At 45.9% G+C, this 288,358-nt stretch overlaps 2 protein-coding genes and 1 long non-coding RNA gene across 4 annotated transcripts; 2 read left to right on the forward strand and 1 right to left on the reverse strand.

Annotated features, from left to right (window-relative positions):
* Window positions 1-59,027: 59,027 nt before the first annotated feature.
* LOC119173691 (venom metalloproteinase antarease TserMP_A-like) lies at window positions 59,028-207,363 on the forward strand. 2 transcript variants are annotated; one of them, XM_075894424.1, is made up of 14 exons: window positions 59,032-59,225; window positions 93,354-93,523; window positions 95,017-95,109; window positions 99,620-99,740; window positions 104,443-104,508; window positions 113,801-113,931; window positions 125,186-125,257; window positions 154,432-154,556; window positions 164,057-164,109; window positions 170,217-170,325; window positions 170,401-170,532; window positions 185,134-185,284; window positions 205,421-205,519; window positions 207,251-207,363. In XM_075894424.1, exons 1-14 carry the CDS (start codon window positions 59,147-59,149, stop codon window positions 207,281-207,283), a joined length of 1,434 nt encoding a protein of 477 aa, XP_075750539.1. In that variant the 5' UTR covers window positions 59,032-59,146; the 3' UTR covers window positions 207,284-207,363. The 2 variants fall into 2 exon arrangements, with proteins under 2 accessions (XP_075750540.1, XP_075750539.1); XM_075894425.1 differs by lacking the exon at window positions 104,443-104,508 and having other exon boundaries at window positions 59,028-59,225.
* Window positions 62,784-65,687, reverse strand: LOC142817403 (uncharacterized). The gene is made up of 3 exons (XR_012895216.1): window positions 65,623-65,687; window positions 64,600-64,800; window positions 62,784-62,863 (listed from the first exon to the last, which is right to left on the reverse strand). It is a non-coding gene; the product is annotated as an uncharacterized LOC142817403 (long non-coding RNA).
* Window positions 207,364-270,613: 63,250 nt separating the features above from the next.
* On the forward strand, window positions 270,614-273,321 carry LOC119174191 (uncharacterized). Its single transcript, XM_037425017.2, has 3 exons — window positions 270,614-270,695; window positions 271,898-271,959; window positions 272,916-273,321. Exons 2-3 carry the CDS (start codon window positions 271,908-271,910, stop codon window positions 273,272-273,274), a joined length of 411 nt encoding a protein of 136 aa, XP_037280914.2. The 5' UTR covers window positions 270,614-270,695; window positions 271,898-271,907; the 3' UTR covers window positions 273,275-273,321.
* Window positions 273,322-288,358: the final 15,037 nt, after the last annotated feature.

Below are 288,358 nucleotides of genomic sequence, written 5' to 3' on the forward strand. Positions count from 1 at the left end.
AAAATTGGTGAGGAGAAATCCACTGATGCTCGAGAGATATCAGGTGGTTTTAATCGTTACTTTCAAAGTGTTTTTTCCAGAGACGATAATTATGCACCTGAGAGCATTGATTCAAGTTTAGATGATGATTCAAAAGTGTCGCATGAAGGCGTGGTTTCTACGATACCTAATGTTAAACAAAAAAAAAATACCGTCTAGGTCGAATGGTGTCCCCAACGCTTTCTGACATCGGTACGCATAGCAGGTATCTCATTTTTTGATTGATTTGTTTTTTTTGGTCAACTGCCAAAGGTTAAATTCTTTACGACTGGCGTTTAGCACGCATCACTCCCATTCACAAAAATTGTTGATCGTTTATCTCTGAATAACTATCATCTGATATCTATTACCAATAGATGTTTTAAGTTGTTGGAGTATGTACTTTCAAAGCACCTTATCATTTTTTTAGAAAATCACAATATCTTATCGCCATTTCAGCAAGGTTTTAGAAAGAGCTTGTCAACGGTTACACAGCTTGTGACAGCAGTACATGGCTCCTCACACATCCTTGATATGGCTGGACAGCTGAATGCCTTGTTTCTAGGCTTTTCGAAGGCATTCAATAAAGTGCCTCATGAGAAGTTATTACGGAAGCTAAATATTTGGGAGTTTCGTCAAATACTATTAAATGTATTGGTGCCTACCTTCCGGGCCGGTAGCAGTTTGTAGAAGTTTCGGGTCAAATCTCTAAACTGTTGTGTGTGACTTCTGGAACGGCACAGGGCAAGATTCTGCGACCTTTGTTATTTTAGTTTATAATAATGATTCAGTAGACCTGAATACTAATGGTGCGTGCATTGGACTGTTTGCAGATGACTGCGTTGTATTTAAAAAATTGTTCTCTGAATAATCATGCACTGTCACAACAAAAGCTACAGGCTATTGGGGCCATGTGCATCCGCTGGGGCATGAAGTTAAACACAAAAAAAGTGGACTATGCGTATTACAATAAAGATAATGCTATAGTAACTTCACTTAGCCTAACTTCACTTAGCACTTAGCCTTCACTTAGCCTTCACTTAGCCTTCACTTAGAAGTTGCGGCCAACAAGGTCGTCCCAGACAAGTGTGATCCTACGCGTGCAAGCTGTACCACCTTAATGAGAACCTTTTCCAGCTGCTCTGTGAGAACAGCTGTGTGCGGACTCCGACAAACGCAACCGTAATGCAGCGAAGAAATGTAAAACACAGCTGCTCTTTCACTTTTTTCTGTAACTGACTAAAAGTACCGCGCATAATTCACAGCGATCATATTACCTGGTTCATAGTGCGCAAATTTTGTACATTTCAACCAAAGTCAGATGTCGTAAAAATACCTAGATGATTATATTCTTCATCCTTCTTTAGACCTAATCTAATTCAGTGCGTACGGTGACGCCAGGTGACAGTAGCTTAAGCAAACCCCATATTTTGCTCGCGGGCAAACTGATTCATTATCTCAAAGATTTCATAAAAAGCTATTGTTTTTTAGTTTTTGTTAGCATTATTCTGATTTTTGATCAATTCGTTAAAATGATTATAATGATACGTTGAGTTTCACGCCCCGACACCGCGATTTATTAATGAGAGGTGTCTAGCGTAGGGCTGTGGAAATTTCGACCTTCTGGTGCTTTTTAACGTGCACTGACACGCACAATACACAGAACTTTATATGCTCACAATGTTTCTTATCGCTGTCAGAGAGCCAACCCCTCGAAAAATGATTGTTGATTGTTTCTTGTTTTTTTTTTCGCCTGTTTCTTGTCAATTCATTTTAAGATGCTAATATATTTCTTGCTTAATCATCTTGTAGATTTGTTTTAGTGGCATGGCTTATAAAAGTGTAGGTCTTTATGTATGAACGAGAAAGAAATAGTACCGCATCATTTTAATTGTATTGCGATAGGAAATCTTTGGGCACTCTAGGCTGAATTTCACTACCGGCGTCGGCGTTGGCATCAACGTGGGCATCAATGCCATGCACCGTATATGTACGCGTATCTATGTATATGAAAACCCAGGAAAGGAAAAAAATGAGAAAAGATTCCGATGCTGGGAATCAAACGTGGGAGCTCCACGTCGCGATTGTGAGGTGCTAACCACTGAACCACAGAGGGGTACCTCTTTGAACATTCAAACGGCATGCTATTTATATCTGCCCCTTACCACTGTTGGCTGGCGTCTCGCGGGGGGACTATCGAGTTTTCAGAATTATCCACAAGATGTTGCAAGGAGTGCTCGGCGGCTCTCATCTCTCACGCGTACTTTGGTCCGTGGAGAGGAGTGGAGTGGACGATATCTCGCGCGCACTTATTTCTCGGTGGGGAGGATTATAGACCTTGGCTGGCGTTGGGCCTGACTGGAACGATTCTTTTGCAGTTTCGGGGCGCACAAGGTCACTTTAATCGTTGCACAGCCTCCGTTTGCAAAAAGGCGCGCTTTTCAGACACAGCGAAGTAACAATTGAGGCGCTTATTTGCGTTCATCTGTACTTGTGAGCCCGTTACTGGCGTCAATGATGCGTCAGAAATGCGATACGCGGTACACGTTTCAATCTGCTTGCCATTCTGCACATGACCTTCCAATGTGTTGCTATGACGTTCATTGTTTCGCCTTTGCGGCAAAGCTGTGACTTTTTTTGGCAGTATGATTGTGTGGTGCAGGTAGAGACCACTGAAGCGAAATTGAGACCATGGTTAACATTGTAGTCTTACTGCATATTTTCTGAGAGGTGTACTGACAAAGATGTAAAATTTTCATGTTCAATTTTTCTTACTTCAGACATATAAACAGTTCGCAGTACAAAATATGTCAAGTATATAAGGGCCTATAATATGACACTGTTTTAACAGTACCTGAACGATATAAATTATTGGCAATGACCGTAAAAGGTTTGCTCCGAGGATTGACAAAGATATACTATCTAGCTTGCGACTTTGACAAATTGACAAAAAGCACATCCGCTTCAGACCATTTTACTGGTTCTTGCAATATGTTATTCACCTCAGTTATAACGTCATCAGCAATCTCACTTGAAATAAGTCTACCTGCCTCATCTGCGCATATTTTAAATGGGGAAGCTTTAATGGTGTTGTTGTCAATCATGTAGATGATGAAAAGTAGTTGCCCAAACTTCCTTGAGGCACAATAGAAACAACTTGGTGTTAACCAGACTTAATTTCATCAGTTTGAATGCACTGAGTTGACTCCAACAAATATGATTCAACGATAAGCAAGACATGAATCCTTATTTTGTATAATTCAAACTTTTGAAAAATAACTTGTAATTTGTAATGTGTGAATGCCTTGGTGTAATCCGCAAATATTTGTAAGAGGTACTGGGATAAATACTCAGCACCTCCACCACTATGAAAGGGTTTTGCAGGAGGCCTATGGACGCAGAGAGCGTTTGGCAACAACTGATACACGAATAACGGCGTGGATCACGACACTTCGCGCCCGGTTCTTCAACCTAAGGTGGTGCCCCACTACGGCATATCGGCGTCTTCTTCCTTGCGCTTCGACGATTTGCTTTTGTTAAAACCTTCCAGTGTGTATCATTTTGAGAAGTTAGGGCCCATTCGGGTGAACGACTCAGTTGGGTCTCATATTGTTACGGGGAATATTCGTCGTCTGCTGACTGCTTCGCCTTCTGCGTTCTGCTCTGCAAATAAGCCCCGTTACAAGTGGTGGAGTCTGCTGGGTTTCCATCACCCTGGAGCTTCGGAATCGCATTTTACCGTCCATTATGCCTACCGACGCAAGCGCCGCTGCAACTCCTTCACCGGCACCGCATATTGTCCTCTGCGCCAGTTCTCTGAGTCTGCGAGATCCCCGTGTTTTCTCAGGCACAGAAGGCAAGGACCTTGATGACTGGATTTCTTTACGAGTGAGCGAGTGCTCACAACAAATGGGATGACGCCGCCAAGTTGGCCTACGTCTCCTTCTACCTGTGAACGTGGCCAAGCTGTGGTTCATAAACCACGAAGCGGAACTTCCTACGTGGTCCACCTTCAAAAAAAGCCTCACGCAAGCGTTCGGGCAGCCTGAGGTACGCACACGCCTTGCCGAACAACAGTTGCATACTCGGTTCCAGGAGCTTGATGAGCATTTCACGAGCTCTATTGAGGACGTCCTGGGCATTTGCAAGCGAGTCAACGGGTTGATTTACGAAGAGCTCAAGATCAAGCACGTCATGAAGGGCGTTGAGAGCGACACTTTCCAAATGTTGCTTTCTAAGAGTCCTCGCACTGTCGCAAACCTGACTGAGTTATGCCAGAGTTTCGACGAGTTGCGTAGGCAACGTCTTTCCACCCATCGTCCCTCGGAGCCCAATGACTCTTGGTCCAGCCTGTCCACCCTTGGCATAGGAGGCGACCATGCCCCTCTTCTCTCAAAGATCCAAGAGTTCATCCGCGCTTAGGGGAATCGTCAACTCTCTTTGATGTCCTGTGTACCCGATCAACCCCGAAGATTGACGTTTACACTCAGCGAACTCATTCAAGACCAGGTTGCACAAGCTCTTCCTCCCGCCCGTGAACCGTCGTCAGTCGCCGCACCTATCAAGTACGCCTAGGCCGTTGCTCGACCTCGACAGCCTGCGTTCCAGCCAGTGCCTATATATTCGCCGCCACCCTTTTCGCCGCTGACCTATTCACCGCCGCCTATGCCGATACCACCTTGGCCGCAGTTTTCTGCCCCCAGCCGCAACTCGGCGTCTACTTCGAACAATGGCGGACCTACGACAACCATCCGATATGTTTTGATGATGATGATGACGATCCTTGATACTCTGGCGCACACCCACAAAGGGGAATCGGTCAAAAACCGGGCGGCAAGATCTTAACTAAAAGGCTTATGGTTTTCAAACACAACGTATTTTGGGCTGAAAAAAATACATAAAAAGAAAAGCCGAAAATCGGAAAAGGAGTATATCTGAGCAGGGAGCGATGCAGGCTTTCAGATGCGATTTGAGACAGAGGTAATGGTGCGTCTAAAAGGATATATATATATATATATATATATATATATATATATATATATATATATATATATATATATATATATATAGGCAGATTAACATGGCCATCGCTGTGTTTCAATTATGTATTCAAATACCGCAGAGCAGACGTCCCTGTGGCTATAACCGAATTTAATGCTGCCAAACGACAAAATCGCTGCCACATTTAATTCTAATCCCAATTTTTCAAGTAGAGCTACCAGGTATCTTTTCCGCTGATGAGAATATTGGCGACAGAACAAAAAGAAGTGATCTATCGTTTCCATTTCTTCGAAAGTCTGACATAAAGGTGACGCCTTTAGACCAACTTCATGCAAATAATTATTCAGTTGCGGAATTCTGCAACGCAATCTTGTAAAAGTAACTTCCAAGTGGCGTGTTGCACACCACTGTCCATTCCAGCGGCATCTTAGATGTGCGAAATGTCGATATTTATCCAATGAGTAGCAGTCGTATTCATGCAAACAGAGGTTTCTAAACCTTATTGCTGTCGCGTAAGCCCTATCAGGCAAAATCGGGATAAGGGGACCGCTAAGAGATACTGTGGCTAGTGCATCCGCCATCTTACTGAGATATATGCCACGATGGCCTGGTACCCATAGGAGCTGCAGTTTTTTCAAGTTTGTCGGTATGAGTTGTCGAAACATGTGCATAAGTGTTAAGTTGGCTCTTGAAGACAGAGCAGCACATACTGAAGAAGAATCTGTAATTACGACTGCTTCCGATTCGCCCAAAGGAAGTTTCCGTAGTGCCAGTACAATAGCAAATAATTCTGCTATGAATATTGGTGTGTAATCTCGGAGTCTAACCGAAAAGGACCAGTCAAGGGAACGTGAGAAGATACCTGCCCCAGCCTTTTCATTTGATACGGATGCATCAGTCGCAATTATGTTGTTCATGTTCACGTGTGCCAAGTAATCCTGCAGCCGATCATTTAAATATTGAAATGGCATTTGCTTTGCGTTAGAGGGATAAATATTTTCAAATTCTATCTTAAGATCTAAATTAACGTTTATTGTTGACAAACTATGTTTGATTTTGACGTTCAGTGGTTCTAGCAGCGCTTGAACGAACAAGTTCTGTGGGCAGTGGAATTGCGACCACCAAGTTTGAAAAAATAAGCTTGGTTCTTTAATAAAAGCATAAAACGATGCTCTCTGGGGCACAGTGTATAGTTTTAAAAATGTTTGGATAGCAAGCATTTTAATCTATTCAACAATGACGGTAGACGCGCTTCCATGTATAGCACTTTGTTAGCAACAAACTTGGGCAGTCCAAGGCACAGTCGTAAAGCCTCCCTTTCTAATGGTATTAGCAGTCTCATTTTATATGTCGCACTGCCCGAAAATAAGACACAGCCAAATTCCGTGATAGGACGAATGTACATTTTATAGACCATTACCAATGTATTTCTTCGCAACCCCCTTTTTATGTTGCTGAGCTTGCGTAACCACCCCATGGCTCATGTTGCTTTGGACGCAATGTGATCGATGTGGCTTTTCCAATTTAACGAGCTGTTATATATGATGCCTAATTATTTGAGTGAATCCACCTGGGGAATCTGCTCTGTGCCATACATCAAGGAGATGTTGACAGGATCCCTGAACGAGAACGCTAGAAGCGCGCTTTTGTTTACGTTTAGAGACATTCCAATTTTTTCAAGCCATTCCTCCAGCATGTTTAGGTAATTTTGTAATATCTGATAAAGTAATTGCAGGTCACTGCTTGTCGCAAAGAAAGCAATGTCATCTGCATACACATATAAATGAATATCGCTATGTGTTGGAATCGAACTGAGGAAGATGATAAACAACTCCAGTGAGAGCACTACCCCCTGTGGTACGCCACGGTATTGTCGATATCTGTTAGAAAAACAACCCCTTTGAAAGCAATAAAACTCTCTCTCCCTTAAAAACTCTGCTATCCATGCTGTCATGTAGTTTGGTGAGTGTGACATTTCCATCTGCTCTATTAGTAGCTTATGCTCCACTTTGTCATACGCCTTGGCCAAATCCAGAGTAACTAATGCACAATACTCTCTTCTACGCCTAGCCAACTGTATACGACTCTCCGAATCCGCGTGCGCACACCATATCGAGCATCTCGATTTAAAGCCAATTTGACTGGGGTTCAGTATTGATTTCTCCTCAATGTGTTTTATTACACCTGAATTCAAAACTCTTTCAGTTAGTTTAACCAAATTAGATGTAAGAGAAATTGGCCTCACATTATCAAGTGTATACCCAAGTCCCTGTTTTTTAAGTATCGGAATTATTTTGGAAAGTTCTCATTTTGCCGGTATCCAAGAATTTTTCAAAGAGTAATCAACCATATTACAGAGTTCATGTGTGAAAATTTTATATAGTGCTTTTATCATTGCTGAGGTTACTATATCTGGTCCAGGAGCTATAGAAGGTAAGTGCCTCCCTACACCCGCTAGTTCCGCTGATGTCAACTCATCGAACTCCTCCCCTGCAGTTGGCTTTACTTTGTGTCTTGGCATTGTTGATCTGAATTTTTCTTCTAATCCTTTAGCAACGTTTTCTAATATTTCATTGAGTTCGCTAGGCGATAGAATTGAAGAATCAATATTGTCTGATGGTGGTGTCATTTTTCTGGAACGCAAAAATCTAAAAAGCGCTTTTCTGTTGTTTGGTTTTGAAAGATAGCTGAATTTGTTAGTTTCATAGTCATCTTTTGCTTTGCGTACTGTACGTTTAAAATCTGCTGTCACGTATTTATAGTCACACCAGTTTTTTGGACATTGGTTGTGAATAATTTGCTTCCACGCCTCTTTTCGTTTTCTATACCCCCTCATACAATCAGCGTTCCACCATAGGCTAAACGACCCGCCTGTGCATGAAGTTATTGAAAAAGTGGACTTTTTTATTGCTCTTCTCAATACCGCACACAGACTCACAGCCCAAATGTCTTCCTGCATGTCCTTGCGAATAACCAAAGTAGACTAAGTCTTTTTGTAAATGCTCATGATTTAGAAACGAGCCAATTTTATCAGTTAAAAATATCCCGGGAAAGTTAATATCGAAGCTAATAGGAAGGTGGTCACTGTTTGTTGCGCAATCTAATGTTTTCCACGACGAAATGTTTAGTGAGGAGCTGGAAAAGGTCACATCTATCGCCGACTTTGATTGTCTCCTAATAAACGTAACAGTGGGGAAATTTACACAAGATAAGTTATTATCCACAGTCCATTCCCACAAGCGCCTTTCATTTACTTCAGTCTTGAAACCCCAAGACACGTGGTGTGAATTAAAGTCACCAGTTAATATAAGATCCTTGCTGCAGAAAGCTAACATTGCATCTAAGCATCTTGTGCCATGTACTCTTACCGGAAAGTATGCGTTAACAAAAGAAAAAGGGGAACAGCCTGGCAGAGTGATGTCTAATACCATAATTTCATGGTTAGAATCAATGCACAGGTAGTTAATCTTCGCTCTATGACTAAATTTTTTTGACATAAAAATGGCAAGTCCACCACCTCTGCTAGGTCTGTCTAAACAAAATAAGCGATAATTTTTAGGTAAAATTTTTGTCCATTCGTAAGGCAAGTTTCTTGTAAAGTAATAGTATCTGAAGAAATTTGCGAAGAAATACACAATAAATCTGTGGTAGCCGACCCTATTGATCGACAATTCCACTGTAATACTTTTAAAGAGCCTATTTTGACACTATAAACCCACCGCAGAGACTGCTTGATCCAAAAGATCTTTCTTCAAAAAGTTTTTTTAGAGAGGTTCTCCAAAAAGTCTTTCTTTGACAGGCACTTTTTAGATTTTGATTTCTGTGAAGACTTTTTCGATAGGGGAGATCTGGCACGCTTCAAGAAATTATGTGATTCCACATCCATATCTGTGAATTCATCAGAGTCATCTGATACAGGTTCTGGATCTGCCCGCAGTACCTTGTTGGAGAGTCCTGCTTGAGAAGATGCGCATCGTGTAGGAGCTATCGGACTTTCTGTCCCTGCACACTTTGAAACCTCCAAATCCTGTGAAGTCTGATATTTCATAGACACTGAAGCAATGATTTGGGTCAACTGAGATGTTAACAATTCAGCCACGACTCCAATAATACTGCTGACAAGACGCTCCATCGCCTTTTCCGTTGCCTTCTCTATAGTCTCTGCCATATATTTTGCTAACGATGCATCCGTAGCAGTGGTATGTCGTGCTGTTACGCTTGCGTAACCTTTCGAGCGTTGTTGTAATTCAGTCACAGCTTCCCTCCGGGAGCAACGCCTGTGTTCCACAATTTCCAGCAGCTTAACTTCTCGTTCTTTCGCCTCACAAACTAAACAGTCTGCAGGATGCGCTTCATGACATAAACAGCACTTCTCTTTCGTCGAGTTGCACTTACGGCTGTCGTGATTTTCTCCGCATAGTCGACATCTGGCAGTTGATCTGCACCCTTTCGCGCCGTGGCCATATCTCCAACAATTCAAGCACTGCAGTGGCTGAGGGAATAGAGGCTCTACCTTACAGATAAGAGGCCAAGCTTTAATTTCAGATGGTCTTATCGTTCCCGCAAAGGTTGCTATCACTGATTCGGTAGGTGATTTTTTTATTGTCAATCAGACGCGTGCACCTGTATACTGACACTGCACCTGCTACCGAAAATAGCTCAAGAATTTCTGCAGGGGTCAGGCTCGTATCTACACCATGGACTATGCCTTTCGAACATGCAAGATGCACTGGAATAAACGGGCTCACCGGCTGCGTTGCAAATTCGGAACAATTGAGAAGCTCTCGGACGCACTCCTGATCGGCAGAGCAGAGCAAATACCACCGCGACCAAAATGCCGGACCTCAGTGATCTTTTGAAAGTGTGATGTGGCTTTCCGAAGCTCCATTTGAATCATCTTCGGATTCTTCATAGGTATCGTACCTCCATTGGTCGGTACCAGAGCCACGGGGACGTTAATAACCCAATTGCAAAGAAGACAATCAATCGGCCAATCCTTGGCCGGTATAGATGCTAGCCAAGAAGAAGGCCCTTGGCCAGGCAAAGAAACCGACATCTAAATAGCCTGAGTCGCTTGAATTCAGAAATTCATAAGGCACAAACCACACACAACTGCCACAAAATCACTAAAACCACAAAGAAGCAAACGTTAAACTCGACTGCAACCCCGCCGCCCGTCGTTCAAGCCGTTCCAACCCGTGAGCAGCAGCGCAGAACAGGATCAGAAAAACACAACAGGAAAGTGGCCGTTTGCTCAGGCAGCCTCGCAAGCTTGTGGCAGCGTTGGCCACGTGGCGCGTTATTGTCGTCGTCACCAGGCTGCTCCGAACATTCGCTGAATGCCTTCTTTTGACCCTCAGTTTTCTTCTGCATCTTCAAGCCCTCCTTCCTCTTCCTTTCCCCCTGATCGTCTACTCAGCCCGTTAAAAGCCAAGTTACAGTAACCTTTATATTAACTGTCGGCTTTATGGTCAATCCCCTGCGGTGGGTGGCAACCATATATCAAAGAACAAGCAAACAAGCTTCTCCCGCCATCTATTTGTTTCCAGTGTCAACGCCCGAACTGAGGTTTCTCGAACAATCTGAGCTGAATGGTTTGATTAAAAGCATTGGAAATGTACTTTTCCCCACCATCACCGGTATCGTCGATGTCGACTGGCGGCAAAGAAAGAAACGCCCGACAAATGCTGTCGAAAAGGCCGCTTGTAGTTCGAATTTTGTTATGCCACCACGTGTTGTATGAACACGTGCTGAACAGCTTCAACGGAATGCTAGTCACGTGGAAACAAGGTGGCCTCGCTTACGTGCCTAGGCACAATGTAAATGTGCTGCTGCGCGTGCACGAAAACGCTGCAGCTTAACGCATATTCTACCGTGTTCACTACATTTTGTAAAGCTCCTAAATTGCTTAGCCCTAATTCGTATAACAATTCGATTGGTTGCTATCGCATTCATGGCTTCGGCCTTGTGCCGAAACTAAAGTTTCAGGCGGAAGTTCTTTAAAAATTAAAGGCGACGTTGATTGTATAAATGGCGGTGCAGAAACCTTGTAGTGTTACTTTTGTGCCAAGGAAGGGCCCATTTAAAAAAAATCATGTTTTAGTTGTCCGCATTGGGTTAGCGGACTTCAAATTACCCGCTTCTAGAAGCGTACCGACCGGACCGGCTCACCTCATTGTGGCCGTGCACAGCGTTGCCCGGCTTTACTGCGCTACTAGCAGCAGACAGAAAGCAGCGGCAGCAACAGCAGCAACAAGGGCCATTGATTAATTTGCCGTTATTGAGTTCGAGATAACAGACGTTTTCCTTTCAACTGCGCCCCGCTAGATAGCACGGCCTGTCCGGGGTCATGACGAAAAAACTTGACTTTCAGACAACTCGCGCCATTTCCCATAGTAACGTCCCGGCGGTTCTTTTTTCCAAGAATGAAACGGAAACGAAGAAGCAGCGTTTTATTGCGTCTCTTGATGCACAGAAATTTCTTTTATCAGCGAAGTTAGATCGATTACTAGAGATTAATTGTATGCGGATGTCTGATGTCATCCGGATCGTTTTTAAATTGTGCATTTACCTTAATTTCTCGGTAAGCAGGGTGCTGTTGTTGACAATGGTGTCATTTTAGATGTTGTCATACATTAAAATATTGCTTTATTATAAGTTTTTATTTGAACTTAGTGTCTCTTTAGTCCGTGGGTCGTGCGTCGTCGATGTATGTAGTTAAAGGTAGCAGCTTTTCGTTAAGTTCTTGCAATGTCCGCTAGATGGTGGAACTTGTATATGGTAAACATATGACTTTTAGATGCGAGATGGTGGTACTTGGATTGCTCACTCGACAGACGGATGGAGAGATAAACGGAAGGACAGACGGACGTAGAAAGAAACAGAGAGACAGAGAGACAGGCAGGCAGGCAGGCAGGCAAGCAGACAGACAGACAGACAGACAGACAGACAGACAGACAGACCGACCGACAGACATTCGAATGAAAAGACGGACTGACGGATGGGCGGACGCGGCCAGTGGACGGACGATTCACGATTTACCGCTAACACACTCCGAACCTTCGCTCCACTAATCATCAATAGCTCAGTAGTTAAGATTTGCTTTCTTTGCATACAGAACAAAATTTTTCTAGGAATATCTGATATGCGGTTGACAGTCGGGACGCGCGAGTTTCACACGAAAAACGACACACGGAAGGCACAGGTAGGACACACACGAGTGCAAACTAACAAGTGTTTATTCCTTGAAAACATGACAAATATACGTAGGTCTTGTTGAGCGCAGTGCGCAGGTTTACGCTTTCTTTTAGGAGCGAAGCTCCTAACGCAGTGGTTCGTGTGCCATTTTTTTTTGTGGTAGTAGCCACCTCTCGTTTAGTCCTTGGAATGTCCGCTGGATGGCAGTACTTGTATGTGATGAATATATAATGAAAATATGCGAGATGGCGGTACATAGAGTGTTCAATTAAAGGACGGACGGATGGACGCATGGATAGGTACACAGACGGTCGAACGGATGCACGGATGCATGAATGAACGGATGGCCGCATGGACGGGTGGACTTACGCACGGAAGGAGGGACGGACGCAGGGACAGTCACATGGAAGGAGGGAAGTTAGAACGAGCGGACGGACGGACGCTTCACCCAACTCATCATCATTCACTCTGTGGATATGGCGTGGTATTTCCCCTTTCACCCTATATATATTGTTCATGTTTCTATCGAATAAAATGTTGTTCATTCAGGCTCGTGTGTGTCCTACGTTTGGCTTCTATCTGTGTGTTTTATGTGCAAGTCAGCACGTCGCTAGTGTCAACCATGAACAACTGACTAGTGCCTACGCTGGCCATTCTAACTGATATGCAATGTTCGTATGATGCTGATTGTGTAAATCGCTTCTAGTTTAATAAGTCGCCGGATAATATACGCCGGCCCACAACACTGCAGCCTGGCATTCAGGTCTCTTGTGAGGGACTGGAGAGAACGACCCACAGTTCGAAGGCTTCGCCACAACTACCACGGGTACGAATAGGGAGCTGCCTGGCGACCTAACAGCTGGTTACTATGAGCGGGTCGTGGTAGGCCTTGACGCGCTCCACGTTGACAATGTCGCGCCCTCGACGGCACATGTCCGAAGATGGTTCGATGGGTTCGATCAAGTAATTTACAGGAAAAGTGCGTTCGATAACATGGTAGGGGCCTTCGTATTTGGGCAATAATTTTGAAGATAGGCCAGTTGCAGAGGTAGGAATCGAGAGCCAGACGAGCACTCCAGGGAGGAACGTGGGCGCAGTAGAGCTGGTGTCGGCGCGAATGCCTTTTCGCCGCCTTGATCATGCGCAGTAAAGGTCTTTGCACGGTGTCGACACTCTTCAGCAAGCTTGGATGTATCATAAATAGGCGCCCCCTCGGACGGATCTGGCTTGTACGTAAGTATCGTGTCGATGGTGTGCGACGGGTGCCTTCCATATAATTAAAAGAAAGGTGAAAAGGCAGTGGTGCCCTGAAGGGCGGTATTATATGCTAAGGTCATGAAGGGCAGAATGGCATTCCAATTTGTGTGATCGGCAGCGACGTACTTGGAGAGCATGTCGGCGAGCGTACGGTTGGAGCGTTCGGTAAGGCCATTCGTCTGCGGTTGGTAAGCAGCAGTTTTGCGGTGAACAACGTTGCACTCTTCGAGAATGGCTTCAACGACTTCAGACAGCAAGACGCGGCCTCGATCTCTGAGCAGTTCCTGAGGTGAACCGTCTTGCAGCGTGAATCGTTAGAGCAGGAAGGAGCCCACATCACTCGCTGTAGCCGCGGGGAGAGCGGCAGGTTCGGCGTATCGCGTGAGGTGGGTGGTGCAAAGCGACAATGGCCCAGCGGTTACCAGCCGACGTTAGTGGAAGTGGCCCAAATTAATTGATGCAAACGCGACCAAACGGCCTGGCAGGGCAAGGTAGAGGTTGCAGACCTACCGGTGACAGGTGCGTTGAAGTTTTACGGCGCGGACAATCTATGCAGGAGCGAACGAATTTCTGCACGTAGCGGTACATACCGCGCCAAAAGTACCGTTGGTAAATGCAGTGATAAGTCTTCAATATCCCGGAGTGCACACATTGCGGATCAGAATGAAAGAATTGGCATATATCAGAGCGCAGACTGCGGCGTATGACTAGTAGCCACTGGTGGCCGTCACCATTGTAATTGCATCGGTGGAAGAGGTCATCGCGAATAGCGAAATGATGGGTTTGACGACGCAACGCGTGAGTGGATGGAGTGGACGGATAAGTCAGCTAGTCTATCAGTGAGGCGATTCATTCTTCCTTGCGCTGTTCAGTAGCAATGGCATGAATGCTAATGGAAGAAATGACAAGGGGAGACGCTGAGTTGTGGGCATTGTCGTCAGGCAAGGGAGAGTGCGACAAGGCGTCGGCGTCTGCATGTTGCCTTCCGTTGCGGTACAGCATGCGGATGTCGTAGTCTTGCAGGCGAAGTGACCACCGGGTGAGACGGCCTGAGGGATCTTTGAATGACGACAATCAGCATAGTTTGTTATGGTCGGTGACGACATCAAATGGGCGTTCATACAAATAAGGTCGCAACTTTGTAAGAACCCAGACAATTGCCAGACGTTCTTTCTCGGTGGCGGTGTAGTCTCTGCTATTGTAAGCGTACGGCTTGCATACGCCACGACATATTCCGGGAACCCTGGTTTGCGCTTCGCAAGGAAAGAGCCGAGGCCGACACCACTGGCGTCCGTGTGTACCTCTGTAGGGGCCGTAGGGTCGTAGTGGCGGAGTATAGGAGGCGACAAAGGACAGAGCGTTCTGAATGCGTCATCACACTTTGATGACCACGAATGAAGAGGCTCATTACTTCCTAGGAGCTTCGTCAGCGGCGATATGATAGTAGCGAAGTTTCAAATGAAGCGCAGAAAGTTGGAGCCCAGTCCTCCGAAACTGCGCTGTTTCTTGACGGATTTCGGCTTGGGGAACTCGGTCACGGCCCGAAGCTTGGCTGGATCGGGGAGAATCCCGTCTTTGGACATGCCGTAGCCGAGTATTGTCAGCTGCCAAGCTGATAATCGGCACTTCTTTAGCTACAGTTTCAGACTGGCGTCACTCAGACGCGTTAAAACATGTCGCGGGCGTTGAAAATGCGTGGAGAAGTCCAGAGCGAAAATGACGACGTCATCGAGGTAGCACAGGCACGTGTGCCATTTCAGGTCACGCAGAACGGTATCCATCATGCGCTCAAAGGTGGCGGGCGCATTGCACAGCCCCAACGGCATGACGGTGAATTCGTACAAGCCGTCAGGGGTGACAAAAGCGGTGTTTGGTCGAGCGTCCTCAGCCATAGGTACTTGCCAGTACCATAGGTACTTGCGAGTACCATCGAGGGATGAAAAGAATTCGGCTCCTTGCAGGCTGTCAATCGCGTCATCTACCCGTGGTAGTGGGTCCTTACGAGTGATCTTGTTGAGGCGTCGGTAGTCCAAACATAACCGCAAAGAACCGTTCTTTTTCGTGACGAGAACGACAGTAGACGCATAGGGGCTGTTATAGGGTCGAATAACGTCGCCGCAAAGCATGTCGTCGACTTGCTCGTTGATTACACGGCGTTCGGGATTACACACGATATGAACGTTGCCGTAGTGGTGGTTGTGCGCCTGTGTCGTTGCGATGCGTAACGGTGGATGTGCGACCGAGAGAAGGTTGAGCGACATCGAAAGAAGAGCGGAATTCTTCCAACGGGCCCAGAAGCTGGGAACGCTGGAGCGGCGTAAAGTTGTCGGGATTGGAGGGACCGAATACATCAGGGGATGATGAAGCAGACGTAGAAACAGCACTAAGCGTACTGGAACTACGGCAGTGCGTGTCATCGGGTTGATCCATGACTTGTGCGTCTTCGATGGTTTCCACGCTGCCGAGACATTCGCCTCACACCAACGTAACACTGTACGGAAGTGTGTTCAGAACAAAAAATAGTGGTGCTGCCGTGAGTGACTTGCACGGCAGCACCACTATTTTTGTATATTTTTTGTGCGAGTTAAGGAACTCCCTTCTGAATTGGAACTGTGGTGCATTTTGACATTTTTCGCTCGCAATAATACCCGTTTTTGTTGTTTTGTTAAGTGTCTGGCGCGACTTCTTCCGGGGGAGGGGGAATCCTGTAACGTAAGAAAGTATTGATGGCTAGGAGTTACAAGTAGAAGCCGAGAAGGAAGAAGTGAGAATGGAATAAGCATTGCGTGTGAGCCAGGCCACGCGTCCCATTCATAAGAGCGTCACACACACACACACACGCACACATACACACACACACACACATATATATATATATATATATATATTAGGAAAAGAAGTGTATACCTAAGGGCTCGTTTTTCTGTATTTTACACAATAATAATGAGAACTAACAGAGAATAATGCCAAAGAAAGTATAGGGGAAGATATTAGACCAAATTGTAATGTATATATGAAGAAAAGTGGGTGAAAAGATGACTTGGCGTGGACAAGATCCAAACCTGCGACCTCCGAATGACGCGTTCGATACTCTCCACTGAGCTACCACGACAGCTATCCCCCCCAGTCACTTTATCGAGTTTATAGGTGAATTAAACGTGGGAGTGTCAGTCAGCGCCACCAGTACCCATGGCGGCGAGCGTGGCACACTCTTTTTGAGCCTGTTTGGCGTCACGTAGCACGTGAACTTGTTACGAGCGTGCAGCTGACCAATAGTCCCTCGTATACAACCTAAAGGCACTAAGTCTGCCAGTACGAGACCCTCGTTAATGAATTAAGGTAAGAAGTATATACTTAAGGGCTCGTTTTTCTCCGTTTTACACATTATTATTAAGATCTAACAGACAATAATGCCAAGAAAAGTATAGGGGAAGATATTAGACCAAATTGTAATGTAAATATGAAGAAAAGTGGGTGAAAAGATAACTTGCCGTGCGCAGGATTCAAACCTGTGACCTTCGAACGACGCGTTCGATGCTGTCTCTCTTTCTCTCTCTCTCTCTCTCTCTCTCTCTATATATATATATATATATATATATATATATATATATATATATATATATATAGTCCAGTAGATCCTCCGTTAATCCTGATGAAGGCCAGACTCTAGGCCAAAACGTCGAAATAAACCACGTTGTGACCACTCACGGAGGATCTACTGGACTATATTGCCACGTTCCATTTCCCAAGCATTTGTTATCGTACCAAAACACCATACGATTCTCAGCGCAAACCGCGCCTGCAGTTTTCGAGAGGGTTCCGGACTGTAGTAGATCATTTCGATAAGATCACGCCCACTGTGCGAATGGTACAGATTGTTCTGGAACGTACGCCGCCGCCAGCGGTAGCGCTAGAACATTCGACGGCGGGAGTATAAATGCCGACGCGCTTCGCCGCTTGTCAGTTGTTGATCGAAGGCCGACGCTCCGTTCGCCGCTATCAGTCCGAGACTGCTATCTGTGCGAGACTGCTGCTGTAATTGGACTTTCCGTTTACCGGGCACAGGTTCGCCCAAATAAACAGTTAAATCCCAACACGAAGTCTCCTGTCTTCGGCCACGTCACGACCCCGTGACATATGGTGGAGGTGCTGCTTCGTTCATGTACCACACGCCCCCGTCAAGCCGTGAACCCAGCCCACGTCGTGGAGAAGACACCGACGCCAACCAGGAGCAGCGAACAAGCCGCCGACAGCAAGGGCTACCACCGGAGTACGGGATTCTAGAAGACAAGGCGCGGAAGACCAAGGCCATGACCGCGACTGCAGCGACAATGACAACCGCCGCATCCCTGCCCACGATGGTCATGCATCAACCCAGGGAACCACCAATTTTCCATGGGTCATCGTTCGAAGACCCGGAGTCTTGGTTAGAAACATACGACCGTGTGGCCGCCCTCAACCACTGGGACAACGAAGAAAAGCTCCGGCGTGTGTACTTCTACCTGGAAGACACCGCAAGGACCTGGCTAGAGAATCGTGAGTCCGCGCTCCGAACGTGGGATGTCTTCTGCGGCGCATTTCTGCAAACGTTCGCGAGCGTCGCTCGCAAAGAAAGGGCCGCTGCTCAACTAGAGACCCGGGTTCAGCTACCGAATGAGAAGGTTGGAATTTTCACAGAGGAGATGACCCGCCTATTTCGTCACGCTGACCCAGACATGCCTGAGGAGAAGAAAGTTCGTTTCCTTATGCGGGGGATCAAACAGGAGCTCTTCGCGGGACTAATGAGGAATCCACCGAACACCGTCCAAGAATTTGTATCCGAGGCGACCACCATCGAAAAAACCCTTGACATGCGCACCAGACAGTATAATCGTCGCCTGACTCCAGAATGCGCTGCTGCTCAAACCAGTGACTCCGAAAACCTGCGTGAAACGATCCGAGCAATCGTGCGGGAAGAGCTGCGCAAACTGTTGCCTTCGGCGCAACCTCAAGTGGATTCGATCGCCGACATTGTGCGAGAAGAAGTTCCGCAATCACTTCGAATTCCACATACACCGCTGCCCGAGCCAGAAACTATGAGCTACGCCGCTGCAGTGCGCCACAACGCTCCTCCCCGTCCACGCCAAAACGCCGCCCTGTCGCACTTCCGTCGCAAGACACCACCGCCGCCACCACCCCCACCGACGACCTACCGTTCACCAGCGGGCCAGCGCAGTGCGCCGAGGAAAACCGACGTTTGGCGCACCCCTGACCACCGCCCACTGTGCTACCACTGCGGCGAGGCCGGGCACACTTACCGCCGTTGCCAGTACCGACAGATGGGACTGCGTGGCTTCGCCGTCGATGCACCACGTCCGCAGCCAGGAGAACGACCACGTGACATCGCCGACTACCTGACAGGAACTCGGTGGACACCACAAAGCCCTTCGCGTTCGCCGTCGCCCAGCCGCCGCACGTCACCGCACCACCGACAGTACTCTGGCCCAACGCGGGGCCGGTCTCCTAGCCCGTATCCGGGAAACTAAGGGCAGCAACCGGTGGAGGTGCGGTTGCTGTGCGACGAACTACCGAAGATCCTCCGATGACGACGACGCCGCGACGGAGCTTTCCGAACACAACGCCAACCAGGCAAAGCCCTGACGGCGAAAGCTCACTTACTGAAGGTGGCCTGACGACGCAACATGGAAGCAGCGGAACAAGCCGACGCAGCCGTGACCCAACGCCACGCCCTAACTGTAATGCGAGACGGCGAACTAGCGACCTCGACGTTCTTATCGACGGCCACAGTGTGACCGCTCTCGTCGATACTGGAGCCGACTATTCTGTCATCAGTGGGTCGTTCGCCGCGAAGTTAAAGAAAGTTAGGGCAGCTTGGAAAGGCCCTGAAATCCGCACAGCCGGAGGTCATCTCGTAACGCCTGCAGGAATCTGCACAGCGAGAGTCACCATTAACGGCCGTATTTATCCTACAGACTTCATAGTCCTACAGCGTTGCTCGAGAGATGTCATCCTTGGCATGGACTTCTTATGCCTCCATGGTGCTGTCATCAACCTAAAAACAAAGTCGATAACGTTATCCACAGAAGAAGCACTACCGCCGCGCACGCCGTCTGGACACCATGCCTTGAATGTGCTGGAAGAACAAGTCACCATTCCGCCTCGCTCAAGCGTCATTATTTCAGTCGGCGCTCCTGAATCACCTGACTTCAAAGGCGTCGTTGAAGGCAGTCAGCATCTGTTGGTCACCCGAAATATTTGCGTCGCAAGAGGAATTGCGGAGCTGCGGGGGGGCAAAGCAACGGTTATGCTCACGAATTTCAGCAATGAGTACAAACATGTGAACAAAGGAACAACGGTCGCATACATCGAAGAAATTGTCGAAGCCACCAGTGCTTTCGCCCTCGCCGATTCTGCGGAACCTGCTCAGAGGAACCAAGCCCCTCCCATAGCTTTCGACGTCAATCCCAGACTTCCGAACGATAAGCAAGAACAGCTCAAGGCCCTGCTCCTGCAATACGAAGATTGCTTTTCGTCGTCATCGAAAATTCGGCAGACCCCAATCACGAAACATCGCATCATAACCGAAGAAAATGCCAGACCACTCCGTCAGAGTCCGTACAGGGTTTCGACGCGAGAACGTGAGGCCATGAAGAGACAAGTTGATGAAATGCTGCGGGATGACATTATCCAGCCGTCCAAGAGCCCATGGGCATCCCCCGTGGTGTTAGTGAAGAAAAAGGATGGGACCCTACGTTTCTGCGTCGATTATCGCCGCCTGAACAAAATCACAAGAAAGGACGTGTCTCCTCTCCCACGAATAGACGACGCACTTGATCGGCTCCATAACGCCAAGTACTTTTCGTCAATAGACCTCAAGACTGGCTATTGGCAAATCGAAGTCGACGAAAGAGACCGAGAGAAGACGGCGTTTATAACACCGGACGGCCTCTTCGAGTTTAAGGTGATGCCCTTCGGCCTTTGCTCAGCGCCTGCAACTTTTCAACGCGTTATGGATACAGTACTGGCAGGATTGAAGTGACAGACTTGCCTTGTGTACTTGGACGACGTCGTCGTGTTTTCCTCGAGTTTCGACGAGCATCTTCGGCGCCTTTACGCTGTACTTCAAGCAATCAAGACTTCCGGACTCACACTGAAGCCAGAAAAGTGCAGATTTGCGTATGAAGAGCTCTTGTTTCTGGGGCACGTTATCAGCAAGTCTGGAGTTCGTCCCGATCCACGGAAAACAGCCGCCATCGCCGACTTCCCGCCGCCCACTGACAAGAAGGCCGTGCGCCGATTTCTCGGCCTGTGCGCCTATTATAGGCGGTTCGTGAAAAACTTCGCCCGCATCGCCGATCCTCTCACTAACCTTACCAAGGCCGACTCGGAGTTCAAGTGGGACACGCCACAGGAACACGCTTTCCAGGAGCTTAAACATCGCCTCCAGACGCCTCCGTTACTTGCCCATTTCGACGAATTCGCCGAGACAGAGATACATACTGACGCAAGCAGCGTAGGTCTTGGCGCCGTTCTTGTGCAGAGGGCTGATGGACTTGAAAGGGTTATTAGTTACGCCAGCCGATCGCTATCCAAAGCAGAAGCAAATTTTTCCACAACAGAAAAGGAGTGCCTCGCCATCATCTAGGCTACGTCGAAATTTCGCCCCTACCTCTACGGCAGGCCGTTCAAAGTTGTGAGCGACCACCACGCCTTGTGTTGGCTAGCCACCTTGAAGGACCCTTCAGGTCGCCTCGCACGATGGAGCCTGAGACTTCAAGAATATGACATTACTGTCATTTACAAGTCCGGCAAAAAACACTCTGACGCTGACTGTCTCTCTCGTGCGCCTGTCGACCAACCGCTACCCGACGACTCGGATGACGACTACTTCTTGGGAACGATAACTACCGACGACTTCGCTGAACGACAGCGGGCCGACCCGGAACTTAAAGCCCTTATAGAATACCTCGAAGGCAGGACCGCCGAAGTCCCGAAGGTATTCAAGCGCGCACTTGCGTCGTTCTTTCTACGAAACGGTCTTCTACAAAAGAAAAACTTTTCCCCGCTTCGGGCTAAGTACCTCCTTGTGGTGCCTTCAGCTCTGCGACCAGAACTCCTGCAGGCCCTGCACGACGATCCGACGGCAAGGCACCTCGGTGTTTCTCGCACGCTCGCGAGGATACAAGAAAGGTACTACTGGCCGCGTCTTACCACCGACGTCACTCGTTATGTGAGGACTTGCCGGGACTGTCAGCGACGCAAGACACCGCCGACAAGGCCAGCGGGACTTCTGCAGCCAATAGATCCACCTTGCCGACCTTTCCAGCAGATTGGTATGGACCTACTGGGGCCGTTCCCGACGTCGGTTTTCGGAAACAAGTGGATCGTGGTAGCTACCGACTACCTCACCCGCTACGCCGAGACAAAAGCCCTGCCAAAAGGCAGTGCATCCGAGGTAGCTAAGTTCTTCGTCGAAAATATCGTCCTACGTCACGGCGCCCCGGAGGTCCTTATCACCGACAGAGGAACGGCATTCATTGCCGACTTAACTCAAGCGATCTTGGCATACAGCCAAACAAACCACCGCCGGATGACAGCGTACCACCCACAGACCAACGGCCTCACCGAGCGGCTTAACAAGATGATCGCCGACATGCTGTCAATGTACGTCGATGTCGAACACAAGACGTGGGACGCCATTCTTCCGTATGTGACCTTCGCATACAACACGGCGGTGCAGGAGACGACGCAGATATCTCCATACAAATTGGTCTACGGAAGGAGCCCGACAACGACGCTCGATGCCATGTTACCCAACGTCACCGACGAAGAAAACCTCGATGTGAGCGAGTACCTTCATCGCGCCGAAGAAGCCCGACAACTTGCGCGGCTCTGATCAAGAATCAACAGACGACCGACAGCCACCGTTACAACCTTCGACGACGCTTCGTGGAATACCAGCCCGGTGAACGTGTTTGGGTGTGGACGCCGATACGCCGACGTGGACTAAGTGAAAAGCTTCTGCGACGGTACTTCGGACCGTACAGGGTGGTTCGACGTCTCGGCCCACTTGATTACGAGGTTGTCCCTGACGGCATCACGAACTCTCAACGACGCCGATCGCGACCTGAAGTCGTCAATGTCGCACGCCTAAAGCCGTTTCATGCGCGTTAACAAACTGAAACAGTGTTTTTTTAGTAATATTGTTCTATTGTAATTTATTCATTGTACTTTCTTGCATTATTATTGTACCTTCATCTTTAGTTAAAGCATCGAGACGATGCCTTTTTCAGAGGGGGGCAATGCCACGTTCCATTTCCCAAGCTTTTGTTATCGTCCCAAAACACAACACGATTCTCAGCGCAAACCGCGCCTGCAGTTTTCGAGAGGGTTCCGGACTGTAGTAGATCATTTCGATAAGATCACGCCCACTGTGCGAATGGTACAGATTATTCTGGAACGTACGCCGCCGCCAGCGGTAGCGCTAGAACATTCGACGGCGGGAGTATAAATGCCGACGCGCTTCGCCGCTTGTCAGTTGTTGATCGAAGGCCGACGCTCCGTTCGCCGCTATCAGTCCGAGACTGCTATCTGTGCGAGACTGCTGCTGTAATTGGACTTTCCGTTTACCGGGCACAGGTTCGCCCAAATAAACAGTTAAATCCCAACACGAAGTCTCCTGTCTTCGGCCACGTCACGACCCCGTGACAATATGCAACGCTACGGCCACTCAACCACCATGCCTGCTTATATATTTATATCAAGAGAAGAACTTCATGAACGAGCTTGCGTTTTGATATGAATTTTCATACAGAGAGCACTGCACTTGATCGATAGTGTATAAAAAATCCGTCAACCGTCAGTATAAGCAGCTTACACTGGAACAACACATGCGCGTCATCGATGTAATAGTGTAGCATGCAACGCTTCTTAGTTATTACCTCACGACTTCCTGCATGAATACAATTATGTTTATTGATGGAGGCCTCCGGAACCGTATATGTTTGTATCATTCAATGATTTTTTTTAGTCGCTATAACCAGTTCCCCAAGAATGGGGTTTTTAGTAGACACGTTTCTGTCTACTTATCTACCTGTCTGGCCAGCTATACGTCTTGGTGCTTTAGCAGTTTCCTGATCGCTTGATCGCTTCAGTATGGACCAAACTCGCCCCAGGGAGGTGGGGGAGGGGGCATGAGGGTTTGTGAACGTGTGTCTTGTCAAGACATAATAACGCTAAAATCTTGTCGTGCACGTTAGGAAGCTCTCTCTTTCAGTCATATGCATGTGTCGCACACCAGTATACCACAGACTGCGTTATGAGGGTATGCGCCTTAAAGTTCTTATCAGAGCGGTGACAACAGACATCGGCAATTTAAAATCAGAACCTAAAAAAATTCGGCATCAACAGCGTCGATGAGATGGCCGCAAAAATAAAAATCAGGATTTTAGTAGGAATCGTACCAAAGCATTTCCATATATTCTACAATAGAACCAGGAAAGGTCTTGAATCTAAAGGTACATTGCAGACATCAAGTCTGTGCAAAGTTATTATGGTTACATTACACGGCTAGCTACCTTAATTTCTAAACAGTAGAACAGTAGAGGAATTCGTATATGTACTAGTACTACTGAAGCACACGTCATGCTGGGTTATCATAAATCGTAGCGTCAGTGTCAGCTAAGCTTTTGTAACACTGTCATAAGCATTAAATACCCACTCATATGACTCAGCAAGCTAAAATCAAGTGTTTCTCGGCAATGACGGAATGCGCTAACGAATGATATTCACATCATCTCACCGTCGCGTGCACTACGTTTTCATGAAAACGACATCCGTGCCATAATGTGAGTGCTAAAGTTAAGTCAGGTCATAAATTTTCTTTGAAACAATAGTGTAGTGACTGCAAATACTTCATTTACAAAAACACGTCGATTTACCCCGTAAAGCCTGTCCATAAGAAAATAGTAAATGTGGCATAGATGGTACTCTCTGACTGCTTCGAATGAAACCAATTCCAAAAGAAAAAGGTTCGTTAGGGAACCCGTTACCTTCAATCCGCCGCCACAAGAGCCGCGCACGCTATCCACTGCGCAACAGCTACAGATTCTAAATGCTATACAAACGCGTCTTATATATTTTACACTTTTCTTTTGGTGTGTTCTTCGTCATCGGGATAGTGTCGCCCTTTTGGAGCGGTAAAGTAGTGCATCATTAGATTGGCCTGCGCTAATAGCACCTGCAACGCATACTCTTGCGCATCGGCTCAATTCGGCGCGTTTTCAGTACAGTTGCAATTTGGTTATTGCCTTAACGCACCGCGAAGTGACAACCTTAGTCCATGCGGTGGTCCTTCTCACAGCGTCCATCAAAATCAAAAAATAGCCATGCGACACAAGGCTGCCTCATTTGCATGTAATAGCGCGTTCCTCGCTTACTCGTGCCCCGAGAAACACAGCGGCCTGGTTACAGAGGTGACACGACGCGCTTTCTTAGATACAACGAAGTCCAATCACACTTTAGTAGGCAGAGGAATGGTGCCCTGAGCCTGATTTCTGTGTCGAATAAGCTACGCTCATCTTGCTATCACGCCTCTTTCTGTGAATATGTTTTGGCGGTTAACATCTACAGATACAACAATAGTTTGTTCAATAAATTTATCATGGATGTTGGTCATCGGTATGCAGATGTACCAAGCGTCAATGAGAATAGATGTGCATTAAACGGGGCTACAGCTGCCAAACACCAAAACGTACATTAGGGGAGCTCTCCTTTATCAATGTACAGTAAAAATTTAATTAGCCTTGTAAAGGCGCGTTTTACTTTCGTGCTGAATGCCGATTTCTACGACAGAGGATCACCCATGTTTATTCATGAATGATTGCTGTTATATTTTTCATAATAAGTTTTACGCTTTCTTGCATATATATTCAGGCTTGTTAGTACTATTATTTTCCTGTTTGCTAAAAGTCCCAGCACTGTTTCTGGAGCATAGCATATTAAGATTGCTGCTAATATTACATTGCTGTATTATGAATTTCTCAACACTTTTTCTAGAAAAATGTATAATTTGTGGTGTTAGGGGCGTAGTAAATTGTTTACACTCATTGTATTAGTATTGTAACGCACGGTTCACTGAACACTTTTGATAAGCTAACGTAGGCAGGCTGAACTTGTGCCCGAGAATAATAACACAGCTAGAACGAACTCTCCTAGTTGTCTCGAGGATCATCTTTTGCCTCTTCCTCCACGTTCTTCTTTTTCCCAACACGGGTCGCGCGCAGTTGGCCCCGCAGGCTCGTGCGTCGCAAACCATCTGGAGGGCACAAGTATCGGCTAGCGCGCGTAACTTGTAGTCACATTGTGTCATTGCCCCACCTTTCCAGAGTGCATCGTCCCGATGCTTGTGTCGAACTGATTGCTGGTGGTCATTCACAACACCTCGTCGTGGATGTCGTTAACGTCAAACAACGTTGTGTCCTCGGCGTTTAATTGCCTTCGTGATACGGTTTGATTCTGACAACATGCACAGTTTCCGTGCGATGCCGCCGTCGCGATGAAATATCCTGTCCCTCTGGCATAACTTCGTAGTTAAGCGAGCCGACGTGATAGAGCACTCTGTACGGAGCGAAATAACGGGGAAGCAGTTTTTATGACAGGCCACGTATTCGTACTGGAATCCACAGCCATATTCTGTCTCCTGGTGCGTACTGGACGTCCCTTCTTTGCAGATTGTATCGGTGCGTGTCAGTTTTCTGCTGTTGGAGAATGCGATATCGTGCCAGCTGTCTGGCATCTTCTGCACTTTGTATGTAGTCGTGAACGTCATAGTCATTCTCGGGCGTCTCGTCAATAGGTAACATTGCATCTAAAAGTGTCGTTACCGTCCGGCCAAAAACAAGTTGGAATGGCGTCTTCCGTGTTGTCTCCTGCATCGCAGTGTTATAGGCGAATAATGCATTGGGTAATATTTTATCCCAAGTACGGTGTTCTATATCAACGTACATTTGCAACATATCAGCCAGCGTTCTGTTCAGTCGTTCGGTAAGACAATTTGCTCGTGGATGATATGCCGTCGTTTTTCTATGACTGGTGTGCGTCAATTTCATAGTAAATTTCATCAAGTCGGCCATAAATGCAGTTCCTCGGTCCGTGATCAACACTCTTGGAACTCCGTACCGCAGTACGATGTTGAAGACGAAGAATTCGGCTACTTCAATGGCTGATCCTTTAACAAGAGTCGCTGTCTCGGCTTATCAGGGTAAATAGTCGGTCGCAACTATTATCCACCGTTTTCTTGATAACGACGTAGGAAATTGGCCCGGTATGTCCATTCCCACTTGTTTGAATGGCGACTTTGGTGGTTCTATCAGTTGAAGGAGATCTGCTGATTTTAGTGGTGAGGTTTTTCGTCTTTGCAGTCCCGGCAGGTTCTGACATAGTGTCGTAGAGAGCTAAGACTTCGGCCAGTAGAATTTAGTGCGGATGCGTGCTAACGTTCTGCTTACTCCTAAATGTCGAGCTGATGGATCGTCGTGGCAAGCCTCCAAAATCTGTGGTCGCAGAAGTAAAGAAACAACAAGCAGAAATAGCGCTGTATTGTTATCAAGATTCCTTTTATACAGGATGTTGTTTCGTAGGGCAAACGCTGACAAGCCACGGGCATAAGGTCATGGAACATTGACAGACTGTCCTTTTAGGTACTTGAACAAGAGGAGTATCTCAGGGTCGGATCGATGAGATGTGCCGTCTCTGATAATGTGACAGCTCCCAAGAAAACTAAATTTTTTACCGTCCTTGGTGGAAGCACAAGCAGCAGGTTGAATCGTAGCACGTGACAAGCAGTCCGCATCACTGTAATTGCAACCTGACTTGTACACAAGCATGATACCGTACTCCTGTAATCGCAGACGCCATCGTGCAAGCCGTCCACATAGGCCCTTGAGATTAGCCAGCCAGCATAGCAAATGATGGTCGCTTATAGCTCGAAAAGGCCTACCATATAAATAAGGTCGAAACTTGCTGATAGCCCACACCACGGCAAGGCATTCTTTCCCGGTCGCTGAGTTGTTCGCCTCAGCTTTCGAAAGAGTGCGACTGGCATACGCGATTACTCATTCTCGTCCGTTTTGCCATTGGATGAGCACGGCCCCAAGACCTAAATTGCTTGAATCCGCGTGGATATCGGTTTCCGCTTCCTTGTCAAAAGGCGCCAGAATAGGATGGCTTTGAAGACACATTAGTAGTTCATTGAAAGCATCCTCTTCTTCGGAAAGCCATGCGAAAGGCATTTCTTCTTTTGTCAGCCGCGTCAGTGGTTCAACAATTCGTGAAAAACTTTTAACGAACCGTCGATAATAGGCGCAGAAACTTAAAATCGACTAACAGCCTTTTTGTCTGTTGGCTTCAAAAATTTCGCTATGGCCTCAGGTTTTGCAGGGTCAGGGCGGACACCGTCTGCACTGATGACATGGCCGAGAAAAAGGAGCTCACGCAAACTGAAATGACAACTCTGCTGTTATATTGTCAAGTCGGCCGCTTTGGTCACAATGAGCACGGCTCGGAGCATTTCCAAATGTTGCTCGAAGGTAGCAGAGAAGACTACAACATCGTCGAGATAAACCAGGCATAACTGCCATTTCAGACCACAAAGCACTGTGTCCATGATCGGTTGGAATGTGACGGGTGCTGAACAAATGCCAAAAGGGAGTACCTTGAACTCGTATAAACTGTCCGGTGTTACAAACGTTGTCATTTCGCGATCTCTCGTCAACTTCTATCTGCCAATATCCACATTAAGGGTCTAATGAGGAAAAGTACCTGGCATTTCGCAGCCTATCCAAAGTGTCGTCGGTTCTTGGAAGGGGATAAACATCCCTTTTGGGGACGGTGTTCAGCTTCTGTTAATCTATGAAGAAACGAAGGGTTTGGTCTTTTAAATGCGAAGTACTTCTTAGCGAACTTCGGCAATTTTGGACGTGTCTACCTATCTATCTAGCCACCTACGACTTTCAGCTGTCCTGGCCTCTTCGATAACAGTATTTATACCAAACTTGGTAAGGCTTAACATGACTGTATGAAGAATATATCTGACTAGTTATAAGATAAAAATCTTGAAATGGATGTCATGAATGTCATGAATTACATTTCATGGTCCTGCAGCTCTTGCGGTGGTTTCGTTCACATGACATGTTGTAAAACTGGTATGGAAGACATGATTGCATGCCGACCACAAGCGACAGACCCTAACATGAAAATCATGACATGCGTGTCATGTAACAACATGACTTCATGCCAAGCTCATGATGTGCTCACAGGCGTTTCGCTAGCGTCACTTACACCAAACTTGGTATTACATAACGCGAACGAATGACGGAGGTATGTGACTAGTGCAGACATGATAATCATGAGATGCGTGTCATGTAACAACGTGTCTACATCTCACGATGGCGGCCGTTTTGCTAGCATCACTTATACCAAATTTGGTATTACGGGACGTGAATAGATGACGAAGGTATGATTTTGGTGCGAACATGATAAACATGAGATGCGTGTCATGTAACAGCATGACTACATGCCACACTTATGATGCGCTCGCGGCCGTTTCGCTAGCTTTACATATGCCGAATTTCCCATTAGCAGCCATTGGCATGTATATTGAGCACTATCTGACAGGAAGAGGTTGCTACGTTATACTCGCTGGGCGTAACTTGCTGTGTTTTAGAAAGCTTTAGCAAGCATTGGGCCGCAGTGCCATGAATACAGTGAACTAGTATATACCGTGAACACGAGGTGGTTAGAGGTGGGAAGTAGACCCGAAGCGCAAACCGTAAGAAAGTGTGCGTGTGCCAACTCTCGTTTAGTCCTTGGAATGTCCGCTGGATGGCGGTGCTTCTATATGGGGAATATATGATGAAAAGATGCGAGAGGGTGGTACTTGGAGTGTTGAATAGATGCACGAACGGACACACAGACAGATGCATGGATGGACGCATAAACGGACGCAAGGGCGGATGCATGGACGAAAGTAGGGACGAACGCACGAACAGACGCACGCACGGACGGGCGGATGGACGCATGAACGGTCACAGAGACAAACGCATGGACGGACGGAAGCAAGAACGAATGAACAGACGAATGCTTCGCCCCACTCTCCATCATTCACTACGTGGATATGCTGCCAATTTTTTTCTTGGTCCCTCTCGTCGACTTCAATCTGCCAATAGCCACTTCGAAGTGTGGCAGTTTCGGCAATTTGGTATGACATGACGAGTTAAAGAGCGAGAACAAAAAAAACAACAAAGAGTCCTTCTTGTCTCTTCGTCGTTTTGTTCTCGCTCTATAACTATCGCCATGCCAATAGCCAGTCTTGAGGTCCATCGAAGAAATATACCTTGCATTGTGAAGTCGATCCAGGGAATCTTCCAGCCGGGGAAGAGGATGCATGTCCTTTGTTATCTTCTTTAGGCGGCGATAGTAGACGCAGAAGCGTAGGGTTCCGTCCTTCTTCTTGACTAACACAACGGGTGACGCCCATGGACTTTTCATACGCAGGACAATGTCGTCATGTAGCATTTCGTCGACTTGCTTCTTGAGAGCATCGCGTTCTCGCGTCGACACTGTACGGGCTCTGTGGGAGTGGCCTGGCACTCTTCTCTTCTAGGACGCGATGTTTTGCGACCGGGGTTTGTCGAACGTTCGTCGAAGATGAAAAACACTCCTTGTATTGTGGAAGCCAAGTTTTGAACTGTTCTTGTTTATGCGTTGGAAGGCTTGCGCTAACGTCAAAAGCTAGCTGACAAATTTGGTTCGTAGTAGGAGCTTCGGTAGACTCCACGAGGGCGAAAGGGTTGCTGATTTCCACTATGTCTTCGATACAGGCACCTGTGGCTCCTTTGCTCACGTGCTTGTATCCATTGCTGAAATTCGAAAGCATCACTACAGCTTTTCCTCGTCGCAGCTCGGCTATTCCTTTGTCGACACAAATATCGCAGTTCATCAACATGTACTGGTCACCTTCAACAACGCCTTGCTTATTTGTTGATATCTGTGTGCCGACAGAAATGCTGATGATAGAGCGAGGGGAAACAGTGACTTGTTTTTCCAGCATATTTAAGGCGCGCTTTCTTGAAGGCGTGTACGGCGGCAAAGCTTTTTCAGTCGATAAAGTTATCGACTTTGATCTGAGAATGATAACTGCATCGTGAAGTCCAGACCAAGAATGATGTATCTGGAGCAATGGTGATGGTGATGATTAGTGGGGTTTAACGTTCCAAAACCCCGATATGATTATGAGAGGCACCGTACTGGAGGGCTCCGGAATGTTCGATCACCAGGGGGTTCTTTAACGTGCACCCAAATCTGAGCACACGGGCCTACAACATTTCCGCCTCCATCGGAAATGCAGCCGCCGCAGCCGGGTTTTGATCCCGCGACCTGCGGGCCAGCAGCCGAGTACCTTAGCCACTAGACCACTGCGGCGGGGCGCTCTGGAGCAATGTTGTACGACTACAAAGTTTGTGGGGTAAATCCCTTTGTTAAGGGAGACTCTCGTTATGTATATTCCTGCTGGCGTTACTAAGTTACCTCCAGCTGTCCGGTATCTCAGGGCCTTCCCCCACGGCCTTTGCTTTCTTCAACCTCGTGGGGAACGCCCCGCTGATATCAGACGGAATAGTCGGCTCCGGTGTCGAATAGAGCTGTCACATTGTGACCGTCGGTAAGAACGTTGAGGCCACTAGTTCGTCGTCTGTAGTTGCAGTTAGGCAGTGGCATCGAGTCACGACTGCGTCGGCTTATTCTGACGCTTTCATGTTGCGTCATTAGGTCGACTTCGGTATATGAAGTTTCGATGTCAGGGTTCACTCGGAATACCGTCGAGGTTTTAAGGTTTTGCCGTGATGTTGTCGTCGGTGGCGGAATATCTTCAGTAGTTCGTCGTACAGCAACCGCCCCTCCATCGTTTCTCTCCTCAGTTTTCTGAAATATGCGGGCTAGGTGACCGATCACGGATTGGGTCAGAGTACGGGCAGTGGCGCGGCGAGCTGAAGCGGCTGGGCGACGGGGAAGGGTATGGTCATCGTGCTTCCCACTGTGTTCCGGGAAGGTATTCAGCATTGTCGCGAGGCCTTTCACCCAGCTGCGGACACGGCGTGTTGACGACACATCCCCGGATCCCCATCTGACGCTACTGGCAGCGGTGGTATGTCGCTACTGGAAGCGGCGCTACTGGCAGGCGGCATCAGCAAACGGACACTCTTCTCGCTCATGTCGGAGTCGGTGAGCCGGAACAGACGAATCATCTCTTCTGCGCAGATTGTGACACTTTCGTTCAGAAGCTGAGCCCGTCTTTCCAGCAAACAAGCGGCCCTCTCTTTTGGGGTGACGCTCGAGAACGTTTTAAGGAATGCGCCAAGGAGAGGTCCCCGGTTCGAAGTGACGATTCGTGGTTCTCGAGCCAGGTCCGCGCCTCGTCTTCCGCGTAAAAGTGGACGGGACGTAGATCTTCTTCCGAGTCTCTCTGGTTCAAGGCAGCCACTTGGTCATACACCTATAGCTAGGCCTCCGCTTCTTAACATGATGATCCGTGGAAGGCCGGTGGCTCTCTCGGCGTGTGCTTTACCACCGCAGTGGGCGTTGGCACAGGGGTGGTCATGGTGCTCGCTGTAGAGGTGGCGGGCTTGGGCTTGCCAATGTTATCGGGTAGTGTCCTGCACTCTGGAAGTATCCCTTGCTGCCTGCGGCTAGCTCTCTTATCAAGGCAAGCTTCAACGTCCTCTTCACGCTGTTGGCTTGGCACACGGCTGGAGGGGGGAGTTCGGTACATGGGCCGGTAAGCACCTCCACCAGATGTCACGGGGTCGTGATGCCAGCGAAGGGGAGCAGAGAGAACGTTGAAGAATAATCTATTTATTCGGCGGAACCTGCGGCCACTCTAAAGAAAGTAAGATTGCAACGAGACACTATCACTGAGAGCGGCGAACAGAGCGTCGACCGTTAGTCAACTGAAAAGCAGCGAAGCATGTCGGCATTTATACCCTTTCCATTGAATATTCTAGCGTTATCGCTAGCGGTGACGTAGTTTCCAGAAAAATGTGTAATGTTCACGAAGTGGGCGTGGTCTTAAAAAAACGATTTGCTACAGTCTTGAAGCTCCTCAAACACCGCATGCGCGGTTTGTGCCGAACGTAGTGTGACAGAGCGACAACAAATCTTGAAAAACGAACGTGGCATTATCATCTGTGAAACATTGAGCCTATGGTAGTGTTTCAAGTATTTTAGTTGTTAAGACTTAGCATACAATACTATGGCTTACTTTTTCAGTTCTGCATTTTTACGATTCCTATTAGGTTCAACAAAACGCCATCTTTACATAATTTGTTTGAGTAAGTTAGTCAATTAGGAACAATCATCCTATATAGATCGTCACAATTAAAGCAAACTGACTTCATGAACCACACCCAAGTGTTTCTTCAAATAAAAACAGAAATTTATTTGTTTTATCTCTAGGGTATTTTCGCGCATAGGCTGATCGTAGATTTCTTTTTCGTAAACACAATTCAGTATAGCTAGTATCTTTATTTACACTGTGCCTGTATTTCTTCAAATAACTTTGTGACAGTTAAGCATTTTTTGTGCTTCAAAGACTATGATCTTGAATTCTTCAACAAGTTCTCTTTTCTAGGCGGCACGTTTCCGAAACTCCCCGAAGCCTTAATTTGTCTGTGAGATGTACAATACATTCTAAGTCAAGGCTGCTTGATTTTGCTTGCAGCAATCGAGCCGCGTAGTGTACTTTGTAGAAAAGGATAGCACAATCTGGTTCCGAAGATATGAAATATATCCTTCAGAGGGCCAGCTCAAAGCAATCAAATCTGACATTTTTTCGTGACGTGCACATACTGAAAAGGCAGAGTACAATTGGTCTGACTGAGTAAACAGCAGAAAAGTGCCATACCCGTGCAGGTAAAGTCATCGATCATTCAAGAAATGATATTTGGCCTTTTTTATTCAACAACAAGACAATTCTATTTTTTGAAGATCTCAACAAACGTAAGGACATACACATGGGATATGGAGCTGGCAGAACCTTTTAGTGTCATGCGGCGAAATTTAACAACTCTTTCAAATAACAAATTTGTCATTAAACGAACAAGAAGGTTTTATAGGGGAGTGGAAGCAAAAATTACTCACGTGTTGCAATTTAATGCATTATAAATATAAATATTTCTCCAAAAAAAGCACTGCAACTAATTTGCAGACCAGCATTTGCCAATTGTTATGAGCTTCCTATACTTTTTGAGCCCACGTAGGTGATTCTATTTGTGCCTATCAAAATATCGTGAATTCCACCATACCGCGTTCACCTCTTTCAAGTATGAGTCAATATTTCGATATGTATACAAAGTGGTAGACCTAAGAAAACCAGGAAATTGCCAGCTTGACCAATGAAGCTTCGTCCCTGAGCAAGCAAAGCAAATGAATGCGGGGCCTTTCGCTGCCTAATGTCAAGTAAGATATAAAAGAGTGACAGACGGCTTTATTCAGGTGCAATCGAACTTGATGGGGCTTACGCGGACCCGCATAGCATGATCAATTTACTAACATTTCCATGAGGCGTTCTTAAGGTCGGGCCTTTTTTTAAAATTCGTCACAGTTCATGTGCGTCTTTAAGAAGAACATGACAGCATATGACCGGAGAGAATGATGTTGAGTGGCGCGAAGCTTCGAAGGGTTTTACCGGAAAACCTTGAATTATCTGCTGGCTGCGTCTATACGTCAATCCGCATGTCTGTCTGTCTGTCTGTCTGTCTGTCTGTCTGTCTGTCTGCCCGTCCGTCCGTCCGTCCGTCCATCCGTCCGTCCGTTCTTCCGTCCGTCTGTCTGTCTGTCTGTCTGTCGGTCTGTCTGTCTGTCCGTCTGTCCTTCCGTCCGCCCGTCAGTCAGTCAGTCAGTCAGTCAGGGAGTCCGTCCATCCGTCCATTTGTCCGTACGTCTGCCCGCCCACCCGCCCGCCCGCCCGTTTATCCCTCCGTCCGTCCGTCCGTCCGTTCGTCTGTCTGTCTGTCTGTCTCTCTGTCTGTCTGTCTGTCTGTCTGTCTGTCTGTCTGTCTGTCTGTCTGTCAATCCATCCATCCATCCATCCGTTCATCAGCGTGTCCGTCCTGCTTTCTGCATGTCCGTTGCCTCGCCACAGCGGTCTAGTGGCTAAGGTACTCGGCTGCTGACCCGAAGGTCACGAGATCAAATCCCGGCTGTGGCGGCTGCATTTCTGATGGAGGCGGAAATGTTGTAGTCCCGTGTACTCAGATTTGGTTGCACGTTAAAGAACCCCAGGTGGTCAAAACGTCCGGAGCCCTCCACTACGGCGTCTCTCATAATCATATGGTGGTGTTGGGACGTTAAACCCCACAAATCAATCAATCTTCATGTCCGTTTGTCTGTACGTGTGTGTGACCGCCAGTCCATCCATCTGGTGATCACTCCAAGTACAGTCATCTCGCAAATTTTTGTCACATATATTCATCGGATACAAGATGCAGGACAGATTGTTTTAGAATCTGTCCACGAGGTGTCTTCTGACGGGAAGAGTACCAGAGTCCTGGAAGAACGCTAACATCATCTTAATAGATAAGAAAGGAGATGACAAGGACTTGAAGAATTACAGGCTGATCAGCATTCTCTCTGTAATATACAAGCTATTTACAAAGGTAATTGCTAACAGAGTAAAGAAAACATTGGAATTCAATTAACCAAAGGAACAAGCAGGATTTCAAACAGGCTACTCAACAATTGACCTCATTCATACTATCAATCAGGTAATAGAGAAATGCTCAGAGTATAACCAACCACTATACATAGCCTTAATAGATTACGAGAAGGCGTTTGATTCAGTAGAAATATCAGCCGTCATGCAGACACTGCAGAATCAGGGCATAGATGAAGTATATATAAACATTCTTGAAGAAATATACAGGGGATCAACTGCTACCTTAGTGCTTCATGAAGAAAGCAACAAAATACCAATCAAGAAGGGTTTAAGGCAGGGGGACACAATCTCCCCAATGTTATTTACCGCGTGCTTACAGGTACAGGAGGTTTTCAGAAGCCTAGAACGGGAACAGTTAGGGATAAGAGTTAATGAAGAATACCTTAGTAACCTGCACTTCACCGATGACATTTAATTGCTGAGTAACTCACGGGGCGAATTGCAACTCATGATTACGGAGATAGACAAGAAGAGCAGAAAGGTGGGTCTTAAAATAATCTGCAGAAAACGAAAGTAATGTACAACAACCTCAGAAAGGAGCAGCGCTTCGAGATAGGTAATAGTGCACTTGAAGTTGTAAAAGACTATGTCTACTTAGGGCAGGTAATAACCGCAGAGCCGAACCACGAGATTGAAGTAACTAGAAGAATAAGAATGGGGTGGGGCACATTCGGCAAGCACTCTCAAATAATGACAGGTAGATTGCCACTATCCCTCAAGAGGAAGGTATATAACAGCGGTATCTTGCCGGTACTTAGCTACGGAGCAGAAACCTGGAGACTTACAAAAAGGGTTTAGCTTAAATTGAGGACGATGCAGCGAGCAATGGAAAGAAAAATGGTAGGTGTAACCTTGAGAGACAAGAAGAGAGCAGAGTGGATTAGGGGACAAACGGGGGTTTAGGATATCATAGTTGAAATAAAGAAGAGGAAATGGACATGGGCCGGGCAATTAGCGCGCAGACAGGATAATCGCTGATCATTAAGGGTAACTAACTGAATTCCCAGAGAAAGGAAGCGGGTTAGGGGGAGACAGAAGGTTAGGTGGGCAGATGAGATTAAGAAGTTTGCGGGTATAAATTGGCAGTAGCAAGCACAGGACCGGGTTAACTGGCGGAACATGGGAGAGGCCTTTGTCCTGCACTGTACGTAGTCAGGCTGCTACTGAAGATGATGACACAAGTACCGCCATCCAGTGGCCATTCCAACGACTAAACGAGAGGTGTCTGCTACATACACGAGACGCATCACCCACGCCTTAAGGAGCATCGTCCCTAAAATATTGCTCTTGAAGTAATGTTCCCACGACAAACCTATTCTTCCAACAGATTATAACATATTTATTGTCAAGCAAGGACCACAGTATATATGCGGGTATGGTTTGCGAAATAACCGTTGATGCATTCAGCTACTATTTTTGGCGCGCTGATACAGTATGTTGGCATGCTACATTGAATATTTTGCGTATCAATATCTCAAAGTAATTTTCACTAAAATTAACCATTTTGTTAGGCGACAAATGTCGGACGTAACTTACCGACTGACCCGCGAAATGTCTCAAAAACAGTATGCGATCGCTATGAAGTGAATGATGAAATAGGTTGGTCGAAACTGATCGGGAGAACTCATGCATGCTCTTATAGAGACATGTTCGTTAGCATGTATGCTAGTTTTTTAGGCGATTATGATGATATTTGGTGTTTTTTGCCGCAAGGGCCATTTGATGGCCTAGGAACGCCAGCTCATTGGACTAGAGTTGTGGACAATGATTTTGAATGGCGGCTGTATAAGGGCCTTAAAATTTCTCGCGCTAAGGCGGGTAAAAACATAGAAAAACAAAATTATTACCGTGTCGTGAAATGTGTGTTGTGTCAATGAATGACGAAAGTTTGTGACATTATACACCGTGGTGGACATGTATGGCATTAGCACAAGTGCCTCGATCGTTCACACCCTTGCGTCGAAGGGCCGTGATGCAAGTGCTTTGTTCAGTGTAGCCACCGCAGCGGAGACCTTTCTAGAAAGATCGTGCTACGGAAAGACCGGGTATATCACATGAAAGGTGCGTAGTTTTCTAAAAAAGCCAACAATGATTAATGTTTGAAAAGTGGTTTTCTACCGACGAACATTGCTGGATGAAGTGGTATCTGTTGTCCGTAGGGTAATGGACAGTGTTGTCTCGTCAGCGTGTCTAACTGTTTACACTGGACTAAAATGTGAAGTACAGTGAGTGCTTCTCCTCATCTATCACACAAATGTGAATCACTACCAGACAAAGAAATGAATACGTGGTGTATGTATGTCCTGTTATTAAGCTTGTAAGTATTACTTCTGTGTGGCGTGATTTTGATACTGGCGGCCAAATACCAAGGCTTGATGACATGCAATTCATTACATGTTGGTGTGTGCCCCATGTGCTCTTCGAATAACCCCTGAGCTTTTGTTTTATAAAAATATTTCTAGTCGAGTGCAGGAATTGGTATCGATGTATTGGTAGCGTTTTTTTGGCAGATCCAGCTAGCTGGTCCACCAGAACGTCGCATTGTACTTCGCGGTGACCTGACACACAGCAGACTACAGCATACTATTTATTGTAAACATTAGACGGAAGTCTGGTTGGGTATGAAACTGGGAGATGATTTAGACTCCAACGAAAAATTTTCGAAGAAACCCTACGTTTCAAAACCAACTTGGTTCCTTCCTCAGGGGTGACTGTGGAGCTACGTAGCAGCGGCGTCTCCAAAGCACTGGCGGGGCGAATAATGATCCCCCCCTCTCCCTTGTTTTGCCGTGGAGCGCAGCCCATGTGTATACACTGGCCGAAGGGTTCCGAGAGAGCGGTTGATGTTATGGGCTGTCCTCTGTATGTGCCACCACTCGACAAGTAACCTTCTCCTAATTTTCGAATTGCTCTCAAGGATGGCCGTGGCTTCGAAATTCATTCGGTGATCCAACGTCGCCGAACACGCTGAGACGTTCGATCACCGAATTCAGTGATGTTTGGAGGTAAGTGATATTTGGAGCTCAGCTAAGCTGAAAGCTTGATTGTATGCTTCGTGTTTTGTGCATTTGTGTTCTAGTTTCTGCTTTTCAATTCGTGTTTTGTATATATGAAACGGTGCACTATAGTATGACGACCTCGACACTTGTTTGAAGTGTGTGCCGAGGAAGTATGCTTGATCTTTCAAGCTGCCCCCTTGTGTGCTTACGAGAAAGAGTGAATGTACGTGTCTGCCTGCTATCCCCTTGACCACGTTCCAGGCTTTAGCCTCCTGTGTGTATGAAGTGATGCCTGAAATAAAGTTGTGCCAACTTTCTCTTCTGACCTGTCGGCGCGTTCTCCTGCATTGAGAGTTTATGTTTATAAAATTTGTAAGATTCACTGCTGTCGGCGAGTCTCGAAGCAGCTTCTATGCTTTCTTTTTATTTCTAAGTGCATTCCGACACTCAGTGTTCCACCAAGGGACGTGTCACCTGGTGGACCATCTAGCTTGTGGGCTACACTTTGTTGCAGCATCAATAAGAAGTGCTGTCAGAAAGTCTACAGCTGCATCCATACTTAATTGGCATATGTCCGACCAACTTAAGCGGGTAGTTTCTCTGAAATTTTCCCAGTCCGCTCTGTCTGTCTGCCATCTAGGAACATGTGAACGACCCTTGCCCATTGGTGTACTTAGAATGATTGGAAAGTGGTCACTTTCAAAAGAATTGTTGATCACTTTCCATTAAAGCAGGGGTACAAGCGATAGGGACACAATGCTGGGATCTATGCATGAGTACGTTTTGTTGGTGAGGTTAAAAGTATGTTTTGTTCATTCCTATTCAACAGACACGCACCCGAAGAAAGGAGGAACTGTTCAATTAGGCGACCTCGTGCATCACAATCAGAGTCGCCCCGTAGACCAATGTGTGCATTCAAGTCCCCAAAGACCACAAAAGGTTCCGGTACTTCATCCCCAAAGACCTCAAAAGGTTCCGGTTCTTCATCTATCAGTGACTGGAATTCGTGTTTTTAGAGATGGTAATGTGCAGGTATGTAACAAGAGCAGATCGTGACAAGTTTGTTCAAATGAACTGCTCTCCCTCAGGGGGATGTTTGTAGTGGTAGATGTGTACACGATACGCCCTAATCAACTCTAATACCCACACCTCTAGATGACGCTTCAGCGTCATTGCGGTATTTCCTGACCATTTCATACTGACGTAGAAAATTGGTGTTCCTTGAAATTAAATTCGTCTCTTGTACACACAACACTTTTGGGAAATGTTTGTGTAAGAGTTCCTGCATATCGTCGAGGTTTCTAAGCAGTGCTCTGACGTAACATTGTAATATATATGTACCCATTATGAGTGTAAATGAGTGGTGTGTGCTAAAGAAGTATTGCGTTAAGTCAGGAGCCCTTGTCAGGCCCCGTTACGATGGTTTTTTTTTACTTTCTGGCGCACTCCAAAGAGCTGCGCCTGTTCTTCGGCGCCGCAAACACCATTGGACTTGCTGTTTTGTCCATCACCTCGGACGAGGTGCTGCATGCCCGCTCGCGGTTCACACGTGGGGGCACAAATGTCTTAGGGCTATCTGTCAAAACAGAGGCCTTGGGGATTCAGGTCCGCAGGCCTGCAAGCCTTTCGGTAAAGGAATAGCGTGTGCTACTTCTGCTGAGGGGGTAAATGGAGATGCCGCCCATCCACGTTGTGTGGTATGTGCGGGTGCCGCAGATTTGAGTAGCACTGCCCCTTTTCGTGCGACCTTTGCAAACGAAAGATTTTGCAAAGGGAGACGCTTGCGCGCCTCCCGAAAGTAGATGTTTCCATTTGCTTTGAGTGTAAGTATTTCTCTTTCGTGTTGCCATGGAGGAAATGTGCGAGAGTATGCGGATTGTCCACCATTGCAGTTTGCGCAGTGGGGAGTTTCTTCTTCCGAATTGTCTGTAGCGTGTTCATGCGAACTACACTTTCCACAGGTTTGACGGCCGCGGCAGCTCCCAGAGTCATGGCCGAAACGCTGGCACTTAAAACAACGTCGGGGGTTGAAGATGTAGGGTCAGACCTTAAACTTCAAGTATCCTGTTTCGATGTATTCTGGAACTGTGCTTGCGCAGAGCGTAAAGATGAGGCGCTTTGTCGGCGTTTCCTTGATGTCACGCCTGGTCTTAATTCTCTGAACATGCGTTACGTGCTGTTCGTTAAAGCCCTCAAAGAGCTCACTCTCTGTCAGGTCGATTAGGTCTTGATCGGGCACTACGCCTCGGGAAATGTCCAGGAAAGCGTACGGTGTGACTGATACGGGTCTGGTTCCGAAAGAGGTGAGGGTTGAAATATTTTCGTACTAGGCCTTGCTTTGAACTTCGAGAAGATGGTCACCCCTAGCCATGCGTGTAGCCTTATAATCTGTACCAAGGGCATTGGTGAGGCATTTTGATACGACAAATGGGGAGATTGTTCTCGCATTCTTTTGTGTTTCAGAGTGAATCACTCGGATGCGCAGGAAGAAATCTTTGGGTTTAGGGAAACATTCAGCATTCTTTCGGCGCGCCCCCTCTTAGAGAGAGGACGATGAGAAAGTTTGGCGAATAGAAAAGAGGCCATAAAGTAAACAATAAATCGGCAGCCATGCCAGCTACACACCACGGAGCCTAACATGGGGATGCAGCAGCGCAATTATAAAAACAAACGCAAGGCCTGCGTGGTAGGTGCAGTGACAGCGAAAGCTAGAAGGGCGGCATTTCAGACACTTTTCAAAACACTCATTGAGTACCTACTGGAACCACACTTGATTGGTACCCACTTGGGTATTACTAATAAACTTTTCGGTGGTAGGCCAGCATTCGCTAGGCTATTTTTCGTCATTCTTCTGTGAAGCTTAGTACCCGCTAAACACTTCCTAGGAATTTTGCGCCATTTGTCCATGCAGTAGCTGATGGCGATGAGGAATTATCGCTGAAGTGGGTAGGTGCCACAGTTAACAGGGAAACAAGAACAAGCTTTTGTAATGGGTCATTGAACGTTCCACTCGTTATGCTAGTCGCATTGTGCGACTACTGGTTGTTCTTTCTCTGTTGCGAAAAAAATTACAAGTCGTAGTAACGCGATTGTTTTCCCGACATCAAGCCTGCCTAAGGCAAGTTTGACAACCAGTCACAAGCACCGTAGTGGCACAGTGGTAGAATACTGGGCTGGCACCTAGCAGACCTGGGTTAGACCTCACTGTACCATCGGTGCTAGGTCATGCCTGCCTCAGGCAAGTTTGGCAAGAAGTTACAAGCACCGACGTAACTCAGTGGTAGAATATTCGGCTGGCACCCTGCGGACCCGGATTCAAACCCCGCTGTGTCATTGGGGCATGGTTTTTTCTGATTTTGCGCGATGTGGTTACGGACACTGGCGGCGGCGGCGGTGGCGGATAACATGTAGCTGCACGTGATCCGAGTTGTGATCTCATAACAGGTTTCGCTCTAAAAAGGCGTGCCAGCACCAGCTGTACAAAGCCACTATAACCCAATGTTATGTGACCAAGAGAGGGCACATACACAAGGTTAATCCTTGCCGCCTGCAAGATGGAAGTAAACAAAAGGAGGAGATGACAGGAAAGATTGAAACAGAGAAAAGACGAGCATGTAGAAAGGGAGAGATAGGAAAAGGCGACTGCCGGTTTCCCCTGGGTGGATCAGCCTAGGGGTGCCGTCTACGTGAAGCTGGGGTCAAAGGGGTGTGTTGCCTCTGCAGAGGGGCCTTAAACATCCCATCACTTGGCGTCGGCTCAACCCCTAGGATTCCCTTTTCCTCTAACATGGCAAAGCCACGCATGGCTAGGCTTGGGAGAGGTCAAAACCGTCTGTTAGCTCTGGTCCTTAGTGTCGCTACACACCAAACGCCTGCTTGCACAGACGCCCCTGCGGGGGTTTTCCGGGTGAGAGCAAGTGCGAGTGCTTTTGGATCTCTTGCTTTCTTTTCGCCGGGAACTCAGTGAGTGCTCATCTCCACGCAGCTCTTAAACATGAGCACCATAGAAGCGAAAGCAGGGGCGTGGAGAGCTAGCAACGTAGGCTGGCCGCCAAGTAGCGGTGAGAGCAGGGGGTCCGAAGAAAGACGACAGCGTCGGCAGCAATCGCATGCCAGCACCAGCATTGAATAGGGGGTGGTGGCAGCGGCAAATGCTCGTGCAGCTGAAACGAAGCGGGCTCGTTGACAAAAAGATACCCAAGTGAGAACCTGCGAAGCAGAATGGCATGCAAGTGGCGGCAAGAGAATCTCAAATCTGAGCGCGTGCGGGAAGCAGCAGTGAAGCGCTGAAGGAAGTCGCAAACGAAGGTTGGTGGCGCTAACGCAGCATGCATTGCGCGATCACTCATTCGGTCACGGCTGTAAGTTACGCAACGACCTGTGGTTTGACGAACCCCTCACCACCATCGCCTCTATCCGCAAAGACAAGTGTCATGACAAAGCCATCGCTGTGCTTCAACGAGAGTTTTCTCTCGGGAAGTGCCAGCAGAGAGACGTGCCCGACTACGCGGCCTTCGATGTAGCAAACACCTCAAATGCCCGCTTGTCAACTAGCCATAGTACAAAGGTCTCGCCAAGAGGATTGGCGGCTTCTCCTGATTAGTTCCGAGCCAGTTACTTTATAATCATTCACTTCAAGGAGATGACCTACATTTTTGTAGTTGTTTTTATGCAAGTCAGGCACGTGGTCTGCAGAGTAAAACTTTGAATACGGAAATTCACCAATTTCTTCAGAAACACATTTCTGTTGTTGACAAATAATATAAATTGTCTGTAAAGTCAGATACTTCTTTCTGTAAACGTTTTTGTACTGTTACACATAACTTACAGACTTCTGCTAGAAATCTACACTTGCCCAATTGCAGGCTCCACGGGTTTCACGCAGCGAAAACATACTTTCGGATTCCGGAACCAAAGACTTTCCTACAAGTTTCATGTCTGATGGTAATTTAGATAGGCCACCAAGCACGTGGGTCATACACCTAGTCTACGAAAGCCACTGTCACTGTGGAATCACTTGGAGCATGTCTCCACAACAATCAGGGCTTTGAGATTCCCCTTTTTGCACTAGTTCGTTACTCAATTGTATGCAATGAGCGTTCGTTTTGTTCACAATTGTGGTCTTTCAGTGCCATGCCTGGCACACGGACTGTACATTCGCCTAAATTATTCATTATGCCTCTTATTGTACTTGTTTTGTATCAATTTCTGCCCTTCTAGTCTTCTGCTGACGTCAGAAGGCGTTCAGCGAAACCTCGCTCATATAAGAAAAAGATCGTTAACATACCCCTCAAACTGTTGCGAGGGCTGTATGCTACCTTGACCCGTGCCAAATAAAATTATGGCAGAAATGACCGATCGAAAAAGACAAAGCTCTACGGATTCATTACTGACCTCCAATTAAACTTAAAATCTCTTGTACAAAATGACGTCCTATAGGTAGATTTTTTAAATATGTGCGTCTATTACCAACGACTTATAAGCAAACAATGTCGTCTTAACATGAACTCTTTAATACCTCTGTCACACGAGAAAGGTAATGCCATTATAGTGTAATGACATTCGACACATCGATTGATATTAGGGGAAGTGGGCTGCTACACGAAAAGATGTAATGTCATTTGTAAATGATGACAATCGCAATGTCGCTAAGAGCGGACTTAAAAGAAAACTCACAGCGTGTGTAGGAAATGATTTATGTATACTGAGTGTTATTAAAAATGTTTCCACATGGATGAAATTGAGGATAAAAGGTTAATATGCAGTTTTCAAAATATCAAATGTAACGCTCGCAGCTAATACGAAGTCAAGGGGAAACTGGAGCCGCTATCGCTTTTGTGTTCACGTGGTAAACGTTCAATGTGGCTCAGATGGCGGAGTGCGAGGAAGCCGCTGCCACTCCTCGCGCCGATCGGATAAGAAGCGTGCCAGGCATGTTAACCAAGAAAGGCCGCTTGACATCGAAATTGAAGAACAGGCTAGTCAGTCACGAGATATTGAAGAGCGGCTGTAATCGACCTTCTTTACAGTTTCCGCGGTAATGGCAGTGGCATCCACCATTCACAGAAAACGTTGGAGCTTCCAACGCAATGAACGTTGGTTTGAGGCCACTCTGCCACATCTAGGAGACGACAACTTCCGGCAAGACTTCCGTGTTTCGTTGACGACGTTCCAATACCTGATAGAGTCATGCAGGTCATCGCATGAGTGCCAAGAAACAAACTTTAGGGAGACTATTTCCGTGGAGAAGAGGGTGGCCATGGGGTTGTATCATCTTTGCTCCTCTGTCGAAGATAGGACTATTGCCCACCTGTTTGGCTTTGGCAGGTTCACCATTAATACTCTTTTCAGAGTATTCTGTAAAACAGTGGTAGACCAACTCGAAGATGAATGAATAAGGATGGTGACACTAAGGCAGTTGGAAAAGCACATCAAGGAGTGTTTCTCCGTGAACGGTTTCCCACAAGCTGTGGGTGCCATCTACAGCTGTCATTTCACCACATTTCCGCCAAAGGAGCATGCAGATGATTACGATAACTACAAAGGATGGTGGTTGCTGTCTTCTTATAAAATTCAACAATAAAGTTGTTATTCGCTGTTGTTGTGCCTGTGATTAGAAATGTTGTGCATAACACTTTATGCTGCTCTGACAATATCTCCCTTTATTGACGTCACGCGTTCTATATCCTATTCTTGTTTATGCAGCTGAGTAACGTTTCGCAGAGTAGTTTGACAGAACAGCCCCAGTCTAGCCGTTGAGGTGATGTGTGAAGCATCCTTAATTACAGGTACAATATAATAACTGCACAGTATAGTTTGTTATCACAAGTGTCGTCACATTACCCTGATAAGCAGATATTATAATGTGTGTTTGGACTTTGTTTCTCACAGGTACAGAATAATACTCCTTGCAGTTGTTGACCACCGCTACTGCTTCAAGTACACCAATGAGAGCGCTCACGTAATTTTTGTGACGCCTATGTATACGGACGGTCATGACTTTGTGAAGAAAATAGAGTGTAGCATTCTGGCATCTCCTGTGGCCATCATTGAAAGCTGCCTGGTGAAACATCTCATACTATGCGACTAAGCCTCTCCTTCACACAAAAATAACTTAAGTCAATCCAATCTGCTTCACCTAAATTCATTGAGTCTATCTTCAATTACAATTTGTTCAAAACAAGGCGTAGTGTGAAAAATGCCTTCGGTAGGCTCAAGGCACGCTTCCATTTCATAGTGAAGAGAACGGAATGTAAACTGGCCAATGCTCCGCCCACTCTTAAGCAAAAAAGCGGTAAAAAGGTGTGTGATTCGTCCTTTTGGGGACTAATTGGGCTGTCACAACCATTATTCTTTTTAAGGACTAACGGCGCTGGGTCTAACAGTTAGTCCACACAGACGAACTCAAGGAAATAACATTTAGTCCTCACACTTTCACCTTAATGAGTAACCGTTAGTCCCACAGTTCACCTCAAAGGACTAACATTCAGTCCTAACATTTGCACCTTATAGAGTAACTGTTATTCCCCACATTTACACGCTACCAGGCAACCGTTAGTCCTCACAGTTGCACCTTGCCGAACGAACGGTTAATCCACTCAAATACTCCAGTCGGATGGACTTTTTGTCCGCAGTTCACACATTGCTTTTTGTTTATTTTCCGCCAGACCTAATACTTTTTCGCCTGTTTTTCTGCACAGTGAGCAACGAGTTGCACAGAAAAGAACACGCGAAAAAGTAGTTAGCCACCTACGTGTAACTGCTTTCGCAGTCACGGCAACAACGAAAGACAAAAGTGAGACATCGAAATCTTTTTTTTTTCTACATACACATGAAGTTCCTTCATTCTTAGTGAAGTGTACAAGTCCAGTCTCGTAAAATCTTCTTCACTCCTTGGAGCTCCTCCGACGGAAGCGATAAATGACTGGCATTGCAGACGCCAGCGCACGCAGCCTTCTGCATATTGTGTTCCCGTGGCTGTGCGTAGAATAATATAGTAAAAATAGTTACACAGACGTGACAGAAGATGAAGATGCACGCTTATGACAAGCCCATGCACGTTAATATAAAAACAAGCGCTAAAATATGACACACAAATAACTTTACCTTCACATCTCACACAGTCCTTCTAAAGCTGCTCTGACGAAAGAGATGGATGACAGGCATCGCAGACGCCAGCGCACACAGTCTTCAGCACGGTGTGTGCCCATGTCTGCACAAGAAGTATGTAAAATAGTGAGTAGACGTGACAGAGGATGAAAAAAAGGTAATGTTCCGTTTGCGTTGCATAAGTCAGTTGCCACACTTTGGGGTGTTTGTTGCCTGACTGCCACCAAATTTGGTGGATAAATTTGCCCCTGTAGTTGTGGCTTCTCCATGAGGATTTGGTGTCGTCCGTCTTGAATTTTGCGAGTGCGTGAGCTACGTTGGCCGTTTTAAGCAACAAAATGATCTTAAAATGAGTTTCCTAGAAGTCGGTGTGCGTTCTCTTGCTGTGTGCGCAGCTGTACAATTAAGAGATGGCGGTTCAGTATTAGACACGATGGGGAAAACTTATTAGAGTCGCAGCAGGCGGTGCGCTGCCCCCCTCCCTTCTTTTTTTTCACAGCTGATCGTGCCGCGTCGACCGCGTGCCACGACGGGGACGCCACGCTTCCCCTAGCTGTGTCAGCACAAGACATATCGTTTGGACTCATGTACATGGGACGAATAAACGTCCCAAAGCTGGCTAATCTGGGTACTTCGGTTATGCTACAGCTATATAAGTCTGGAAGGCTGCTTGATCGACGCAGTTAGAGCGAGTTAAGCGTGACTCGCGCGTACCTGAAATAGGACCCCACATAAGCATTCATTATTTGGAATTTTGGTCGCTTCTGCTTATTGCGGGTGGGGATCTGCAAGCGACGGTGGCTGGTCGGCAGGGTCCTATTTACAGGTAAGCGCGAGTCGCGCTTAATTCGCTCCAACTGCGTCGATAAAGTAGCCTTCTAGGCATTAGAGCTGTAGCATATCCGATGTACCCCAATTAGCCAGCCTTGGGACGTTTATTCGTCACATGTACACGAGTCCGAACGAGATGTCTTGTGCTGACACAGCTAGGGGAAGCGTGGAGTCCCCGTCGTGGCACGTGGCATAATTAGCTGTGAAAAAAAGAAGGGGGGGGCAGCGCACCGCCTGCTGCGACTCTATTCACTTTTTTCCGTCGTCCCTAATACTGAGACGCGATCTCTTAATTGCAAAGCTGCGCACACAGTAAGAGAACGCGCGGTTCATTGCGTTAATTACATCGCACACACACGTGCGGACTAATTCATTGCACTGGCGAAATGCACGGCACATGACGTGGCGTTCATTCACTAACTCTGAAACACGATCTCCTAATTGTACAGCAGCGCACACAGCAATAGAATGCGCCCCAACGTCTGCAAGTCACGGTTCATTCCGTTATATAAAATGGTCTCTTATATGCACAGCAGCAACAGCAAGAGAACGCGTTCCAATGTCTGCAAGGTGCGGTTCATTCCGTTAATTAAAACGGCGAGCGTCGCTCATGCCCTCCCAAAATGCATCGCGGACGACAGCAAACCCTCACGGAGAAGCAACAACTACAGGAGCAAATTTCTCTGCCAAATTTGGTGGCAGTCTAGCAACAACCTATGCAACGCCAAACAGAACCTTGCCGAATACAAAGCGTATGGAAATACGTGCAAGGTGAAATGAAAACATACGTGAGATACGACAGGCTAATAATTTCACCGTGATGTCACACATCGTCAAAGACTCATTTCGTGCCCCCTAGCGACACAACGTAGTAGCGGCGGCCGCAGCCACAACTCCGAGAACCACCGTGCTCCCAATAAGTCGGCGAGTCCTAAGCCAGCGACGTCGTTCAGCTCAAGCAAGCGAACGCGAGACCACGCACGGCGCTGCATGCGAAGTGTCTGCCGCCAGCGAACTTCAAACAGCAGAGTGAGCGTACACTTGGCAGCCGCCACAAAACAGCGCCGAGCTGGTTTGGAGCTAGCGCCGAAGAAATCGACGGTAAGGCGGCCCTTTTCCGCAAACTCGAGCGAATGCAGCGCGCAAACGCGAGTCCGCCGCCACGGCCAACGGTTGGCGCGAAGCTGCTTGCGACCGACTGACTAGAAAGCCAACTGTAATGGCGACCAATTTTCAGTGAGTTCCGATGCTAGCGAAAACCCCGCCAGCCCGTGCTGGTGCACTGACAGCGTGCGACATACTACAACTAAGCTCTTTACGAGAACCCGCAACGCGTTTTCGATGACTCCCAACACAGCGACGAGGTCTCAGCCCAATATTATCAGCCCGGAGCTCATCGCGGCGGCGAAGACAGGCGAGCACTCGACGAGCGAGTGTACGACAGGCCAACGGCAATGGCGACCAATTTCCAGGCGCTCGCAAAGCACAGGCGAACTGCTGAAGCCGAAGCTGACCTTCGCGATGCATATCGTGCGTGCGATATACCACACGACCAAGCCCATTGCTGGCAAGCGCGGTCCGTATCGCACACGCGACAAGTAGAGTAGAATAAAGAATGATAACCTACTCGCCTTAAAATCCAGTGCTGTTTTCTGCCCTGAGTCGGACTGAAGTATATATCCGATAGGCCTGTTGTTTTCCCGGCCGTCATATTGGCCTTCCCGACTGTTGCTGTCGTGTGTTGGTCGTGACTATATTGAGCCAGAGGTATAGAGCGCGGCGTGGTGACATGTTGAGACTTGCTCCAGACTTCATGGGTGCAGCGAAACGTAAAAGCAGCAGCCCACGCTCGTCCCAGCGTACACACAAGCACCGTGTCGTAAGTCTTAGATCGTCGAATCCAGGCCGCCGTGGTCGAGAACTCCGAGCGCGTGCAACCCGAACCGTCGCCGGCAAAATACGGGGAAAACTGAGCCAGCAGAGGAGGAGAGGGAGGCCTGGTCACATTGGCAATGCTTTTCGCGCTGCCTGCGATGCCCGGACGGTTCATCCCTTGGTTTCACGTGCTACGCTGCCCTCTGTGGTTGCTCCCTCTATCCGTTATTCGCGTGCGCCTATTGCTCTCCCTTACTCTTTTTTCGGGTAATTTTGCCTTAGAGTGCAAGCCATCAAAACAGTCTGTATCCTGCATAACATCTGCGAATCTTTCAGGAATGCTGTGGAACAACGCTGGGAACAGGATTCGCAGGACTTTCAGGCATTGTACATGCAGCCCTGCCATACCACTACGGTTTCAACAGGACAAGGTAAAGAAGTACAAGCATCTGCCAAGTATCTTTAAAGCGGCACTCAGCAAAACATTCAGCCATCGTGATTGGCATTTTGTGTACAGTACTGTGACCCCATGTGTTACAATATTCATGCAGGCAAGGTTGGATGTATATACCAAAGCATGAAAACATTCTGAATTCTTGTGATTCTCTAAGTGAGGGCGATTCAATACCGCTCATTTGGTACAAGGAAATCACACCAAAAGTCAAATACATATTTGTTACGAGCTGTGTAAATACTAAAAAGTTGAAGCTTAAACGTGAGATCTCGCAGCAATGAGATGAGCTCTTGCTCGCGCTTCCCGGCTTCCACTTGGAGCTTCATCCACAGCTGATTCTCCCGGTCTCTCGAGCGTTCTAGCACGTAGCGTAGGTTTCGGTGCTCCTGAATAAAATCCTTGAGCAGGCCAGCATGGCCAAATTGCACTTTCATCTTTTTTAGCCCACTTTGAGGTTGCTTAGAATTCACTTACTCTTTGCTGGCTGCTGCTCGTGCTGGGGTGTCACCCGAGGCTAGAGCGTCAGCTGAGTCTGGGGCGTCAGTTGGTGCTGGGGTGTCAGCTTGGGCGTCAGGTTGGCTGGCTGGCAAATTAGGCATTTCAATGCTGGAGACCACCTCTACAATAGATAGCTCCACCTCGTCCTCTTGTGTTGGGCTGCCCACCTCCACTCCATGGATAATATGTAATGAATTAAACAGGCAACCCAAGAGCTTCTAGAGGTTGCACTATTAACTTCAAGCTTGAAAAGCAATCACGCGTGCACTAAATGTGGTTTTGTATTGTTTGTAACGAGTGTGTTGTCTAAAGCGAGCCCGTGCTATGCGCAAATGGTGCTCCACGCAGGCTGTCACCCTCGCCCCTCACATGTATATAAGCACACCCGACTAAAGGCAGCGTTGGTTTTCCACCAACCCGAGGCTGTCCTCTTGCTTTATCGTATCGTGCGATACATGGTACCAGAAGTGGCGAGTCACCGGTTTTGATGGGCGTCCCGGGGCACCTGGAAATAAACAGCGATGGAATTCGTGAAGCCACCAGACCCGCTACGTTTTACATAGGACATCAGTAGGAACTGGGAGTTGTTCATACAGAAATTCTACCTGTTCTTGGCCTCGTCCGAAACCACTGACAAGAAGCCTCACCCGGAGACTGCGAAAGGTGCCCTTCTTTTAAGTATCACAGGCGAAGAAGCCATCGAGGTCTACAACACCTTCACTTTTGCCGAGGGCGAAAGCATCCTTGACTACGCTACGGTGGTCTAAAAATTCGAAGATTACTGCGACGCCCAACAAAACAAAGTATACGATTGGTACGTCTTCCGGAAGAGGGTCCAGGAGCCGGGCGAGCCTTTCCAACATTTTCTGAGCGATTTGAAGACTCAAGCCCGAGCGTGCAACTCTGGTGCATTGATTGATTCAATGGTCCGGGACCAAATCTTCGGAACTAGGGATACTAAAGTAAGAGAGAAGCTGCTAGCAGACAACAAGTTTTAACTTGGAAAATGCCGAGAAGGCATGCAAGGCGAGAGAAATGCAAGGCGGCAGAAATATCCGCAGCAAACCAAGAAGCTTGGGGTCAAGACACGAAGCAGGTTGACCAGGTGTGCAAACAAAAACACGTGGCACGTACTGACAGGTGCAGAAACTGCAAGTGCCGGAAATACGGGCGAACACACGAGCCATGTAATTGCCCTGTGCTTGGAAAGGTATGCACAAAGTGCAAAAAAAAGAACCACTTGGCAATTTGCTGTAGGGTGAGTGCTAATGTCGACGAAGTCGAAGTGTCTGAACACGACTTTGACATCCTCGAGATTTCGGTTAACAAAATCAAAAGGGGACGCGACTGGACTGTAGTAGCGCACGTGAACAATCTGTCAGTGCAACTCAAAGTGGACACGAGATCTGAAGCTAACTTGCTGCCCTTCGGACCTTGCAACAAAATGCACCCGAAGCCACTACTTCAACCGAGTAGTACAGTATTGCGTTCGTACGGTGAGGGTCTGATTTAACACTTGAGTGTTATCAGGGAAGAAGTGGAAATTGACTGTCGCAAAACCATAATAAACTTCTTCATCGTGCGCAACGAATGTCAAGCGATACTTGGCCAGCAAGCATGTGAACAAGCAGGACTCATGTCCTGACGAGTTTACAAGGTATCTGAAAATAGCTCAGAAAAAGTGGGTAAAGACTTTCCACACTTGTTTTCTAAAACAGGCTGCGTTCAGCGATGCCACCGGATGGTGCTCCATGAGGGAGCAAAACCAGTCGTCCAAACAACTCGCCGGGTGCCCCTGGCCCTACAGAAACCACTCAAGGAAGAACTACAGCGCATAGAGCGAGCCAGAATAGCCGTCAAAGTCAAGAAACCTACAGATTGGGTGAGCCTACTTCTTCTTGTACAGAAGAAGGACGGCAAGCTTCGTGTTTGCATTGACCCTCGAAAGTTTAACGAACATCTAAAGCGGGAGCACTACGAATCGCCTCGACGCGAAGATATGGAAGCAGAACTCGCACACGCCATAGTCTTTTCACAATAAGATGCGAACTCTGGGTTTCATCAAATCCCGTCAGGTGACGAAACTTCAGGGATTTGCACATTCTCAACACCGTTTGGATGTTATCGGTTTTTGAGGCTGCCATTTGGCATTTCGTCGGTGCCAGAGGTCTTTCAGCAGACGCTCAATGAAATTTTCGAAGCAGTCCCTGGTGTAAAAGTGTATGTTGACGACTTAGTAATTTGGGGTACATCAAGGAGAGAGCACGACGAGCGCCTGCGACTTGTATTACAGGCTGCAGAACGGGTGGGCCTGACGTTCAATCGAGCAAAATGCACAGTCGGCGTCGAACAGATCGAATTCCTGGGCGACGTTATTGGTGCTGAAGGCATCAGGCCCAGCCCTTCCCTAATAAAGGTCATGATAGAAATGCCGCCCCCAGCGAATAAGGTCGCCGTCCAATGAATTCTGGGTGTTGTAAACTATTTTGCCAAGTTCGTGCCGTCGCTCACTTGAAAAACAACGCTGCTCAGAAGCTTGATCAAGAACGAAGTGGTTTTTGAATGGTCAGAAAACCACACGCACGAATGGAAACAACTATGTGATACTTTGAGCAAGCACCCACTGCTAGCAGTATCCCAGCCCAAAAAAAGAAGCTAAAGTGTCCTCTGACGCGTCGCAAACTGAAATGGGCGCCGAGCTTCTTCAACGTCGTGGCAGTCATTCGAAACGCGTGGCTTATGGTCAAAGGTATTATTGAATACGGCGCAGTGGTAGCCTGAAATAGAAAAAGAGACAATGGCCATTCTGTACGCCTGTGAACAATTTGACCACTTCGTATACGGACGCAAAGTAATAGTCGAAACTGATAATCACCCCTTGATTGCCATCTATAAAAAGCAATAGACGATATCCCAGCCAGGTCTCGCGGTTTTTTCTACGGTTATTGCGTTACGACATCGAGCTATGATTTGTTGCAGGGAAGCAGCTGGTGCCCACCGACATGTTATCCAGGGCTTCAATCAAAGACGACGGGGCTGACATCACGGGTGACGACGCAGACGTGCACGCTGTAAGTTTAGTGTCGTCATTGTCAGTGACTACACGTGGAACAGGCTTATAACGGAAACCAGCAAAGACCCGTATCTAAGGTCTGTTCGTAACAGCATTGTTGCCGGCCTGCCTATCAAAGGACAGCTCTAGCCATTCGCTGGCTAGCTATCTGAAGTCAAAGGCGACTTTCATAAAGGCTGCAAGATTATAATACCAGCAAACATGCTGAAGGAAATCCTGGAAAAGATCCACCATGGACACGTTGGCTTGAATAAGAGCAAATTAAGATTGCGACGTTCAGTATTTTGGTCCGTAATGAATCCTGATATTGAGAAATTTGTTCAGACCTGCGCAGTTTGCAAGAGGTATGCGTGCTGCCAGCCACGATAACCACTTCAAATGTGTCCTGTGCCAGACCAAGTCTGGTATAGGGTTATTATAAACCTCTCTCACTACGGCGGAAAATCGTACCTCTGTGCCTACGACGCCTATTCAAACTTCCCCGAAGTAGATATGCTCACAGAAACGTCGGCGAGAGCGGTCATCAAGTCAATCAGGGCTATCTTTGCCCGATTTGGTATCCACATAAAGGTCTGTACAGACAATGGGCTACAATTTGCAAGCAAAAAATTTGCTGCATTTTCACGAGCGCACGAGTTCTGACATTTTACCTCCAGTCCAGAATTCCCGCAGTCCAATGGGCTAGAGGAAAAAGAGGTACAAATAGTGAAGAGGATTTTAAAAAAGCATGGAAACAAAACAAGATGTTTGGCTGGGGCTTCTCTCGTACAGGACTACACCGCTGGAAGCCGACGGCCGATCGCCTGCGGAGCTGCTCCAGGGTCGGACCCTGCACTCGATGTTGCCGTGCATTCCAAGGAAGCCCAAAACCGCGGTCTTCAAGCGCCGCCAAATGGAGACCAACAAGCGCCCACTGGCTCCTCTAAGGAAGGCAGATGTCGTAAGAGTGAAGAACGAGACGTGGACTACAAAAGAAAAGGTCGTAGAGCCGTTGGCTCAACCCCGGTCCTACAACGTCCTCACAGAGGGAGGTAGGCTACTGTGACGTAATCGGCAACACATTTTACCCACTCAAGAAGCGTTTCATAAAGATTCTCCAGAGCTTGTCGAATGCGATGACGAATGTGCTTCAACACAAGGGACACCAGCGCCAATGCCCACAGCGTCTACTGTGCCTATAGAGCTCCAACCTCGCCGTCACCTGTTCCGGCTCTGCGGAGGTCACTACGGCAGCGTAAATCCCCTCGCCATCTAACTTACAACAGAAACTTTGTGCAAGTGCCATCAAGCAGATTTGCAACCTGTGTTAACAACGAGACTGTCGTACAGATGAACCAGAGACGTAATCTACGCAAAGTGCACATTCTTGTGTTCCTTTTCAGTTCCGTGTTGTCCTTTCTCAAACAGAGGGGGATGTATCGAGTGTGTTGTCTGAAGCGAGCCCGCCCTATGCGCAGACGGTGCTCCGCGCAGGCTGTCACCCTTACCCCTCACATATATATAAGCACACTCGATTAAAGTCAGTGTTGTTTCTCCAGCAACCCGAGGCTGGCGTCTTGCTTTAGCGTATCGCGCGATACACTGTTGTTCACGCTTGAACAGACATTTTCAGCCAGAGTTGTGTCCTCTAGTTCAATAATAAAAAAAATCTACCGACACTTGCATGCAGCGCTCTCACCTTCTCGACAGCCTCTTCGCTGTTGTATCTGCTTTCCTGCATAATTGAGAGATCATTTATCGGCAGTGTTCCCAGAAACTTGAGAATGGCCCAATAAAACGTCTGACGAAGGCATCCAGAGCCAGTTTTTTTTGTTTTTTGTTAAAGTCTCTGAAAGCAAAATAAGAATTGCAGTGAACTCATTACAAGCTTACAAAGTCAAATTACACAAGGTACACAAATCTGCAAATGCGACATGTGGTTGAGACATGGCAGAGAGCTGTGTGATTTCTAGCGAGATGCTCCAAAGTTGGAGTGCTCAATTTGTGATACCAAAACACACGCACGTCGCTAGCATGGTTATATCTTGTGACACAAATGCAATATCTTTGACGTGTTTTACGGGAGACAAGCTAAACACAGCTTTCATTTCAATACAGAATACACAGCACTACAGCTGATTGCATATCGGCCACACCGTGCACGTTAATCAATAGAGACAGTTTGTTTACTGTGTTGCACAAAATCGCTGAAACGTGGATGCGCGTTTTGGCGAATTCTGCCGTAAGGCAGGCATGCATGATCTCCGTCGTCTTTCTTACAGTAAATATGCTGCATCGTTCGTAAGTATCGTAGCGAGCTGGCAGAAACCACGGAGAAGAAAACATTACAATGGTCGGTTAGCTTTTGCGTCACACGAATGCCTATCTACTTTGAACATGAATTATACTCACCTCTGCTTGTTGGCGATGCTTTTAATCTTGCTTTTTGTTTCCTTAATTGTGTGGTTGATGCCGGCCGCACGGAGTTGTTGTACTATTGCTGCGTAAACCTTCGCGTTGCGTTTGACGCGTCTCAGCTCTCCTAAGTGGTCCTCCCATAACCTTATCAGAGTGATAGTTTCGGCTACTCTTCAACGGACCCTTTCTTTCGACGCAGACTGATTGCCGCTATCCACCTCCGTAATGACATGGGAGAAACGGGTTCTGCGAGTCAGCTGTGGGCTACCTGACAGCTCCGAGGCTATCGTAAACACTGAGCAAATGAGTGACATGGCCATCGACGGTCTTGAGAGTATCGCTGTGAACGAAAATAATCAAATCTTTTTTCTGGCATCTCAGTTGAATTGCATGTAAATTGTTGTTGACTTGTATGTTGAATTGTATGCAAAACAATGCTTAAATAAGACCATATCTATCTATGTTATGACTTATAACCCTCTCATACAAAAATAACTTAAACAATACCTAAAAATGAGACCATATTAATGCTTGATATGATTTGTAACCCTGTCATATATAATTTGTTCACGGCCCTCTTTCTGCGAGAGTACATCTTCGCGATTATACCTCATTTGAATGAGTTCAGCTAGCTTATTCGTTTTCTAAAGTCTTCTGCTTTTATTGATATTATACGTCCCGTGTGACAGCCAAGTAATGTGTTTAGAAAAAATGTTTAGCGATTTCGAGTACTTCGTACTCTACAATGAGAGAGCACTGAACCATCCCGCTAAAAGCCTCAATGTGAATAGGTGTAAGCGTCATTGTGTGCAAATGACATTAAACCTTCTTGTGTGTCATAGATTACCTTCTTAGTTGCTAGAAAACATCACAGTTCACTACAACTGCCAGTCATCCTTCCACACCAGCCTCCATCAAAAGAAGAGTCATTGAGGGGTTTGTGCGCGGCGCCTAATTCTTTATGAATGTATGAAGAATGTATTCTGAGGCGGTTCATCATCCATTTGATTATTCGCGGACAATTTCTTTCAGCATCACACATTACCGAGCACTGAACATCGTGAAATGGTGTAAAATGACTGGTCCACAGTTGAGAACTGGTGTTCAGTCTGTATGATGTGAAGTAACGTTACCACACGCGAAATCATTCACCTATTCTGAACGCAGCCTTACCCGCAATACACCTACTTTTTGATGTCAACCAACATAGAATGTGTTCACAAACACTTATGCCTTTTCCTATTCATTTTTGACACTCTCCAGTTGTCATATCGGATAAAAATAAGGAGCTGCACTCCTAAAGAGTTGGCGCCTGCGTCATAGAAGGCTGGCTACATTAAAAGAACGGTATTCTTATGCCGCACCACACCCATACAGTCCACATAACAGCCAATGTAACCGCCGTTTCTAGGAAACTTGATTAAGTGTCGTCTATTCAGGACCCATCAGCAAGCTTGCCTAATTAATCTGCTGGAAATAGTTCAAAATCTAGCTGCCCGTTTCACTACGTCTTTGTCAAATCAATCGTGAAACATAACTTTATATATTGTTACATCAAACTTGCAGAACCTATCTGACAGACACAAACTTTTTCTACTCTACTTGTTTTATATAACGTACTATTGCTTTCAGAACCCAAATGGACTCTACTACTTCTACCCACCCGCTATTCTCGTCGCCTATCTATTTCCGAAAGCCACCGACAATCATTTAGGGGCGAAGATCCTTATAGTCGAAGCTTCTCCGTTAGCTTTGGCGTTTTGTGCCGTAGCACCCGATGACGATGACAATGATGCCGATGACAATGAAGAAGTGAGTGATTTCTTCTAAGCATGTTATAATTCATGATTTATAAATGTACTATATGATTCACTATAAATAGTTACTCTTTTCTTGGCCAATGCTCAAGAGTTCGTGTGAGTCGCGCATTTAGGCCATCAATCATCATCTTCGAGACCACATGTTCTCTTCCTGCCCTTACGGCTCAGCACGTGTTGGGTGCCCACTATACACATGACAGTGACGCTGATCATGACTAAATTAGTAAAATTGATGATCACGAGCAACGACCAGCTTGTGCAGTATATAACGTCTCAATGCCCTTTACGATGCATTTTGTGTGACGGCACACAGCCATCAACCACAAGGAGAACGGGCGAAGACCTCGTTTCAATACCATAAAACAGTAATAATGTAGACAAAATAAAGGTCTCAAACTAAACAAACCATACAATTTATGGCCAATAAGTACTGTACATAACGGTACAGCACATTTTCGCTCATTTACATGCGTGAGGGGTCAATGCCACGTGTAATTTATGGTAACGGCGAGTGATACCACTGCTTCGCCCAACCGTCATCCTTCACTTCGAGGATAGGATGTGACGTTCTTACGTTTTTGGTATTGTAGAACGTGTTCTTGGGCTAGTTACTTTACGTCGAAAGTAGTTGCAAAAGACGCTCTATCATTTCCTAATCTTTTTTTCGTCCACGTGGGTAGTGCCTTTATACTTTGTGCAACTTTTTTTAATACCACTGCGTTTAACAAACCACTTCTTCCGGCCGTTATCCAGAATGGAACAACTTAAAGACATCCACCTGCACGCAGCATCACACATGCATGATAAAGAAACATCCAAAAGCTCATTTACAAATGAATACGCTTCAACACTACATTTACGTAGCTGCATTTTCGGCTCCCTGTTGTAAGTAAAATGTTTGCTCGCATAGTTTCAGTTGCCTCAAAATATTGTTAACATATTTTTACTACTTAGTTTATTTTTCTTGTAACAATTAATAATGTTCGACCGTCTGTTCTCTCTATTATTTTATGCCCATATTGAGTACTGAAGGGTTGCACGAATGATCATAATAACTGTAAGCATCTGTCATGAGCTTTACTGTACAAAATTGTTCGCTTTCACAACATAGAATGGCCACCAATACCACTAATTGCAGCAACCTTAAAGCAAAATGACGCAGTTACCGCGATTATATTTTAAGCACAGAGGCACCATTATACTGCAAAATGCAACAGGTGTACGTTAGCTTCAAGACGCTAAATATCATTGCAGTCAGCCTTGTCGACGCAGCATTTTTGTGCGTATTTTTACTGCTTACTTTTGTTTCTTTTGTGTATCTAGTAATATTGTTTGACTGCCTGTTTTTCTCCATGTCACTCCCCTATTGGGTAATAAAAGGTTACATGAATAATCATAACAATTGTAAGCGCCTGTCATGAGCTTTACTATACATAATTCCTCGCTTTTACCACTGAGAATCGCCACCAATATAGCAAAACGCAGGAACCTTAAAGCAAAATGATGTCGTTACCCTGATTATATTTCAAGCACACAAGCATCATTATACTAAAAAAAACACCAGGTGTACACGGCTTGAAGACCCCAAATGTTACGCCTGTCAACTTGGTCGACACTGCACTTAATCGGCGCAAAACGCAATGCCTTACCGCAAGGTTTCCTATGGGATGACCTTCCTATTGTAACAGTGAGCGAAGAGAAGTCACAATGTATGGTACAATTTTAACTATTGCTCTGTGACAAAGGGCTAGTTCACTAAAACCATAAGTATCCACTTAAGTGTTCCTTTCTGTTTCGTATATAAGAAGGAGCGTTTGTGCATCTTCCAGCACTCCTTCCAAGGCCCAAATGTGCTCGATATACAAAACAGAGAAGACAATGATTATACTTGTTGTCACTTTCAGCTTCATGTTGTGCTGCGACGCAGGTGAGTTATCACATGTGCATTTCAGTTTCTGTTGATCCACCTTTCAAATAGAACCATGCACAGCTTACACTCACACTAATGAAGCATTACTATGAATTTGATTGATGCCTCTTAGTAATGCACATTACCTGAAAAAAAATCACATCATGTCCACGGAGTGACTGATGATGAATGGGCGAAGCTCCGGAGGAGAATGAAGATGGAAGGAGGAAGGACAGGGAGGTTAGCCAGTGAAGCTCCCGAGAGAATCATCGGTAAACCTTGAATCTTCCGTACAATTCGCCAAATCGATCATCATTTAAAGACGTGAGAAAGTCTGTGTGTGTACACCGTGCGCTTGGTCCTCCCGCTCTCGTACGGTGAGATCTTGGTGGCTGCGTCACGCAGCTTCATGGTGTGCTTCTTCCTCGCGGGCTCGCACATCCGGATTCTGTCTGCGAGCGCGTGCTGCCGCCGCCTTGCGCGCTCGCTGCTCTGCAGCCTTGTCCATCCAGCGACTCCGAGCGCACGCGAACAGCGAACGAATTTGAGGGAACCTTCATGTGCGTGCATCTCAGTGTTCTGGGGCGGTGCCAACTTCGATCATGGTTGCTAACAATTGCCTAAAACGGACGCCGTACTTTACGGGCACCCACGTTCGTTCTCGGCAGTCGCTCATTTACATGGAAGGTGGCATGGGTTTTAATGAGAAGGGGGTGGTTTTTTTTATATATCAACTCTGAAAGCTGAAGGTTTGTTTTCTGGAGTTAGTCACTGTTTTGTAGAACATAGAAACGTGTTCATTGACTCGGCTTTGTATGAAATACCGTTAAAACTGTTCGTTTCTCTCAGCTGGGCGACCCCCCACATTGGTGGCGTGAGGATATTTAGGAAGCCTATATTTTTGAGGGGGAGAACCTCAACGTGCCTGTGAACAGATTTCAATGTCTGCACAGCATTCTTGAATCAAATTCATCATATCACTGCAAACACCTCAAAAGCCTTCTAGTGGAAAACTTGAGACTTTGCTGTATTATATGAGGGTATTCATAACGACAAGGAAGGCAGATCAAACAACCAGGTATTTTGCGATGTTCTCTGTACACTGCATAACTTGCTAGCCTGTTTCTTGTACCTTGAATATTGCTTTGTCGATAATATGATTTTCTGCAGCAAGTTTATCTCCTGTGAACAAATCAGTACGATTAACTGCTTAAAAAGCTTTCAAGCTGTAAACAGTGAAGAAATGGTAGATCACTCAATGATACTACACCAACCCCCCCCCCCCTAAAGCCTGTATATTAGGCTAGAAGAATAGCAAAGGGGAGCACCAAATGGACCAACCAAGCTATCCCAGGCTAGATTTTATTGGAAAAGTATTCAAACAGCATCTGGCCTAAATTTATTCAAGCCGTCCGGCCTTGTTTGCTGGAAGCTCGTGTCTTCACGGTTGGCCTACAATGAAACAATAAGGCGATAAGTCATACACAGCGCCGACCACATAAATGTAGTCTATACCCACTTCCTTTACAAGCACTGAATAAAAACTGAGTTCATGATATCAAATCATCTTTGCAGCTGGTTGTCAGTCCATTAGTTTTGAACTCATTGATTGATACAAAAGGCCGACAATATTAACGATAAAGCACCAATCTCCCATTGAGCACATTTGAGTTATGGGCCAGCAACCGACTTTTTAGTGCACATGTACTACACTGTTGAGGACCATTAGACAGACAGAAGAACGAATGAACACGAACAGGCAATATGTTGCATCCTATATTAATAAAGAGAAAGGTTTTTTTGCCATTGTTGAGTGAGTTTCGGTGTTTTTTCGCGTGTCATTAAAGAGAAGGATGATAACTTAATGGCAAGCCACACAAAGTTTAGCTTTCTTGCAACTGTTCCAGACTACAAGAGTTAACAGAGGACGGGTTCGTTGTCTCGACTACCTACCTCTCCAAATTCTCTTCTTCAGGGACCGAGGTGAAAGTGCAGAAACGCGAACATCGGCCAGCAAAGGAAGGCGTGAACGCGAGCGTCTGTTGGTAGTTTACGGGCCTGGCGTTTCCCGCGACGACTGAGGCGACCGATTCAGAAACCGAAGAAACGCATATAATGAATCCATGCAGGAGCACATGTTCGACACGTCATATCATTCGATTGGTGAACTGGGATTCGACTGCGAGAATAAACAAGCATACACTCAAGTTAATCAGCTTTCGCTTGCTTAACCCAGCGTATCTAAACAAAGCCTAGTCAATTTTTTTCGCTGTGCAAGTTGTCGTGTTTACTTTGCCCAAACTGCTTTTCATCACATGACTAGGTCTCTAATTTCGCAAAATATGTGGCGATACACTCAATCCACTCGCGATACAACAGCGTTCCGCGACTGTCTTGTCATCCCTTCTGTTGTGTATAATATTGTTTATGGCGCCCTATATTGAAGTTAGGACTACGTGCGAAACCGGTAATAAAGAAAACAATCGGGTATTTAACTCATGAACACGGGGAGAAGTAGTCGGCTCCAAGCGATTTCGCTTCACTTGTGTAATCCAGTGTTTCGGCCGGCTATAGCAAGTGGGGAAGCGTAACAGCCTCCAGATGGTTTCGCATTGCGCCATGCAGCACCCTGACATTTTCCCTCTAAAGATCTTGTCGGTGCGCTTAGCACGAGGATGATTTCGTAGCGGAAGCTAAGTCTACGTTGTAGTCAAATGCAGCTCATACCGCAGCTTGCACAGCCGCGGCAACATGTAGGGGGTGCAGTGCGGCGGAGTGGGAACGCCTGGCCGCGAGAACCAACATGGCGCTTGTTGCCATGAAAACAGAGACTGTCAACATTGAGTGTTAGCGGGCGTGGCCAGTAGTGGGTCAAAGTCTGACACCAGCCTGAAACACGGAGACGCGCGCACATGAACGCTCGCTAACGAATTTTATTACAACGCTCCCCCTAGAGGACGTCACCGAACGATTGCCCTCCACCAATTACACGTGCCATATGTAACATTCGAATTATAACATCTCACATCTTTCATTATCAACTACAAGTACCGCCATCTAGTTTTACAAATATCAATTACACGCATGATCAACTACAAGTATCGCCATCTATTTTTAAATTTATCAACTGCAAGCATCATCAACTACAGAAACCGTCATCTATTTTCACATTTCATCAACTACAAGTACCATCATCTAGTGAACACTGAAAGAACTAAACCAGAGGTGGCTACTTACTACTAGTACTACTGCTACATACATAAGAGGTTGTACAGGCCCACACTTTAAGCAGCTTCACCCTAAAATATTTCAACGTAATTATGAGGGAAAGGTACACAAAGCGAGAGTCGATAAAAAATTAGCACCAATGCGTTTTATGATGGGGTATTTAAGAACATCAATGATGTATAACCATGACGAAATGACGCGGTGAAATGTAGATAAGAGAAAAAAAACTAGAACAGATGTAGCATTTGTTGCGTGTACGGATACAACCAATGAGCGAATATCTTTAGAAATGAAACGCGAACGACTGTGTAGGTTTCGGAACTCTTTAATAAGTACATTTTATTCGTAGAGTTCTGCTTTTTGCTTTGTCTTGAAGAAGATGGACATGTGCTTGCGCAGGGTATCTCGAAGGACTTGATTATAATGACCTGCCACAAAATTCGACATGAGGTTCAAAGCTGTTTCATGTCGTACACGTCAACAACGTTTCACAGATTACGCGGCAAGTCTCTGTACATCTTTGAAACATCCAACGGCACGTTCACGCACTTTAACACCGCGGCCAGACAAAAAATGTACATAGTGTGAATTCGAAGTAACAATTGTTTTTCGATGAGATTCAGGCCTGACCAGTGATGCCGTATTGACGGGTAGCGGATGCCGTTCATTACGCGAAACAATTACATGTTGTCCCGCACAGCGAGACGTTGTACACACCGAACAATTCAAACTCTGTGTGCACGTCCACGCTGGGAATGCTTTTTTTTGAGCACTCAGTCTTCTAGTACACGTTTTGCATCTTTCTGAAAGCTACTGATGCGATACACATTGTTCTTCAACCAAAGGCTATAGCGAAAGCCGCAACTATGTCTGAAAGTGCACTTGGTAACTTCCGTCTGAACAACTGTCGGCACCAATGTTGAGGCGGGGTAGCCCACTTCGTCGTTTTGCACCCGCTTCACGTACACGGTCCACTTTCAAGCCTCTGACAACGGTCTTCTTCACAGAAAACACGGAGTGCCGCATCCTGCGTTAGAACGCCCCTCTTTCGGGCAGGCCTTTCGCTCACAATTCTAGCAAACATTCTCATAAAAAACTGATAGGCTATCAGTTTACTGCCAGCTGTATCAGTCTACAGGTGTATCAGTCTATGAGTGTATTTACATATGAATGTATGTAAATACACTGGTGTATCAGTCTATATGGTGTATCAGTCTATAAGTGTATCAGTCTATGAGTGTATCAGCCTATCAGGGTACCAGTATGGGTGTACCAGCCTATAAGTGGAGCATTCTACTCTGTATAGGCCCACAAGCGAATCGGTGCTTAGCCCACTGGCAGATGCACCACTACATCAGAGCAAGCAGGACACAAATATGAACGCAAAAATCAAACAAAAATTTTTATTTGATGGGCCATTCTTTTCTTAATCTTTTAGTTTTATTAGGTGATTATTTTGTTTGCTAATGCTTTACTGAGGAGCTTCTTGTTTTTCCCAACCTCACCAATCGAAACGGTGTGCTTAAAAAAATGGTTAAAGAAATCTGCATGATCATAAACAAATCAAATTATGGACCCTTGTTAAGTGACAATTAGGTGTACTCTAAAAAGAGTGGTTAATATGACAATGAAATAAATTGGAGTGATACCAGTCTATCCCTCTTATTTTTAAAAATTATTTTGTGATTTCTTGCTTAAAAGTAACTAGCTCCACCAGGCGAAAACTAGACTTGAAGCTTTATTAAGTAAATATAGCACAAGTTGGCAGTGTAACTTCGGCTTATGTGGAAAAAGGAAGCCAACAACTTATATAAAGTTTGGTCAGATTAAAAAAATTTACCTAAATGAAAGGACCACATATATTTCTTTGTCCGAGGGAGGTTTTGCCTCCTCTTTAGTCCGATTATAGGCGGCGCCAGTAACACTTCGCCCGACTAGGCCTACTTTAGAGAAAATGGCGTGGTCACCTCACAAAAGAAACGGGTCTCACTTTTCTAGCCCATAAGACGACTGTACAGCCTTTGGTAACGGTAATTCCTTTGCCCCGATGCACCTATATAACAAGTCAAAGATGATGTGCACCTATCAGTTTGTCAATGCACATTTGCTCAACAAAGCAAAGCAAGGTACCTTGAAGACAAAACATTCTAGAGTTTTACAATACCTCTCTGTCAATGGGCACATAATTGATAAGTGGTCCAGCCTCCTTCACACTAGAGTGGGCTACATCAGGGCTGTCTGTGGTTGCTGTGGTGGCTCCAACGTGGTGGCTACAACGTGGCAGTGCATAGTGATGGCAAAGGTGCAAGTCGTCTCTGTTCTTCAGGCTTACGGCTGCAACACCCGCAAAGGACGAGGTTCTTTTCTACAATAAAAAGTACAGTATTCAGAAAGAAAGTATATTGCACCCTTAATTGTCATGGTAGCATCCTAGGTGTACACGGTCGAATAACATATATGATCAACATAGCATGCAGTTGAGATATGCAAGAAACGATACGTTGAGTGTCACGTTTCAAAAGCATGGTGTGATTATATGTGATGCCGTAGTGGAGGGCTTAAGTAATATTGACCATCTGGTGTTCTCTTTAGTATACACCATGCGGTGAAAGTTTGAAAAGTACACTTACAAGTAATTAGAAAAACATGCATGCATCACAGCCACATATGAGCTTACATTGCATTCCGCTTTTCGGCAAAATTGCGCGCTTAAGAATAGGGCAACTTCCTTATCTATACAACTCTAGCAGCAGTGCATCACAACAGCTTATAAAGCAATGATAATCAAATCTGTTCAGAAAATATTACTGCGAGGGCATTTTGCAGTAGGCTCATTCTTTTCAATAGCCTTGTATTTTGAGCCCTCAGCATATTCACTTCTTTCAGAAGCTCTTTCTTTGTTTTTTTTACCATCAGCAAACAGCAGGTCTCGTTGCTGCTTCCTAAAATGGTTGTTGACGCACTTTGTTTTCTCCTTAGGAGAAGCTTGGCGTCGTGTTTCCTACAAGTCCAGACACCCCAACACACAAATTCTACTGTCAGTTAGCAAGCACAAACAGGGTGTATATTTGCACAACCAAAATCATTCTAAACCAGTCAATTGTACAAAACAGTGACTAAGCTGCACTCATACCACGATAGAAAAAAATAAAAATAGCTCTGCAGCATACTGCAACTTTACTATCACCTTCAAGCTGATGTTCTGGCACCCGTGCAGTAGTGAAGCAGTGATGCTCCGATTTACTCGCTAAGGGTAGGGGGGTGAAGGGGGGTATATGAGAGGATTGATGCTTTATGTGTGACACAGCACCGCGTGCAGAGCGAAATTGGTTTTCAATAATAACTACGCCGCAGTAGCGCATCAGCCGCAATGTCAACGATTGCCAAATTCGGCTGTGGGTAATAAATACGCTCCAAAAAAAGCATATCAGCTGCAATGTGAGCACTCGCAACTTACTTTTTTAAACGACTCATTGTCCGCTTCATTTGAGCTGCAGCTATTGGAGGAGTCGCCATCGGGTCTGTGGAATGAATGTTCGTTTTTCTGTTGCATTCCTTGCATCGTCCTTGGTACCTAAGAAAATATGACCAGTGAAAGACTGCTTCCTTTTTTTCTTATTGAGAAAACGAGAGATGCACACTTAACGTGCAGCTTAATCACTTGAGCGTGGTAGTGGCTGTAAAGTGTTATCCTTTCCGAACACCCGGTACCATTTGCGCAAAATATTATTGCCCGCTTCTTTCGGATTGAGGTGCCTGCATACACTTACCAGGATTATTCATTTTCGCTTATCAACGCAGAAACAAACATCTCGGATAAATGCGAATGTACAGGCACGATACTGAGCAATTAAGAGACGCAATGAAAGTTCACATGCACCATACACGCACCAACGCCACCAAAACTTGTCATTAATGACAATGGCAGTGCAATTTGTGGGTTTCCCGAGTGGTTTATGCAAACACGACCTCCACATCAGCATAATGAAGTTCTTGAAAAAAGATTCATCTGCAATACATTTACTTCACGTTTTTACAAGTCTTTAGTGTAGTTTCTTGGAGCTCACAGCCAATATTATATAAACAATGAACGCAGTTACTGTAACGTTGTGTTGCTGTGCATGGCCTTCGAGATGGCATGCGCTCGCTTGCAATCTCAGAGGTCATGCGCTGTGTCGCCATACTCTCGTTGGTTAGGCTAGGTGGCGTTAGCCATCGCCCGATCTAAAGGGTACAGCCATATCACCCATTCATCCATTCATCACATCGTCATGGCTATATTCATCTAGCCATAATGGCAGTCAGCGACTGCAGTACATTTAGTACAGTATACCATGAGCACGTGGGTGACTACCTCGCGCCGTGATCTCGCGGTGCGTTTTATAGTAAAAAAAATACGCGTCGTGTGCACAGTCTCTTAAGGCTCGGCAAGCAGGTTGTGAATTTAAAGCCTTGGCCAATTTATGCATTCTTTACCCGGCCACATATGCTCAGTCCTGCGGCGTCATTTTGTGTGGACACCATGAAATGCACTATTAGAAGTTCGTGTCAAGTTCGACGAGAGATTGTATTCAACTGAATCCTAGCCCTGATCAAAAAGAAGGCAGCGCTATTAGAAGCCTGGATCTGAATATGTAGTATTTCGGAAAGCGAGCCTACATCATAAAGCGGTGGAGGCACAGCCTGCCAATGAGCAACACTCAGCAAGAGCATTCCTTAGTTTTTAGTTGGCAACGGATGTTCTGGAGTAGCGGCGTTCGACACGCGAAGTCTGAGTGATGCACATGGTGACAGCGATAAAAATCGTGATCCCGATGACACCTACGGGTTCGAGGAAAAGTCGCTCGAGCGATTCCAACCGCACTGCAGATGCGGTTCGCGACATTGCAGGCATGAGCGACACTTTTTATGTTTAATTCCAATGGCGGAGTCGGAGCAAGTTTTTCTGTTCCTTTCAGAGCAGGTGTGTTCCAATGACAGAGTGAGAGCGAGAGTCAAAAGTTCCAATGAGAGAGCCGGAGGGGATTCAGAGCGGGAGTCCCTCCGTGGAGCACGAAAAACTGCTCCGCTGAAATCGGTGGAGTGGACCGGAACTCAGCGTGACGCATTTCCTTTAACACGTTTGCCTGCTTGGGGGCGCGGCTTGCGCGGCGCGAGTTGTGTTGATAATGGCGGACGGCATGGACGGCTCGGCTACCTCGGCAAAGCGTGCGGTAATGCTTCTGCTACTCGATAGCGACAGCTCCGAGTCGGAAAGCTCAAGTACCGACACGAGTGATTCGTCGGACAGTGACAGCGACGCTAAAGCTTGCACTTACGAGCGGGAATTCAAGAAGTTGTTCCGCATTCCCGCGAAGAGGCCCAAAGTCGTCGGTTTCATCGAGGACGTCGTTCGGCAGTACTCGCACCACGAGGTAAAGAAATAGAAAAAAAGAAGAAAGCATTATGCTCAAGATTTAACACGTTGTGGTGTTTTCGTTTGTTTCTTTTCTTGAGCAGTTCCGTAGGCACTTTAGGCTGGCTCGACCTGTGGCCGAAAAGTTGGTCGCTGAGTTTGCTGTCTCGTCAATGTGCCCTTGAAGCACACACGAAGGAGTTCAAGCGAAATCCACGGAAACGCATGTCTTGACATTTATCTGGTTAGTTACACCTCCCCACCTTCACCCCCTTTTTTTCTTTTTACGATGCCTGCACAAGAACGCATTTGACTATGAGCCTGTTGCTTACAGTGCAGAGTGATCTGAAGCTGTTTTTTTTCTTTCGGGTACCTGTAATCGCCCTGCGCAGGTACGCGGCCAACAAAACCTGCATGCGAGACGTGGCAAGCCGTTTCCACATGTCAGAAACCACCATGTACAGAGTTCTTCAGAGAGTAGCGCAGTTCCTGATGACGCTGGGACCATCGGTGATCAAGTTTCCCGCAGACCTGGAGAACCTCGCTAGCAGTTTTGAGAAGGTTTGTTTTGATTTTATTTATCGTGAGGACCAATAATATTGGCCGACCAAGCTATATTGATCATATCACAAACACGAGTGCACATTTTTTGTGGGTTACTTCAAGGTCAATTTTACGCTGAGGTGGGACTTTAAGAAAAATGTGATAGGTCGTGATGATAATACCGAGCTTCATCCAGTTGTGTTTGAAACATTCAACTTGTGTCTCTCCTGCAGTCACAGTCGATTCCTTGCATGCGGATGATGCTGCATGCTTTGTCATTTCTGTACAGATGTACGATACAATATGGACGAGGTTTGGTTTTAAATTTAAGAATTAAATTCCAATTACGTACTTCAACTCCCTTTAGGAAAAAAACATACGCAGGTTTTGTTTTTTCTCTCCCAATTTACCATTTTAAAAAGAGAGGTGGATAGCAAGAAAACGTGTAGTATATGGCGTGGACAGCAATGTATGTTATCTTAACTAGTTCTAAAAGTTGAATTTGGTTTGCATTTTGCATCCTTAACATAAAAATATATATTGTGCTGAGTCATGAAGCGTATGCTGTGATTGTGAGGTAATGGGTTTGAGCACCAGTATTTCCTGTTAAAACTCCTCGCAAATGCTCATTTCTTGCTCAGGCATGAATGATATAACTTATTAGAAGAGTACAACTTGCTTGCAGGTGTCTGGAATGCCTGCTGTTATTGGCTGTATAGATGGATCGTATGTCAAGATACAGTGTACAGCCAACAAGGTTGCCTCCACTTGCTGCAACAGGCACCATTACCTTTCACTAACGCTGCAAGCCCTCTGTGACCACAAGAGGCGCTTCCTTGTGACCACAAGAGGCGCTTCCACAAGAGATGATTCTCATGTGTTTAGCTTATCGCCTCTTTCAAAGAACATAGCTTCAGTATGTCAGGGCCATTATCATACATTAGAAGACGCAGCACATCCGCTGCGGGAGTACCTGTTGACACAATACAGGGATTACGGCGCAATGAATAAGCAACAAAAAGGCTTCAATTTTAAGTTTTCAGACACACGAGTGCTCATTGAAAATGCATTCAGCACACTCAAGACGCGCTTCAGGCAGCTCATGTACCTGGAGTTGCACACTATCCACTGGCTCAATAAGTTTATCATAAGCTGCTGTATCCTTCCTAACTTATGCATCGATTACGGAGATGAAGAGTCATATTATGATAATGATGATGATGGAGCACCCAATGCTATTCAGTAGGAGAACTGCATTGATAACCACAGTGATAAAACTGATGAGGAGAGATCTTTGCACAAGCTTGGCGAAACTAAGCGTGCAAAGGCCTTGACTAAGCTCATGCGAAGTGATTGTGGGAAATAACACCATAATTCTCTGTTTTCTCTGAACTAGCCCTTTAGTTCCCCACAGTAGTTGGGAGGCTGTGTGTGTGCACCAATGCGCAGCCCCCTTTATATACACAAGCACATGTTTTGCACTGTACATTTTATTTCAACATGCTAATTGTATTTTAGGCCACTGGAATCATTTATTGTCTGAGCCAAGAAAGCGGCTCAAAACCTTCATTTTTTCTTCATGCTGTTTTGCTTTTTCTTGCCGAATGCGCTCCTTCTGCTCTTGGCTCTCTTCATGACGCTTCCTTCTTTCATTCTTGCGTTCAGTTCGTTTTTTTCTTTTTCTTCCTGAATTTAGCTCATTTCGTCAAAGAAGTGAATAATTTCCAGCATTATAGAGGCCGAGAGTTTCGGCTTTTTGGGCCCAGGTGCCTTCGTTGTGCTGGTCAACTCCTGGCTAGTTGAACCTTGGCTTGTCAGCTCCTGGCTACTTGATGTTTGGCTTGTCGACGATTGGCTCGTCGACGCTTGTCTGGGCGGTCTTTTAATAGAAACTATTCTAGAGCTCTCCCTGAGCTCTTTTGGCTCAAGGCTATCATCTAGCCAACGTATTTTCGCTATGTCGTCTTCAAAGGAAACGTCGCAAGGAGCATTCCCCAATTTGTTGTTATGTGCTGCAGCGCTTCTTTTTCGTCGCATGACTGTTTTGTAGCGGCTGCAGCACTGGTCCCCTGCTTTAGGGACCCCGACAGCCTCTGTGATGTTGGCCGCTCTTTTGGCAAATATTGCCTTTTTATTTTTAAATTTTTTCATTGGCCCTATTTGGAAAAAATACTGCTGGTAGTAGTCGAGCAACAGCTTTGTTTCTCCTGCCGTCCACTCACAGCCTGTACCTGGAAAGAAAAAGTGCTTGAGACATTTGTACAGACGTTACCAGTTGCACGTCACCCGACACAGGTGTTAGAGAGTTGTGGTATTCTGCTGTGTTGGTATTGATTGTAGAGCTTATAGGGATATATAAGCACCAACCTGTTTTAGTTTGTCTTGATATCAATTTTTCTACTGTGAGTTTTGTCGTTACAGTGCTTGGTGTTCTTTGCACTGATCTAACTGTATATATCATGTATAATTCATTACTTGAATGCATTTGTATCCTCTCCTGCTAAGGCCTTTAAATGGGCCTGCAGTATTCTCTAAATAAATAAATAAATGAACTCACTGCGTTGCTCGCTCTTTTGGCTGTGTTCCGGCACTGTGAAGGGAAAAACAAAATGCATTGGTATTCATGCAGCTGGCATACATGAAGCGACATAACGACCAACGATTTGTGTTCTGTGACACAAATTGCTGTATATTGAAGCACCATGTGAATTTCATGCAATTATGTATTATGCAATTAAGCTAAGCCATGTGAGGCCTCCTAACACAGCTTCACAAAACAGTAACTCTATGTTTGCTATGCTATCTCATCACGACACAAAATTTTGAATAACAATTTCGCGTAAGCATACATGGTGGCATGCAAGTTCTTCAACAGTAGCTCAACACATTGTGCACATTCTTGATTGAATTACACACTCTCATCATGATGCACAGAGTTTGTGATCAGCTGACTGTTAATCAAAATGAAGCACGATCTTTCAGGCCTGAAACAGGCAGTGACACTCCAGGAAAAGCAACTTAATTTCTGTGGACTTAGACCGATTCCTAATTTAGATTTGCTCAATGTCCTGATCTTGGTAACATTGCTAACCCATTAGATAGCAGAACATGCACTTACGCGGCTACCTCTGCAGCTAAAATTTTCTGGGAGTCAAATTGTCGGGTGCGTAACACTGGCTTATAGTTTGTTCGAGGCATATAAAGGCAGACAACTGCTTCTGCGCCGCTTCCACTGAAAGGCGAATGCACTGGAACTTGCCACATAATAGTGCAATACTGAAACGCTCTCGCCGCGTTGTGCTTGTACGGTAAAAGCGTTACTTTGGAGGTATCTCGCCGCAAATGTGTACCTGCCAACCTAGGGACTTCTAAAATCGGGAGACTCGCCGCTGGAGCGGAGTAGGGGGCAGAAAAAAATAGTTTTGGACGATCGGTCGAATTGCCCTTATACCAAACACGCTTGTCACCAACGCAGTTCGTTTCCATTCGTGTGGCTACATTCTAAAGTGATAGGAAGTCGCTTCTTACTAATCACGCCGTTCCGTGCAAGAACAGCGGTGTCGCGCGCACGTTTACTTTTGGCTGTATATTTACAGCGGTGTTGGTGCACTCAATGCGGCGAAGGTTTTCGTTCTCAACGGACACAGGCAAACGAACAACGGTATGACGCATGCGATGCGTTTCAGTGACACGATCGTATCAGCAGTAAAACAACGTTGCAACATGAACATAGCGCGTGCAGACAATCACTCCACGTAACACGTGTGTTGCATTCAACTTACAATTACAGCACAGTGTTGAAATTGAGGAGACACTTACCATTTTGCTCCGCATACTGTGTGGTCACCATCGCAGACATCGTGGACAATAGCTGTTGCACGCTTGGCGTGATATCCATTGCACACAGGTGAACAGCGCTGAACAAGCAAACGAACGATGCAGCGATGCTGGTAAACCACCAGGGAAACAGACAGCGGAAGAGACCACGCGCATGGTATCCTGGGTGACGCGGCAGCTTCCGCCTTGCTCCAGCAAGGCGGGTTGTGTTCCGATGGCGGATTTGGAGGATTTGCTCTACGCCAGAGTCGAGTGCTCGCTCGCGAAGTCGGTCGGCTGCACCGACTCCGCCATTGGAATTCAACACTAAATGCAACAATGACATTTATTCACCTTGCTGCGAGGCTACAAACTACCAGACTCCGTTTGTGTGCTCATGTGTGTGAGGCTTGCATATCAACAATAAAAAGAACACACCTCACATTAGTTTTTGCTCTGAAACAAAGAAAAACGTTGTGCTTCTGCTGAAGGATGTGGACAGAGTGTGCGTGCACATTAAAGTTGGGCGTGTTTGCTGTGTTGCTGATGTGCCAAACTCGTTTGAAAGAGACTGATTATAGGGTGTCAGTGACACGTATAGCCAGTCCAATATGAGTTTATCAAGGTAGGACAAAGAAAAGTTGTCCTGATCTTTTCTATTGTTGTTCTCTTCACAACTGAACTTTTCCTATGGTAGGCAATTTCTTGTGTGTGCTTGTGTGTTTTTGCAGTCAAATGCTTCGGCCTTTATTAGTACATGATTTTGTTCATAAATCTTTGAGGATTACTGGCAAGTATTAAGCAGGTCTGTGCTACCATTTTCGCTTCATCAAAAGACACACCTGTGGATAACAGATGCTGCAATTAACATATTAGCCAAATCTTGCAGCTGCAATCGACCTGTTTTATATAGATGACTGTGCTCACTTCAGATTTTCGGGTGCCTGTATGTGGTGTAAAAAAAGTGAGAGCATAATACTGGCCTATAGCCAAAATAAACCAAGAGCAGTGTTTCAACTGAATGTACTTCTTGCCACAGGGTGCTGCCACATTCTGGCACTGCTGTATAAAGTCTTCTAGCATTGCATAGTCACACTCGCACATGGGAACCGCAGCACAAAAAAGCTACTTTGTTTCTTCAAGCACGCTCTAGCTCGTAATGTGTGCGGACATAACGCATTTGTTTACCGCCATTTCTCTCTGTAATTTTCAGCGCAGCTTGTAGGGAACGACGAGAAAAAAAAAGCGGTCGAAGGGCACAATAAACCCTTCAACTTGCTTTGAAATTTTTGTGGCTGTGGATTTGCGAGGCATTAAATTTACACAATGAGGTCAATTATATTGCTTGGAGAAGCGTTTCAATCTTTCTTTAACGAATTTTATCCAGTATGTATTATCACACTAGTGTAGTGGCTCGTCATTAAAGGCAAAGCACTATGTGGGAGAGAAAGCTGGGGAGGCTTGCGTTGATATAGAAACTGCACTATCACCTGAGGCTTTCAATTCCACGCACTTTGAAAAAAAGATTGTATCGGCATGCTCATTTCAGAGTAGTGCACTGATTATGAAGTACTATGTCTTGGGATGTTGACTGGCCCTTCAAGCTAAAAATATAGAAATTATGATAGTGTTGCGGTATGATGAGGAGTTCTGTTTGTATTATTTCAAGTCATGTTAATTCTGCTATCAGATATGTTTTGAATAGTAGTATTTTGAAATTTCTAGATGTCTTCTATGATTGCGAGCATAAACTGAGTTGCGATCCACACCTGCACCCCATTTGTACATGGAATAAGGCGTTCATCTTGGCTGTAACCTGCTTTGCATGATTAAAGGTCAGTTTGTCAAATATGCACCACAATGAAGCATTGTACAATTTATTCTACGCATTTAAAAGCTGCCAGTCGCATTCATTGAATGACCATAATATTTCATTCAATGGTAGCCAAGTGTTCAATAGAAAACTCTGATACACTAAAACACAGAAATTATCAATCACATTTATGTGGGCATTGCACAAAGAAAGAACTACTGGTAAAATGGCAGCAATTACTTTATGAAAATTCCTTATATTAACAAAACGCTATAGTATCTATAGACTAACATACGTATAAATGGCCAATAAAATTGTTTCAAAAGCTGGTAGCACTGATAAAACTGTGTATCAGTCTGATACGAGACTGGTAGCATTGGTAAGAAACTGTATCAAACTGATACGAATGTCTATAACAACTGATATACTTTGTACAAGTCTGATACAACTGATACGAAACTGTATCAGACTGATTCAGACCTCTATCAGAATTTTTGCGAAGGAAGTGCTTTCTGTATGTGAATCCTGAAGTAGCTTGCGGAGGCATGCTTCCTTTGTGGGTTCGGAAACAATTACCCGCTTGACCTCGTTGCTGGCTTTCGCGAAAGCGGGACTCCGCGAAACCGTCCGTCCAAGCCGTCCGTCCATTCAAGCCAAACGTCTGTCCAAGCCACTGATCTCTAATGGAGGTCAGTGGTCTAAGCAATGGGCCAGGCACTCAGGGCACAACAGGACTACAAGGCGGGCAAAGTGATAGAATGGCGTGTCGAGGTGGAGCCCTCACTATCTGCCGCCGCGCCTGCACTTGCCAGGAGCGCGTACCTGTTGTTTTGCTCAGCATGCTTGCCCGCTGTCGGAAGCTCCGCCCGAGGGTGACAGCAGAAGGCCATGCTAAGTATCTCATCTTCTAAGAAGTTCCGTCAGCGGCAATTAAACACGCCAAGCCTCATTCTGCAGCGCTTCACGCTAAATGACTCGGCCACGGGAGGTAAGTTATTCAGCTTAATTATGGTTAGCTATTTATATATATCATTTACCACTAGCGGTACGCATAACTTGGAAGCCGTCAAACGTGTTCTTAAAACTCCCAGCGAGATGGCGTTATGTGCGTTAAGGGTGCGCATTAAAGTTCTTTGGCTACCCTTTGCGACACGACTGAGCCTGAATTTAGCTCTACAGGGTTCGGTCGACCATGCACGTCTGCTTTTATCGTGCTGGGGTAGTTTGTACCCCTTGTAGTGTGGCTGCAAAGTTTGTGTGAAGAGAGAGCACCAAAGTCATTTGACTCACTGCAGCGGCCGGGATCACGAAAGGAGCGCGCTGCTCAAACACAAAGAAGTAACAATTGGGAATGCTCTTGCTTCGCTCTCGGGCAGCACCTACTTCCTACACTGTTTAGTTGTCTTTATATACGGTAGCTCAAGAGTAGAGCTTTAGGGCTTTGGTACACCACAAAGAAGCGACAAAGTCACGACTGTCTTCGTGGTTGTCCATTGCAATTGGCAGAATTGCGTGGAACGTCGTTGTCGGGCATCTTCCGTAGACGAGTTTGAATGGTGCCGCGCAAATTCGTTTTCGTACAGCCGTGTTGTACGTGATTGTTACAACAAAAAAATTGACGCCCCATGTCTTGGGTTTGACATACACCTACATTGCCCGCATCTAGTGACGGTTCTCACACACTCTTGGTGAAGCCACTCACCTACGGCTGATAGGCATATCTTTTGGTTAGCTGACCAAATTTGCAAATCGCTTGCGTTTGGTGAAGGACAAAAGCTTTACCTAAGGAGAGGATAATTTATGATGTACCATCACGAGTTTGATGCCCTCAACGAAGCCCTCGATGGTGGCACCACCTCAACGCAGGACCCCCATTTTGACTTGGTTTGTGATGTAGTTAATGGTTACAGCCGTTCGCTAGTCATAATACGCTTACGTTGGAAGTAACCCCGGCTAGTTCATCTTGATCTGCTAGAACATTTAGTCTATTCGTTAACGAGTTGTCTGAAGAAATACCACAGGCCTGTTTAGTGCGCCGTCTGTAGCTGAATATTGCGGCATGCCCTCGCCAGGGTTTCCAGTCACTTAGTCTAATTGGGCAAAGTACTAGTGAAAAGCAAGTAGGCAAAACTCTCCTTTAACTTTCACCAAAAATTCGCCACTGTAAATATTTGTGGCACGCCTAGTAATAAAAATTGCTATATATTTATAGCTACATGAAGTACAGTACCAGTAGTAACTCCTAAATTATATTGACGTCTTTCAAAAGGCCGTAACATCCCCTACTACACCTTGGGAGGAGCACTGAAAAAGGGCATGTGTACATCAGCATGATCTGTGCATGCTAGCTGGCGTTTGTGATTATTTCAGTTGTAGCGAATGCAAGGCGAAGTAATCGTTACAACTATAGAAAGATGGTGTGCGTAGACTTCCTTCATATTTAGAGAATTTCAATCCAGTGGAATCATGTGTCCCTTAAGTGAACAACTTAAATACGAAAAATTAACAGAATTGACAGATCCCACCTACAGTGGGAAACGATGATATGCGAAGCACGAAAAAAACATGTTGATATGTCATTTTACAATCAGCGCAACGTTACGAGGTGGAGGTAAATGATGCCGTACATCACTTCCGTGCCATGCTTATAACGTTTAGATGTGTCATTTACCTTAATCTATACACATCACGTGATACCAAAATTTAGCATATGTGCAGCTAGCGAAACGGCCGCGAACACGATATGAGCGTGGTATGTTGTCTTGTTTTTACGTGACAAGCGTGTCAGGATTATCATGTTTGCACCAGTCCTGTATTTTGTCATCCATTGACGTCACGTAACACCAAGTTTGGTTTATGTGGAGCTAGAAAAACGGCAGTGAGCGCCTCAGGAAGGGCCCAATATACTCTAATGTAGCGTTGACGCGCGCGCACGCTGGGCGCAGCGACGCTACGTTAGCGAAACGCGATCACTCTTTAGTCGGACGCAAGGCGCGACCACCGTTCGTTGGCGCGGCCCGACGGCAACCAGCGCAAAAAGTGACATGCGGAAATGCGCACCGATGCGTTACCCAGACAACACTGCGTCTCCCTCTTTTCGGAACGGAGAGATGCTGGACGCGCCGAAACGCGCATGCGTCATAGTAACGCAGCGCGGCGCGCACCTGCGAGTATATGGCAGGACCAGTGACTGGCATGGCAACACCGGCGGGACGCAACGAAATGAACGCCGGCAAGCATGCGCACCGCGTCACGTCGAAATGTATTGGGGCCTTCACTGTGGCATGTGATCTTGTTCTCACATGACACGTATCTCATGATTATCAAGTTTGCACCAGTCACATACATTCGTCATTCGTTGCCGTCACGTATACCAAATTTGGCATCTGTGAAGCTAGCGAAACGGTGGCGAGCACATCATCTGTGTAGCATACAGTGATGTTATTACAAGACACGCATGTCGTGATTATGTTTGGATGTGTCAAGTACCTATGCCATCCATTCGTGTCACGTAATACCGAGTTTGATACACGTAAAGCTAACGAAATGGCCGTAAGCGCATCATGAGCGAAGCATATAGTTATCTTGTTACTTGGCATGCATCTCAAGTTTATCATGTTTGCACCAATATCTTACCTTGGTCATTCATTCACATCCCGTGAAGCCAAATTTGGCATAAGTGAAGCTAGAGAAAGAGCCACCAGCGCATCATAAGTGTGGCATGTAGTCATGTTCTTACATGACACGCATATCGTGATTTTCATGTTCGTACCTTCGTCATCCATTAACGTACTGTAATACCAAATTTTATATATTTGAGGCTATCGAAACGGCCGCGAGTGCATCATGAGCGTGGCATGTAGTCATGTTGATACCTAACACGCAAGGTATGATTTTCATGTTAGAGTCTGCCACCTGTGTTCGCCATGCAATCATGCCCTACCATACCAGTTTTGCAACATTCTATGTGCACGAAACCACCGCAAGAGCTGTAGGATTATGAAGTGTGAATCATGATATTTACACATACATGTGATGATTTTCATGTTATGACTAGTCAAATTCGGTCGATAGTAGCAAGATTTGTTCTGGGAAAATATGACTGGACTGAAAGCTCTCAAGGTATGGAAAGATAACCTAATTGGCAATACTTGCAAGATCGAAGACGTAATCTGAGATTGAAAATATTTTATTCATTCTATAACAAGAAAGCAAGCATTATTCCTTCAGAATACTTAGTACCAGCGCATTATCATTCCTTTCGTCATGGCCACAAATTTAAAGTGCGGCCATACAACCTCAGAACGAATTTTTTAGGTATTGTTTTTTTGTTTTTTTTCCGCAAGCCACTGTCGAATGAAATACGTTACCAGGTGAATTAGTTGGCCGCAAGACTGCGGATTTATTCTGTGAGGCACTGTGCCCCCGCAAAAATGCCTAAGATGGCACTGCGAGTAATCTTGAAAATATAAAATAAAAAAATTGTGAGCGCAGTCACCGGCTCTTCTTTATCAATTGAACGTGTCATCATCATTTGTATAATTTTCTCATCTGTAGATATCATCATGCCAGTTTGATATGTGCCAGTTCAAGCTCATCTCGAATAAAGCTCTTCCTCATAAGTGGTGGACGGTGCTTCTCGATCCCCAAGTCCTCTCGCACGTTACCACTGGAGCTCCGCTCGGGTCATCGTCTACTACCACCTGCCATGGCAGTGCAAGACAATCCTGGCCCATCCAAAACTACCAGCCCAATGCAGCCTCCGCCGTCAACCCTGGCGTTCTACAGTCACCAGCGTGATCCACCAGTGTTCTTAGGTCTCAAAGGGGAAGACGTGGCAGAATAGCTACACACCTACGATCTCGTAAGCGAGTTGAAGAGGTGGGGTGCCCTACACAAATTACTTACGGTCTCTTTCTAAGTGACTAATGTTGCCAAAACCTGGTTTTGGAACCACCTTCATGATCTTCCCGCCAGGGAAGCGTTCGCACGGCAGCTCCGTCCGATTTTCGGTTCCCCCAGTGTTCGCGCTAAAGCAGCAACGAAGAAGCTTGCTGAACACATTCAACTGACGGGTGAATCACACACCTCGTACATTGAGGATGTTCTTGCCTTGTGCAAGCGTGTAAACTCATCTATGCCTCAAAGCGACCAAATACGCCATGTCATCAAAGGCATAATTATCGTCGCATTCAACGCCCTTGTGTCGCAAAACCCTACCACGACTCAAGATGTCATCATCATTTGCCAGAGACAATAAGAACTTCAGTCTCTTCGTCTCTGCCAGGACGCTTCGGACATTCGTCTTCTTGCGCCCCTCGACATTCGTGCACTGGAACGCGACATCGTTCGTCGTGAGCTTCATGGGCGCTGCTCTTCCTGCGCTCCACCATCTACTTTAGCCTCAGCTCAAACCAACTTGAGGGACATCATTAGGAAAGAGACTGCATCTGCGTCACATCCACCTTGTTCCGCCGAATCCAGACCTCGTCAGGTACCAACGGACGCAGAAGTTGTGGCGCTCTCAGCATGCACCACTTTCCCAGCGTCTTCACCTAGTGGCCATGTACCTGTGTCGTAACTGTCATCACCGATGCGCTCACAGCCGTAATGCACGATGCCGCGTCCTCCACGCCCAATCTGTTATTATTGCGGCTATAGGGGTCATATATCTCACTTTGGGCGACGGCGCCAAATGAATGAGCAACGTGGCTACGTTCCAGAGGAAAGCAGACGCTTCAGTGCACTCACGAACTGCCAGCGCACGCCTTACCGGTCTTCTTCTCAGCGTTCGCCCTCTCCACCTTACAGTATGGGTCTACCTGTGAACTCCCGTGAGTCTCGCCGCCACTCACCATCTCCCAGTCGCCGTTCCGTGTCGCCTCTGCGACCCGCCTCCAACGTTCTGTATGCCCACTCGGAAAACTCCCCAATGCAGTTTCAAGAGGGAAAACTGCATCCAACGGACAGCCAGCGATTCCACCAGACAGACCATCGAACTTGTTAACAGTGTTAGTAGAAGGTATACGCGTCGAAGCTCTAGTAGATAGTAGCGCTGCTATTTCGATTATTCGCCCTGACCTTTGCTCCCGTCTCCGCAAAGTCACAACACCTTACTCGGGCCCGTCTCTCCATGCTGCGACGAATTCGATTACTCGCCCACTCGCCCGGTGTGCAGTTCATGTTTTCATAGACGGTATTCGTCATGATATTGCTGTTGGAGTTCTCCGTGAGTGCACCCACGAACTCATTTTGGGGTGGTATTTTCTGTCGTCTGCACGCACTTCTATATCTTGTCGGCAGTGCCTCATCAACCTCAATTCCACCGACTCTTCTGTGTCGGAACACGAAGAGCGCATTCGTCTCGTCACCACTTCAGATTATGTTCTTTGGCCATTTCGAGAAGAAGTAATTAGCGTTAATTGCATCAACATTGTGGATGGCGACGTGCTTCTACTACCTTATGGCCACACGGTACATTGAGGCGTTCTGATCATTGCAGGCCTTGTTAGTTTTTCTGAAGGGTCTGCTTTTATTACTGCGTTAAATAAGACCCCCGAACCCTTATTGTTGCCCTGTGGATCAACAGTCACATGCGCTATTGACCTTCATCCCGTTTCAATTGTTGCCCTTCCAAGACAAGAATACCTACCAGAGCCAAGCGCGCCGACACTCAACTTTCCCACTCCTCTATCGGTGACGATAAGCCCTGATCTGACAGCAGCTCAGAGTGAAGATTTGCTGAATTTTTTGGACAGACATCTGTCTTTATTTGACGTTCATTCTGCTGCCCTTGGTATGACAACACCCGCGACTCACCGAATTCAGACTGGCGGATCCCGAATTATTCACCAGCGACCATAACGCGGTTCTCTTGCAGAAAGTAAGATAATCGAGGAAAACGTCTAAGATACTTCGACGGAATATCATACGTCCTTCGTCGAGTCCATGGTCTTCGCCAGTTGTTTTGGTGCAAAAGAAAGACGGGACAGTACGCTTTTGCGTTGATTACCGGGCACTGAACAAAATAACGCTCAAAAATGTTTACCCTCGCCCACGAATCGATGACGCACTAGATTTGTTGCATGGCGCAGGCTATTTTTCCAGCCTTGACCTGTAATCGGGCTACTGGCAAGTACAAGTGTCCGAATCTGACAAAGAGAAGACGGCTTTTACCATCCCAGATGGGCTAAATGAATTTATAGTAATGCCTTTCGGGCTTAGTAACACGCCTGTTACCTTAGAACGTATCATAGAATGTGTACTGCGAGGCCTGAAGTGGAGAACCTGCTTATGCTACCTCGGCGATATCATAGTGTTTTTGTCTATCTTTCCCTAACATCTGCAACGTCTCGAAGAAGTCCTAGGTTGCCTTGCAAAAGCTGGTTTACAGCTGAATACAAAAAAATGTACCTTCGCAAGCAAGACGATTAAGGTTCTAAAGCACTTAGTCAGCAAAGATGGTATTCGACCGGAACCTGAAAAGCTTGCCGCCGTCCTCGAGTTTCCCCGTCCGTTGCGTCGAAAGGACCTGCGCGGTTTTCTCGGCTTGGCATCTTACTTTCGGCACTTCATACGTGATTTCGCAAGGCTTGCCTCTCCGCTCCGTCAACTGCTCGCAAGCGACACGGCATTCATCTGGTCCGAAGACTGTGAAAAGGATTTCCTGGTGTTAAAGCAAGCCCTGACATCCGACCGACTACTATGTCACTTCGATCCAGGTGCACCCACCATTCTTCACACTGACGCCAGTGGTCACGGTCTCGGTGCCGTTCTACTGCAGCGTGCCAACACGGCACGCGAACTTGTCATCGCTTACGCCAGGGGTGCTTTTACTGCTGCCGAGAAAAATTACACAATAACTGAACAAGATTGGCTTGCTGTTGTATGGGTGGTACAAAAATTTTGTCCATGCCTTCACGGCCGCCACTTCACAGTCGTCACGAAACCACAGCGCATTCTGCTGGCTTTTGTCGCTAAAGTACTTATCGGGTCGTCTTGGCCGCTGGGTGCTTCGTTTACAAGAGCACAACTTTGATGTCATCTACAGGTCTGGTAAGAAGCAGCAAGATGCTGATGCTCTCTCTCGCTGCCCTCTACTCAAGCGTAATAGCCCACAGTCACAAATTTCCACTGCAGCAATACCTATCGCAGGTCTCAGTTGGCTAAGATCCGACCACCCTTCTACCCCTGTGTCGGATCAACGCGTTGACCCTTACTGCTGCTCCATAATAGCACGCTTAGAAGGCACACCCACTTCTCCGAACGCTTGACTTCGCCGACATCTGAAACAATTCAAGCTTCGCGATGGTGTTTTACATCGCTATATTTACCACGTTGAAGGAAACAAACGGTTCCCCGTTACACCGCGTTGTCTACAACGTCAGGTTTTTAAGACATTCCACGATGGCCATGCTGCTGGGCATCTCGGCTATCACAAAACGTACGACAAAATACGCAGTCCGTTCACCTGGCCTGGCCTTTCATCCACCATTGCCAAATATGTTTCTTCGTGTATCTTATGTCAACGGCGGAAACGACCCACTAGTGCTCCTTCTGGCTTTCTCTAACCTCTTCCTTGTCCCGCTTTGCCATTCGAAGTCGTCGGGATAGACTTGGACGGCCCCCTTCCCGTGAGCTCCAGTTGAAATCGTTGGATTGTAACGGCTGTTGACCACCTCACTCATTACGCGGAAACAGCCTCACTGCACGCTGGTACAGCCACTAAAGCAGCCGATTTTTTTCTGCGTGACATATTTTTGCGCCATGGAGTTCCATATGTTCTGCTCAGCGACCACGGCAAGGTGTTTCTTTTCTCTAGTGTTGCTGAGGTCCTACGCGCTGCCTACACCATCAACACGACAACTTCTACTTATCATCCACAAACAAATGGTTTGATGGAACGCTTTCATCGTACCCTCTCAGACATGATTGCCATGTACGTTAACCCTGACCACACAAACTGGGACGCCATTTTGCCATTCGTAACGTTCGCCTACAATACGGCTATGCAACGCACCATCGGCTTTTCTCCTTATTTTCTGGTCCATGGCCCCTCTTCAGGTGTAACTCTGGACGTCTACTTCCTTTCGGCTGCTGCCACCTCAGCAGGCCCTTTATCCGCACAATTTTTGTCTCGCCTTGAGCACTGCCGTCATCTGGCCTGAATCAACACGGGCATTTCTCAAGAAGCTTGCAAGTCTCGCTACGACTCAACTCACTGTGCTGTCACCTTTTCCCCTGGAGACGAACTTCTCTGGACTCCCATGCGTGTGCCCGGCTTATGTGAAAAATTCCTTAGTCGTTTTATAGAACCTTATACGGTGATTGAACATACGTCTCCCGTTAATTACCGTATCTCACATATTAACGCTCCCTCCGACCACCGTTGCTGTGGGAAAGAAATTGTGCACGTTTCTCGACTGAAGCTGTATACCCAACGCCATTCCTAATATTGGCTCTCGCACGGCCGGGAGGCCGCTTCCAGCGTGACGGGGAATTAGTGTGAGCGCAGTCACCGACTCTTCTTTATCAAATGGACGTGTCATCATCATTTGTATAATTTCCTCATCTGTAGATATCATCATTAGTGTATGTGAGCTCGAGCTCGTCTCGAATAAAGCTCTTCCTCATAAGATGTTCTTCATACAGTCATGTTATGCCATGCCAAGTTTGTATCGGTAGCAGAGATGAAAGTAGTAGGCAGCTACATAGATAGATAGATAGATAGATAGATAGATAGATAGATAGATAGATAGATAGATAGATAGATAGATAGATAGATAGATAGATAGATAGATAGATAGATAGATAGATAGATAGAGCGAGAGTCTCTATTGACAACCAGATTTCGTACAGCGTACAGCGTTGCTCCAGAGACATCATTCTTGGTATGGAATTCTTAGCCCTTCACAGGGCAGTCATCAACTTCAGATCAAAGTCGATAACCTTATCGACAGAAAGAGCACTGTCGACGCACACGCCATTAGAAAAGCGCGCCCTAAATGTGCTTAAAGAACAAATCACCATTCCCTCTCGCTCTAGTGTCAGCATTTCTGTCGTATCACAGGTATCAACAAATATGCAAGGCGTCATTAAAGGCGGCCAGTGCCTGTGGATTAGCCGCTAGATTTGTGTCGCTAGAGAAATAGCCGAGCTGCAAGGAGGAAAACTATAGTGATGCTTTCAAAGTTCTGCGAGGAATACAAGCGCTCTTATTTAAATTCCTGGGTTCGTGGACGCTGATCTCGTTGGTGGTTATGGTGGAAAGAATAGTGTATATGGTGGAAATAGTAGTGTATATGGTGGAAAGAATAGTTGATATGGTTGAAATATTAGTGGATATGCTGGAAACTAGTGGGCATAATGGCTGATGACAACGAGAGTGGAAAAAATGATCGCAGGAGGGAGAAGTGATGGCGAGCCAATAGTGGTGACAGTAGAAAATGCCGGCTAATGACGGCTAGATGGGAAAAATTGGTGGCAGATGGTGGTGGTGGTGGCGAGCCAATGGTGGTGACAGTGTAAAATGCCGGCTGATGGCGGCAAGGAAAATGTGTTTGGTGGAAGTCTTGCTGAGCAAGGTGGGTGACGGGGGCGTGATGGAAGCTTGGTGGATAATAGTAGCATGATGAAAAATCACATGGCCGTTTGTGAAATCAGTTATTTGTAGTGTTTCATTCTTGAAAGCGCAAAGATATACATTTACGGTTGAAAGAAACCAACGCTGCTCAATGCGCTTTCTAGCATGTTTATTTTTTTATTCCTGTGGTGTAAACAACGTTTCAATTTTTGTGGGGTGTAGAATATGCCATCGTAAATATGTTTACACTTCTCACACGCACTTACATCAGTTTGACATCCACGATGTGTTTCTTTGTTGTGGTGTTAGAACACAAGAGGTGTCCAACTAGAAAGTCTTTATTGGGCGTGCAAGACACCATTGCAAATTAAGCACGGATGTGAGCACTGGTATGACTGAGACATAATTGTAGGGGAGGTGGGCGCTGACGAGCTTGTCACGCACCCCTCCCGCTATACGAAACTACCGAGTGTTGCTGGAATGGTGCGGCGCTTCGCTGCCGCATGCACACCTGATCAGCGTGTAGGGCCTGACGGTGTACTCACTGCTCTTAAGGATGCTTCTACGAAGCGACGTTTAGTGAGAAAGCTGACGGGTCTCGAGTGTGAGAACGGCTACCGACGGAGGTCAGTCAAAGGAGGTTAGCACGGCCTAACATGGGAGAGAATGTGACACGCTGAGAAGCTGTTCCCTGTCGTGTTGTTTGTGGTAACATGGTTTTTACCAATGCAGTGCCTGGTACGAAAATGTTTCTGCGATTGGTTGTGGCGTGCGAGCCCAAACGTGTAATTGGCTTGTGTGGAGATCCTTTGTTCAACGGAGGGTTTAAAATAGGGTGTTTGAATGTGAAATGAGAGAGCGGAGGCTCGGGCTTGGACCTGAACAGATGCGTGAGGGCGGCAATAAAGCGTCCCTTCACCGGACAACGGCTATTTCTTTGCGCTGCCACCAAGCACTCAAGTCATCGAGGGGCACCCATTCCGAACCTCAACACCTTCCCTCCTTAGCTAGTCTAGATGATAGTCGAGGGGTGAGGAAAACAACAATCCGTTGTGGTTTGGACGCATTTTTCAATGGCCTGAATAAAAAGCTGTTCAACTCTTTCATAAATGGACTTCTCTATTCGATTTAGACGCTGTTCTAGTCACCGCTCGAGTTCTTCAAGTGTCGTTGGGCGGAAGGACGTGAACGATCGCTGGTAAGCAGAAGCGCCGTTGGTGGAACTACGGCCGCTCGAGGACGCTTCGCCCCTCCACTCAGGCAGGCTGTGGCAGACAGGATGCCAGTTTTGAGCTTCGTAGATGTGGTATGCTATTACTAGAACCAGTTAGTAGCACGTTCACTCGTCGAATAACATCCACGAAGGTGGCACCCCCAGCGCCTTTTGACTGCGCATCTGCTGGTGCTGGCAGCCCGGTGTAAAAAAACCTGGCGTGTTGGTTTGAGCGTGTGTTTCGAAAAATCTAGTGTCGTAGAGGAGCAGCGCTGATGTTTCAGCGTCTTCTCTTTCTTGCATCGCCTTTTGGCAGCCGGCTTGCAGTTGTGTTCAATCTTTTGTTTACTTCTCCTTTTTCGCACGGTGGCCAGGATGTGGCGTTTTCGCACGGTGGTCGAGATCTGGCCAGATGAGGACCACCATAGCCGCGGCACTTCTGTGTTCGGGCGTTGCGTGCCCTTTTCGTGTTCCCGCAGACCGCATCTAGCTGTCAAAATATTGGGGCATTGCTCCTTTCGATGCTCTATTTTTTGGCATAAGTCACAATGTCACAAACAGCCATTCGTGCACTGCATATATATATATATATATATATATATATATATATATATATATATATATATATATATATATATATATATATATTCCGACCCTCAACCAGTCCTTGGTCGTCTCCAGTGGTTCTGGTGCGTAAAAAAGACGGTTCCGTACGATTTTGCGTCGATTACCGAGCACTCAATAAGATCACTAGAAAAGACGTATACCCCATGCGACCTATCGATGACGCCCTCGATTCCTTAAAAAGTGCTGAATTCTTTTCAAGCCTCGACTTGCGTTCCGGCTATTGGCAAATCCCCATGCACGAAGATGACAAAGAAAAAACTGCGTTTGCAACCCCGGACGGCCTATACGAATTCAATGTTATGCCGTTTGGTCTATGCAATGCACCGGCAACCTTTGAACGCTTGATTGACACCGTGCTGCGTGGCCTGAAATGGAAGACTTGCCTATGTTACCTCGATGACATTGTTGTCTTTTCATCGACGTTTCCTCAACATCTGCAACGCTTGGACGAGGTCTTGACTTGCCTTGCGGGCGCTGGTCTTCAAATTGACACCAAGAAGTGCCATTTCGCCACAAGATCTATCAAGGTCCTCGGTCATGTTCTGAGCAAGGACAGAATTCGTCCAGACCCTGAGAAAACTGCTGCGGTGCTTCGCTTCCCTCGCCCTGACAAGCCGAAAGATTTGTGAAGTTTCCTTGGTCTCGCCTTTTACTTTCGGCGATTCATACAAAATTTTGCCTCCATAGCCACACCACTCCATAAGCTACTTGCTTCTGGTACGCCCTTTCAGTGGTCTCAGGAATGTGAATCCGCTTTCGACAGGTTGAAGAGTGCCCTCACGACCAATCCTGTACTTTCTCATTTTCACGATGGTGCACCGACCTTCCTCCATACAGACGCTAGCGGCCATGGTTTAGGAGCCGTCCTCCTCCAGCGCGACAACTCTTCGCGAGAGCGAGTCGTTGCATAAGCCAGCCGCGTCCTCTCCGCAGCCGAGAGGAACTACACAATCACCGAGAAGGAGTGCCTCGCCATCGTTTGGTCAGTGCAGAATGTTCGTCCCTATCTTCACGGCCGCCATTTCACCAATGCGACCAACCACCACGCTTTATGTTGGCTTTCGACACTGAAGAACTTGTCGGAACGCCTCGGCCGCTGGATTCTACGCCTACAAGAGTATGATTTTGCCATAGTATACAACTGTGGCAGAAAGCATAGCGACGCCGATGCTCTTTCTCGCTGCCCACTACCAGCGACTCCCCTCAGCGTTTCCGCAATCACTTTGCACAACACACCCTCGGAGTCCACGTCTACGGCGGTTTCCTCTCTCGCCTCTATGGACCAGCTGCCTTCGGACGACCCGCACGATTTTTCTTCTCGACAGCTGGCTGACCCATACTGTCGACGTATTAGAGGCTACCTCACTGGCAGTTCCCGTCCACCTAATGTGAGGCTCCGTCGCCAACTCTCACAGTTTAAGCTGGACAACTCGGTGCTGTACCACAAAATTTACCATCCTGACGGTCAGCGCTGGGTTCCCGTTCTACCCCGATCGCTTCAGTCCGAAGTCCTCAGAGCACTTCATGACCATCCGACGGCTGGTCACCTTGGTTACCACAAAACCTACGATCGCCTTCGAAGTCGGTTTTATTGGCGAGGTATTACCACTAGTGTAGCTCCGTACATTGGGTCCTGCACTACCTGCCAATGTAGAAAACTACCCACATTTGCTCCAGTCGGTGCACTACAGCCTCTTCCGTGCCCAGCCACACCAATCAAAGTTATAGGCATCGATCTTTATGGCCCCTTCCAGTCAGTGCTGCTGGAAACCGATGGATAGTAACAGCCGTTGACCATTTGACGCGCTACGTCGAGACGGCATCCGTCACTACCGGTTCAGCTTCTGAAATTGCCGACTTCATCCTCTGAGCCATTATACTGCGTCATGGTGCTCCACGTGTATTGCTCAGCGACCGTAGAACGGCCTTCCTTTCACAACTAGTGAACGAACTTCTTCGCGCCTCTGGCACAACTCACAAGACGGCCTCTAGTTATCATCGCCAAACTAACGGCCTCACTGAGCGATTCCACCGCATTCTTGCTGACATGATCGCCACCTACATTCAACCAGACCACAAGAACTTGGATGTAGTTCTACCATTCGTCACTTTCACCTACAATACGGCTATTCAGCGGACAACCGGCTACTCACCATTTTACCTAGTTTATGAACGCTCCCCTACTTCTTTCCTGGACGTCTCTTTCTTTACCTGCCATGCGGATTCATCTCCATCCTCTTCAGAGGAATACGTTTTACGGCTCGCAGAGAGCCGCCAACGTGCTCGTATAAACACTGAAGCCCGACAGCAAGATAGAAAGCTGGTTTATGATGAATCGCATTGTGCTGTACCCTTTCAGCCTGGAGACGAAGTGCTCCATTTGACGCCTATTCGCACACCTGGTTTGTGCGACAAATTCCAGCAACGATTTATCGGGCAGTACACAGTTCTTGAAGACACTTCACCAGTGAATTATCGCGTGACGCCACTTGTAGCCCCAGCAGATCGCCGTTATCGAACTACTGACGTCGTCTCGTCCATGTCTCCCGTATGAAGCCCTTCCTGTGACGTTCTTTGTCCCCTTGACTTGCCGCGGCCAGGGTAGCCGCTTTCACGTGGCGGGAATCAGTGTGGACATTTAGTATACCAATCCTCTTCATCTGTACATTATCATCATTATCATGTGTTGCTCATGCATCCTCATCGTTGTCACGTAGCATCATCATCTTGGTTCGTTCGTCTCATCTGTCGGCTGCCGGTTCCTCGGGCCTAATAAAAGTCTTCCAAACCAAGACTTCAATATATATATATATATATATAGAAAAACACGGATCGTAATAGACCGCAAATCGAACCTATAGGGCAAGCTTCTACGTTCAAATGGGATCAGAACATTGTCTTTGTCGCCAAGTGAGCGTGCCTGCAGAATTTCGCACTTGCGGCAGTGCAATTAGTTCACTAGTTCCTCACTAGTCATGTCTCCCACATTGCGAATAACGCCTCTCATTTGATTACGACTAACCATTTCGTGTGCTTGAAAGAGTACTTCCTTTCCTCCGAATGGCACAGACACTATAGAGAGAAGGGCGTTCCACATCTCTGGTTCAGCCGCGTCAATTGCGAGCTGGTTTATATTTCCTAAATAGCGAACCCCGAACTCCAGTAGTGGGTCTTCGCCAGAGAAGTTGAGATGATCTGAAATGCGGCGAGTTATTACTCTATGTAGTCGTACGAAATGCTCAGCCATGATGCGGCATGGTTGCTTGGGCCAAAGTCTGACGCCGTGCCCATAAAATTGCGGGGCACCTGAACTCCACGTCACCGCGACCACCACACGGTTCTGCGGCTTTCAGCAATTGCTGACTGCTTTCCGAACATCTTGTTCGTTTTCGTAATAAGCCGAAGCAAGGAACGTGTGGCGTGCACTTCCCGTGTGGGAGTGACCCATGGACATGCTAGTTTGCTGTCACTTGGGCGTCGGTAAAAGCGAGCCTCGCGCCCGTTTCTTTCCATTCGATGTGTTAGGAATTTCGCTAGGTGGATGAAAATCATTGTCAGACTTGCCTTGTTCCTCGAACTCCCAGAGAGGGCGAATGGGTTAGTGCCTGGCAGAAGCAGCACTCTTGATTGAATGGTAATGGCAGCCGAACCATTTGTTAAAGTTGGCGGTGTTACCGAGGCAGTCAGGTATTTTGAAGCCGGCAAGTACATATCCTCAGGTATAGTGCCACGTCGGTTGGTAGCAGGCAGGGCTCAGGAGAGGCCATAAAGCTCGAAACCTGGATGGGGCTGATACTAGCAGTATTCACCGCCTGCAGCTATCCGGGCGGTGGTGCCTCCAATGAACTCAGAAAACAGCCTTCCCGTATCCGCTGCAGCCGGTAGATAAAAAGCGAACAAGCACCTAACACAGCAAGAGCTGCGGCAGTGGCTTGACAATGAAGCGTCGGTCAAGTGTTGTTATCGTCGGAGCGCGTTCGAAACACGTCTGTGAAGTACGGACGCTGGCCAGAGCATCCGACGACACATATATAAATGCCAACGCGCTTCACGACTTGCCATTTGATTGACAGCCGATGCTCTGGTTGTCACAATCAGTGCCCGTGTATTGCTATATATGAGCGTCAGTTTCTTGGCCACAAGTTCAGCCGAATAAACAGTATCATTTTACCATCGAGCCTGCTGTCTTCGTTTACATCACGGCCCTGTTTCTGTTAAGATATGTACGAGCAAAAAAAATGACAGCATATCGATGGGGTGAATGATGAAGAGTGGGGCGAAGCTGCGTCCGCAGGCCGCTGCCATGCCGCTTTGTCTTCCCGTTCTCGTACGCCGAGATTTTGTCAGCACCAGCGCGCAGCCTCACAGCACGCTTGTCCCTTGCGCGCTCGAACATCAGGATTTCGTCTCCAAGCGCGAGCCGCCGCCGCCCTGCGCATATAATGCTTTTTATTGGCAAACCGTGCATCATCCGCTGGAGGCGTCTATCGATCGTCTGTCTGTCTGTTTGACGCACGGACGCTTGAACGAACGCAGAGACAGACGCACGGACAGATAATTGGATGGGCGGACGAACGCATCGACAAACGTAAGGACTGACACAAGAATGGACGCAGGAGAAGATGGACGGACGCATGGATGCATGGGCGGATGCACGAATAAATGGACGCGCGGATGTACGGTTTGATGCACAGATGAATGCGCAGACGGATGGACGGACTTATGAACGAACGCATGGATGGACGCATGAAAAGACGGGCGGATGGACGATTGCATGGACAGATGCACGAATGGACGGATGCACAGATGTGCGGGCGGACGCATGAAGAGATGTACGCACGGATGGGCGAAAACAAGAATGGATGGACGGAAGCGCTGAGGGATTCTTCGCCCCACTCATAACCATTCAATTCATGAATATTTCGTGGTTTCTATTATTAGGTTACATTATTACAAGTAATGACCTCTTGTATACTGTGTCTCTCATATTCACATAGTGGTTTTGGGACGTTAAACCTCGCATATTAATCGCACTTTAGTATCGTACCATTTGCATTTTTCAGCCTATACGCATTTTGTTATACGTACAAGTACTGCCCTCTATGACCAGTTCAAGAACTAACGAGAGGTATCTACATACAATTACGACGAGACACTCAGCCCACGCTTTTAGGAGGTTCACTTTTAAAAACTTGACTTTGACAACTTATCACAACAAAATGATGATTTAGATGAACAAATGGGAGAAACACAACCGACATTGTAGAAATGATCATGATAGCCTTCGCATTCGCTGACCAGTGCTATTCTTTTTTCAATGTGCGTCAAACTCATAATTATACAACCGTGTCCCCACCAAGCTATTCTGTTTGTATGCCGTCATTGCTTGTGTTAATTGCCATTTTTATTACAGCGAAAGCCTTATGAGACAACTAAAAAGGTGGCGTGCGTCGAAGTTTTTAGCCGCCGTGGTCAGTCTCTGCTATAGCGCAAAAAATGAATGAAACTGAGTGAAAGAAACACCAACGACACAATGAGATTTTAACCCGGGTCACCACCTTGCCAGCAAGTATTCTACCGCCGAACCACACAGGCGCTTGAAACATTCGTCCTAATTGGCTTCAGGCAGGTTTGATGTCGGAAAAGAAATTGCGTTTATATGAGTAATAAAGCGTTTTAGGAGAACAAAGGAACAATAAGGCGTCGCACATGCTGAAGTGCGTTACGAGTAGGTCGTCAATTGTTCCAACCTAATACAAAAACGTCAAGCACAATTCTTCAACGTTGTCAGCCACAGCTTTAGAAAATGTTCACAAAATACCTTCGATGTGCGCAGCGCGTACAACGCTTCTACAAGCGACGAAGAACATATATGTCAGAGTCTACACGCCACAAACAAGCAAACAATCAACGATACCCTACTACACAAGAATGATGGTGTTAAATTTGCGTAACGGGTACCCAGCAAGTGTAGTTGAAAGGCCTGAAAGTCTCTGCCATTCTTCCAGCTTTCGCTTTGACTGTGTTGCATGCACGTTTCGCGTAGGCCTGCTGTTGTTTTATGTCACAGTCAGGCTTTCCCCATGTATGTAGCCTTGTGCTGGAGCATAAATTGATTGATATGTCAGGTTTAAAATCCCAAAACCACCATATGAATATGAGGGACGCCGTAATAGAGCTATTCGGAAATTTCAACCATTCGGGGTTCTTTAACAGCCCTAAAATCTGTACTCCAGGGCGTGCAGTGTTTTCCCCTTCATCAAAAATGCAGTCGCCACAGCTGGTATTCGATTCCTCGACTTGCGGTTTAGTAGTCAAGTACATTAGCCACTAGATCATCGTGGCGAGGCTGTGTTTTAGTAATAAGCCTCAGTTCTAAGTTGGCGCCTGTCGTTTGTCTGCCTTCGTTATCTTCGTCCCTTTTGCACTTCACCCTTTTGGAACCATGCTGCCCCTATAAGCCGGAACCCGCGAAAGGTCGAATACTGTACTACCAAATAGAATGCAAGGGTGCTGTTCCTGTTCAAGCATCATTTTTTGCGCATTGTGCCCGAAAGCTGCTTCTTGGAGCAGCGGTGACGCATAATGTTTTCCGTAATGGGTTGATACTATGAGTCAATAGGTCATACGCCCTAGCGAAGCGCAGCAACAACGGTGAATGTTATCCACTGTAAATATTCTGGCTAAATTCTGTTCCAGAAACTCCTCCGATAACCCCGTAGTGCACGCCCTCTTATTGAAAAGTATCGTTGTGCATCATAACAGATTCCAGGTATTGAAAAATAGAGATGCATGAAATGACCACTGAGATATTCTCTTAGGCGCTACTTCAAAGAAAAACGCGGCGCAAATAATCGGAAGAGCAATGTTCGCATTACTGTATATTTGTGACTTTATTTGTATCTTATTCGTTCCCTTTTCTCCCTTAGAGTTCAAAGAACAGCGAATATATCCTCGTATACTGCAAGAGCGCTCGACAGCAGGAAAGTTGGTTCTCATGCTCAGCAAAATGATAACGCTAAATCTAGAAAAGAGCACAGTCTTGGTTGACAAACTCCTTTTTGTTACAAGCGCCAAAGAAGAAGAAAAGTTGGAATGGGTATGTTGAAATCTTCCCTAGGTTCAAGACGAATAAATATATCTTGCTCGCATACAATCTTACGACCTCAAGTAAAACAAAAAGACAGCCTAGTTGGTTTTGGTTAATGCTGAAGCTTAAGCGCACACACCCGAGAACAAATACGATACACTGGGCTTGTCCCTGTGTCCCTATCACTGTTACCTGTGTCCTTATCGCTGTTCTCTGTGTCTCTATCGTAGGTACTTGTGCATGTGCAGTTAAGCTTCAGTATGCGACAAAACCAAGTACTACGTTTTTTTGTATTACTGCAGTTTATATATAGTTTTGGGGGCTTTTCTTGCTGTATTCTTATTTTAAAAAGAAGAAAAAAACACTGTGCTGGTCCCTGTGTCCCTATGGCATATGTCCGATTATTCCATCATGTGTGTGCGCTTAAGCTTCAGTTTAAGAACTCTTTTTTGGACTTCGAGTACCTCAGGCTCTTCAAACACTGTATGTATCGCCGCTTCCATGTAAGTACTAACAACTTAACAATATGCATTTATGAGGGATTTCTGTTGCAAGATGTACTTTGCACTGTGTCAAACTGTAACATTCATCGAAAAAGTTTGAAACAGTTCGTGCATTGTTTTCACATTAGGAGGATACATCCAATAGAAGGGTATTTTTACAAACGCCCGCGCTACATAGGAATACATCTCTCATGTTGATGCTTGTGGTTCAACTCCCCGTAAAATTTTACAAGTGATTTCTTACACCACACAATTGCATTTCAATCAATATAAATTAGTATATTTACTCGTTAAAGAGCTTTAGGAATAAAAAATGCATATTTGGGATTTGTGAGTTTTGTAGGAAGGATTACGAAATTGTAAGGGGCCAATGATCTGTTTGCACGACAAAGCACAAAAAAAGTCCTACAAGTTTCGCTGAAAGCAACGTTTCGTAGCTGAAGCAATGTAACTTGTGCTCCTCGTACCAAACTAGGAAAATCGAGATTCGCATTCCCATGTGCTTGCTCCGAACAGCGGTAGCGTGAAAACATGGTATCTCCAAGCATAATTGAACCCATAAGGTACTCCGTTTTATAAATAAAACATACACGAAGCAGCACTTCAAAGGAAGCGTGATCACAGGAGTTATTGAGTCACAACCTTTAGCATACTTGAGTAAACCTTTATACGTGCAGTAGAGTACAACACAATAACTAGCATTAGAATTTTAGCCTGTTTTACGCAAGTGATTACGCATTTTCTTATGCACATATATCGTACTGCCTATACACAAAATTCAAGTCTACAATTGTTACACGCTACATTCTACGGAGAGGTAGGGGAGTATAAATAATAGCAAATTAAGCATATGAAATGCTACCATAATATTCATTGCAATTGTAGTTTTTATGTTAGTTCAGTAGGCCAACAATATACATAATTAGGTCGATGTATGTTCAAAATGTCGTCTTAATATCTACAAGCCTTGTTCGCCTTTGAATTTTCTTTGTGCCACAGGTAGACACGTCTGATATTCAACGAAGCATATACCATGACACACATTACCAGTCATCTGTGATGGTGCGGCAGGAAGGCGGCAATGTGGAAGTCGTAAGTTACGTCACGCGTACAGTGGTGTTGAAAAAGAAATATAAAAAGGCTCGACACATCACACGCCTCGTGCGTCAAAAAAGAATCAATCTAGGTGCAATTTTTCTGGCTTTATGAAGGGAGTACTCGCGGTACTGATGACATCAATACAGTCACACACGCGGGCTCTGTCACCCGCATCACACTGCCCTCGCACACACGTACTGATGCATGTGCACTAACACAACACGCCTTCTTTATCTGAGAGTACACGGGATGCCCGAGGGCGTAGCGATGTACTGGTCGTCCTTCGTGATTGCTTCAACACAAGGGTTGGGTAGACAAGCCTTGTGGAAAGGTGGAAAGGCAGCTCCAGCTTCCTCCAGTTGTTACTAGATCAGCGAAGTGGGTTCGGGCTGTTGGATAGAGTATCGCTGCATCGTGTCTAACACTAGCACCGACTGGAAGACCCCTGCACAGGCGTCCATCGCTTCTGAAACCCGAGTGGCTGCGTCTGGCTAGTTGTAGGACACCATAAGCCAAATATCAGGTGTCGATTCTTCAGGTAGATTTTGACGTAATAGGTTGTCTGCATGAACATATCAACGTGCACTTCTAATATGGATCAAGTAGGTCGAAATACTCGAACGCCTAAGTAACAATGCAGCCAGTCATTTTTCGTGACCTGGCCTCAAGGTATTGACAAAATCAGGATATGCTTGCTCTCATTCTCGCCGTCTTGCTTGGAGTTTTTCGTATCGTTATCTTGCCTAACATCTGCTGCATTCGTTGTTCAAGATTGGGCTGCAGAAGACTGAGCAGCGTCTGAGGTGTCAGTGATAGAAACAGCCTAGCTGGTGTTTCTCTTGTGGTGCTGGTTGGCATTTTCCTGTACGTGAAAAGAAATAGGTCATTATGACACTAAAGTTACCATGGTCCGCCGTTATGTTTCTCCTTTAATACTCGTTTAAAAAGATTTACCGTTTGAAAAACCATTCATTGTGTCATTTGAGGCAGGATGGTCACTAATGGTATCTGTATAGTGCATGCAAATACGTTTCAGAAAAGTCTCAAATGTTGCTGAAGTGAACTGCGAACTACTAGTGGCTAAGGTACTCGGCTGCTGACCCGCAGGTCGCTGGTTCAAATCCCGGCTGCGGCAGCTGCATTTCCGATGGAGGAGGAAATGTTGTAGGCCCGTGTGCTCAGATTTGGGTGCACGTTAAAGAACCCCAGGTGGTCGAAATTTCCGGAGCCCTCCACTACGGCGTCTCTCATAATCATATAGTGGTTTTGGGACGTTAAACTCCACATATCGATTGATCGAACTGCGAACTATTCTAGGTTATCATTTAAACAGCTAAACGACAGGCAAATGACACACTTTGCAGCTGACCACCCTCTTTTTAGTTTTTGTTGTAAAAACCAAGTTAGTAGTAAAAACTTTCAACCACTGCGAAGCAGCACCCACCAACACAAAAAGCATCTGTTTATTATGATGGGAAAATTCATAGTAGTTCTCGTGGCCACCTACCTGCTTATCATACACAATGAACAGTGGAACTCTAGATATTAATTTCGGGTCACCAGACACATGACGCAGGCAACGTGTTTCTGTCGGCTGACATAAAATAAAACGCGTGTTCGAGACAGACTTCGCAGTTCAGGAGTTTCTCAAATCTCCGAATTATCGGCCTAACGTTGCGAAATACCGATCTAGACTTCCACTTGCCAAAACTAACATGTAGGAATGAGGCACGACGTTGTAATGTCTTGGGAAATTCTGCTATCTGTTGGTAATAAAACACCCAGCGCAAGCAAGGATGAGGACCATCATGACAATAACTGTGCGTTTTGCCTTCCTGTGCCTTCGTTGTTACATGCGGAATTTTTATTCGAGCTAGTTGATCCGAGTTCATAAGTTATCAGACCTTTGGTTTAAATTGAATGAGTACACAGTGCACGCTGATTAGAAGACAGTAGTAATAGATGAGCAACACGTGAGGCAAACATGTAAAGCCAGCATTAACACGGCTTGGCTATTATTTCAAGATTAGTTTTGTGAGCCGCACATTGCGGTTATTTGGTCGTTAACAAAGGCTACCATGCGCACACATCATCTTGTGGTTTGCCTGCTCTATGAATCTTTTTTTCGCTGTGAAATAAAATTAGTCACCATGCATCCTATAGTTGTGTTGTGTATCCTACTTCACTGTGCGCCAGAAGCTTTCTCAGTTTGAGTTCATGTTTCCGCAGTGACGGCATTTGCATAAGTGAATTCAGCGTACTGTTAAATGAGGTAGCAGCCGAGTACAACAGCCTAGTAGCATTGCCACTATCGCACTGTGGCGCACAATATAGCATCTATGTTGCCTTCAAAGGACTTGAATTGCATCACATTTGCAATTAAAATGTTTGCTTGGCGTTGGCGGTACAGCGCATTCGTTTACTTCACGTACATTTGTTTTCAGGCGTCGTTGCTCATGTTTGCGAGCAAGATGTGCTGCTTCGGGCGGTCTGCCTAAATTAGGAAACTGACAGAAGCAGTTACTTTAAACTGCACTCGTTTATTTGTTGGAATTGCGATAAATATTACACCTTAGAGCTAAAATATACATACTGTGGCAGCGTGAACAGAAATCTCTGTCTGTGGTGCCTGGTGGAAACCATTCGCTGTCGAGGAAATAGCATCAACGGAGTAGTTGTTCAGAATGTTATTCTGATGGCATTCTCTAGGGTTACGCTTTGGAAGCGTAACGCCACTGGACAGCGCCGAAGACAAAAGTATACGATTGGCAATCGTCAGTATACTTCTGCAAAGGTTCTTGAGACGGAAAAGTAAAAGAGAAACGCGTGGAGCTGTTATTGTCTTTCATTACGAACTCACCGACACGGCTCCACGCGGGGTATGGGGGAGGAGGAGGGAAACAAAGAGGAGGTAGGGACGATAGCAGAAAGGACGCATCAACTCTGTCACGCACGCGCGGGCACACGCTGCCGCCGGGACAGGGTAAGCCACGGAGGAAGGAAAGCTGGGTAAACAGCCAGGCAAGCCGGCACGAGGCCAACGAGGCGCAGACTGGGAGCACCACGTGACGAGCGTCAGAGGAAGTGGGCGGAGCCACAGATGTAAATAAACACCACGTGAGTACGGGCCTCGCAAGAGCCACGTGATGAGATCGGCGTCACCGAAGAAGTAAAGCAGGGCCTCGAAGCCTCAAAGGCCTGAACAAGCTTTGAGTGGTGGGCCTGGGGAAACCGGGGGGGTCAAGGCTAACGTTTGGAAGTCCCAGACAACCGTGGGCGTCCAAGAGCTGCAGGCGTTGTTTCGTGTAGCCAGGGGACTGCAACAGGATGTGCTCGGTCGTCTGCACTTCCGGGCATTTGGCACACGATGGGCTCCCGCTGTTGATGAAGCGAAAGTTCCTCTCAGCGGTGCGGGAACAGTCAGTGCGAAGCCGAAATGGGAAGGCACGGGCACGCCTGGCAGTGCTGGTCCTCGGAAGTGGTCGTGGTGGGTTTCCGGTAACTACACGTGGGTCTGGGTGCAATGCTGGCACATGGCGCGCAGTGCGGAGATGCACAACATCGCCTGCGCGGATGAATGCTGAGACAGGTGTGCTGGGGTCGTGAGCCTTCTTGGCGAGGGCGTCCGCTGTCTCGTTGCCAAGTGGTTCCACGTGAGACGGCACCCACTGGAAAACAACGTCTCAACCACCCCGCACAATCGCTGCGAACTTCCGCGCGAGCCGTCGCTCGAAGGGGGCGCCGCGCTCTCCCCGCGCAAAAGTCAAGAGGACGGCACGCGAGTGACATCACGGGCGTGCACATTTTAGGACAGAAGAATCTTCTTATATGACCTTGGCAAACAAGCAACTGACCCTCTGCCACGTCCACAAAGGCGGTGTGGTGGGAGGGACCCAAAAACATGAGCCTTTGCCTATTGTGACCTTCATACTCTTTTAATTTATTAGAGCCTAATCGCTCTAGGGTCTTATGGCCTTGAAAAAGATAAATGTCAGCATTTAATGCCCCAACATCATCATATGACTGATAGACGCCGTAGTGAAAGCCTGTCGAAGTTTGGACCCCTTAGGGCTTTTCAACGTGCGCCTAAATGTAGGCAAATTTTAGAGCATTTGCGCTTCTTTTGAAAATGAGACTGGTGCGGCAGGAACTGGATTCCACTACCTGCGAGTCCCCAGCCGAGCGCCATGGATACTCGAGCACCGTTGCAGGTCGTCTTACACCGTTCGTGGGGAAACGGGTATCTCACTGCAAACAAATAATTCGCATTCGTCTGACTAAGCACCATTCTGAGTGAGCAAATGATGATCCCAGTCTTCTTTGTTGAGCTTGAAGATACAATCATTCAACATACGTGTGTATTTTCTTATTTGTTATATACTATGTCGTTTTTAATTAACCACTGTGCTGGTCATGTTGTATTAACGCTTTTGTATGTGCACGTTTAACCGAAAAGCAATGGTCATACGTTGGGTATTTTGGTAACTCGCTGTCATTTTTGCAGGAAGGAATTGTCAGTCATAATTTGCGAGTTAAGCCTCTCCTCGAAGGCGAACGGTCACAGCAAGGTCAGATACTCCACTCCTTATTTGAAGTACCAGTCACAGAAGAGTTCAGCCAAATGGGTGAGCGTTGCGTTGTTGTTTGCATTTCGTTTTCTCTTGAAGGGTCATGGTTGCTCTCCAGAACTTCATAGCCAGTAACTAACAAACTTGCTCATTAACGGGTCGGAATGGTTGCAAGTCCGGCGAAATTTAGTACAGGACGTCGTAAACTGTCGTGGTAGCTTGGCGTAACTCAGGCGAAACGAGATATAGCATACCCATCTCTAGCATAAAACGCATGTGCTCGCGCCAAAAAAAAGTGTTCTTCCATTTGTTCTGCGTACAGAAGGCTGCCACAGGACTCCGTGAGCATCAATCATTAAAGGCCTCAGAAGAACCGAATGTTGGGCAAGTTATTATTGTATATTGGATTGCATTTTGTGAAAAAATACTCTGACAAGAAAGAAGAAGGCACAGACAGGCGCTGCTGTCTTCGCTTTTTTCGTTTTTTCCGGGTTTTTTGCGCAAAATGCTATCCCCAATTTAAAGGCCTTCTCCTTAATAATGTGACAAACCCGTAGCGCACATCGTCAAACCTTTACCACCAGACGTGTGTGGCACTTACCTGTACACCACGGGTGGGCATGTGCCACAGGTGAACGACAGGTAATAGCTACTCAGGAATTGAATTCATCTATAAATAGGCATTTGTAACGAGGTGATGAAAAAAGCCACAGCATATCGTCGAAGTGAATGCTGATGAGTGGGGCGAAGCATCCGTTCATTCGTTCGTTCTTGCTTCCGTCTGTGCGTGCATCCATCTGTGTGACCGTCCATGCATCCATCCGTCCACCCATGCATGCTTTCGTGCGTCCGTCTTTCTGTGCGTCCGTTCGTTTGTCCGTACATCCGTCCGTTCGTCTGTGAATTCACCTATGCGTTCGTTTCTGCGTTCGTCCATGTGTCCGTCCTTCCATGGGACCTTGCAACCATCTATCCAATTGTGCATTCGTCCATGCATCTACCTGTCAGTCCATCCGTCCATCCATCCGTCCATCTTGTGAACGCTCCAAATTCACCATCATTTCGCATCTTTTTATCATATATTCAGCATATATGATATATGATACAGAAGTACTGCCATCCAGTAGACATTCCAAGGACTAAACAAGGGGTGGCACTCGCACACTTTCTTGCAACCTGCGCTTCGTGTCCCCTTCCCACCTTTCACCTCTCTAGTTCCAGGCTATATAACAGTCCACCATATTTATGGCACTGCGGCCCAACCCTTGCTATACTTTGCTAAAACCAAAGAGTTAAGCCCAGCGAGATTAACGTGGCAACCCTTCTTGGTCAGATAGTGATCAAAGTTTGTCTTTGTGATACTAGTTTTTTTATTAGGTATCACATCCAAGGTAAATTTTATTAGACATAAAGTCACCAGTACTCGTCTCTGTAAAATGTTCCATCAGAAACAGCCATCTTTTTATTTATAATTAACGTGCGCGAGTTTGCTTCTTCATTGAAAAGAATGCGCGGATGCCACTCCGCTAGTACGGCCGTGGAGGTGGCTACCTACTCCTACTAATACCACTACTACTACTACTACTAGTACTACTACTACATACACCGCGGACGCACGACCCACGGCTTAGAAACCTTCACTCCCAATAAGCTTTGTTTGGTCCCGGAGAACCACAACCAGACACCCTCGAGGGTACGCCGCAGTAGCCAGTGCAACTTTGTGGTACATAACGTCAGGCAATTAACTGCCACACAGCTCAGCCATCCTGGGTGTATGCCTTTAGCGAATTGACTGAACGTGCAACAACAAGGGAGGGAACCTGCCTAGAACATCTGAAGAGCCCACTACTGTGGTCTAGTGTGTTTGTAATTCGTCAGGCTGAAGCTCCTTCGTGACATTTAATGTTGAAAGTGTATCCGTAAAAAGTTGCAAGCCGATCTCTCTGCAAACCACCTTCCTGCCTGCCCGGGCCACTGCGAGTTCTGATTTTCGTACATTGTTATGTACCAGTTTACTAACATTCGGGGCAGGTCGGGAACAAGGCAAGTGTTTGAAACCTGCTACATATCTTGACACGAGAATAGAGCACACTCACTGAAAATCACTCCTGAGTCAAACGCACAGATGGCAGCCAGTAAATATCCCTGTGCTTGGTAGTTTTCGTCAAGGTAATCACTACCTGCTCTGCTACGGAGGCAGGCACCTTCTTAACAGAAGCAGAGTTGAGTGAGCGACGATGATGAGCAGCCACAATAGCCACAAAGCTATAAGTGTGGCCACACTGTGGCGCATCGACGAAAGACCCTTTTCTGGGAGTTTAGCTACAACATGACGCTGAATCTTCACCCATTCCTTTGGCTGGCTGACATTGTACTACGAATGAACGTTACGAACGAAAGATAAAAATATCTGTGTCACACTGCCCTATGTTGGTACCCCTGCGTCTGTAGGAGACACTGCCGAATTTTCTTGGAAGACATTAGTGCGACGTGAGCTAGTGACTGTGACTCAAGTTTCCTTGGAGAAGTTGTTAAACATGCTCAGGCTGATAAGCCTGACTGAGCCGGTGCTCACGGGAATTCCTAGTATACTTTTTGTAGTTTTACGCGTTAAAGTACTGAGTTTATTTTCTTCGCGTTTATAAAAATTTAGCAATGATACCACCTTATTGTAGCTCAAGAGAAAGGGGGTGCTCCCGAAGGTGATTGCTTTCCTTCAGCTCTCTCCAAAAGTTTGGCAACCTCGAGATCAGTCTAGGCATGTTACTCACCTTAGACGTGATATGGTCCAAAAGCTGTGAGTATCTGCCATTAGATTCAAGATGCAAGCCTAGCACATCAATAGATTTAAATCTGAGAATAAACTGCTCATTCCTCGTTATTAGCGCAATCTACCTGATCACGCGGTGATTGGTACCTCCACCCGGGCCAAGTAAGTCTATAGAGAAGCAACTCAGGGTCGGAGGAGAGTCGTAACTCCTAACCCTCCAGAACACTTTCTGTTATAGCCAATGCCGACTGCAGCGCTTTCTCCTCCTCAGCATCCAAACATCCGACAGTAGTGTCTTCGGCATATAGGACGTCGTTGGTATTGGCGACTACGGAAAGAAACTGCGAGAACCTTTTATAACTATGCAAGAGAAGAGAGGTGAAAGACTGCTGCTCCCTTAGACTTGCCTCTCGCACCCAATGTGGGGCTTCCTACATGTTGATTCCACAGCCTTTGAAATTGCTTTGCAGTCTCCGAGAAAGCCTCGTACTTTGGTGTTGAACTCTGGCTCTAACTCCATGTCTTCGGCCGCCTCCAGGACGAACCTATGGTAAATGAGTTGGCGAGATCAAGGGTCGATAATTCCTGCACATCTCCGGTTATTGGGTTCATAATGCGCCTCTGAGTCAGGTGCATCGTATTATGCATATGAAGGTCCAGCTGGTACAAATATTTACTTTGGCGAATGCCTTGCCCACCTTTGGAAGGATTTCCAGCCACAGAGGTGGCCCTTCAGGTCTCCGGCACGCGGCCTTCTGTGCACACTAGTTTTAGTTCTCCAGTTAACTTAGCATTGTCACATATATCTCAGAGCCTCGGCTACTGATACAGAGTTGTAACTTTCCTCAGCCTATAAAATTTCTTGGTCGCATTCTTCTTGTTTTGGCTTCGAATGAACTATGAAAACAATATAAAAATCTGGCGAGTCTGCGCAGATACTGCACCACCGTAGTTCTTTTTCGCAGGCAGCTTTGTCTCAGTGGCACCGGCGGCATTCACGCAAAAGCGAAAAACTACATTACACTGGTCCCAAAAATGGGCCCAGGTGCATTAATCAAGATTGTTCCACTAAACAATTGTCTTATGAGAAGTTAGTTTACCTGAACGATTCTTGCGTAAAGTGCAAAAAAAACCACCAGCAATTTTTCAAAGTTCGTAATCCTCAAACATTCGTTAAATCGACTTTCATACAAGTGAGTTCATATTATGCCTAATGAGAGGCTGCGTCGCAACTAGCTAATACTTAATGCTCTGTGTGCTTTCCTGTCCCCGTATTTGATCTCGCAATGGTTTCACCAGTCTTAAAATGTGCGTGTGCACTTGTGTATTTGAAAATGAAGAAAAAGCAACCCCTTGTAAGTTATCTCCCGTTTCAAGGGTTGAAAAATATTTGGTTGGAAGAGGTGTACGACACATTGCGCGCAGAAACACCAGTGTATAGTCAGGAATACTTATGTGCATGAATATTTTTTGAAATGTAAACACGTCTAACAGAATTTTGCATGGCTAGTAGAATCATTCAAGTAAGACTCCAGCCAGGTATAGTTCATGGTAATATTTTTAAAGCTCACCTAATGTTTTAAGAAACATTGTCTCGTTCAGGTGGCGGCTTTTTGGTCAGCTGGGAAGCTAGAAATTTTAGTGGCTATCTCTCTCTGAACCACCGTTTCTCCATTACCGTTATTATTGTGTGATCTGCGGTACCAGCGGAGCCAACACCGCAGTTCAAGTGCGGCAGGGAGAACGCAGGTAGGGCGGTAGGCCACCGCTAAAAAGTGCTAATATCAAAGCTGGCCACACAGTCAACCCCTCAGAAAGATACTGAACCAACTTCAAAACTTACGGCCAGTTCTACATAGTAAACACCAAAAACTAAACTATGAAGGCAGAATCAATTTATTCCTACTGCTATCTGCTCATCAATTTTGTCAGTGGGCCGCAGCCTTCACGAAAATTACAGCTTTGCTTATCCTTCATGTCCTTTTTTAGAAGAGGAGATTCCGCGTCTGCGCGAGCGGAGCAACCACAACACAAGCAGTATCAACTGGGCCAACGGTAAGTCACATCATAATTGCGCATTGGCAGTGCGAGTTACCATAATCAATGATAGGCAATTTGAATAAACGTCCTTGAGGTGCCACAATACTAGCAAATACGTTTTCAAACATTCTACGAGGCGTTCTTCCTGCCATCTACAAATTTCTTTTTTCATGATGTTATTCATCGCATGAGGAATCACAATATGCTGCAAATATCTTTCACAGCAATATATAATAAAGCTTCTCAATTTTTGAAATCGAAAAGCGAGATCCCCTCAATATTAACAGGCTTCACTAAGGCAAGTTTTTGACGAGCACGATCAATATTTTTTTTCCACACACAGAGCAGTTCCGTTTCATAATATGGATGCTCCATATTGTTGATAGCATATGTTTATTGAGGTTTTTTAACTTTCGAATGAGCCCAAATGTCATTTTGTGTTTTACGTCATGCCCATGTGGCAGTATGTGTCTACTGTTACGGATATTTCTTGCTTCAGTATTGGCTTTCCAAAGCTTGAACAACAGTCGCGGCTTTTGGTCCAATAAATATATCGTTAATTTCTTTAAATAGAGAGTATTTATGCAAAAATATATTTACGTAATATCTATCTATCTGTCTATCTATCTATCTATCTATCTATCTATCTATCTATCTATTTGTTTGTCTATCTATCTATCTATCTATCTGTCTATCTATTTATCTCTATCTATCTATCTATATATCTATCTATCTATCTATCTATCTATCTATTATCGTCTTTCCATCTACGGCCTGCGAATATTTCTTGAGGTCGTTTCGTTAACCTGGTATTAACGTTTTTATGAGATCACCTCAATATATCACGAACAGTATCAAGATGGGTCGGCATGAAGTTTATCACATGGATGGATTCTACGTCATTTTGCAAGAAGTGGTCTTGGCATTTTCAAGGGCATTTGGTTAGCTTCACACATACGAAATAGGTATGGCGTGTTAGCCTACAATCACCTTGAAGACTTGTCGTAACAGGGCAAACACCACAAGTATGTCTAGTACATCTTTCTCTACAAGAAGCAGCCTTGGTGTCTTTAGGTCATTGTGTTAACTTCATTACCAATAAAAAAATTATAGCATTAAACCTGCGAACAATTAGCCCACAGAGCAGGTTGTAACGTGAAAATCAAGACGCGCATGTTAAGATCATGCACTGAAGATTCGCATCGTCTTCACGCTCTTGCTACCATTTTCTTACTCTATTATACTACCATGCACACTTGTTCACTTATGTTGAGGTATTCAGGTTTCATCAGGAAAGATTGTTAGCAGCGCTCGGTGCAGACCTTGTCTCAATGCTAGAGAAGCTTCTAAATCATTTTAAATTATGATGTTTAGGCTATATGAAAGCCGTGAATCGTACTCACGCTGCCTTAAGTACCAGTGATAACGCGTGAAAGCTGGATGGCTACTCTATAAAAGACGACGCGCTCCACCCACAATTGGCTTATTGATGGCCGACGCTTTTTTCGCTACTATCAGTACACAATGTACATTGCTTGCAGTATGACTTCACATTTTCCAAGAGCCAGTTTGACTAAATAAAAAGTTTCTCCTTGAACTAGGGTACTGCCGTTTTCAAGCGCGTCTCGACCCTGTGATATGTGTTATAAGGGCTTGAAAAAGACGACGCTAACAACCTGCATCGTCCATCTGTCCACCAGCAGAAGTTACTACAGACAGTCTATGTGCTGCTTCCCAAAATCCCCAGGCAGTCGTCAATCCTGACGTGGGCTATAGAAATAATAGCTGCCTCTGTAGTGCCTACGTCAATCTTTTTTATGGCAGCCTAGAGAGTCATAAACTTTTCGCTGTTCCTCATTCGAAGACCTGCGCAGTTTCCTTAAAGCATACAACCACGAAACTGTGTTGAACTCCTGGAGTACCTAATACATGTCATCTTTTATATGGGGTGTTCAACGTCCTAAAACCACCATTAGATTATGAGAGACGCCGTAGTAGTGAAAGGCTCCGGGAATCGCCACCACCTGGGGTTCCTTAACGTGCACCTAAATATGATTACATGGGCATGCAGTGTTTCCGCGTCCATCAAAAATGCAGCCGCTGCAGCCGAGATTCAATCCCGTGACCTTGCCGGTTAGCAGCCGAGCACCCTAGCAACAAGACCACCGTGGTGGGGCCACCAAATACATGTTAAGAAGCGTATTCTTTGTTTGGAAGATACCGCTACGACATGTTTTAAAACGAATATTTATTGACCAATTAGAACATCAAATACTGAATGAGAGATCAAATAAGACATTAAAAGAAACTTTTTGTGCCACTTTCCTACCAACGTACACTAGCATCGGGTAGAAAAAGAGGGCTGAGTCTCTCTTTACAACCATGTGGAAACTATAAGTGGAAAAGAGATAACTGGGATGTTTCTCCACGCAAACTCTACCATGCTCTTCTTCTCATTCTAGAAGTCCAGCAAGAGCTCTTCACTAACCTGACACCAAAACCTATTTCAAACCGTCCAAGAATTTTCATTAGAGGCAAACATTATCGAGAAGATGCTTCAAATGCATGCTGGGCAGCACAGTTCAATCTCATTTCAAAAGAAAGCTGTTGATTTCCACAACTTCAACAATTTTTGCGTTGTGATCTGAGCTATCCAGCGAGAGGAGCTACGCAAAATAGCCCGTTTTTTAAGCTTGAGGTGATGTCCATTGCGCACGTTACGCGTTAGAATATTCATTTAAAGGTGAGTGTTCCACAACCAGCAACATCATGGCTATGAGCTATGGGATGCGCTGCTGCAGTATACCATGCCATTCTCACTCCCCACCCAAGTCAGGACGCAAAAGCAACGCCGTTTTCTCAACAGAAATCAAAGTCGACACCATTGATGTCATACCAGTGGCCAGCCTACAAGTGATACCAGACGGGTAAGTACGACGTCTGGCATATCCCTTCTTCCTCTCTGCTGCCGCTGCGCAGAAGCCGCATACACCAACCACCGTATCCGCGAACGCCAAATTGACCTGCAGGGTGTTGCTATCAACAAGCTACGTCCAGAGTGAGTTTAACTGCCGAGTGACGTAACCGACGATATCATCGCTTCCCAGTGGAAACCTCGACGGCGGGCGCAATCACCTTAACCAGACTTTACATCACCCCGCAGCGCCTGCAGTCTGCCCATCTTACTGGAACATGATCCCACTTGTTCATATCTCGAAAACTAAAGGCAGCAACCGAATGGAGTTCCATTGGTCTACAGGGAAACTGATGATTCTCCGCTACTTACAATAATGCCACGGTGAGTACATTAGAACACACCGTAAGCCGAACGAAGCCCTGAAGCGGACAATATGCCGCGTAAGGAAGGCCTCCAGACACCGCGTAGAAGCAGCAAAAGATTCAACAGGTGTAGCCGTAATCCAATGCATTGACCGAACACCAACAGCAGACGACAAGCTAGGGACTTGGACGTTTTCTTTTTCCGATGGGCAAGATGCTACAGCTCTCATGAATACGTTGAAACTAGAACGGCCTATTCCATGTCACTGCACCAGTTGCACTAAGCCGGTGAAAATTAGGACTGTTTCGGAATACCCCGAAGTACCAACCACCGCAGCCCATCTAATAATGCCGTCTGGAACCAGCACAGGAAGAAAGTAACACGCACGAGGCTGCAGTATATCACACTTAGAATGCTCCAAACAAAACCGTGCGGATCTCCACTTATATTTAGCAAATTAGCCTCAACTGCATAATACGATAATGTACGCTCCCACGCATGCTTTAGAAATGTTTTGCACTGCATCACATCTCATTCAACCTTTCTAAAGCCTGGCAATCAGTGCTCTAAGCGCGGACTACAACGTTAAACTTGGGGCTCTACAGAGGGCCCACGACAAGGCGGTGAGGCTCCTCCTGTCCGTCCACATGGCGGTGCGGCCCGCCATAAGACTTCCCCTTGAAGGGATATGGGTCCTCGGCACAGGAAGGTATATTCCTATTCGCACTTATCATGAGAGCCTCGCTATTTTGCGTCATTGCTTACAGATGTCGTACTTGGCAAGAACTTCATAAACCACCAATCTGCCGTCATCAACTTAGGGCACAAGTCGATAACTCTGTCCTGCATCAAACCTGCTCAGCCAGCTATGAACCCGTCTAAAAGTGCTCTCCACTAGATCGAGCATTAATCACCATCCCTTCTCGCATAGACTTTACCATTGCCGTCGACATAAAAATGCCTGGCTATATCGAAACTGTCATGGAAAAGAATCACCGTTTCCTGCTGGACCGTGAGATGTTTGTCACAATATGCATTGGGAATCGCCTTAAGAAAGCTGCAGAGCGGAGATACCTGACACCTTTCCAAAATTGAGACGCCTGAACACGGGCCGGACGGCCGCAAGCATAAAAGAAATCGTGGGCGTCTGTGGTGCGCCTGTTTTTCAGACTCTGACGAAGCCACAAAAAATGGCAGCATATCCACGGAGTGAATGATGGAGAGTGGGGCGAAGAATTCGTCCGTCCATTCGTTCTTGCTTCCGTCCGTCCATGCGTCCGTCAGTGTGACCGTCCATGCGTCCATCAGCCCGTCCGTGCGTGCGTCTGTTCATGCGTCTGTCCCTGCGTTCGTCCATGCAGCCGCCCCTGCGTCCATTCATGCGTCCATCCATGCATCTGTCTATGTGTCCGTTCGTCCATCTATTCAACACTCCAAGTACCACCATTTCGCATCTTTTCATCATATATTCCCCATATAGAAGCGCCGCCATCCAGCGGACATTCCAAGGACTAAACGAGAGGTGGCACACGCACACTTTCTTACGGCTTGCGCTTCGGGTCCACTTCCCACCTTTAACCACCTCGAGTTCATGGTATATACTAGTTCACTGTAATCATGGCACTGCGGCCGAACGCTCGCTAAACCTTTCGAAAACCAAGGACGTTACGCCCAGCGAGTATGACGTAACAAACTTTTACAGTCAGATAGTTCTCAATGTACATGCCAATGGCTGCTAACAGGAAATGAGAGGCGGAGAATTCGGCTTTTACTTTCTTACGGCTTGCGCTTCGAATCTACTTCCCATTTTTAACCACCTCGAGTTCATTCATGGTATATACAAGTTCATTCTATTCATGGCACTGCGGCTCAACGCTCGCTAAACCTTTCTAAAGCTAAGGAGGTTACACCCAGCGAGTATAACGTAGCAACCCTTTCTTGTCAGAAAGTGCTCAATGTACATGCCAATGGCTGCTAATGGTCATCGCAGTCTGCGCGTTAACTAAAAGCCGAATGCTCCTGTCTCTCATTCCCCATTAGCAGCCATTGACATGTACATTGAGCAAAATTTTTATTGTTCAACAACGCACAGAAGAAGTCTCTCACCGGCACCACCTTGGAGGTCAAAATGTTATACTTGTTACATACTACGGGGGACGAACGGGTGCCGCTATAAGGAGCTTTGTCCCTAACAATAACCAAATACCTCAATCATCCTTTGACGGCAATCCATGTCTGTCCACTGCTCAGCTATGACATTTCCTTTGCTTTCTGCAAATGTAAAATATTTCTTTCCCATGTTCATTGAATGATATAAAAATGCCCCTTCCTAACCACCACATCAAAAAGGAAGATTTCAATCGAGCTCTAAGTAAGAATTCAACCGTGTTCAATGCGGTAACAAGAAGCAATAAAACGACAAGTCGCCAAACCTGATTAGCAATTCACGCAAACAAAACAAAGTCCTCGAAGAGTTTATGATTATGACCAGTAGTCTTGTTGAAGAAGAAATACAGCCGTGTGCGTTTTTTTCTTCATTACCATCACCGAAATCACGTGGAGAAGGACTTGTGTACACTCCCACAAATAGACGATGCCTCTAACCAACTTTATAAAGCAATATACTTTTATTCAATGGGTCTCAAACGGGCTACCATCAAAGTGAGGTCAACAAGAGAAGCCGTGAGAGGACTGTGTTTGTAAAACCAGCAGGCAGCCTCTTTGAGTTCAAGAATTTGCCATTTGGTCTTTATTCGGAACTTGCAGCTTGTTATGGACACAGTGCCGGCTAGCTTAAAGTGGCGACCTTCTCTAGTGTCTCCAGATAACGTTTTGATTTTCCCTTCCAGCTTCGACGAACTCTTCGGAAGCCTTCTAACAGTACTGCTAGTAATCAAGTCACCTGGTCTAACGCATACATCCTGGAAATGTAGATCCACGTTTGAAGAGCTCCTAGCTCCTAGATCTACGTTTGAAGAGTCCGTAGCCCTGCCTAACCAGCAGAATACCGAGCCTGACCAAGACTGACCACGACTGACCAAGACTGACATCAAGATTAATTGAAAAATTCTGCAGGAAAGAGCACTCAGAGAACTTTAATGACGCTTGCTGTGGCCTTTGATTCTGGTGCACTTCGAAGAAGACGCGTATATAGAAATACGCACTGACTCAAGCAGTGGGGGCTTGGTTCTGGATCGTGCGACAAAAGAAAGTCGAAAAAGCTCAATGCTTATGCTGGCCGGTGGTTGTAAAAGAGCGAATTGAGTTTTTTAAGCCAAAAAAGAGCACCTTGTCATGCTTTGGGCCAAATCAGTGTTTTGTTCCTACCTATACGGCAGGCCTCTCCAGCTTCCAAGCGACCAGCACGCCTTTGATTGGTGAATTAAACTTCCGCGCATTTAGCACAGTGCAGTATCAAACTTCAAGAGTTTGACATTACCATGGTTACAGGTCCGGGCGTAAACACTTCGACGCTGCCTGATTTTCCCACCTGCCTTTTAATCTACCGCCATATGACGATCTCGCCGAAGACACTCTTGTGGCACTTGAGCACCTACAACTTCCCCAAATAAAAATCAAAGCTATCATGTGCTGACAAGCCTCAAGAAGTACTTGGTAGACAACGCTGCCTGCAAAGCTACCACCATGGTGGATCAGTGCTTACAGTGTCCGGCTGCTCATCTGGAGGTCATAGGTTCGAACCCCGCTGCGGTTGTCGCATTTCAGTGAAGGCGAAACGATTGATGCCCGTCTTCTGTGCGATGTGAACGCATGTTAAAAAACACTTGATGATCAAAAGGTGCGCCTCCCTCGTCCATGGGGCTCCTTAATTACATGGCGATTTTGGGATGTCGCAACCCCCATAATATTGTTAGGAGACTGTCCACGTTGGTTTACAGGGGAAGCGCGACCATGATGCTTGATGCTAGGCTATAGCTCGTAGGACTTTCGTGCAGTAGGAACATTTGACGCATTTGGTTAGTGTATGCTGCCCAAACGTAGAGAAAACGCAGCTGACATGATTCTGCTACAAGTGAAAACCCGACCGACGGAGCCACAAATGACAGCGTACCTTTTTGTCGGACAAGGTACGACCACGTCCACGTCTGTGTAGAGCACGTGAGCAGCCTGTTTTGTTCTTGGGGGTGACAGCTTGCAGCAAGTTGCGACACTGAATAGTCGTGTTAGAAGCATGGGTGGCGAAATAATCATGCTGACTATGTTAAAGCTCACAAATGTAGCTAGGTGTCATGCCACAGAGCAAAAACTGGCAGCTCGAACGCTCTACATAGACATGGACGAGGCTGTACGTGACCTTACGGAAAGAACGTTAAGGATCTTTTTCGGAAGGAGCGTTCAGGAAACTTTTCGAGAGGGCATTGTACTGCATCACAAATTAGAGTAACAATAGACACTGCCAGCATAAACAGGCACTCTACCAAGAATAAGCTTCAGTTTCTTTCGATGAATGTTGAGAAGAATGTGAATTGGTATATTCATTGTTTGGAAGATGAGCCCGCTTCTGTGAACACGAGCATGCTGATGGGCAGGCAAATTTCTGTTTCGAAGTCTCTAGAGCTCCTGCGTTAACAGTGTTTGAGAACCTTCCGGGTTACTTTACAATCTTTCGATAAGACAGTGAGACACACGCGTACAGTGCAGTTTGTTCTGGAAGTAACCCGGCTACCAGCGATAACGCTTGAAGCTCCAATGCCACTGCTACAGAATACCAAAGCGCTTTGCAGCTAATCTGATGAATGATGACGGACGACAGTGCTTGACCCCACTCAGTTTATTTAATGTACTTTTCTTTCTATGAGCACAACTTTGCCCACATGTAAAGCTTGGTTTCTTGCCGACTTATGCCTTCACCAACATCCCGACCACGTCAAAAAATCCCTGCTTATATATACCGATGCGCAAGCGACAAACATGCAATGGTAGATGGCGTCATATCTTGACAAGAATGTCTTGATTCCCTCAAAGTTTAACAGTTTGGGTCAGGTAGCGCTTCACTCAGTGCCTCATATCACCAGGGTTACCATTGGCCTGATTTGAAATAAACCAAAACTCAAGTTATGCAGCTTAAACATCAAGCCATTTAGCTGTATTGCTAAAGTCTGTATCCAAATAGACGAACAGTTGTGCTATGACGCAATTCATCGCTATAGAATAAATACCACTGAATATGCAATTATATAAGCTAAACACTCAATTTTTACTTTTGCTTAGTCTTCGTGCGGCCATTCAGCAAGTGTTTTAGTAATTGATCATTTTTAAAAAAGTTTTTCAAGTGCTTTATTTATTCTCCTCGGCACTGTGAGAAGAGTGAGTACATCCTTATTGATCAGAGTGGATGACACAAGCAAAGATTTGCAGAATACGGTGAGGTGAGCGAGCAGTGTACACAATGTGTTTGCCACATGTTCGCAAGCACACGCGCAACTTCGTCGCTTTGTGTTTGCAGGCACGCCGTGTGTTTAATGTGGCTAGATGCACCGCAGCTTTTTGCTGGAGTGAAAACATGAACATGCATGGACTGAAGTGACCTAATACAGTGAAAAATAAGGTTTATCTTCTAGATTGCCTGTGACTTTAAGCACGTATAAGAAAATTGCCTTCTAAACGAGCCAAAACAGAGGCCCAGAGTAGCCACAAAGCAGCCACGAAATCATCCCGAAAGTTCCCTAAAAATATGGGTTACCAATGCAGCCAGTTTGGCACAAAGTAGACACGAACGGCAACCCTTCACATTACATCGACTCCTATGACGCATGGGATCTACTGAATTTTCATCAGAGAAAGCTCGAACTTTTGCGCGTGAACTCATGCATGAGAATATGAACTACAGACAGATACTTAAGAGTGAGACTACGACTTGCTTGAATGATATCACATGACATTTATAAATTGTTTTATCAGCATCGATTCTACGATAAAGTTTACATGACCAGTAGCATTTATGGCAAAAGAAAAACATTTAAATACCACACGAAACAAAAATTGCGAAATTGTCATTCTTTTCAGCTCCGCAATCACGATCTGCCGGGCTTCAAAGGTTTCCTGTTGAGGTTCACATCGTCTCGGACAAGGCGCACCAGCAACACTTCAAGGACAACACGAAACTAATTTCATACTTGGCAGTGATGATGAACGCGGTAAGATAATTTCGTCGTTTTTTAGATATATAAGTGAACTGTAGATGATAAAACATTTTAAGGTACTTCATAATAACCCACAAGCTAGGTTGTAACTTTCGCCACCTGGCTGATCGAACACTTCGTGGCAACGACAGCCTTTCTCTTCACTTGACCAGGAGCTCACATATTGCTTCTTGTATCAGAAGCCGCATGTAGGCGATATATTGCGTCATGACGACTCAGGGTGTATGTTAGCGCCACTTCGAGAATTCAGTTATGAGAAAAGACGATGCTTCATCCAATTATTTTGTTTCTCATCTAACTTTCGCGAAAAGATCTACATACTATACAGGCACTTTACCTGTTGGTGCGCGTGTGCTGTCTGGGCTGTGTTTATCTCTCTTCCATCTCTGCTCTCTATCTTTCATCTCCCCCATCCCCCTCCCATGCGCAGGGTAGCTAACCGGCTGCCTATAGGCTGGTTAACCTCCCTGCCGTTCTTTTTCTCCTATTTTCCTTCCTTACCTGTTGGTTACGCGCACATTATATTGATTTTGCGAGCCTTCTGCTTTACTAAGAAAGCACAGTAACAGCCCTAAAGTATCTCATCTTGACCCCGGAAAACGCTTTTTGCATTTACTACAGTTGCTAAAGATTTTGTGCGGCTGAGTTTTGTAAATTAAGGCTTGCCTCACAAAAAAACATGTTTATATTCGAGTGTTTGGCAGTCGCAACAATCAGAGCGTGGTGAACACGCATCTGAACACGCAGACGACAACCTTTTAACTTGAAGAGCGGAAGGCAACCATGTGGTGACGAGTGACAGTTGCTCCGGTGGAATACCAGAAGTGCTACCTCGGTGTTAGGTTTTTGGCGTTATTTTTGAGGTTCTTAAGTACGCCGGCTGACTTCGTGGTGGAACGAAGGCCTGACAGATTTTAGAACACAGTAGGCTCAACGCAACGAGACAAGAAGCGGGATCCAATTGGCAAAATGTCTTTGGCTCGCAATCGAGAGAGTTGGGTGGTGTCAGGAAGGACAAGTGAAGTGAAAAAAAAAAGAATACGACAAGTTAAAGACAAGAGATGGGTGAGAGGCCAAAAGAAAAAAACTCAAATAAAAAAAGAAAAGAAAGAAGGGAGCGTGGGGACGCCAAATGGGATTAGGGCGCACACAAGAAAAAAAAGATGGTGGATGATCGAGGCCGCTTTGATCCTGCCCCTGTACTTCAACGCGTCGAGAGCCGTCTAAGTTGTCACCTCGGCGAACTACAATCTTTTTGCTCCGGTCGTGCAGCTGGTGCGTGGTGCAGTGAGAGGCTGGGACAGATCAGCGTCACGCCGCCGGCCTCGAACGAACCTGGGCTCGTTGACAACCGTCTACTACGTCTACGGCACACGGGCCAGAGGGACGATGATAGTTATAGCGCGAGAACAAAACGACGACACAGAGACAAGAAGGACACGAAAGACACCAGAGGGGCCTGGGACGTGCCTGTCGTACCTGCCGGCACTCGTTATACCACAGCATGAAAACGACAGCCTCACACTTCAAAGCGTTTGCAGCAGACCTTTCCAGATCAGCAGGAACAAGAAGCACGGACGCACGCGGCGAGATACGCTCGGGTGTCGGTGCGACTGATATTCGTCGTAAGTGGCCGACACTTTACGTCTGCTCCGTGCGAGAGACATTGACCGCTGAATGTGTATATAGGGACGCGCATAGAACGTCGCTTTGGTAGGATTTGTTGATGAGTAGGACTTGCTGCGGTGGGACTTTGGGGGACCGAATTGGTTCTATAGATTGTTAGTCTTCTGTCTGTACTCCATGTGTGTGAGTGTATATTTAAGGGTGTTTTTGTGCCACATCCCATGTCCTCTTCATGCGTTTATCCCACTTGACTCAAACAAACTGAGCCGTGCGACATCATAACGTGACATTTTGACGAGGCTGCAAGGATTCGTTCAAATTCGTCTTGAGCAGCGGAACAGACTTAGAATGATTACTATCATCTGGACATACCGCGGGCATATTTCCGGCCGGCATTATTGACCCTTATCGGCAGGAGAAAAAGCGATTAGGAGAATAACGCGTTAATGCATGGGAGACTGCAAAAGAGCAGGTGAAGAAGTTCTAAGCAGCGGATGAACACACATATATGCACTTGAGTAGGGAAAAGGAGATGATAGAGGAGCGACTACAGTTACTTGATACTACCAGTACTGAAAAATCTAGACAGCAGTTGATTGAACAGTAGACGAGTGGAAGGAAAGTGCAGCTTGAACTTGAAAGTCGCGAAAAGAAAACGCAGGGAGAACATGAATGTCAAGATTCAGCTGCAGCTTATGCTGGCCAAGTTGGCTTCGAGGGGGTGCCAACGCAAGCAGGACGGGTCACATCTGGCTCTATTTTTTTCGTCCTCAAGAGCCAGGATATTATGACCATCGGCACAAAATCGAACAAGAACCACAACAGGCACGTCACCATCTGTCATCTGGCACCAATTATTTTGAGCTGCACTCCTTTTTTAACGAGAAACGAACGTTTGAAAACCGTATGCGGTGGTCACAACATTAAACCTAGATGCGCCCCCGCAGCAGCGGCTCGGCGGACGCGCCAACCGCGTTGGTGCCCGGCGCGCTCTGCGACACGGCCTGCAACGCGCCTCGCAACGCAGCGAACTAGGCAGGGGCCTAGTTCGCGGACACGACCATCATCGATTCTGACTCACCAGGTCTAGACAGCAGTTGATAGATGCTGACGACTTCAAACCCATGGACAATTGTGGGCCCCGTGACTCCACCCCCGGTCCGAGAGGTGTTGCCGAAGCCTCCAACAATACATACGTGCAGCTATCCGTACCTCACAATCTATGATATCGGGTGATCGACACTCGCCGAAAGAAGGTTGCTGCCAAGGAGGCCTCCGCGACGCCCCCAGCCACATTCCACCAACGCGAGCACAGACATGGAACCGGCCGGCCCCGCCTGCCATGCCTTCCCGTGGAGAACCACACGGTGACCTTTCTTGTAAGAGGAGGCATATCTCTGCAACAAGAAGCTGTCTTACCTTTGTGCGCTGCTATATAAACCGCGCTTCGAACCCCCTTGCCCATGAGTGCGCGGATACGAGTATGCAAGGAGCAGAACCTTGACCTAATCAGCACCTCAGACCCAGATGTCGCGGTACAGCTGTGTCATGTGCAGACGCTCAAGCTCAGCAACAGATCGTATGAAGTCTCCACTGTCGTGGCTTCCCCAGATAATTCTTGCAAGAAAGTAATCACAGGAGCCCTCCCCATACCCACAGAGGACGCCCTCATGAACAACACCATCACTTATCCCCAAAGTATTATAGTTATCCAAGCGCGATCTTTCGGGACTAATGGAGCATGCCTCTACACCTTCGAGGGAAAGCATGCTCCCCGATACGTTTACTTCCAAGGCTGGGAATTTCGATGCAGACCTTTCCGACTAGTCACCCAAGTGTGCCACTGCTGCCTCAGAACTGGCCACCGACACGACATCTGCGCATATCCACAAGAGCGCTAGTGTGGAAATTGCGGCATTCTCAACCCAAGCAAACACCATGATGGTTGCATCCCGCGCTGTCTAACCTGTGGCTCCGACTAACACCCCGCCATCTACCTGGGTTGCCCAGCCCGAAAAAGGAGATCGGGGCCCCGTGTTCAGAGAGGTGAACGCCAGCTCCTAGAAAAGACCAATGACACTCCACTGAGAGAACTTTCGGAACAGTTGCCACCGAACAACCAACCTCGCAGCAGTCCTCAGCACGCCAGCAGCGAAGGCCATGGTAAGAGTGCTCGATCCGAACGCTCGAAAACCCCAAAGCATGGAAAGGAGACCTCCCTATTCGACCCCAAGCAGCTCCGCCCATTCAGACATCTGTGCATTCATCTAAGAACTACCAACTGACTTCTTCGCAGCGCAGTGCGAAAAGCCACAATACGTGGCCAGCACTCCCGCAACGAGAGCCCACCCATGCACCTGGCATGGAGGCCAAGGCAGCGGCCTCGAGTTCATCTGGCTTGGCTGCAGGAGGTCGCCTAGATCAAACCCCACAGTCACAGCTACAGCGACGGCTGGACCCCCGGGCCGACACTGGTAAGTCACCCGTTGAGCAAGCTTCCCAAAATGCTTCACAATCAACACCACCTCACTCACCAGCCCTCGTTCAACAGACATGTGCCTAGAATTTCCAAACCCCAGAATTCACTCAAGGCCTCACACAACTAGTTCTAAAATTCGTAAGTGAAAGCCTCGAGGCTGTTAAAACACAAATGATTAACGAACAAAAACAGGCCCTCCAGAGAATGAAGACCACGTTTAGTCACCGCATGGAAAAATTTGAGACTGCAATTAATCACCTGTACGATATGGAAGCTCAAGCATCACCAACCTGTAATCATAAACAACACAAATCGGCCGCCGCTTCCTCTCAGCACACGGAGCAGGCGAATAGCGCACAATCGGGAGTTTCCACTCCCACAACGACCCAACGTGGCGAATTCTAGTAATCGACAAAATACCACAAGAGCAGGTTTGCCTTCTCCACCCGGAAATCAAAACTCATCTGATATGAACATATGGCATTGGAATTGTATACAAGCATCAGAAAGAAACACTCTCAATTGGCCGCCTACATTCAACACTCCGCTGAACCGCCTCATATAGTGGCTCTGCGGGAGACGGGGTCTGTGGCTTTCTCTCTGCAAGGATATCAGGTGGCATCGGTAACATCGCGCACTGCTATTCTTATTCATAAAACGCTTCCATTCATAGATCGGACCCCCACGAGAAGCTCTTCAGAGAAAGGAACTGAGTACACTGCTCTTAAAGTAATCCCATCGAATCACACATCGGGTACAGGACTCTTGGTAATCAACATATACAGCAACCCTAAAGATAAGAGCACCACATACCAGAAATTCTTGCTCTAACGCGGTGCACACATCGCATTATAGTAGGTGACTTTAATGCACGAGATACCACATGGGTTTACGTAAGTATCTGACCAAAAGGTAACGTGGTACATAACGCCATGATGCACCACACACTTGCCTCAATGACTGATCTTACTGTGCTAATGCGAGTAGGCACTATCACCGCTAGGGATACCACGCCTGACGTCACGATGGTGAGTGCACATGTAATAGTAAAAACACATGAGGTTCTGCCGGGTACAATAGGTAGAGACCACCATGTGATTGGAACTGTCATAACGCTAAATTTCAAAATTTTCCGACCTAAAATGCAGACCCTCGTTGACTGGGATAAACTGCACCCATATATCGCCGCGGAGGATACCCCTCCGCAATCTATAGAGTACTGGATTCGAAGGATACAAGATGCTGTTGATAGGGCTGGTTAAACGATTGAGAACACGCAAAATGTGCCTCAAGTTGACCTTCATCTCCTTCATCTGTGGGAGGCCTGACGAAGCCTTTGTAAACAATGGAAGCGTCAAAGACTAAACCACAAACTTCGCCTACGTACCGCTGCAGTCGCAGAGCAGGCTGCACAGTATGCTACACAGTTAGCGAAAGCAAATTGGGAAAACTTTTGTGGGATACTGAAAGAAACACTTGGCACAAAACGTACATAGAACATCCCAAGGGCCCTTCTAGATCCCACGCCGACCAAAAACCACATTCACACCGCTACCCAACGGCTCATTTACCTAGAAGAGCAAAAATGCCGAGACAATATGACACACATAAAAAACCTTTACATTCCTCAGCCCCTACCAGCGGATTCGAACGCATTCGCTTTAACACTCCCTGATCCGGTCGAAAACGTAGATGCAGATATTACGCTTGCATAAGTAAAACAGGCCATCGCTTATATTACTCGGGACACTGCTCCAGGGCCGGATCGTATAACATAAAAGATCCTCCAAAACTTAGATGACGTGTCTCTGCAGGAGCTCACGGATCTCTTCAAATAACACTGGAGCAAGGGCACACTGCCCTGTGTTTGGAAACATGCACAGATTAATCTTATTTCGAAATCAGGCAAACTCCTACTTCTCGAAAATTTAAGACTCATCTCGCTAACGAGCTGTGTGGGTGAACTTTTTGAGCATGTTGTTCTCCGTCGACTACAGCCACATTTAGAAGCTAGCAATTTTTTTCCCAACACCCAGTTTAGCTTTCGCCCCAACCTATAGGCGCAGGATGTCCTCCTGCATGTTACAGAGACTCTATTTCATCCCAAACGGCAGACAGCCCAAACCAGAGCCATTCTCGCATTAGACATAAAAAAGGCTTTCGAAAATGTAGGTCACGAACACATTCTCAGGACATTTGCCACAACTGGCTGTAGTCGTAGGACCCGGCTTTATGTGAAAGCTTTTTTGGAAAAGTGCACCGCCGAGGTTATATAAGGTACACTCACATCCGCCACTTTTTCCCTTCCAAAGAGTAACACACCCCAGGGAGCTGTCCTATCGCCACTGTTATTTAATGTAGTTTTGGCCCCATTGGCGAAAGACCTCGCTGATATTCCTAAATTACAGCATGCATTTCGCGCCGATGATATGACTCTGTGGGTGTGCCATGGCTCTATTGGGGAGGCACAAGACGTTCTACAAACTGCCATCAGCGTCATCGAGCGCCATATTAGTAGAATGGGCCTCCACTGTTCCCCAGGAAAGTCGGAGTTACTTACAAATTAACCACGCATGCACGACCCAAGCATTGACCTGCACGTGCATGCTCAACCTGTGCCAAGAGTACATAAAATCAGGGTATTGGGGCTACACATACAATCAAACTTAGACGCAAACTACACTTTGAACATTCTTGATAAGCAGAACTGATCCGCCGGATTGCGTCGCGCAATCATGGTCTATCTGAAAAAGACACCATGCAAATCATTGAAGCTTTGGTGGTAAGTCGTCTCACTTATCATCACCCGTATCACCACCTCACTCAAAAGCAAATGGAACAAGCTAACAGTCTAATCAGGAAGGCGGTTGAAACCACATTGAGGTTGGCGATGTGCACCAAAACTACTCTCCTCCTAGAGACGGGTCTGTATAATACAGTGCAAGAAATAATAAAGGAACAGAGAAGCAATCAGCTCTAGTGCCTTTCTCGGACACCTACAGGGTGGAACCTGCTATGAACCATGGGACTCAAATCAAGCGACACGATGCGTATCGAAGAAGCATGGTCGCCTATTCTAGTAAGGGTCGTGGCACACATGCAACTCAAACCATTGCCGCTCAACATGAATCGACAACGCCATCTGGGCCGACGCAAGGCATGCCCTGACTATTACTTACGCCGGTACACAAATCGTGAAGACGTCCTCTATGTCAACGCGGCGGTAGGCTCGCTTGAAGGAATGGCCACGGCTGCTGCCATGACAGAAGACGGGCACATTAGCATTTCCGCGTCCTTTAAAACGGCATGTCCCGACGTGGCTGAGGGAGTTGTACTAGCCCTAGCAGTGGTGCATACGGCCGCAGGTCCTATTATTACAGAAATTTGCACTGATTCCCAGACCTTTGATGCTTCCGTCAAGGCATAGCACCAAAAACAGTCTCACCCATACTGAGCAACATTCCTCCACTTCTCCATCTGGTGACTATCATGTGGGCGCCTGGCCATGAGTGTATCCCCGATAATGAGCGCGTTCATGCGCATGTCTGAGGTCTTTCCTACCGGACCCTGGGGGCTCGTTCCCCCGAACCCGTGAGAAAACCACAAGAGGGATTCCGCACCTACCATGAGATTACGAGGTATTACCGGAATGGCAGACGAGATTTCCCTGCTCCACACTTCTCCTTCACCCCTAGTCAGAGTTCAGTTTGGCGCCAGCTGCAGACGAAAGCATTTATTTCTCCCTATCTGGCACACCTATTTTACCCCACTCTTCACCAACCACATTACACCACCTGCGGGGCACCCTGGGCTTGTCTGTTCCACTGCTCGTGGAACTGCCCGAAATCCGTCGCGGTGGACCCCATCCCTAACCCTTCCCTTTCCTCGTGGGAGACCGCTCTTTGGGTCACTGTCTCGGACGACCAGTTCTTGAAACCGCACCGGGCCTGCCTAGAGATGTCGAACAGGGGGCTCCCGGACGTCTAGGGGCCAACCACATTTACTTAGATTTTTTTTCAAATAAAGTTGTATACATCTTCTTAAGCTGGCCAATCATAACGATATGCACGGTGACAGCAAGAAGGGCGATCCAGGGGCGGATGTGTCTTCTGCAAATAGTTTTTGCGACACTGAGACAGATTTTTTCGATATTATTAGACGAACCTTCTTGTGGTCCCACGGCACAGACGCTGTCTTTGATAGAGAATGGCATGAGTTGGCAAGGACAAGGACAATACTGTGTGAGAAGGGAAGAGCTAGATTTGTTTTGTATAGTGTCTAGGGTTACCGAAGCCTCTTCAACTAATTGTATCTGTATGGTACAATTTCATGAGCAAAAGGAAGGAGTTCTTGTACAGAAAGGCGTTTCTGCGACGCTACTAAGTAGACGCGCATGGAGGCAACGCCTTGTCATCGAATTGAACGCCTTCGATGCTGTGTCTAGGAAGTGCGTTGAGTGTCTTGGTGTTATGGCGAGAGGTTGTAGAGACACATTTAACCAAACATGCTTCAGTGCGTCTTCGGTGCACGGACTTTGTCAGCAAGTGACAACTTTCAATCACCCGGTTCAGAACGCCAAAACATAAGCATTGAGTTGAATAACCAATTGGTCTTTATGGCTTACGACTATGGAGAAAAAGTTTATACAGGTTGCAAACATTTAGGCAGCTTATTTTTTCGAATGTTTTGCTTGATGGAATTTCAGTTGGCACAGTCATGCGTGTTCAATCGCTGTTTATGAGATAGACATTCAGGTGTTACGGCACTGGTTGAGTGAACTGTTGGTGACATCCAAGGAAGTGTGTGTGGCATTTGGGGCTGTGTCGGTGATGTGCACTTAAGTGTTCGCGGAAAGCACTGAAATCTTAGTCACGGACAATGTAGTGGTGGTGTGCGTGGTGACAGAGTGTGATTTCCTAGTAGTGAAATATCCTCATGTGTGTCTACTCTATTGTGATACTTCATTTGACTCGGTTATCTCGCGAATGTTTCGTCGTAAACCAAGAGGGCCACTGGAAATGATGCGGAGGAGGCTTTTATGCTATGCCATTGAAAGGCAACCCGCTGACTGTAGACACTAAGAGGCGACAAATATTTTTCAATATGCACAGAACAGCTTATGTGGGAACGTCCAACGCTGCGATGGCAGAATTGTGAAGGCAGTCATGCTCGACTAGATTAAATAATCAGTGGCATCATTTTGACACATGTTGCGTTTTCTGCGTCAATGTGTAGTTATCGATCCCCTAATAACCATATTGTAGTGATCACGCAATAGAAGGACGAATTGGTACATGTTGCACTGTTTAGTACGACCAGTAATAAACTTCGCCAAAACGACTGCTTGGACGAGCTGGTTCATGGTTAAAATATATTTACCAGCGCAGGAAAATACAAAAAAATCAGAAGATGGGTGCCAAGTTCGTCGATTTTTCGCGCTACCAGCACTACTTCCTGCGGTCACACCCCATCTGGCCATGAGACCACACGAAATGATGACGTCAGTTTCAGGTGACATTTGGTTTACTCGGCATGCACGTGTGGGTATTCTTTGCCATCCCCACCATCGTCGCTGCCGTGATCAGCGTCTACAAGCGACAATCAAAGCATAGGATTATTGGAGCGCTGCGATTCGCAAAGTGATGAGTCACTTTCAGTTCAATCCTCTTCATAGCAATGATTCTGAAACCGACGCCGAAACCAGCAGCAGCGAGGAAATAGGTGGAGACGCATGCAAGGACCACGCTGGCTGGCAAACATGTTACAATTACGCTAAATAATGCATGCGTTCTACTTCTTCGGGATGAGCATTGCTTCGTACATGCTCAAGACTCTACAACAATTGTCATAAGCAGCACAATATTAACGCACGATTCACAAAAACACGCTGCCCAAACCAAGCAAAACACACAAGACAAACCGTTCACAGGCAGCCCAAGCGTCGTCGCCTGGTGGTACCACAAAAATATACCACGATGTCGATATTAAACTTGTCAACGAAATCGTTGTTCGCTCATCGTCACTCGCCTCCTGAGGCTCGCTGAACATGTTGCATGGCGCTTAACACGCCGTTGAGCCTTTTTAGACGCTCTTTGCATGAGAAACAAAATAACTTTTACGTAACTGATACCATTTATACTTCGCTCAAAAAAACTCATGCATACCAAGCAATCGAATGAACTCTACATTCCGAGTTTCAAAAATTGTTGGCACTGTTTCATCAAGTCGCAGTCCCACAAGACACGTGCTGCACCCCTATTCTTTAGGGACGACAAAGTGTTTTTGGGGTAGCAAAGAGGTATCGCGGTGAGGCCGAAGCAGCGTTGTCTAAATAATAGCCTATTAGAGAATTAGACGTTGCGTTATAAATGTATTCTTTTTTTTCGTTCCATAGGTGTTCATTCGAGATTGCTTGTCTCTCGAGTGTTAAGCTTTGCAACATTATTGCATACCCTATCCGGTGCCTTATCTTTGGGGAACATCGCTATTATTGAAATCACACAAATATTCTTGTATATCTGTTGCACCTGCATTGCGTAATACCTTTTTTTTTTCTTCCTGCAAAATGCCCCGTCGCGGTGGTCAAGTGGCTAAGGTACTCGGCTGCTGACCCGCAGGTCGCGGGATCGAATCCCGTCTGTGGCGGCTGCTTTTCCGATGGAGGCGGAAATATTCTAGGCCCGTGTGCTCAGATTTGGGTGCTCGTTAAAGAACCCCAGGTGGTCAAAATTTCCGGAGTCCTGCACTACGGCGTCTGTCATAATCATATGGTGGTTTTGGGACGTTAAACCCCACATTTAAATCAATTCTTCCTGCAAAAGTATCTCAGAAACTTCCGGTTACGTTAAACACAACTATATCACAGTATTTCATTTCAGATTTCCAGAAAATCTATCTCACTATTTGTGGCCTGGGATACTTTTTGGACTATCCCTGCCCAGCCCCAGCGCTGAGTGGAACAATGCTCCATACTATAATTTGCCTAAATAGAGACTGCTCATCACAATCGAGACGATGATGATGAATATAACACCTCACTGTGAGCTTCAATTAGACTTATTGTTGTTTTTGACTCATTATGGTTACTGTTGACAAAAGTGGTTTTAGATTTATCTGTTTCGTTATTCATCCTTTTATTTTCAGGCTAACTTGAGATACTTGGACACGACCAACCCGAAAATCGACTTCCTTCTCGTCGGTGTAACACGTGTCACAGTAAGAACAATTTCCAATTATACCGTTATGGCTGCTATGGCCTCATGTAGTAGTACCAGAGAACTTCAATACTTTTACTGGTCGTGAAGCGTCGGTGAATGTTTGTTATAGCGGTAGGAGCAACCCCTAGGGGCGCCTTCGCCACCGGAGGAGCATCGGAACGGCCGCGTCGCTGCACTTGTACGGAACGTGCCGGAGCTCTAAAACGTCACCAAATGTAGCCGTGAAGGTTGAATACGTCTTCAGAGTAATGCTAGCTTCAAGAGAATTCAGGAAAGCTCTAATACAGTGAACGTTAGCGTCGAAAGAGCCATTGAAGCTAGAAATTTGACGGCATGCTGGTTCCACTGTACGATATGCTACCTCTATGAAAGCATGCTTTTTTTTTACTTCAGCATTTATTGAACATTAATGTACAATACAAAGCTTCTTAACAACTCCGGTGGTTTTTAACGCGTTGCGAAAATGCAGTGATTGCAATTTTTCACAGCGCATATCAAACCTTCCAGGCTATATATACATCCAATGCTTTTATATGCAAAGGTATGTGTCTTAAAATTGCCTCGCACTTCTCAAACCATTGGTCACTTTGAATGAACCAGTGTTTAATTTAGCAAGTGATGAGTAGTGTCCAGATTTATAGGCACTCAAAACTGGGTTTAGGCCCCATAAAGTTGTGGGCAAAACAACGTATTTGGCTCCCAAAATAGTAAATATAGGCACATAAGCTTTGACGAACTTCCAATTTTTGAAAAATTACATGCGTGATTTTCGTCTACGACAGAAAAACAAACAATAATCTTCAGATTATGATGGTGCAAAGGCGCCAATGATTTAGCATAAAATTATATTTAAACATTCCTTATCGAACTTCGGTGACCTTGAACGTATCTGTCTAGCCACCTACGACTTTTAGCTCTTCTAGCCGTTTCGACAAAGGTATCCATACCCGACTTCGTAAGGCGTAACATGACTATATAAAGAACACACGTCACTAGTCATAACATGAAAATCAAGACATGTTTGTCATGAATGTCATGATATACATTTCATGATTCTGCATCCTATGCGGTGGTTTCATTCACATGGCACGTTGCAACACTGGTGTAGTGTGACATGACTGCATGGTGAACACAAGCGGCAGACCCTAGTACGAAAATCATGACATGCGTGCCATGTAACAACATGACTACATGTCACGCCCATGATGTGCTTGGGGCCATTTCGCTAGCGTCACATATACCAAATTTGGTATTACAGTACGTGAATGTATGACGAAGGTATAATAGTGGTGCAAACAAAATAAACATGAGATGCTTGTCATGTAACCACAGGACTACATGCTACGCTCATAATGCGCTCGCCGCCATTTCGCTAGCTTCACATGTACAAAAGTCAGTATTACACGAGGCGGATGAATGATATAGGTAAAGGACACATTCAAACATTATAATCACGACATGCGTATCGTGTAACAGCATGAAATCATGCCACACTCGTGATGCGCTCGTGGCCGTTTCACTAGCTTCACATATGCCAAATTTGGTATTACATGACGTCAATGGGTGATGAGGTATGTGACTGGTGCAAACATAATGTTCATGACATGCATGTCATGTGAGTACAGTACTACATACCACAGTCAAGGCGCCACTACATTTCGACGTGACTGTGCGCGTGCTCATCGGCTTTCCTTTCGTCGCGTCACACCGGCGTTACCACGCTAGGCGCCGGTCCTGCACTATACTCGCAGGCGTGCGCTTCGCTGAGTTGATTTGACGCATGGGCGTTTCGGCGCATCCAGCGTCTCTCTGTAACGAAAAGAAGGAGACGCAGTGCTGGGTAACGCATCGGCGCGAAATGCAGCATGTCGCCTTACGCGCCGTTTGCTGTCGGGCCGCGTAGACGGACGTTGGTCGCGCCGGTTGCGCGTGGCGTCAGACTATAGAGTGTTCGCGTTTCGCTAACGTCACTGCGCCGAGCGTGCTTGCACGTCAACGCTACATTAGAGTACACTGGGCCCTTCATGATGCGCTCACGGCCGTTTTGCTAGCTCCACATGTACCAAATTCGGTGTTACGTGACGTCACTGGATGACAAAAGTATATAACTGGTGCAAACATAAAAATTCTGACACCATGTCATGTAACAACATGACAACATGCCACGCTCATAGCGTGCTCGCGGCTGCTTCACTAGCTCCACATATACTGAATTTGGTATGACGTGACGTGAATAGACGAAAAAGGTAAAAGAGACATTAAAACAAGATAAACTGCACACGGAAGTCATGTAGGGCATTATTTACCTCCACCTCGTGACGTTGTGCTGATTTTAAAGTGACATATCAACTTTTTCTGATTCGTGCTTCGCATATTATCGATTCCCACTGTACGTGGGATCTGCCAATTTTTAAGAGCGAAGCTCGTTAAGGCGTGGGCTGAGCGTACCGTCGTAACTATACGTAGCCACCTCTCGTTAGTTCTTGAACCAGCCGTAGGTGACGGTACTTGTACTTATAACTAAATCCACATATGCCGAAAAATTCAAATGGTACGATACTAGAGGGCATTACCTGTAGAAGAATAAACAATAAAAATTACAGCATATCGATGGAGTGAGTTATGAGTGGGGCGAAGCGCCCGTGAGTCCAATCGCGCTTTCGTCCGTCCATTCGTTCTTGCTTCTGCTCGTCCGTGCGTCCATTGGTTATTCCGCTTGTTGGTCCTTTTATTCGTGCGTCCGTCCATTCGTGCATCCGCGCATGCGTTCGTCCATTAGTCCATGCGTCTATCCGTGCGTCCATCATTGCGTTAATTCATGCGTCCGTCGGCCTTTCCGTCCGTCCATGCGTCTATGTGTTCATCCGTGCGTGCATTCATTCATGCATATTCCATGCGTTAATCCATCTATCCATGCTCTCATGCATACACTCGTGCATGCGTTCGTCCGTCCATACGTCCATATCTGCCTTTGCTCACGCATCCATCAATTCGTCCCAGCGTTCTTCCTTGCGTCCGTCCGTGCGTGCGTCAAACAGGCAGACAAACCGACGACGGACGGTTGCGGCCAGCGGATGATTAGTGGTTTGCCGATAAAATGTATGATATGCGCAAGTTGACAGTGATACGCGCTAGAAGACGGAACCCCGATGTGCAAGTGTGCGAGAAAATTGAAATGACGTCACACAAAGACGTTGGCGATCGCGTGTTCGTTGTTGGTGCCATATGCTGAGGGGCGCGGTGTAGTAAAATAAAAGCCATTTTCACCCGCGCACGTTCAGAAGGAACCCGGATGTGCCAGTGCGCGAGGCAGAATCGTGCAGTGAAGCGGCGCGGCGGCGCCGAAAGATCCCGGCTCGCGAGAACGGGACGCCGAAGTGGCGCGGCAGCGGCGTGCGGACTCAGCTTCGCTACACTCTCCATCATTCACCTAATGGACATGCTCTCTTTTTTTCCCCTGGGGTTTCCAGAATATAGTCTCTCCATTTCTAGTCCTTCATAGTGATATAAGTGTCCACCGTCGAATGAGCACGTTCCTGCGTCTCGCTTTTTTTCGCCTGGCTCAGAAGGCAAACACACAAATAGCTAGAGCGCTAATAAACCGAAAGGGACTTTTTGCCTCCCACTAACTTGGCCACTGCATAGGGACAGTTTATCTTCTGTCCCTGAGCACTTTGAAGGGCCCTACCCCAGGTTTGAGAATTCCAAGCAGGAAACAGGAGTGCGTGCACTGGATGCCCACAATCTCATCTGCAAAGATTTCCAGTGCCACAAGCCTCGTAAAGAGGGGATATGTCAGATTGAACACGCGCTTGACCTTTATCTCACGGGTGAGCTCCCCAACAATGTGGTGGGGGCGTATATACATGAAGGAATGGTCCTGCGTGCGTCAAAATAGTACGTCACAGTGCGAGAATTATTTGAAGCAACGTGTGCAATCTGCGGAATCTGTTTCAAGAAATGAAGTATGAAGGTTGACAGCAATAATAAAACATACAAATTGATCTATGCACGTTTTTTTTATCTTAGTATCGTGCGAGATGCCAGACTAAGCTGTCTCCATTTTGTTTTCTTTAGTGTTCTCACTATCTTTGCATGGTGCCGGTGCCAGCATTCCCAACGCTTGCCATCTCATCCAGCAATTCCAACCGTACCACGCTGTCTATTAGGGTAAGGGTACATGATTCATGACAGCTTCTCCAAGCGTGCGTGCATAGAGAGGTACTTCCGCATAAACCGGCAGTACAGTACATAAAAAATGGAAAGTACACAACACCACTTGCGTGCACGACCTGGCATGGGCATGTCATATGAGTGTAACCTTGCCTGCGCATGACGTGTTCGTGCCTTTGCCTCGTCTCCTCTTCCGGTGATGACTTGCTCCGATACCGAGAAGGGCAGGGAAGGAATTCGGCTTGCAAGTCTGCACCAGGCAGGTGGCAGAGGTTTCAAGCTGACCTCGTCGCATCATGCTTACGTTGTTTGTACTAAACCAATTGAAAACTCTAGTGCTACAAAGCTTTTCATTAGGCACGCAACAAATTTCACTATTAGAGTAAAATTTCTCATTTCACAAGTCACCATTGAAGAAGTATATCACAAACTAAACACGCCCCCCCCCCTCCCGAACTTCTTTTTTTTCTACACTCCGCTCTTCAGTGATGACACTCCATGGTTTCGTATTCGTTCTTCATCATTTTGTGGCTGCACAGATGCACACCCTGTTCTGTACACATGCGAGAAGACGCCGGGGAGATGCTGAACAGATGACACGACGAGAATGAATACAATTGTAGAGGCTAATTGGTCTGCTTATTGTCTAAGAAGGCTTGTAGTCTTGACAGTGTTGAAAGTAACCTATGAGACGGACTATAGGTTGCATCCCATAAAGTTCAGAAGGCTCACTGTTACCCGGTAACATGAATACCACTTTCAAATTGCATTTTAGAGCAATATTTAGGGTAAATAGCGTTTGTATAGGCCCAGATTCTGAAAATAGGCATTTATACGCACCCATGAAAATATAGAAAATAACGTCTAAAAGAGGCATTGATAGGCGCTATAAAACAATTTAAAAGGTCTTCTTAACCTCTATTGGGGCTCATGAATCAAATTGTCACGATGGGAATGCATTAAAAAAAATAGACATTTGCCTATATACCGGTCTCTAGTTATGAGGATCAAGCAATACTTGATATGACGTTTGGCTCGTTTTCGTGTTTTGTTTTGCGTTAACTTATCACTATGGGGCCGTAACGTGTTTTCAGTTTGGTTGGCCATGCAGTGTAGTTTCTGCGTCTCTTACTTTGTTATAAAGCTTACTCATGCTATGTTTCGCCTGTCCTTCTTTATTGTTTTTACTCCGAAGCCGAAAGCCTTATATGCCTCCTCAAACGTGAAAATTGACAAACTGTTCCCGCACCGGAGGCATCAACAAATAAGGCAAAAAGTTATCTTCTTGTGCTCATGAAGCATTGATATTGGAAATGTACTTTTTACGCTTTTACAGTTTGCGAAAGTTTCGTACAGAATTTTAGTGCAACCTCTCTTTCTCCGTCGCCATAGACAGCTTCTAATAATAGCACTGAAGTCTCTGTAGCATGCAAAAGATGTGTGCTTTGATTAATTCAAGCTGTGAGGACCTGTGTGTAGCTCCACCTGTTTGGCATATCGCCCATACACTTTTGGTAATCTCAGTGTGTGTGTGAACGAAAACGGTGAGCATTTCACTCATCAGGCTTCTGTATTACCAGAGTCCTTCAATGCTTTTCTGGTCACGAAAGTGCCGCCTCAGCTTCATATGAAGCCAGCACTGGCCGCTAGGGGCACAGCTGTGCTCGTGAGGGCATGCTGCCGTCCGCTACCGCTGCGGTAGTGTGTTGGTCTGCTTTGATTTCCAAGCTTTCTAAACTTCTGCAAAAGTCGTTTCACTTTCCCTCATTTACTTGGAACATTCAGCGTGCGTCGGTGACTGCGTGAACGCGCCGTCTGCCTTGAAATGAGCACCCGGGAGAAAAGAAACTAACAGCTCTGGACAAGCAGCTCGCGGCAGTCGCAGTCGAAAATCACAAAAATTCGGGGTTTGCCGCACCATAACGATGATATGATTTTGATACACGTCGTAGTGGGGGATTCTTGATTAATGTTTAACAGCTGGGGTTGTTTTTATATGCATGTAATTCAAAGTGCACGCCTTTTTTTCTGCTCTTGCGTTTCGCCTCGTCGAAATGCAGCCGTCAGGGTCGGGGGAGCGCCGCTCGTTCGTCGCAATACTGCAACTGGTCAAGCTTTTCAAAATTTGCCTGAAATCAGATACTGTACATTCGCAATAACGCACTTGCTGTGCCACATGTAAACAGAGGCGAACATACGAGTTGTTACACGTCCATTCGCCCGGAAGTGAGCGAAATCTCTCGACTGCGCAAAGTTGCGCATAAGGCCAGATGGTTCGCACGGCACGGCCGCTCCATTTCTATTAAACTGTGAACATTATCAGACTCCTGGTGTCATTTTATTCGCAACAGAAAACCCAAACAATTAAACCATTACTGCAAGAAATGCTTCCGTAGAATGCCTTCTTTTCATGACAAGAAAAAAAAAACACCTGTTCTATGCGCTTCAAATTTCTGGACCGAACGATTAAATCCCTCTACGAGCCTTAGGTACAATATATGTAATATCAGAGTCCTTAAATGCCAGCAATACTAACCTCATAGCAGTCTTCGGTGCGGCGTGTTGCCCCGCCACGGTGTTCTAGCGGTTATGGCACCCGGCTACAGATCTGAAGGTTGCGAGATCTAATCCCGGCCGCGGCGGCTGCATTTTGGTTGAGGCGAAATGTTGAGGCCCGTGTACTTGGAGTTTGGTACACGTTAAAGTGGTCAAATTTGTTCCGGAGCCCTCCACCACGGGGCGTCTGTCATAATCACAGCTGGTTTTGGGACGTAAAACCCCATCAGTCAACCGGTGTGACGTTTAGTTTATGATCATGACGAACGTGAAAAGTAAGGTCGAACACAGTTGACAGTGTATTGTAATTAGGCCATTGTTTTATAAGCAGTCTCATATAGAAGAGACAGTAAACCAGTAACTTAAGCCACTCGTGATTTCGACAAAAACACACAAGAAGTTATTTTGATTCTTCTAATGGCCGACTATATACGAGGGGTTAAGATATTCCAATCATCGATGCTAATATTGTTGTCAGTGTCAGAAGGAAAAAAATAATTCAACAAGAAAAATACATACAAGGTGCCTGTGCGAAAGCAATATGCAAGCACAACCATTTATTAATTTTATTTAAAACAAACCACATACACAGAACACCAGTGCACCAGTTCATGAAAAGCTAATTAAAAAACGTGAAGAATGGACAGCAACATATGTGAGATATGGATTGGGTGCAGAGTTACCTTTGAGTGTTTGGTTTTTTACCACCCCCTGCTGGACATGAAGCGCACCCTTTCGCTTGCATCTGTTTGTTTCTTTCTCTCGTAAAAAATGCAAACGCACCTTAAGAAAAAACTGAACAACTTCTGCAGTCGTGCTCACAAAATGTGACTTGCAACCGACAGCAGCTGAAGCAGTCCGAGGGTTCATCAAAACATCCTCCACAATATTCATGTACACACCAGAACAAGCAGTTTTTTTCAACTGTGTGCGCTTCCATGTGATCCTCCACAATTTGAAGGAGTGTGACGAGCTGGCTGGAGGGCACAAGGAGAAAACCTTTAGACTTAACAAGAATCAGGCCAGTTGCCGGTCGTTCTGAACTCCTCAGACTTTCTACGCAGCTTGAGCATCTCAGCGAGGAAAACTTCTTTGCAACGTATCCAGCGAGGTAGTCCAAGATCTTCTCCTTAGGAGACTGCTGATGTTGCAAAAGTGAAGCCTGCTCCACAGTTTCTCCTGGCTCCAAAAGTACTTCATCAAAGAGAATAGCCAAACAGTCCGCCTGAAATGCAAACACTCTATTGCTGGTGTGCAGAACATAGAAAGTGCACCGAACGAAAAAGATGTACTGAATGCCTAGTATTGCTTTACACCTTTTGTATGACGAAATCCAGGCTTTATCAGAAATCAGCTCGGCTTCTCCAAATTAATGGCTGCAAAATCTTTGATACTGCCTGCACTGCACAGTCCCCTGGCACATATGTAATGCTCATACAGCCTAGTGTGGCTAGAAATGAGAAAATTCACCCCTAAATGCATGCAGCCTAAAACTATCCTGAAAACTTAGTTAAAGAACTAATACGCTTTGATCAGTTTCATCCTAATCAGGAGATATCGCTCCGCAAAGCGTTTGTACTGTGTTCTTCCTTGCCTGCACTTTTTTTTTCATTTTGTTTTCCCTGACGAATTCTTACCATCTGGCTCAGATTTCTACCCTTTCAACCCCTGTTAATATATTCTTGCTCACGTGACAGGCAGCAGGTTTTTCCTTCTGGAATAGGTCTTGGAGCTTCAGGAGAAGTTGTGGGCCGTCTCCTACAACTGATGCTCGCTGACGCGGCTGGACAAGATTTCTGACAGAGAGCATTCTATAAATGAACAGAAATTGCTGGACTGTTGGTTGTCCTCCGTCACCAGCCACGTGCCTGATAATGCCAAAAAATCTCTGAAAGAAAAAATAAGGATTACTATTTAACTATCAAGCGAGAACGTGCACATGCTTACCTCTAATGGGTCTTGTCCAAACTTTCCCACCAGTACGTAGCGAAACCCTGAGGCAAGGAGGTTTTCAACCAGTGATATTGTGCTGAGCAAAGTTATTCTCAGCGCCTCACAGGTGGGCTTGCTTAAAAAGCAGACCTGCCTTTGCTTTGGCAGACTTTCGATGTATTTGCAGCACCTGTCCAACCATGAGATTACCTCTTTCAGTGTCTATAAAGTAAGAAAGAATTTAGCCTGAGATCAGAAATGTGTGCAAGAGCAAAGTAATACTTCTTACGTCAACATGCTCAGCTTCACTGTACTGCACGTGTTCAGGCCTGCGGGAGTTCAAGCAGTCAAACAATCTGTTCATTTGTCTGGTGAATTCAGATGTTCCCGCAGACCCGTGAAGCTTTTTGCATGATTCCTGCTCACTGTAAAATATCATGGCTGAAGCTGTGGATTCACTGAAGAGCTGAAAAGAAATTTTTTGTATTGCATTTCACTGTGAGTCACATCAAAAAGGCAATTTTTTTTCTAAGTGCACTTGAGTGTTGGGCGCCTTACTTGAACAGCAAGTTTGACGCTCATTTTCTGAAAAGCGTTTGGGTATATATGTGCCCTCGTCAGCTTTGGTACAGCACGCAGCTCTGACTGTTGCTCTTCATACTCTAGAAGTGCTGCATAATGATCATGATACACTTCCCGACCTTGAGGCAGCTGCAGAAATAAGGAATGTCAGAATGTGACTCGAGATGAGATCATATGAGTGACTATATCACAGGAACAGTATTTATTTCACTTACCAAAAACTTCCCAACTTTCTGCAGGTTATTTCTAATACATTTAAATATGTGTGGTGGATCAATGATAGCATAGATCACTTTAGAGGGGTCGCATGGGTGCTGAAACGACACCTGCTGGTCTTTCATGTCACCACGAATTCCTGAAAGAAATGTGCAACTAATAAATTATACCTTTCCAGATAGTCTGCAGCAGAGCTTGTGTGTTAAACACTTACCTAAGGACCTCAAGGCACACCGATTGGTAGTTGAAATATCACATGTCACAGCATCTATAACTGCGCCAGCATTACACAAGTGTACAATGCACTGAAGCACAAGCTTTGCAAGTATTGATCCCGGGGCAGCACTTGATGCACAAAAGGTACCCACAGTCTGCGACCATCCCCCCAGAAAAGGTCGAAACAGGAAAACCAAAACATGATCAGCATCCTTTTCACGGTCTGCTGGCCTGGTATGCTCTCCAAAGTCAACCTTACCAATGACTTTCATGTCAGACTCTCGGACGTGCAAACTTTTCCTGACACTCATTTCGTCGAACATGAGCACACCTGAAAGAAAAAAAAATTAATTTCTATCACTTCAGAAAGGCAAAACCACACAGCATTCAGGTTAAGTGATGTGCTTTCAAACCTCGTCGTTCACTTTCAGGGGAAGTGAGCAGCTTTTCCTTGAGCACAGTAAATACATGCGCATCAAAGCCAAAATCGGCTTTCAAGCTCTTCATATAGTAGTAGAGTGTGCGTGGATTTGGCAAGGGTAGAAAGTTGTTCTCTTGGAGATATGTATACACAGATGTGGACTTCGTTTTCAAAAGCAGGCAGTCATATAACCAGTCTTTCTTATACCTGGTAAGGAAAGGGTGCAAATCTCATTCACATGCACAAACATGCTAGCACAGTGCTTCCATAATGCTATCAAGCATAAAGACACATTGCTGTTAACCAAGTGTAACTGCATGCCAAGGGGTAATGTGAACATGCACATTGCACTGTGTACACAGTGGAAACCTGATCAACATGCAGGCCAAAACCTTCATAATGAGAGCAGGCCACTATAAATGACACATATCTATAGTGCATTCTCAATCCAGAACAATTAATAGAGAAAATAAGTGCACATTGGATCTCCAAGTTTTCAACGAAACTGCGCATAAGAACAATCATTCACTGTCTGTTTATAAACGTGCTCAAAGCAATAGCAGTAAGGTGCGAAAAAAAGATCAACACATCACGATAACATGGTTATGAGGGTGTGAATAAGCCACTCGTAGTAGTAAAAAGGGCACATCTTTTATATGGACGAAAATCATTGTTTCATGATTTAAAGTATTAGAGTCAGCGCAGTAAAGGTGGACTCAAGCAGAAAACGTATTTCATGGTAGTTTTGAACGCTTAGCTGATTTTGAATGGAGCCGACACTTGCTCAGAAAACAACAGATATGTAGCTTTTAATTTGGTGAATATCTAAAATTACCACGTGAATATTCCATCGCCTTTACACGTAAACCATATTCGTTAAGTAGTGCTTGAAGCTTACCGTACGGCTCTTGCAGACTTCGCGTTTGCCTTCATCACCCACTGATCAATAATCAGTTTCTCGCGATCGGAAAGTCTTTGAAGGCTCTGCTGTTGTCGTGCGTACTTGGCAGTCTTCTTTCGGAACTCGGCGAGTTTTGTTTGGCATTGCCGAAGCTGCTGCTTCGCAGCTCGAAGTTGGCACCTCAACTTTTGCACTGCTGCACAGCTGGCGCAGTCAACCAAGCGGTCTGTCTGACAAGCTGTGTCCGTGTGGTAGGTTTCGACCGTTTCACTGGTCAGTGCCACATCTGCTAAAAAAAGAAAAAAAAAGGAAGAAGAAAAGGAGTGAAGAAAAACAAGTCATGCAGTTTCAAATTTACAGGCTCAGACGATACCCTCATACACGACGACACGGATGTAATCTGGCCTAGCGCTTACATACCTTCATTCACTGATGCAGCATCGGTGCGGTCTGAACAGGTCGTCGGCGATGCTCGTTGCTCCTCCGTCTCGCACGACGACTCACGTGCTCGTCTGCGCGGTGATCGATTTGTCGATGAGCGGGGTCGAGGTTTACGCTTCGTGAGATACGAAGGAAGGCCACCAAAAATACTTGGGACAGCGTCAGCCTTCAGCGTTGGCTTGTCGCGCTCCAGGGACACGGCGTCGCCGTTGATATTGAAATCATAAGTAGTGACAATGTCCGAGGCGTCGAAATGCTTCGCACACACACGTGTATATTTGGACTCAAAGTTGAAGTCGCCACTTTCCTGCCGCGGTATGGCCCGTTTCCATTTCTCGCGCTGGTCCTTGTCAGGTGGAAAAGAAAACAACGACACCTTCTCGGTCGTTCCTCTGTAGCCGGAACGGCACCCCGGCACGCAACACGTGTTAGGCATCGTCGTCTCACAACATTTTGGCTAACTCGGACACGCACGCACGCTTTTTCCACTGGTTTTTTTTCGCTGTGCTCAAGCTTTTCAGTCTGTTTCAGTACGCGAGCAGCCCGAACGATGCCCTCTGTGGCGCAGTGGCGCCGCATCGCGGCAGTTTTGGGCAGCGTATGAAGCTCTCCCATAGAGTGACGGCGGAGTTTCGTGACCAGAAAAGCATTGAAGGACTCTGGTATTACTTACCGGCATGAGACAAGGAAGAGGCGGCCGGTATGCTCACCTTCAATAAGTGGGTCGTTATTGATTGCAGCTATGTGAAGAGGGCTTATTGACTGTCCAATGCAGCCTCAGTAGTATTCAATTCACTGACGGTTCCCGTCGACGCTTGGAGGTGGGCCAGCTGTGCATATTTTTGCACTCTACAAATACGGCGTGAAGCCATGAAAAATCCTCGGCAGAGCATCAGCAAAAGCTTTGGAACGCCGCGTGGTGACTTCACAACAACGATTTCGATGAGCTACTGGTTCACGAGAACGAAGTCACTCTCATGGCGATTCTTTTCACACACGTGCAAATTGGGGAAAATAAATGCAAAACCATCACTTTTTTTCTCAAGGCATTGCGGGCTTCACTTTTCCCATCAATCACTGTAGGCAGCGAGAACTCGATCGGAGACGTTTTCTTCCTCTCTACGTGAAACTACGTGATTGCACGCCACAATGTTATGCATTTACCCCATAGCGGCACCAGCATCCAGCTTCCCTCCGGTCTGCCAGATGCCCCGTGCTATAGAGATTCTCGATGCACGCTCCCATCTTCGCTGTTTTAAAGGGTGGAGACAACCGCGTCGTCTGCTACAGAGTGCACCATTACGATGCGCTCTCCGCAAGCCGCTTATGGCCACGACGTCCAGCCAATGAGTGTTGCGCGGCTGCATTAAAAGTTTGTTGCGTCAAAATTTGTGGTACTCGAACAATATGAGAGAAATATGAAGTTTTTTCCGCGGGAGTGTGAAGGTCTTAGATATCTGGTGTACAGCCTCCATTTTTAAAGTGACATTAGCAGCTGGAGTTGCTCAGAGCAGAAATATACCATCGACGCAAGCCGCATTAACACCTTCAATTAGCTTGTTTTTGGACTGCTCGCCAACTGTTTGTATAGGTAAAAGATGTGAAACACCTGCACCTAAGTCACATGGCTTTTCAATATGTCTTTGTGTTGTGTGCATTTCAGAAAAGTGTAAAAATACTTTGCCATTTGCCAGCTGGCTGGAGAAAAAAAGAATAAAAATACGTGCTGTCGACAGAAAAGAGAAAAATCACAGCATATCTACGGAGTGAATGATGAAGTGTGGGGCGAAGCGTTTGTTCGTTCTTTTGTCCGTGCTTCTGCGCGTGCGTTCCTTCATGCGTTCATCACTCCTTACGTCCATGCATACGTCTGTCCGCCCAGCATATCTACGGAGCACAGCATAACACGCAGAGCCGAATGCTTCGTTCCACTCATCATCATTCATGATCACTGTGGCTAAGCTTATGTTCGTCCGTCCGTGCATCTGTCTGTTTGTCCGTCTATCTGTCTGCCACACATCCTAGCACCACAAGCTGAGTGAGTCATAAAACTAGGTGGTTACTAGCCAGTCATAGACATGCATGTACAACCCCAGGGCTTTAGAAGCTTCGCCCCTAAAGCTAAACCATATTTTCATATATTGTTTTTTGGAATATTCAATCGCTACCTTATTTACAGACCACACCCTGCAACGCATAGTACATTGTACGTTGTTTTCATCTTTTATACCTTACTGCAAACAGCAGATTGGCAAAAAGTTGTTGACCCTGCAGGGGCGTCTGCGTAAGTAGGCGTTTGGTGCGTAGCGACACCACGGACCCGAGCGAACGAGGGAGTTATGACTTCCTCCCACGCCTAGCCGTGAGTGGCTCTGCCGTGTCCGGGGAAAAGGGGATCATGGGGGTTGAGCCAACGCCGGGTGATCGGACCTTTAAGCCCCCCCCCCAGCAAAGGCAACACACCCCTTTTGGCCCCGGCTTCACGTAGAGAGCATTTCTGGACTCACCCAATCAGGCAAATCGGCAGTCGCTTTTTCCTATCTCTCTCCCTACATCTTCGTCTTTATCTCTCACTTTCTATCTGTCATGTCTTCCAGTCTTTTTCGTTTACTTTCAAATTTCTTGGCGGCAAGAGTAAACCTTTTGTGGATGCCCAGTCTTGGCTATTCCATATTAGCTTATAGCAGCGCTGTACAGCTGGCGTCGACAGGACTTGCTTAGCATCTCCTGCCGCGCCCCCTGGTTGGGCTCAGTGGTGAGCGACTGGTACCGCTGCTGAATTTTATAGTTTATTTATGGCCATTCCCCCCCCCCCTTCCTTGTCGCTCCCTAGAAAGGTGGCGCACCGAAGACACAAAGACGCTCAAAACGCCAAAACCGACCTTCCCAAAGTCCCATGTTATTCATAGCCAGAGCGAAAAGAACACAATACGTGAGATTTCACCTTTTCTCGTGTCTAAAACTCTCACCGAAGCAATACGCCCAGGTTATATTGTGACAAAGATTGGAAGTGGCGATCTCCTTCTGAAGGTTCGTGACAAAGCTCAATACGACAAACTATCCAGAATTGTAACATTTCGGGACACTCCTGTTTCATTGGGCCCCCACAGGTCTGTGAACAAAGTCTGTGGGGTAATTTCCGATGGTAATCTTATCAATCTGAGTGAAAGCGAACTGTTGGAAGGGTGGCAAGACCAAAACGTTGCGAAGGTACAGAGAATAATAATCAAGCGTGACAACAGACAGACCCCTACAAAACACGTAATAATTACCTTCGGAACCAGTGAACTACCAGCATCAATTGAAACCGGCTATTGTAAGCTCCGCGTAAGACGATACATTCCCAATCATCGTCGATGTTTCAAGTGTGAACGTTTCGGACATGGATTGCAGAGTTGCAGAGTGCACGCCACTTGCGCAAAGTGTGAATCCATGCGACACTTATCCGACAACTGCACCTCAAAAACAACTCATTGTTCAAACTGTGAAGGAGATCCCGCTGCCAACTCGCGATCATGCCCCACATGGAAAAAAGAGAAACAAATAATAGATCCTAAGGTCAAGTTTATTCTGTCATTCCAAGAAGCATGTCAACGGTTCGCACTACACAACAGTCCCTTCCCTCCTTCGCCGATGTGACGTGCCGGGGAGCGGCGCCACATGTTTCTGCACCCGCGAATGTCACACAGAGCGCGGCCGTGGCAGTGCCACCAGCGCCTCCAGCTGGAGCAGCCTGTACTGCTCCGCCATCTTACAAACAGGGTCGGCAGACCCCCATGTCTGCTGGACCTCGGACCACTGCAAGTGCAGTTAGGTCCGAAAGTTCCGTGAACGTGCCTGCCGAGCAGGCACCATCTACCACCTCTTAAGAGGTGATGGATACAAGTCCCACTCCTCTGGTGCCTCAGACACCGAAGGATAGGCTCAACTCCTTGGAGCACGCCAAAAAAGAAAAAGCTCGAATCACAGGGCCCTCAAAAAGTCCTGTAACCTAACGCAACACTTCTGTACACACAGCACCACTCAACAATAAAATGAGACAAATACTACAGTGGAACGTCACAGGACTGCTGAGAAACCTCGACGATATCCAGAAACTTTTACACAAACACACACCTAAGGTGCTGTGCGTACAAGAAACACAGCTGAAACCTAAACGCACCAACTTTTTACGCCATTACGTTACTTTTCGGAAAGACCAGAATGATGCCATTGTGCCATCCGGCGGTGTTGCCATTATAGTCAATCGAGGATTGCATGCACACACCTACCACTACAAACATCCCTTGAGGTGGTGGCTGTTCGAGCAGTTCTTTTGAATAAGCTCGTCACCATCTGCTCTCTCTACGTACCTCCACAACACCGTCTTGAAAACCATGAATTTGAGTCCCTCATAGATGAACTTCCAGAACATTGTATTCTCCTCGGAGATTTCAACGCACCTAGCAATCTATGTGGTGACTTTCGCTGCAATGCTCGAGGTCGCTTGATTAAACAGCTCCTTTTTTCTTCTGGTGCGTGCCTGCAGAATCGAAAAGAGCCAACATATTACAACATCGCTAAAATACGTACTCAAAAATAGACCTCAGCATAACATCCCCACACTCGTGCCTCTACTTAAATGGGAAGTCATAATTAATCCATATGGTAGCGACCATTTTTCTATCGTTATCAGCACATCAATCACCAATACATGTCCTGCACAAGTTCCTAAATGGCTCACCGACAAAGCCGATTGGAAAAAGTTTGAAAAAATGACTCTATTACCTTGGACTGACATGTTGGCGTTGAGCATAGAGGATGCTGTGTGCTACTTTACAGCGTTTTTGGTTGATGCAACAACTAAATGTATTCCCCAAACATGTGGCTTGTGGACCGTCAAGCAAACGACGAGTCCCATGAAGGAATAATGAGGGTCGTGATGCTCGAAAAAAAAAACAAATTAAAGCGTGGAAGTTGCTTAGAGACTCGCCCACAGCTGAGAATCTTGAAAAATTTATGACTGTCTAGTCGCAAGCAAGGAGGACGCGCCGACAGGTGAAAAGAGAAAGTTGACACAAATTTTTATCAGGGATTAACTCCTACACAGATGAGTCGAGAGTCTGGAACATGGTTGGTAAGGTGGCAGAATGAAAAGCACATTCACTTCTTCTAGTGAACACACAAGGGGAGAGTGGAAGACCAGGCAAACACTCTCGTAGCGTATTTCAAACAGGTCTCCAGCTCATCACACTATAGTAAGCGTTCCGAAGATACAAAACCACAATGTAAAAACAGAGATTAGAGCGCAAACTCACAAAACATGAGGCATACAATGAACCTTTCTGTTTCGCTGAACTACAAGCCTCACTTACCTGCTGCAATAAATCTACCCCACGCCCGGACCGTGTGGCATATAAAATGTTAAAACACCTGCCCACTGAAAGCGAAAAAGCTCTCCTCTCCCTGTATAATGTGATATGGTCTTCCGGCGAGCTACCCTCAGCCTGGAAGGAAGCTATCGTTATCCCTATTCTAAAACAAGGCAAGGACCCGGCCTCAGTCTCCAGCTACAGAACTATAGCATTAACCAGCTGTCTTTGCAAGTTTTTTGAAAAAATGATTATCAGGCGCCCGATGCACTTCCTTGAAATTAATCACCTACTTGACCCATAACAGTGTGGGTTTCAAGAGGCTCGGTCCACGACTGACCACCAAGTCCGTATCGAGGCACGAATTCGCGACGCTTTTGTTCATAAACATTTTTTTGTTTCTGTGTCCCTCGATAGGGAAAGGCACACTACATTGCGCTTTGGCATATTGCGAGACCTGTCACGTTTAGGTGTGTGGGGTAGAATGCTCTAAACCTTCAAAAGCTACTTGTCCAACCAAACATTCCGTGTCCGAGTTGGCACTGTCTTATCTCGAATATTTGTTCAAGAGACAGGAGTGCCACAAGAAGGTGTATTGAGCTGCACACTTTTCATAGTTAAAATGAATTCCTTGCGCCTGTCTCTCCCACGTAATATTTTATTATTGCATATATGTCGATTATGTACAGAATGGTTTCAAATCGTGCGACATCTCAGTGTGCCAATGTCAGGTTCAACTCGATTTGAACAAGGTATCTCAACGGGCAGATGAGAATGCTTTTATACTTAACGCGCAAAAGAGCGCTTGTGTCTTGTTCATCCGAAAGAGAGGCCTCCTTCCTGACCCTTACATTGACCTGCATGGTCAACCTCTGTCAGTGAATACCGAGCCCAAGTTTTTTGGTCTCATATTAGACACTAAACCAACCTTCATCCCACACATCAAGTATTTAAAGGACAGGTACTTAAGAACAATGAACATTTTGAAAGTGTTGTCAGGCACTACTAGGGGTTGTGACACGAAATGTGTAATGAATTTATATAAAAGCCTCATACGCGCACGCCTAGATTACGGTGCTATAATCTATCAGTCGGCAACACCTTCAGCCTTGAAGATTCTCGACCCTGTCCACCATCTAGGCATTCGCCTCTCTACTGGTTTTTTCAGAACTAGCCCTGTGGAGAGCCTGTACGTGGATTCGAATGAACAGTCACTCGACCTACAACGATGTTTCCTGTCCTCTTTGTACTTTTTGAAGGCGAATGCAGACAAGAAGCACCCTTCCCAGTTCACAATTATTGATTTGTCTTGTTCTGGCTTGTTCGAGAACCGTCCTTCGTTTAGGCAGCCCTACGCGCTCCGTGTAAGGGGCCTGGCTGAAGAAACAGGTGTGCCTCTTCTTGAACACAGTTTGATGGCTCCTGCAACATATCTGCCACCGGGACAGTGGCAGCTTATAGACTGTGATGTCTCTTTTGTTGAAGTTACAAAGGATGCACCACTTGCACACATACATACATACACTCTAGCACTACAACATAAATACACATGGCCTGAGTTCTTTGCCGATGCGTCATATGCAGTGGTAGGCCAATCTTTTCCCGAGGCCGGCGTTTTGATCCTGATGCAAGCATTTTCACAGGAGAAGCTTACGCAATACTGGCGGCCGTAAAACACATCAAACAGACAAAATTACAGAGGGCGGTGATATACACAGATTTCCTAAGCGTGGTTAAAGCCTTGAAAACTTCTAAAAAACACAAGAAACACAGGAACCCCGTGCTGGTGTCACTTTACTCACTTCTGTGCACACTGTACGCAACAAAACAGCATGTCGTTGTCTGCTCGGTTCCAGGGCACCGAGAGATACAAGGGAATGGTTTGGCCGACAAGCTGGCTGTTTCCGCCTACGACACTACTTCCAATGCATCAATACCAATCCCTGCACTTGACATAAAACCTTTTCTAAAACAAAAACTGAGGAGATTGGCAGAGCACGTGCGATAAACAAACAGATAATAAACCCCAGGCTATTAAGCCGCAACTAGGTTATTGGCCACCACTATCAAAATCACGACACACAGAAGTAACACTAACAAGGCTTAAAACAGGACATACACACTCTACACATTCGTTTTTTCTATGCAATCCACCATATTGTGAGAGATGTGGAGAACCTCTTACGGTTCTTCACATTCTCGTCCAGTGCAATGAGCTAGATCCTCTCAGAAAAAAAGCACTTTTTACTGCCCTACCGGCAGCAGCTCCCACTACACACTGGGCTGCTTATTGGTAGAGATCCGCTGTTTAAGCTGCAATCACTTTTCACGTTTTTAAGAGATGTTCATAGCTTTCACCCCATATTTACTGGTTCTCCGTAGCATGGCCTCTGTACCGTGGTCGTGGCTGTGGTGACTACATCTCTATCATGTTTTTATTATCATGTCATTTTGCCATCCGCTTTCAGTGCACATATCTCATGCCACTGTCATGATTTTATTACTTGCATGTTTTTACCCGTATTAGCACGTAGAGTTTTATGGCCGTTTTAAAGCCACGCATCATATCAATGTTCACATATCTTGTCTTTAGAAATGGCGCTCTTTGGCCATCAATTGGCCCTTGCGCCATTAAAAACCACTCATCATCATCATCATTACCAGCAAAAATGGTCGAAAACGTATCATACTATTTTCTGATCTACATGTGGCTTTTATGGCATTACGTCATAATTCGAACGCACACATTGGCTGTCAAACTAGGTTTAGCGTGTTTTCTGTAGGAATATGCTGTTAATTAGCGATTTTTAGAAATGTTTATTTGATATCGTTGAAATGAAGCGACTATGCGGCTTTATAATGAGCATGTAAATTGCATTGATAATACAGCAATTTGGGATGTCACACCTTTTCTCGAACGATACTTTATTTCACTTCAAGAAGAAGCGATATAACTTACTGCAAGTTAACCGCAGCACATGTCTTGTTTCCACTTCCACTGGTTCTTCTTGGTTTGAGCTTGGGCAGGTTAATGCAATGCTTTACTCGTGCATAACTTGATACAAACATTTTTTCTAGGGAACCCTTCTATAGCTGGCATGCCTGCATGCTGAACTTCGCCCTTTTGATTGAATATTGCGTTACAGCTTTGAGAGGGGACATCAGGGTAACAGGTTGTCTGCTCAGGATGTGATTCTTTTCGAGTCCTCTTCACAAGATATAAACGAGCTTGAAACCTCACTACTCGGATAACACAAGCTCTCGCCATACTTAAAATACTTCTTCAGTGCTGTTAAATATGCGTGTTCAAGACTCGCCGAGCCCTTCATTGCAACCCTGCACTGGCAAGAATCCGTTTTCTTCAAGATTCCTTACACAAGAAATGCTGCAATCTATTGAAGACAAATGCTTTAATGATAAGATTTTCCGCATCATCAATTTCCTCTTCAGCATCTCCACGCCACTCGGTTTTCCCTCGGGAAATCATGTCAACCAGGTACTGTGAGTCATCTTTTCCATAACTAGAGATCCTCGGCAGCTCCAAAAACTAGCTGACGCATAAAAGCTTTAAGGCACATTTCATGTCGTCGGCGTAAGGAACGGGCGCACACACAGACGTACAGACGGACCGACGGGCGAACTAACGCAGGGAAAGGCAAATAGACACACGCACAGACGCACGGATGAACGCATGAACTGACAGACGCACGGATGGATATAATGATGCACGAACTAACGCAGGGACGGTTGGACGGAAAGACGGACGCACGTAAGCACAGACGGACTGATGAATGCTTTGCCTCACTCATCATCATTCACTCCATGGATATGCTGTGACACTGTTTTAATTGACATGCGATGCAATGAAAATAGCTAAGACGACTACGACGACACATGACATACGACCTATGGCGTAAAGAGCTTTGCCCCTAAAAGGAATAGTTGAAGGCGCTGCAAGCAACAAGCGCGCAACGTAAGCGTGCATCTTCTCGCGAATGCAGCTTGTGTACAAAAAGCGATTGAGAACAACGCATTTTGTGCGATCCAAAATGAACGAGGTAAATACGCATGTACACAGCATGCAAATGAACGTGTATTGCACTCGGTGCACTGCTGATTGCAATTAATCCCAATCAGAATCAAATTTTCGAATAGTGATTAGCGCCGTTCTGCAGCTGGTGTAACAGAGTCAGTCACATCAAACTTTATCGCGATTGAAAGTGCCCGTCTGACAGCGCTTTAGGTTATAACTCTCGATATGCTGAAATGGCAATAATTACGCTGCACCAACACGAATGGTCCGTGGGTTTCCAATTCTCGCGCTTGATCTTTACAAGCCACAAGAGTCGCCTTTTCGGATCTTCGGGGAACTTGAACATCCTGTAGCCATTCGCGAGTGGTTTGTCTATTGTGGCACGCAACTCCCAGGCTTTTTGCCCGAGAAAACGGCGCGCGCGTGTCTCACTCAACCAGCCGTGACGAGACGGGGGGAGCTGAATGGCGAACGCTGATCGGAAGATGTCACTCATCTCTTCAAAGAGTGGCTCCACCCTCCAAGGGGGCGCGTGCATCGAGGACCCCCCCCCCCCCATATGGATGGATGGATATGGCTGTACCCTTTAGATCAGGCGGTGGCTAGCGCCACCAAGCCGTAATACTTAATTGACCAAAAACTAGATTTATTTTTTTCCCTTAAATAGTGGGGTTGAGGATTCGTACTTTGCAGTTAAGGGTTTAATTTTAACTTGTCCCTCGACTTTAGTAGCCCATCAGATAACCTCATTCTAGTTAATTCTACCCATTTAAAGTCTATTTTGCCCCCACTGTCCCTGAACCCCAGTGCTTTGAAGAACTCTGCGCCATCATACTGAACTATAGGGAAGCCCTTTACAAAACATCATGAAGTGTTCCGCAGTTTCTTCTTCCTCTCCACACGCACTGCATACCGTGTCTACCCCTTCGTATTTGGCCCGATATGTCTTGGTTCGCAATACTCCCGTCCTGGCCTCAAACGGTAGAGAACTACCCCGAGTATTATCATAGATCCTTTCTTTGGCAATTTCCTGCTTAAAAGTTCGATAGACCCCTAGTGCGGACTTTTTAATCATGCCGAATCTCCACATAATGGTCTCAGCTTCCTTCACCTTTTTCTTAACCAATAATTCTTTTTAGTTCGGCCCCCTGCTGTTTTCCAAGTATTTAGCAGTCGATTTTCCGATTCGTTTCCACCATTTTGTATCGACATTCTTCATGTATAAGTAGCTGAATATTTTTCTAGCCCAACGCTCCTCCCCCAATTCTCTCAATCGCTTCTCAAATGTTATCTTGCTGCTAGCTTCCCTGCCCTCAAATGATGTCCATCCCATATCACCTTGTACTCCCTGATTTGGTGTATTCCCATGAGCTCATAAGGCAAACCTACCTATTCCACGATGCTTAATTTCTAATATTGCTTGAACTTCGGATTTCATGCACAAGACCGCATTGCCGAACGTCACACCAGGAACCATGACCCCTTTCCATATTCCTCTCACAACATCATACCTATTGTAATTCCAAAGTGCCCTCATTTTCACTACCGCTGCATTCCTGTTACCTTTAATCGACACATATATTTCGTGTTCCCTTAGGTACTCGGCCCCATCGCTTATCCATACGCCGAGATATTTGTATTTATTTGTTATCGCTAGCGTGACCTCCTGTATTTTAAGCTCACTACCTTCTTTGTCATTAAAAATTATGATTGCTGATTTTTCCTTACTGAATCCGAAATCTAACCTATCTCCCTCATTACCGCAGATGTCGACCAATCTCTGCAAATCTTCCTTGTTGTCAGCCATTAGCACTATATCATCTGCGTACATTATTGCTGGTAGTGCCTGTTCAATGAGTTTCTCTTGTTTGAGGAAAGAAAGGTTGAAGCCCAGTCCACTTCCCTCTAATTTGGCCTCTAATCCTTGTAGGTACATCATGAATAATAAGGGTGACAGAGGACACCCCTGCCTAAGCCCCCGTTTTACCTCTGCAGGCTTGGATACCTGTTTTTCCCACTTCATAATTACCTTGTCACCTTTATAGATATCCTTTCAAAGATTAGTTACTACATCTTCCACGCCTAGTGTGTCCAGTATTCCCCACAATTCCTCTTGAACCACGCTATCATACGCTCCCTTGATATCCGAAAATGCTAGCCACAGGGGCCTGTGTTCCTTTTCTTCTATTTCGATGCACTGCCTCAGTGAGAACAGATTGTCTTCCAACCTCCTGTGTTTCCGATACCAATTCTGCAGTTCCCCCACACCCCCTCAACCTTTATTCATGCCTGCAGTCTTTCCTTTATAATCTGCATCGCCAGCCTGTAGACCACTGATGTCACTGTTATAGGACGGTAGTTGTTTATGTCAGCTTTGTCCCCCTTTCCTTTATAGATCATGCTCATCCTGCTAAGTTTCCATCCATCGGGAACTTCTCCATTGATTATTATTTTGCTCACTGCCTCTCTCAAAGCCTGTTTAGACATCGGACCTAATGTCTGTAATCAGCATAATTGGAATGCCATCTGGGCCTGTTGATGTACTACTAGGAACCCTTTTCTAAGCTCTTTCCCAAACTTGTTTGGAAAAATGGAGCCAGTGCGTCACTTGATTCATCCTTGTCTATTGTGGTGCATAAATCACTTCTTTGTTGAAATTTTTCTGTCACCCTTGTTCTTATATATTCAATAGCTTCGTCCCTTTCTAGCCTAGCACCTTGAGCTGTAGTTATAAGCCTCTGGTCTAGGCTCATCTCATTTCTTAGGAAGTTCAGATGGTTCCGAAAATTCGCAGCTGCCTTTCTATCTTTTTATGTACTTCACTTCTGCCAACCACTGGGCTCCATTTCTTCTAATCTTTTCATTGATCAGAAGGGATGCATTCCTTCTACAGCTTAAAAAGATTTCCTTTTTTTTTTAACATCTGTCGGTTCACCCCACTGCTTAGCATGTCTGTACTCCCTAGAGGCTTCCTGACGTTTTTTTATGGCTCTCCTAAATTCCTCAGCCCATCAACTTTTGGGTTAGTGTCTTCTTTTCCGGGGTGACTTGTCACGTGCCTTAGCAAGCTCTAGCTCAGTTTAAGTAGATTCCTGTATGTCAACACTGTTTTATTATCCTCAGTGATTACTTTCTCAATTTGTTTAGTGGCTATTTCAATTTGCCTTTCTGAATAAAAATTTTCCTGTAGTTGCTCATCGTGTCTCTTTCCCACTTTCACTGCTCTTCCAAAACTTAGCTTGATACGATTGTGACCACTACCCAGACTTCTGAAGCCACCTTCATCTATGTGCATTCCCCTGAGCTCATCATACATCCGTTTTGACATCAGTGCGTAATCTATTGTCGACTGCGGCCTTCCTACCTCCCATGTTATTTGCCCTTCACACTTCTCGGTACTGTTGCAAATGATAAAATGAAGCCTCTCACACATACCCATGATCAATTTGCCTGTCGGGTCGGTCTAACCATCTATATCTTCTATGTGTGCATTCATATCTCCTAGTATAATTATCTCGCACTCTCCTCCTAACTCCTGAATGTCCTTTGATATGCACTCTACCATTGCCTGGTTTTCCTCTCTAACCTTTGCTTCTATCCACAAGTATACGAAACCATGGAGTGTCATTTGCCCTGCCACTTTCCCTTTTAGCCATAAATGTTCCTTGCACTCCTGCTTGACCTTTTGCCAGTCTGTACTTTTATGAATGAATGCCCCAATACCACCCCCCTTTCTGCTGCCTTCTGTTCTATTACAATATTTCTACGCGTAGTCTGCATTGTTAGGAGGTTGTTCCATGTCCATGAGATGTGTTTTTACAAAACCGTATACCATCGGCCTCTCCTCCCTTAGCTATTCTTCTATCTCTTCCCACTTCAGCCTGTTCCTACCACCCGGCATGTTAATATACCCTATGTCTGAATTGGCTCGGCTCTCGTGGCTACGTCTATTTCTGCCCCGGACTCTACCTATCTTAAATACTGGTGCCACTTTGGAATCGTATCTGTTCATACCACCTGTCTCTCTGGTAGTTTTCCTCGTTACTAGCTATCCTGCACCCCGAAGGGCCCGCTTGCCCCCCAAAAAGCTACTGCGCGCCCTGCAAGTCACCAACCCACCTCATGACCTAGCCGCCCATCGAAGTGAATTCTGTCTCGTTCAAAACCCCCCCACCTACGCACCTCTCTGTTTATTTCCACCACCTCAAAGCCTTTCTCTCAGCTCAACCACCATATCTCTTGGTTTGCGTTGACAACCGCTCTTTGCAGGTTGCTTTCACGCACCGGTACCTCCGGTATCGTGCATATTGCTACCTGTACCTGAGGAGAAGTGGCGCGCATGTCATCGACGCCTTTCGCCAGTGTAGTTGCTAGTCCTGCTGTATCTTCATTTAGAACATCGTTCAAACCACCCGAAATTATCACGAGGTTTCGTCTATCAGCTGTAGTTTTGAGATTTGAGCTCGCTTGTCACATGACTGCTTCCAGCTTGCGTCCTGGGAACGCCCCTTCTGCAACCCTCTTGCCACCGTTTACCCTCTCTTTGATGGCTTCTGTGCATCGATTTAAATTCGAGTCCCCAGCGATTATCACATGCTGTAACTTTTCAGCTGGAGCGTCCTGCACCTGGGGGTTACTTGCACCTGTGACGCCGGCTGCTTTGTCCCCTCCCAGCCCCACCAGTACTTCGCTGAAGCTGGGCCTTGCGACAAATGAACCAGCTGAACCTGTTTCTTCCAAACTTGCTTGCTCTTTTTTCGCCGCAGTTCTGGTTGCCGGTTCCCTACTGTTGTCTCCGTAGGCCGCTTCTCTGTTTACCTTGGCTAGTGCTTCCTCGGCGGACTGGAGCTTTTCTCGCATAGCCCTCGTTTTCTCTTGCTCTGTCGCCAAGGCAGTCTCGAGCTCGGTGATTCTCATCAGCAGGTCACTCTGGGTAACCATCATTTTCTTCACTTTTTCCTCGACCTCACATCACCTACACTTCGCGCCAGCCTCTTCTTCTTCCGCTTCTACACTTGGGTCCACTTTCAAACCAACCCCACATCCTGAACACTTCACAGTCTTTTTAATCATGTCTTTCCGACACATATTGTCTTAATGACTTGTCTCACTCGATAATTACAAACCTCGAGCCCTGTTCTTCGAAAAAGAGAATGTCTAAGCACTGCTACAAAACTTTGCGTGTTCGATGTAGGTGCACGTCCCCCACGGGGTGGCAAAAGAAAAAGAAAAATAACAAAAAACAAAAATGAAACACACACACACGCACAAACTAATAAATACGTGGTGACTGACCCCCGAAAAAGCCATACAATAAAATAAGTGCTACAGTGATTTCAACTGCTGCCCTATAACTATAAAGACAAGCTCAAAACATGCAAAACAACTTATCTGCGCAGTCGATCGGGAGCGCTCAAAGAACATGTCCATCCACCATGACATTCCGAACCGTACACAGAATCTCAATTCTGTGTTCAAATCTTAATTCTGAACAAATCTCAATTCTGTGCTCAAATCTCGATTCCCGCATGATGATGCAGCGCCGCCCCATGGCCTCCGCTCGCAACGCACAAAGCTCTCTCATAGAGTTACGGTAAAGCTTTCACCACCTTTGAAAGTACTGATGGACTCTGATAGTACGAAAGCTTAACTATCGAAAGTCGAACAATGAATATTTATATGTGCTTTTCGTGTAACTCCTAAAAGAAGTGTTTTTGTTGCCTTCATGAAACTGTACATTCCTTTCACTGTAGTTCCGTAATAAAATTGTCTATATATATAGCGCACGCAAAACACATAAATATGCTTTAAACACACGTGACATCTCAAAAGCACTAACCTTCTGCGGTATTCCTAGAGAACGATTGTTCTATCCTGTAAGTTGTCCTAACTAGCTGTATTTTGTTGCAGAACACACATGCCAGTGCACAGCGGTAGCGAAGTGCTCAGGGCACTCGATTGCTTTCCGGAAGGTCGTGGGTTAGGTCCCGACTGCGGTAGTCCCACTTCAATAAAGACAAATTGGTAGAGGCCCGCGTACTGTGGAATGTCAGTTCATGGTGAATAATACCGGATAGTCGAAATTCCTGAAGCACTTCATTAGGCAGCGTCGGTCATATATTTATCCTGGTTTGGGGCGTTAAGCCCCACATAAAGATCATATAACGCACACACATCACCATCATTACTAGTTACACTTCTCTCTCTTCCACAAACCTTCACATCAAGCTACAAAGCACTCCAGTATTTTCTATGGGCTTTTATTTGAGCGAAAAATGGTCAGATATTTGCATAATAGTATTTTATTATATTTCTATTGTGGCATAAGCGCGAACAGCTTCGTAAAACTGTCTAAAATCAAATAGAACCGTATTCATTTATTAATTTATTTATCTCAGATGTCCATATTTGGGGAATTACATGAGGAAGTGGGTGCTAGAAAGGCTATCAATCTAATGGTTCGTATGAAGAAATGATGAGATAACAGTTGCGGGAAATGCAGTGGGTTTTTCTGACATATGGGTCATCTAAAGACAAAAAATGAAAGAATTCAAGATGAAGGTTAAGACGTGCGACTTTGCACCACTTTGTGAAGTCAGATAAATTAATCTCGTTTTTTCATCAGCGAGATGCTTCAGCTGTGCGAATCATTGTACAGAATGAATCGTGCGGTACGGTATGGGACAGACTTTAAGGCTTTGACGACGTTATTGTTCGGAGGATGAAAACTCACATTCACATACTCAACTTTGGCCGGAGAAAGGTTTCGATGGCAACTTTTTCAATACAAGGATGATCGAGCGAAAGGTTGTAGACAATCTACGAGATAATATGATTAGCAGAATTCGTCATGTGATCACTACGAGAGGTTCAAAATAGCAGGCATGAGATGTTCCCGTTGAGGCATTTAAATGAATGAACTGTAGCGATCTGGTTCTTATGAGCATTTTTGGGTCTAATATCGTCTCTCCCTTACATTCATTCCTATGTTTCTTATTTCTCATTTACCTCTTGGCTCCACTACCAACAATGCTATTCCGCCTTACGCCATTCATTTTGCTTGCATGGTAATTTTCATTTCATTTTCTTTTTTTTGCCTTCATGTACAGCATCGAGACGATGCTTCTTGGGAGAGGGGGTAATCCCACCATTGATGAACGAGCCGCTGTGGCTCATACCCGTTTTGGGCTGCGAGGAGGAAGAGAACATTTTCGTTGCTTGAGTTCAGGTGAACTCCTGGCTGCAGGTCTTGTTTTGCTCGCGACAAAATACATCAGATAAACGTGGCCAAAACACTTTGCAACAATTAAAAATGCTAAGATAGGCCCAGTGCTGCAATTGACCGACAACAACCGTATATTTCTGGAAACTACTTGTAGACTGGTGATTGTCATGAAGTGTACCATCTGCCGCGAGAGAGAAAAAAGGAATTGTGGAATTATTAACAGGACATGTAGCGTAAATTAGGCGCTTCTTAGTTCTTCCTGGCAAAGAATGTTGAGAATGAATTGTTATGCAGATAGGCCTCAGATTCTTGTCAACATATTGTGTGATCTCCAGCCACATTCATCTAGTTTCAAGCTATGACTGTTCTTTAAGTATACAAGCCTAAAACACCCTGCTTTCTTACTTATCAGCTCGTATACTTTGAGCAGTAGGACACCCGGAGAAAAAAGAGAACGGTGCAATGCGCTGTTACAACGTATTGTTATCGCTGCGTACGTTTCATGCGCTTAAAATTATGAGGGTAAATGCAGAAGCAAGGGGAAAAAGAACGCAATGACACTGTATGCATGCCAAAGGTGAGTACCATCAACCTGAAAAATTACAAAAAATATTTGCTTCTTACCGCGATTCATATGAAAAAACTCACTTCACAAGCAAAGGGAATAACGAAGACAAGAATAACAAAATATGTCTTGTACCCTCATGGATTTAGGAGCATTAAACAGCTGTGCAAATAAATCTCTCTTGTGAGACAGTGCAGTGCGTCATCATCTTTGATTTCGATTTGTCCTCATGCTAGTGGCATACTGCCAATTCTTTCCAACAAGCCCAAGCAAACATATCTCGAGGAAAACTGACAAACGTTTTACAGATCATGATGGTGAAGGCGACAATCAAGTTACTCCGCCGTGAAGATAAAGATTTCACGTGTTGAAGCATGCTTAAAATTAAAATCGGCTTTCACGTGCCTCCAGCTAAAAGTGTTCGGTTTTCGAGGATGTGTTGTGCGGGCTCTGAAAGTTACCTTTGATGACCCCGATGTGAGAACCACTGCAGTTACACATAAGATTTTGCGGTGCAGGGCTAATATCACATACCATTCAATTGCTTTTTTTTCTAATAGGACTATCAGTTCGCTCGAATTGATGGCCGTTATATTGATGCTGGAGAAATGATAGATGGACTAAAGCTTTACAAAAGTCAAGGAAGGATACATGGGCACCATGATGTGGTGTACCTCATCAGTGGGTAAGTAAACGTCTATTTTGTATAGTACATCTTTATGACTTTATGGCAGAAAAAATTACCTGGGAAAACACCTCGAGTGTTTCTTCTTTCCGTCGTGCTGCCATTCACTTCAGTGGACGTGTGGAGCTTCGGTGCACGTGTACATACAGTACAATGTGCGGCTTCAAAAAAGATCGCACAGCTGGACTGGCATCTGAAAAAGCGAATGTATCAAAGCAGAAAACTTCGGTAATAACGTTTACGATGCGGAGCAAAAGACATCGACGCCGAAATTCTACGCGAAATACAATTCCGAAGTCTGGGAGATTGTAGTGTGCGATGGTATATATCTATGCAGGCTTCATTCTGCCATGCTTTACAATACCTAATGGTTTACATGCCTTGCGCAATTAAACCACACAGACAATCGACGTCCCAGTTTGGCGGCAATAAGAATCTTGCGAGTCTCGTTCTGATGGGCATGCACTTCGTGACTGCAAAAAAGATAGAATAAAACCAAGAGTACATGGCCATGGCACTAAAAAGTTACAGCACATCGACAAAGTGAATGATGACGAGTGGGGCGAAGCGTCGGCCAGTCCGTCCACGCTTTCATCCCTCCGTTTGTTCTTGCTTCCACCCGTCCCTCCATTCGTACGTGCGACCATGCGTGCGCCCGTCCCATTGTCCACCCGTGCGTCCGTTGGTGCGTCCGTCTGCGGGCCGTCCATCTCTGCGTCCAGCCATCCGCCCATCCGTCCGTCCATGCGTCCACGCGTGCATCTGTCTATGCATCCATTCGTGCATCCGTCTGTGCGTCCATCTGTGCGTCCATCCATCTGTCCGTCCACGCAGCTGTCTGTATGTTTGTTCGTCTGCTTACGTTTGTGTACATCCATCCATCCGTCTAACTAATGTACACTTGAAATACCGCCATATCGCATCTTATAATGATAGATTCATAATATAAAAGTACCACCTTCCAGAGGACATTCCAAGTACTTAACGCCAGGTGGCTACCTATTACTACTACGATAACGACTACTACTACTATATACATCGCAGATGCACGATGCACGGCCTAAAGCGCTTCGCCCCTAAAACCCGATAAGTGAAATGTCGTGTCCTCGATACCAATGGCGCATCAGCCTCTGGCTTATCCACCAGGCAGCTAGCTCACTTGTTTAGCAGCGGTGAGACAAGGTTCACTGCTGGCCACGTTTAAGGGGCTGAGCTCCTCAAGGCGTGGGTAGTGCGTCTCCTGTATGTAGTAGCCACCACTTTTTTTAGCCCTTGGAATGTTCGCTGGATGGCAGTACTTGTATATGATGAATATACGAAGATGCGATACGGCGGTACTATGAGTGTTCACAAGATGGACGGGCGGATGGACGGATGGACAGACATAGAGACAGGTGGACATGCTGACAGACGGCGGACAGACCAACCTATAGAAAGACAGACAGACAGACTAATGACGGATGAGAGACGAACAAACGCACTGATGGACACATACATACAAACAGACAGACAGGTAGACAGACAGACAGACGCATGACCGATGGGCGGACGGACAGACAGATGGACGGCATACATGCAGACGCATGGACCGACGCATGGACAAATAGACAGACAGGCAGGCAGGCAGGCAGGCAGGCGGGCAGGCAGGCAGGCAGGCAGTCAGGCAGACAGACAGACAGACAGACAGACAGACAGACAGACAGACAGACAGACAGACAGACGCGGCCAGCGGGTGATTCACGGTTTGCCAATAAAACCCTTCGAAGTGTCGCCTCACTCGTCATCATGTTGTGACTTTTAGGGGCGAAGCTTCTTAAAGCGACACCCGTTCGTCCCTCGTCGTAGTGGGTAACCAGTCTTTACTCTTCCACCTGCAAGGTGGTGCCGGTGGGAGAATCCTTCTGTGCGTTGTTGAACAATGAAAACTCCCAAGCCTGCACTATAACTAAGCACGAATTTTTCTGTCTCTCATTCCCAATTAGCAGCCATTAGCATGTACATTGAGCACTATCCGACAAGAAAGGGTTGCTACGTTATACTCGCAGGGTGTAACCTCGTTGGATTTAGAAAGGTCTAGTGAGTGTTGGGCCACAGTGCCATGATTACATTGAACTAGTATATACCATGAACTCGAGGTGGTCAAAGGTGGGAAGTAGTCAAGAAGTGCAAGTCATAAGAAAGTGTGCGTGTGCCACCTCTCGTTTAGTCCTTGGAATGTCTGCTGGATGGCGGTGCTTCTATATGCGGAATATATGATTAAAAGATGCGAGATGGTGGTACTTGGAGTGTTGACTAGATGGACGAACGGACACACAGGCAGATGCATGGACGAACGCACGGATTGGTGCATGGTCTGATGGATGCATGGACGAGCGCAAGGACGGACGCACGGATGAACGTGCGGATGCACAAACAGATGCACGCACGGATGGGCTGATGGACGCACAGGTGGTCACACAGACGGGCGCATATATGATGAAAAGATCCGTATTCTCCTAGGCTTCACAAGTCATCCGGTGGAAGAGTACCTACAGCCCGCTACACGATGTTACAAGTGTCAACGATATGGACATGTTGTTAAATCTTTTCATGGACATTTTCGTGGCAAAATATGTGCAGAAGCACAAGATTACAAATAATGTACATAGAGTAATTATCCCAAATGTGCCAATTGCAAAGGACACAAAGTAGCGTCATATGCTGGTTGTCCGAAACACCAGGCAGCTACTCGACCAAAGCGACAAGAAATTTTGCTTGAAAGAGCTCCAAAAAGGGCATCGTCTTGCCTGAATCCTGAAAAGGGTGCATCCACTCCCTGTGACTTCAAAATCACAAAAGAGTACACCACCACTGTCGTATGCGGTGGTAGCCAAGCGTGCTTCAGCTCAGAAAAACAAAAGTACAGCCACAACAAACAGTAGAGGACGATCACCAAGCGTTCAAAGGGAAACAATCAACAGCAGGACATCGAAATCGACAGCACCTCAGAATAACCAAGCGTCTACACCTTTCACCTAGCCAAATTTTAAGGCACAACAGCAACGTGCACCGAAAACAAGTGATGTGGATTTGGTTATGTCGATGCTCTTCCTTGCTTTGAAGGCAATCCTGCATGTATTCCCACAGGCCAATGACCTACCAGAAGTTAGCGCAGTCCTTTCATTACAGCCTCTAGCAGTACAACAAAAATTTGTTGTATAGCAAAATGGCTCTACAAATGAACAACTGTTTCCGCAACGCAGCTGCGTTTCACTGGAATGCCAATAAACTTAGGTCCAAGAGCGCAGACATTAGGAATCTGGTTGCTCAGTATAGCTTCCCCGTTCTGTGTCTAAATGAAACCAAAGTTGGCCCTGACTTTATTATTTCTAACCATGTCACATATGCATCAAGAAGAAATCCAGGCTTAAGCAGGGCACTGTTATGCGTACGGCACGACATACCCTCTTTTGTTTTATACTCGTCGGACTCGGGCGTGCCAGAATTTGTAGGGTCAAAATTCAATTCCAAAAACTTACCATCACCGTAATTTGTGTTTATTTGCAACCATCGACATGCATCTCAGAATCATCTCTGGTTCATTTATTGGGTAAAGCCCAGGGACCTACCCTCATTTGCACAATACCACGTGGGGGAGTACTCATACCGATTCACGTGGGAGAACACTCCAAAAAGCAATTGTTCGATGTGGTCTTGTTGTACTGAATGATGTATCAGTAACGCTTTTAAGAGGTAATAATTATGCCAGCTGTCTAGATTTGGCTATAGCCTCTCCTGACATTGCACGAGATATGAACTTGTGTAGAGACCTCGAAACACGAGGGAGTGATCATTATGCAGTTCTTATGCAACACCCGAGATTTTAAGTGCAAACGACCACATTGATTTCAAAGCTAACTGACTGGAACCTATGTCGTGAACATACTGGACGTGACTTGACGGGAGTAAATGAATTGGACACATTTGTCCTGCATTAAAAGAAGTTACTTCCGTGCGACAAGGTTTACAGCTGTCCCAGCAGGCCACTCCAGTGTAGATGCAGACTATGATCGCCTACGAGCCATTAGAAGGTGAGCAGAACGTCGCTATCGCCGCACTGGAAGGCTTGAAGATTATTAGAGTCAGGCCACACACATCCAATCTAACCAACACATGCAAAAGTTAGGTCGGAAAAAATGGCATGATGTCTGGAATTCATTGACCTCATTTACTCCATTTCCAAAAATCTGGCTAACAATCACTGCTCTAAGTCATCCAGTATCCCAGCGAAACCCATTCAGAGCATTGGCCATATCTCTTAGATTATCCAAATGGGATGTTTCAAATACGTTTTGCACAATGCTGACTGGAACTGGGCAATTGGTTCACAACACTACTGCACTGCCTAGTTCTGTAGAGCAGCAAATCCAAGATGCATACACTTTATCACATGCTCAACGGAATAACACGTATTCTATACTAGAGTTGCGTACTGCTCTATCACTAACCCGCGTAAGAACGGCAACCGGTCCCAACAACGTATCGTACAGTGTTCTGAAAAATCTAGGACCCAACAGCATGCCAGTTCTTCTACGGATATATAACGACATGTGGACGAAGGCGTACTTTCCAATGTGTTGGAAGGTCGCGAGAATCGTACCACTACTGATACACAGTAAATCACCGCTTTCGCTTGACTCATTCCGACCAGTCAGCCTCACTAGCTGCGTATCTAAAGTAATGGAAAAATGGTTGACAGAAGATTACAGTGGTGGATTGAAGCTAACAACTCACTTCCAGAACAGATGGCTGGCTTCAGACGATGGCGATGCACCATGGACTGCGTCTTCGACCTCGTTTCATGTGTAGAACATGAGATGAGCTGTGTAAACATGGCTGGTGTGGAAATAGATATTAAGAAGGCGTTCGACTCTGTGAGCCACCTTTCTGTGCTGCACGGGCTTACCTCACTAGGGGTTCACGGTCGTATCCTTCAATGGATCGCCAATTTCCTATGTAACAGACAGACTTATATTTCAACCAATAACGGAGACAGCGATCGCTTCAACATGAGCACAGGTGTACCCGAAGGAAGCGTTCTAAGTCCTCTTCTTTTCAATGCTGCAATGGCAGGTCTTTCGGAAGTACTGCCCGAGGCCTTTATGCATATCCATGTATGCAGACGACATATGCATATGGATGTCTCACAAATAACTGGAAGTGGTCGAACATCGGCTTCAACAAGGACTAGACGCAATAAGTGATTTCCTGAAAGCGCGAGGAATGCAGATTTATCACGCCAAATCTGTAGTTCTGCCATTCAAGAGAAAAAGAGTGAAAAAACTTGAAGCTTTTTGTGGATGGCTGGAAAATTAGATAGCCAACTCAGATGGAGTCTGCATATTGCTGATCTATAAAATCCAGTGAACAGCACCATAAATGTTATAGGTCGCATCGCAGGAACAAAATCCGGCGGTACATCAGCGTCTCTCCTCCAAGTCCCTTGTGCACTAATCTGACAGAATATTGCCTACTCTGCACCAGTTCTCCACAACAACTCTCAGACGTTGCTACACCGACTTCAGCTGTTACAAGCACAAAGCTTACGCATATGTCTGGGGGTTCCACAGGCTACATCAAGTTCTTTGACACTGGCAGAGGCAAGAAAACCGAACTTTATAGTAATTAGAAATGTGGAGACATGTCGGCACCTCTTTAGTCTAGTCACGCAACAACCTTCCCATCCGCTCATATCCAAAATCGTGAACCGTGCTGGAGCGCAAATACACCACGTGTACAAACAGTACGTTTCCCGGCTTCCTGTGTCGACACATTGGCCACTGGACCAAAACTACCCTCCATGGCTGCTTGAGCTACCAACTATTGAAACGTCAATAGAAGGACTTCGCAGCAAACATGAAGTGCCAACCGTTGCCGCTCAGCAGTTGGCATTACATCATCTGTTTGACAGGTACCAAGGATACACTCACGTGTACACTGACGGCTCGTCAACAAAGAGACAGCGACATCAGCATTCATAATTCTGGAATTGCACGAAGAATATGCATGTCGGTTTGGCCACCTCTCTTCTTCAACAACGTTGGAGCTCATAGCGATTTTGCTAGCCATAAGCTTTATCAAACTGTCAACGACAGGAAGAAAATGGGTGGTAATTACAGACTCTCTGGCAGCACTGGCATGTGTGGAAAGTGCCACTTCAAGACACATTGATGCGCGTATAGTATACGCTTACTGGAAGAGCTCTTACAAGCTACGAAGTCGAATCATCGAGTGGCATTTTAGTGGGCCCCAGTCACTGCGGAATTAAGAGAAATGAAATGGCGGATGAGTTGGCGAAAACCGCTCATAATTCTACGCAAACGTGCCTAATTCCGGTATGTCAATATGGTGTAAACAAAATTTTAAGAACAACAAAACGTGAATATGCCGGTCTAGTTGGTTTACAGACGAAACGAAGGAATTGATCCTATATTCTGTTGATCCTAATCTTGAATACCAATTAGACCGTGACCTCTCAAGACGTATCGACACACTCATTCATCGCCTACGACTCGAAACTGCTTACACAAAGCACTTCCTACTTCTTATTCATCGTGCAACATCGTCAGCATGTTCATGCAACCACGACGACGAGGATATCTGTCACCTCTTGCTCGACTGTCCGAAACACGACACACACCGAAAGCGACTAGAACAAGAACTGCATAGGTTAGATCCTGAGCGACCATTCAGGTTGAATAAAATACTAGGTCCATGGCCATCCACAACAAATGGCAAAGCAGTGAAGGTGCTGCAACAGTTCTTCGAAGAAACGAAGATTTGTGACGAATATTGAGCGGACAAAAGTTAAAAGTGAGCGTGTCGTCTACGTGTTTGTTCTGCCCATATAGGATAACTTTTGCTCTCACCCATGTAGGACTGTATATACGTATGCATGTTATTGTTTTATTATATTTTTATTTGTACCAATTAGGTGGAAAGGGGTAGCCGTTGCAAAGTAACGGTGACAAAAGCTCCTTCGTTTATTTTCTTTTTCAATAAAAAAAGATGAAAAGATGCGAGATGGGGGTACTTGGAGTGTTTACTAGATGGACGAAAGGACACACACACAGATGCATGGACGAACGCACGGATGGCTGCACGAACGGATGGACGCATGGACGCCAAAGCGTGATGGAATTGTAATAATGTTACAATCCTGTCACGTTCGTCGTCGAACACTTCCCGGCAGACAGTGGCACATACCCAGGGTTGCGTATGTGCCGCTGGTGTGCGGGTATGTGCCACAGGTATGTGACACTTAGCATCTACCCGGGAACATCGAGAACACACATGTGCAGTTTTAACGCGTGAGCGTTAAGCAATACCCGATGTTGGTAGCGTCGACCCGACGAATGCAAAGAGTAAATGTCAGGGTCCCAGCTGGTGTTGTAGGCCCGTGTGCTCAGATTTGGGTGCACGTTAAAGAACCACAGGTGGTCTAATTTTCCGGAGCCCTCCACTACGGCGTCTCTCATAATCATATGGTGTTTTTGGGACGTTAAGCCCCACATATCAATCAAATCAGGCTCCCAGCCTGAATCAGGAGGGGGGGGGGGAGATTTTGAAGGAGAAATGAAGAGATAAGTGTGCCCCGCAACTTTCTCTCAGGAGGAAGACACCTCAGCAGTAGTGTACGGGGGGGGGGGGGGGCAATTGGATTTAAAGAAGCAGTGGTAAGAGCAGATAGAGTAAAAAAAATAGAGAAAGAGAAAAAATAAAGTAAAAGTTTAGATGCGTTCTCCGAGTCCACTGTCCTCCAGGTAATCAAGAAGCGCAGAGAGGGCACGCCTGACAGAATCCCGTTTGCCAGCAGAGAAAATGAGTTGACTTGAGTTGGCTCGGGGGAGCCCAGGTCGGGAATACACCACGAGCTTGTATCACCGGCTTGTATCACCGGCGGGGCAATGTAGGAGGAGGTGCTCGAGAGATTCAACGTCGCCGCAGTCGGTGCAGTAGGTGCAGCCACGACCAATGAGTCGGTGCATTCGCTCAGCTGCACGGTGAGAGCCACTGCGAAGCCGTAGTAGGAGCCGAAGATTGGCGCGAGAGAGGCCTTTCAGTGGGAGGCGTCTTGGCGGATAGCCTGCCGCGACACGAGGATTAGGGTTTCGGCCACGAATATGTCGGGTGACTAGGAGGCGAACGACAAAGGTGGTGACCTCCGTTAAGGTCGTGAACCTCCTTTGTTGCACGGTCAGCAGCCTCGTTGCCCGGAATCCCCACATATGAAGAGACCCAGTGGAGAGAGATGTTGATGCCGCGGCGTAGAGTTGACGAGTGATTTTGGGGCGAGAGTGCAGCCGTATTCTTCGCGGGAGAGGGCAGCCAAGGTGGCGCGAGAATCGCCGATGATAGTCGCATTGTTGAGAGCCGATTGTTCGAGGAGCTCCGCCGCTAAATTGATAGCGGTGAGTTCAGCGACCATCGAGGGGGCGGGGCAGGAGAGTTGGCACTTGCGCACTGCTCCGATAGGTGGCGCGAAGCAGGCAGCGGCAGCGGTTCCGTCGGAGAGCACGAAGTCGTCGACGTAAACAAGGGCAAACTCAAACATTCGGCGGGGCAATCAAGCATTTTACCACAGAGCTACGCCATGTCTCGGAACTACTTTTCAAATAAACGCCGATCTTCGTGATGCGTCAATAGTGGTGCAGTGCTGCCTGCTTAATTTTATAAACATTACGTATGTACTCGATTGATTGATTGATATGTGGGGTTTAACGTCCCAAAACCACCATATGATTATGAGAGACGCCGTAGTGGAGGGCTCCGGAAATTTTGACCACCTGGGGTTCTTTAACGTGCACTTAAATCTGAGTACACGGGCCTACAACATTTCCGCCTCCATCGGAAATGCAGCCGCCACAGCCGGGATTCGAACCCGCAACCTGCGGGTCAGCAGCCGAGTACCTTAGCCACTAGACCACCGTGGCGGGGCATTACGTATGTACTCCTCTCATACAGCCGTCACGTCGGGTTAACTTCAATTGTGGTCAGTAGCCATGCGCTGAAATTCATTTATGTAGCAGTGTCCAAGGCCAGCATCTTCGCGATCATCAGTGCTTCATATTAGCTTCTGGTGTTTCTAAAATGTATGTTCCAGTTGGCATCGTAGTGCAAGTCCAAACAACTGGTTATATAAACATCTGCAACTCTTCGATTTATGTCTGTGCGTGCAACACTTGTACATATAGTTAGCATCATTTCATGACGTGTCACTGAATAAAAAATTTGCAACACGGTCTCCCTTCCTCTGCATGCTTCGCATAACAATCATTCCTAGTTACGTGGGATCTGTGGAATTTTTTCTAAACGTTATTTTCATGACTGAAATATGTAACTAAAGTCTCAGTGGATCCCGCCGTAAAACCCTTTCGTGTTAAAAATAGCGGCTGTCGAGTGCAAGCATATAAGTCAGTGATCACAAAATTTTTTCAACAAATCTTGATATAACATTTCAGGTATGACATTTCAAAATGGCTCGCCAAAGGAAAAAGATACAATGGCATTCGTGGTAAGTACATTGTTTCATAGAATCTAGAATTTCTTCACGGTCACTAAAAACTGAAAATATGTGCTTTTAAGCAGAGTATGAAAAGTTACACTTTCAGAATTAAATGAAAGGAGTTACTTTCGAAATGCATTAACTATATTCATATATTCACTTTCTTGTACTACTTTTTCGTACTCCATTTTCACCGAAGTATTTTTTTCTTCTACATTGTAGGGCTATCACAAAATAAACAACTTTAGAAGAGCGGCAATATTGATCCATACTCATCTTATAAGAAATTTACGTGTACTATACTATACGTTGTCCATATTTTTCCTCGGTAATCGCGATTTTTATATGAACAAATATAGCAACCAGATTGTCATAAAACTGTCAGAACAGTTTGGTGACACCTAACTGTAGCTCAGTCAGCCTCAGTGTGAGCAAAGTGCTCCATACAGGCCACTCAAGTAGACAAAAAAAGCAAGTGCTCTTCTCTACAAGAAACTACAATGCCTTTACGACCTCTGTGTTCAATTTAATTATAATTTTTTCCCCGCAACACAGGCGCATACTTCCAGCTCGACATTCGAATGGCTGTCAGTGAACTAGAATTTTTTTTACAGCGCAGCCTTAGAGGTCAGCCTGTCTGATACGTGTTCGTAAGGAACCAAACAAATACAGCGAAACGTATAAACGAATGGGGAACCCAAATTCAACGGCACAACGTTGAAGAGGAAAGCCTCGCGAGAACTGTAGACGAAATTATAGTATTTGCAGTCTTCGCTGTTACTGGTGAAGGCTGTTCAAGCAGCAGCATCATGCCGCGGCGCCATTGAGTATACTGGTGCATGCGCTACCGAACCGGAAGCTAGGCGCCAATGCCGAGAGGACCGTGAATTTTGGGCCATCGATGCTGAAACGTTTTACAGCCGCCGCCAGATTCGCGCGAGTTGAAAACACAAGTACATATTGGCTAAACCATCGCAGTGGCGATTTTAGTTGTCATCAGTAATATTTTAAACACCGAAAGCTGTCATGAGATCACAAGGTTTGTTTTACAGCAAAAGCTCTTGTGAGATTCCAAGAAGGGCTATTTTTGACGCCGTAGTTTTCCGCTGCCGCTGGTGTCCGTAACCGCTATCACCCAGAAAAAATTGCCAGAAATTTTCGGGACGGAGCACAGCTTCAACCTTTGTTCTCCAGCCCACAGCCCAGTATTCTGCCAAAAAGCCATGCCGGCATATTTAGAGCGAAAGTTGTTATAAGATCACAACTTGGGTCTCGCTAAGCGCCGTAGTTGTCCGCCGCCGCCGTCGCCAGTGTGCATAACCACACCCCGCGAAATAAGAAAAGAAAACCTAGAACCTATAACACGCTGGGACTAGAACCTGGGTCTGCTGGCTGCCAGCCCAGTATTTTGTCACTTAGCAATGCCGGTGCTTGGTAATTCTTAGCAAACTTGCCTTAGGCAGACGATGTCGAGAAAGCAACCGCGTTAATACGACATTTAAAGCGTTTTAAAACAGCGAAAGAACGAGCAGCCGTCGCACAACGCGGACAGCGTAACGAGTGGGTCGTCTAAACCTAATCCATACAAAAATCTTGTTTTCGTTCAGCTAATAACTGTCAGGCATAGCCAATTCAGGCATAATTCCTTATTGTCGTCAGCTACTGCATAAAAAATTGGCACGAAATTCCTCGCTATAGTTTAGCGGATACCACGTTTCTGAGAAGAGTGACAAAAAATAGCATTTTGAATGCCAGCCGACTACCCTAAAATTTTTATTATTAATGACGTAGTGGGCATCAAGCAAGTGTGCTTGCAGTAGTTACCCAATGAGTGTTTAGAAAAGGCTCTGAAAGGCTGGTCTTCTAGCTTTCGCTGTGAGTGTGCTGCACCTTCCAAGCAAACCTGGCGTTTCTTTTTTTTCATCGTATATATTGAAATGCGTGTTGAAGTAGTACACTGCACTTATTGCACAGAGTTGCGGTAGAAACTCATCTGCCAAAAGATCCTATAAAGTTATGACGGGAAAGAACTGCGTTCACATGTGTTATATATAGAGTGGTACGAGTGTAAAATAGCAAGCAGGTGTCAAAAATACGAATACTATAACCAACGTCCAAACAGTACGAATTGCATAACATGTGGATTACTGAATGCTTGTAACCCTATTAGAAATGAGTGACTCTATGTTCTTCATCCTCCTAAGTAACTGCGAACGGTCTTTGTGCAGAATAAAGAATAATGCCGTAAAGGGCGCTTCCTGACTCGACAATAATATCGTTCATGGATTAGTGCTATAGTTACCTTGTAAGCGGACTTGCATTATAAACCTCAGAAAGCTTTTATTGAGCTCTAGACACGCTTTTCAACATGCTCTAGTAGTGCCTGCTGCCATACTGGGTTATCGCCGCTGAACATGAAGCGCGTGGTTGGACTGCAACAGTGCAACATACTGCTCTGGCGAGTGTAATGGTGTGACAATGACACGGCGACACAACTCAGCGTACCATAGTGTAGTAGACTAGGCATGTGTACAATCGTAAGATTTTTTAAGCCATTGATTCTGACAAGTAAACATTCAGCTTAACCGCATAAATTTATAGTTTCATCAATTCTTCTACCACCTGTCCAGTGCATAAAAAGATGTAATGCTTGAAATGAAAATTTAACATTGCTAGGGACCCACTGTCCGTTGGGTTGTGATGTCATGACCATTTTGTCAGATTTCTTGCACTGAACAGTTAGGCTATTCTAAATAAAAAAACGTTTGATCTTAAGATGCTATGCTTACGCTAAACACTATTCTGTCTGGTCCGCATATGTTATACATTAAACGCTTAGTTGTGAACCTGTTACTGCTGAGTAGAATATTAGCGTTTCTCAACTTTGAAAACTCTAACCCCCGTATTTAGGAACGCTGCTCGACTCGAATCTCGTTCTTCACTTGAACGACCTGAGCACAGCACCACCACTTGTCTAAAAATTACGCTGCGTTTCTGGAGAATCACTGCAGGTTATCCCTGATATTGGATGACTTGCTCTGTCTAGAGACGGTGCTGCAATCAATTTTCTCAAGTCAAGGGGAAGCGTTGAGTGAAGGGACGTTCTAGAATACGGGGTAAGCTTGTTTCAATGTAGGAATGAAAAGTGTTATTTGTAATACTTATGATATAACTGAGAAAAAATTAAAGCAGGAGAAAGAAGACCTTGGCGCCTGCAGGAATCGAATCTGCAACTTCCAAACCCGCTACCTCTAACCTTCAGTCAACTGACGACTAATAAAGAGATGACGAGCTAGGTGACTCTAGCAGGTTAATAAATGTTCTACTATATATCGCCTTCGTGGTAAGAAGCAGTGCCCATTGAGACTAGAAAGTTAATATGCACATGTATACCGATAGTGCATCTGGTTGGATGATTGCCACTACAGCTCTGGTGGTGCACCATCGCGCGCATTATTGAAAAGTGGCAGGTGCTGTGCCTGCTGGGGTGTAGTTATCTATTCGTCAATTTCAATTGCCTCAAATATTCATAATAATCAGAACAAACGTCGCCGACACTTTCCTCCACTCAACTGCCTGTAGGTTTCAAATATTTAATTTCGCAGAATAGTTTCATTGAAAATGCTAACAATGCTCCGCTGTCTACACCTGCTGGCATTTCCTGATTATTTACAAGCATGGGAACATGCGAAGTTTGTGCATTTGTATGAGATGCACACTATACTTATTCCTGGCATTCCGAATATCTTGATGACATCTTTAATTATACTGTATTCATCGAGCTGTACCCAACGATACAGTACGTCTAATGTCGTCTATCTGTGCTCCTGTAATAGTGCACGTGATGATTCTCTATTTCGTTAAGTGCTGCCATCGTTTTCGTGGGAGGATATATCGCATCTACGCTTTTCATCCCAAAATGGAGGTTTTTCCCTCAACGCTGTGACGTCTTTTCATTCTATTGCCCTCATTGTCTGGTCGGTTGAAGCATCACCGGTTGCGCGATGGCCGACTATGGAGGCTCGGGATCTTTAGTTAAAAAGAGGTTCCACTTTTGAAAGAAATCAGCAATCAAGTTCTCTTGTTTGTGGATCCTCTCAGAACTCGAGCCGAACACCTTATGAAGCAGAGCGAAAATGAGAAGTAAAAAAAAATGTGACAGCTATTTTACTGGGAAACCTGAGAAAGTGTTTGACATGGACACACTGTGATATCCGTTCATAGAGTCTCCACGCCTCTATTTACCAAAGCGTCAATGACGTCAAAGTTTTAGGTAAGCTTGCAGGGTTTCTTCACCAGGAATGGAATCTTGGTAGGCACATTCACACACTAAGTGTCGGATAATTGCGCTGTTTTTTGGCTGCGCTGTACTGCCTTTAGTCAAGTTTTTCTCTCTCATCGGATGTAGCCAGTTGCGGAGAGAGCAGTCCTGACGCAGAAGCGGTGCAGAAGAAGGTCATTCGTTGACTCGCGAAGCGGTAGTGCCCTTTTGCACGCATCGCTGAAGCCAGCATTATGTTTGCAAAACGTTTTAGCGACTTTATGTTAATGTATGCGATGACGTCTTGAATATTTCTGTAAATTGATTATTTTAGACCGTCTTCCTTCATTTTAACCTGGCTTTCAGTCCTCATACTTATACTATGGCATGTCGTCAGTGCGTTACTGTGAGCGTCATCATTCTGCAGGATATGTATAGATGAATTAGAAGCCAGGCCCATAAAGTGCTCCGTACATAAAGTTGCTATTTCATAAAAAGCAAAGGTGGTTTTGTCACTATAGACTGCAAGTATCAAACTATTTTCAAGTCTTTCTGTTCGGTACATCCCCAAGCGGAACACGTGGTCCAAATCTTAGTGTCACAATTGTTTGTTTGCTAACGCATTTAAAGTGTTCCGACCATGTATCAATGCTAGACAAGATGCAGTCACATACTTCAAGCTAGATGTGGTGTCGAATTTCGCAGGGAGGTAGGTCTACTACAGTCAGACAAGGTTACTGGTCCTTCCCTTTAATTCCCCGAAATTTTTATAAAAAAGGTTGGTTTGCGAAGAACAAGTATTTAATTTAGGTGTTTTTCTGGAACAGTTCATATGTTTAGGAAATGCCCCCTTCAGAAAAAAAATGTGGTAACGAGCGTGTGAAAAGTATGCTGCCAGGGTACTCAAAATAGCTGCTCCAAACACCAAATTCTGCGAAGGCAGCACGCCTTCGGTAGTTTGTTGGCACTAAATATCGCCATTTTCTCAGCCTGCATTTTTGATGATTCAGAATCTTAATGAGAAATGTATTCATATTTCGACTAAACTTTTGGGGTTCTTCAGGCGAAAAGCGGCACTATATGCAGCTTGAATGCACCTTAAGACTCTCTCAGGGACGCAAACTCGATCGCATCTCTTTATTAAATTTACCATTTTATGAGTTATCTCCTCATAAATATCCATACGCCTTTTTTACGGTTTCTTATTCTTACCTTTCTCAACCATTGGTGTGGGTTTAGCGGGCAGCATAATGATGCTGCACACAAATTCTAGCGCGAACCTGTAAAGTAATGACACAAGCGGTCTCATCTATTTTAAACACTACTAAAATATTTGTTCCCTCTTCAAAATTACCTGAGTTTTATTTGTTTCGCAAGGTATGCTTCTAGTATTACGAATAAGTTAAATGCTCTTAATAAAATGTTCTTTTAAGGCGATAAAAAAGCTTTGGAACACGAGGCATCGTTCGAGCTAACGTACCTGCAACAGTACTTATTCTTGAAGGCTGCGTAACTGCACTGCTGCAGCTATAAAGAATATAGAGTGTACTGGAATGCGTGCGTGTGCGTATTTGCGTGCGTATTTTTTGTTTTTCTTCTTCTCCTGCCTTTCCTAATCTATTCTCTTTTATTCCCAGTACCTCATCCCCTGTGCCGACCTGTTCAGGTGTCATCTAAGTGATAGACAGCTTTGAGTGGCAGTTTTTCTTCTTTTCCTTGTCATGATCACTAAGAGAGAGACGTGTCCAGTGTCTTGTTATCAATGCATGATACATTTAATTCTGAGCCATTGTAGACTTCTTCGTAGAATAGCTGGTGCTGTTTTGTGAGGCATCCTGGTTTTTAATACTTCAAGGGCGTGCAAAAGTCGGCACAGTCTGTACAGAACTTGGATTAAGCGAAGGAGAAGATAGGCCTCATGGGTACCTGGGTGTGAACACTATTGCCCATGAGCTTGGCCACACGTGAGTAGAATTTCAAGCAACAACCACTCTTATATCAATTTCGCTTTAGCCCTGTCGCACCTACTTTTCTTGCAGGTTAGGGGCGGTGCATGATCATACCCCCGAGTGCCCCTGGAAAGACGGGTATCTGATGAGTTACGAAGATGGAGGACTAAAAAAATTCCAGCTTTCACCATGTAGCGAGAGAAGCATTAGGAATTATGTGAGGTGAGCGAAGTGACATGAATATTTTTTCACTATCGGTCGACTCCTTTACGTGACTAATGTAGTTGACGCATCAAAAGTAGCAACTTGCGTGAAAGAAGTTTTGGGAGTATCTGCGGAATCACCTTGACCGCTAATTTACAATTCCGCGAGTGGGAAAAAAACATCGAGAACGTTCTCTTGCTCTGAAGCACTTTTGGAGATTCAGTGAAAATATGATTTTGCTCTCTACGCTTGGTCGCTTGCCCGTCAGGGTTATTGCATCCCATATTGAAAAAAAAATGGCGCACGTGATCTGGGAGTGAATCAAAAGGTGATGAACAAGAAGATGGCAAAAAAGTGCGCGTCTGTGACTAATTACGATCATATCTTTTCAATCGTCACAGAAGAAAGCCCAGGCTAAACAGCTCGAGTGTTAAAATAAAGTTCTGAAAGTTTGTAAGCTCGAATAGGATGGCTCAAAGGACAAGCCTTTGATGCACGAAAGTGCACGCAACAGCGACGAGTGACACTTCGTAGATCTCCCTCGTGCGAACAGGCGCTTGCCCAGGCAAATATTTTTGAGGTGATGGTATTGGCTAGCGAACTCCACTGTTGCTGCCATGAGGCCGCCTGCTCGTACCGAAAATTTGCCCGTAATTAGCGTTATGTTATGTAAAAATACGTGTTGTCTTTCGTAATGCAACAAAATTGTTTTTAATTGTCTTGCAGCCCTTCTTTATATGCACATGCCTAAACATTTATTTCTTCGTAGTGCCCACATGACATGGGCGGACAGCAGCTAGTAGTTCCACAGCACATCAGCACGTGGAGACAACCGACAGTATGTCACTGTCATACCTCCTGATTCGGTGCTTAGCTATTGGCTGCTTGAGCACAAGACTTCCAGGCAATGGGCGACAGTTTCAATATCCGAAAAAACCAAGCGGTCGTGCAGAAACGACCAGGCGACACGTTACACAAACGTCTTGTTTCATCGCCCATCGCGACACTGTCGCATGCGTTTTTGCAATTATGGGGTTCGGTCTTAATGCGAGTACTGTGCGCGGCTACGGGACGTGCAGGCACCGATACGTTTGTCACGCCATTAACGACAACCTAACTTGACTGCTCGAACACGTACAAATACCTCGGCAACCCTAATCATAGTCCAATAAGCTTCTCGCTACACCCGCGTCGGCTTATCGGCGTCACCATGGTCACCGAATCGGTAGTCCATGCGACCTCGCCGAAGATTTTTCAGACGGCTGTCGATGCTGCTTCTTGATATACAGATGAGTTAGAGACCGAGAAACGAAATAGAAAGGCAAGCAGGCAACAATCAATCGAATGCAAAGGAACAACCGCATTCGAGCAAAAATACGTTATTTCGAAAGAGTATGCATTTATACATCTAAAAAATAATTTTTGAAGCGCCTTGTGCCTAAACAGCAGTGGCATAAGCAGCGAAATGTCCTCGACGCCCCTTCAATTTGCTGAGGCCATGCCAGAGCTACAAGTCACGGATTTGGGTGGCCATGGACAAATACTTTATATTACAGCAGAGTTAACATTTATCCAACGAGAAACAACACGGTGCGCTGGAAATATACATAAGTGTAACTAATGTAGTCACTTCAATCTGATACAAGCAACAAACTCAAAGCCTAGAGAACACATTGACAATTCCAAAGTTTGTTTAGCGAAAGCCTGTGCATAATTACAAGTTTTGTTCGGAATTTAGCGCGATGCGGGCATGTTGCTTCTTGCATGAGTGCACCGACTGTGTGAGGGCTACCGGGAGAACACGTTCGCGTGGAAGTCATTTGACTGACTTGACTGCTGTGATGAGGTGTCCAACGAAGGAGCGTTGTCGCACGTTCTGCTGTGCCGTAACGTGATTGCTGAGAGAGTATAAATGTGAGAGAGCCTAAATACCCTCTATACTGAAGCGTCTCGTACAGATGATTGACCAGCGAAAGCAAAACTTGCGGCAGCAGTGTTTAGCACCGGTTATGATATATCAAAGTGAGTTTTGTTATACCTTTTCACTTTTCAATGACTAGAAAATGTGTGCATTTTCGTATTTGTAATGATTGTGTAAAAGATAAAGATATTATGTACGCTTCAATGCTTTTTAGGGGTAATGCTTCATGCTGCGGTTCGTACTATGCCAAGCTATATGTGCTGAGAAAACCTTGGGAGAAGGTTGTGGAAGTGCGGAGACCCGTATGCTCGAACCCAAGGCACGGCCGGAAGCAGCCGGTCACCGCGACTATGAGATATTGAAGGTTTTCGCTGGTATAATCGCTTCAATCAGCGTATCTTTCTACCTGCTGAAGCCCGTGGGACGGCTTTGAGCTCTACCATAGTACAGTCCAAAGTACTGTAAATCGTTAACCACTTCTTCCAAACATAATCGCTTCTCGGCCTCTTAACGGCTGAGATCACCGTGGCACGACCTCTTCAAGTGTGAGACCCCCCGGGACGGCTGTATGCTCTCCTATAATGGAGCACAAAGTACTCTAAATCGTTAAGCCTTTTTCTAAACACTGTTAATTAAAAAAAATCGGGACGACTCACTGCTCTCTCATAGTTTAGTGCGAAGTACTTGAAACCGATGAACTTTTTTTTTCTGAATACTCTGCTGTTACTAGCATACAATAAACTTTCCTCACTACTCACAGCCTAGCACTCCCGTTTTACAATAAATGCAATGCGTTGGGCTGGCCTCACTTGGGTTAGTTAGTGGTCAATGTTCACCAGGTCGTCGTATTATTTCAGTCAGAAGTTGTTGCCCGTGATGTCTTCACTCGGTTGTGGCCTCTACAGAAGGAGACCGCTGTACCACTGGCCTGAACACTTGGCCCGTAGGTCTAATACTTTCATCGGATCGTACACCTGTTGCGGCGTTTCACTGACGCCGTGAAACTACGGGGATTATTTTGGGCGGCTTTCTTCTGAAGGAGCTTGCAACCGGAACGCTCGTCATTTCTGTCCGTAAATTTTGGGCTCCGGAGGACTCTTCTTACGAACCCAACGAGTTCGCCGGCCACTTCGCGGTGCCCGCTTGTAAGGCAGCAGACCCGAACACCCGTCACTCTCATCACCGGTACATTAGCTGGCGATGTACCGGTGATGAGGCTACGTGGGTGGAGCAACTGCTCCTGTAGTCCTCCGCGAAGTATTTAGTTCGGCTCGCGTTTCGAATGACGGCCTCGTTCATGTGATCCCACTGCACAAAATTTTATACACATGCTTACACAGTTATTTGAGAAATAATTCGACACATGCTCCTGCGACCACAGGTCGTAATAGCTGGAGGGCGACGCGCGCTCACCTACAGACTAAGATGACATTTTTTTCGTGAGGAGCACGTAAAACGTGCGACCTTTTCAGACGCGCGAAAACGCGTACGGACTCTTAAGAAAGCAACTACTAATAATGGTATCTCCGGCGTGCGTGCAGCGTCTTTTTATGGACAGCACTTAGTAGAAATAAATGTTGTTCTTTGTTATTGCTTTCGCGCGGAAAACACGGATGCATTCGAGGCACTATACTCTACAGAGGTGGCACATGTCCGCTTTGCATCCACAGCTTTCCTTTCATTGACACAGAAAGTTGTCCCCGAGTTTAGAATTTTCCGAGCACGCGCTAATGCCAATTCGAGCACTTGGAGTGCGTCAGCGCGTTCTTTTTTCGTAACATATCTCCTCCTTACGGCAATGAGCGAGGTAGATTACCTAGGCAACAAGTTGCGTAATCTCTACGTACGGCCTGCCATTGGACGTCCATAGCGATCGTGACCATGATCATCTTTGCGTCCTAATTTCAGATCCTTTAGGTGCATTCAACTATCGACATGTGTAATTGCATTGAGGATTTCCGCAATCAAATAGTTTGGCCACGAAAGGAGTACGGGCTAGCTGGGGAATTATAAAAAAATGCATGAAGCAAAGGCAGGTTTTAACTTGGTGTCTTTTTCCACATTACAACACCACCAGAATAGCGATAAGCCCCAGCGCAGACATTATAAGGCCCCTCCCCTCAGTCTAGGTGGCCACAAATCGTCTGCGTTGAAAATGGGGCTAGATAACCAAGTCTAAATTCCTCAGACCGTCACGACTTCCCAGGTCTTGTGAAGTCACGAAAGACTAGGAGTGGCACTTGCGACGAAATCACGGAAACTTCCTGCAAACATGTGAGACCTTTATCCCGGACCTTGAGGATAGCAACGAGGATGAACCACGGTACACAACCAGAGAAGAGGAGCCAATAACTTTGTCGTGTTCCGGATACGATGCGTCAAGCTCGGGTTTAGAAACATTACTAATCGCAAGAACATAACAGCGACAGCGCATGTAGCCCAGTTGCCTAGCCTCTAGCTAAAAGTTGGATGAAGTGCTGTGAATGAAGCTTTAAAACTTTCTGAACGTGCTACTGTTCAATTTGCATTGTTTAGGCAGCAAGAAGGATGCATTGTGTCTTGTGCAGCGTGTGTCTCGTTTCACACCAATCTCATGATATTATAGTTGTGTGACACTTTCCTCAAAAATTGAGCAGATCCCCGTACCTTGAGAATCCATCCTATGTTAAGCATGCCGAGGAAAGGTGGATGCATGATTTTGATTTTGCGATGGGACAACCAGCACTGCATTCACATTCGATGTTTCGCGAACATTACGGTCTACTTTAAAAGTAGGTCCGATAGCTGGTGTGGCACTGTGGTAAAATACTTGGTTGCCACGCAGAAGGCTGGGGTCTGATTTTTCTTGGGACCATGATATTTCTTTTATGCGATCGTGGGGTCAACGCTGCCGATTCTACCTTTTAGGGGTGAATTTCTTGAGGCCAACCTAGTTGGCATTCATCATGTCCCACAAACCGCAACAGAAACGGAAGACCTGTTAAAAAAACGAAAACTTGTGTGCAAACTACTGGCTTTATGTGTACGCATCTATATGACAGCTCAATACGTAACCACCCGCCCCGTCAGTCTGTTCGTCCGTCCATGGATCTGTTTGTCTGTCCGGCCATCCGCACATCTATTCATCTGTCGATCCATCTGACCGTCTATCCATCTGTTCGTCCTTCCCGCTAGTCGGCGACTTTTACGTACACTATATGAGCCGTAGTTACTATCGCTTCGTCCTCTTGAGATTATTTACTTCGTATAAATGCACTGAATTTCATAACGCTCTCGAAATAAAAACACCAATGTCTATTTACGCTGTTCCATGGTTGATATAAACTGTCAATCGCTTTCACTGCATTACGCTTTACTCTATAGTTCATCCTAACTGAAAAAAATGGCTCTGTCATAGGAGCATACATTTAGTGTTTTTAAAATTGATTAGCTCGCACTTGATGCTTCACAATTATTACAGTTCATTTGAAACAGAAGTTGCGAGACCTGCATGCCTTTATGTATATTACTTGATTGCCGTGAATAATGCTAGGGTAAGACTACTGTTGGGACCATCACATTTTTTCTTTACTTTTGGTGCATGAACGCTACTAATGTCAGCTTTTTCTTAACCCTCCCACGTTCAAATTGCTCATCTGTGTTCTTTTTGTCCGTGGGTAGATAAGCGTCAATCACATGTGGCACATACCTAGCCCCTGGTTGTGCCACTGTCACCAAAAAAGTGTTTGAAAAAATACGCGATGGAATTGTGCATTATTCATGTGATGAGGAAAGATTCGTATTCGTCACAACATCTTACCATCCCATATTATTATTCCTTTATACCAAGTGACGGTGGTGATCATGAGAGCACCCAGACGTAGGCTGTGAAATAGCTAGACGTGTAGAGTGATATTGTTACGTGAAGGTACACGCGAAACTAGGCGCTTGAAGATATATTTACACAGCGCCAACGCGCAAGCCAAGATAGAGAATGAGTGTTGTGCTCTACACCTAAATCCCGCCGTCTTTCTCCGTGCCTATCTAACTGCTTTTGTGGGACATTGTCTCATTACATAATCCCCGGGTGTTGAAGCACCGTCTCAGTGATTTCTATGATGTTGCTCAGTGGTAATGCTTAAGGCGAGATATATGAACAATGTCTGTAGACAGTGAAGAGGAAGAGGAGGGAGACTCGAGGGGGGCTATCTCGTAGGTCACATCTGTCACCTGGCGCAACACGCGGTAGGGTCCCGAGTAGCGGGAAAGCAGTTTTTCAGAAAGTCCATAGCGCCTGGTCGGAGTCAACAATAGCACAAGAAAACCCGGTGTAAAGGAAACTTCGCGATGATGGGAGTTGTAACGCTGGCGCTGCTGATCTTGCGATGCTAAGAGGCGCTGACGGGCAACTTCTCGTGCTTTTCAAGCTCTGGTGATAGCATCGCGGGCGTATTCGGTAGTCGAGTCGACGGCTGTCGGAAAGATGGTGTCAAAAGGTAAAGTTGGATCACGGCCAAACACGAGATAAAAAGGGGAAAAACCAGCTGCATCGTGGCGTGGGAATTATAGGCGAGCGTAACGAAAGGCAATGCAACGTCCCAGTCCTGGTGGTCGCACGATACGTACATACATGGCGAGCATATCGGTTAAAGTTCGGTTGAATCACTCAGTCAGTCCGTTAGTTTGCGGGTGGTAGGCTGTCGTACATTTATGTTTTGTCTCACAGGAGCGAAGCAGGTCGTCGATAACTCGGGAAAGGAAATAGTGCCCACGATCTGCGAGAAGTTGGCGTGGTGCGCCATGATGAAGTATGACGTCGTGCAGGAGAAAATCAGCTACGTCTGTGGCACAGCTGGTTTGTAGAGCCCGCGCAATGGCGTACCGGGTTGAGTGATCCTTCGCAACAGCTATCCACTTATTCCCAGAAGTGGACGCAGGGAAAGAGCCTAGGAGGTCACGACCAAGCCGAATGAACGGATCAAAGGGAACGTCAAGTGGTTGGAAGAACCCAGCAGGGCTCACCGAAGGTTTTTTTCGGCGTTGACACTGGTCGCATGAGGCGACGAAGCTGCGGACCGAGCGATAAAGACTGGGCCAGTAAATAAGACGCTCTACACGGTCATACGTCCTAGACAGACCGAGGTGACCGGCAGTGGGAGGTCGTGGAGCTGGTCGATCACGCTCGCACGTAAGTGGAAGGTACCACAAGGAGCAGTTCATTTCTATCAGGGCGGACGTTGTAACTGTACAATGTGCCATCCTTGAGCCCAAACAGTTGAGTAGACGGATCGGGTGCCGCAGAATGAAGCTTCTCGATGATGTTACGTAAGACAGGGTCTCGGCACTGTTCATTACGGATGTTGCTTAAAGCGAGATAGACAGAACACATGGTGCTTCATCAAACGCCTCAGGTGGGTCCGCTGGATTTCGAGATAAGCAGTCAGCGTCATGGTGTAAGCGGCCATATTTGTAGGACATCGAGTATTTATACTTTTGGAGTCGTAATGCCCATCGACCAAGGCGCCCAGTGGGGTCCTTCAAGGATGTGAGCTAGCAAAGTGCGTGGTGATCGGTTGTGACGGTAAAATGTCGACCGTGTGAATAAAGCCAAAATTTTGCTACTGCCCAAACGAGACCAAGGCATTCCCTTTCGGTGATTGAGTAATTCCTTTTCGCCTGCGAGAGGAAATGGCTGGCATAGGCGATAACACGGGCGCAGCCACTTTGATGCTGGACCAAGACATCACCAATTTCGTGGCCACTGGCATCGGTGCGGACTTCTGTAGGGGTGGCATTGTCAAAATGTGCCAGAGCAGGTGGTTCTGTTAGCAATGCAATAATTGTGGAGAATGCCGTAGCCTGCGCAGCACCCCATGTCAATGAGACATCTTTTCTCAGTACGTTTATGAGAGGACGGGCCACTTCTGCATAGTTGTTCACAAAACGTCGAAAGTACGAGCACAGGCCGAGAAAGCTGCGGACTTCCTTGGTGCAGGTCGGAATGGGGAAGTTCCACACGGCTCGCACTTTATCGGGATGCGCGCGTACACCAGAGGAGTCGAACGTGGCCCAACATGGTTAGTTGCTGGCGTCCGAAGTGGCACTTTGACGAGTCCAATTTGAGACCAGCATTACGAAAAACAGCCAGTATTGGATATAGGCGGTCGAGGCGGGTATCAAAGGTTGGAGAAAAGACGATAACGTCGTCAAGGTAACATAGACAAATTGATCATTTGAACCCGCGCAAAAGAGAGTCTATCATCTGCTCGAAGGTGGCCGGAGCGTTGCATAACCCGAAGGGCATGACCTTAAACTGGTAAGGAACATCGGGCGTGACAAAAGCAGTATTTTTGTGGTCCATGTCGTCGACAGCAATCTGCCAGTACCTTGATGTTAAATCAATGGACGAAAAATACTTAGCGTCGTGAAGACAATCCAGGGCATCGTCTATGCGCGGTAGCGGGTAGACGTCCTTTTTAGTAATCTTGTTACGATGTCGGTAGTCAACACAGAATCGCCAAGCGTTGTCCTTCTTTTTGACAAGAACTACAGGGGAAGCCCATGGACTACATGATGGCTCAATTATGTCTCTGGCGAGCATTTTGTCTATTCTGCTTGAATTATGTAACGCTCGGTTGGAGTTACGCGGAATGGCCGTCGATGGACAGGGGAGGCATCGCCGGTGTCAATGCGGTGCTTTACAGCAGTGGTTTGACCTAGTGGACGATCACAAAAGTCAAATACGTCCCAGTATGACTCAAGGACGTGAAGGAGTGCGTCAGCTTGATGCGGCAAAAGGTCTGACGCGATCATTTTTTTAACGTCAGCAAACGGGCTTGCTTGCGAAGATCGAGCATGCGTGTAGCTACAGAGTCCAGCATCGTTCGAAGACAGAGCTGAGAAGACGCATTCGTCAGAGGGAGTCAGCGTGGCGAGGGCAATTTCACGCGGGAGCACTTGTGGACACAGAGCAAATTTGAGCACAGGAATCAAGGCGCGGTTTGCACGTAGCTGAATAACAGTGTGTGGTAAGGTAACACTGTCAGTCAAAAGAATGGATGTAATGGGCGCGAGCACATAGTCACCATCGGATACAAGTGGTGAGGGCATTACGGTGATGCAGGTCACAGTTTGCGGTTACAAACGGACATGCTCAGCAGAGCACATACGAGCTTGGGGTGGACTGGGCGGATCAATCGGACATGGTAGGTCAAGTTGCACAGTACCAGCTGAGCAGTCGATGAGGACGGAATGAGTGGACAAAAATTCAAGACCGAGGATTCCATCATTGGTGCTGTGAGAGAGAACAGTGAAGAGAAATGAAGTTTGACGGCCCGCGACAGTGACGCGTGCAGTACAGACGCCAATAACAGAAGCCATATCACCATCAGCAACACGAACACTGTGTGAAGGGGCTGGAGTGAGGACTTTCTTTAAGCGGTCAGGAATGTGCAAGCTCATCACAGAAACATGGGCGCCAGTGTCCACCAAGGCTTTAACAGAAAAACCGTCCACTTCAACGTCAATCAGGTTCTGATTGATCGGCAGCGTCAACAGAGGAATTGGAGAGCAAGTCGTATCAGCAGCGTCACCTCCAGGAGCCGCAGCCGTTAGTTTTCCGAAGAAAACCGCCGGAAGAGGATGGAGACGGGGAACGGGGTGGCGGGCGGAGACCTGGAAACTCTACGTCGAGGTGAAGGTGAGCGACTGTACTGGGCAGTGGTCGTAGTGGTCGGGTCGTAATTAGCTGAACCGTCACGCCGTGGTAGTTCCTGGGCATAGAGATGGGCTGGTGAGTGGAGGTTGGAGAAGCTTGAGTTTGCCCGATACGGTGAGGTCCACGTGCTTCGGCAATGGCGGGAAATGTGTCCCACTCGTTCACATCGAAAGCATATCGGCCTGTCGTCAGGCGTCCCCCACGCATTTGGGTCACGGTTACGTGGAGCAGGGCGGCGATAATGCTGTGGGTGGCTGGAGGTAGACGAACTGACAGTGTCGGGACGGTGCACAGATTAGACCGCGTGAATACCCGCGTTGGCTAGTTCTTGGCGAACAACCGTCTTTATTAGCCAAATGGTCGAATGAGGATCACTCGGTGCTAGTGCTCTCAAGGGTGCGGGTGATATGGCCTCGATTTCACGGCGTACGATTCTCGTGATGTCACCGGAGTGTGAATTGGGCTGGGTCGCTATACGAAGATCCTCGCAAGTTGACACCGCAGCAGTGTTGGGAAGGCGCGTAAATTGGTGGGCAATGCGACGGCTTTTATCCTCTTGAAAGCGTTGGCACTCCGAGATAACATCTTGGCCGGTAGAACAGCCTCTGCACACAAGGAGGTTAAATGCATCGTCTGCGATGCCCTTGAGCACGTGCGCTACCTTGTCTGCTTCAGCCATGATTCGGCCAATTTTACGGCAAAGGGTCAGCACATCTTGTATATACGCCAGGTAGGACTCCGTGGACGTCTGAACACGTGTGCCAAGTTCTTTCCTAGCGGCCTGCTTGCAGCTGGTAGATTGACAAAACAACTCGCGTAACTTGGTCATGCATACGTCCCAGCTCGTGATCGCGTCCACATTGTTATTAAACCATGCCTTGGCCGTTCCTTGCATATAAAAGATGATGTTTGCCAGCATCAACGTTGGGTCTCAGCTGTGCTTTTCGCTGACGAGCTCGTAGAGTTTTAACCACTCATCCACGTCTTCGCCTTCCGTTCCCGAAAAGTTGCCGGGATCGCGGGGTGGAGCGGCCACGAGAAAAACAGGTGAGGTTGGTGCCATTGATGCATTGCGCGCGGCTATTGACGAAGTGTTGCTGCTGGTGGACATGTCGAAAGCGGCGACTAGGCATCCGCTTCGTAACTCCGTCGTGCGTTGTAACCCAGCACCTTCCACCAAAATGTTACGTGAAGGTACACGCAAAACTAGGCGCTTGAAAATATATTTACACAGCACCAACGCGCAAGCCAAGATGGAGAACGAGTGCTGTGCTCTACACCAAAATTACGTCGCCTTTCTTCGCGCCTATCTAACCGCTTTTGTTGGACATTGTCTCATAATAATATATATGAAGATGAATGTCAAAACTTCTTGTAGTATGCAAAGGCTTCGCATTTATGTAAGTTACATATTTATTGTCCACATCGCAGTTCTGTATAAAGTATACCTTAATCACCAAACATTTAAGAGGCCGCGTCAGTGGATGAATGAATAAGTATGGCAAGGAAGACTTATGTTGAATGCAAGCTACCCTTGCCACCCATGGTTTACACTGCTTGGCCAGAATTCCAATAATAACTGTTTACTATAAACACAAAACCACACGAGATCTACTTTCACGTGAATGGAATAGTAGAGGTGTAGTGGAGTTTCTCGCCGCATTTGCAATGACTCCACACAGACAGCGCAGTTGAAGGCTGAGAAATTTGTCATGCCTTTTTCTACATGATCGAAACCGCTAAACGCATTACAATGATGACTATTAATAATTCCTACAGGTACAAATAGTCATTATCTTCATCATCATCATTATCATTATCATCATCACCGTCAGCCTGACTACGCACACTGCAGGACAAAGGCCTCTCTTATGTTCCACTGGTTAACTTGGTCGTGTGTTTGCTGCCACTTTATATCCGCAAACTTCCTAATGTCATCTGCCCCCCCCCCGCCATTTTCTATCTTCCATTAACGCTTGTCTTCTCTTGGAATCCTTTCTGTGATTCTTAATGACATGCGGTTACATTCCTTCGCGCTACGTGCCCTGCCCATGACCATGATTCCTCCCCTAATATACTCTCCTCTGTTCTTGTCCCTTAATACACCGCCTATCACTTTCCATTGCTCGCTGTGCCATCTTCGACATAAGTTGAACCATCTTTGTAATTGTACCGCTTTCTGCTTCTTAGGTAAGAATGATGGAGATGCACTGTTATATACCTCTCTCTCTCTCTCTCTCTCTTGAGAGAGAGAGGCAATCTACAATTCCTAATTTGAGAATGCTTACTGAATGTGCTCCACCCCATTCTTTCTCTTCCAGTTGCTTCAATCTCGAGTTTCGACTCCATGGTTACTACATGTCCCAAAATGAAAGAACTCTTTTACAACTTCAAGTGTACTGCTGCCTATTTCTAAGCACGTTCTTTCTTGAGGTTGATGCACATTACTTTCGTTTCCTGCCAAATAATTTTGGAACCTACATTTATGTTTGCCCTGTCCAACTCAATAAACATTAATCGCGATTCGTCCCCTGAGATATTCAGGAATGTAATGTTATCGCCGAAGTGCAGGTTACTAAGGTATTCTCTATTATTTCGTAGCCTAACTCTTCCCATTCCAGACCATTGAAAATCTCCTGTATGCATGCGGTAGATAGCATCTCGGAGATTGGAGTCCCTTGTCTTACACACTTCTTTATTTTTATTGCGCCGCTTTCTTTATGGAGCACTATGGTGGCAGTTGATTTGCTGTATATTCCTTTTAGGATGCTTATATATGCTTTATCTGCACCCTGGCTTAGCAGTGTTTGCATGGCGGCTGAAGTGTCTACTCATTGAAATGCCTTCTCGTAATCTATGAAGACCATGCATAGCGATTTAGTGCAGTCTGAGTATTTTTCTATCACCTGATTGATAGAATAAATGTGCGTAATTGTGTAGTAGCCTGCACGAAATTTTTGTTTAACCCTCTGGTTGATTAAATGCTAGTATTGTTTTACGCCTGTTAGCAATTACCTAAGTTTGTATACGACAAAGAGCAAGCCGATAGGCCTGTAATTCTTCAAGTTCTTGTCGTCCCCTTTATTATGAATTGAGATGATTTTAGCATTCTTCCAATAGTTTGGTACACTCCGCGCCAGGAGACACTTTGTGAACAGAGTGGCTAGTTTTTTTTTTTCTAATACAATATGTCCACCATCTTTCAGCAGATGTGATGTTAGTTGATCCTCACCAGAAGCTTTGCCTGTCCTCATTCCCCCCAATCCTTTCCTAACTTCTGTCATTACTAGTGAGATGTCATCCGGGGTACTTGTATATCTTGCTTTATGGTCGTGGTTGTCTTGGCTACTGTACAAAGCTTTGTAAAAGATCCTCCGCTACTCGAAGAATACTATTCATAGTGGAGGTTACGTTGCTTTCCTAGACCCTTAGTCTATACATCTGGTGTTTCCGTACCCAAAGTTCTTAGATTAGAATACTTACGCCTAATAATAAACTTTCAAAGCTCTGCTAGCTTTATTTTACCTAATGTGTTTGAATGCATTTTTGACGTTTGTTAATAAGGTTCTTCATCTCCAGAGACACATTGGTAGTGCGCTGTCTAACTACCATACTTCCAATTTCTACTGCCCACTCCTTGGTGATACTCGTCAGCTTTTTAATCATTGTGTCAACACTAACGCCCGGTTTTCTTGATAAGGGCTAAGTGTCTATTTTGAAGCGAAGTTCTCAACTTCTGTACTTTTCTTGTCAGTGCTTGCTCACTGATTTACTTCTTGCGTATCAGTTTCTGCCATCCCTTCTTACCATTCTATGGCCACGGCATCGTACTTTGCAAAGCACTGCAACAACCTGCACGATGCCTAGGTGTGCACTCAATGTCAAGGCTATTTCGCTCTTACTTTCGCCATTAGGGCTTCTCCATGTCCACTTAAGGTTCACTTGTTTTCAGTAGAAGATATTCAAGAGCCGTAAATTAATGAGTTCGTTGAATTCTACAATGGACCCACTCTGGATTGTCTAGTACCGATGCGTTAACCCGTGCTCCCTCACGTGCGTCTTCCCTACCTTGGCACTGAAGTCACCATCAGTATAGTATGCTCTGTTTTTACCTTACTCATTGCTGAATCTATGTGTTCATAGAAGCTTTCAACAGTTGATACGTCATCATGGCTGGATATGGACGCGTCCGTTTGTACTACATTCATTTCGTATCTCTTCATAGGTTAATGACGATGCATTCTAGCCTTTTTAGTATTAGTACAGTATTCCTCTATGTTACCAGCTATATTTCTGCAGACAAGGAGCCCCCCCCCCCCCCACCTCAGTTCTCTTCCGTCAGCAAAGCCACATGAGCAAAAGACGTGCCCTTGCTGTAGCGCTATGAAGGTCTCAACTGTCTTCCTAATCAGCCTCACAAAGCCCAATAACATCATTATAACACCGTCTAGTTTCTTGAATAGCACAGCTAGACTTGCCTCGATAAATAAAGTTCTAGTGGAAAACGTTTTCATGTTCAGGTTACAAATGCGGCCTGTCCGTATTCAGAGACTCTTAGCGCCACCTTCTGCGCCGCAAATCTGACCGCTGCCGTGGTAAGTTTCTTCGCAGCCGCTGGCGACTGAGAGCTGAGGGTAAATTGGTGTATCCATGTTGGAGAGCCAGTGAGATTCTGCTCCAGAATGGCGAATTTTGTTCTGGTGTTACAATAGCTAAAATGAACAGAACAGTTACAAATATATGACACCTACTGGTTACTCTACTATCAGCCAATCTCTCGTATTTTTAATGATTCATGTGCTTTAGCAGAGTGTGCGCGTATTGAAATTTTCTCTATCATTTTGTAGTGATTCGCTGTCACTATTTACTTCGATTCTTCCGGGCTACCATAATTTGTTATAGTGGTAAATACCTACAGTGATTGAATTACGACGTATTGTTGGCATCGTCTTGCACTATTAACTTTCTGCGTGAAGTACAATGGCTACATTTATTCTTGCAGGAGTCTGTCTAACGATTGCGTTAAAGTTCTGAACTCGCAAAACTACATGAGAAACCAAAGGAAGTTTCCTGGAGAGACTATACGTAAAAAATATTACTGCAGAAAAAAAGTGGGAAACACTAAAGAATCGAAAAGTGTCTACGTGGAAAAGGTGAGAAAATTAAAAGCATAAGTTGTCGGCCTTAACCGAAGAGTATCAGTTTAGCGTTGGCGCTCAGATCTCGAAAGTATCATTGTGGAGTGGACATAAGACAACGGACGTGCCGATGTTAGACTAGGCACGGGGATGCTCTCCCACGAGCAAAAAAAAAACATGATTAACGAACCTTAAAGAGTAAAAGCCTGGAACCCGACAGATTTCAGACAATTTGTAGATGTTTTGAAGATATTTGATAGGCGTAAGGCAGCTTAAGTGAGAAGGTATAATATTGTTACGGGGAAAGTACAGACTCAAAGGTGCATGTATTTACAACTTCTTAAGCGAGCAGCGCTGCCGATACGATCAGCTCGCGCCAGTATATCCTGTGTCGCCTTTTTCTTCTTCGGTTTGGCTGTGATGCCACTGGCGCGTCAACATCACCCGCTGTAGCGGAAGCACTATTCCTAGCCACAAAGGTCGTCTTCACATGGAGTGTTGTAGAATTTTCGTCGTGTGATGGAACATCACTGGACGGATTGGATGACGAGGTGCATGTGGAACTAATCTCGTAGGTAGCAGGTGTTACTTCACGAAGTGCCTGGTAAGGCCCCGTGTAACAAGACAAAAGTTTTCTTCAGATAGGACCCCGCCCGACGATGAGAGTACCAGGGTCGTACAAAGGTACCTGGGACGAAATGTATATCATATAATTATTATGATTACTGTAAGCAAATACAGGTTCTAAGAGGGTGAGATTTGCGAATACAATCAAGTGAATCTGTTACTGCTAAATACAAAACTCCACAGGAAGAAAATGAACACACGCACAGAACAGTAACCAATAACTCATGAAAAATGAGCTCAGTGAAAATAGAATTCCAGCTTTTGTTGAAAAGCAAAGATGTCAACGCGACTGAAAACTTACAGACGAAAGTCATTCTATTCAGTTTGCATGAAAAAAGCGAAATAACTATTTATACTTACCAACTCGTCAGTTATATGGCCAAATGCATGACAGTCAGTGGTGCGACGAGAATTTCTTTTAGGCAAGAAGCAGTTATGATGAGATGTGTAAATTGAATTTACTAACAGCTGATAATTGTATGCCAGACGGGCAGTTTTCCTTCTGACATTATGCGTTTGTAGTCAAGCCCTTTTTATAAGGGCTGTTTCGGACTGCGGTCATCGATAAGATGAGTAAATATGAATCTTGCTGCCACTTGAGCCTGTCTGTGATGGTCATGTCAAGATATGTAGGTTCTTGCGTGTGCTTGATTTTTTTACTATCGACACTGTAATTAAACTTTCGGAGAGTGTTCTTACTTAAAATCGTTACAACAGAGCTTCTCGACAATATATTTAGGTTTCCGTGAGAGCACAAATAAAAATATTCGCAGGAATTATCAAGCAAAACTCGATCACTGATATTTTTTACACAATACAGGGAAAAGTCATCGACAAACTACCTCACTTTAGCACTATGACTTCTACGATTTCCATTATCATGCACGCATCGTAAAAACAAAAGGGGTTTTAAAATAAGACCTTCATGACCCCACAATCTTCCTTGTAATGTAGACGAAGGTTCACCGACTACTTTAACGAATTGAATTCTATTACTGAGGTACGATTCAATCTATTTACGAACATTCACGGCAACTGTGCAAAGCTTCCCAGTAAGTTTTTGTGGTGGACTTTATGAAATGGTTTTGAAAAATCTAGGAATGTCAAGCCGATTTGTTCTTTTGGTTTATTGGCCTTTGCAACGCAGTGCACTTTTACAAATGACTGACTGATGGCCGAGAAGCTCTGACACACCCGATGAAATTCAGCCTAAAATAGATTATTTCCCTCCATATGCTCTACTAGTTACTTAGACGTGTTCACACGTTTTACTTACAGTGCACGTAATCTAATTAGGGTGGCAATGCCAATGTTCGATGCCATTTTGCGTCTCAATGAGTGAAATGTACGTCTAGATGTGACGAATCATAGTGACGACATTAGACCGTCAGCATCCTTGTCAGTCAAGCACAAACGGGCATCATCAGCTTGTGCGAGCGCGTCGTCGGCATACTCGCTGGTAGACGATGTATGGCTGAGAAGATTGTGGCCTGTGATAAAGTCGGCTGCCTATTTCCTAAAATATGTTGAATGGTGAAAAGCCAAATGCATCGTGTTGCGATACATTATATGCGAAAGTTGCCGAGGGTAGGGCAAGATCTTAGTCACGGAAAGCTAGTGGCACGTACATAGCAAGCATATCCATGATAGTACTGTTGCCCCGCCATGGTGGTCTAGAGGATAAGGTATTCGGCTGCTGACCCACAGATCGCGGGATCAAATGCGGTTGTGGTGGCTGCATTTCTAATGGAAGCGAAAATGTTGTAGGCTTGTAGGCCTGTGTACTCAGATTTGTGTGTACGTTAAAGAGCCCCAGGTCGTCAAAATTTCCGGAGCCCTCCACTACAGCGTCTCTCATAATCATATGGTGCTTTTGGGACGTTAAACCATACAAATCAATAAATCAATTGTAATAGTACTGTTGAAGCGTTCCGTAATGCCTTCGCTTAGGGGGTGGTTAGCATTGGTCAGTTTGTGTTGCGTGGAAGAGGCACGCAGGATGTCAGTGATGACTTGGAGGATAAACGTATGACCGCAGTGTGTGAGCAGTTATTTTAAGCCACCGAGAACCAACATAACGTCCCGTAACAGAAAGTAAGCAACTTTGGTAAAAAAATGCAGGAAGAGGACCAAGCAGGTCTCTTCCAACATGGTAGAAAGGATCTGCGATGATGTCACTTGGATGAAAATGGCTAGCGTGTGGTAGCGATGGTGGTTTACGACGTTTACACAACTGATACGTGGTGACGTATCAGCGTCAAGACCGAGCAAGGCCTAGTTAAAAGAAATGGAGTGGTGCGTGATCGTGCATACGAGATACGTCAAATATGTGCAGCTGTGGGTGCATAGAGAAATTCAGGGAGGACAATCTGCCACTGCTTACTCACAACAGCGAGAAAGCCAGGCTGGTCAGAGTGAAAATCGCGGTGGTGTAAAACACACTCTTGAAGCACGAAGTGATGGATGGAGGCGTCATTTAGGGTAGATTCTGTGCGCCTGATGATGCCGAGAAGCACTTGATACCATTTCTGCTCTCCCCGATAAGAGCAAATTTGGACACAGAAACGACAGAGTGCACTATCTTCGCGCCGGCGTCACCAGGGTCATAAACTATAGTGTCTACTCCTCATTTTCACTGATGGAGAGAAGCAGACGTAAAGCACACTGCTTTGGGGAGGAATTCATCTCCTCATTTTCATTTCTGCATCTCCTTTCGAACACAAACAGGCAGAGGAGTCTAGTCAAAGTGTCCCTCCCTGTCTGTCCAGTAAGGAACAGTTTTGAGAAATTTTGGTATGCTTCAGGCGAGTCACGTTGCCATGTTGCCTGTGATGCCAGCAAGTCATTCATTGCGGCTAATCTGTGAAACGCTGGCACTCGGCACTTGCACTGCGGTGCTGCTTATAACATATTGGGAAGAGAAGATGAGTGAAGTTATCCCGTATCTCTTCGGGATCTTTGAGACTTCCAGAGACATCCTTATACATTCACACCGCCGTGATAAGTGGTGAAGCTGCTGTCATCACTACAACGTATAGCTAATAGCACCCCTATGCATGTTTAGGAAAAATAACTAGGAAAGTTTGCTAGTCAATGGTTCGTTGTCTATCATAGCTGTATGTCAATACAGACTCTAATCCGAGGCATAGTAGCAGGGTCGTACAATATGTGGACGACTCCACAAAAACGTAGAATTTTATTACAAGATTGAGTACCTCTTCAGCCGCAACCAGCAAGAATGGCCAGCGTGTGTACACAATGCACCGCCTCCTCACTACGAACCGTGGGCCAAACCATTGACCACATGGGAAAAATGGTGAAATCCACACACGGTATGCAAACTAAGTCAAAGTAATGGTTGATTTTTTAAGGAACTTAATTACGCATTTCAAAAGACACTAATATTTAAAGAACAATAGGAAGACTTAAGTCCAAATTTCATTACAAGTATATTGTATACAGACTGACGTGGAAGCAAAATAACGCAGATACTTTGAAAAAGAAGTCACGCATGCAGATAACGTGACTATTTTTGGGTTTCAATAAAATATTTTCCTTATTAGGTGCGCGTCTAATAGTACTCATTTAGATCCACTCACTGTACTTGCGAATAGGTTCAGACGAGGTCCTGCATCTCCACGCAATCAAGCGCTCTTCGACTCCCCTGGAATGAATCCCGATAGATGTCTCTTATACTGCAAATATTTTGATATGTGAAGAAAACGCACTTTTTTCACGCAATCTAGTTTTTAGGCTGGTATTGACCCCAGAGCAGCGGGTAGTTCTAAACAATCGTCATATTCGACTACACAATGGTACGTTACTTTGTTCTTGATTAACTAGTGCCGCTGTGGCAGCCTGGCCACCACCACTGTTGCGAGATGCTACGTCACTAACAAGTGAATAGTTATCACAAAATAACCGCTGAACAAGACGCAGGGCTTTAGCGATCAAGAGAAAGTTTATTTAGTCTTTTCGTTTTGAAAGGTATCCAATTCAACAAAAAGTACTACTGAAGTACCAATGAGACTTTAAAAAAGTCATTTTTGTTATTGTATGTGGCGAAAATACATGCAACTATGAATGAAAGTACATATTTTTCAACATTCTCTCGAATAACGTATCATTCGGTAGAATGGAGGTTTGCCATCGCATGACTAGCGTTGCTTGTTGGTTCCACGAGTGTATGTCTGGCTTCAAAGCTAAGCCACTCAAAGTCGTGGAGAAAAGAAGCTCTGTTTAAAACCTTGGCCCCGTATCTTTATGTTTCACTACAAATGTCGTCGAGAGACGACAGTTTTGCGTCTGGAGAGAGTGAATAAAACGTTTATTTTATGTTCTGCGTAAAAAATGGTGAATTGTGTTCTGGAAGCTCTGCGTTAGAGAGTCTTGATCCGTGCCCCGCCACGATGGTCTAGTGGTTAAGGTACTCGGCTGCTGACCCGCAGGTCGCGGGATCAGATCCCGGCGGTGGCGGCTGCATTTCCGATGGAGGCGGAAAGGTTGTAGGCCCGTGTACTCAGATTTGGGTGCACGTTAAAGAACCCCAGGTGGTCTAAATTTCCGGAGCCCTCCACTACGGCGTCTCTCATAATCATATGGTGGTTTTGGGACGTAAAATCCAACAAATCAATCAATCAATCAGAGTCTTGATCCGTGCAGTGAAGGCGACTGAGCAGATCGAGGCACGTTATACACGAGTGCTATCTGGCATTTATCTTCGAAAATGAAGGAAGGCATATGCGGCCGTCTTGGAGGCGATAAGGTGTAGAACACAAAGCGATGGGCAGATGCCACCACCATGTCGTCTCAGCAAAGCATTCCGAACACGTGCCTTTTTGTGCATCGCGTTGCATTGTCAGCGCAGCGTGATAAACTCTACGATCCTTAGAATTACTTTCGTATGCGTTCTCTAGTATTAAGACACACATACAAACTATTGCCGTGTTGTAATGATGCCTCAGATATGCGCAATAACTGCTTATTAATTTACAATCGCACAAGCATGAGCGCGGAAACTTGAGCAATATTAGTGGGCGCTGCGGATGGGTTTAGCCGTTTGGGGTATCGTTATGGTGGACCAATAGACAAATATACAGACAGAACGAGAGACAGACGGATCAAAGTTTTTGCATCGAAGTACCCCAAGAAAGACTATCGTGTCTAAAAGTCATCCAATTACGTCAAGCATGGCCTGCTGCCCCGAGACGTCGACCAGAATATCTTGCAACACGGCAGCAGAAGGGGCTTCACTAATTATGTCGCACTTGACGTCAGGGTCTTTGCTGGGAAGCAGGGCCTCCCAGAATAGTGTGGAAACCATCGTTTAGACTTGGGCATGTCCACACAATATGGACCAAATTTGTCACCTCATCACGAAATTCACCCTGAGACCGGAACACTGTGGGGTGCCACTCTCTCTAAATTACGAAGTTCGGAAAAACCCCGATCTGTAACTTTGCCGCGTAACCTTGTTTTTCTTACTGAGTGAGTTGTCTGTTCTCTGATTTACTTGCCGATACAGCCTGTAGTGCGTCACTGTTGAATGGTATACGTACATATCCTGACTTCTTTTTACAAGTTCGGTAACTTAAGAAATGCCAGGTGTCGACCAGTGAGTTAGACCTCAGGTGAACGATTGAGCCTTCTCGCTCCCTTAAGTCTCTGGTGAGCTTTCAGTGGACAACGATTGTGCAACTGAGGAACATGACCAGCACTGAAATAACTGTATTAGCTGGAAAAAGACAAATAAGGCAAAACATACACCATCTTCGGCTAAAGGGAACCATGAGTTGATGGGAAGCGGTGGGCGCTAACGCTTACACTTGTGGTGCGTTTCTGGCACTCATCTTGGCGTTACACAGAGGAGAAACTTGAGGAAGAAGGAAGCACGCAGTGGCGCACGGGTGTTTTGTGCGGGAACATGCCAACCGCTGCTGCTGGGCAGTGAGAGACAGAAGACTTCTATTCAGCAGACAGAACCGCAGACCGCTTTTAGTTAGCGCGCACGCTGGAGTTTTCATTCTTCAACAGCGCACGGGAGGAATCTCGCACTAGGACTACCTAGAGGTCAAGATCTATTCCCTATATATAAAGGGTGACCAGTGAGTGGTTGAGCAGAGCGCAAAAAAAAAAAACTCACTAGCCGACGCTGCCTGCGTTGGCGTTACGAGGCGAAAGAGTGGGAGCGTATCAGAGGAGAGAGAGGGAGAGTAAACGTGAAGGTGCAATGGTGGTGTAAACGCCTCAGCGAAGAATGCCTAGAGGAGAGGGGAGGCGATCGTAGGTTAGCAGAGGCTCAACGCATCGGCGTTCCGAGGCAAGAGGGAGGAGCATAGTTGAAGAAAGGAGATGCATATGCGTTATGTCAGTGGGGACGCCGACGCCACGGGGCAAAACCCGAGGAAGAGATGATTCGCTTCTAAATAAATGTAAAAAGTGACAAGCGAACGCTATAGTTCAAAAACGGTTCAAAATTTTAAACAAGCCTGAATCCGCTGTCAGAGCCCGCGTTGAATTTTCGTAGGTTAAGACACCCGTTCTTCCCATTTGATAACTACCTTGTTACTGTTATAAGTATCATTTCGAAGATTAGTTATTCCATCTTCGACATTTATTGTGTCCAGTATTCACCACAAGTCTTTTTGCATCATGCTATAGTAAACTCCCTTGATATCTAGAAATTCCAGCCACAGGGGCCTGTGTTATTTTTCCGCTATTTCAATACCCTGCATCAATGAAAACAGATTGCGCTCCAACCTCCTTCAATTACGGAACACATATTGTAGTTTTTCCAGCACCCCTAATTCTCCACCCATGTCTGTAGTCTTTCCTTTACTATCTGCATCACCAGCTGTAAACTACTAATGTCACTCTTATAGGACGGTAATGTTTATATCGGCTTTGGCTTCCTTAACTTTAGAGATCATGCTCATCCTGCTCAGTTTTTACGCGTTGGGGGCTTCACCATTCATTAATGATTCGCTCACTGCCTCTCAATGTTTGCTTAGAGTTTGGTCCTAGGTTCTTTATAAGCATCATTGGGATGGTGTCAGGGCCTGTTGATGTGCTATTAAAAACCCTTTTCTCTGCCCTTTCCTACTCTCGTTTCCCCAGTGGAACTGCTGCGCTAATTGGTCCATTCTCATTTGGTACGGTGCATGCAGCGCTGTCTTGGTTGAAACGTTTTCTGTAATTGTTGTTTTTATATATTACATTACCTCATCCTTTTCTAGTCTGATACCTTGATCTGTAGTTATAAACCTTTGTTTCATGCTTAATTACTCAGAGAATGTAGATGATTCCAAAACTTTGCAGCTGCCTTATCTATACTTTTTGTATACTTCCAGTATCCATTGGGCCCCCTTTTTTTTAATACTTTCATAGAATAGATCAGACGCTTCTCTTCTGCAGCTCAAAAAGTTATCAGATTTTTTTTTCGACATCATCTTCAGGTTCAGCCTTCTTTTTAGCATGTCTGTAATCTCTGGAGGCTTCTTGACGTTCCACTATGGCCTTCTTAACTTCATCATCTCGCCAGCTCTTGATTTTGTGTCTTTTTTTCGGTAGATTGGAGTCGTATTTTAGCAAGCCCTAACTCAAACAATCCATGTATATTTGTGTAAGTCTACTCTGTTTTCGTATCCTCACTGCTTGTTTTCTCAATTTTCTTAGTTGCTATTTCTGTTTGCCTTTCTGAATAAATATTGCCGTGTGGTCGCTCATAATGCCTACTTTCCATTTTCATTTCTCTTCCAAAACTCAGCTTTACACATTTGTGATCACTACCTAAGCTTCTGGACCCATATTTGTCTATGTTCATCACCCTTAGCTGGTAATGCATCCTATGTGACATCATTGCGCAATCTATCGTCAACTGCAGCCTTCCCACTTTTCATGATATTTTCCCTTCGCGTTTCTCGGTGGTTTTGCAAATGTATAAATCAAGTCTTTCACAAATATCCATTAACATTTGATCGGTTGGGTCAGCATACCAATCCACATCTATGTACGCATTCACATCTCCAAATATAATTGCCTCGCACTCTTCTCCTAGTTCGTCAAAGACATTTTGACGAACAAGTATACAAAACCCAGGAGCTTTATCTAACCCGCCACTTTCCCTTTTAGCCAGAAATGATCCCTACATCTTCTGCCAACCCTTTGCCAGCCTGTACTTTTATGAATGAATGTTCCAATATTACTCCCCTTTCTGTTGCCTTCTGTTGTGTTGCAATATTCCCATGCGTAGTTCGGATTCTTAAGTGATTGTTCCGTGTACCTAAGGTGTGTTTCAACAAACGCCTATACCATAAGTTTCTCATCCCTTAGCTGTTCTTCTATTTCTCCACACTTTAGCCTATTCCTGCCACCCTGCATCTTATATCTGAATTGGCTCGGCCCTCGAGGCAGGTCGATTTCTGCCCCGGACTCCACGTGTCCTAGATATTGGTGTGAGTTTGGAATCGTATCTGCCTATACCACCTGTCAAACAGTCCCCCTAGTGGTTTACCCCGTTGCTAGCTATCTCGAAGCGCGAAGAGCCCGCGTGTCCAACAAAAAAAGCTACTGCGCATGCTGCAAGTCGCCAACCCACCTCATGACCTAGCCTGCCATCGAAGTGAAATATGTCTCATTGAAAACCACCTTACTTATGCACCTCTCTGTTTGTTTCCCCTACCTCAAAGCTTTTATCTCGGCTAATCTGCCATATCTCTTTGTTTGCGTTGACAACCGATCTCTGCACGTTGCCGTCACACACTGGTACCTCCAGTATTGTGCATATCACTCCCTCTCTGTACCCGAGAGGAAATGGCGCGCGTGTCATCAAATTTTTTTGCTAGTGGGGTCGCTAGTCCTGCCTGAGTCTCCAATTATTACATCGTTTGAACCACCCGCAATTATTACGTGGTTTAATTCACCAGCATTAGTTGTGAGTATTGCACTCGCTCGCCTCATGACTGCCTCCTGCTTACGTCCTAAGAACATCCCTGTTGAAACCCTTTTGTCACCTCTTGCCCTCCCTTTGATTGCTTCTGCGCATCAATTTAAATTCGAGTCCCCGGTCATTATCACTTGCTGTGACTTTTCCTCTAGATTGTGCCGCACCTGGAAGTTACTGCACCTCTGACGTCGGCTGCTTTGTCCTTTCCCACCCCCACCACTACTTCGCCGAAGCTGGGTCTTTTGAACATTGAGCTGGCTGATCCTTTTTTAAAGACGACAGTCTTTCTTGGGGACCTTCGACGCAAAAATTTGGTCTGTCTGTCCGTCTGTATGTCTGTCTGTCTGTCTGTCTGTCTGTACAATTTTCTGTTTGTCCACTTCTAACAGCATCGAGTACTTCAAGCGGCTGACACCATCTGCAGCGCCCACCAATGTTGCTCAAGATTTAGCGTTCATGCGTGTGCATTTGTCAAATTAAAAGTAAGTATTGTGCATGTCTGGGGCACCCTAACAGCATGTGTATATTTTGCACGTGCATCTTTTACTAGAAAAGGTATACATAAGTAACTTTGAGAACCGTAGCGCTTATCACGCTGCGCTGATCATCCAACGCTTGCACGAAAAGGCGAGTGTTTCCAACGCTTTGCTAAGACGAGACGACGGTGGTGGCACCTACCTGTCGCCTTGCGCTCTACAGCTTATCACCTCTGAGACGGGCGCACACACACGTCTCAGAGCCATGCGCTTCGTTTTCCAAAGAAACTGCCAGATGGCGCTCATGTCTCACGTGTGACGTGACTTGATGCATTCGTTCGCCTCCGCTGCACGCTCGGAGCACTCTAACGCAGTGCCTCCAGAATACCATTCACCGATTTTCTTATGCAAAACATCAAATAAATGTTTTGTCCACTCTCTCCACACGCAAGACTATCGTCTTTAGACGACATTTGCAGGTTACATGTTAATACGGACCAATTTTTTCTTAACCTGTTTTCTCTTTCCTCTGCGCCATTCTGGGTGCTGGTGCCCTGCCGTGCTAGATATACACAAAATACCATCTAGTGAGCAATTTATAAACTAGAGGTCGCTACATACATACAACACTCTCAGTCAGGTGCCGGGTAACAAACGGCATAAACGCGGCGTGCTACAAACAGAGAAGGGACCACTAAGGAGCTTCGCTCCTATAAACATTAGGACTGGCACCACATGGTATTTACAACTGAATAAGGTAGGCACGCAGGCACGCATTACTTATCTCAAGGTAAGGTAATAGAAAGAAACCGAACTTACTACGTGGGTCAATTAAATCAGTAAGAACACAAGCCAACAAAAGCGAGGCTCACTAGTAATTGCACAGGAAGGGAAGAAACGCCAGCGTGCACATTTTGAGGGTCTGCGCGGAAGTACGCGCACATGTTGAAGCACAAATGGCGAGGTATAACGAGAAGCCATTTCCTACCATCCGGCTGATAGTTGCGACAGTACAACACTACATCCCGTATAGCATAATGGGGAATTTTTCCGACGTAGTGCGCGAGGTAGACGCTGGCGTGGTGTCACCGAAGACGAGGAAAGAACGTCGATGAGCGAGGTTATCCAAGGGTCCTTGCGTCGTTCAGATGGCATGTCAGCGTTATCGATGCTGTCGATGGTGGCTCCGGCAAAGGAAACAGGTGCAACAGCTGAAGAAAGGGGCGAACGAGATAGAGCATCTGCGTCGGCATGCTTGTGGCCTGAGTGGTAAATGACATGAATATCAAACTCCTGTAAACGTAGCGGCCAACGTACAAGACGGCCCGAAGGATCTTTCAATGAAGCGAGCCAACAGAGTGAATAATGATCTGTAACTACATTAAATGGACATCCGTATATTTAAGGACGAAATTTTTGCAATGCCCAAACAACGGCCAAACATTCCTTCTCGAAAACCGAGTATTTGTGCTCCGCCTTGGTTAGGGCGCGACTGGCATACGCAACTACATACTCCGAGAAGCCAGGCTTGCGTTGAGCGAGAACAGTGCCAAGTCCTATGCCACCGGCATCCATGGGCATCGGTTGAAGCAGTAGGTTCGAGGTGGCGTAAAATAAGTGGGGAAGTGAGGAGATCGCGTATTGTTGCAAAAGCATCATCGCATGCTGGCGACCAATCAGAGAGGTGTCCATCGCCAGTGATCAGCTGTGTCAGTGGTGCGATTATCGAAGCAAATTTCTTCACAAAGCGGCGAAAGTATGAACACAGTCCGGGAAAGCTGCGAAGCGCTTTCACGGTCGTAGGCTTCGGGAACTTAGCGACAGCACGAAGCTTCTTTGAATCTGGGAGGACGCCATGTTTTGAGACAACGTTGCCAAGTATTGTGAGATTCCGAGCTCCAAAGTGGCACTTCTTTATGTTTAGTTGAAGGCCTGTGCTCGTGAGGCAGCTCAAGACTTCACTGAGATGATAAAGGTGGCTATCGAAATCAGGGGAAAAAACAACGACATAATTCTAGTAACACAGTCTTGTCTTTCAATTTAGCCCACGCAAGACGCTATCCATCATTCTTTCGAATGTTGCTGGCGCATTACAAAGGCCGAAGGGCATTACATTAAATTCGTATAGCCCATCGGGCGTAACAAAAGCAGTTTTTGGACGATCTGATGGTACCTTGGGTACCTCCCAATAACCGAACCATAGGTCTAGTGATGCGATGAGTTCAGCGCCTAGCATGCAGTCCAAGGCATCATCAATGCGCGGCAAAGGGTATACATCTTTAAGCGTGACTTCGTTTAAACGGCGGTAATCGACGCAAAAGCAAATCGATCAAGGAACTATGTTTTAGCACCGATGGTAGCCTTGTGTGTTCCCCGTTTAAGGGTGGAGTGCGCCTCCTTTCTTTGACGACGACTTCAGAGAACTCTGCGACTGTGTACCCAGCACCCCCACCAAATTATAAGGGGGTTTATTGACCAAAGCCAACTGCCTGGTTCAAGGAGCGTCAGTCACTGTCACGAGCTCAGCTCTTCGTCGTAGTCGTCTTCTAGGTTCTGCGACTAAATACTGTCTCTCTCCCTCTTCCCCACTACAATATATACAGGGTGCAACATAACTTTAGTCAAAAACTTGAAAGTGAAAGACACTTAGGAGGCGAATTGAACCAAGCGCACACTACTCGCCCTAGCCTGTAGGTACTAATGCTATCTTTTATTTTCTACCCATACCAGATAAATTTAATTCTTAATTACCCATTTTTTATTATGGGCTGGAAATCCAATATATAAACATTAAGGTGTACAGCACTAACAGAAACCACCGACTGAATCGCTTATGGTACGATTAGTCTTGTGCTGTAATTTTTTCCGCGTTGTATAGAAAGCCTTAGCAGCACTGTGGCAGTGCACTTGCGGTCCGGCACACGGCTTTTTTTTCAATTTCGCAGCTTCCTTTACAACGTAGAAAAATTAAAAGCGCGAGACGCATTGTACAGGAAACAAAGTAGTCGGTACTTTCTCAAAGTGCTCTACATATCAGTGTTCATATTTTGGTTTACCAGCCAATAAAGAAAAAATAGGTAATAAAACAGAATAATTAATTAGCATGGGGAGAAATAAAAAAATTGCCTGAGTACCTACAGGCTTGTGCAATCTGCGGGACTAAGAACACCACGTAAGCCCCCGGAAGCATGGACTTTCGTTGGGGCAGGCACAGGCAAACATGGACGACAGAATAACCACTCAGCGGGTTAGAATACGAATGTAACGGCCCAGCAGTCGCGGCTGCTGGCGGATGATCTCCCAGGCGTTCACGCACCCCGTCAACAACCGGGCGTCGGGTCGGGGGGACGCCTTTCCCAATATACCGGTGGGTGGCCGGCGGCAGGATTCGAGCCACCTACCTCCTGAAGCCGAGGCGGAAGCCCTAGCGACTAGGCCACGGCTACGGCAACTGGTACGCGTTTGGTTCAATTAGTCAAAGCAGTGTTTCCCATTTTCAAATTCTTAGTTGAAGTTATAAGGGACACCCTCTATAGTCCGACATGGGTGAGGGCGAATGTTCTCCTGTGGGCAGAACCACGTTCACTTTTACCTATGGTCAGCTCAGAAGTGGTCACAATTCTCCGTTTCTTCTAAGAGGCGTTGCAGCAGCTTCTTTGCTTTGCCGTTTTTTTTAGGTGACCATGGGCCTAGTACTTTTTTCTAACACAAACGGCCGCTCACGATGTAACGTGTGGAGTTCCTGTTCGAGCCGCCTTCGGTGTGTGTCGTGTTTCGGACAGTCAAGCAAGGGGTCATAGATATCCTCGTCGTCATGGCCGCATGAATATGCTGACGATGTTGCACGCTGAATACAAAGTAGGAAATGCTTTGTGTAAGTATTTCCGAATCTTAGGCGATGCATGAATGTGTCGATACGCTTTGGTAGATCACGGTGTAATTGGAATTCAAGATTGGGATAAACAGCATATAGGATCGATTCCTTTGTCTTGTCTGTCAAGCAGGTACACAAACACAATTCACGTTTCACTGTTTCTAAAATACTATTTACATCATATTGAGATATACGAATGAGGCACGTTTGCGTAAAATTATGAGCGGCTTTCGCCAACTCATCTGTCATTTCATTTCCTTTGACTCCGCAGTGACTGGGAACCCACTGAACCATTACTTCATGATTCAACTTTGTAGCTTCTGAAGGCTCTTTTAGTATAGCGTAAAGCATGCGCACATCAATGTGTCTTGAAGTGGCATTTTCCACACATGCGAGTGCCGCCAGAGAATCTGTAATTACCGCCAATTTTTTTGGTGTCATTTACAGTTTAATAAAGAATATGGCTAGCAGTATCGCTACGAGCTCCAACGTTGTTGAAGAGGAGAGATGGCCCAACGAACATGCAGATTCTTCGCGTAATTTATAAATGCTGATGTCGCTGTGTCTTTGGCGACGGAGCCGTTAGTGTACACGTGAGCGTAGCCTTGGTATCTGTTAAGTAGATGGTGTGATGCCAACTGCTGTGCGGCAACGATTGGCACTTCATGTTTGTTGCGAAGTCCTTCTATTGACGTTTCAATAGTTGGTAGCTCAAGCAGCCATGGCGGGTAGTTTAGGTCCAGTGACGTGTCGGCACAGGAAGCCGGGAAATGTACTGTTGGTACACATGGTGTATTTGCGCTCCGGCACGGTTGACGATGTTTGATTTGAGTCGATGTGAAGGATGCTGCGTGTCAAGACGAAAGAGGTGCCGACATGTCTCCACATTTTTAATTACTATAAAATTGGGTTCTTTTGCCTCTGCCAGTGCCATTGAACTTGATGTTGCCTGTGGAACCCCCAGATATATGCGTAAACTTTGAGCTTGTAAGAGCTGAAGTCGGTGTGGAGACGTTTGAGAGATGTTGTGGAGAACTGGCTCAGAGTAGGCAATATGATGTCAGATTAGTGTACAATGAACGTGAAGTAGAGACGCTGATATACCGCCCCATTTTGTTCCCGCTATGCGACGTATAATATTTATGGTGTACTTCACTTGAATATCTAGTTCATCAATAGACTCACTTCATCTGAGTTGGCTGTCTAAGATAACACCAAGAAAACGATTTTTTGTGTGATTTCGATTCTTTAGCCACCCACACAAAGTTTCAAGCTTGTCGCTGTCTTTCTCGTAAACGGCAGAACTACCCATTTGGCGTGATAAGTCTGCATGCCTCGCGCTTTCAGGAAATCAATTATTGCGTTTAGTCCTTGCTGAAGGCAATGTTTGATCACTTCCGCTGATTTGTGGTACGTCCGTATGCATCTGTCGTCTGCATACATGGATATGTTGGAGGCTTCGGGCAGCACTTCTGGAAGACCTGCCATTGCAGCATTGGAAAGAAGCGGGCTTAGAACGCTTTCTTGGGGTATAGCTCTGCTCATGTGGAAGTGATTGCTGTCTCCATTATTGATAGAAATGTGTATTTGCCTGTTATGCAGGAAGTTGGCGATCCATTGAAAGATGTGATGATGAACCCCTATTGGTGTAAGCCTGTAAAGCACAGAAAGGCGGCTGACAGCGTTGAACGCCACAACAGCAACGTTTCCACAGCTCGTCTCATGTTCTACCAATATAACGAGGTCGAAGACGCAGTTCATAGTGCATCGTCATCGTCTAAAGCCAGCGATATGGTATAGAAGAGCTTCAATCTACCACTGTAACCTTTTGTCAAACATTTTTTCTATGACTTTAGATACACAGCTTGTGAGTCTGACTGGTCGAAATGAGTCAATTGAAAGAGGTGATTTACCGAGCTTCAGCAGTGGCATTATTCTCGCAACCTTCCAACACATTGGAACGTACGCCTTCGTCCACTTGCCGTTATATATCCGTAGAAGAACTGGCAATTCACAGGGGCCTAGATTTTTCAGAACACTGTACGACACGTTGTCTCGACCTGCTACTATTCTTACGCAGATGAGTGATAGAGCAGTACGCATCTCTAGTAGAGAATTTGTGTTATTCAGTTGAGCATCTGATAAAGCATATGCGTCTTGGGTTCGCCGCTCTACAGAATTTGGCAGTGCAGCAGTGTTGTGAACCAATTGCCCAGTTCCAGTCAGAATTGGGCGAACCTCATTGGCAACGTCTCTTTCGGAGAATCTAAGTAATCAGGCCAAAGCCCTTAATGGTTTTTGCTTGATTACTTAAACAGTGATTGCCAAGTTTTCGGAAGTGAAGTAAGTGGGGTCAGTGAATTGCAGAAATCACGCCATTTTCTCCAACCTAACGTTTGCATTTGTCGGTTAGATTAGACGTGTCTGGCCCACATCTTCTTGTACTGTTCTAGGCTCCCAGTGCAGCGATAGCGACGTTCTGTTCGTCTTTTAATTTCTCGTAGGTGCTCAAAGTCTGCATCTACACTGAAGTGGCCTGGTGGGAGGTCTGTAAGCGCTGTCGCATGAAAATAGCTTCTTTTGATGCAGGACATAAATGTATCCAGGTCGTAAAGTATGTTCGAGAAATAGTTTCCAGTCAGTTATTAACGCGAGAACGTTACAAAGTTTGTGTTGCAGAAATTGCGCCGTTGGCGTCTGCCCCGTTGGTTGTGAGCAAAAAATCGTTCTTGAGCGAAAATGCTCGTTACAGAGATCGCCACAGGTGGCCGCTACTTGTCAGCGCGTGCGCGCGCGATGACAGTGAGAGAACCGCGCATTCGAAGAAAAAAGTGCTCAAGGTCAGAAGGCGCAGGTGATGTAGTTTTTTTGCCCCTGCCACCCTTCCCGGCTTAGCTTCCAGCGCTTTCGTTGGGACTAGAGAATGCGATAGCAGCATGCGACAAACCATTGTAGCGACAAACCTTTGTAACTTCACTCGCACTGGATAGATTCTTGAAACTTTTGCGGCGTTGAATTCGTGAGGCCATCAGCTCTTCTAGCGAATTCATTGCAGGGTTACCCGAAAAAGTGTTTCAGGGCGCCTTCAACGCATTTCGTTCGATGGTGTCACGAAGAAAACGAGATCAATCAGCGATTTTTAGGCGCATTTGGGAGGCCTCAAACTACGTCAAAAAAGGCCGGGATAGTTCAGCCATCGCCGCTGAAAACACACATGAACTTTTAAACAGCTCTGAAATTTGAAAACCATGTCCATCTAGCGGAAAGCTTATTATGCCTTTCCAGAGGCGTTGATGCAGCAAACAGCAGACACTAGATAATGTGCCGCCATCTGTGAGACATTATCAAACTCTTTATGGCCTCCGAGGTGGTAAGTGTGCGGCGTGTATCTTGGAGGCCTTGCAACTCTTGCTTTAGATCAAAATTATGTATTGGCACGCGCGAGCAGGTACAATCTACTGTGTGAGTGTGTATGTAATAAAACTTATTAATAGGTATGCACTTAGCGGCTTAAAAGAGCACCAAAGTCAGGATTTCGCTATCGCGTTGAACTCTTGTAGGCGTAGCTTAAGAGTCTTCCCATTTTTTTAGGTTAATGCGGTTGTTTGCACTTGCATTCTTGGGTGTTGCATGAGAACTGGGTAATGGTTACTCCATTGTTTTTTGACTTCTTCACACCAGCTCATATCTCAGGCAATGTCAGGAGAAGCTATAGACAAATATAGACAGCCGGCATAATTATAACCTATTAAAACGTTACTGATGTATCATTCAGTACAAAAAGACCACATCTATCACTTGCTTTTATAGGTGTTCTCCCACGGCATTCGGTATTAGCACTGCCTTACGTGGTATTGTGCGCAATAATGTCTTCACAGATGAGGGCTGGTCCCTGGATATTACCGAATATATGAACCAGGGACGATTCGGTGATGCGGGCTGATGGTTGCAAATAAATGCAAATTACGGTAATAGTAAGTTTCTGGAATTCAATTTTGCACTCTACAAATTTTAGAGCATCCGAGTCCGACGAGTATGAAAGAAAAGAGGGTATGTCGCGCCATACGCATAACAACACCCTTTTTCTTGATGCATATGTCAAATAATTAGAAATCATCAATTCAGACCCAAGGTTCGTTTTATTTGGACACAAAGCGGCCAAAGGTATATTGAGCAACCAGCTTCCTAAAATCTTCGCATTTGGACCTGAAGCCATTGACATTTCACTGGAACACAGTGGTGTTGCGGAAACGATTGTCCAATTGTAGAGCCATTTTGCTATACAATTTTTGTTGTACTATCAGAGACTCTGATGAAAAGATGGCGCTCACAGGCTATAGGCCTGTGAAAATACACACAGAATTGCGTTCAAAGCAAGGAATTGCATCGACATACCCATATCGACATCACTTGTTTTCGGTGCACGTTGCTTTTTTGTCATTTACTTCCATGAGGTTAAAGGTGTAGACGCATGGTAATCTTGAGTCGCTGATGGTTTCGGTGTCCTGCTGACACTTGTCGGCCTTTAAACACTTCGTGATCGTCTTCCACGATCCGTTTGGTTGTACTTTTGTATTTCTGAGCTGAAGCACGTTTGGAAACCGTCACAAATGATAGCAGTGATGTACTCTTGTGTGATTTTGAAGTCACAGGGAGTGCATGCACCGTTTCAGAATTCAGACAAGGCGATCGCTTTTTCGGAGCTATTCCACGCAAAAATTCTTGTCGCTTTAGTAGCGTAGCCGCCTGATGTTTTGGACAACCAGCGTACGACGCTACGTGGTATCCATTTCAAGTGGAACATTTGGGATGATTCCTCGATGTACAGTCTTTGTAGTCATGTGCTTCTGCACAGATTTTGCAGCGAAGTTGTCCATGACACAATTTGGCAACATGTCCATATCGTTGAAAGTTGTAACATCGTGTAGCGGGCTCTAGATACGCTTCCACCGAATTACTTGTCAATCCTAGAAGAACACGAGGTGGCAATGACTTGTCGCAGGAGAACTCAAGAATGACACTGCCCCGTAAGTGTGGCTCTGCTGAATCATCTTCATGACGAAGCCATTTAGTCCGTCTCTTGGCTGAAATTATACCACTGTCACCTGAATATTCATGCTATGCTTGAAGTACGTGCTGCAAGTTTCGAGCTGCCTGCCGTACGTCACATGATATTAAAACTTGTTGCTACAACATTTTTTCATGTGTCCTTGCGGCAAAATAGTGCACAATAAACGCCGAACATCCTCTGTGAAGACACACGGCACTTTCTTGCTATACGAAATCGAAGAAAAAGGAACCAGTCTCGCTTTTTTTTTCAATAAACCTTCATTTATTTGCATCTGAACAGCTACGGTGTCTGCGAGCCAAAACTTACTCATATTTGATTCTTTGGAAAACAGTAGGCAATTAAAGAAGTGATGGGAGCATACCATATATTAAAAAAAGATTTTGATCACGTCACTGGTACTATTGGGCTTTCGCGCAAGCAGGCAAATGAGTTTTTGTATTTTTTGTTTTATGTTGCATTGGGTAATATTTTTTGTGTGGATGTGATGGGCAGAGTGCTTGTGTATGCTGGCTGTACGGTGTGGACTTGGCAGAATTTTTTTTTCTCAATGAATATAGTAGCGATGTCGTCATTGTCCTGTACAGAATGTTCACTTGTTTCACGTGGCGAATTTGTGTTCTAAAGTTAGCTTAAAGATACACAATTTGATCAAATTGACGTGGTTTTCATCTCCCAACACATCTTAGAAATAAAAAAAGCGTTTTTGGGAAACATCTTGTATACTATATCTATTTTGTACCTGTCCCTCTCATGCATTGTATTTGTGAGGCCTGTGACGTATTTATAAAGACAGTAAGAATAAAATCACATAGATTGGTATGTTATCAAGCATGTTACTTTATTTTTTTATGCATAAAGAAACCCGTATAATTTGTTCAGTGATCGTCCATGGTCAATATACCAGCACTCATGTTAGCACATGTAAAATGAGTAGTGCGGACATAGTAACTTTTTCTATGCGTCTCGTAAAGCCACAGTGAACTATTTTTTTGTAATGTGAAAATATTCAATCATACCGAGGCACGCAACAATCACCATCGCATTAGCAGTATACACACATGAGATGTAGCTAATTATTATCGCCTCATATAAAGTACAAAACTACATCCACAACACACTCCACAGTTGCAAGTCATGTCTATTTCTCATTCTATTGCAGGATAATGGATGCTTTCTTCAATGTTGCATCAAGTACCCCAGTCATACGTGGTGTGGCAAATACAAAATGCTGGACGGCATGACATGTGACCGTGGCAAGGTAAGTACTGCCATGTCTCGAACGTTTCTTCCTTCTTCACTCTTGCAAATAAAAAGCACAAAAAACTGCGTTTTTAAATGCTGCGTGCTGTGAAGAATGTAATAATACGGTATATACACTAAGTTTGAATACTGTGCACATTACTCTGGTATGTCTACTTAACCTGTTTCAAATAATATGGAGGCTTTACCAATGGCCATCTGAACAGGGCTCTTCGACAAAATCATTTACCAGCGAAATGATAAAGCTCTGCAGTTAAAGCTCTAGTTGGGCTTCCACAGTTTTTTTGTGGCCGCGGTTCTCGGCGGCGGACAACAAAGCATGAGGTTTGATTAATAAACTAGAAAGAAAGAATTCAAAACAGAGTAACCAGGTTTGTCTTGGGTCGTTATGGAAAAAATCATCATTGTACCGAATTGAAAAAGAAGTTAAACTGGGAGTTGCTGTCGTCCCGTCATAAAACATTGCGTCTGAAACTTTTTATACCAGATATTTCATTATGAAAAAACGGGAATTGACAGTGACATTTCTTTAAAAAGCCAGATTATATTTCTCAACACACAGACCATGGACACAAATTACGGCCTCGCCGGGCCAGGACGAACCTGTATAAAAATTCGTTGTTTGTAAAAACTATCAACTAATAGAAAAGTTTGACATCTGTGCAAGTGTCCAGTGTCAATGAAAATGTATTTTTCTTAACTCTGTAACCCCCCTGCTGTAAAGCCTCGAGGCAAAGCGGGGACATATAGGAATTAAGATCAATCTGAGCCATAGCGGTTGCTTTTCCGTAGAATCAAAATGCTAGGGAACGTTTGCGCTATGGTAGAGCGGGCCTTATATTCAATGTTTTTAATTTTGGCGAGTGAAACCACCAAACAATAAAGTATTATTTTGTTCCTTTGTAGGCACTGAATTGCGCGATGCTGTGCTGATTCGACCGCTTTTATTGCCCCCGTCTGCACTGCGGCATCACTTTATTTAGTAAGCTGTCCAGCTCCTCCTACGAATATACGAGAATAGGAAAGCAGCTTCTGCGCAGGCGCCTGAGATAACGTGGCCGGCGATGAATATGCAACTGATATACGGTTGGGAGTGGTTTTATAAAGTGAAAGATTGCAGTCTTCTAGTGGAGCACTTGGAAGCACGCTGTTTTGTACCACGAACACTGTGGTAAGATAGAAGGAGCAGTCAGTTTTGTATGTCATAGTTGTCCTGCGCCACTACCTCTGCAGATATACGAAACAATCATCACACGCAATGAGAAATATTGAGCGGTTCCCACACAAAGGAAGAATTGGTTCCATGCGAAGCTGTCTTTGAGAAGCTGCCTATGTTGGATGTTTCCTTCTCGGCCAAGCTTCACGGGGTGTATCTACGTCTTTCTGTTAGTTAATTTGTGTTGACATCAAGTAGTGCGCAAGCAGTGCTAGAAAGATTGCGCGCTAGGTAGTGTTGAAAAGCAATGCGCGTTTCCGCATAGCTCCATCTGATTTCCTGCTTTATTCTGGCCCTCAAAAGTTACGAGTAACGTAGACGCATATATTGCTTTCACATTCTTTTACGTACACACACCCGTATAGTTACGAGTGTCATAAGAGAAAACTTTGTGAATGTGGTATCTGGTTGCAAGTGTAGGCCGTGAGATGATTCTGTCGATCCTCGAACAACTGTAACATTTCGTAACGTTCTTCGTGTTTTAAACGACAGGTTTTCAATGCTTTCTTGCAGACTTGCAGGAGAGGAGTTTGTGCGAAGCACTAATCATGGAATACAGAAATATTTATTGACATTTCACAGACAATTTATGCCTTGAATTGATAATAAAATGTTCTGGCGTGACAGGTATTCGTACTTTCTTCATATATATCTGCACCAACTATACAGTGGCTTCAAATATAAAATCACCTGACAATGCACGCCAGAACTAGGCGCTTACAGGTACATCTTTCTATTTTTCAGAATGTTATCGAAGGAATTTTACTCGAAAAAAACACGACAAACCGAATATTTCAGTGACGTGGGGCTGTTCAAATTTGAGATAATTTTGTAAGGGTTTGTCCTGAGAGTTATGCTGATACTAAGTTTTCTCGTTTTAAAAATATATTAATATTATTTTTCAGCAAGGGCGTTAATGTAACTTTATTGAAGTTCTTTTTATTTCTCAAATTGCCTTGTCATACACTCTTGGAGAAGATTGCAAAAAAGTTCTATGTTACCAATCCGAACACGCAAGTGTTTTATGCCAAGGTTCACCACGGCTCCACTAAAGTATCTCCATAACAAACAAAACGTTGTAAACTATACACTAACCGATTGCAAGGGAAAAGAACCGAGAAGAGAAACTTGGTTACGTCATATCCAGGAAGTGAATGATGATGAAGGAGCTTGCTCCGGAGGTCAAGTCTGGTAAACCATGAATCTTCCGTACGTGATTGACCATTCCGTACGTTGATTTGACCATCATACAAAACATGCCCTCTCTGGGCAGCAAAGGCTTTAAGACATCAAACCCTAACAACTCTTATTATTAGTGGTAATTGTACCAGTAGTATTACAATGTATTATAAGTACTAAATGGAAGAATTTCTCAGTGAATTTCAGCAATTTTTAGCGTATCTATCTATTGATCTATCTAGGCGCTTACGTCTGGGTGCTTTCGTGGTCACCCCCTTAACTTGGCGTGAGCCAAAATTAGCATGGGAGGGTAAGGAGGTTTGACGAATATGACGTGCTGGTCAAGACATGAATAATATCACAATCCAGTCGCGTACGAAGACTACCCGCCAGGCAGTGGCACTAACCAGCATGTGCTGGTGGTATGCGGGTATGTGCCACGGGTGATTGACACTTAGTATCTACCCAGGAAAGACGAGAACACACAAGGGCAGTTTAAACGCGCGCTAGCGTTAAGAAATATCTCACATCTGTCGGGTTGATCCGAAAAATCAAAAGAATAAAAGTCAGGGTGCCAGTGGCAATGAATCCAATCATTCTGTCTGGCAGTGAATCATTTTACCACATAGCTATGCCAGATATCGTGACTACTTTACAAATAGACGCTAATCTTCATGAAACGTCAACAGTGGTTGCAGTGCTGCCTGTGTAATTTTTATAAACATTACATATGTACTCATTTCATACAGCCGTCAGGTTAGCGTCAATTGTGGTTAGTTGTCATCCTCTAAAGCTGATTTATGTAGCAGTGTCGAGGGCTAGCATCCTCGCGAGCATCAGTGCTTCATATCTTCTGGTGTTGCTAATACTCATGTTCCATTTGTAGTTGTTGCTCAAGGGGAAACAATTGGTTATATGGTCATGGGGCCGTGACGTGAGCGAAGGAAGAAGACTGCAGGTCGATTAATAAACAGTTTAGTCGAGCCGAAATTGTGGCCACGTAAAAGGAAAGTCAGATTACAGAAAGAAGCTGGCGCTGATAGCAGCGAGCAGGGGGTGGCCATCGATCAACTGGCAAGCGGCGAAGCATATCGGCATTTATACACTTGCCATCGAACATTTTAGCGTTATCACCAGCTGCGACGTAAGTTTGAGAATAATATGAAGGGTTCGCAAAGTGGGCGTAACCTTAAGAAAACGATCGACTACTGCCTGGAGGCTTCTCTAACACCATAGACGCGGATTGCACTGAACATAGTGTAAAGGGGCGATAAGAAAGGAACGTAGCATTACCGTCCTCTGAAAAAGACACCGTCGTGAGGCTCTAACAAAAAAACAGAAGTACAATAAAAGAAAATATATATTCAATGCAAGCAATAAAACACAGCAAAAAAGTACATTCTTCAGGTTCGCGCATGAAATGGCTTGTGGCGCACGACATGGACGACATCCGTTCGAGCACGTAGCCGTTGAGAGTTAGTAATGCCATCGCGAACAACCTCGTAGCCGAGTGGGCCGAGAAGTCGAACTTCTCTGTATGGTCCGAAGTACCGTCTCAGAAGTTTTCCACTGAGGCCACGTCCGCGAATCGGTGTCCATACCCAAACACGGTCCCCGGGCTGGTACTGCACTAAGCTTCGTCGAAGATTGTAGCGGTGGCTGGCTGTCACCTGCTGATTCATCATGCACAGGCGGGCGAGTTGACGAGCCTCTTCTGCACGCTGAAGGTTGGCAGTGACGTCGAGGTTCTCTTTTCAGCAACCTTTGAAAATATAGCGTCGAGCGTCGTTGCCTGGCTCCTTCCATAGATCAACTTGTACGGCGGCATCAGCATCGTTTCTTTGACGGCCGTATTGTGACCTACGAAAGGTGATGTACGAAAGGTGACGTACGAAAGGTGACGTATGAAAGGATTTTATCCCATGTCTTGTGCTCGACATCGTCGCACATGACCAGCATATTGGCTATGGTCTTATTAAGACGCTCTGTGAGGCCAATGGTCTATGGATGGTAGGTGTTGATCCGGTGGTGACTTGTCTGGCTGTACCTCAGGATCACCTCTGTTAGGTCCACCGTAAAGACCATACCTCTGTCAGTTATGAGGACCTGTGGAACACCGTGACGCAGGATGATGTTCTCGACGAAGAATTTTGCTACCTCAGTGGCAGTGCCTTGGGGCAGGGCCCTTGTCTCGGCGTAGCGCGTGAGGTAGTGGGTAGCTACGACGATTCATTTATTCCCGGAATACAATGTAGGAAACGGTCCCAGTAACTCCATGCCGATTTGCTGGATTGGCTTGCGAGGTGACTCGACGGGCTGGAGAAGTCTGGCTGGCCTAGTCGACGGTGTATTTCGTTGTTGGCAGTCCCGGCATGTCTTCACATAATGAGTGAGGTTGGTGGAGAAACGTGGACAGCAGTACTCCTGTATTGTTTCAAACGTGCGGGAAACACCAAGGTGTCCAGCCGTCGGGTGGTCGTGTGGAGCATCCAATACTTCTAGACGTAGCGCTTAAGGTATTATGACGAGGTAGTCAGCCCGAAGTGGCGAGAAGTTTTTCTTCGGTAGAATGCCGTTCCGCAGAAAAAAAATACTCAATTCCTCGTTTGAATACTTTTATAAGAACGACGGCTTTACCCACGAGGTATTCTACAAGGCTCCTGAGTTGCGGGTCACCTCATTGTCACTCGGCGAAGTCGTCGGCACTTACTGATCCCAAGAAGCAGTCATTGTCTGCATCGTCCGTTGGTGGTGGTTCGACGGGAGCACGAGACAGCTAGTCGGCGTCGGAGTTCTTTCTTCCGTACTTGTAAATGATGGAAATGTTGAATTTTTGCTGTCTCAGGCTCCACCTTGCGAGACAACCCGACGGGTCTTTCAGGTTTTTTAGCGAACACAAGGCTTGGTGGTCACTTACAACTTTAAAAGGCCTGCCGCAAATGTAGGGGCAAAAGTTTGATGTAGCCCAGATGATTGCAAGACACTCCTTTTCTGTTGTAGAATAGTTGGCCTCTGCCTTCGATAGTGACCGGCTGCATAACTGATGACCTATTCCTGTCCACCAGTCCTCTGCACCAGAACGGCGCCGAGTTCTACACTGCTTGCTACTGTATGTAGTTCTGTTTCGGCAAATTGCTCGAAATGCACAAGTAACAGAAGTGTCTGTAGGCGTCGCTTTAGTTCTTCAAATGCTTCCTCTTGCGGCTTTTCCCACTTGAATGCTACGTCGGACCTGGTAAGGTTAGTGAGTGGCTCGGCGATCTGGGCGGAGTTTTGTAAGAACCGCCTGTAATAGGCGCTTGAGCCGACAAATCAACAGACGGTCTTCTTGTCGTTGGGTGGCGGAATGCAGCGATGGCGTCTGTCTTCTGTGAGTTCGGGCGTTCTCCGGACTTCCTTATCACATGGCCCAAGAATATGAATTCTTCGTACGTGAAGCGGCACTTCTCTGGCTTGAGCGTGAGTCCGGAGGTTTTGATTGCTGGAAGTACAGCTTCAATGCACCGGATGTGTTCGTCGAAATTGAAGGAGAACACAACGACGTTGTATAAGTACACAAGGCAAGTCTACCTCTTCAAGCAGGCTAGTTAGTATATATAACACGTTGGAAAATCGCGGGAGCCAAACAAATACGAAAATGCGTCACCTTGAACTCGAAGAGGCCGTCTGGTGTTATAAAGGCGTAAAGGCGGTTTTGTCTCGGTTTCTCTCGTCAACTTCAATTTGCCAATAGCCGGTCTTCAGGTCCATTGACGAAAAAAATTGCAGCATATCCACGGAGTGAATGATGGAGAGTGGGGCGAAGCATCCGTCCGTCCATTCGTTCTTGGTTCCGGCCGTCAATGCGTCCGTCTGTGTGACCGTCCGTGTGTTCATTCGCCCGTGCGTCCGTGCGTCTGTTCGTGCGTCCGCACGTCCATCTGTGCGTCCGTCCCTGCGATCATCCAAGCATCCGCCCTTGTGTCCGTCCATGCGTTCATTTGTTGGTGCAGCCATCCGTGAGTCCATCCATGAATCTGTCTCTGTGTCCGTTCGTCAATCTATTCAACACTCCAAGTACCACCATCTCGCATCTTTTCATCATATATTCCCGATATAGAAGCACCGCCATCCAGCGGACATTCCAAGGACCAAACGAGAGGTGGCACACGCACACTTTCTTACGGCTTGTGCTTCTTGTCTACTTCCCACCTTTACCAGCCTCGACTTCATGGTATATACTACTTCACTGTATTCATGGCACTGCGGCTCAACGCTTGCTCAAACTTTCTAAAGCCAAGGAGGTTACGCCCAGCGAGTTAACGTAGCAACCCTTTCTTGTCAGATAGTGCTCAATGTACATGCCAATGGCTACTCATGGGGAATGAGAAACAGGAGAATTCGGCTTTTAGATAACGCGCACGCTACGAATTTTTCATTGTTCAACAACGCACAGGAGAAATCTTCCACCGGCTCCACCTTGCAGGTCAAAACGTAAGACTGATTATACACTACGACTACGACTACGAGGGACGAACGGGTGCCGCTATAAGGAGCTTCGCCCCTAAAACAACCTCGCGTTGTGGAGTCGGTTGAAAGTGTCGTGCAGCTGTGGGAGATGATACACATCTTTTTTGTGATTTCGTTCAGGTGGAGATAATCGACGAAGAAGCGTAGGGTGGCGTCCTTTTTTTCGCTAACCTCACAGGTGACGCCCACAAAATCTTGGAAGGGTCGATGATGTCGTCATGTAGCATTTCGTCGGCTTGCTTCCTTATTGCCTCCCGCTTTTGTGTCGAAACACTGTATGGACTCTGACAGAGTAGTCTGGTCTTCTTCTCTGTTATGGTGCGATGTTTTGCTACTTGTGTCTGCCAAATTTTCGACGATGATAAAAAGCAGTCCTTGTGTGCTGGGGCAGGCTTTTTAGCCGTTCTTTCTTATGCTTCGAAAGCATCGGATCGACGGTGAAATAATCTTGGAGACCTGGATTCGTCGATACAGGTTCGGTAGCTTGGGCGAGGGTGATAGCGTCGCTGGCTTCCACAATTTCTTCGAAATAGGCCACCGTCGTTTCTTTGCTCACGTGCTTGTATTCGTTGCTGAATTTCGGGAGCATTACTGCTGCTTTCCCCCACTCAGCTCGGCTGCTCCTCTTGCAACGCAAATGTCACGGTTTTTTAAATGGGGCTGGTCACTTTCAAGGACGCCTTGCAGGTTGGTTGATTTCTGAGAGCCAGCAGAGATGTTGATGCTGGAGCAAGGGGGAATGGTGATTTGATCTTCCACTACATTCAAGACCTGCTTTCTGGGCAGAGTGTGCGGCAGTACTATAGAATGTAAATCATGACATTCATGACATCCATGTCAAGATTTTTCGGTTATTACTAATGAAATGCGTTCTTTATACATTCAAGTTACGCCATAACAAATTTAGTAATGACCGCATTTTCGAAACGGCCGGAAGAGCTTAAGTTCGTAGGCGGCTAGATAGATAAATAGATATGCGCAATGTCACGGAAGTTCACTAAGAAATGCTTTGCATTTAAAACGCTTCATAAACGCTGGCAGCACAAGCGGTTCAAATGCGTTTCAAACACACTGAATTGAGGTGTTGACAAGTCAAGTTCAAGTCATGGGGTTGGAGGCTACGGTTCCTAAGGGTGAGGATAAGCGCGCGCACCTGCTGCTGTTGCTGACAGCTGCCGACGCTGAAGTGTGACATGGTGGGGGCTCCGATTGCTAGGGACGCACGCACCTGCAGCTGCAGTGAACGGTTCCCGATGGACGCCTGACATAGCCCGACTAAGAAATGCATTCGCATTTGAAAAAATTCGCAGCATATATCCAAAGGGTGAATGATGATGAGTAGGGCGAAGCGTCCGTCTGTCTATCTATTTGTCTGTCTGTCCGTCCATCCGTCATTTCGTTCATTCGTCCGTCCGTCTGTGTGTGTGTGTCTGCCTGTCTGTCTGTCCATCCGTCTGTCTGTCAATCCATCAGCAGCTGTCAGACTAGAGCACACAGCGGACGCACGGACAGATGGGTGGACGGACGCTTTGTCTGACTCATCATCGCTAACTCCGTGGATATGTTGTGAATTTCTATTATAACAGCGCGACCTATCATGATTAGTAGTCAACTATACTAAATTCACAAATGCCATCTAGTGATATTATTTTTAAGAACATGTACGCACTATGACATAACTGAGCGATCCATAAACTAGAGGTTGCTACATACATACTACACGTGGAAGAGGAAACGACCCACACCCTAAGGAGTTTCGCCCCTATCAGCGCAACCCGGTTGACGTCCCAGAGTCCCTGTCCATCTCGCCTATACCACACAATATTTATGTTATTGCATAAAGGTAGACGAAAGGCTATAACTGATGCTATGCAACGGAAGTTCAGCCAGACCCGGACGTCCGCAGTACCGACTTGGCTAAGTATTGACGTAGAAACTCGTCCGCTATAAGAGCCCCGCCGCGGTGGTCTAGTGGCTATGGTACTTTGCTGCTGACCCGCAGGTCGCGGAATCGAATGCCGGCTGCGGCGGCTGCTTTTCCAATGGGCGCGGAAATGTTGTAGGCCTGTGTGCTCATATTTGGGTGCACGTTAAAGAACCCCAGGTGATCAAAATTTTCGGAGCCCTTCACTACGGCGTCTTTTATAGTCATATGGTGGTTTTGGGAGGTTAAGCTCCACATATCAATCAATCGTCCGCTACAATAGTCGCGAATTCTCCAGGCTGAGAGTTAGCGTCGGCCATGGTAAAGGCCTGCAACCAACAAGCAGCCGAAGAAGCGGGAATCGCTCTCACCGCCACCACATGTACAAACGCCGCAGTGATCTTCGATGACTCAAAGCGGCCTCCAGGATTAATTCGAAGGACCGTGTCTTAGCCGGCGCATTTAGTATTAGGAAACAGCGAAGCAGTCTGCTTCCATGTACCTGCGGCACATGGGTTCCCGGACATGAGGGTCTGTGGAAATGAAGCCGCAACACTTCAAACATCATCGTACCTTTACATCATCCTTAACGCCCTTATTCTTGTCGCTATTTAAGGCCTTTTCACTTGTACACAGCTATAATTGAACGTTTTTGTCATGAACTGTAACGTTGCTGATAATTATTATCAATGCGCTCAACATGCCGTTTGAATTGCAAACGTCTATCATTATGTTCAGCACCATTGTTGTTAAAGAGGCTATTGTTATTTAAGGTTCTCTTTGAACGTGCTACTTATCGGTGCTCTCCACTTTCTATCATTCGATTCCGCCTGTCAGCCGGGTAATTATGGCGTGTAGTTTTGCAAAGCCTATTGCACGTTGCATAAAAAGGTCTACGATGTCCTATAAGAAAAATAGGATTTAGCTTTATTAAAAATATTATTCTCTTGAGAACTAGACTATTTACCGACATTGTACCTTGACTAACGCTGCAAAAACATTTAAATTCGTCATTTGATGGCACATCGGACTTCGGTGGAGAGCTGACTGACACCTTCTACATAGTCTGGGCGGGCCAGTCTAATCCACTTAATATCCCCAACCCCAACCCTACGATTCAGCATTTCGAGGTGGCCCTGCTCAACTGTCAGGACCTGAAGGCCCAAAAGGCCCTGGTTCAACGGAAGCAAGCGCCGTTGTTTGCCAATAGAGCTTCGAAATAGAGGTTTACCTAGTACTGTAAGGGGAGGAGGCCAATAACGCCTCAACCCAATCAACTCTGTCTGTACCTGTTTATTGGCTAATCATTCTTTGACCAACACCACCATGAGACCAAGCATGACGTCCCGAATACAGTCTCCGGCATTGATTACAATTATTCAAGACCAAGCTTTATACAGCAAATTATGGTTTGAAGGCAGCTTTTTCGAAAACAAGGAGCATGTTCTGCTAAAACAAAGATAAGCCCGATTCAGACCTTTCAATTGAAAGCAAATGCAGAGCTTCCAACCAGGGGAGTTGCGAGGTTAGTACAATCGGGTATTTCAGAACAGGTTATTTTGGGTATTTCAGAACAGGTTATTTCAGAACAGGTATTTCAGAACAGGTTAAACCAAGAACACGCGAAAAACGAAGTATCAGAGCAGTGTGATTTCGTGGGCTGGAAATTGATTATATAAATATAATAATTTAGCAGGGAAAAAAATATCCACAGTCACTTTTAAATGGTGGATAACAGATAATCTCATGTTACTACCTATTTTTTCAGTACCAGCGCAAGAGCGTTACTCTCGGTTTGAGAGGTGTCATTTCAGATAACCGATTTATATGGTAGTTAGCGAAGACATGTGGCAGTAGACAATTATATAGACTCGTGTAAAAATTTAATCTTCTTTATAAAATGCAAACAAGGCTGAAAGAGAAAGATACCCCGCTTATCAGCGTGTTTACTGTCAGCAGAACAGAAAAGTGTGAGAAACAATCACATCACATTTTTGTCAAGTTTCAACAAAGGAATGACCTTCGTTTTGTTTTTCACGATATACGCATAATAAATTGTTTTATCGTGCATTGTTTATGCAGCGTGCGCTTTCGAATGCGTAATATCTGTTTTTACGCTTCAAACCTACGCATTGTTTCCCGCGCATCAACACTAGTACATCAGTCACGTGGAAAGTTACATTTCTAACTATTGTACTGACTGGATTTTCAGAGAAGGCAAACACGTGAGAGGAAGACAGAAGTTAGGTGGGCTGATGAGATTAAAAAGTTCAAAGGTATAACATGGCAGCAAAAAGCACAAAACTTGTTTCATTTGCAGATCATGGGAAAGGACTTTGCCCTTCAGTGGGCCTATTTAGGATGATGATGATGATGATTGGCTTGCACTACACATGCGACGTTCGTTTCATTCGTGCAATTTAACGTGCCACATTCACATCCGAATTTCCTATACCACCTGGCTACGTCCATCAAGTCGTTCATAGCGCGCGCCATAACATTTGTCAGTTGCTTCATGTAAACCCTGAGTTCTAGTGTGATGGCCATGGTATTTCTGACATCCTGTAATAAGCGGACGGAAAATTAAGTTTTACCCTGACGTTTGTGACCTTGTTCTATAGCGGAAATTGAGGATTAAAAGGTTTTCCAAATGCTTCACTACTACGGTGCAGGTAGAAGCATTGGTGTTTTTGGATCAGTAATACTGCGGTATGCTTCAAAGAAGTACCAGTAAAAGTAAACGACGTTTCTGTATAGCAAAAGCACATTTACTTCGGTATTTCCTGCAAATGCTTCACATATATGTAAGTTAGATACATTGTCGAAAGGCTAAATACATAGGATGGAATTAAGCTAATTAGTTCTGTTTTCTACATAGTATCATAGTGAATTGCTGATGAAAGTAAGCGAATCTAGTGACTGAGTGAACCTAGTAAATTTTTTTCTTAGCCATTTGGAATGACATTCTGCAAGAAGATTTGGCATTGCACCAAGGAAGAGCGAACGCGTTCTACGAAAGATTGTGTGCGCTTAGAGAATGTAAAGACTAATTTGTTTGTTAGCTTCCTTTATTATGTGGCAGCAAATATGTGGGGCAGGAAGGGCGCTGATTAAACGACCATCTCAAGGAGCACGTCTACGGTTCTTTCTGAGGTCTGCAATATCACTGACCGACGCTCTGCTGAACCTGTGGCTGTGCGCCGGAATTCGGAAAATGTGTAGTTCTTTTCATTCATGCTGACCAAATAAATTCGTGAAATGGTAGAAGCAGGCGAAATGGCTAAGAGTGAATGCCACTGAATTAGCGCGCCTTCTAATGCACTTCCAGGCACCTTCCAGTAATGAAAAATTGCGTTTTAGGCGCCAAAACTAGGTAGATAAAACACCGTCTTAGGCTTCCAAAATTATAAATACAGGCACAATAAACTTTCACATACATTCATCTTATTTCCACTAAAGACTTGCGTGACCTGTAAGAACGAAAAGAACCAAGGAATGTTTTTTAGGGCAGCAGAAAACATACCAATGAAGTTAGCCAGTGGTTGAACACAGCCATAAGTTTCCCGCACAGTTCGCGTAGCGTGGTTTTTCTTTTTGTTCTCTGCCATGAAAATTCAAGTGTTCATGTTTGAATTGAGACACTCCTGGGTCTCTTTTTTTTCTTTGTGGCTGGTAAGGAGAGCGCAGGAGCACATAGCAGCTCGCTAAAAGACCAGAAATGAGGGAGTGCTCGTATCGGCAAGGTCTACTCGCGTAAGGCCCATTTTTTTCCTGTCGGTGAGCACCTTAAAGAGCCCCTCAATAGGTCTGAGCATTTCGAGCTGAGAAGTCTAATGCCTGCACTGGGATCTCATGATTAAATCTGCCAAGATTTGAAACACTAGAAATCCTCAAAAGAAATGAAATATTAAAGTGAACGCCACTTTCTCTTCTTCTGTTGGGGCGCACCCCTGAACGTGGAAAGGGAGACCTACAACAGAGAATGGTCCTGCTCTTACGTTGCTCCTTTCTGCTTATATTGGTACTCTGACCTCGCCCATCGTATGCTCTTAATCAGGCCCTGGTGAAATGGTGGCTATATCATCGAAACCAGACGAACAAAAAGTATCGCGTTTTCTGGCTATATCCAGAACTTCAGGAACCTGATTGAGAGCGTACAGCACGCCAGATTGCAAGAAAAAATGGGCAGATCCCGCGTAAAGTGGAAATCGATGATATACGAAGCACGAATGAGAAAGATTGATGTGTTTCTTTAAAATCAGCACAACGTTACGAGGTGGAGGTAAATAATGCCGTACACGACTTCCGTGTCATGATTATCATGTATGGATTTGTCGTTTACTTTCGTCCTCTATTCATGTCACGTGATACCCAATTCAGTATATATGGAGGTGGCGAAACGACCATGACAAAACTATGACTGTGGTATGTCGTCATGTTCTTACATGACACGCGTGTCAGGATTATCATGTTTGCACCAGCCATATAGATGTCATTTATTAACGTCATGGAACACCAAATTTGGTATATGTGGAGCTAGTAAAACGGTAGCCAGCACACATTGAAGGGCTCAAGATACTCCTATGTAGCCTTGACACGCGCGCACGCTGGGCCCAGCGACGCTACGTTAGCAAAACGCGAGCACTCTATAGTCTGACGCCAGGCGCAACCGGCGCGACCAGCGTCCGTCGGCGCGGGCTGACGGGAAGCGGCGCGAAATGCGACATGCTGCATTTCGCGCCAATGCGTTACCCAGACAAAACTGCGTCTGACTCTTTTTGTTACGGAGGGACGCTGGACGCGCTGAAACGCGCATGCATCGAAGCAACGCATCACGGTGCGTGCCTGTGAGTATACGGCAGGACCGGCGCCTGGAGTGGCAACGCTGGCGTGACGCCACAAAATGAACGCCGGCGAGGACGCGCACCGCGTCACGTTAAAATCGACTGGCGCCTTGACTGTGGCATGTAGTAATGTTCTCACATGACACGCGTCTCATGAATATCCTGTTTGCACCAGTCACATACCTCCGTCATCCATTAGGGTCACTTAATACAAAATTTGGCTTAAGTGAAGTACCGAAACGGCCGCGAGCGCATCATCATTGTGATATGTAGTCATGTTGTTATATGACACGCATGTCGCGATTATTATGTTCGGATGTGTCATTCACCTATGGTATAGTGAACTAGACTATTCTGGTTCATTATACCCTTGTCGTCCGTTCGCGTCACGTAATACCGTGTTTGGTGCACGTGAAGCTAGCGAAATGGCCGCGAGCACATCATGAGCGTAGCATGTAGTCAAGTTGTTACATGACGCGCATCTCATGCTCATCATGTTAGCACCAGTATCATACTTTCGTCATTCCTTCACGTCCGTAATACCAATATTGGAAAAAGTGAAGTAGCAAAACGGCCGCCAACGCATCATGGCGTGGCATGTAGTCATGATGTTACATGACACGCATCTCATGATTATCATGTTTGCACCAGTCACATACCTTCGTCATCCATTCACGTACTGTAATACCTAAATTGGTATATGTGGCGCTAGCAAAACGGCCGCGAGCACATCATGAGTGTGGCATGTAGTCATGCTGTTACATGACACGCATGTCATGATTTTCATGTTAGGGTCTTTCGCTTGTGTTCGCAATGCAATCATGCTATGTCATACCAGTTTTGCATCATGCCATGTGAAGAAAACCACCGCAAGAGCTGTAGGACCAAGAAATGCAAATCACGACATTTATGGCATTCATGTCAAAATTTTCATGCTAGCCAAATATGTTCTTCATACTGTCATGTTATGCCATACCAAGTTTGGTGTCGATACCATTATTGAAACGGCCAGGAGAACCTAAAGTCGTAGGCGATTAGATAGATAGATAGATAGATAGATAGATAGATAGATAGATAGATAGATAGATAGATAGATAGATAGATAGATAGATAGATAGATAGATAGATAGATAGATAGATAGATAGATAGATAGATAGATAGATAGATAGATAGATAGATAGATAGATAGATAGATAGATAGATAGATAGATAGATAGATACGCTGAAAGTCACTAAAGTACGCTAAGAAATACTTCGCATTTAATATTGGAGGCATTATATAGTTTGTATAAGCTTTTCTTGAGCATGTGAATGAAATTGGAGAGAAAAAATAAAGCACGAACGGAACGTGAGCGCATTTGTATCATTACTTTTTCAAAGAACCCCAGCGAGATGCTGTACAGTAGTCGGTGTCAGTTTCTTATGGGTTCTCTTTCTCAGCGTTCGGGCACCGTGCCGGCACCAGCTCTGACAGCGCTTGGCACGCTTTTAGCGCTTCTTTTCCGGCAGTGGTTACAGAGGGGCGATGCTGTGAAAAGCGGTACATAAATTCATCTCAGCTTCTCGAAAGAACGCGCACTGAGAAAGACATCCCCCAGAAAAAGGCTGTGCACCTTTGAGAACGCTGAAACGACATAAAAGTGATGGCGTATGAGCACTAGCAGGCTCAGGTACATCACGCGTACGTGACCAAGCTAACGCATGACGTGTTAATGAATAATGCGTCTTGTGATCGGATAAAAACGAAAGCAGGTGAGCGATTCGGCTTGGGATGGCTGCACAGCGCGAGTGCGAACGGTTTCGTGCTTGCCTCTGCACGTCATTGTTTCGTAACTCGGAACGAACTGCTGGTACACCATACTTCACTTGGCCCACAACAACTTACAGTGTCTACACTATTATAGTGTCTACACTGCTGAAATTTCTCATGGGGCCTGGTTGGCGGTTCTTTTAGGGAGCAATAATAGGTTACAAGCAAAACAATACTCTCGTGCACATCGTGTTTTTATTTTCTTCTCCATACTCTCGTTTTCCCTGATGGCTCTTCATTTTTTCGCATTGATTCTCCGCGTTGCTGCGGCTGAACAAAGGGACCTCCTGCTTGATTCCAACTGCCACATCCAGGCCTTCAGATCAGTTCTTCAATTCCTTCAAGACGTTGGACAACCGTCTTTGGAAACCACTCACCACGTCCTCCACTACGGACACGTCTCCTCTCTTTCTTAAATTTTTACTTCTGTCTCCCCATTACCCTGCAGACGCTTATATGTGCTCCCATTTAGGGCTTCAGAAAAAGCGTCTGTTCCTCTTTTGAACCTCTCCTCCTCCCAACTCTCACTACTTGATCACGCCATGTCAACTCTGTAGCATACGGTGGCTGCCACGTCGCAATTTAGTACTGCTAGCAATTGTTTTGAGGAAGGTGGTTCCGATAATTTGGCGCCAGTGCGTACTGAGGATGCCACCAGCATATTTGATGAGCTTAGGGTCAATTTTTGGTGTATCTATGCTTCGCAGTCGTCGTACAGTAGCTTCCTGCAGACACTCACTCACTAATTTGAAAGGGTTATCGTGTCATGGCACCCATGCAATTAGTTGACGGAAGTTGTCGTAATTATTTATTGTGTAGGCAGCCTTCTGGCTGCTAGGAGAATGATTTTGGGCCAGCCAAATCGGCAGATGATCTGAACCCAATGGGTCAGCTTCACTTGACCAAAAGAGACGTCTATCTCTCGTTGATATCGGAAGATCAGTGGCGTAGCCACAAGGGGGGGGGTGGAGGTTTGGGAAAAAAAATTCGCATGACCCCTTTTTCTCTCCGTGCCACTTACCAACCTTTTTTTTCGCTTCGCACTGACATAATTTAGATACTAAGCAGTGCAACTATCACAAGTAATTCCTGGGCGCTTTTACAGTGAATAATATCTGCATGTGAAAAAAACATGTCGCAGTGTTTGCCAAGGCTTTGACACTCTTTAATGAAAACAATGCGTATATAACAGAAGCAGGTCCCAAAGTGAAAACTGTCAGGGGGACCTCCTCTTAGAACAAGTACAAATAACGTAAACAAAGATTGACAACTAAGAAACCGTAAGAAACTATTTCAATATACCAAACTACCACTAATTTAAATCGTTATCAAAGGATATACATACATAGTGAGCATACACACACAAAGATAAATATATTTATTCCAATACATATACAAATGCACAAATACGATCAGGTTTTCCGTGTGGTTAGTAAATATTGTATGAGTTGACGCCGGAAATATTCTAATGAAGGGTTCGAGTAATTACTGATGGAAGTGAAATCCAGGATGCAATCGCAGAAAAGAATGCTGTCATTTTGGAAGCAGAATGTTGCTATTTTCAAAAAAACCGCGCGTTATTATTATTGTGAAGATGTGTTAGGGGAAGTATGTCAGTTGGAATGTCACCTGTTCTGCTTTTCAATAATAAAACACCAAGTTTGACTTTGAAGGTGGAGGCGATAGGTGAAATTTTGAGAGCGCTAAATAGAGGTGCTGCTGATGCAGTATGTGCTCTATGAGTGATGATAAGGATTGCTCTTTTCTGAAGATGAACTATGGATGCCAGATTAGTGATGTACGTGTTGGCCCAGGATGAATGCAGTAAATAAGGTGACTGTGAATAAATGCATAATAAAGTAATTTGAGAATTCGTGGCTGAAAGCAATTTCTTGAGCGAATGAGTGCGCGGAAGCCACAAGCAGTCTTCTTGATGACATAGTTTTTATGAAAGTTAAACTTAAAGTGAGCTTTCAATGTTACACCTAGAAAAGTAACGAACGTTGACGGTGTAATGACGCAGTTATCTATGCGTATTTCCAGATTTATTGTCACGTTTTTTGTTTGTTTGATGCGAGTGAAATAATATGAAAGTTGTTAAATAGAGTTGATTTTCCATAAATTGTTATTGCACCATGAAACAAGATTCCCGGCATCTATGTTTATTTTTGATAGCATATTGGTGAGATGTTTGTAAGTGTAAAATATTGTAGTATCATCACCATAAAGGGTGCAGTCAGAAAAGGTAAGCGATGATGGCAATTCATTAACGTAGTTGAGAAATAAAAGATGTCCCGAAATTAACCTTAAGGAACTCCCTAGTTAGTTTTCTTTGGAGAGGATAGAACAGCGCAGCAGTTCACAACTTGGGTCCTGTTAGCAAGTTAGCTTCGTAGAAGGGATAAAGTACGGTCACGAATTCCCAGAGATTAAAGTTTAACAATTAGGATAGAGTAGTTAATAGTATCGAACACTTTAGTTAAGTCAATAAAGACCACCTCTGCCCATAGACCTTTATCAATAAACTGTTTTGAGCTATCGGTCAGCTTTATTAGTGCTAATTCGGTCGAAAGCTTAGCAAGTAAACTAAACTGCTCAAGTAATAAAAGATTAAATTTTGTAAGGTAGTTAGTAAGATAATTAACAATGAGCTTCTCAATCCCCTTACTAGAGATTGGGAGGATTGGTATTAAGCGATAATTAGCGAAAATGTTTTGGTCTCCCTATTTAAATATAGGTGTTACGTTTCCTTCTTTGAGAGTAGTAAGAAAAAGCCAGAACGAAATGTGGTGTTGATAAGATTTAAAAGCAGTGATGATAAATCGGGGGCAACAAGTTTAATTTTGGAAGGATAAAATGAATCTAGGCCATATCCTGCTGTCTTCAAACTTTTTATAGTGCGTAGAGGTTCATCAGGTGATGTGGGTTTCAATGAAAGTAAGTAAAACAAGCGCGGCAATGAAGGCAAGGTAGTGACAGTCAATACAGAGTTCTTGCAAAATGAATCGTTAATTGAATTGGCGATAGCAATGGCGTTTGTTATAGTGCTGGGGCCGTTCAAAAGTACTGTTCGAAGTGTGTCTCACTGATCTAGATGTAAAAACTCTTTTTTATTGTAATTGAGAGTAAGCGAATCATTTACGTTCCAGATTTTTCTCCAGTTATTCTCATTTCGAAGCACTTTATTTTGATCGAAGGTTTGTTTACCTTTTCGAAGTAGGACTGAAGGGTTGGTGAATTCACTTTAAAGCGGGCACTAAGGGACAAATTGAATGGCCTGCACTATACTTTTTTGCAAATATTAACTTCTTTCATGCTGCGCAGTGGTCCTCTCATAATCAACAAGTTTCTAGGGGCTCAGTACCAGCGTGATTGATGGATGTAGGCGTACACGAATTTATGAAAACTGTAAGTTTTTCGGTCAAGGCATTTAACGCTTTGTTGACGCAAGGATCTTGTGATAAATCCCCCTGTCGGGTCGTGATACCATATGAACAAGTTTTGCAGAATATAAAAAAGACTTATTGGCCATTTTAGTTTTGCTATTAGTGTGCGTATTTAATAGCAGTAAAATTGCATAATGGTCCATCAGATTGAAATTGACCGCACCGGCCTTTTGAACAGATATTACGTTACAGAGTATATGGTGAATAAGCGTGTTGCGGCTGGGAGAAATACATCGTGTTCGAGAATCCAGGAGATATTCTAAACCATGCCACATGCAAGAGTTGGAGTATAGAACACAAGAGGTATTGTTAGTATGTGTAATTTCAATATTAATGGCCTAAAATGATCACATTGTAGTTTTCAGATATAAACGAACTTAGAGTGTCACCAAGTTAAACACAAATGTCAACATAAGGCGATGATGGGGACCGATAAATAGATCCAATCATAGTTTCTTTGTTAGATGGACGGAAGCCATGGTGAAACTCGAGCCAGACTGAGCCGCATTTCGCCGCAGAAAACACAATATCAGTACGTCTGTAAGATATCAGTACACTCTGCAAGATTTTGTACAGGAATCTGGGCCGCGAGCGTTTTAAGTACGGGATTAATGCTGCACCTGTGGTAATTCCTGTACTCGCCGGACTCAATCGCTACAAAAACTTTCCTCTAGGCAGAGGTTCGTTTTAATTGCAAAAACCATACACCGTTTCACGGCCTGATAGACCACGTTCAAGCATATTACATTGTGACTCTTCAAAAGTGTGCCAATATATATCTAAATCAGAGACTAACGTTTCGATTGAACCTTCACGCGTTCTGCTAAGATGTAAACACACACACAAACGCACGCAGGCACGCAAACACGCGCGCGCGCGCGACAGTATATTCGGCTTATCCAACGAACTTCACTTGCATACAAGTGTACAATACATTGATACCTATTTTCTTATGCCCTAAGTGCTAAAGGCATTCTGAAGTGTTGTCTACTTAGAAGGCTCAACACAGGCAAACGTGCAAGCCATTCACAACCTTAGAAAAACCTACTAAATACCCATGATGAGAGGTGATGATCATAAACCCAAAAAAGCACATTGAGAAACGTAGCGTGGGAAGTTCAAGTGATCACGAATTTTGTTGTTAAGCAGCGTGGCAAACAGCACAAGAATAAGGAACATAAAGCTGAAAAAATATGCGACGAAATAAAAATATTTATATTGATTCGCTTCATCTGTTCGTTTCTTTACATTGGCATGACTGGAAGCTAGGGCACACCAAGCGACTTCTGCACAAGAAATGCACATAATGCACAACAAGAAATGCACAGAATAAAAAAGCATGGGTGGACGTGGACATGGTATTATACAATTAAGAACAATATACATAGTAACCATACTTTATCAGAAGAAATGAAATAAACTCGGTGCAAGCGATATTTGACGCAAGGAACTGACACCTCACACAGCCGAGTACTGTTGATTATCTTCTTCAATTGACACGAAGATTATCCTGTACATTACATGTCATATTATATGTCATATATGTTACCAAAATTTACGAGAATTGTTAAATGCAAGCTTGGCTTGTTACATTGCCGTTCAGACCTTTTGTATCCAGGAACCACGTCTGCAAGTGAAAGGTGCTACCGAAAAGCAAGAAGTAGGCAATGGAATACAACGGAATCACTCTGACAAGGTGCAAAAGTGATTTTCAGAAATATATCTCAATCAGTTGATCTTGGGCTCTTACAGCTGGACGAAAAGTAGCGCATAAACAGTTTACCTAAACCATCTTTTTTACTACCCGCCATGATGGCCCAGTGGTTATGGTGATTCATTGCTGACCCTCAGGTCACGGATTCTTATCCCTGTCGCATTTTTGATGTACATGAAAATTTGATTTGGGTGCATGTTAAAGATCCAAAGTGGTAAAACTTCTGGAACGCCCCACTACGGTGTCTCTCATAATCATAATGTGTTTCTCATAATCGTCTCTCATGATCACCTTGTCTCCCACAGAAGATGACCGTGTCTATGATGGAGGTCAGTGTTGTTTTTTCTATTTAATTCATTTTCTGCTTGCGATTGTGACTCCCCCTTTTCAGCGATGGACTCATCCTTTAGTGCTTCAAGAAAGTTTGTCGCTTAGAGAGCAGCGGTCTTGTAGTCACACTCGTTTTGGCTTCTGAAATTGTCGAGCGCCTTCTTCCGACTTGTGAACGTAGAGGGGACCATGCTTGCACCAAGAACTTGGTGAGTTCCCTTGCATCAACATTTCTTTTCCAAAAAGCACACATATCTTCTTTTTCATCATACTTGGAATACACCAGCAGCCAAGAAAAGATTTCTAACCAGTGAGGTTGGAACTTTCGTTTGCCCTTACTATCTGAGGGAAAGCTGTACGTAGTGAGCGCCTGGTTTACATGTGGTCATTAGCAAACGTTGTCTAGTCTCGTCGTGCTGCCACTCCTGGTGTCTTGGCCCGCTGAACGCGTAAGGATCAATGTTGTTAATAATCGCGGTTTCAGTGGATCCATCATGCCCTGATTGGTTTTCAAGATTTTTCTCTGCACATGAGTCGTATTCAGGCAGTGCATAACTACAGTTGGGAACCGTTTCCTCGGCTGTTGTGTATGCATTGGGAGCAGTGTCGCCTTTCGAGAAATAATCATAAAGCTTTACCTTACGGCGTTTCAGCGCTACTAGATTGTACTCTAGCACGGCTATCGATTCGAGTCTCACAGAGAGGCGCTGATTGGCACAGAACATCAACTAACCAGCAATACGTGTAGGCAGCGCATTTCAATAGGGTGACTTCGCATTGCTAGGAAGCAACGCGCTCAGCAAAGTTCGGGCAGTGAGTGACACTGAATGCGAGGAACGAAAACTTTACCGAGGATGCATGTCGGCTGGTAATATTGCACCTTAAACACTAGCTCTTGTTTTTCCTCTGGCGGAGAGATTCGCCGGTATACATTTCCTCCGCATCCCTTCAGATGCCGGTAAGCTCGCGCGCGCCCCAGTATCTTACTCTGCGTCAGGAAGGTCTCGCGTTATTGATTCCGCCCTTACAGAAGGCTGGTGGTTTCTGTTGCATTGTGCTGCCATACCGAAAACATGAATGAACGCGAAGGTATTGATGCGAGCAGTGAAGTGCAAGCGTCTCGCATCAGAATGCCTGAAACAGACAACCGACAGGCACAAATGGTGCACAGTACAGCGCAAATAAACTTGCGTTGCATGCGCTGGCAGTTCTCGTTGGAGTTCACGCGTTCTGAGAAATTGATTATGGTGCACTATGCTCAGAAGAAGACCGGAGATCTTTCCTTCATCACTAGTGAACCGATCACTCGAGATATTGCGTGGTACGAGGCTTCTGTTCGCGACGGCGTAAGTGCTGCAAACATGAATGCACGAACTAGTTATAACAGTGTATACACGGCATTACCAGCTGCGCAGTGAAATATTCTGTATGGTTCTGAATCTGTTAACGAAAAAAGAAATGACGGCTCCACGCTTGGAAACAATGCAATACAACTTGCTGCAACACCATCGTTTCAAGGAGCAGAGCAACGGAAGCTACGAAATAAGAAGACCGCAAAACATTACGCGTTTTCGCGCATATTTAAGCTTTCTAGCGCATATACGAAGCGAACAACTTAGTATTATGTGAGTATGTATTGTCTGGTACCAGGTGCATTTTGATTGTGTAGTGAACATTTCTCAACAATGATTACCTTGCCCTCTCCGACTGCACGATAAAATCTCTGCGATTGGAGTACTTCATTGATATCAAAAGTCACAAAGCAACTGTAATGTCAACCATGGTTGCGAGAAAATCTGTGTAAAAATAAAGCTTGCGAAATTGTGTTGCTAACGTGCAGCAGAATTCACAAAAAAAAAACTCACTGCGTATTGTAGCATGTGTGGATGCGCGCAGTAAAGTAAAAAAAAGTGTTGACTAAAAGTTATCACTGTTGCAGGGCTGCTTCATATGTGGAGCTCAACATAAAAATTATTCCCTTAGGCATGCAGTCACTCTCATTTCACGTTGTACGCGGAGCCGTCCTCGACTTGTGAAACGCACTTCGCCTCGACGAGAACTACGCCATCTATACGCTTAACAGAGATTAACAATTAACGATGTCTTCTCCGATTGGGCGGGTCGTCGAAGTGATGCGTTTTGGAAGACCAGATTATTCGCTGGTGCGAAGAGGGGCCATTGCTTGAAACGACCACTGTACCGGTTGTTTACTATACGCTTTACTGCTATTATACTTTTGCTTACTCTATTCACAAGCGTATACGCATGGGGATTGGGAGAGGAGGGGGAATCTCAAGAATTTGATATACATGTACACAATATTCTGAATATACCACTGGTAATGACGTCACAGAGAAAGGCTGATGCCTGTACCACCCACCCACCCCCTACTCCCAGTCGGGTTGGTGTGACTCCCCCAGAAAAAAATTTCTGGCTACGCCCCTGGGGAAGATCAATGGCGAATTATTGTTTTCCTCTGCCGACAAATCTGGATGAGCCGTCATTAAGGGTCTACAGATAATGTTTAACAAAAGCTTCATTGATTTCCACTTTAACATTGTTTTGTGGGCGAGAACATTAACGAGGACGACGGACATTGAAATGCAGCCACGCAGCGAAAATAACGTGCCACTGATAGCAGGCACTCCAGTAACGTGATGTCCGAAGACGGCTTTGGCCAAAAATGTATGCTTGCCGCAGTCGTAGTTGTGTGCCTGAGACTAACGGCCACTCCTGCACAAATAATATCGGCGTCACAGAGGTCACTTGCGTCAATGACTGTGAAGTGAACATAAGATTGTATGTACGCAGATGCTTTCGAAGCATTTCGTGGATGCGTGGTGTCTGTACACTGGAAAGACGCACACGCCATTACCGTGCATCGAGCATTGCTGTGAACGTCAGCGTAACCCGGAAGCCTGGGCTCGTCATTTCTTATATTGGTTTCTTGAAGAGCTAAACCATTCCGTGGCAGCTTGTTTGCAAGGAGCCTAAGAACAAGGTAAGCATGGCGAGATCATTGAGACGTGATGCTCCGTTGCCGCACATAGGAACCGGGCTTGCGACGGGTGTCCATGTTGCTTTTAGTGAAGACTGTCGAAAACTATTCAAAAGCTGTTGTGCGACTAAAGCTGCTGGCCTTTGATAACCGGATACTAGAGATCTGACAACGTTAACAACCAACTTAAGCATGTGGACGAGTTGGGCATCATCGTCAGCTGGAGCCGTTTCTTGCGCCCTGTTTACAGTATTTTTTACTGAAGACATGGCCTTGACGGAGGCTGGTTCTGACGTCTCATGCCCAAACTTTGAGGAGGTTGTGTCCGACAGCTTTCATGAAAACGCCGGCCACGATTTTGCCAAAATGCTGATATTGCGCCTCCCTCTGTCGCTTCGAGTCACTCTGACTATACTATTCTTCGGACGTGCAAGCGCATCTTCAGTTGCCATTTCAACCTACTTGACGGGTACTCTGGCTAAGCACCTTTCCTCGTGATGCCATCTTTCTAGCTTTCTCTTCCGGGAGCTTTTATTTTTTCTTTAGCTTGGAACATTCTTTGTCTGTCGCCAACTGTTTGCCATTACAGTTATAGCAGTGAGATGTCGCACTGTCACAAAATTTTACGATGTGATTTTTGCCACAATTAGCACTGATCCCAACGCTTGTGCAGAAAACTTGTGCATGCCCAAGCTTGAGACATTTCCAGCATTGCAGAGGCCTGGGCATGAAAGGTCACACCAGGTATCACACTAGTCCGGCCTTTATGTGACTAGGTAGCTTTTAGCAGCCGAAAAGAATCTCCACACGTTTTTGAAGGGCCAAAACATCGATCACTGTTGACCCTGCGTGGTGGCGTACAAACGATAATACTTTTCAAAACGTCGTCCGAAAGTCTCACGTCTACATCTGGTGTAACACCAGCTGTTTCATTAGCGCCCTGTGGAATAAAAGCAGCACGCTGACGTTGCAAAGGTCAGATAGACCTAGCAGGATTTGCACCATCTTCTCATCTGTCATGTCTAAGGCAGTTATATTTTTCCTGGGATTCCCTCGAACGGAATTTGTTGCAATTCTGCATTGTGTAGGCAGCCCTATGGCTGCTAGGAGAATGATTTGGTGCCAGCCAAACGGGCAGATGATCTGAACCCCATGTGTCAGTTTTACTTGATCAAGAGAGACGTCTATCTCTCGTTGATATGGGAAGATCAGTGGTGTAGCCACACGGGAGGCGGGGGGAGTTCCTTAGTCACTAGAATTCCCGCTGCGGTGGTCTAGTGGCTAAGGTATTCGGCTGCTGACCCGCAGGTCGCGGGATCAAATCCCGGCTGCGGCGGCGGCATTTCCGATGGAGGCGGAAACGTTGTAGGCCCGTGTGCTCGGATTGGGGCGCACGTTAAAAAACCCCAGGTGGTCGAAATTTCCGTAGACCTCCACTATGACGTCTCTAATAATCATATAGTGGTTTTGAGACGTTTAACCCCACATATCAATCAATAAATCACTAGAACTCCTTGAAGCAGACCAGGGGCAAGTTTGAAGAAAAATTCATGAAGCTTCTATTTGGAGATAGCATTCAGGCTTACCGTGACGTCGACGGACACACAAGCAACTGTTGTAGTGACAATGCTTCTGTATATTATGGTCTCTTCACTTGAGTACGATGCGGCCGAGTCATCCGACCTAACATCAGACTCGTCATCGGCAGCTTCTGAATCCAATAAGGAGCTGAGCCGCTTCTTTGAAGTGGCAAGTCCACCATCACCTCATTCACTGCGAGCTTAGTGGAGAGGGTTCCACCAGCAAAGGAGAGATCTTGAAGACCAGTACAAGCAGTGCTCGGTGCCAAGGATGCACGATGACAGACCACAATGTCACAGCTTTGCCGCAAAGGCGAAGCAATGAATGCGATAGCAACAAATTGAAAGTCTCGTCATATGTCTAAAAATTAGAGGGATTGTCTAAAACATCTCTACTAAATCTATACCAGGCACTTTTTATTGGATGCTTTCGCTACGATGCTCCTGCTCTCTTCCGTGTTTGCACATCTGCTGCACGTGTCCTTGAGGGTGCGCAAAATCGGGCCCTAGAGATAAGTGTAGGCATACCTCGATGTACATTTACATGGGGCACTATTGCAGAAGCACATGCTTGTCTACCTCGTGTTTATCTTCAACATGAGCCACCTTGAGTACATCTTAGTTTACTGATAAGGCATCAAGACTATCCACTGGAGGAGATTATTGACACACGATGTAATGCTGCATACACAGAAGTTATGTCACACCGAAATATGATGCCTTCGAATTATGCACCACATGTGATATCCGCCATAACTCTCTGGAGGATGTCTAGGTCAATCTTGCGACTTTCGATCTCTGTGATAACAAAAACGTCAGAACTGGTAACGGCTAGACTATAGCATTTCGTTTTATTGTATATTTCCAATATGGACGGATGTATCGCGCACATTTCGGCTCAAGGCTCTGCCACGCGGACTTCCTAACAATCGGGTTTCTTTAAACCTCACATAGGTAATCCGAAACGCTTCATATTCGTCCACCGGACATCGCTCGCTGCCGCTGAGCTGACCGCCGTCCGAAAGGCTGCCTGTAACACTTTACAATAGAGTCCAACGGGATGGACATTATTTTGCGACTCCAAGCCGGAACTTCAGCTAATTAGCGGCTACACGAAGCAAGAATCCCCATACAGTCTGCTGGTGTGCGACATAATAAATATGTTAAATGAGGCATTTCGATCCGGACATACCGCCGCGTTGCCATGAATTCTTCGCCACTGTGGCACACATGGGAATAAAGAAGCCAACGCCGACGTAAAATGGCTCACTGTAGCGGTGAAATGATGTCGATTCATTTTTCTGCATATATAGGCTTGACTCTGGTCATGCTGTTTGTCTTCCATTCCGAGTAAGCAGAGACTAGGAAACGCTGTTACATAGATTGTTGCTGGGTGTTGCATTTATGCATTGATACCTTTGCGAAATTGGTCAGAAGCGAACCCCTAACTACTCACTGTGTCACGCGCCACACACTATTCATCACATGCCGTGCGTGTCCCCTCAATACGCATTTGAAAAACAATTGCCAAAGGGCGTCGGAGAATGTCTAGAGTGCCGGCCATTTTCGCAGGAGAAGCTCTTGGGTGCTTGGGAACGTTTAGTCCACGTGAAACGCAGCTTGAACGGCTTGCTCACATTTCTCAGCAAAACAGGTTTACATCCTCGTCTTTAGAACATGTGCTATTGTAGCTGATGTAGGTACTTTGGTTTGTGTCCTACCTCGAAAGAGACCGTGTCTGCTGTGACTCGTTGTGATATACCACAATCGCTCCTAATCATGACTTCATCTTTTCCTTTCTTTCTTTTTTGCCTCTACCCCCGTGATGACCAGTACACAGACGCTCTGCAGGCATACCTCTCCTCCTGCGTCTCACTAAAAATCTTGTGAAGGCATTTTGCAGTAGGCATTTTGCAGTGGACACTTTGGAGACTGGTATAAAAACTGTATCATCTTTAAAGTAATCAAACATGGTTAAGAGAGAGAATACCCCGGTTATCAGAGTGTTTACAGTCAGCCAAAAAGTTAAAGAAGTTATCACATCACATTTCTTTTGAGTTTCAGCGAATCAATAATCTTAGTCCTAATTACCATCATATACGCACAATCAAGAGTTCTATCTTGAATTGTCTATATGACATTCACTTCCAAATGCGCATCTTGTGGTTTTACGCTGCACACATGTTCCCTCTTTCCTGTGCACCAGTTTAGCACATCAATCATGTCGTTAGTTACCCCCCCCTAATTATTGAACTGAAGTAATAGCACAAAATCCACATGTGGCAATCGCTTCACTTGTGTCTATTAACCTGTCGCAAACACGATGGAATATCCGAGACCATTTCTGTATGTCAAAGTGTTGATTCCTCGAGCCCTAACACTTGTCTAATATTTTACGCTTGCGCTGTGTTGTAGAGTAGATGTCATGGTGTTTGCGACATCGTCTAATTAGAACACGGAAAGTCAAGATTTAGTTTGACATTTTTCAGATTATTCTGTAAAGAAAATTGAGGGTGAAACAATTTTGCGAGTGCACTACTACCACAGATCAAGAAAAATGATTTGTGTTTTAACATCGGTAACAGTGTGGTTGTAAAATATGTAAATATAAAAGCGAATGCCGTATACACACAGCAAAACAATTAGTTGGGTATTTCATCTAAAAAGCTATGATTATGTCAGGTATACAACAGAAAAACTTTGATGGTTGCCGTTTCTTACACAACCCCATCGTGTGTTTACAATCAAATTATCCTTGGGCCATCGTACGGGTCCTGCACATTCGATGATTTTTCCATATTTTTTTCTCTGTACACTTACTAAACATAACAAAAAAGGTGCACGTTTGACTGCTTCTATTTGTGCAAGAATCAAATACAATTTTGTGTTGGTCACACAAAAGACTAAGCGCATATTATTGAAAGGTGAAAAATATTAATCGGCTGGAAATTCACACAAGTGATATATCTATTATACGCAAAATACAATAGAGATATGGAGTACAAAATTGGTAGTATTGAAAAAGTAGTGCAAAAGTAGTGCTAAAGGATATCGGTATGAGGAAATCGCTTGTTCTCAATCCCCTCCCTTTCCCGAAGAAGTCTAAGGCGACAAGAATAACCATATTTCATCTTATATCTGTTCGAGAGAAAAGCAATACTCTTGTAGTTTTTCAAGAAACTTCAGCCGAACACTTATTTTCGGTTTTCTGGACAGATAGTTATTCATCGAGTTGAAATTCAACGTGCACATAATAATGGAGCAAGATTTCACCAAGAATGCGGATGAAATAGCTTTCAGAAAATTATCTCAAAGCCATGTGAGTGAGTTTATTACTAGAGATGAGGCTTTTTTTTGTGTAACTAGGGTCATATTGAAAACTGGTGGTACGTATCAAATCAAAGCTCTTCTTTCTACGTATCTTTAGAAGTCTCTGTCGCAGTGCCACTAAAAACCCAATGCAGTGGAGTGCTGGTTATTGATCTTCATTGCTGACGTGACGGTCAGGGGACTGAGTTCCCGCAACCACGGCTGCATTTAAATATAAGCAATACGCCGTAGTCCCTTGTGCTTAGATTTAAAAACACGTTAAAAGTAGGCCCTAGTTTCCTCAGGAGGTCGAAGTTTTCGAAAAACCCCGTTATGACTCCTGTCATAGTAAAACCATGAATTTGGAACGCAAAAATCACCTTTGCTGCGATAACAATGCTAGAAAACTCAACGCGATTGACACCTCACATATACGCATGCAAAAAAATACCTCCACTGGCCGGTGAGTGGCAACACAGCACATCTAAATTAGGCATTATAGGGATGAGACTATTTTTTCACGAGGTGACAAGCATTGCTTTGTGGACACGCTCCAGCTGTTATTAGGCAAGAAGAGCAAAAAAATCACAGTACATTCTCGGATTGAAAGATAATGAGTGGGGCAAAGCGTCCATCAGTCCGTCCATGCGTCCGTCCGTGTGGCCATCTATCCGTTTGTCCGTGCGTCCTTTCAATGTCCATACGTTCGTCCATCGGCCTTTTCTTGCTGCCGTCCATGCGTCCGTCCATTCGTTTGTCTGTCTCCCTGTCCGTTTGTCGGTTTGTCCGTCCATCTGTCTGCCTGTCCATTCATCTGTCCGCCCATCTAGTATACACTTCAAGTACCACCATCTCACATATTTCCATATTATATTCACCATATACATCTACCACCATCCAGAGGAGATTCTAAAGACTTTGCGAGAGGTGGCTACTACTATAAACACAGGACGAACAGCCTACGACGAAAGCAGCTTCGCTCCTAAAAAACGAAGATGTGGTTAGACGTGGCAAAAATATACGCCTTCCTAATATGAACAGACTTATTCTCTTTTGGTGATTCTTGTAATCTCGTACATAATCTATCACAGTTTATGACCTTTAACGCAGGATAATCCGAAAATTAGTAAAGATAAAGAAAAATGTACAGCATATCCACGAAGTGAATGATGATGAGTGGAGCGAAGAGCCCGTCAGTTCGCCCGCGCTTCCGTCTGTCCATTCGTTTTTGCTTCCGTCCGTCCGTGCGTCCATCCACCGTCTTTGCGTCCATCCATGACCTCTGAGATGGCGGGCACGTGACGTGTTTCTTTCCGGCTTTCCTAATTGCCGCGGTCCCCAGCAAAATTATTGAGTACAGCCACGGGTGCCTGGCTTCCACGAGAGAGCGAATTGAGTGAGGGTTACGACGGTGGCAGAGAGTATGGCATACAGCAGAGCACGAGGAATTCCAGCGCACTCATTTTTTTGTCTATGACCAAAAATCACTGTGAGAATTACTGACTGAACTGACGGAAAATATTTTTCTTCTGTTACTGCTATTTTTGATCCGAATTGCGAAAAAAAGCATGGCAAATGCTGCATTTCGCTGATAGGTGATTGTAAGAAGGTATGAGTTTTTCCGTGACAATATAACTTTTCTCGGTACCACCCATTTTGTCTGAGGGCTAAATACCTCGATTTGAGATATGTAGAGGCATTCTACCATTCCTCCGTTTTGGAGACTTGTATGTGTAACAATTATCGTCATTTAATCGTATTGCTCTCCTATTCTGACTCCAAATTTATTATTATATCGCGTGTGAATATTCATGAAGTGGTCAACCCAAGCGCAGTTATGGTCCAAATAAGAGAGTACCCTGGTAATGTCAATCAAATAAGATACGTGAGAAATAATTTTGCCAGAATATTGTAGAAATCTTTGATTAGCCGACCTACATTGAATTTCCACGTTTTTCACAGCTGAAGTGCCTTAGTTGTCACCGACTCATTTTCCGTCACCTGAATTTTGATTGTTTTGGTATCACAATGACAGTATCAGTTTCGTGTTAATTCACTGTACTCTCGACTGCATCCAAATCAATGGGTTGCACATGTAACATAATGACATTTCTTCCATGAAAACCATGTATTCGCTGAAGCAGGCTACTAAAGGAAGAAAAAGTGCAAATTGTCACTGCGCTGTATCACCGCAGTGCTTTATAGAAGGTACATCAAACTGTGAACGTGTTTTGCGTATTTTTGAACAAGCAAAACATCTCAATGTTTTTTCTAACATTGCCTAACGTATCCACTGAACACCGTAAAGTTTACTGTGTGAATGGGCGACCACAAGTGACCAAAACGTGCCTGTAACCAGCTCATGCTGGTCGCAGTACCAGCGACGTTCATTCTAGACATAGTCTCGACGCATGGCGACCGCGAGCACCCTCCTTCTTGCGGCTCGACAGAAGGATTCTTTAAACGGCGTTACAACGGAAAGCAGTGCTGGTTTCGTGAAACGAAACAAAAATCAGCCCTTTTAATGGAGAACCCGTGAGCGTAGAACGTGGCGCTCTTCTGACTTCGCTTGTTGATCCGGCAGTCACTTTTTTTTTCGCAAGTGCCCTCCGTATTATACAGCCTGCAATTTTAGAAGTAGAATAAGTTTCGAGCACATGCGGATCTCTTGCAGAGGCATCGCATTTAAAAGTGTTTTAATATGGGTGGCGCAAATCCACAGCAAAAAAAAAGCTCATTTGAGTATGATTACGCCCAAGCATTGACTTCGCCTCTCGTACACCTTGGCTGACATTTCGAAGTAGTTGCGAAGTGATATAAAAACACAAAGCCAATCTTTTTGTGCCAACGCAAGCTTCACCAACTGTGTGGCAGCCTTTCGACCATGCGAAGGAGCGCCGCGGTGTGGAGAAGAGAGCGAACCACGCCCACCTCTAGAAACACGCTCTCTCCATGCGATTGGAACGGCCAAAAAGAAACCTGCCGCGCGCCCCGCATCTCAAGAGCCATGGTCCATTCATCGGTCCGTCCGTCCATGCGTCCGCCTGGGCGTCCGTCTCAGCGTTCGTGCGTGCGTTCGTCTCTGTAATCGTCCGTGCGTCAAATCGTGCGCCAAACACACAGACGACAGACGGAACGACCTGCGGTTGATTCAAGGTTTGCCGACAACAGCCTTCGTAGCTTCGCCCAACTCGTTATCATTGAAACCGTGGATATTCTGGGAGGTGGGTGCTCATACATGCATACATATAGGTCACAACCAACTACGCCCCAAGGAGCTTCTCCCTCAAATAACAAATATTAGGCCGTCTTCAATAACGCCATTTCTGCGGTGACATCCATATGAGAATAATTACTTGCTTGAAATAGGGCACTAAAGATACAGTAGAGTAGTCGACTTGTTATGAGTGGAGACAGATGGTTGATGGAATTGGTGAAACTATAGCTCTTTCTCTTACGAGCTTCTAGCTTCTTTCAGATTTGGCAGGAGCAGCCGCTAGAAATCACCATAGAGTAATAAAATCTGACCACTTTTGCCAGCGAAACCGCATTGAAAACTCGAAAGAGCACATCTGACATACAATCCCAGAATAAAAGACGTCCAGAATGAGCGATTTTTGTTCGGAAACGACCGATAGACTTCCGTTCGTGGTTGTGCAGACTACGCTAGCGAATTAACTGGTTTGACACACGAACAATTCACAAGTACTAATGCAACTGCAATCGCCATCCTGAGTTGCGATATCATTCTGGTAATCTGCTTGTTACGCTTATAAGAATTTCGGTTTTGGTTGCGCCGATGAAATTGTTTCAATTTTCATTGTTCCATAACTATTACCATGAACGTATTTCGATAACCTCGAAAGAGCAGTTGCCTTTTAGCTGGAAGAACGTGAATATTTTTGTTGAACTCAATAGCCAGTTTTATATAACTAAGAAAGGGAAATGATTTGTTTCCTGTATTCCTTGTTGCTATTTCTTTTTTAAACATTTTAAACTGCCTTCTGGCACATAGATAGAGAGAGATGTGGTATGAAGAAAGGCAGAGAGGTTATCCAGAAAGCAAGTGTCTGGTTTGCTACCCTGCACTGGGAAAGGGAAATGGGAGACAGAAAAGTAAGGAAAGCGAATGACAGCAAGAGAGCGGGGCGGAAGCAAAAACACACAAACATACTAAAACATACTGAAAAGTCGTAAATCCTCGACGAGGCGGGTCGATCGCAAAAACTTCAGGAGGGCCTTCGTCGCTTTTTGACGTGAAGATCGATCTTTACGGTATTACAACAATAATATTCCGAAAACTGGCTGTTCATCGATGCGTTCAAACACTCCTAACAGGGAATGTCTCTGACAGTTGTACTCAGGGCACTGACACAAAATATGTTCGATGGTTTCGTTGGCGCCACAATGATCACACGCAGCACTGTCTTCCCATCCGATGCGGCCAGCAAAGGTGTTCGTAAAAGACACCCCAATACCCATGCGACAGAGAACGGTTGTCTCACATCTGGATAACCGAGATGAAATCGAAAGTCGTAGGCATGGGTCCAGACGGTAAAGACGGGTGTGTAGAAATCCGGGCATGTTCCACAGAGACCGGGTGACATCGTGCGTGAGAAAATTAATCCTTGCTGGTACGTCACCTCTTGACAGCGGAACTGGATCCATCATGCCATTTTCGTGAGCGTTCTTGGCTGCAGCGTGGGCATGCTCGCTATAGATGATTCCGCAGTGGCCCGGTAACCATTTAAAAGTTACATCATGTCCTTTCTGTAGTACTCGTTGATACAGTTGTCTTTTTTCCAGCACCGATTAGTCTTGAGGTGCACAACGTAGCGGAGTTTGAATACAATACAAAGCTGGTTTCGAATCGGTGAAAATGCACAATTTGAGAGGTGCTTCTTGATCAATCCTGCGGAGTGCTGTGAGCTCAGCGGCTGTCGATGTTGTTCTGTGAGACGTTCGAAATTGGATGGTTTCAACTTTGCCTGGGAAGATCTCAGATCCTGCAGATCCCTTAACATTTGTTGAACCGTCCGGATAAAGTTTAACGTGTTGTTTGTATCCTTCGTGCAGCAGATGTAGAGTCAGCTGCTTCAAAGCTGGTGTTGAGAGATCCGCCTTTTCGCGAATTAATGGCACTGTCAAGCATAGGTTTCGATGACCTAAACACCAAGCGGCTATAAGGATACAATCCGGAGGTGTGGGGCCTGCTGGAAGGCACTCACAGTAACTCAATACTCTGTTACAAAAGGAGACACTCATCGGTCTTCTGGAAGCGAAGCGAGGTGGTGAACAGGGGCGCGAGAAAGGTGCCTAATATGCGCTCGAAGCACGTCTAGAGTACTGTGCACTAAGGCTGGATGATCTTTGGTGATGGCGATGGTCTCCACTGTGAATGTGCAGCGTGGTATTCCAAGACAAACTCTGATTGCCTGACCCTGTGCGTTTTTGATTAGACGTAAAATACTTTTGCAGGTGTTCGTCAAAGCAGGCAAGCTGTACCGCAGGTACCCCAGGAGCAACATTCTGTATAGCTTCAACACTGCGTGTACTGACGTGCCTCATTTTTTCCCTCCGAGGAAGTGGAAAAGTTTGGAGATGGCTGTTAGGCTCTTTTTCAGAGTGACCACATTGGGATCCAGCAGAAATTTTGGTCAATGGTGACTCCCAAGAACGTGCGTATGCTGGTTTAGCAATTTGTCCATTGATGGTGATGGGATATGACGTCATTTTTCTTTTCGCGTGAACGCAACGAGTGCCGATTTGTCTGGAGAAATCTCGAGGCTTTGCTCTCTATTGTACTCCTAAATAGAGTTCGCAGCTTTCTGAAGTTTCGAACGTATCTGCGGACGTCTTACACCAGATGTCCAAACACCAATATTGTCTGCATAGATATATATCTGCACAGGCTCTGGTATAGTTTCCACGAGACCGATCATGACGAGACTGAATAGAGTAGGGCTCAATACGCCACCTTGGGGAGCACCACAGTGTATGTAAAGCTCAGATGTCGGCCCATCATGAGTTTTCATAAATAATTATTTCATACGAAGGTAGCAGCACATTCAGTGGTACACTCACCTACCCAAGCTACCAGGCTCGAGGGCATCAAGTGCGGCTCCATAGAAGGCATCGTCATAAGCTCCTTTGACAATGTCACGAGTTCAATGACGTTATTAATGGAGCTACGAAGACGACAAAAGCAGGCCATGGCGTCTGGATAAACTCTGTATCGTTCTAAAAACTACTCGAGTCTCGCAAGAATCATTTGCTCCACCAGCTTGCCCAAGCAACTAGCCAGATCTCTTGGTCGGTATGACGTCAGCTATAGAGGTGAATTTTCTGGTTTGAGAATGGGAACAAAACGACTTCTTTTTCATTCTTCAGCTCGCCAAAACTCATTAAAGTCGTCCAGTAAGGCACTACGGGCGCGATCACCAAAGTTTCACAGTAGGCTCGCTTGGGCGACGACGATCGATTAAAAACAGCAAGAGCTGCGTCCAGCTCTTCCGTCGAAAAAGGCGTGTCCACGCACGGGTCAAGCGATTGTGGTGCGGCAGCAGCACTAAGGACCCCTGTGCAATGTGATGGGCCTGCAATCTTCCTACAAAAGTTTTCTGCTATATCGAAGCCCTTTGTACGTTAGAAAAGGGCCAGGGCTTTAGACGGAAAACGTTGTTCGGGAAATGTTCAAAGGCCTCGCACGGTTAGCATTATTTGAGTGGTGTGTGAGGGTCTAGAGAATCGCAAAACTTCGCCCACTGTTGGAGCTCCAGTTTATCCCTACGGCGCTGGACCTTCTTTTGCATGCGCCTTGCTATGCGTAGATCTTCAATGAACTTCGTGCGCCGATATCTATGCTCTGCGTGCCGATGAATCGTGTGAAGTCGCTCTAACTATACTTTGATTTCCGAGGGCCATTCAGATCACGTCAGCGTGCACATTGCGTTCTGCGCTGTTTTTTTGATCGCTTGCGCAATGCCAGAGGCTAACCCTTTTTCACATGCGTCTTTTACGTTGGTTGTGAATGCAAACCATTTGATCCTCCGGATAGTTTTTGGTTGTTGACCACTGGCGAAGCCTTTGATATTGTCACGCACAGTTGAAAAGTAGACGATATACAATCATGTTGTGACGCACAAACAAACAATTTAGATAAAAATGTTTACGACCAGAACACTTTGGCTTCTTCCTATTTCGGCACCTCGTCGTCTTCTCGTATCCCGTGCAGCTCGCACGTGCCTGAGTTGTCAATGTCGATCCTAGTAGTCCCCACCAGCGCTTCGTTTGTTCTGTTTCGCACGCACACTACAGGCAAAATTGAGGGCGTAGAAAACAACTGGCGCGCGAACTTTAAATGTATCTTGCATCATTATCCTTCTTCCGAGAATGCATCGTCCCGATGCTTGTCTAGGTTCCAGGCTGGCATTGTATAGTAATTATACCGGTAGTAGCACGCATCATCCAGCGGTGTTGCTTCTTTGCTTATTGTCTTTCATGGTATGGCTTCATCTTGATGACGTGCACAGTTTCTGTGCGATGCCACCGTCTGAATGATGTTACTTGCTCCTCTGAGACAACTTCATAGTTCGAAGGACAAAGCATAACGACGAAGTAGCTTTTCGGAGAGCCCTCGTAACAGGTTTTTATACCCATACTTTGTCTCCAGGTACTTACTTGAAGTCTCTTCATCGCAAATTATACTGATCGGCATCGCCTTTTTGTTGCTGCTGAAAGCAATGTCGTGCCAGCTGCCTTGCTTCTTCAGCTCTTTGCGTGAAGTCACTGGTTCTTTAGGCATGGTCGGAGTTATTATCGAGAGGTAACATTGTATCTAGGGGTGTTGTCACTGTTTGGCCAAAGACAAGTTGAAAGGGTGCCATTCGTGTCGGCTCCAGCGCAGAGGTATTTTATGAGAACGTTGCGTACGGCAGTATTCTGTCCCAAGTTCAATGCTCTACGTCGCCGCACATCGACCTGTAAGTTATCGTTCTGTTGAGCCGCTTTGTCAATTCATTCGCTTGGCGGTGATACGCCGTGGTTTTCCTATGACTTGTGGGCGTCAAACTCAAGATGTAATTTGTCAGGTCAGCTGTAAACGCTGTTCCCCGATCCGTGATTAGCACAGTAGGAGCTCCATGATGCAAAACAATGTTGGTCACAAAGACTTCGGCTACTTCAACAGCCGTTCCCTGAACAAGCCATGGTATCTTGGCATATCTAGTTAAATTGTCCGTTGCAACAATTATCCATCGCTTCCCTGATAACGACGTGGAAAATGGGCCAAATAAGTCCATTCCCACTTGTTCGAAAGGGGCATCTGGTGACGCTATAGGTTGAAGGAGACCAGCTGGTGTCACTAGTGGTGTTTTGCACCTTTGGCAATCTCGGCAGGTTCTTACGTAGTGTTGCACAGAATTCAGCAACTTTAGCCAGTAGTATTTCGTGCTAATACGTGCCAGCGTTCGGCTCACTCCCAAATGTCCCACTGATGGGTCATCGTGGCATGCTTCCAAGATCTCGGATCGTAGCACTGTAGGAACGACACGAAAGAATTTCTGCAAATTTCATCCGAAATTTTTCTGGTACCAGACGTCATTTCGGATGATGAACGGCGATAGACTTCGAGAAAAAGCATGAGGAATTTCAACGGGTTGTCCCTGTATGCACTTAATCAGCAGCACCAACTCAGTATAAAATTTCTGCTGCTGTGCGATCTTTGATGCAGCGACAGCTCCCAAAAAAAAGGAACATCCTGTTCGCTTTCCGTATAGGTTGCTTTCGTGAAATCAACCGGTGCACGTCACAAACAGTCAGCATCACTGTCCTTGCGACCAGACTTATAGACGGCCGGTATGTCGTATTCCTGCAGTCGTAGGCTCCATCTCTGAAGACGTCCAGACGGGTCTTTGAGATTTGCCAGCCTACATGGTGAATGGGGATCACTGATGGCTCGAAAAGGTCTTGCGTATAAGCATGGCCTACACTTGCTTATTGCCCAAACGACCGCAAATCATTCTGTTTCTGTCGCTGAGTAATTTGTCTCAGCCTTCGAAAATGTACGACTAGCGTACGCAATGGCCCGCTCTACACCATCGCCCCGCCGTGGTGGTCTAGTGGCTAAGGTACTCGGCTCCTGACCCGAAGGTCGCGGGATTGAATCCCGGCTGCGGTGGCTGCATTTCCGATGTAGGCAGAATCGTTGTAGAGCCCTATGCTCAGATTTGGTTTCACGTTAAAGAAACCCAGGTGGTCGAACTTTCCGGAGCCCTTTAATACGGCGTCTCTTATAATCATATGGTGATTTTAGGACGTTAAACCCAACATATCAATCAATCAATCTACACCATCCTGCCATTGAACGAGTACGGCCCCGAGACCCAAGTTGCTTGCGTCCGCGTGAATATCAGTCTACGCTTACTCGTCAAAATGTGCGAGGACTGGATGGCTCTGAAGGCAGTGTCGCAGCTCATCGAAGGCATCCTCCTGTTCCTTCAGCCAGCCAAATGAAAGGTTCATCATCTTTGTAAGTCGCGTTAGAGGTTCGGCGATCTTTGAAAATTTTTTTACAAAGTTCCGGTATTAGCGAAAAGTCCCATGAACTGTCTAACTGCCTCTTTGTTTGTTGGTTTCAGAAATTTTTGTATTGCAATCTTCTTTTCAGGGCCCGGGCGAATACCTTCAGCACTGACAACAGGCCCAAGAAAAATGAGATCGTTAAAGCCGAAGTGGTGTTTCTGTGGCTTTGTCGTCAGGTCCGCCAAACTAAGAGCTTCAAGCACAGACCACAGTGATTTGACATGCTGCTTGAATGTAGCCAAAAAACCACAACATCGTCAATATAAACGAGGCAAGACTGCCACTTCAGTCCGGAGAGCACACTGTCCATCTTCCGCTGAAATGTCGCGGGAGCGCAAGAAAGGCCGAATGGAAGTACTTTAAATTCGTATAGCCCTTCCTGTGTCACGAATACAGTTTTCTTATGATCTTGTTTGTCCACTTCTATCTGCCAATACCCACTTGTAAGGTCTAGGGAAGAAAACTTTGCATCTCGTAGTCTATCGAAAGTATTTTCAATCATGGGAAGAGGATAAACATCTCGCTTGGTGACGGAGTTCGGCCTATGGTAGTTGATACAGAATCGTAAGGACTGGTCCTTCTCTCTTACGAGTACCACCGGTGTCACCCATAAACTAGCCGACGGCTGAATTAAGTCTTCTTTGAGCATTTCTTGGTCCGCGTTTCCAGTCGTTTCTCTTTCCTTTAGCGACACTCTGTAGGGGTGCTGGCAGATGGTTCTGACTGATCCGTCGACAATATTGCAGTGTTTCATAATGGGTGTTCGCCGAACTTAGGATGACGTTGAAAAGCACGCGGCGAATTCTTTCACGAGGTTTTCTATTTGTCTCTTCTGGCTTGGCGACAGTCGTTGGTCTATGTCAATGAATTTTAGTACAGCATCCACGTCTTGGAATTCAGGTGGTGACACCTCAGAAGCGCTCAGGTTCGCAACTTGAACGAAGTCATAATTACTTGCAATAACGGTCCCCTTTGCAAGGTGCTGTACTTCATTCCCGAAGTTTGTCAGCAAGATGTTAGCACATCCGTCATGAAGCTGCACAAGGCCCCTTGCCATGCAGATCACCTTTTAGAGCATGAGCAAATTGTGGCTGTCAGCAAGTTCTTTATGGTCACTAAACGAATTGCTTCTTACCCGGACAGCCACGCTGGACCTTTGGGGTACCACCACGTCGTCGTCCGCAATACAAAGATCATTTACTTTTTTTCCGTTTCAAACGCTGTGATCGTGTGCTTGGTTGAAAACGAGGCGCATTATTCCGGCAAGGTAGTTACAGCACCATGAGCCTTCAGTAAGTGCATATCAATAATTACTTCTTCAGAGAATTCCGGCAGCATGATTAAACTGGCGACCATGCAAAACCTCTTATTCCGATTCTTGTCGTACACGTTCCAATCACGTCCATGAGGTGCCCCCTGCGGTGCGACCTTGAGGTCTATCCCATGGAAACAGTATCTTGTTGAGTGTTCTGGCGAGGTCAATACTGTTTACTGAGTAATCCGCACCTGTATCCACTAGTGCGTGCACTTCATAGCTGTCAACAAATACACGCAAGTCAGAAGCGACGTCATGACTGATGTATAGGCTTCTTAGTTCGTAGTTACAACGGGGAGTCAGCGATGTAGGTTCTGTTTCAGCATCGGCAGCCGCCTCTCCTCCACAGGTCGCTAGCTCTAGTTTTCCCGACCCGGGCTTGGTGAATGGCGCCTTCCAATGGCAGAGGCGGATGATCAATGGGGACTTGGTGACCGATATCTCAACGGTGCTGTCGAGCAAGGCTGATGTGGCTGAAAGTCATGAGAGTACTCAGGAGACAACAGGTACTGCTTGATCTCAAAAGGACGCTCCCCGTTCCGAGGCATAGGTGCATTCACTTCGAATCCCTGAGGCCCTGCCTGGTAGTACTGGCACATTTTATACAGGTGCCCGGCCTCTCCACAGTGGTAGCAGAGAAGTACCCTGTCAGGAATGCGCCATATATCAGTCTTGCTTGGTCTCCTATCCGGTGGTTGGTGTGTGTTTGGTTACGCAGTGCTGTACACCGAAGTGGCTGCGATGTCCTTACGCACGGGGGGTCCTTGCAGTAGAGCGTCGGCATATGAGACTCTCTGCAGTAACGGTGATGACACTTCTGACTGGGCATACTGCTGACGTTTCCGAATGGGCTGAGAATCCCGAACCACCAGTCTGACTTCCTCACGCACGACGTCGGCCAGTGACAACACAGCTGGTGCGCTGAGGTCGAGTCGCTGGTTCTGGAGCTCCTTTCGGACCACAGACTTCACGAGTTCACGTTAAAACTCTATGCTGTTTCCCAAGGAAGTGGGTGCTGCGTCAATGAAGGCGATGCCCAGATCCTGGTTGTACATTCTATCTCGTTGCTGAAGCGATCTTTCTATTGTGGCTGCCTCAGAACGGAACTCCGCGACAGTGAATGGCGGATTCCTAATCAAACCTGCAAAATGTTCCTGTTTTAAGCTTCGCACTAGAGAGCGAAGCTTTTTGTCCTCGCTCATGTTAGGGTCTGCTCTGCGAAAGAGATGGGTCAAGTCTTCTACATACGTGGCCACGCTTTCATTGTTCCGCTTGTTCCAAACTTGGAAAGTGTTCTCGGCTCCGTGCTTGCGATTCGTACTCGGGTAAGGGGCTAGTAGCTCCTGTCGAATGTCCAGGTCGAGAGGGCAGCCTCGTGGTTTTCGAACCACGCTCGTGCAGAATCCTCCAACACAAAATAAACACTTCATAGCTTCCGAACAACATCCCAGCCATTGACCCTCGCGACGCATTCAAATTGCTCGAGCCAGTCCTCTGCGTCTGCGTATGCGTCACCATGGAATGGTTCGGCGTCATCGGCGGATCTACTACGATTTGTTTTGGCGTGGCCTGTGAAGTCATCTCGGTAGCGTCTCCTCTTAGAACTGCGACTGTTCTTGTATAATGTAAAGGGGAAAACTCAGGATCCTCACCACGTAGGCGACGGCTGCTGAGCTGGTGAACAGGGGTCAGCTCGGAGGGTTTCAGACTCCTTTGCTCCGAATTGCATTCTCCAACTTCAGAAAAGGTTGGGTTCATACCGAGCACCTCAACCAAATTTGTCTTGCACAGTTGAAAAGGATGCTTTATTACAAATACATAAACGGGTGAACTTGCGCCCCACAAACGAACAAGATAGAGAAAGAATGTTTACGTCCACAACACTATGGCTTCTTCCAAGCTCGGCACCTCGTCGTCTTCTCTTATGCCGCGCATCTCACACGCGCCTGAGTTGTCAATGTCGAGTCTGGTAGTGTCCACCGGCGCTTCGCTTGTTATGTTTCGCACGCACACCACAGGCAACATTGAGGGCTAAGCAAGTGACTGGCGCGCGAACTTTAAATCTATCTCTCATCAATATTGAGATAACTGGAGATGAGGTCAGTACCATGCGTCTCGATGTCCTAAAACCACTTGACCTTTGTGGCGAAGCGACGGGACACAAATGTCAAGTTCACGCAGCTTCTGCACGCAGACCATCATAGAAATGTAGGGCTCCCATCGTTAAGTAGAGAAAGTTCTTAGGCTGACACAAGTGAAGCCAGTTTCCTGCCTGTGGCATTGACTTTTGAGCTTCCCCAGATAGAGGGGCGGGCATTGAGGTCTCCTGTAAATATCCATGGACCCGGTAAGCTCACAACTATGTCATCCAGTTTTTTTTCGATCAAAATGAGCTGAGGGCAAAAGGTAAGCACACACTAATGTGAAGGCTAGGGTTTTTTGCTTCACAGTCAGACAAACACTGGTTTTTGTCATGCGGTGGCACAGGCTGAATAGTGTGACTAAGCTAGCGACGAATGTACACAAGAACCTTGCTGCTTTCGTTGCAGGTTTTGGATGGAATGGATACGTGTCCTTGTAGTCTGATTGGGTTGGTTAAGTTTGGTTCACAGATCATGATGATTGAGAAGTGGTTTAAGAACACGTACTGATGAAAATTGGAAATCCGTGATCGAAGTATTCGTGCGTTCCACTAGATAACTGATGCTTCTCTGACCTCCTTGAGGAACAATTGTTAATCTCCTGCCATGATTCTACGTGAGGGTGCCAAGCAAGGGGCTCAAGGCGTCCACCACCTGTAAGCCACTTTGAGCAGTTGGATTTTTTAAGCTTCTCAGTAGGTCTGCAATGACAGCGACCAGGGATTGTAGCATCGGGATAATTTGTCGATCTATCCTTGACACATTGTTAACGAAAGAAGGCTTGCAGGAAGCTGCAGGGCGGGAAGGCCTGAGAGGGGGCTCCTTCACAATGTGCGTACGATGAACTGTAGGCCATTCATCCGAAGCTATGGGCTTGTCCACCTCACTTTGCTTCGTTCTTACTGTTTTACTGGTGTTCGAATAAGAAGGGTTACGCACTACACCCTGTATTGCACGCCTTCTACGACGGCTGCGTTGGCGCCGTACCCTTTCAGCAGCCTCCAGCACATAAAACATGATTGTAAGGCATGCTGAAAACGTTCTTTTTTTTTTACGAATGTAGACCACGCTTCTTGAAACTCTCAGTATAAATACTGTATAAAGGAGTTCAGCAAAAGAAAATCGATGCATTCGCCAAAAGAAACTCAACTGTTCATATTTTCTCGCTGCAATTAAGAGGAAATTTTGAGATGGAAAATGCACAAAAACATTTATTGTGCTCAGGTAGCGTAAGCTATGGTGAAATAAGCAATGTTTACTTTAAGTAAGAAAGAAGAAACAGGTGCCATTTATTTATGTTACAGAGAGAAAGAGGGTGACTTCACTGCACTTTCCCGCCATTGATTGGGCTCCCTCCACGCAGGCACCACGAGCTTTTATCGTGATGCACCACTATGTCAGTCGTGGTTACATAGTGTAGAAAATTAGCGTTGAATGCTGAGCATCAGTGTTCACATGCAGTTGAGTCACAAATAGAGACATTACAAACGCGTCCTATTACCTCTTTTTGCTCTAAACTGGTCAACAAAAGTGGGAAAGAACACATACATTGTAGTCAGCATAAGAATATCTCCTCTGTCCCTGAATCTTTTCACTGTATTCCTTCTTGAATTTTCTCGAGGCGGCTGTGCCGCAAGCTTTGTGATTTCGTAAAAGTTAATTTACTGCTAAATTAGGCGAAAAAGCTTTTTTGTAGTTCTGCAGTAAGAGACATTTACTATAAAAAGCTTGATATAGAGACATGTTGCCATATTGCCCTCTACATAACCTTTCATTGCCCTCTACGTTTTCTATTATGAATTCCCAGCTTTCTATCCACAGATTATCATGACAAGAAAGTACGTAATCAGTCAATCAATCAATCATTTATTTTCCACTTGAGGAAGTAGAGGGTATGGGAAGAAAAAGCTGTTGCGAGCTTCACTAGGCTTCCCAGACGATTACAGTTCCGCATGCAGTGATGGCATACAGAAAGCAGCGTACATAAGTATAACCACACAGAAAGCATACATTATTTACACACAATAAAAAACATCAAAAATAACTTAAAAGCTGGCATTTTAAACATCAGTTCACCAAAAAAGCATGAAGTGCACACTTGCAACAATTAAGGTCAAATTCATTCTGTGATAGCAGGTTTAACACAGAGGGCAAGGTTGTTCTTAGCATCTGGGCCCCGTAATTTGTGCGCGGTGTTCTTGTTTCGTACTTTCTCGTGAACCGTAAGAAACACGAAGAAGTATATTCAGCTTATTTTGCCAAATCTGCAAGAATTGGAATATTGTTGTTTACTTCATATTTATATATAAGAGCAAGGCGTAAGTTATACGCATTGAAAACCGTAGGAATATCGGCAGATTGGAAGAGCTGTGCAGATTGGTAATCTCCGGCTAAGTTATAAATGATGCGTAAAGCTTTCTTTTGTAGGACGTGGAAATTCATTAAGGATGTGCGCGTGCCAGTGCCCCATACAAGTTGGAAATAATTCACTTGAGACATGAACAATGAATTGAAAAGCAACAATTGGATATTAGTTGGAAGAACACGGTTATCGCTAGTGTATCCTCTTTGTAGCCATCTCTTTTTTTAAGTGAATCATCTCTTTACACTGTCTACTGCCTGGCCACAATTTTAAGAAATCTGGCTTATGTGCATTAAGCATTCATAATTTTTGTTGCCTCTGCGCTGCATCACCAAAAATGGCTCTGCCCATAAAACCAGAAAGATAATTCATGTCCGAATAACTTCTCTCAAATAGTTATCTTCAATAAAATATATTGCGTGCAGATTTAGCAGTTCAAGACAATAAAGCTCATAATTCTTCCTCGTGTAGTAACAAACATCGAGAACAAAAATTTCGCCAGGTTACCAGCATGATACCATTTTAGTTCCCGACTACTCCTGTCACAAGTACAAGAGGGCTGTTGTAGTTTATTTACTAAGCCGAGAAACGACGCTCAAAAACAGCATTGCAAGAAAGTACAAAGAATTACCTTAAATTTGATGTCAGATCAGGCACAATGACTTAGTGCACAACAATTGAAGAATGAGAAGTAGCCCTTCAACGGAGTAGTCAGCGATAGAAAAAAAATAAATAAATACACAGTATTTGTACAACATTATGACAATGTGCACTATTAGTTCACTACAACTCTAAGCTAGAATGTGTTCCACACCTACCAAGAATTCTATTGTTGGTTTATTTTGATGAAAATAATGATAAAAATGTTAAGCACAACTGAAAATATATCTCTGCGGGTGTCTGAGCATAATAACGCGACAGCGGTAATGAACTACTTTCGCACACATTCTGGTGTCGGCGTCAGTGACGGCGTCGTTAGGTATGAACGAAAAACCATCATCCTGTCTGTTACCAATGAATAAAAAAGGTGAGAATCAAATAACTAATAGAAATGTTCGGGCCAGTGAGAGAATCAAACCCGAACAGGCAAGACGATGTTTTATACGCTGGGTGCAGCCGTTTCTCAAACTGCATTGAAGAACGTGAGTTAAACAACTTCACTGCGGATCCAGCAAAAAGGGGGAAGAGGTAGGGTAGTTAAAGGAAGACTCTAGTGCGCTGGGGCGCCCCGGAGCAGCAACCTACTCGCGTCAAACACATGGGTACGGCGCTTTCAGCCGCTGGCGTTCCAGGATGCCAAGCACATGGTGGACCACGTCCATTCGGGTGCCTGGCTCTTGGCTCATGATTTTGCTGCTGATGTTAGTTTGCATTCCATCTTGGTTTCCCGGTGGCGGCGCACAGTCTTAGAGACGTCTCCTGCCTTCTTGTAGCGTTCGCATAGATCTGTGGAGTATACTTCCGGGAAGACGTGCTTTGCGCAGACAGGGGTCCATATAGCTTGTTCTGCAACTGCTGCAGTGTGGCTTCTTTGCTGCGTTGTGGGTCTCGGGGAGGCAGTGGGTAGAGGCTTCTGCTTGTTCTGTACCACTGCAGAACGTCACTGTAGGTCTTGATGAAATAGTCTTCGTCTTCCGCATCTGGTGTTTACGATTACGAGGAATATGTTGACGAAAGCCCGCGGCAAGTTAGAGCATGTGTCTCCTCGTTGCGGTTCGGGTCCGCGTCCAGCATGTGCAGGGAACAACTTGACGGTAACGTTAGTTTCCAGTCTTTTTATTGTTGAGCAAACTCTTGCGGTGCTTCGGTACACATTGTTAGTAGCAAAGTTGACTATTGCCGGCTTCGTGTCGCTGAGAACCGTGCGGCAATCTGGGATCGCCCGTGCCTGTGCGATTGCAACTTCCTCGGCCTGCGCTGGCGACTGCCATCGTATGCTTCCCGACGTGGTGAGTACTCCGGTGTCTGCTGCGCTGACTGCTTCTGCGTACGCGTTTGGCTGGTGGGGCTACTTTGCCACGTCCACGTGGTACGCGTGCGGATCATTGGCATGCCCCTTTATGAAGGTCATGGCTCTCGCCATTCTTAATTTTTGGTGTACTTGTGGGTGCATGCACTTCAGTAATGGTGGTGCCCTCAGTCATTGGAGAACGTCCTAAGGTAGCTGCTTTGCTGCCTTTGGGGTCGTCCCTGGCACGTTGATCCCGATGCGTTGTAGTATCGTTCTGCCCATCGTGGTCTGGGACAGGCGATGACAGTGTGCCGTCATCTGGGCTTCTGCGATTTCTTCCAGCGCGTTGTGAATTCCCAACGCGAGCATTAGTTCCACGTTGGTGTGATGGTAGAAGCCTAGCACCGTTTTGTACGCATTTCTGATTATCGCGTCGTACTACATCTTCTTCACCGCTTTCCAATTGTGCAACAACGCTACGTAAGAGTCGTGGCTGACTGCGAATGACAGGGTGAGTCGTAGTAGACTGTCTTCTCTCATGCCTTGGCACCACTCGGCCACCTTCTTGAGTAAGCGTATGGCCAGCGAGAGCTTTGTGTGGAGGTCCTGTACCGTCATGTTGTTGAGGTTCAGATTCTGGAGGTGCAGACCCAAATCTGAGAGCGTCAACACATGCGGCATCGGCGTTCCATCTTGGGTTACCACGCTCATGTGCGGCATTGTGGGGCGTCGCACACGTTGAGGTGAGTTTACTAGCAGTATTGACTTGGTTGGGGAACAATTGGGTCCTGTGGATCGTAGGTGTTTTTCTACGGTGACGACAGCTTCTTGGAGCGCTGCCTCGGTCTGTCTATCTGCATCGACACAGCCCGCATGCGCAAGCAAGGAGGTAATCGTACAGCTGCGCTGAAAGGTACGAACGAAACCCCCCCCCGCGCTTTTTTATTCCTATGGCTAATAATATACACTCACAAACTTCACGTGACATACAGCTTGGAGGACACAGCTTGCGCCCGCTATCTGTTGTGGCGGTACACTTTGAACACCAGCGGGTGATTACAGCACATCCCCCTTTCAGAGACAACAGCTGCGCATCCACGTGCACCACCGAGGTAAAGAACATACAATATACAAACAAAAACTATTCCACCAAAACGACAACATTGCAAAGAGCTACTCATCAATACCCAGCCGTAAGGGCTTCTTCACTACTCTACGATATCTTGTTACTGTGTGTGCAGAGTCACTATGGGCCACGTCACCAGTTCGAGGCACCGTGCCTGTTGCATTCAAGTCGCCTGTGCTACCAAGTAATTTGGCAGTACTCGCCTGCGTAGAAATGTCCGTGTTTCCCCTTTCATTTTGACTACGGTTGAGTGACCCCTAGTTACTGTGCAGATAAGTGCCATTGACTAGTTTTGCACTGCCCGGCTGCTCTTCATTCACTGGAAACTCAAAGGTTTCCGTGCTTGCACGTTCTCATGGTAGGCGGTTAAGCCTTGTCCTGTTCCTACAAAAATCAACGCCATCGTCTGCCCGCACCACGTATGAACGTGATTGTGGCGTTGGTGCAAGGACTGTGACCTTGCGTTTCAAGTCGGTCATCCACATCCAGTCCCCTACTTCCAACTTGGGAATCGGCCTGGTGCGGTGGCGCTGATTGTAATAACAGCCATGCCACCTCCTGACCTCTTGGCCAGTGGCACTGCTACTGCCGGGCTGCTTTGTCCTGGGTTTCGGAGACAAGGTAGCATCGGCACTCTTGTTGAGTTGCCTATTCATAAGTATTTCCGCCGGACTCACTCCAAGAACTCAGAGAGTTGCCCTGTAAGCGAACAGTGGGAGGTAAATGTCTTTAGACTTTAAAATGAGGTGCTTAATTGTCTGAATCACTCGTTCAACTTCCCCATTGCCCTGCGGGTGCCTCGGACTCGTGGATACATGGTGGAACCCATAGGCCCTAGCGAAGTGTTCAAAGTCAGTCGCTACAAACTGAGGACCATTATCGGTCACCATGCACTCAGGAATTCCATGCCTTGCAAAAATACTTTTCAGTCTTTCAATTAACACTTCAGATAGTGTGGAAGGAAGAATAGGAAGAAAAGCAATCTCGGGGTAGCGCGAAAGGTAATCAACCACGACAAGGTAGGCCTGACCTTTGATCAAGCAATAGTCCACCCCAACCCTCTCCCGACGGAATGAAGAGGTCGCGGTCGCTATCAGGGGCTCAGTTCGTTACGGTGCATGTTGTGCACAAACATCACACTGGTTCACGCACTGGGCCAGTTCGGTGCTTAATCCAGGCCACCAAACTGGAGCTTTCGCTACCCTGCGACATCAACCGATGCCCTGATGCCCATCGTGCAGTTTGCGCAGCAATTCCACATGTAAAGGTTGCGGGATTACAAGCCCCGTTCCTTTCAACAAGAGAGCATAAATGATGTTGAGGCACGCTCTATCTTGCCAGCATAGAATCAGGAACGAAGGAACAGTGGGTTTTCTGGGCCAACCGGTTTGGCACAGCCTGTGCAACCATTTGCAAATGTCGTCTTTTATTTGACACTCTTTCCCTCTGACAAAAAAAATTGTCCCCCGTTTTATATCCCAGCAAACACACCTTACCCCCGTATTCTAGAACGTCCCTTCACTCAACGCTTCACCTTCACTTCAGAAACCGGATAGAAGCGCCCTCTCCAGGCACGGCAAGTCACTGCATATCAACGATAATGTGGTACGATGCTCGAGCAGCACTGCAATAAAATCGGCCGAGCAGCAGCGCAGTGCTCAACTCTGTCGAGTGAAGGCTGAAAGTCTAGTCGAGGATTGTTTGTGAATACGGGAGGGGGGGTTAGAATACGCCGTGACGCCTGATACACTCGACGTTTTTCCGCCATCGTCGAGTGCCACCGGTGACCGTGAAACTGTGTAGGCTGTGATAAGCGGTTGACCCGGCACATATGGGACACTGAACAGATATTGCATAAGGCGCAGCCTGAATCGTTGAATTCGGGGTGGCATGTAGTCAATGGCCATCTGGCCCAATAGAGATACCAAAGGCTTCTGATCTGTTTCAAAGACGACGTTGAGGCATGTATGTACTCGTCAAATCTTTTGGCAGCCCATCTCAGTGCCAGCGCTTCTTTTTCTATCTGAGAGTATCGTGGCTCGGCGTTTGTAAGGGAGCGAGGCGCGAAAGCTATTGGCGTACGTTGACCCGTCTTCTGCGTCTGAAAAAGAACCGCTCCCAATTCGAAAGAGAAGGCGTCCGCTGACGCAACTGTCAGAAGTGTTGCGTCACACATGGCCTTACACTTCACACAACACATTAGCTCTTCCAAGTCATTTAGGAATTTTTCTTGGTCGAACCCTGAAACCCATTCGCTATCTCTACGTAAAAGAGCACGCATTGGGGCCCTAAGGTGTGTCAATTGAGGCAAGAAGTGTCCCAAGTGATTAACCATGCCGAGTAAGCTTTTTACTTCAGTGACACGTTTTGGTGTGCTGAGATAATTGATATCCCTGACCTTAGCTGGATCTGGCTCAATTCCGCTCCCCTTCAAAATATGTCCCAGAAATCGCACTTCATTAACACTAAACACGCATTTTTTTTATTTAGGTTCAAGTTAGAAGTAGCTTAGCACGACAGAACCTGGGCTAGACGTTCATCATGTTTCGCTTTCGCTTCGACGAACACTAAAATATCATCCATGACATTTACCACGCCTGGCAGGCCACATAGAATTTCGGACATTCTTTTCGGACAACCACGAAGCAAACCTCCCGTCTGTAGCGGAGCTGCTCCAGCACACGTCACCAGGCCAAGCATCAAGCACGATGCACACGTTACCTTTGCGTCACGTCCCAACTAATATAAGATCACCGTCGCCTCAGCAATGAACGCTTTTCACTGTTCGACTACCTGCTTGCTTGCATAGTGGTGCCCGTACGCCACGTCAATACCTCCGAAGCCCTTGGATACATCCGGTGACCCATGGTTGGGATGGAAGACATGGAAAAGTGAGTTAAAACTGTTTAGCCCCGCTACTCAGTTATCGAAGCAACCAAAAGAAGTGCGAGCAGCGACATTACTCGTAATTGTGGGAGAAGATGGCAGTAAGGGATACGGTACTTTCAAGTTTGAAGAAGGGGCGCATAGGAACGACATCGATGTACTGCTGCTGAAGTTCGAAAACTTCTACAAACCTGCGTTTAACCTAACCTTCAACGAATTTTGCTTCGGCTCCAGAAACCAGAAAGAAACGGCATCCTTTATGGAGTGGCTGACAGAGCTGAGGATATAAGCGAAAACTCGTGAGTTTGAGAATTAAGAAGAGCGCTTGCTTCGCAGCCGTATAATCCTGGGCATACAAGACAAAAACTTGCAACCGCGGCTAATAGCAGAAAACCCATTGAACGAAAAAACTGTTGAAGTCTGCCGTATTCATGAGCAAGGCGAGAAGCGGTTTCGCCAGATCTGTGAAGGGGCGGTGATGTCACAGAACGCAGACATTTGCGCAGTCAACACGCGAGCACGGCCATGCACACGGTGCATTTATCTGAATCACCGCGGTGAAAGCTGCCCAGCGATAGGGAAAGTGTGCAAGAAATGTAGTGGGTTGAATCGTTTCGCGCAGACATGCAAGTCGGCAGCACCGCAACGAAGACAGAAAGACCCGAGAAAGAAAGAGCAACGCGAAGTGCACAATGAGGATAACGAAGACTACTTTTTAGAAACTTTGACAGTCAGCACAATAGCAGCAGACCACTGGAGTGCGGTCGCTAACAATAAAGGGAAAGCATTCACATGCAATTTAGACATGGGCGCCAGCTGTTGTGTGATTTCGCAAAATGACGCTAGGGAGCTACCAGATAAGCCACAGCAAGCTTGCGATGCGACATTGATGGCGTTCTTTGGCCCCAAGACCTCGGCAAAAGTGAAAATCCGTCTGCGTTTGTCGGCCAATTTACGGACACATGAAGAATCTTTTTTTGTCGTAGAACAGAACGTACCCATCACCATGAGTGGATCAGCACAGAACGCCTCGGCTTAATTTTTACGTCGCATACAAAACGTTAATGCTGACAAGCTTTACTCGAGAACACAGCCTTACGCAGATGTCTTCTCAGGCCTGGGGCAGCAGCTAAAAGGTGTGGAATACACCATGAAGCTCAAACCCGGTGCCATGGGTGTCGTCGTTTCGGCACGGGGAGTCCCGGTAGCCCTTCAAGAGAAGCTAAAAGAGGAACAGAGCGCACGGAAGACCAAGGAGTCATACAACAGGCAAATAAGCCAACTGAGTGGTCTAGCTACATGCTTACTGTTGTAAAGAAAGACAATGTCCGCATCTGTTTGGATCCAACTGCACTAAATAAAGTCCTACTGCGTGAACATTAGCCCATGCCAACTCTAAGACGTAGCACTGAGGCTTGCTGGAGCTAGGTTTTTTTCAAGGCTCGACGCGGCTTCAGGTTTCTGGCAAATCAAGCTCTCAGACTCGAGTTCAAAGCTTTTCACGATGAGCATATCATATGGCCGTTATCGCTTTTTACGCATGCCTTTCGGTATCGCTTCTGGCCCAGAGATATTTCAGGCCGCGATGCACCGTATGCTAGGACTTCCGTGTGCCGCAGTTGTCCTGCTGTGGGGAAAGACTAAAGTAGAGCATGACCACAACCTAGAACAGCTATGGTCCCGCTATCGTGAACATAACCTATGGCTGAATTTTAAAAACTGCTCCTTTTTGCAGGCAGAGGTTCGCTAGCTGGGCTACATCTTTAGCACCGAAGGTCTGAAGCTTGACCAACAACGCGTTCAAGGCATACTGGAAATGGCCCCACCCAAGAACAGTAAGGAACTAAAGGTTTTTCTTGGCACAATGAATTTCGTGCAGCGCTTCATACCCAACATGTCTGTCACAACTTCCGCGCTCCGAACTTTGCTTCGGAAAGATATCACCTGGGTCTGGACGTAAAAACAATAAGAAAGCTTTCACAACTTGCGTCAGTCTCTGCTAACAGCGCCAATCTTGAGCTATTTCGACCCCAAGAAACAAGTGACATTTTCAGTTGATGCAAGTGAATTGGGAGTAGGCGCCTTTCTTATGCAAGATGGCCACCCCATTGCATTTTCTTCTATATACCTCACAGACACCCAGGTTGAATATGCACAAATAGAGAAAGAAACCCTTGCAATCGTACACGGTTGTGCAAAGTTTCACGACTATTTGTTCGGTCAGCACAGCGTAGTTGTTGAAACTGATCACCGACCTTTAGTTTCCGCCCCGCCGCGGTGGTCTAGTGGCTAAGGTACTCGGCTGCTGACCCGCAGGTCGCGGGTTCGATTCCCGGCTGCGGCGGCTGCATTTCCGATGGAGGCGGAAATGTTGTAGGCCCGTGTACTCAGATTTGGGTGCACGTTAAAGAACCCCAGGTGGTCAAAATTTCCGGAGCCCTCCACTACGGCGTCTCTCATAATCAAATGGTGGTTTTGGGACGTTAAACCCTACATATCAATCAATCAACCTTTAGTTTCCATATTTTTCAAACCTCTGCATCAGTGTCCGCTACGATTGCAGCGTATGCGTCTGACAATGCAACGATACTCTATAAACGTGACGTACAAACCTTGCAAGGAGCTGTTCCTTGCTAATGCGTTATCAAGATTTCCTAGCAAGCAACGCATGGAAGAAGAAACAAAGCGCTTTCAAGCAAACGTTCTTGACTGTGTTTAAGGTTCCTAGCAGCGTCTGAACGACCTCCGTGCCGCAACAAATGACGACAGCACCTTGACAAAGCTTCGTGAATATTCCCAGTCTGCATGACCCCTTACGAAGCATGAAGTTCCTGATCAAGTCTGTGCGTACTGGTCATACCAGGAAGAGATACATGCGCAGGACGGCTTGGTATTCCGCAGCAATAAGGTAATCATACCTCTGCCTAAGAGAGTGGAGATGATGAACCTTCTTCACACGGCGCATGAGGGAGCACAGAAAATGAAAGCTAGAGCACGAACGGTCATGTCCTCGCCCAGTATATTGAGTGATATTGAACAGTTTTGCAAAGCGTGCAAGACGTGCCAGAAATATCAGCCGAGGAACGTAAAGATGCCACTTTTATGCCACGAAGTCCCCACTCTGCCATGGCAAATTGTGGGAATCGATTTTTTTACCGTGGTTCACGCCAGTTTGCCCTGATTGTCGATTTCTACTTTATTTTTTGAGGTGCGAGAAATGCGCACAACTGCGCACATGCTCAAATCGTGGTGCTCCGAAGTTTTCTCGGCGAATGTATTACCAGTCAAACTGTGCACAGATAATGGTCCACCGTTCTGGAGCGGAGAATTCAAGGATTATCTGAGAAAGCTAAGAGTAGCGCATGTTACTTCAAATCCCTATCATCCACGTTCTAATGGCCTGACGGAACGAGCTGTGCAGGAAGCCAAGAAGCTTTTAAAGAAGTGTTCCTTTAACATGCACAACTTTCATACAGCTCTTTTCGAGCGGCGCAACACACTCCGTGATGACGTGTTGAAGTCTCCTGTGCAGAGGCTGATGGGACGGCAGACCCGGACCCTTCTGCCAGTACCAAGCAGCCACCTGGAACCCCAGACAGTGCCCAGCAGCACGGTCCACGGACGACTTCGCGACATACGTCGGAAGTAGAAAATCTACAACCGCGGCGCCAGGGATCTGCCACCTCTGGCACGCGGCCAGACGGTCACTACCTACAGCACCATCATGCGGACCTGGTCACCAGCAATCTTCCTGCGGCTAGCGGACAAACCGCGCTCTGCGGTTTTGCAAACTGAAGACGGTAAGGAAATTCGTTGCACAAGAGAGCATGTCAGGATCATGCCAACTCAGAAGGCCACTGCCACCATTCCAATGCATCAAGAAGCTGCAGGACCTACACAAGCCCTATGCCGAAGCACAAGGCAACGACGCGAGCCTTGTTGGTACCCGCAAGCCGAAAGACGTTAAGGCTCGTTGTTGGTCCAGAAAGGGGAGATGTAGCAGAGCTGCGCCAGCATGACGTCACCAGGCCAAGCATGAAGCACGATGCACACGTGACCTTTGCGTCACATCTCTACTAATATAAGATCACCGTCGCTTCAGCAATAAACGCTTTTCACTGTTCGACTACCTGCTTGCTTACACCGTCCAAGGTATAGTCGAAAGCAGCGAACGTGAAGGTCATGGCTTCCGCTTGAACCCAAGCAAGCTCTTCGTAGCGTTTGATAAAAGGAAGAACGACCTTGACGCGTACCTTCACAGATTTGAGACGATTGCAAGGAGCCAGAATTTGCCAGAACATCAATGGGCAACTGCTATGAGTACTTTCATGAGTGGCGAAGCGCTCAGCGTGTACGGGAGGCTGCCGCCGACCGACGCGGCCAACTATACAAAGGTGAAAGCTGCTTTACTGAAGCGATTTAGTTTCACTGTGAAAGATTCGCGGGACAGATTCGGACAGGAAAACGAGCTGATGGTGAGACGGCTATCCAGTATGCCGCCCGACTTAGCCATTATTTCGACAGATAGAACGAACATTCATGGACAGCACAGGAGCACGATAAGCTTAGAGAGCTCCTTATCAGAGAGCAATTTCTTACCAGTTGCCACCGAAGCCTGTCGCTCTACTTGAGAAAGAGGAGAGCTTAGTTTCTTGAAAACATGCTTAAATAGGCTGATCAATTCTTCGAAGCGCAAGGAGGCACAAATTTGGCCAAGGTGAAAAAGGTGTGTCCCCAAAAGCTGAAATAATCGGTTCCCGGAGAAAAAAAGCGTGCACCGGAGAGTGTTCCGTGATGTTTTCTTTGTAACCGTGTGTGTCATCCCGGCTGCGGCGGCTCGGCTGCATTTCCGATGCAGGCGGAAATTTTGTAGGCCAATGTGCTCAGATTCGAGTGCACGTTAAGAACCCCGGGTGGTCGAAATTTCCAGAGCCCTCCACTACGGCGTCTCTCATAATCATATTGTGGTTTTGGAACGTTAAACCCCACATATCTATCAATCAACCGTGTGGGTCATCGCGCTAACAGCTGTCGAACTAACTTTACGAGCGCTACTGTTGTAAAGTGTTTCAAATGTGGACAGACAGGGCACAAAGCAGACGCTTGTTGTAACGGAGCGAGTAAAACCAACCAGATAGCCTGTGTGCATGTGGCACCAAAAGCCGATAATGATGACGTCAGCAATGGGTTTGCAGAGCTCGAAAATGGGAAAAAACTTCCTGTGGCTAATGTCGTGATGCCTCCACACTGAAAACCTTTTGTTGAGGGAATGTCTGTGATGGCCGGAAAAGGGGCGGGAAGGCGTGTTAACGTTTTAAGAGACACTAGGTGCTCCACCGTAATAGTACGAAGAGACCTTGTCCGCGACAGCCAACTCACGGGCAAGTTAAGCCTAGGTTGCACCTTCCACTGTTCGGTCATGAGGCTGCCTGAGGTCAAGGTCAAGATCGAGACACCCTTTTACAATGGAACTGTTTCTGCCTTCTGCTTGCACGATCTAATGTATGACATAACGCTGGGGAACATCGCGGGTGCCCGTTCGCCTGACCAACCCGCACCGTTGCAAGAAGACCCAGATATTGATCCACCATCGATTACAGAACCTCATAATCAACCAGCCACGGCCGAAGAGGACGTCGTCGAATTTGCGACCCGAGCACAGACGAAAGCCCAGTCGAAACCATTTCAATCCCCCCTGCACCCAATTCCGAGGAGAACCGAACCTCATTTATGCCCATGAACAAATCCAGGGCGAGTCTTTACAACCCTGCTTTGCGCAGATCGACAAGGATCTCAAATGCCGTAATAGTAATTGCGCGATAATGTTCAAACAGGAAGGTGGACTGCTCTACAGGTACTACAGGGAGAGGAGAAGTCGACGGATACTACCACTCTTGATGCCAAAGAACCGCCGGCAGGTTGTTATGAAGCTAGCCCGCAATGGAATAATGGCTGGACACTTGGGAGCCGAGAAAACCAAGGACCGAATTCAAGAAGAATTGTTTTGGCCAGGCGTCACAGCTGAAGTGAAACAGTTCGTGGCGTCTTGAGATATCTGCCAGCGAACTGTGCCAAAAAGAAGGGTGCCACATGTTTCACTAGGCCAGTCCCCTATCATAGACATCCCCTTCAATAGAGTACCTATTTATACAATAGGCCCCATCCGGCCTCCATCTAGTCAAGGAAACCACTATATACTGACCCTCGTCGATTGCGCCACGTGCTACCCGGAGGCTGTTGCGCTACCTAGCATAGAGACCGAACGAGTCGCAGAAGCACTCGTTGAGATGTTCTCCCATTTCGGGGTTCCGAGAGAAATCCTAAGTGATCGGGGCTCGAACTTTATGTCGGAGGTAATGAAGTGGCACGACTTCTATCGGTGCGCCAACTTCATACCACTCCTTACCACCCGATGTCGAACGGGATGGTGGAAAAATTTAACGGCAACCTGAAGACTATGCTTGAAATAATGTGCGCGGAGAAACCGAAAAACGGAGACAGATTCCTCGGTTCATCGCTGTTTGCGTACAGGGAGAATCCCCAGGCAAGTCTCAGCTTTTCACCGTTCGAGCTACTGTACGGCCGACATGTCTGAGGATCTCTGGCGATCTTAAAGGATGTCATGACAAACCAAGAGCTGGACGATGAGCTGGGGACAACCTACCAATACGTATTGGATCTCTAACACCGTCTAGATGAGACGTGCTGCCTAGCTCACGAGGAACTCCGAAGGGCGAGAGCACGCTGCACTAAACACTACAATCAAAAATAAAGGTATTGAACTTTCCAACCAGGAGATAAGGTTCTCATCTTACTTCCAGTTGACAAAAACAAACTCTTGCAGCATTGGAAAGGGCCCCTCCAAGTTCAAGCGACAATGGGAGACTTCGATTACGCTTTAAAGATGCTGAGTGGGCCGAAGATTTTCCATGCCAAGTTACTAAAAAAGTACGCGGAGCGTGAAATTAACCAAGATGCGCCAAATCAATGCCAAGCCATCGTAAGGGTTATTGACAATGGAGATGAACAGGAAATTTCGGTGCCGGAGTTCGTGCACACAAAAGGGATCACCGACGTCAAAATCTGCCCAAGTTTGAAGGACCAACAAAAGGAGGTGTTGGAAGAAACCATGTTAGCGCACTCTAAAATGTTTTCGAATGTCCCGGGCAAGACAGATTGGATAGAGTGCCACCTCGAGTCAACGACGGAGTCCACGTCAAACAGTACTTGTTACCTTTTGCTACGACTAAGGACGTCGAGGCTGAGGTACAGAAAATGAAAACACTGGGTAAAATTCAAGTCTCGAAGTCGCCGTATAATTTCCCATTGCTGCTTGTGGACAAATCAGACAAAACCAAGTGGTTTGTAGTCAATTTTCGGCGCCTGAATAACGTCATATTCGCAGATGCAGAGCCCTTGCCTAGAGCGGATGCCGTTTTGCCAGTGCCACGAACAAAAGATACTTCTCTAAGTTAGATTTCGTTAAAGGCTACTGGCAAATCGTACTCTTCTAGCAGTCGAAACCTAGGCCACCTTTTCCACAAAATCCGGTCTCTACCAGTTCCGCTACCTGCCCTTCGTGATCAAAACGGCACCCGCCACCTTCGCCCGGCTGATGCGACAAGTCACCGAGGGAATCCCTGGAGTAGAACATTCCTACTACGACGTCGTGCTCATAACAAGCACGACCTGGTAGGAACACCTATCTACTCTCAGGCAGCTCTTCGCTCGAATCCAGGCTGCCGGGCTGACCGTGAGACCAAGCAAGTGTGAGTTTCGAATGAATGAGATCGAGTTCCTTGGTCATCACATTGGACAAAACATGCTTGCTCCGCTGGGAAAAAGTCTCGTCAAAATCTCAGCGGCACCCACACCGAAGACGAAGCGGCAGGTACGCGCTTTTCTCGGGTTGCCCAGCTATTACTGTTAGTTCATTCCAAATTATGCCGAGTTCAGCGCCCCTCTCACAGAACTGACCAAGAAGGGCAAAAGCAACTTGGTAAAATGGACCACGACGCACGAGAAAGCATTGGCAAAACTCAAAGAATGCATATCAAGCCCTCCCGTGCTCCGCCTCCCAGACCTAACCAAGGAATTCGTCCTCCGCACCGACGCTTCTGACACCAGCCGTGGGGCCGTGCTATAGCATACATACATACCCTATAGCATACACCAGTCGCAAACTCCTTCCCCGGGAGACATCCTATAGCACCATAGAAAGAAAAGGTCTAGCTCTGGTGTGGGGGATACAAAAGTTCAATATGTATCTGTACGGAGTGCCTTTCTTGGTCCACACTGACTACCAGCCACTCCAATACATAAAACAGGCTAAACAGCTTAACAGCCGAGGGATGAGGTGGAGCTCGCTTTTGCAAGAGTATCAATTCCGAGTCGAGCACATCAAGGGAAGCGAGAACGGTTGTGACGACTACCTTAGCCGAGTTTAAATGTTTTAAAAGGGTCTGCCAGCGTTCAACGCAATATGTTGTGTTATTATTGTTGTTATCCTGTTTCACAAGTGTCGAAGTGTTTATTGGGGTGACATAATGTATAGGATTGTACAATTGTTGTAAATACAGACCTACGAACATTTGCTTTGTTTGAAATGTGTGATGGAGTGTTGTACTCATGTACCTGTGGTTATACTTCATTTGTTGTGAGCTTGAATTCAATGCGCAATTGTATTGAGTGTTCTAATATGAATGTGATGCGTCATGAGCGACGGACTGTGTTACAAACTCCTGTTGTGTGGTGAATGTTCGCACTCATTTTTGTGGTTTTAAATATTATGAGATAAAATTCTTAAAGTGGGGAGGGGGGCAGTGTCACAACCGAGCGCTCAAAAAACAGCGCACCACCGAATGCTGGCGACAGCGACGATACCAAGCGCCTGAGAGACGCCTCAAGGTCAACGCTAAAGAAGAAAACAAGCATCTAAAGACTCCTTGGGCGCACCGTCTCTCTCCCTCAGAAGCGTAGTTCCGCCAACCGACCTCCTCACATCAACGGCCAAGCAAGCTTTTGAAAGATCTGGAAGGAAAGGGGTGTGGTTAAGTAGAGTTGCGTCACGAGTCGCAGACGGTCCTCGAAAAGTCTCGCTCTTTACCCAGCTTTGGCTGTATATCGCACTGACAAAACACTTAGAATTTTCTGGAATCTAGCGGGAAATGTATTAAAGCGAGCAGAGGAGAAGGGAAATCAGGAGAAGGAAGTTTACGCCAGTTTGCGTTGGCAGGAGGTGAAGAAAGCTTTGCGCAAGTGTGCGTAAGGTCGTTCCGTCGTGTCGGTGAAGGCTTCTGTCCTCAGTGACAAAGCGGGTGATGAGAGTTTCCACCTTAACGGTGAAGGCTGGTGCTACCAGCAGAAGAAGAAGAGTGTGTCTACCGCCAGAAAGCGAAGACGCGTCCTACAATCGCAACGCGTGGGAAGCCGACGTGTTACCGGCGAAGAAGTTTGGTGCTTGGAGAGTGGCCTATTGAAGACGCGAGGTTTCCTGAAAGAGAAACTTCGGGCGCAGCGTATCGACAACAGCGCTGCACTTTGAGTGAGTGATTCTTGGAAGAGTATCATTCAGACTTTGTTGCAAAGGCTTTGTACTGAATAAGTATTTGAACTCTCTACTCTTTAGTGTCTTGGTTGTCCGATGCATGTGATTGCATTATAGCGCGTATTGTTGTTTGTGTCAGTTGCTTCGAGTGTAACTGATTTTACAGTGTAGCACGTCGTTTGATTGGTGACATTTTGTATTCATATATTGTCGAGTGCGCATATTTGTGTATCGTTTAAGCTGCCGTACTTGAGAATATATTTTTCTTTTGGTTATCAACTCTCGGCTCTGGCTCGTTCTTTGGACCACAGCCGGCGTCCGCTGTTGCGCCAAATAGGACCACTTCTAAATTGTCCGTGCTTTTGTGGTTCAATTCTGGGGGCCGATACTTCGGCCCTTGGAATCAGCCCGGCGATCGCCTCCCTAATTAACTGGACCTGTGACATCCTATTAGTACATTCAGCTTGGTCTGCATTCCTTGTATGGTGGACTGCATGCCCTGTACAGGTGTCACCAACGTGTCAAGGCATGCATTGGTAGCATCGGGACGATCGTAAGTAGCCTTGACGGCTTGGCTGAGGGTCTCGTGGTTGGCTTTCATGGTCTGTTCTAGTCGATTTTGATGGTTTTTAGGGTGTCCCGCCTAGCGTTGACTCTTCGTTCACGTGCCTAATCTAGAGCTCTCTTCTTGGGGTGCTGGTTCACTTGTCCTAGCAGTGTCAGCCGTTTCGAGTTCTGAGCCCTTAGCTTCCGTATAACTTGGGCTTGTACCTCCATGTGTGTGATTTCCATTGACGTTGGGGGCCTTGGTATAGTCCGCGGTGGTGGAGTCGCAGTTGTTTGTTGCTGCTGCAGTGGCTGCTGCTGTGGCTGCTGCTGCATCTGCTGCTGCGCATTGATGAGTTGATTCAGCTTGGCGTTCATCTCTTACAATCCAGCTCTCTGCTCGGCGATGCTTCGCTTGAGCTGGTCGTTTTCATCGAGCAGTAACTTAAAAAAGGCGTCCTTCCCTTGAGCAACATGGTTGAGCGGATTGCGGTTCGCCGCTTGTGAGTTGATTGCCTGGTCCTACCTATCACATCGCCCGGTCACTGCTGATTGTGGTTGTAATTTTTGTTCTCGCTGCACTTGCCATCGGTGCTTCTGCCGCGGCTCGCCGAGCGTCCCCTGCTTTTGTTGCGCTTCCTCGAGTGGCTGCGTCTTTTGTTTGATAGATGCGCTTCCTTCTCGCAGTTGTTGCGGTGACAGCTGCGGGAAGTCTTGTGACGAGAACGTTGACCCCGCGTTTCTGCGTTCCCATCTGCGTTGGGCAACTACAGAGGGCACCTTGTACTTATTCGTACACATTTCCGCGCTGGTGGCGTGGGCTCCATTACAGAGTTTGCAATGTGGCTTGCACCGCGCCGCGTGGTCTGCATCCGGGTTAGGCGCGCCACACGCAAAGAGAATCTTGATTTCCGGTTTAGAGCATTAATCGACCTGATGGCCCATTTTTTCGCTTCTTGCACACACGTTGTGGTTTTGCCTGTACAATGTACACCTTACTGTAATGGAGCCGTACGTTATGTAGTTGGGAACCTTTGTTCCTGCGAACAAAACGACGATCGAGGTAGTGTTTCCAATCTTGTGCGCCTCGAGGGCCTGCGCATTTGCTTGGTTAACGATATTCTCGTCTGGATCATCGACAGTGTTCTCTACTGCGATGCCACGGATCACTTCTTTCACTGTGCCATGAGGCGCGGTGCAGTAGGCATGCGTTTCGTAGTTACGGCCCCCAATGTACAGGGAGCGTACGCTTGCGTAGTAACGTGCTCCTTCTTCATTTGGCGTGCTAATCACGATGATGTTCTGCGTTGGCTTAGTGCAGATTGTATCTGCTTTCGCTACGGTCTTGGGAACGTTGGCTGCCGTTATGACTGCGGACATTACAAAGTCGGCTTCGTGTCTCGCTAGACATCGGCCTCCTCTCGGTCTTAATAAAATCTTCTGTTCTTCCTGCAGCAAATTCAGTGGCGTGCTGGGCACTTCGGTAATTCTTGATATCCTGCGTTTTCCTTGAGCTTCACTAAATTGCAAAGTTGACTTGCAGCTTTGGCAACGTTGTTAAGCTGGGGCTTATTAAGTTGGTTGCTTACTTGTTTTCCGGAAATTTTCCAGGCCACGATGTTACTTGGGCGTAAGTCATTGCCGCGCTCCACGACTGTGGTGCGGCCGAAGCTGCGCAGCCCCTCTTGGTCGTTAATGCGGAGCACGACTGGTCAGCTTTGACGACCAATGCGCCCACTTGCATTGGAGAAAAAAGTAACACTATATGAATGCCATGTTTTGGAAAAAGTCAGATGAGGGCATGCGCATTTGGATAGTGCCAGCGTAGAATTGCTACACGTGTTGTGCACATTGCACAACGACTGTGGGTTTCGTATGCCCACCCGTTACAAAGTGCTAACTAGTATTTATACATCTTCAGCAGTAAAAGCATCAGCACAGCGAACAGCTGGGTAGCTTTACGTGGTCTCTTAATGAGTCATGGCAAAATTATATAATTGAGAAAAGAACGCCTCTACTTACAGTAGGCATTCCAAGACACTTTAAATCGGTCAATGTTACACGCAGAGTCATTAAATTGGTTACTTCACAGGTGAGGCATGCATTGAGAACTGAAGTCAGGCTATTCAATGCGAAGGCGTTTCGCCCGAGGTCCGATCACGTCATCGCATTTTACTCTTGCAGGTGCGAAGCTCAAGGATCATTCATGTTTTTAACTTTGTCATCCAACTGAAGTTCATTTAATGGGACAGTTTTTTGTTCACAGGGCGACGCACATGGCTGAATGCGTAGGTATGGGCACGATTTATTGCACAAATCTAGAAACGCTCCGACACTCGCGTTTCAGCAAAACCAAGTTTTCTATTACATAATTCCACTGTGAAGTCAAGTGGAGTGAATGATGTGAAGAACAGTTGTTCATTGTATTTCGCCCTAGCTCCCAATGTTAAGTGCCCTTTAAAGAAGAGGAAGGCTGAAATAAAGATAGTGAATTTATTATGATAGAAACAGCGAATGTAGATTGCTTTTCTAAATTTCATGGTTGCATGCAATGGACCGCCATAAATCTCCTACATAAATAGTCACTATATAATGCTGGTGGGCAACGTAGGTTTGGGAATATGTTATTTTGACAGCACAGTAAGTGCAACCGATCACTTAAAGAGGCGGGACATCTTGAAGTCACCACAATGTGTGTGTTTAGCAGATGCTTGCCCAGGCTGTGGGACTTCGTAATTCAGAGGTGAAACTCCTTAAGCCGCGGGTCGTGCGTCCTCGATGTATGTAGTGGTAGTAGGTAGATACCTTTTGTAAAGTCCTAAGAATGTCCACTGGATAGCGGTACTTGCATATGATGAATATATGGTGAAAAGATTCGAGATGGTGGTACTTGGAGTGTTCACTATATGGATGACCAGACGTACAGACAGACATACTGACGGTCGGACGTGGCCATAGAAGCCTCCGAAGCTTCGCCCCGCTCATCATCATTCACTCCATGGATAAACTGTGATTTATTTCACGAGTATTTCTTACGTCCCAGTGAGGCAATAAATTTTCAGGAGAGAGTGATTGGCGCTAAAACACAGAACACGCGGAAAAACACTACGCTACAGAAGTTTTCTGATCCTAATTTTTTTCTGTGTTTGATATTCATATTGGATATTACAAAGCCCTCAGTGCCCCCTTTTGAACATTATTTGCTGGAGTTAGTCTGAAGGTGGGCGTCATGAAGATTGTTGCCTGTGTCGCACTTAAAAATTAAGGGGGCAACAGCATGATGCAGAACAAAAAAAGAGCCATATTTTAATACAAGCGTCCTGTTTGAGGCATTTCATAAGTACACTGCGCATGTGTGAGCCGTATCGGCTAATGGTGAATAGCACGTGCCGGCTTGTGATTTTTTCCTCTACTGGGTCGGCTAAAATAACATAAAGCGCTGAAAACAGTTTCTTCATCACGTTGTCCATGTGTGACGCCAAAAGAAAATTGAAAGCACCTGTAAAGGGTCAAGTGGAATGTATTAGACCTATACCACCTGGTTCTGCAGAACATTAGACATTATATCAGAAATTACATCGCGTTCAATATCAAGATGTTCTAGACATTTTGGGGTGTTTGTAAGATATGATCCGATTAAAGAAGGTGAACAAAGCTTTAATACAGGTAGTTTCTTACAGTAGCTTGTGTAGTGAAGATTTACAAGTTACATGCAGAGTATAATTTTCTCTCCTTGCAACTAGGGTACGTATTATTCTTGTGGATCATCACATTTTTTCACTGTGGAATAATTGCAACGGTGCCCACACGTGCGTTTTTTGCGCGTTGAAATATTTTGTTAAAAAATAATTGCGCTTCAATCAAGTAGGGTGCACTACATTTAGTATTCAAATTTGATAGGTATACGATGCCAGTCTCTCTCTGTTGGAAAACTATTTGCATGAATCTTTATGCAACCGATGTCATATTTTTTTTGTTCTTTTGCTTTTCATATGATGTGCCCCGTCCCCAATGATGGGATGATCTGCTGTTATATATAGGTTATATATATATATTTTGTAACGCGAAGAATTTGTTGTTTCTCTTTTTTGCGACAGTAAAGTTTACCTTTTTTTCAGTTGATTGTTCGATTCACTATTTTAAAATACTTGACCCTATCATCGACGCTCACCATCGCAAACGCGGAATATAATTTGCTGGTTTGCCTATCTTTTCGTACTGATTTGTTATTTTTAATTAAAATGCTGTAATCTCGTGTTCAATTTCTTCAAGCAGATATGTTGTCACACTTTGTGAAAATGTTTTCATGCGCTTTACTTTGTTACATTTGGCAAAAAACACTCTGAAGTTTCACGTGATTATGTATATTTTGCAGTTGTATCATTCAAAGTTTTGTATCTTAGGTTCTATATAAAGACCAGTTTAATTCAAATGAAAGCCCCATTTTTATTATACAAAGAAACAAAACTCCTAAGATAATACCTAATATCAGTATGAGACTGTCTGCAAGTACGACTATGAGTTATCTTTAAAGTAGTTCACATTTGTATATAAGTAAACAGAAAAACACATTATCTCTTGCTGCAATGCACTCTCCTTCACATGCAGGCTATAATTGCTTTTTTCAAATTACACTGACGTTCTCTACAAAGAGTCCACTTTTGCGGCTGTGCTCAACCTGATCGTTTCCGGCGACAAAATTGCCTGTCACTCTGCTTTCGAAAAAGTTAGGACTATTTATTTTTGTTATTACATCCTCAAACGTCATGTCACGATAGTTTGCAGTGGTATATAAACACTGCAGGTACGAAGAGGATTGTACTGAAGGCATCTGTCTCGTCTTCAACAGGATACCTTTGTGAGTATGCATTTACATACTAGTGACTCCGCACAAAGCGAATGCTTTAGATGAGAATTAACTACAAGATTCAAAACATTTATTTTAGCGATATACATTTGTAGTTGTCTGATCAGCTCAGCTATCTAAATTCTATAGTCTCGTGTTTGATAGAAACGTTCTTTATGAAAAATTTGTTGATATCTTCGGAGTTTTTCAAGTCAATTTATTTCGTATTTCATAGCCGGCTCTTATAAACCGGTGCTTCCTAGGTATATAAACCAAAAACATCTAGACCTAAGATCCAATCTCCAATATGGTGAATAATGTTAAATTACTCAAAAATGACACTACACTTAACGCCGAGCCACCATCGTAGCAGCGTGCCCACCTACAGCTTCAGATTCGCTGATGAGCTTTTTTTTTATTTGAAGGTTCCACAGCTGGTTTACTTAGAAAAAAACCATTCTGAACGCAGAAGTGTTGTTCAGTAAGCAGTAAGATTTGAACTACTGTTAACATGTGTTTTGCTGTAGATACTATCAGGCTTTCCTCGGCATAATACTTTTCAATGTCTCCTCATCTAGTTACAGGACATAAAGACGCAATCGAGCATCCGTCACTTTCGAAACACAGTAATAAAGTATACATGGATGCTCCCACCACAATTTCAAAAATTAACACTGATATAAATTTCTAAATTTCACGAAATATCTGTGCTCCCCTCTATTTAAAAAGTAACGTGTGAGCAGAGATCATAGTCAATTAAGAGTGCGGTGGTGACATTACTCCAACTAAATTTTTTTCTATTGGGGCCAAACTTTATTCATGATAAAGGTTCGAAAGAACATTTTGGTTGATATCTTAACAACTCCGTACATCGTGACTAAATAAGACCTCTCCACCGCGGTATAAAAAATCACCCGATGAAGTGTAGTTACCACAGAAAACTCTGTTTCTTTGAAAATATAACGTTGATAAACAATATCATCTAAATTATTTAAAATGGTGTATCACTCTAAAATACCTACCTCGCAAATTTCTTATGCTGAACCAAATCGAGCTATTCGAGCAAACTATCGTGGTATAAAAATTTACTAGAACAGTTACAACGAACACTAGGCGCAGATAACCTAAGCCAAACGAGTGTTGTATTAAAGAGGCATGATGACAAAGTGTGTAGGTGTGTGTTACTGAACTCATTATTTTATTGATACTTGCAGTGAATACAACATGAATGGGCTTACTGGAGTCAAAGTCCTGCTGTGCGTCGTCTTGGCACTAGGTGATGATGATTACCACACAAACAGCTTTTACTAATTAGCAAATGATGTTCTCTACGCAACGTTGAGATAATTCGGCTGATATCTGTGGAGAAAATATGCCCTTTGTACTCTGTTTCGTGACAGCGTCTGCTCTCACGCCGTCACTTTCTTGCTTTGTTCACGATAGTAGCCTTGGCATGATGTAGTCACATGATTGGCGATAGAAGCCTCAGCAAGATGTAATAACTGATGTACTTGTGGTTTTGTGATACGATAGAGGTCATTCTTCATAGTTTTCTCCTCTCAAACCTGACCAGGCTTTATAAAACTAAAATGGCTGGTTACGAACTCCAATTGTGTTAAAGGTGTGTTTGTAGACTCAGATATGTATTAGTAATATTGCTTTTCCCTTTAAGTTTGCTAAGTATTTCTTGCATATTAACTGGTTTATGTGACTGCAGTAATATCTTGCCCAGAAAGTATCTGTGATATCATCCATCTATTGCTGCACCTGAGGTGTTGAATAAATATTCATTGATCATAGTGAATTGTGGTGTACAAAATGAAAAAAAAAAATTCACTATCTGCGGTACAAAATTCATATAGTAATACCATAGAAATTATTATTGTTCCAAAGAAATGTCTAAAGGCTCTTATGTTTAATAGGACATTGAAAGTTGTACCACCAGAAGTAGTTGAAAATAGGTCAAAATTGTGGCCTTTGGAAGCTGCTTTATTCAAAGAGCTATGAGAAAAACACCAGCCACTGTTCAAGAGTTGTGCAGTTAAGCTGAACTTATTATTTGCTTTTATGTGAATGCTCGAAAAATATAGCCATATATTTGCAAAAAAGCCCACTGTCTTTGCACTCCATAACGAAAAATATTCTCTTTACGCTGTCCATCACTGTGCTTGTTGTGTAACACTGAGGTGTACAGTGAAAGCACCAGATTCATTTCCTGCGTTTTCTTTGCAGCTGTCTTGACTAATGAAGCTGTTGCTTCTCTGGGAGGTGGTGTCGGAGGTGGCAGATCCCTAGGAGGTGGTGTTGGAGGTGGCAGATCTCTAGGAGGAGGTGTCGGAGGTGGAAGATCTCTAGGAGGTGGTGTCGGAGGTGGAAGATCTCTAGGAGGTGGTGTCGGAGGTGGAAGATCTCTAGGAGGTGGTGTCGGAGGAGGCAGATCTCTTGGAGGTGGTGTCGGAGGGGGAAGATCCCTAGGAGGTGGTGTTGGAGGTGGCAGATCTCTAGGAGGTGGTGTCGGAGGTGGAAGATCCCTAGGAGGTGGTGTCGGAGGAGGCAGGTCTCTTGGAGGTGGTGTCGGAGGGGGAAGATAAATTACAGCAAGTAAATTCCTGCTGAATAAAGGAGACTCATGTCAAAATATGGGAGTTCTCAAATTCTTTCAGGCTTTAAAGAAAAAAATAAAGTTGAAACGTTTGTTGGTTGCAATAATGGGTAATGTTGCGAGGTGGCGCAGGCTATTGAAGTGCTCTGAATGTATTCTTCGACCGCCTGGGTTTTTTTTAATGGCAGTAAAGAAAAACAATTTGCCACATATAGCCTAACTACTATTTCAGACTAGCAAAATTACCACGCGTGCAGCTGGACGAAGGTTGGTAATCAAGAACACGCACAATAGAAAAAGAACTAAGATTATGCTTGAGCTTTCACGCTTCAGAGAATAGAACGCGACCACGTAATTGGTCCTTCCGCCCATCGTAACTTCATCGGCTAGTCTGGATGTGGTTGTGGCTGCGTGCCTCAACCACGCCGTATGAAATTGAAGAACTGTGGGCGCAACACTGGCCGCCTAAAGTATCCTAGAATGCATACTCTATGTAGTACAAACGTTACAAGGGCCGTCTAGCGCTTGGAAAGATTTGTGCCGACTGCATGACTCGTAGTGGCGCTCACCAGACTACTTAGTGCGGAAATGATGACGGAAGGTTGCCGCCATATAATTGGATAAATGTAACGATATTTTGATCTTGGCATTGCATCAAACTACGGATTGCTATTGAATTTATCTTTATTAGCATAATTTTTTGCTCAAAGCGACAAAATATAAGCTCTCCGGCTTTTCCAGCTTAAATGCTGCACAGCTGGTCAAAGAATGCGCCGAATGCCTTGTGCTGGAGGAAACGTGCTGGGGACGTTCCGGGCGCCGTTGTTTGAAGAAACTATAAGAAAAAAATGATGTAAGAGCATTTATCATATATATATATATATATATATATATATATATATATATATTGCCATGTGTATGTGCCAGTGGTGAAGACAACGAAGCAGTGCGAGTGTCCTTGGTCGAGGACAAAAGACGAAGAAGCCGTTACAGTCTGTTTCTTGCGAGGGAAACAAACAAACAAACAAACAAACTGTTTCCTGCGATCGATAAATCGTATTTGTTTGAGGCACTTTGTGTGCTCGTCAATCTCGCGTCGTCACACTGGTGGAAGTGCTGGGTACGTCTTTATGCTTGGCACCCCTTCGCGGACTCGACATTCGAGCCCGGAATCGCTACCACCCGTCGACACACCAGTCCACCGTTTCAGCCGCCGTCTGCAAGGCCTGGCTCCCGAGCTCAATCCCTTGCCAGAAACTGCCAACAATCGCTTGCCTCCTTCAGCCACCATGGCTACTGCAGCTCCATCGCACATGACACTTCAGAATCCCATGATTCCTGACTGCTTTCAGGGTGAGACCTATGAAGACGCACAAGACTGGCTGGACCAGTTCGAACACTGCACGAAGTACAACCAGTGGGCCACCTCAAAAAACAAGCTCGCGAATGTGTACTTCTACCTGAAATACAACGCCCAGACGTGGTACATCAACAGGGAAAAAAGCATGGCTACGTGGGACGACTTCCACAACCAGCTGATCGACACCTTTACTAGTGTTGACAGAAAGGAGAATGCGCAACGTCCTTGGAAGCTCGAATTCAAAAACCAAATGAGAGCGTCGCTATGTTCGCCGAGGACATGACCCGTCTTTTCGGCAGGGCAGATCCCGAAATGCCGGAAGACAGGAAGCGGCAGTATCTAATGCGAGGCGTGAAGGAGCAACTGTTTGCTGGGCTTGCGAGAAATCCGCCAACCACAGTAATTGAGTTCACGAATGAAGCCACAGCTATTGAACGTGCCCTACAGCAACGGTACCGTCAGCAGAACCCGGTCAACGTTCGAGCGAGTAGCCCTGTTACGACTGCGGCGAGCCTCTGCAACATTCGGCAGGCCTCTGCGGGAAGTCATCCGGGAGATTCTGAGGGAGGAACTTCGGCAGCTTGGTTTAATTCTAGCAACTGAACCGACGCCGGCATTGTCTTTTGTCGCTGATGTTGTCTGGGATGAGGTCCGTCAGGCTCTCTGTTCATCCGGCTATAATTATGTGCGATAACATTTTACTTATGCTGATGCAGTCCGACGCCCCGTCGTCGCGCCTTCGGCACAGCAAACTCCAATGACTGGACCACCACCAACTCTGCAAACACAGCCGCTGTCACCGCCGACGACTTTCCCAACCACACCAATCTCGCCGACAAGACGAATGCCATTTAGCCACAATGTGAAGCCCACAACGTGGTTCAATAGTGAGTCCCCATTTACCTACCAGCGTCGGAAAACCGATTTGTGGTGTACCGCCGACCGTCGACCGGTATGCTTTCATTGTGGCGAAGCCGGGCACGTTTACAGAGTTTGCCGTTATCGCGACGCTCAGTACTCGATATTTCCTCGCTACCATGATTACGCTACGTACGACGATCGACGCACGAACAACGACACTCCTATGAACACACCGCCGCAGAATCCAATGAGGCCCAGGTCACGTTCTCCATTTCCTGCGCGGGGCACTTCACCTAATCGTCGCAGTTTTGCTGACGTCACCAGGGGCAGGTCCCCTAGCCCGCGACGAGAAACTAGACGCAGCGACCTCGGGGGGTGGGGTTGCCATTAATCGAACTTCCGAACAGCCCCCATTGCAGACATATAACAGCTCGAAGCCACCGATGCCGAAGACGACGACAGCAATGAATAATCCGACGAATGGAACAACTGCCAACGTAACCGACGTTATCAGCGCTGACCTCGTCGTTCACATTGACGGCCACCAAGTGACGGCTCTTGTGGACAACGGCTCCCACTTTTCTATAATAAGCCTGCAGCTAGCCGACAGACTAAGGACAGTCAAGATGCCATGACAGGGACCCAATATAAGAACTGCAGGAGGTGAGTTGATGACACCCTGTTGGAAAGTGCACGGCCCGACTCTTCATCGCTGGTTTCACCTTTGTCGCCACCCTCGTCTTTCTTCACGAGTGCTGTAAAAAGCTCATATTGGGAATGGATTTCTTGCGTGAATACGGGGCTGTGATTGACATCCGTGACAGAAGCGTAACGTTTACTATACGCTCGGAGACTGCTACAGATGAGGAACACCAGCTACGTCGCTTCCGTATTGCCGATGACGACGTCATACTTCCGCCACGAAGTTGTTCCCTCGTATCCGTCCACTGTGACAAGTTACAAAATGGTACTGGCATCGCTGAACACATCAAGGAGCTCGCAATCACTAGCGGCATTTCTATTGTCAGGGCTGTCATCACTGTTATTGACGGATGCGCTGAACTCCTATTGACAAATTTTAGCAGAGAACGCCGACACATAGTTAAAGGCACGGCTATTGCCTATTTCTACGAACTCTCGCAAACAGAAGATTGTCATTTAGTGGAGAAAGCAGCAGCGTCTACTATCACTACACCGACACCTGTAGGCATTGGTCCAATGTTATCTCCCATTGAGCGAGACCGCCTTCTCACGCTTATCAACAAGTTCCACGGCTGCTTATTATCCTCATGAAGAGTTGGTCAAACGGCACTGACGAAACACCGCATCACTACGGATCCCGACGCCAGACCCATCCGGCAAAATCCTTATCGAGTCACCCCAAAGGAGCGTGAGGCAATTCAAAAACAGGTGAAAACGATGCCAGAAGATGGTGTTATTCGGCCATCTAACAGTCCTTGGGCATCACCTGTAGTACTCGTCAAAAAGAAGGACGGCAGCTTGCGTTTCTGCGTCGACTACCGTAAGCCTAATCAAATCACAAAGAAGGACGTCTACCCTCTGCCGCGTATTGATGATTCATTGGATAGACTACGAAACGCACGCTACTTTTTGTCTGTGGACTTGAAAAGCGGCTACTGGCAAATTGAAGTGGATGAGAGAGATCGTGAGAAGACCAGCTTTGTTACGCCCGATGGACTTTATGAGTTTCAGGACCTTCCTTTCGGTTTGTGTTCGGCGCCAGCAACATTCCAGTGTCTCATGAACACGGTTCTGTCGGGGCTTAAGTGGCAAACCTGCTTGGTGTACCTCGACGACGTGATTGTCTTTTCGGCGACATTAAAGGAACACTTACGAAGGCTCGAAGCAGTTTTCGAAGCAATACGCTTGGCCGGTCTTACTATAAAACCTGAAAAGTGCCACTTCGGCTTCCACGAACTCGATTCCTCGGTCACGCTGCGAGCAGTCAAGGAATCCGACCCGACCCGTATATAATTGCCACTGTTGCAAACTTCCCGACGCCATCAGAAAAAAAATTCAGTGTGACGTTATTTAGGACTCTGTGCCTATTACCGACGGTTTATTGCTAATTTTTCGCGCATCGCATGGCCATTGACACAGCTTATTCGGGAAGATACCCCCTTCAGATGGGGCGAAGACCAAGAGCAGGCGTTTCACGAGCTTCGTCAGCGCATGTAAACACCCCCCTTGCTGGCCCACTACGATGAAGACGTGCCAACAATACTTCATACAGACGCTAGTAATGTGGGTCTTGGAGCAGTTCTCGTACAGTTGAAGGACAACAACGAAAACGTGATCACCTACGCCAGCAGGACGCTGTCCCGAGCGGAAGCTAATCACACTACGACGGAAAAAGAATGTCTTGCAATGGTATGGGCAGTCCTGAAGTTTCGTCCTTATTTGTACAGCCGCCCATTCACCGTTATCAGCGATCATCACTCTCTCTGTTGGTAGTCTACTTGAAAGAACCGTCTGGCCGTCTTGCACGATGGAGTCTTCGGCTCCAAGAATTTGACTTCACTGTTGCCTACAAGTCGTGCAAACGACACACCGATGCCGAATGTCTTTCTCGGTCTCCTGTTGAGACGGCATTCCCGGACAACGACGATGACGACACGGCCTTTCTGGGAGTTCTGGACACTGCCGCCTTTTCTCAACAGCAGCGCGACGATGCTGAACTGCTACCACTTAAAAATTACCTACAAGGGCGAACGAATAGCGTGCCGAAGTTATTTGTGAGAGGGCTGCCATCGTACTGCTTGCGAAATGACGTTCCTTATAAGAGGAACTTTTCATTTACCGGCAACAGCTACTTGCTCATCGTTCCATTTTCGCTTCGCCGTGAGGTACTACAAGCCTGTCACGACGAACCTACCACCGGTCTCTTGGGTTACGCAAGAACAATGGCGAGGATAAGGCAGAACTATTACTGGCCAAGACTTGCCGAAGTTGTCAAAACTTACGTGCAGGCATGCCTAGATTGCCAGCACCGCAAGCCACCATTCATAAAACCAGCTGGCCTGCTGCAGCCTGCCCGAGTGCCGGCAACACCGTTTGCACAAATTGGCATGGATTTTCAGGGCCCCTTGCCAATGTCTGCCACTGGAAACAGGTGGATAATCGTCGCCACGGATTACCTGACCCAATACGCGGAGACAGGCGCTCTGCCACGGGCAACGGCAGCTGAAGCGGCGCAATTTTTCATCGAAGCCATCGTCTTAAGACACGGTGCTCCCGCAATATTCATCACCGACAGAGGTACTGCGTTCATGGCCAAGCTTTTGGACACCATTTTCCGACTAAGTGGTACAGCTCACAGGAAGACAACGGCGTATTATCCCCAGACCAACGGGCTCACCGAACGCCTCAACAAGACCCTGGCTGACATGATAAGCATGTACGTTGATGTAGAGCATAAGAACTGGGACGTCATTTTGCCCTACATAACGTTCGTGTACAACACGGCTCGCCAGGAGACCACTCGGAAGACACCCTTCAGCCTCTTTTACGGACGCGAGGCTACGACAACGTTAGACGCAATGCTCCCTCATGAAAATGATGGCAAAGAGACGGATGCCGAAGATTTTACCCAGTTAGCAGAAGAAACCAGACAACTTGCCAGGTTGCAAATCACCAAACAACAAGACGACGAAGCCAAACATTACAACCTCTGGCACAGGCCCGTCATATACAACGTGGACGACAAGGTATGGGTCTGGACACCTATTCGTCAGCGTGGGCTCTCCGAAAAGCTGTTGCGAAGATACTTCGGACCCTACAAGGTTCTGCGACGCATCAGTGACGTCAACTACAAGGTTGTTCCGGACGGCGTGCAGTGTTCGAAGCGGCGCAGACATTCACCAGAAATTGTCGACGTGCTTCGGATGAAGCCTTATTTTCAGTGACTAACTGTGCAGTTTTGGTTTCGCCTTGCTTCTCGAACGTTTAACATCGAGACGATGTTTTTAAAGGGGGAATAATGCCACGCGTATGTGCTAGTGGTGAGGACAACGAAGTAGCGCGAGTCTCTTTGGCCGAGGGCAAAAGACGAAGAAGACGTTGCCGTCTGTTTCCAGCGATCGATAAATCGTATTTGCTTGAGGTGCTTTGTGTGCTCGTCAATCTCGCGTCGTCACAATATATATATATATATATATATATATATATATATATATATATATATATATATATATATATATGTGTGTGTGTGTGTGTGTTTGTGTGTATGTGTGTATGTGTGTGTGTGTGTGTGTGTGTGTGTGTGTGTGTGTACGTCATAGCGAAAAGAAAGATCAGTGAAGCTACAAAACGGCTCGTTTCGCACGTGTCGTTCTCTCTTCAAGTACCACAATGTTTGTTACCACCGCAACGGCATCCTTCATACACTGGACGTAACAGTCAATATGTCATGCGAGCTTCCTGTGCGGTATGGCTTTCAGTTCATCTCATAGGGCCACCTTCCGACGTCCGAGGACGAAGGAAACGCGGTAAGGTGATCCCGCCAAAATGGAGTTGACGGTAAGCATCCATTTCATTGTACTTTGATAGCTGTACGCTGAGTAACTTTGCACTGCCTGGCCCTATCGCTGCCATTCTTGCGGCAATTATCTCTTAAGCCGACGGTGTACGCAACCAGCTAGAAAAAGATGTAAAACTATTAAGTCGCGAAAAGTGTTAGAGGGCCTCTTTAAGTGCACACTACGCTATATTATTTTGGCCTTTCAGTAAAGGGCCTACTACACATTGATGACGTGACACGGGATCCTGCGTACCTGTTCGCTTTGTTGATGCATTCGCTGAGGACGATGATTAAATATACCAAAGCGCTTTTTAATGGATAAGGCTGTAAAACTGTAACTCACTGCAGAATTTGGAAGTCCTTACGACTGATACAATTTCCCACTAGTGCCACGAATACAACATGGGATTGGGGACTCCTTCCACTATATGTCAATGATATCGTTCTTCGTTGTTCCCATTCAGTTTCGAGAACCAATTTGACTCAATGGGTGGAACATCCATTTGTTTGATGAAAAGTTGGTGAACAAGGGTTGTGCGGAGCAGACGTTCCAAAAAGCAAACTGGTCTTCATCAAGGCTAGCCTGGAGAAAATAATTCCGCGTGTCGAAACATGTAACAGACAAAACCCCTGTTTACGAATTCTTCATCGCAAGCTTCCATCGTCTCTTCTACACTCTAAGAAAAGGGTGTTAAAAGTTTGTGTGGTTCGTCCTTTTGGGGACTGATGGGGCTGCCACGACCATTATTTTTCTTTAGGACTATTGGCACCAGGTCTAACGGTTTGTCTTAACAGACGAGCTCAAGGAATTAATATTTAGTCCTCACATTTACACCTTAGTGAGTAACCGTTAGTGCCACAATTCACCTCAAAGGACTAACATTCAGACCTCACATTTGCACCTTATAGAGCAACTGTTTATCCCCACATTTACACCCTACCGGGCAACCGTTAGTCCTCACAGTTGCACCTTGCCAAACGAACGGTTGATCTACTCAAATACTTCAATCGAATGAAGTTTTTGTCCCCAGTTCAAACATTGTTTTTTGTTTGTTTTCCGCCAGGCTCAATACTTTTTTCGCCTGTTTTTCTGCGCAGTGAGCAACAAATTCCGCAGTAAAGAACACGCGAAGAAGTAGTTAGCCACCTACGTGTAACTGCTTTAACAGTCACAGCAACAACGAAAGACAAAAGCGAGACATCGAAATCTTTTATTTTTCTACATACACATGAAGTTTTCCCATTGTTCTAAGTGAATTCATGGAGAAGTGTACAAGTCCAGTCTCGTTGTCAAATCTTGTTCACTCTTTGGGGAGCTCCTCCGACGGAAGCGATAGATGACAGGCATTGCAGACGCCAGCGCACGCAGCCTTCTGCCTGTGGTCTTCCCACGGCTGCACGTACAATATTATAGTAAAAATAGTTAGGCGCACGTCACAGAAGATGAAGATGCACGCATATGACAAGTACGTGCGTGTTAATATAAAAACAAGCGTTAAAATATGACACACAAATGACTTTACCTTCACATCTCGCACAGTCCTTCTGAAGCTGCTCTGACGAAAGAGATGGAAGACGGGCATCGCACATGCCAGAGAACAGAGTCTTCAGCACGGTGTGTGCCCACTGCTGCACAATAAGTGTGTAAAACAGTGAGCCACACGTGACAGAGGATGAATACAGATGCATATGAGAAATACGTGCAAGGTGAAATGAAAACATACGTGAGATATGACATGCTAATTTCAGCGTGATGTCACACACCGTCAAAGACTCATTTCGATCCCCGTATCGCAACATTTTAGGAGCGGCGGCTGCAGCCACGACTCCGCGAACCACCGTGCCGCTAACAAGTCGGCGAGTCCTAAGCGCGCGACGTCGTTCAGCTCGCGCAAGCGAACGCGAGACCAAACACGGCGCTGCACGTGGAGTGTCTGCCGCCAGCGAACTTCGAACAGGATAGCGAGCGTACGCTTGGCGGCCACCACGAACAGTGCCGAGCTGGTTTGGAGCTAGCGCCGAAGAAATCGACGGTAATGCGTCCCTTTTCCACAAACTCAAGCGAGTGCCGCGCGCAAACACGAGTCCGTCACCGCAGCCAAGAGACGGCACCGTGCTGCATGCGACCGACTGACGGGAAAGCCAACTGTAACGGCGACCAATTTGCAGTGAGTTTTGACGCTAGCGATAGCCCCGCCAGACCATGTTGGTGCACTTACAGCGCGCTACATACTACAACCAAGCTCTTTACGGGAACCCGCAACGTGTTTTCGATGACTCCCAACACCGCGACGAGGTCTCCGCCCAGAATCGTCAGCCCGGAGCTCATCGCGGCGGCGAAGACAGGCGAGCACTCGATGAGCGAGCGTACGGGAGGCCGATGGCAATGGCGGCTAATTTCCAGGCGGTCGCAAAGCACAGGCGTTCTGCAGACGCCGAAGCTGACCTTCGCGATGCATTTCGTGCGTGCGATATACAACACGACCGAACCCGTTGCCGGCAAGCGCGATCAGTATCGCACACGCGACAAGTAGAGTAGAATAAAGAATGATAACCTACGTGCCTTAGACTCCAGCGCTGTTTTCTGCCTTGAGTCAAACTGAAGTATATATCCGATGGGCCTGTTGTCTTCTCGTCCGCCATATTGGCCTTCTCAACTGTTGCTGTCGTGTGTCGGTCGTGACTATCTTGAAGCTAGAGATATACAGCGCGGTGTGGTGACCTGTCGAGACTTGCTCACGACTTCATGGGTGAAGCGAAACGCAAAGGCAGCATCCCACGCTCATCCGAGCGTACACACAAGCACCACGTCGTAATTCCTAGATCGTCGAATCCAGGCGGCCGCGGTCGAGCACTCCGAGCGCGACGCAACGCGAACCGTCGCCACCAAATTACGGGGAAAGACTGAGCCAGCCGAGGAGGAGAAAGACGGCTAGTCACCTTGGCAACGCTTTTCGCGCTGCCCGCAATACCCGGGCGGTTCATCCCTTTGGAGCGTGTTTGGAGAGTAAGTGGTTTCACGCGGCACGGTTCCCTCTGTGGTTGCTCCTCAACGGTCTATCCGTTCATCGCGCGCGCCTATTGGGCTCCGTTACTCCTTTTTCGGGTAATTTTGCCTTAGAGTGTAATATATGTGTTAGTTGCTAGCAGAAGCGATAGACAAAATACACAGCGTGCAACAGCATAGGTAGTTACTATAATTGAGATAGGGTTAAAGAGCTCGTTACGCAGATATTCCGATGTCGGGTGCAGCATCGTTGGTTGAGAGCAATAACTCATCTCGTGTGTCACCAAAAATTGAAACAGTGCAAATAACATGAATAATAACAACTTCGGATTAAAGTGAATGCCGAACACTGATCTTGGACCCGTGTGGCGATCTAACCGGGGTTTTTTGTGTGAAAAGCGGGTGTATTAGCATATAGTCACGTCTCTGCTTGGAGATACATATAAAAACGAATTGGCAGATCCCACGTACAGTGATAATCGACGATATGCGAAGCAAGAATGAGAAAGCTTGATATGCTGCTTTAAAACAGCTCAATGTTACGAGGCGCATGGACGGTGTACACAGTAAACACAATACCAAATGTTATGCGCACTCATGTATCTAAGTAATATGCAAATATGATGTTTAAATCGCGTGATGCCAGCTCACTAACGTTTGCAATATCAGCAACAGCAGTGGTAGGCATGTATATTATGCTGCACATCACTTCCATGTCATGAGTATCGTGTTCAGCCTGGCAATTGTGTGCGTCCTCTATTCACGTCACGTAATACCAAGCTTGGTATATGAGAAGCCAGCGAAACGGCTGCGATCGCGCTATGGGCGTAGCATCCAGTTATAATTTACATGACACGCATTGCATGATATCATGTTGGGACGTGTATTTACCTCGGCCGTCAATGCACGTCAGGTAAAACTAAATTTGGCATATTTGAAGCTTCCTAAATGGCTTGGAGTGCACAATGGCCATAGCCTGGAGTCATGTTTTACATGACATGCTTGTCATGATTATCAAGTTTGGGCGTGTCATTTACCTGCGTCGTCCATTCACGTCGGGCTAGACGAAATTAGGTGTATATGACACTAGCTAAACGGCCGCGAACGCATCATGAGCGCTGTATGCTGATCTTTCAAGAAATGGGGATGGGGCTGAAATTCACCAGCGAAATGCCTTCTCAGTATGCCTTACAGTTCCTAGACATAAAGATAAGTTTTGTCAACCACCACCCGTCTTGGGCGTATAACGCTAGATCAGTAAAACCTTTGCCAAATTATAAGACTGGTCATTCAAAATTACTTTAAGAAGGTCATTGCTATGCCTAGCCTCGGAGCTGCGATCCTGAAGTCGTGTAGGCACCAGGCGGAATAAAGCTTCTACGAACAGGTGTGTCGCCTTCAGGTAGCCGGCTTCCCGACGCCCGTTATCACTTCTGTTAACAAATGTTTGATACATCAGATCAAGAGGGGTGAAAAAAGCGTTAAAAAACAACAGAGGTCAAAGAAATGTGCCACCATGCCCTACAAACAAAGATTAACCCATGGACTAAAAAATGAGGCATCACGATACGATGTACAGGTTCTATTCTCAACAAAAACAAAATTAGGAAAAGTGTGCCCTATGGTGAACAAAAAGCTCATTGTATGTATTCATATTCTTACACGACACACATGTCATGATTGTCAAGTTTGCACCAGTCATATACCTTCGTCTGCCATTGACGTCACGTAACACCAAATTTCTTATATGGGAAGCTACGAAGCAGCTGCGAGCGCACTATAAGCGTAGCATGTAGCCGGGCTTTACATAACACGCATGTCTTGATTATCATATTTGGCCGAGGTCATTTAGCTTCGTAGTCCGTTCACGTCAAGTAATAACAATTTCGGTTTGTGGGAAAATGGCGAAATGGCTGCAAGCGCATCATGAGCGTGTCTTGTAGTCATGTTTTACATGATACGCATGTCATGAATATCATGCTTGGACGAGTCATTTATATATCTTCGTCATGTAATCACGAAACGTAAAACCAAATTTAGTATATCTGAAGCTAGCGAATAGGCCGCGAGCGCACTATCAGCGTAGCATGTATTCATTTTGTACATGACACGCATATCTTGATTATCATCTTTGGACGTGTCACTTACCTTCGGCGCCCACTCACGTCACGTAATGCTAACCTTCGTTTATGTCAAGCAAGTGAAATGCCTTCGAGCGCATCGTATATGCGTGAAATGTAGTCATTAACTTACATGATTCTCATATCATGATTATCGTGTTCGCGCCTGTCATATACCATCGTCATCTATTCACGTCTCGTAATACTAAATTGGGTATACGTGAAGCTCGCCAAATGAACGCGACCGCAGAATGAGCGTAGCATGTAGTTATGACATACATGACACGCATGACATGATTTCCCTGTTAGGGTATACCACTTATGTTCGCCATGCAGTCTTGTCATACGATACTAGTTTTGCAATATGTCATGCGGACGACACCACCGTAAGAGCAGCAAGACCATGGCATGTAAATCATAACATTCATGACATGCACGTCATGATTATCCTTTTATGACAAGTCGTTAAGCTCGTCATACTGTTACGTTATGTCATACTGATTTTGGTATAAGTTCTTTTGTTGGAACAGCCAAAAGAGCTAAATGTCCAGGCTGATAGATAGCCTCACGACATGTGATCACGACATGTGATCACGACATGCGTCACGACATGTGATCAGGATGAGTTCATGGTTTAAAGTGAACCCCCCCCCCCCCCACCACAAAACGCACACGTGGTTTTTCTTCGGCCCGCGTAAGAGGCGCATAGCAAGCTCGAAAAGATTTCACACGCACAATCGCCCGTAGTTTAAAGCACGCTACGCATTACACAGAACGCTACAGTATGTGAAGGCTTCACTGACACAGGTAATTTCGAACGCACTAAGAACAGTATACTGATATCCCGTTCAACTCCTAAAGGCGAAACTTAAGGGTCTCTCAGTTTTTTTCTTACATACAACATAACATCTGAAGGATATCTTTTACAATTACGCCTAAGCTGTGTAGCGGGTTCATTCTGTAGAGACCATTGAGGTGTAAACTAGAGTATATTGATTTGGGAAATGCTTTACTGCTATAGCGCAGGAAGTACCACTAATGAACGGCCTCCCATGCCTTCTTAGGAGTCCTGGCAGGCCATTCTCGCTCGAGCCGACCTTGAGACCCAGAAGGGTCTCTTGGATAACACTCAGCGTACAGAAATGGCCACTGATGTCCTTGACTAAGCACCCACCCTTCCCGCTTTATGAAGCGTTTTAAGCGTTTGACGAGCTTAAAGGCGATGCCACTTCATTGTGTTGCACTTTGGTTCTTGTTGCAGCTGAATATCCTTAATATAACGCTCACCTCTGCTTTCTAAGACGATGATCGCGAGTGTTTTGGGCGCTATGGTTTAAGAACGAGGTTGTTGAAAGTCCCCATAAGCAAATCCACTTTCACAGAATATTTCTGACTTTGTTCCGCAATGTGCATGGCTGCCTTTTTCACAACCAGGTTCACATGTGTTTTAAACTCAAGCTCACGAATTATCCCAACCACCGCATCAGCTTCGACGTCATATTTCAAAATTTTTATCATTCAACGGGGAGTTCTCGTGAAGAAAGAGCGTTACCCATTGTTATATCCTGTATATAGTACCTATAGTTTCGGTTTCTGTGTTTGAGTTGGCAACACTGGGTCCTTGTGATTGTATATATTTGTGGAACGTCTAAGAAAAGAGGAGAGTATGCAACCGCTGCCTGTGAGTGCGAGTCACGTCACTCGTTCACTACAATGGCGACGAGTGTTTGAACCCCGTCTGAGATAGTTCCCGGGGGATAACCAGCCACGCCCCCCAGATGGCTTTCGCTGGCATCGCCCCACCGGATCCGTTCCTTGCGACACCGGGTCGTCCCGTGCAGCCATGGTTCCGATGGCACGACTTGTTCAAGGTCTATCTGCTGGCGTCCGGTGCTTCAGAGTTCTCCCCAGAGCGACGCAAGGCTCTTCTACTACATTCCTTGGGACCCGAAGGTCAACGTATTTTCAATACTCTATTTCGCAGGCGGCCGAAAAGACTGAGGAGGAAGGGACCGGAGCTACGCCCGACGTGTATGACTCCGCGGTAGCGGCACTGGCTAAGCACTCCGATGCCACCTGCAAATTGGTCGTCGAGCGCCACCGATTTCACAGTCGAATTCAGTTCCCAGACGAGTCTATTCAAGAATACGTGACCGCGCTAACAGAGCTTGCCGCGATGCGCTCATTTATGTCGCAAGAAGAGTCGCTACGTGACCAGTTTGTTGCCGGTAAGTCTTCGCATCGTATTCGTGAACGTCTTCTGTTAGAAGGGTCTTCGCTATCGTTCAACAAGGCAGTTGCTCTCGTGAGTCAAATCGAGCAGGCAGCAGTGGAAATGAAGGAATTTTCCGTCTGTGTGCAACCAGCATCTGCGCAGTCTGGCACAAAAGGCGGTTCATCGTTGCAGTCACCAAATTGACTGCCACGTGCTCGCACTTTCAGTCAACGCGATAAGGCAGCTACATCGGGGAACCGCCCCCCATTTCGAAAGCGCTCTCCATCGAACCCGCAGCAACACGCGAATTCTTCGTATTGCTTCAGGTTTGGTTCTAAACAGCATCGCGCTTCTTGGAAACGCTGCCCAGCTAAAGGGAAAAAAATGCTTCTTTTGTGGCCATATCGGACATTTTGAAAACGTTTGCAACCAGAAGCGGTCGCAGGCAGCTGTCCACGAGGTTTCAGTACAAAGCCCGTTGCAGGATGAAACCGTAGAGGTTCTTGTAGTTCAACAGCCTCTTGCATCTGGAATTCACATTACCATTGAATTCGGGTAGGTCGCTATGAAGCTGTTAGTCGATTCTGGCTCTTCCGTTTCCATCTTTTCAGGCAAGGTGTTTGACCAACATTTCTCTGGTGTGCCGCTTCTTCCTGTTCCTAGTGTGACGCTTCTGGATTATTCCAAAAGACCAATTTCGGTTTGAGGCTGCTTCTTTTCTGAGGTCTTTTTCGAGAATCGCAGCGCACCGCTTTTGTTTTATGTCGTCGAACAGGGTACTTCTCTCGTTGGCTTGGATGGTATTAAGGCCTTGAAGCTGTGTATTGAAGGCTCTCAGCTGCAGTGTTTTCAAACCAGCATGGTACCGAACGCCGAAGTAGCTCGCACATGTTCAATAGAGCCATCCATGCAGCTGCCGTCAGCACTTCAGCAAAAGTTTTGCTCGCTCTTCACAAATGAGCTGGGCCTT

This window comes from Rhipicephalus microplus, chromosome 5, assembly GCF_043290135.1.
Source record: "Rhipicephalus microplus isolate Deutch F79 chromosome 5, USDA_Rmic, whole genome shotgun sequence".
Classification (NCBI taxonomy): Eukaryota; Metazoa; Arthropoda; class Arachnida; order Ixodida; family Ixodidae; genus Rhipicephalus; species Rhipicephalus microplus.

Bases quoted from the DNA above. Each gene is read 5' to 3' on its own strand.
- LOC119173691 (XM_075894424.1), top strand. From the start codon at position 59,147: ATGTGCTCGATATACAAAACAGAGAAGACAATGATTATACTTGTTGTC. The intron at 125,258-154,431 runs GTAAGAACAATT...TTTTTCTAATAG, and splicing joins TCGGTGTAACACGTGTCACA to GACTATCAGTTCGCTCGAAT. The intron at 170,533-185,133 runs GTGAGCGAAGTG...TTATTCTTGCAG, and splicing joins AGCATTAGGAATTATGTGAG to GAGTCTGTCTAACGATTGCG.
- LOC119174191 (XM_037425017.2), top strand. From the start codon at position 271,908: ATGAATGGGCTTACTGGAGTCAAAGTCCTGCTGTGCGTCGTCTTGGCA. The intron at 271,960-272,915 runs GTGATGATGATT...TTTTCTTTGCAG, and splicing joins GTGCGTCGTCTTGGCACTAG to CTGTCTTGACTAATGAAGCT.